Source organism: Calypte anna, chromosome 8 (assembly GCF_003957555.1).
Source record: "Calypte anna isolate BGI_N300 chromosome 8, bCalAnn1_v1.p, whole genome shotgun sequence".
NCBI classification, from domain to species: domain Eukaryota; kingdom Metazoa; phylum Chordata; class Aves; order Apodiformes; family Trochilidae; genus Calypte; species Calypte anna.
In genome coordinates this window covers 9,877,401-10,165,758 of record NC_044254.1, presented here as the reverse complement: position 1 = coordinate 10,165,758, position 288,358 = coordinate 9,877,401, and the positions used below count along the sequence as shown (strand labels likewise).

General features: G+C 38.7%; 1 protein-coding gene across 1 annotated transcript; it reads left to right on the top strand.

The window, feature by feature from the left end:
• Positions 1-140,559: 140,559 nt before the first annotated feature.
• NTNG1 (netrin G1) lies at positions 140,560-288,135 on the top strand. The gene is made up of 9 exons (XM_030455432.1): positions 140,560-140,805; positions 202,145-202,785; positions 232,926-233,102; positions 242,913-242,938; positions 252,603-252,668; positions 254,550-254,609; positions 260,017-260,184; positions 265,344-265,481; positions 287,909-288,135. The coding sequence occupies exons 1-9, from the start codon at positions 140,560-140,562 to the stop codon at positions 288,133-288,135; spliced, it is 1,749 nt and encodes a 582-aa protein (XP_030311292.1).
• Positions 288,136-288,358: the final 223 nt, after the last annotated feature.

Below are 288,358 nucleotides of genomic sequence, written 5' to 3'. Positions count from 1 at the left end.
GGGCAGCAAACATTATTTGCCACAGTGTTCAGCTGAACCCATAACTGGTGATCAGCTGGACAGACATTCTTCCCTTTATCTGTTCCTCAACTTCTTTTGCAAAAAGTAATAATAACAATATCCCTTTAAAATAGGTTAGCATTATCCTTGAACAGTGTTTAAATGATAAGTGCTTTATGAAAGCAATGAAAGATGACTATTCTAAATGGACGGCTAATGCAACAGACTAATGTTGGCAAAAGGCCACAGATAATCAATTGTATCACTGTAAGACAGGCAAGAATGAAATGAATTCTTACCGGTAGTATACAGACTGAGAATAGACAGCAGCTGTAAGAGTTAATATATTTAAAATATTTATGAAGTTTGTATCCAGAATTTGACTGCATATTTTAAAATTAACAATAATCTTCTATGGAAGTGTTCTCATTTTATTCATTAGCACAAAGTTACTGATCAGCAAAAAATTAGCAATTTTTTTTTCCCCAACCAAAATGAATATAAGCTGAAATTTCTACTTTTTAGGAATTCCTTGTTGTTTATTACACCTGTTATTCTTACACTTAGGAGCTCTTTCAGTGCCACAGTACTGTACCCAATAGGTCTGTAGTTTGTATTACAACGTGTCTCTGAACCTGATACTTATTTTTTTTCTGAGGACTTTTGTTAACTCACTGAAAGCTGACAGTGACATTCTATGCATGAAATATGATACTGGTTCAATGGATCTGATATATTTTGGTTTTGGAAAAAAAATACTGGAAAGGAAAGTGACTATTTGAGTTTACATTTTTGTTAACAAAAAAATTGACTGGTTGCCTTGATTAGTTAAAGTACTTTTTGTCCTTACATTTATTTATATCCTAGTCTGAAAGCTATGCATGCACAGCTGGGAACAGAAAAGTTTGATGTGTTTCTATTATGAAGATTATCTATAGGTACCACTGTTTTAGATGAAAAATTGTGCCTGTTTTAAAATACAGCCCATCCTTAAACAAACTAGTTCATTCAATTAATAAATGTTAAATAAAGACAGATCTTCTGAAAACGTAAAATGTGGTCTTTGGAGATAATTTGTTTAGCACCAAGAACATACCTTTTGCTGTCCCAGCTACAATATGACTCATGTAAGAGATGACATGCTCGTATAGGGTACCTGAACACACACAAAGAAAATTTGGTCACTTGATCCAGCATGCAGAAGAACCTAAATGATAGAGAAATACTTGGAAAAAAAGAACTTACACATGTAATGCACTTCTTATTAATTTCGTACCCTGTTTGTACCAATAAATATTTTGTCAGAGGGGCTGAAGACCTGGCAAATAAAGCTAGGAGAATATTCCAGGCACAGCAGACAAAATTCAATGAAGTCATAGGAGTAGAAAGAAACAAAACAAATTTTGGGTTTTGTTGATACTTGAGTATGGAGATTGGGATTCAAAAGGAAAATATTTCTTCTTAATCAGTATGCTAAAGTAATATGACAAGCTTCCATACTGGATTGGAAGGTACACAATTCTTTCTGTGTGGGGACGGTCTTCAATAAATTGCTATGTCATACTATAGGATTTTATTTAAATTGGTTATTAACAGTGGTTTCAGTTTCTCATTCTTATATGGCCTTCACTTAATACTGTCTGTCCATAAGTTCCCCAGAGGTTTTTTAATTAGCCACAACAAAACAACTGCAAGTGGAACTACAGAAAAATGGGGTGGGAAAGCCACATAAAGATAGGAAAAAGGTGGTGAAAAATCACAGCAACCTAAGGTATTATGTCCTTCAGTGTACCAGAGCTGACTACAGAGCATAGTCACAATTCCAGCTTTTGGTCAAATTGAGATTTCCTGAGGACTTTCTACAAGAGAAAAGAAGACAGCTAAAGTCACCCCAGGAGTGTACCTGCATGTGGCTCTATAAGTATAGTTCAACCACTTAGAAAAAAGTCTCCCTAATCTGCTATTCTTATAATATTCATCCCCACCTACCTTCAAAGAATGAACCAGGTTTATTTATTCATTCAAACTAACATCATTTAGGGTTATAATGTAATCTCTCTAGAGGAAACAAGCTCAGGGCTAACAGTGCCTTGTATTTCTTATAAAACAAATGACCGCATATTTGATTTATCATTAAAATGAGAGGATTTATTTTCTCAAAAAAAAGCCAACTATTTTTTAGTCTTCTTTCTTTAGTTCATAAAATGGTACATGGGAAAGCCAATTAAAGGAGACCAAAAGAGAAAAGAATTAAGAGAAAGATAATTTTTTTTTCAATTACTTTTGTAGATATTCTGATTTTTGTTAACAGATTCTGATGACCAGCAATATAATCAGATTACCAAAAAAATGGCAGATACATAGAACAGCAATTTCATGTAGTGACACATTTACAGAACTTGCATTTCAGGCAGTTTTTTGCAAGTGCCTACACTACATCGCCTTTGTGTTCTTTCTTCCCTCAGCTGCATTCAGGAACTGTAAAAAGTTACCATACAGTATCATGAAAAAATTCCTGTCTAATTCAGAGATACAGCATGTAATGCATGTACAAAAGTGTCATTCTTATGTGACAATACATATCATTCATGCTGCTAACAGAAAAGAAAGGATTCTCAGAAGAGCTAACAACAGAAGAATATGTCCACTTCTCTTCCAACCATGGTAATGGCATTAACATGCTTTCTTCTAAAGCTCTTGGCTTCAAGAGATGTCCCTCTCCAGCCATAGGTACCCAGGTGAAGAGGTTGCAGTCCTATATGGCTTTTAACATAAAGCTTAAGGAACATAGCAAAATAAGTAATTGTCTAAGCCCCTTTTAGCCACTCCTTACTATAATATCAGTTAGAATATTTCCAGGCAGCAGGAATAGCTCTGCTGCCAGGCACTATCATAACATATAAGTTCAGAATTGCAGGATTGTTATTAACTATAGATGTAATGCATAGAGCTGTCCAGATGACACGGTGGTTGGAGAAAACATATCATAGAGATTCAGTTAGGAGGCAGCTTATATGCACGAATGAAGAAAAGATGGTGAGGAATGTTGGAAAACAGTGATAGAAAACTAATGCAACCAAGATGGTTGGTAAACAAGCTTCAACTTTATTGCACAGTAACTTTTACTTATATCGTGTTTCTGTGACCACACCCCCGACACCACACAACAACATAACATTTTATTGGACACCCAGTGTGTTTACCTGTAGCACAACAAATCCCTGGTGCAGGTAGCACAGAATTATGGGCCGATCTAATTGGCCCCTCAAACAGGAGGTTGGCCACGGCAAAGGGGTCACACCCCCTACGTTTTGGGAGCATTCGGGAACATTCTACAACATTCTACAACAGAGGAACACAAAAAGGAGAAGTTTCTATGGCCAGAAACAAACAATGGAATGGATAGAAAGCACATAGGAGGTTTCTTTATACCAGTTTAGCACTCTTTAAGCCTATCACACATCCTAAGCATGTTGGTAATTTCATTAATATGTTTGTAGCAAGTCATAGTACCTATCTCCACACCTATACCACTTCCAGGGAATCACAGCTTTTCATTACCATGTTCTCAAGCAAACATAAATACCAGTAAGAGCATAATTATGGCACCACAGGCTTGCATGGGACCACACCCCTTGAATAGACATGACAATCCAATCAAGGCTTTCCCTCTTAGCTTCATTTTTCCTTTACCTCAGATCTGCTTCCTTCACAAAATTATGTCTTGAGCTGGCTGGGCTAGCATAGGGCACTGTTAGTGTCTCATGCTCATCCACTAACTCCTCCCAATGCTAACCCAAAATTTCCTTTCTTTATGAGTAGATTCTATCACATTAGAAAATTTGAACAGCATAACTCAATACACTAATTTCAAATACTTTCTTTTCTTAAGATGATCTTATACTATAGATGTCTTTTCTCCTCCTAGGTGTAAAGTTTCTTCTGACAGTCTGTATCTTCAGAACTGCCCCTTTACTGTTCAGCTGCCTGTTGTTTCATTTATTCTTCTCTGAGAAAAGTATCTTACATTCATATTTGCAGTAGAAAAGAAATTCTGAGATACAAATTGCTGCCGAAAAGACAACTACCTTCAAGGGGGCAAAGGCTAGAGAGTTAAATCTCTCATAGGAGTTTCTAAGACAATAAACACTAAAAAATAAAAGTAGCAAGTTTGTAGTGACTTGAAGAAACTCTTACAATATGGTGGGTTTAGAAGCAGCTTTTATATCTGCCTGAATTTGTAAGTACTTTGCAGAACCGTAAGCATAGGTTCAGGATATACCTTTAAGGAATTTCTCTGCAGTAGACATCTTGCAGACCTGCCAGTTTGAGACCTGCAGAAAGGACTATTTCTGTTATTCTATTTTTATCCCAAGGTTGTATGAGTCTTTAGCCACCACTTGTTCATTAGTATTTTTTTTATGTCTTACTCTCTTGACAATCAAACAAAAGTATAGCGTTACGATCCGAGTTATTTATATTTTGATTGCGAGGAAAATTCAGCCACTGACTCAGAGACGACGCTTGAATTGACAAATAACCAGACTGCTGGATTTAAAATTAGTTACAAAGTTTATTTCTAAACAGGGAAAGCCGGTTATACTAGCAATAAGACCTTTTGTGTAAAGTAACCACCTTAATCGGTGGTCGTTAAGAGTAACAAAGGGAGAAACAAAAGAGAGAAAATATCACCGTCCGGGCAAGGCCAGGCCTCGGGCTGGAGAGTTGATCCTGGTTCGTCGGGCTGGGAGCTGCTTGTGGTTTTCGCCGTTGAGTCGCTGCTCTGTCTTTCCGTAGCTGGGAATCGGGGTGACGAGCTGAGGAGACGTCGAGCCGAAGAAGCGCGCGCTTTTCCCGTCTTTTCCTAGGGTTATTTATCCCCCAAAAGAAAGGGGGGGGGTCACTTCATACAAGATGGCCCTGATACATACAAATCTCCAGGCTTCCTGGGATGAGTCATTTCTTATCTTTGTGTCCTGGAATCCTTCTAGGTTTGGGCGACCAGGTGTCTGTCATTCCTTGAGATAAACATATGGTATTTACCAGCCGGGTGAAGGAAAAAAAACTGGTCCGAGAGACATATTTTATGTTTTCAGTTCCACATATATACCACATATAGTAACTGAGCAAATAAATTTGAAAGCACCACTGTCTTTGGGTCTAGTGACTCAGGAGTCTAACGGGTGAGCTTTGGAATCACAGACTTCCATACTGGCTGAGGTGGGAAAGCATCTCTGGGGATCTTCTAAATACAACCCGGTAGGCAGAGCAGGGCCAGCAAGAGCAGATTGCTAAGGGCTATATCTCTAAGGACAGACTTCACAACATTTCTGGGCACCCTATTACTGTGTTTCACCATTGTTACAGTCTGGAGTAACATTAAATTTACTTTGTTTGATCTGTGAGAACAAAGTCCATCAAGGGTCACGTGCAAGCATAGATTTTTATTTGACAATTGATACTAGCAAAATTGATAGAACCTCATGAAATAGCAGATATGGTGCTGGGCAAAAGAGGAGGAAAGGAGGGAGAGAGGAAAAGAAGATATAAGAGAGAGATAGAGAGAGAGAGAGAGGTGGGAGAGACCGAGAAGATAGAATGAGAGCAAGAGAGTCAGAGTCACCACCAGGGGTCCAGCTGTCCTGCAAGTTTCTTCAAGATGTTGCTGATCCTGGACAGTCCAATGCGAGACAGCGGTGGGTCAAGAGATGACAACACAGCCATAGCATAGTCACCTTTTATATCCCCAAAGTTTCTTTGTTCCAAAGGGCAGCTGTCAGTCAGCTGCTGCAGAAGCCAGGTTCGTTAGCACCAGAACAACCAAGGTGTCTTCCCACCCTACCCAGAGCCATTGCAAACAGGCTCACCTGGAGGGTGTTTCCATCCTATGTCTCACAGAAGGGTTCTTATCTTTTTCTCTGGGTGTCACCCAGCCACTCTAGCCCAGTACATTAGCATAAATACAAACACCCTATCCAGGGCTTATTCACTTTAAAATTGTCCTTTTGAGGCAATGAAAAATTCCAGAGTGGAATTTCACAGTCATCCTTACTGTAAAATGCTTTTTTTTTACATTTAAATTGAAATTCCTGTATTTTGGCTTTACCACATTGCCTCGTGTTGTGTCAGTGAACTCCATAAAAAAGAGCCTGGATCCCTCATCTTTATTCCACCCCTTTGGTATTTATGCACACTGGTAAGATCCCCCTGAGCCTTCTCTTCTGCAAGGTAAACACAACCCCACTGGCCTCAGTCTCTCTTTGCACGACAGACCCTCATGTTTCTTGATCTGGATGGCCCCTCACTGAGCTCACTCCAGTAGGTCCATGAATCTCTTGTCTGAGGGAGCCCAGAATTGGAAACAGATGTGTTTCACCAGTACTAAGTTTAGGGGGAAAATCATGCCCCTGGACCTGCTGGCAGTGTTCCTGTCCACCAGAACCCCAATGTCCTCCAATGTAGAGTTGCTTTCCAGCTGTTTGGCCCTCAGCATGTCCTGCCCCATAGCATTATTCCTTCCCAGAAGCAGCCCTATGTTTTCCCCTTTGTTAAACCTTCATGAGGCTTCTGTCAGCCTGTTTCTCTCAAGGTCCCTCTAAGTGACGGTACAACCACCTGGTGTATCCAACATTCTTCCCAGCCTTGTGTCATCTTGCACAGCTGTACAGGGATCACTGTCACCCATCATCCATTCAGAAATATGCTAAGCAGTAGTGGACTCAATACTCATGAAGGCTGGTCTCACCAGTGAAGACCTTTCCCACATCCTTCACCAGATCCCCTGCCACTTTCAGCAGCAAATCCACATTTTCCTCAAGCATTTAGCTTTTGTGGTTTAAAATGTTCCCTCCTCTGAGCTCTATACCAGTACCATAAAATGAGATGCATGTTCACAGCTTGGAGTTCTACCTTCATCGACAGTTTAAGCAATGCCACTGGACTGCAAGGTACATGACGCATCCTGTCTGCAGCCCCTGCTCTTCATGTAATTACTTTCAGCTGAGAAGCAAGGTGTAAACAGTTCTACCACTGCATCTCAAGATGCCAGAGCTAATCTGACAGAGCCTTGACTTACATTTATAAAATGCCCAATGGTTGAGTACCTCCAAGACAGTGTTATCTTCTCTCTAAAGGACAAAGAGTGTAGTATTGGACTAAACAGCTGCAAAACAAATGCCTACTGGACTAGAATTAACTGGTAAGAGAAAGCAACCAACAAGAGGGAGTTTCTTCTCTTTTTTCTTTTAATAAAATTTTCTCCCTACTTTTTCATGATTCACTGTACATAGAGCAAAGTTAAATTGTTTATACAGTGTCTGAGAAAGTTTCAGACTACAGTACTACAGGACATACTCCATGCATGACACTGAGGTGAGTGACAGCATGTCACTCACCATGCCACTCGGGATATGGTGTGTTATAAAATGGCTGCAACATATCACAAAGACATGTGATGTGACAGTCACTTCAATGACAGGCATGCAAGGTACTCCGAAAATGTGTATTCTTTGATTGCTTTCAGTTTCCTCCTCACTTTGAACACATGCTTGTGCCAAATGTTAAATGTTTTGAAAACACTTCTTGGGATATATAATTACAGAATTACCATTTGGGATCATTTACCTGGCTTTTTAGCACAATTACAAAAATTGTCCAGAGTGCACAATCTCCATCTACAGCGATGCTGTCAGTAGAGGCAGAGACCATTACATTGAGAACTGACACACTCTTGCATAGCTCATCTTGCTGAAATAAATGCAGGAGAAAACAGGAATTTCTGGTCCCCCTTACCTCCCTGACAGGATCTAATATGCAGAGGAGATTTCAGAAAAGAAAATAAAAATATATACCCAAAGTCGGTAGCCACTGAGAATGCATGTTAGCACAGGGCTCTTTGTCTTTTCACAGGTGTGAAACAGGGAAAGCTGTTACAAAATGGGAAGACCACATTCCTGCAGCTAAGAGGTTACTAAGATGCCCTTTGCTAGGGGAAAAATTTGATTGAAAAAGGTGTAGGGTTTGTTTGGAATATTTAAATACCTGCTCAAGTCTGGGAGTTTAAACATAATATCAGTAGAGAGAAAAAGCATTGATCTGAAATCTCTTCCTAGGTTTAGAGCAAGATGCCTGTCATAGACAAACAATAGCTCAGAATTATTTCTCCAACACTAATGTAAAGACACAGAGTCAATGAGGGGAGTACCTCCCACAGCTTACTGACAGCAGATTTTTCAAATCAATTTTCAAAGAAAGATTATTATATAGTTTTTGTATTTAAAAAAAAAAAAGGGGGTAGAAATGTTTTTAGAACACATGATAACAGAATTTAAGTAAAGAGCAAATACACCCATTTGCGCCTCCCATAAATAGACACTTGATCAGATGCTGATAAATAGTGAAAAGGAAAAAGAATCATCAGTGAGTTCAGACACTGAAAACTAAATAAACAGTGCAAAAAATGACAAATACACAAGATTTTTTTTTATCTATAAATCCCATAAGATGCTATTAGAAACAAAAGTGAAATAATGAAGCTTGAACTAAATTCAGCTTGGCTTCCTGTGGACTAGTATCTCATGTCTTAAACTCTGATTTGAGCTTTCCTCTGGCATGGGAACTTAGACACTGTCTCACAAAAAAATCAGTTCTCTCTGCCATCTTTTTCTCCATCAAAATGCTTATGGGGGTTTATTTTTACAATACTACAGAGAACTCAATATGTCTGCCCTCTGTCAAGTTTGGTTGACACTGGCCAGCAGGTTCAAAAGTTATTAGGCAGGACATCAGCAGTCACAGACAGAGCAAACAAATGCAAAAATATTTCTATTTTAAAAAATGGCTAAAAATATTTTTACAACAATTTTTTTACAGTTTCATGTACAGGGAAATGTGTGACAGGAAGATCCTTATAATAAGGAAACCCGAAGGAATAAGTCAGGTTGTTGATTAAGACTAAAGAATTTTAGAGGAATGAGTATCAGTACAAGATTTCCTAGCAGCTGAAATTGTTGTGGCAAACACAGACCCTTGTAAATCTTTTAAAAATAATTTTTTTTCTGAAATGCTGCTTATGCTAATGAAAATCAACTTCTCACTAAAATAAATGGTTAGTGAAGGTAGCAGGCTGAGGTCACAAGATCAAATAAGGACTCCAGCATTGACCCTAACAGTATCTAAACTGATATCCATTTTTAAGACACCGGTAATCTGTCCAGTTCACTACCTTATTTTTTTTCCACCTATTTAGGTCAGATAGAATAACGTGGAATTTTGGATTAAATGTGAAAGTGCAGATAAGCTGCCCTACTTTTATTTATCTCTCTACATTTTTGCATCTAACAACCTGGAAGTACCCAGAGCTTACATTTTGCTAAATAAAGCCCTTGAAGTAAGAGTTTTGTAATTGTCTTTTTTTTTTTTTTTTTTTTTTTAATGCATAAGTTACTGTCTTATTAGAAAAATAGACTCCTGTGATATTTAAAGAGACAAAGATTACTTTTGTAACACAGGCAATTACTTTCTACGCATTCTTTTATGGGGAAAAAAAAAAAAGAAAAAATTAACCTGAACATTGAGGACACATTTAACATAAGCCTACACCAGGCTCATCATTATGTGTATGGCATTTTTGACCTTGAAAAACTTTCATGTTAACCAAAAAAGGTGAGATAGACCTATGACGCAGAGCTCAAAAAAATGCATTGCCATCCAGACTGTGTTGTAATAAAAAAAACTTTTGTGATGTAATAGTTATCAATGTATCTGTCTTAAAATTACTTTTTTTTTGTTTAGATCTCAGTAATTAATTCATTCAGTAGCCCTAATCAGGACACATGAAGAGAAGATTTATATGAATTCCATGAATCCTCCCTTACAAGATCAGCTAAAATAAAAATATCACAGTACCTGACCTGTTATGACAGAGAAAGTCAAAGACAGAAGGGCACCTTCCAGCACCCATTTTTGAAGAGTCAGTAAAAAAAATACTGCAAAAAGAAGCTCAATGGAATGATCATAAGCAGACAGGTTGAGGCTCCCACCAGGAGCAAGCAGGAAACTGAGTTTTTCAGCACAGGGTATTCATGATGCTGCAGTGCCATGGCTGCCTGGTGCAGGAGTTGGCAAGTTCTCAACTCAACATCTGTATGTAAGAGGAAAGCAACCTTTTGACAGTTTCCACTCTTCTAGCAACATTAAGAGCTGACTTCTTGCACAGATTTCTGGGTACAGGTCAAGGTCTCACTTTTCATTAAGCCACCTAAGTAGAAAATTTTTAGCAGCAAAATGAATATTTTATAAGTATATTTAATATAGCAGAGACAAAAACCTGGTGGTACTGAAAAGAGATTTCAGAGCTGTGACAGTGATTACCATTAAAAATCAGTCAGAAAAATGCTTAACACAACATCTGCAAAATTCTGTGCAGTTAACTCTGGAGTAGGCTCTGCTTGCATTGAATCACCAAAGCATGCAGTGCCTCCAATACTTGCACCTCTGAAAACCTACACTTAGGTTTTAGAGAAAAAAAACATTAGCAAGATAAATAGAAAACAGAAAACAGAATAAACAGATTGCATGGAATGACAATTTTAATCAGAAGAATATGCAAACTCAGCAAATTCAAGCATAACTTGTCAGTAGCTAACATTTCTCTGTGATCTTCATGCTCCATTTTTCTTACACAACAACAATCACAGGGCATCTCATTTTCTTATTTAAAGGTAATTATTCATGTACCTCCATTTATTATGTGTTGTTCGCACTTATTTCACCACGGTTAAATTGAAAGCATACACTTTCAAAAGACCAGCAAGATTTGCACTTTGTCTTCTAGAACTCTCCATTTAGCTGTGTTCACAACAATTTGGCATGGTTGAGATCTGAAGCTGCAATTAATTCTGCAGTTCCACTAGTGAACAGCAGAAACATTGAGAATTTTCTCTGACCTCACTATGACAAGACAACCAAAAGATGTTCTCCCTGGCAGAGAGGAAGGGAAAAGTGATCACCCTGAAGGTTGGTGTTTGGTTGGTTTAGTTTTTTGTTTGGGTTTTGTATGTTTACTTGTTTGTGTTTTCTGCTTTTTTATCATCAGTTTTTAAGCTGTGAAATATACAACAAAAAAGTAAGAGCACTAAATGACAGAAAAAATCAAAATGGCAGATTGTGTAGCACTCTCCCAGGGTACTTTTACCATGCTGCCTGAGCTGGCTCTTTTCAGCAGCTCGCAGTTACCCTCAGTTCATGCTTCTCAGGTCTTCTACCAAGAGAGTTTTTCTTTCAGTATTTATGTAGTGCAGCAGGCAGCTTTACCTCAGAGGCATAAAAGTAAATCCAGATGTGTTTGATACATACAGCCACAGCAGCTCTGTTGCCTATGGAAACAAAGGCTCTTTAAGGGAGTTCACACAACAAGCCTTCCAATGCTAGAAAGAGCCATCAATTTCAGCCACTGTATTATTTGCAGGTATTTTGCTGATATATATATATATACACACAAATACACACACATAAATATAACAAAATATTGCCTCTGTAATATTACATTATTATCAAATGAGAGTTGCTGAGTCTCATATTAATTATATCTTGCTTCATTTAAACATAATCTTCCTTCAGACAAACTGATAGTTGAAATCTAATAAATGCTCAAGCTATAGCCATCAGTTTTGTTCCTCCACCTTTCTCCATATAGATAATGAAGTATTTTGTGGACAGCAGCTTGACAAATCTGTTTCATGCTTACACACAAATTCAGCTTTTGAAAATGACCCTCAGCATGGAGTCTGAAAATGCTGAAAAGATTGAATAACAGGTTAGGGGCACCCTTGTTAAAGGTGTTCTTTGAAAATCGCTTATTTGTGAATATTTTGTAACTTCTTAAGGCCATTCAGATGTAGACCTCTGTACTGTTTTGCCATCAAGTATGACACATTTCAATAGATCACAGTGCACTGTGAATGTTACAGTGCTTTTCCCAATGAAAATCTGAGGTGATATAGCAGGAACATGGTCAGATCTAGTACTTGTATATCAAGTCTCTCTCCACATACAGCACAGTAATGGGGTAAATCCTAACTGTAGAGATTGGCAGCTCCAGTGCTGTAAAGAATCTATTTCAGTGTGCCCTCTCTCTTTACTGACATCACTGAAGAATATCTTCCCAAAGTAATAATCTTATGTGACTTTGTTTAAAGATGTCTTGCATGGATCTTCAGGTTTGAAGAGAGCAACTACGAGCTAGAGGCACCTTATTAAATCTGCTTTTAATGGCAAGTCACCAATGTCTGTAACTGGCTTATAATTTTTGTATTTTGACATATGATTACATTCCTAGGTATCAAAACAAAGGAACAATTCTCAATACCTTCAGATAAAATTAACATGCTCTTTTTACCTTTCTGTGTAAGCATTAGTTTATACAGAGTGATGTTTCATACTAAATTAAAAGAACACTATTACGATTAATTTTAAGTGGAATATTGTTCTCTGTGAAGACTCCAGGGCCAAAGAAGCCTTGAAAATGTCACCTGTGTCAATATTCATGTACCCGTAAACATATAACTTTAGAAGCTGTTTTGACAGTGAAGACAAAGAATAGTTTTTTCATTTTGCAGTAGATGACTAAGATTATTTGAATGATTTATTGATAAACCAATTTACAGAATAAGTACAAAGAGTACAGGCTGGTTTTTTGTTACCAAAAAATTGATTATAAGAAATGCCTAGCATATGAATTCATAAATATAAAAGTACTATGAGTAGGTTTACTTTGCAAAGTCCCACATAATAAGGTAAAGAAAGCCATGATCTGAAATGGCTATGTTTTTTCTACTTTTTATTGGGTTTTTTGTTTGTGTAGGAATTTTTATTTTATTGGGGGTTTCTTTTATTTTGTAATCGGAAGGACACTGGAATTCAAAGAAGAACAATTTAAATTTTTTTTGTCTTATTTGTCAAACCTTCTATTGACCTTGAATTATGCCATAAATTGGCACAATACAGTTGTGAATAAATCCAAGACAATAATCTATAATGTCATAACAACCTGGTTGTGGGCAATTCAGATGCCAATTCTGTCACCCTTCCTCCATAAATGGTACTCACATGAGTAATCCCATTGAAAACAAAAGGATGACTTGTGCACTAAGTGCTACTTAATGGAAGGGTATCAGGCTGGAAGCAGAAAAAGCAAGATGATAAACCCATTGATTCCTGGGGAAGGGCAAGGGGAACTTCTGGTGAGCATCTGACCTCATTTCCCAGAGGCATCAACAATTTCTGACCATAAAAGGCTAAATACTCCAGAAATTACATAAATAGTCAAAACCTTCACAGGATCTGAAGCAGCTGCTTAAATTGTCCTAACATCAGCTTTAAGAAATACCCATCAAAACTTATACTCCAGCTCTTCTACATTTTGATGCTGTTTTCTTTTCTTAGCTTAGTATAATTTGGCATACCCTTCCTGCATCTAGTAAGGCCTGGGTTCAGCATCAGAATCCTGCTGATCTCCAGACTTGGATATTCTTGACAAAAATGCTCTTTAGTCCATCCTTCATGCACAATAAACCAAAACATAATCTTGTCACCAAGTGTTCATGCTGATTGGTAGGTTTTGAGCTTTCTAGGACCAGTCTTGGGATTTTTCTCATGACAAAGACAATAGATCAAAAAACAGAGTGCTGCTTTCTAAATGGGCAAACTATGTCCTATAGATTATTTCAACAACCATAACTATTCTTAATATTGTTATTCAAATTATATTCAGGATACCTGACACTGCAATAATTGTGTAGTAAATGCATCATCCTACAGATCTAAGAAATCTTAGTGATAAATAAAGGAGAAATGTCAGATGAGCACTTTCAAACAGACTGAAGCACTAAATCTAGATTAGAAACTTAAGAGAGTTTGAATAAGAGAAGTTTAAAGAAAGGTCCACCATTAGCATCAGTTAAACATTATTCTATGTCATTCTTTTTTTAAATTTCAGGCTTTAACAAGAGGCAGTTCAATAAGAGCAAAGATTCAGGTGCAAAAGCAGTCACATTTGACTAGTTTAGTAATACATGAATAGAACATAAAGTATTATACAGGGATTAAAAGATTAAAAGATAAAAAAATAAAAGTGTTCTATTTAATTAGAGAAGCCATATGCTTTATGAAATAAATCCTGGTAGTAGGACAGCTTGTAATTACAACCTTATTTTTAAACAGATCATGTTAATTCTGTTATATTCTGTATTTCTGATTTATTTACTAAAATATTAAGATCACAGAGTTGTTGTGAAAAAGCGCACTTCACAGTTGAGAGAATATCACTGAAAAAAATTTACTGCCTCTCCTCCGACAAACAGGAGATAATAAATAAAGCTTTACATGTTAAATATTATTTTCTTCTCTACAGCGAAAACTAAAAAAAATAAAACTAAGAAAAGAAAGGAAAAAAAACATGCCAAAGTGAGTGTGTCTTGCTTAGAACACCACCTGTCAGCAGTGTTCAAATGAGAAGCCTCCAGTACTGCCCACATGTTCTAAAATGAGAAGGGTCATATGGGACATCTAATTCAAGCACCTGTCTCATCTTAGTTTTACGAATACTCTAAATTATTTTTTTCAAGTGGAAATGGACCTTACCTTTTTGTAACTGTCTGAATGATATAAAACTTTGACTTATGCTTTTCAGAAAAATTTTTCATTCAGTAAAACTTATCCATACTTCTCCATTTCAAATGGAAGTATCTTTAATGTAAAATGCATCCAGAGACTCTAGATCACTGCCACCATCACTACTTCTATTAGGAAAACTCACAACAAGGTGGTTTTCATATAAGGATCTACCAGTCAGTTTCACAGAAATGCAGGTGTATTTTTATAAATGTATAGTAGGTACAAATCTCAAGCATAAATCACGGATTTTCCAGGTGTCCAACTTATGATCAAGATCAGTCTGCCTATATAAAAATGTCAGCCCATATACATTAGAAACTCAGTTCTTTTGAGAATAAAAATTATTCCTAGAAAAACTTAATATAACATAATTAAATTCAAGATAACAATTTGTATTTTCAGTTCTCTGAGGCCCAGGTCCCTTTTCTTATTAACTTCCAGGTTAGAATTCTAAATTTCCATGGCTCATTGGTGATGGAACTTACCTGTATTCACTGCCACCATCCTAAAGGCATGCATACTGTGCAGCTCACTTCTCTTCAAGCATTAACATCAAGAAGCTGAAATGAATCTATGCCAGTTTTGCTGTTCCGACTGCTGAGCAAAAAGGACATTAAATCATTACAGTCAAAACATTTCTAAGCAAAGGTCATTCTAACATAAAATTACATCAATCACCTGGAAGAAAAAACGTTCATTTCAATTGATGTCATTTGTTTATGGGCTAATATCAGCTTTAGTTTTAAAAAGTTAGGCCTAGGGTTCTGGAGAAAAATCATTAAAAATTAACTATGTCTTTCAACAGAGATTTAAGTCTTATGTGAGAAGATAAAACAGCATGAGTTGCTCCACATAATAATCTAAATGGTTGTTTGAAAACCTTTTCTGAAGACATTACTGTGAAAGTAGTTTTAATGCAATAAAAATCAGGTAGAAAAGATGACTATGGATAAAGCATTTCTGAGTATCTACCCTGGTCTGGTTACATGCACCATTGAAACCAAGCCTTTAGCTCACACAAATAGCATTAAACAAGTGAAATTGTTAATGAACTGTTATTATAACAATTTGTAATTCATAAACACATCCAGACCATTAGACACACCACATGAGGTATCTGACTTTGTATAAAACTTCAGGAGACCATTTTCGCAAGGTCAGATTATAGGAACATCTTTTAGAATTGCAGATAAAGCTCACATACATCTAAAACTTTTCCTGGAAAGACTTACTGAATTTGCAGGTACAATGGAGGTCCCAACTTTCAGCCATTATTAGTTACATGACTGCTAAAGACAAGAATTAAACTTCCAGTGACTTCAGTGGTATAGGGTCATTCCTGTATATATTAATTCAGATTGTAAAGCTACTTTTATCTCTAACAATATATAAACATGTGCTTAGAAGTATGCATTTAAACAGAACTTAAGGACTTAACCATGCATTAAATGATTTACTGAAGGATGGACAGAAGGACTGATGGATAATTTGAAGAGAGTAATGGGTGTGGTGGTAATGTGGAATTGGATTCTAGATAACACAGATATTTCCTATTTAAATGTTATTTAATCTTTACATATATGTAACACACAAAAGGGACAAACACTATAATTGTACATAAGTTTACAACACAGGGTAAATGTCCAATCTTGGAAATTTTGTCCTATGTATCAAAATATATTCTGCAACATGAAAAGTTATCTAGTGTCTGCAGGGTATCTGCTAGTGTGATTAGTCTACTGCACAATTTTAATTCTAATTAATGCCTTTTCAAGGCTAACAACTATCCTTGTAAATACATGTGTATACTGCAATTTAAAAAACAATTCCTCAAGTGTTTTAATTTTGCTTTATCTGTAACACATCTGAGTATGGATCTGTAAATGTATTCAGCGGGCTTAATTTCAAATCAGTTCAAATGCTGCTTTGAAAAGGTTGGTACAAAACTGAATGTCACTTGATTGGTATTCTGCTTAGGGGAGACTACAAATGAAGGATCAGTGAGGGAGTAGAAACTCCAGTGAGAAATAGGATGAAAATGGAGCTGAGAATGTGAAGAACAAGCAATTGAGAGTTAAAGAGAAAAGGATGAGGGGGAGGAAATAAAAATTCTCATATCTTGACATTTAAGGGACAAGAAACATACACAGGCCACTGAGCTGTGCTGTCACCACTTTCCAAGGGTTGATATACTCAGTGACAGCCTGGCATGGCTCTTGCTTCAGGAGAAGGTTCACTCAAGAAAAGTTTACAACTTTGAAACAGTAGTTCACAAGCTGTAACTAATATGTAAGGCAATTTTGCAGGCTCTGCAGCCCACCCTGCCCCCCTGGCCTCTTCGCTTTTCTGACCCACCCTTCCTTTATCTTCTGATGAAGAGTAGGCACTTTGGTATGCATGAACAAACTGAAGCTTTCAGTATTTTTTAAAGGCAAATAGATCTTTCTAACATGCAGCCCTCCCCAGAAGGGGGACCTGAGATGTTAAGCTTGCTGCTTTATGAGCCAAGGATCATGAGCTCATGGTGAAGTTTCTGTAATGCTGTGGTTATTCTCTTCAAAAAGAAGGTGGCTCCATGGCTCTATAGAGCCATCCTGAAGAGCTGAAGCCACGCTGCTACTCCCTGGAAGTCATAGCCACATAACTGCAATGGTGTAATCTTAAGTGTCCTCTTTTCAGTTTTCTGTGGTTTCCAAGCCATGGTTTCTAAAGGCGACAGTGGTAATTATTCCTAAATACTTTATGTGCCATAAAGAAATAAAGGAGAATATGTCCAACACATAAGGTTTTTTAAACGTCTCTGCCAATACTTTTATCACAGAATGAATTGTCTGGAATACTGTGAACTCTTTACTTATTAAAATGGAACTGGAGTGTTGAATAAATGAAATATATTTGATTGTGCTCTGTCAATGACACATACGCTATTATATTATCAAGACTAAAAAAAAAAAAAAAAAAAAAATCAGCTTTTCATTTCCCTTAATGAGACTGTACCAAAAGTAAATTACATGAATTTTCATCACAGTATTCTTAATAACAATAGGACATTTTGGTTCTTTTTGTTGAAGAGACAGATAATATAGTATTTATAAAGTCTGCACTGAGCGTTTAAGAACTAATACAGAATATCCAAAATTCTACACCATGCTTAGACAAAAGGGAGCATGAGAGTATAAAATATGAAAGATTTTGTCAAGAAAAAGAAGAGTGTTTAATACTGGAAGAAGGGGACAGTGAAGATGGGGAAAAACAACCATCATTTCTAGAAATTAAGAGATGTATTTTTTTTTTTAAAGATGTCTTATAGACTCTAGTTGTGTTTTCAGGAGATGAAAGAAAAAAACGGAACTCTCTGAAGTGACAGCAAATATAGGTGCTGAAAAATCACCACAGCATTCAGAAAGAAATGGGACCTTATTTTATAACTATGAAACTATGGCCTGCCTCTTTTATTATTTAAGGGGTCTTGCTTTCCTGCTCTATCAAGAAGACTTCAAGGTCAAAATGTCTGCGTGCTTAATGCCACTTTAAATGCCAATGAAAGGAGATTACAAGAAAAATGAGAACCCTGGGGCTTGCCAGGCCTTTCTGGGATAAATGCACTTGGTAAAGGCAAGGTTATATAAATGAAGAGAATCCATCAACTGATATTGTTGTGGGGGATTTATTTACATTTAAAGGGAAAAAAAAAAAGGGAAATTGATAGTATAAAATAGCAAAATCTGTAGAGGTAGTCTGTATAAAAAGATAATTTAACAGTAAAGAAAATTAGCATGTGTAATAACATAACAAATTCATTTCAAGTGAGGTGGGAAGCAATTGTTAGGGAAACAAAGGAAGGCATAGTTTGATAGAAAACTTCAAATATGGCTAACACCTTTTGAAATCTGCATAGTCTGTTCCCTGGACTTTTAAGGACCTTCTGATGGTAAACCAAGATTGAAAAGAACCTGTTTGCAATCCAAACCTATAGAAGAAACTTGTCCATATCTGAAAAACATAAACTTTATGTCTATTAATATCACAAAAATGGACTAAAGTGTAAAACCCAGGATAGAAAAAAAAAATTTTTCCTCAGTGTTGTCACATTGCTGGAGATGTGGCTTCATGTCTTATATTGGTTAATGTCCTATCTTGTTATAATCAGAAGCTCAACATGCTGCACAGTCAATTTATTCTGTTAGGCATAAGTGCTGCATTAAAGCCATCAACTGCAGTTTGGTAAAGAGAGTACAGATGTTGAGTCATTTAATTTCCTTTTCCCAATACCCTGATGGAAGTAAACGAGAGTTTCCTGGGAAGTTCAAGGTCTAGGAGGCATTCTTTCTATCCATTTAGTATCTTTGACATTCAGATTTGGAGCAATATCTCTCTTTGGTACCCAGACCTAACTGATGCTGAAAATAAGTATATTAAAAAGAGAATTACTCCTTTGGAATTTATAGCATATTTCATTGTTAATTGAAAAGATTCTGTCTTTTCTTAGAGACTATGTACTGCTGTAACAGAGGTTATACATTTAGGTTATACATTTAAAGAAAGGGTTAATGCAAATGTCAAGAAATAATTTAAACATTTCCAGGAAAAAAACTGTCAGGAAAGGGGGAAGAGAAAGGAAAAGCCCTTTACAAGGGGACTTAAGTGAGGAAAGAGACTGAGATCTGTGAGAAAAAGAGAAGGAGAGGAAAGCGCTGGGCAGAAGGTTAAGGGACTAGAGTCTGACTGCTGTTCAAGTGACAAATGAGAGTTTGTTGGGGGACAAATGGCTTCAGAGTTACAAAACCTTCTCCATCAGGAGACACTAGTGGAAACAAGGCCTCTTCAAGAACATGCATGAAGAAATGAAGCAACAGCAGTTTCTCTTACACTCCTGTGACACTCACTTTCCACTACAGAACTATAGCAGATCTCTTGTCCAAAAAACCTCCCTTGAAATCTTTTGACCTTTGTGTATCTCTAATGCAGTAAAAAGCACAGGCAGAGTAATTCCTGCCAGAATATTATCCTCTGGTGTTTGCTGCCTTAACCATGGGACATCAGAAAAGCAGAATCAGCAGCTGTAGGTGTTAAAATGTGTATTTTTGGAACAGAATTATACATAGTGGAAGGTTGCACATAAACTCTACAAGTCTCCAGAAACAACCTTATTTGTTGAAGCTTAACATGTGCTTTCTCATACAAGGGCTAGAGAATCAAGCTGATATTTTGATTTCAAAGTCCTCCAGAAATGTGGGCCTGCCAAGGCACAAAAGTTGCCAGAGAAGCAAGCGCAAGTGACAGGTTGAGATTGATCGCACTAAATTAATAAAAAGACTATTTTTATTTTACTTAGTAGCTCTAGGAATGCCTGATGTGATTCACTATATACAGGGAGACATTGAACGTGACTGTTGTACAAGTTTCTAGGATAAAGGAAGTTACTCACAGTTGAAAGTTGCAGTCTTACTATGAGCTCTGGATATAGTAAGCAAAAGCAAAATACAAAATACGAAGCAAATCTGATGGTTCTCCATCCTGTCTATGGCTTTATTCTGGCTATATCTTGATTTATATAAGAACTCTTGATTACTGGCATTATTAATGTCACAAGTGGCAGACCTATCAACCGGAATGAGATTCTTGGCAAATTTGCTCCCCTCTACTTGCACTTCCATGTTCATCAGGTATGACATTGTTTCTGCCATTGTCCAGCTCTAGATATGAAACATGAGAAAAACACATTGTCATTAATTACAAAGGAAAAAAACCCCAAAAAACCAAAAAAACTATTTAAAATAAAAGGAGGTTGGGTAGAAGCAACAATAGTAATGTACTCATCTTTTAACTCCAATTACAGCTGAAAGCAGCAGATTGCAGCACTTCTGTATTATCAGAAAATTATTTGTATCCTAACATTATTCCCTCTACAAAATTAAGTCTCTCGTGTATGGCTTTAGATAGTAACCAAGGAAGATGCAGGGAGGAGCTGCAGGGGAAGCTTGACACATGCAGTAATATTTACAGGGACAAGACCCTGCTCTTTTAACATATTCTGCCAAGGTTGATGTGCTCTTGTACAAGATCCAAGAAAAGGTCTACTAACCAGTGGATTTTTTTCTCAAACCCTAGCTGCACAAAAAATAACATTTAAGGCTGTAGATGCACAAAGTAGTTATGGCAATACATCATTTAGAACAAGAAATAGAAGTGTTTGGATACCTTCAAGTAATCCTCATGTACTATATTTTTTAGAAAGGTAAAAGATGTGAATTTACACTGAATATTATCGACAAAGTATCTGTAAAAATCTGTCACATTTTTAGTGACAAAGCCACTTTCTGGAATGTCAATTTCTCTGCCACCTTGAGCTTCTCTAAACCCTTTTTGCTGGGGGTATTTTATCATGGCAGATATGGCACTTGCCATTCTTTGTAGTAGCCTCCTTAGGAAAACCTTAAAGACAAATTAAATTAGTCAACTGATTTTACCAGCACTGTAATTAGTTATTGATTTATTAGCACTCAAGCATATTTACAAGCAGGATATTTAGAAAATGTCCTTCCATGCAAGCAATTGAAGGAGGAAGACTGTGAGCTACAATTAATCCAGATTTCACAACAAGAAAACCTATGCTCTAAATCTTTTGGTTTACAGAGGAATGAGATTTACGTTCTAGATCTTTATTTTGGTGACTTTTGTTTAATTATTGTTTTAAGAAACAGATCTTGTGTAGTTTCCATCAAGAAAAAAAAAATTATGAAAACCTGATTTAGTTTGGAAGAGGTAATGTAAAATTAGTATCCTGTGTTGACCAAAGCTAAAATGTAGCTATCATAACTGTGAGCATCAGACTTGAAAAGAATGAATGGGTGAGAGAGCTCAGGAGGGGGTTTCTTTCATTTTCTCTGCTTTTGAGAAAAGGGCTATGTGAGAAGAATATAAATCTACTGATTCATACCTATCTATTAGTCATACCTCTGTTGTGCTGGTTGCTTATTCTGTAGACATACTCTGTTGTATAAATAAGGTGCTCTGCCTCAGGGTTTAATATAGCATGTTTTTATACCTTTGTTTTCTAGTTTTCTTTATAACCTCTGATTGTTCTGCACTTTTCTACACATATTCTGTAATCCTCCAGGAGAATTTTGTAACTCAAAAAGTTTGTGCCATTCACTAGAACTTTCAATTTAAGAATTCTTGGGTTTTTGATGGACATCCATTTCCTAAAAAAAATATCTAATACTATTTTTAGAGCAAAATGTAATTTTCACTGGGTGTAACAAAAGAAATAAAGTACTCCCATCTTCTTGAAAAATATGAGTACATAGACTTACTACCAAAACTCCTTTATGAAAGGGTCATTTGAAATTTCTCAATGTACACATTCTGAATTGGAATTCAACTTGCAACCTGCACCTTGACTAACACATTGCAGTGTATATTTAAACAACAAATTATAATTATTTTTTTTTCTCTCTGAGTAACCAAATTAAAGAAAGGCATTGGCTCGGCTATAGTTTTTTATGTAAAAAATCCATTTTTAATCACAGTAAAAAGTGTGGAATGCTATAAATTTGAGTAAGCTTCAAAGAAAATATTGTAGAGGGGCATATGGGACCAAATTTAAAACTCTCTTGCTAAGGATTCCTGATCTGTCTGCACATGTTCTTTCATAGAATCGTTTTCGGTGGAGAAGACCTTTAAGATCAACAAATCTAACCATTAACCTAACATTGCCAAGTCCACCTCTAAACCATGTCCCATTTAATTTAAAGCTTTGGAAAAGACTAGTATGCAGTGTTGGGCAATTATTTTGCATGTATTAGTTCAAATATTCCATCTTCTATTTGCTTGTTTTTTTTTATTTACTAGCAGGTTTTTTTTTGATAAAAAAGTTGCATGCATTTATTTGACCTAAAGCACAGAAGTTACCATAAGACTAGTATTTTTACCCTAATACCTGTTTGCATTGTATGAATGCAAAAGAAATCTGACACACAGCCAGTCTAGCAGTCAAAAACTCATTAGTGATATATGATTTGACAAGGAAGAGGTTAAACAGTGTTAAGTGATTGCTTCTGCATTAACCTTTACATTTCAAGTCAAGGGTACAATAACCTTAGTTGATATGCTTTTGAACTTATTAGTTGTGATTGGTGCAGAAGTGTAATGCTGGTGTACTGTACCTCATTCTGACATGGAGGTTTCCTAACTCCAGTGTGCTCTATTCTTTTAACCTTGACATGAGAATAGGTAAACAGAAGAGTTAACTCAATTGCCTCCTTCAAGAAATTACAGCATTCTTTTTTTTCTAGTAAATATGTAGGGGACAAGCATTGCTTTTTTCTTAATTTTTAATGAAACATCAAAATAACCCATGTATAAATACTGTGAAATCAATGGTTCTCTCCAAAGGAAAACAGACTAAATTCACAAGTAGTTATTCCAGGGAAATATGTCCAAGCATCATTTGTAGATTTTTCCAAGTACAACTCAACAGGCATTGAACAATGCCAGCGAACAATCATCCACACTGTTCAATTTAGGTCAGTGAACATTCATCCACATGAGAGCTTCCTGCTGGCCAAACAGACCAGCTTCATGCACTGGATTTATGTGGCACAAAATTTACCACCATACTGATAAGATTATCATCATGTTCTTGGTTCTATCTAGTTTCACTGAAAAAATTACTAAAGTAATTATCTAAAAGCAAGTTCCCTGCTTCATATGTCTAGGAAACACATGTAAATACTCCTCTCTCCCATGAATACTGCACAGTTGCAGTCTTCTGGATCTGGGAGCAACGATAGCCATCTCAACATCAGTGGCATTCTGGAACACAGGTCCTTGCAGGGACTAACTGATTTCAGATGGAGATCTGAAAACATTGAAGCTTCCACCATTGTCCCTTAGACAGAGAGGTGTCACAAATTTGGCCAGACCATTACTGCACTAGCAGCATTCATGTCAATGGGAGCTTTTGCACTTGCTTCAATAGACACTGGATCAATTATAAAGATGCAAAGTATAGGCCACAGTCTTAGCCTTAAAGAAAGCATTCTCTCTTCACCTGGTCACTTTATCCTCTGACCCTTTTCCAGACACCAAGCTGCTGTTTCCAGATTCTCTTTCTGAAAAAACCTACACCTCTGATGTGTTTGACTAATTTATATGAAGTGTTTAATTATTGCTACAGAAGCTGCCTATGGATTCATCCATGATGTCTCAGTCTGGTTACATCCTTTGTAAGTAAACCCAGTCATCTTTTACCATAGTTCCCATTCTTGAGGAAAAAGGTAAAATGTCATTTTTAGTTTAGATTTCTGTGCTTTATTAATATATTTTTTTCCCAAATAAATTCCTCTCCCCCATGGCAAGAGCTCTTGATTTTTGGGTTTAGCCTGTGGAACATTCTTTGATATATTAATTGTCTCAGCTAGAGGCATTCAATTCCCTGCCTGTTTTGCATCCTGAGTTTAGAGAGAAAAGGTTTGCCTATGCTTTTAATTTTCTTAACAGTAATTCAAGTCTGTGTCAAACATGAATCATTGACAGATTAAAGTAAATCTGCCACAGTGAGATTACCACAAGCACAAATAATACTCAGCATGTGCCATTTTCCTGTGCTGTGGGCTCAGATGAAAGCATAGGAATCATAGAGATTGCTTTGGTTTGATACAAGATACAGGGCCTCTTTCATGTATCTAATACAAACTAATGGGGGACAATCTGAAGTCATATTTAACACGTTCCATAATTATCTTAAATTGTGCTTTAAAATCCTGTGTTTTTGCCAAGGTTAGAGAGGCTTAGTTTGAGAAGGTTGTGGGATACAAGGGAGGAAGGCTTAAAGACTGTTTCTGCAATGCTATTGAAATCAAACTGAACACCAATCCAATCTGAACTGGTATAGCCACTAGAAAATATTTTAGCCTAATGAAAGTGACTGGCAATATTTTATACATTTATCTGATAGAATATAAGAATAAGAAAATAAAAGGAAAATGAGACCAGTATTAAGCGATATTTAACCAGACATTAATTAGTAAGGAAATTCTAAGTTTGTGTGACAGCAGAAAAGTTAAGAAATGCTGAACCAAGAAAAGAGAACAATGATAGAATACCTTACCATAATTTTATTTAATGAGTAGAGGTTTCCTTTTAAGACTTTTCAGGGAATATTGTCTCTTCTTTGTTCAAGTTTTGGGGTGGTTTGTTTTTTGGGGGGATCTTTTGGGTTTTTTTTTTTCTAATAGTTCTTGATGAGATTACTGAAATCAGCAGAAATACTCTCAATAATTACAGTAAGTTTGGCATTAATTTTATCAGCTTGGATTTCAAAGTAATCAAACTAATCAAGAAAGTTCTGAAACTGGTAGTCTAGAGAACTGGAATAGACATGACTCTTTCTACATTCCATTAAAGATCTATAAGTGTTTGCCACTGGAAACCCCCTTTCATCCAAAGAAATTATTAATATATTTAGAGAAAGAAACTTTATCGACAAGCAGTATTTTTTATTATCAGTTGATCTTATTTCATACTGCCAGCAGCATATTGTGTCATTTTGACACTAACTGTGAACTACTACTCCAGGGGTAAAACAGCTATTAAAACTGGAGTCAGAAAGAGAAAGCCTTTGGTGTCACCCATTGGCTTCTGCAATTCACTCTGTGGTACCTTCTGTCCACAGAGAAAACATTATTGGATGCATTTGACCTTCCTCTATTCCTTATGCACAGAAGTTGAAATTAGAGACGTTATAATTTAATCTGTCTCTAATCCATACAGAATGAAGAGAATCAATCCATTATAATTACAAGCTATGCAAGTTAGGTTCCACTGCTGAATTTGCAGGGTATAATACGATAAAAAGCAATTCCTGTCATCATCAAACCATTCACTGGTAAGAAATGTGCCGTTAGACAGAGGATTACCTGTGACTCTGAACTTTGTCATTTACAGAATTAAAGGGGTTTTTTGCAGTTAAATATGCAAGCAATAGGCCTACACCTTGGCAAGTAAGCATAGAAAAGGTCTTATTTTTGTCTGATCAAAGTCAGTGGCAGACCTCTCACTGACTTCCTACGATCAACCTCCATTTCCTTACTTGTTAGTCAATCTGAGGAGTAGACTGATCCAGGCAGTAAAGATGTTATCACCATACAGTTCCCTGAATAATACAGCATATTCACTTTAAAGTCTTACATGCAAATTCTTAAACAAATATGAAAAGTCTGTTCTCATCCTACCATTGCATCAGTTTTCTCACTTATACTTTCACTAGGTTCTTGTAATGTAAGTTTTTTCAAGACTTATTTCCCTAGACAGTAATCTTAACCAATTAAACCTGAAGTTTTTAGGACTTCGGATTTCAAATTTGTAATAATGAGTTTTGATAAAAAAAAGAATACGATAAATCACACTTATAAAAGTGGGAGACAAATACATCAGGTGACCATATGCTAAATAAAAATATTTTGGTTTCTAACTGCCAAAACCTGGTAATATTCACTACCACACTTTATTTAATCCCCCATTCCATATGAATATAAAATACAGCACTCAAAATACTGTACAGCCTGAACAATGGAGATAAAATGGAAGACGAAAGAATTACCATATTCAGTACTTTGTCTAGCACAATATTTGATTAAATAAAATTTTGTTTATTCATTTTAATTTTTTTTCATCTTCTAATGTACTCTGAATTACTCCCTTGTTCCAACACTGAAATACCTAGGAACTTTCAGAGAGTAAAAACAACATAATACATAAATCATCAAAGAGTGATATTATTGAACTTTTGTCTTAATGACATTTCTCTTCCCCAAGTTTGGAGAACAGTTGGACCTTCATGAGCCAATTGGCCCAAAAGAGAAAACATTTCAAAAAAGCAGGAGGGAAAGAGTAGACATTTTTTGGTACCATAATTTGATTCAATCTATAATTTGTTGACCCAGACATGTCTCTATATAAATGTAAAGGTCTGTCACCTAGCTGAACAAGAGCTGTAGTGCCAAAAGTGAATGCTGTCATAGTCAAACTCAAAAAAGACAGGAAAGTGAACATTAATCTGGTCTTATTTTACACTGTTGTGGAAAAAAAAATAATAATTTCCACAAAGGAAAATTATTCTATCTAAAATCAAATCAGTGTTTCTTGAAAATATAGAAACACAGAAGGTCAAATAATGGTAACAAAGTGTGTATATATATATATATTACACAATTTTCTGCTTGCTGATTCTGAGATCAAATATTAAATAATTAAATATTAAATACCTCTAAATAAATATGAAATACTGCAAGTAACAATACATATAGAAACATTATCATACTGCCAAATAATATTTATCATCATTTTAACTAGTCGGGTAGCTCATTTAAAATCTAGATGTAGTTGAAAAACAATTTTCACATTAAGTGAACATAAGAACCCTGACTCCATGTTAATTCACAAAAATGAAGCCTTATTCTTGCATGATTGCTCCATCTCCCAGAATAAATTCTGGTTTACCTATGCTATGCAGCCTCTGGGTTTGTGTAGCATAAGAAGGGGACTGGTGAACAAGCAGTAACCAGATCACACTCCTTCCTTAGCTGGCAGAAGAGCAACAAGGACAACTTCTTCTGTAGTGAAAAGTTTTGAAGAAATGTAGAGAATAACAAATTCATAGGAATTAATAATTTAAAATCTTGGATGTTGCAAATTCTCTTCTTCAGCTGCTGAATGTTACAGCTTTCTGTATACTCAGAATTATTTTTAAATTCAGATTACATGTTTCCACTAGGGTCTAGATTCTGAAATGCTTATTCAGAAACTGATTTAGGTAAAAGTTCTAACCAAAGCTGTTGGGATTTTTATTTCAGAGTCTGCAAAAAAAATCTGGATTTCATCCTCTAGTGTAACAGACTTTAGTAAACTGGGGGGATCTAGCAAGTAACCAGGGTCCGAAATTCATATTATTCTTATGAATTTCATCTTAGTATTCCAATAGTTCTGTAGTTTACATCTAATCATCAATTAACTATAGGACTAAAACTTTTAGATTCATATAAACATGCAAGTTATTTCACTAATGATGTTATTTAATGTACAAAGTCTCTTTTGTTTCCTTGGAAATAAGCTTAAAAAAAATGCAGCTGAGGCAGAACCCAAACCCAAAAGTTGTTGATCTCTGCTATGTGTTCATCACTATAACACAGATAGATGCATGTTTGACATTCGGTTGTGTTACCTATAGACTATCTGACTTATACCAGTCTATATGGATGGTGATCTTTCAGGTATTAAGTAGAAAAAGTCTACAACTCTTATGACTCTTTGATCCCATTTACACTTTTGTGATAATGCAAGAGGAAATCAAAACTCCTTAACAATTTCTCTTGCCTTTTAGTTTGAGCAGCAGGTCACAGCTCAGCCACAATGGTTTCTTTCCTTCCTTGCTAGATCTCCTACACCTGGGGATCAAGATCTCTTGCATTCTATAGACACCTTCCTTAAAATCTGCCAACTCTGTTCTGCTTCCTTGTCCCTGAGGACCATTTCCTAGGCTGTCCTATTGACTCTTTGAAGAGCTGGATGTTTGCTTTTCTGAATTAGCAAGGTCCTGACTATGCTCCTTGACCCTACAGTACTAACTGTGAATTCCAAGTGCGTGGTCACTGTAGCCCAGGCTGCCTCCAGTCTTGAGATCCCTAAAAATGTGATTATACAAGTAACAGCTTAGTAAAAACTTCTCATCAGTGTTGAGATAATCTCAGCATAGATAGTGGGAGAACAATTACATCCAGATTTACAATTGCATCAGGCGTGACCTCACAGCTGTAGTCTATAAGGACCTGGTGCAGATCAGCAGAATACAGTTGTCCAACAGTTCCTTCTCTGCCCCTCCCCAGTTCACCATGCTCAAGGCTACCACAGGATTTGATATTACTTATGTAACATGACAGAAGAAAATAAATTGTTATCAGCATTTATAAATGAAGAGATACTAGCAGATTTTATTATTGTGCTAAATTTTCTGAAGTATTAGATGTTAAAGCTTTGCTGCCATAAAATGAAACAGAGACAGCAATCAAGCATTGACTGCTTGACTGTAACTCACATTTGTTGCCTGGATGTTCTTGTTTATTCTTCAACAATACTCTGATTCACCTTATCTTGAAATTTTTGTAAATAGTTGAAGGAAACTTAGCATGCAAAAGTACAGCACAAAGATTCTAAATACAACAGTACTTCCCTAAAATCATGGAGTTTTGAAACACTTAAATTCTAACTCCTTTTGAAGCAATTACAGTCTTTTGATTTAATTTAACAGGAAGTCCATTAAGCCTTTTTCTTGTCTATTAAGCAGCAAGAGACTAATCATATGCTGTCTACATTTGAACCAAAGTTTCCCAAAATATGGGGACTGCTTCAAGAACAGAACCTAAACCATTTATTCAGAGGTGTCTTTCAGGTTACTTAGCACTAGCCTCCCCTACACATCCTTCAATTATTCACATCAGACTTGAGCATACTTGCTCATTTTAATTGTATGAAAGCTTAAGGACCTGATAGATTGTGAGAGGGCTCCAGCTCAGTCCAAGGTTTCAAATAGACTTTGTCTTTAGAGTAGATGACAAAAATGCTAAATTCAGAATAGCAATATGTTTAAAATAGCATATATTTTTAGATATAGAAAAGCCAAAGTATGTAGTAGATCAAACTAGACAGGTGGATGATTTTTTTTGTGCTGTACATTTTGAAACATTAATAGTATCATTTAAATGCTAAGGAAATGAAATTTTTATTTTAGAGGCCACTAAAGATTTTAGAGGCCACTAAAGATTAATTTAATGATTTGGGTAGAGTTTAGACTGCTTCCCAGGGGGAGTGAAGGTTAAAAGGTACATCTTGCTAAATATTTAAAATCTTCAACCTCTTTGGTATAGAGCCAACTGATTTGCTGTCCACCCTTCTGCTACTTATATAGCAAAGCTAACTTGCTTAAAATTTACACTTCTGAAGTATAAATCCTGAGATGATGTACATGACTGAATTTTTAGGTAGTGATTTATAGCAACACTTTAAGCCTTCACTTGATGCATTTTCAGCATCCTTATGAAATTCCCTGATACTTTCTGTTCCCATTGAGAAGAGAGAAGTCTTCACTCTCCAGCAGTGCTTTTTCCCTTTCAGTTCAAGATACAGCCCCACTCATAACCAAACACGTTTAGCTGTTGAATAGCTCATTGCAGCAGCTCACAGAAAAAAAAAAAACCAGGTAACTTCTTATTGGTAAATATTTGTTCTGTATACATTGTTTAGTTGATATCTAGTATTTCTCTCACACACTGTCAAGATGCTAAACCAGTCCATGTGCATGAAGTTTTTGGCAGCAAAGCACACGTTGTAGAGCATCAGGTTTCTTTTCCTACCAGATGAATTCTCATTTCACTAAAAATGGTTCATTAAAAGGAATCTATCAACAACACTACTAAACCAAGTCAACTTTATAAATATCTCCAAAGGACATCTTTAAATTAATTTATAAGGAATGTACAAGTTACATGTACAAGCAGGAAATTTTCTTCAATAGATGCAATGATCTCATAAAACAAGTAGCAAGAATATTTGGTCATTCAGGAAAAACACTGAAGGAACAACAGCATAAAGAGAAAAGCTGCCACATCTGACTTCCACCACAGAAAGATATTACCATGTAGTGCCTAATAGTTGTTGCTTAGTTGCATATATCTGGTGTTTGCCCATTAAATATTAGCTTTCTTCAAGTGATATCTTTCTTGACCCTTAATGTTTCAGACACAGCCAATTTTTCAGACTTTGAGGTTTTTGTGACTTCTTACTCAGAGTCTTCTTTTGATATGAAGCTAAAAAGTCTATGGTTTAGCCTAATATGCTTTAATCTTAGAGCAGAATTTCAGTAAAATCTTCTTCTGGCAACCTGTAGCTCTCTTAAGTTCTTAGGAGATAACACCTACTGAAATCAGTGGGTGAACACTGCAGAGCACCATGCTGAGTAGAGTGCCATGCTGTGGCACAATGAGTCCATGTAAGTTCCCAAATCCTGATACACCTGGGAATCTGCATAAGCTGAACAGGAGCAATTAATTATTTTTAATAATCTTTTAAATGTGTCTGAAATTATGATTGAAATTTAATATTTTCATTCTTAGTAAGGGTCCGATTTTACTTCCAGAAATATATTCTGGGAGTGAATTTATGAAAAATGGTTTTGATGACAGTTTATCATATCAAGGAAATTCAGGACATAATCACAGTAATCCATTTGTAGCAATTGATTTTAACTAGCTTAAGGTTCTTTAGTAAAGAGATACTATTGTTTTACTCCATGCTTTCAACCTTCTAATACAATGGACTTTAATTCTCTTTTAATTAATTAATACACGTTGAAATGTGTATTTCTAGAATTATTTTTTTAAATGCCAAGATTATTTTTATTTAAAAGGAAAAAACACACACAACCATTGTGATCAACAGAATTTGAGTCAGCAACAATGTACTGTATGTTATACCTTGATAAAGTCCATGAGCCAGGAACTGCAGCAAACAGAATCACAAGTTGAGATCCGAGACAGGGCTGAAGTAAGAGGTTTAAGAATCTTTTGCTTTCCAAAAGAATTAAGCCTGCTTCTAATTCCCTGACTGAAGTTTTTGTGATTTGTAGATGGATGGCAGGCCTGGCTTGATTTTAAATACATCAGGGAGGAAATTAGGTTAGAAAAATCAATGGCTATAGATACTAAAAAAAATATAAAACTTTCGTGGAATGGAAGCATGAGGCAAGCTTCCAAAACTGTCCTATTAAGAACTTTTGGACCTAGAGTTGCCTTTATTTAAAGATCCAGAAAAATATGCCTTTCCTGTCTTTGGCAGAGTCAACAGCAACATCCACTGGTCATATAAATCAATCCCAACTGTGCAATTCCTTTAAAATACAAATTCACTTTACAGAATAAATAAATTTAAACAAGTTAGATCTGATTGTCTCTCTGCTTATAGCAATGGAAACCAGGACTAGTTTTGTTAAAGGCAGATAGGCTTTAGCAGGTCAAAGCCTGACATAAACTTATCAGCAACGTGGGAAAAAACCAAAAAAAAGCAGAAACCCACAAGACCCAACAAATATATGCAGAAAAGCAAAGAATAATAGCATTGCATGGAGAATGCCAGTAATACCTTTCTAAACCTAGAAATGTTTTTGTAATAATTGCTTTAATCTGAATTTGGTTATCAGCGTTCTGATTTTCAAAGTGCTGTCTGCAGTCAGCAACTGGTAGAACTGCAATGCATCCTGAAAAAAGACAGAGTAAGTCAGTTTGGACTCTATGAGCTAAAACTGTGACAGTATGAAGAAGGATAAGTCCCAGCTATATTCAAAATTGTCCTTGCCATATTTAGAAAATGAAGTAAAGCCATTTGTGGTCAAGGAAGGTGATGCTCCCCCTCCACACCTCTCTTGTGAGATGCCACCTGGAGTACTGTGTCCAGTTCTGGAGCCCCTAACACAGAAGAACATGGAGCTCTTGGACCAAGTCCAGAGCAAAGCCATGAAGATGACCAGAGGGCTAACGCACCTCTCCTAAAAAGACAGTCTGGGAAAGCTGAGGTTGTTCAGCCTGAACAAGGCTCCAGGGAGACCTTAGTGTAACCTTCCAGGACCTGAAGAAGCTACAGTAAAGCTGAGGAGGGACTTTGTACAAGACTCTTTGTACAAGAGTGTGTAGTGACAGGACAAGGGTTAATGGGTTTAAGATGGAAGAGGGTAGATTTAAGTTAGACATTAGGAAGAAATTCTTTAGTGTGAGGGTGATGAGACAGTGGAACATGTTGCCCAGGGAGGCTGTGGGTGTGTAAATCCCTGGAAGCATTCAAGACCAGGTTTGATGGGGCCTTGAGTAATCTGGTCTAGTGGAAGATGCCCCTACCCATGCAGGGTAGATGCATCTTTAAGGTCCTTTCCAACCCAAACTGTTCACTGATTCTATGACTCTAATTGCTAGTAACAAATACATGAGATTATGTACAGATAAGCCTTCAGTAACAAACTCAGGACTAGCTGGGGAAAACCCTCTCCTTACTCTCTTCCCAAGTGTTTTCTGAATAATCCAAAGCTTCATAGTCTTTCAAACTCTGTCTCTCTGGACATTTACACCCTCCTCCTGATTTCATAGTTCACCCTGCTCCAGATCTATTGAGTAGAGAGAACCCTAAATTTAATCAACTTCTGATCACTTCCAGTATTTAAAGAATATAAAAGGAATCAAGAAACCAACTCACAGTTTTACATTGCTCAGATTATCTAAATGCAGAAGCACATTGCAGAAATTGTATGCTCCATGACAAAGACTGAGAATTATTGAGAGCTCAACCACATGTGACAACTCATAGCAATAATATTTGCCAGTGAGAATGAAAAGCGTAATCTGTCATATTTGAAATATTGTGTCTGTATTCAGCATTTGCATTTCATTTCTGTTGCAAAACAAGGTTTTGCAAATTTCTTTTTAAATTACTGTATACCATATTTGTTACAACAGACTCAAAACTCTGTATCATTCAGGATGAATGCATTTCTGCTTCCATGAGAACATAGAAGTATCCATGTTGTGAATTAATAAAAACACTAAATGATGTTTAGCAAGTTCAAAATAAATGTTGATTTGAAAAGCATGGGGGAATAAAATGTCAAAGATCTGTTGCTTTTATGAAATAATCTTTAAGTAGACATGTTGATTTACTGTTCTGCAAGACAGATTTCATCATTGCCTCCACAGCAGGTAACAGATGCACGTTTAACATCATTTGTTTGTATAAAATATTCTGTCAATCTTTCAAATTCATTTGACAGACTCATTGTCCAATGATTTACTGTTCAACTGGAACTGATTAGCAAATATGTCAGATTCATATAATTATTCAATCAGCTCAAATGATCAGTCATTTCCATAGCCTTCTATCATAACACTTAAAAAATCCTCCAAAACTGTTGCTAAGCTACAACTGGCCCAGAGATGGGAGAATAGAAGTGAGTTTTAGAAACTCCAAATCTTAAAGATCCTAAGTATATATATATATATATACACACATATATATATATCCCAGACACTTAACCTGCACAATGGTCAATATCTCAAATTGCATGCCAACGTTCCATGCATTCTACTCCTGAGACTACGTATAAATGAAATATAGAAACACTGTAAAGTTAGTTTGAAGTTTCTGCTTGTAAGATTAATTGTGTAAACAAAAGTAGTCATTATAGGGAAGCTGATTCTTAGGTCAAATATGAATGAAAAAAAATTATTTATGAGGCTCCATTTCCATCACTAACAGCTACAGCATCAACTGAGGAAAATCCCACTACCAAGTAACTTAGCACCCAACAGACTTCAGCACAGAGAAGAAATGAAATAGGATAGCTTGAGCCTTGTAAAACCTCTTCTTTTTGCTTTTTTGCACTTTCTTTTATAGAATCATTAAAGCATAAAGAAACATATACAAAAAGATGCCTGGAAGGCATCTCAAGTAACCATCTACTGTACTGCTTGGCTCCACCCTCTCTCCCAACAGGTTTCCGGCTTGAAAGTCTCCATCACCGAAATTCCACAATCTACAAAGGCAATCATATCCTACATCAACACTTATAGGATTGATCCCCATATCTAACATCAGTCTTTCTTGCTTGAATCTAAGGGGATTACTTCCTGTCCTACTCACTTCAGATATGGGGAATGGAGCACTCCCTTCTGCTTTGCAGCAGCATTTTTTATCTTTGAAAATACATCTCTCCTCAGACTTCTCTTTCCCAGTGCATTAATGTTTTCTTTATAAAGCTTGTATTCCTATATACATAGAAGTTCTCTTTTCTATTCTGTAGCATCTCCCTTTTTGTCTGTATCAATCTTAATTGGCAGTGGGCAAATTACTGCACTGCAGCAGAGACTTGCTTGCTAACTCGGATTACCTCATACATCTTGCATGGTGCATTTCTGCTTATACCAATTTCACAGCCTTATCAGGATCCTGTGTCACTAGGCTGCTTATGACAATTCTTTCCAGCTACAGCAAAAGTAGCAAGTGCCTCTCGAGACGAACTAGAGCTATGTTCAGCTCATGATCCACTGAAAGCCTGCAATAGCTTTCTGCAAAAATTCTTCATAGCCAACTGTTCCTGCTCCTGCTTTCACTCCCACAGAGCATAACGAGACTTCACCCATCTTCTTCACTGCATTTCTCCATCTTTTATTGACAATATTTAGATTCTATTTCCATCCTCCAAAAAATCTAGATTTTCTCCCACATGTGCTCCAGATTAAAAAAAAATGGCACATCATTCTGTCTTCTAGCTCATTCATTAAAAAATACATGCACACAGCAAATAATCACACACAAGACACATAACTGAACAGCCCTGCTCAACATTGCCTTACATTTTAACTCTGGACCACCAAGTGACTCTCTAAATTGGGATTTCTGACCAGTTTTGTACCTATCTGTTGTCGCTTCATCTACATTGTGCTTCCTTAGGTTATCCTGAAATTATTTCCCTTAAAAGATCTGCAACATCACTGTAACTGCTTTTTCAACTGGATCAGCCTTTCATTTAGAAGGTGTCTGTGGTTGAAAACTATCTTTGCGAAATATCTTGGTTCCTTTTGTGCACATTTTGTGAGTTTCTTGTTTGCTTGGGAGGACCAGGTTGTTTCTGTTCTGAAAAGTAAGAAACTTTTCAGACATCACAGACCTCATTGCTTGGCTTTTCTCTTTCCAAGTACCTACAACTTTAACATTAATCAGTCAGAAGTGATCTAGCAGGTACAACAAAAGTACCTCAATCATAAAAGAAGATTCACTATCTGATTTAAAGAATCTAATTAGTTTTACAGTACTACACACCTGTCCCAAGTCAGTCAGTTAAGCCTCCTTCTCAGCAGCCTCATGTGCCTGGGGTTCCTCTGTCCACTGCTCACCAAAATCTTCACCCTGATCTTTCCAGTTAGGGATTTCATAGTGAATCACCACTAGAGCAATGTTCATATTGCTCTTCTCTTTATCTGCCTCCCAAAGCTCACTTCCATAATTTTTTTGGTCCTCTTTGATCTCTGCTTTAAAACAGACATATGCAGATTTGGTACACAGAGCAACACCTCTTTCCTTGCATTCCTTTTCTTGTTTTTCTTCAAGGTTTGTCTTTGATAAACAAGCTCCTCATGTGATAGTGTACCTGTCACATAAATTACTCCATAGAACCAAACAGGTTCTCATTCGTATACGTCTAACAAAGACAAGGGTGATCTGAAGGCTAACTCACTAACATTCTCTTGCGTCTTCTTTGAGCTTGGCATAAAAATAATAGAACCTGTAATTTTTAGCCCTGGTCCAGGGGGAATCCCACTTGCTTGAAGACTCATAGAATCTTCCCCCTATGGAATATAGTTTAAAGCCCTGCACTGAGGTGAGAAAGCTATGAACATTGGCATAATATACAAGATGAACCAAGGAAGGGTGCTCCATCAAAAGAACAAACAAAGTTAAGGACATAAGATGAGTCACTACTTTACCTGGTTATTTGCCATGTGCTACCTCTTCCTGCTTTATCACATCTGACATATAAATGAAAGAAAAAATACAGTAACTCACAGAGATGAGAGCAAATTACAAGGAATTTGTGGTCACAATTCCAAAGTCTCGCATTTGTTACAAGATTCCATTAAAAGTTATACCATTGTGATGCTATTTGCATTGTACCAGCACTTTTGCCTAGCTAGGAGTCTCCACAGATAGAGCCAAGATTAAAGTCAGACTTCTAATGGAAATTCATGAACAGAAAACCCCATTTTAAGAGACTGCAAGAAGAAACTCCTCTTCAGAATGTTGAAGTTCAAGACAGGAGTACCACCCAGACACATATTTCCATGTCTCAAAAACATCAAAACAAGTTTATGTGTTAGAATTCAAAATCTTGCAACAAAACTTTAAAATTCTTGTCTTTCATTGACTTGAACCACAGAATATTTTGAAGAGCCACAGCTTACGTAAATTTAGCTTTGCCACACAAAATCCTCTACTATATTTTCAAGACCATTAAAGCCATAGGACAGAATCCACGATATATGCAAAAATACAGCAAAACAAATAACACTTAAAATGAAGGTACAGCTGCAAAAAAGAACAATAATTCATAGTAAAAGAACCCTGAAAGTCTGCACAGAGGCAGGGGAAATGGAAAAGCAAAAGGAACTTTCTCTGTACATCTATTTCCATTTCAGAGACCCTATAAAATAGGATCAGGATTACCTTATATAGTGCTTTTCCCTCACATATGAAACTAGCCTGGGGCTGTTAGAAACATTACTTATGTATGAGGTTGAAGAGTGAAGGCACTAGCCCTACCATGAAGCCCCCTGGACAGGCCCTCCCTGGCCCTGGCTACTGGAGCTGGCTGGGAGGAATGGCTCCCGGGGCCCCTGGAAAGCCCAACCACAGTTCAGAGCCCTTATCATCACAGATATATGTGATGCACTGCTAAAAATCAACTTTAGGAGTCTTAAATTCTGTTTCTTATGGAATGATAATTTCTTTACAACAAGGAGAGAGCAAGATCACCATCATCCTTTCATGGGATTTTAATTTTTTTGAGGTTATCATGTTAACAAAAAGCAGATGGAGTATTTCACAAACAAAGCAACCTTTATTACAGTAACAGCTCCACAGTTACAGAATGGAGTCCACATTCATTTACTGGTTCTTTTTGTACTTCAGTTAAAAGATACAGCCACTAAATCTGATGAGGAAAATAAGGGTAAACCAGCACTGCTTAATTAAGCCAACCTAATTTTCACCAGCTAAGGATACAGCCGCAACAATTCTAGTCCTTGAAATTATCGGACAAGTAACTCTTCCATACCCACATACCATCATCTTTGTCTGTATTCCATAACCCCAGGTTATTTTATTAAATCAATTTTTAAAATTTTGTTCTATTACCATCACTAACAATGAAAAGCAAGACCACTGTTTCACTGTCTGCTTAAAAGCCTATTTAGACAGTAGTCCTCCTTAGCAGAAAAATAGTTAATTTTGTAAAATTATTAATTTCTTCTAATTTTGTTTTACCAAAGACACTTTGTTCATCATATGTACAGAGATAATTTTTCATCACCATCACAGGTGATACTGTGCTACTTTAACCCCACCCCTCATTGCATAGAGTTGTTTCCCAGAGTGCCATTATCCCAGTGTGCCATTATAAAACTGAGTAATATTATATTACTGAAATAAGTTTCTGTAAAACAGAAAACATTTTGTATTTCAGTAATCTAAAAAACATGGCAGTTTATGAATACTACAAGCCTGCTGTGGCTTGGTCAATCACTTCAACATTACAATTACTTCCTATCTAAATAGAAATCTGCAGGAGCATAGGATCTCTACAAAGTCTTCATTTGAAGTATTTTATGCAGCAGTTCACAGTGTTTCTCATTTGATCTTTTCCAAGTCAGGTGTTTGTAGTTTGTCAGTAGTTTTACCTTTAACTCAGTCATCATTTACCTTACCTGAGTAGGTGATAGGGGGCTCAGTGGCTTTATCTGACTCTATTCCAGGGTCAGATGAAGATCCTGAAGCTGAGGCAGGATGACCTTTACAAGAAACCTTGGTACTTCACAGCAAATAGTGGTTTTCTCCAGTTTAGGGGTAAAAAGCAGCAACTGGAAGAATAGAAGACGACTGGGAAGTTGTCATTCTTTGGAAGTTTCACAGATAACCTACTTCCTTGATTTCCCATGACAACAACACCGCAGGGTGACTTGTCTTCCTGTCACCACCCTGTTCCACTATTTCACCTCTTCTGTCTTAACAACACAGCATGTCCCCAATGCTTCCAACAGTAGCTCTGGTGTCTCCAGCACAGAGTCAGTCATCTTTTGGTACACGATGCACTCTGGCACAAGCCCCAAGATTCACAAGAAAAGAACATTGCAAAGGAAGAAGGTGAGGGCTCGCTCCTCAAAGACAGAACAGAAGAGCCCACATGCAGACAGCCACACTGCAGCTGAGAAAAGAAACACCTGAAAGCTCTGCAAATCACTAAATGAAAGAACATGAGAAAATGAAGCAGTGTTTAAACAAAAGGTTACATTCAGGAAGAATCTGGAGCTGGGTTCCTTGTGACCATAAATGTATCTGAGATTAAACTAGCAGATGGAGCAAACTAAACCTTTCATCTCTGAATTTCTCACTTTCTTTTCCCCTTACTTCAGTTCCTTCTTTCTGCTTTACTTGCCTTTAACTTCTGTGGATTTCCATCTAATATTTCCCAGTTTCTCAGTCTTACAACATTCAGCATTTCATAACTGAGCAAAGTTTAAGTGCTAGAACCTGGAGGTTTTGGTAGAATGGTCAACTTTTTGTTTACAGGAAAAATGAAAATTCATCATAACTAATGAGAAAGAGAAGCCAAAACCCATAAAAGGCTCAAAAACTCCAGTGGAAAGATCAGGAAGTTTCTTAAACATCCTGTAAGTTCTGGGCTCAATTTTGAGGTCTTATGTATTTGTTAAGTTTATCAGAGGCTACGTTTTCCCTGCATAGTCATCTACCTCATTTCTAGCTCACCCAGCTGTGTTTCATAAAGCAGATAAAAACCAGAAGCACAAATTTCACTTTCTTTCCTGTCCTACCCTCTTCTCTATTATGCAGGTTTGGTTGCTTCAAAGATAAACTCACTTGATAGGTCTGATACTCCCCCCTAGTACTATGAAAACAGTATCTTGTAATATGTCACAAAGAAAGGGGAAAAGAAAAAAACCTAACAGACACAAAAAAAGACCTTACAATCATAATAATTGTTATTATGTTTCTGTGACAAGAGAATATGCTTGCAGGGATGTTCATTTTACTGGACAACTGGGACTAAACTGCTGCTGCCCAGGTGTCCCTCAACTGCTGGACTTCCTTGGTCAGCTTTCATTTCATCACCTTTACAGAACATAGGTCTGAGCGTTGGAGTAACTTCAGCTATGACAACTACAGAACTTTTTGCATTCATTCTAGATACAAGGATAAAACAATGATACTACTTGTTAAAGCCACTGGAAACCTTTTGTATGAGAAATGTTAATTCTTTTCAAAATTGTACTTTATATGCAGATGAATTTTCACAGCAGAGTTCACTAATGAGGATTTCTTTTTTTTAAGCAGTTACTGTGAATGCTGAAGTTTCTGAAATTACAGTTCACAACAATTTTGCATTTTTGTTCCTAACACTTTATCTTGGCTGTATGCTGTTTTGGCAGTCATAAAGCAGGGGTTTGGGTTTCATAAACTCCTTGTTGTCACTGACTATTAACATCATGATAGTTGTATTCCAAACAAGTCGCAGAATCACACAGAACAGTCACAACTGGAAAAGACCTCTAAGATCACCATGTCCAACTATCAACATTCTCCCTCTTCCAAACAAAAAACAATAAAAATTGAAATAAATATGTATCTATATAACCATGCCCACTAGACCATGTCCTGAAATGCCTCATCTATGTAGTTTTATGATACCTCTAGGGATGGTGATTCCACATTTCACAAAGATGGGCTTCACATTGGCAAGCCTCCAGCCATCCGGGACCTACCCTGTTAACTAAGATTGTTGATGAATGATAGAGAGAGGCTCCGTCAACGCCTCTGCCAGCTCCCTCAGTACTCTTGGGTGGATCCCATCTGACCCCACAGACTTGTGAGTGTCCAGGTGCCATATCAGATCATTAACTCCTTCCTCCTGGATTATGGGGAGGTTGTGCTGCTCTCCATCCTCATCTTCCAGCTCAGGGGGCTGAATATTCTGGGTGTAGTTGGTTTGACTAATAATGATGGAGGCAAAGCTGGCACTAAGTATCTCAACCTTTCCCTCATCGTTAGTTGCAATGTTCCCCTCGCCATCCAATAAAAGATGGAGAGTCTCCCTGGCTCTCTTTGTATTGTTAATGTATTTGTAGAAACTTCTTTAGTTACACCATATGACAGTAGACAGATTAAGCTCCCCCTGGGCTTTTGCCTTCCTGATTTTTAATCCGCAAGACCCAACAACATCCCTGTACTCTTCCTGACATGCTTGCCCCTTCTTCCAAAGGAAGTAAGGTTTTCTCTTTTTTTTACCAGCAAAAGCTCCCTGTTCAGCCAGGCTGGTTGTTTTCCCTGCCATTTCATTTTACAGCACATGGGGACAGCCTGTTCCTTTGCTTTTAAGATTTCTTTCTTGAATGATGTGCAGCCTTCCTGGACCCCTTTGTCAACCAATGTCTGGAACAGGCCAAAGTCTGCACTCCAGGAGTCCTTCACTAAGGACTGAGAACTTAAATATTTCATGATCACTAAGCCCAAGACAGCCTCTGTCTATTCATAGGTGCCCTGAGTGCATGATTCTCCAAATTCTTTCCTTTCATACATTTGGGAAGAGGGGTGTCAGTCCACCTTCAGGTAGAATAACTACTGCTTCCAGGAGAGACATGCACAGTATTGCAAAAATGTCGTCACCTCTCTAATGATTCAGAAGGTCAACCCTGTAATGTCATCCTGCACTCTGGTACATCACAGCACTAATGGGTTCCAAATAATAATTGGTGAGTCTTCAGGCTAAAAACTACTTATTGCTTTTCTTTCAGCTCATTCCCTTCTTATGCCTGGATCCACTTTTGTACAGAAGAGGATCATTTATGTCTGCAGCTTATTCGCCTTTGTTTTATTACCTACTTCAATTGCATCTGGGTCATTCTTGGTGACATACAAACAAGAGATAATAATGACTTATATTCATTTTCTTTGATTCATCCCCCTCATCCCAGATGCAATGTTGTGTCCCTGAACAAATGAAATCATGCAGTTTTGGTCAGGTAAATTCTATCAGAGAAAGCAAATCAGTTTGACATATAATTATGGGAGGAATACTTTTAAATCATAGCCTTTAGAAGTCTAATCTGTAGTGTTAAATATTAGACAAAAAGCAATATTGATTGTGTGTGTTGATGCAAAAAAACTAATTGGTTTGAGAATCTGAAGGTCATTTTACCTTGTTACATATTATACTGCTATATTCATGTTGATTTGAATATTTATAATGTCCTTTCCCAGTGTCTGTCCATAGCTATCCTTCTTGCGGTCAGTGGGATGATATATGTTGAAGTACAGCTCAGATTGTCTACACTATGGATGGAATTTACATCCTTTTTTTCTTTTATAATCTGATAAGGTCTTGGCATGATACATGGCTTTTCAGTAACAATAAAACAGAGAATAAGAAAAAGCAAGCAAGAAAATAGACCAAAACATTTTCACACGGCAAAAAATCAGCACTAATTCTGATTCAGCAATAAAGCTGCATTAAGAAAATCTGAACAGAAGTAGAGTCATATGAAACAAAATCCAGCTCTTTTAAAAATGTGCATATTTTACTAACCAGCCTTTCTACATTCTGCAACCAATAGATACAATTTCAGGAGAAATCCTCTCCAAATTTTACCTAGTCTTAGACAAAAATTAGTTGCTATTTTATAGTGCATTCTGAGGTTTGGGTCTTTAATCAACTGCTGCATGAAGATGTCAGATCTATGTAGTTTTACCTTTAACATTTAATTTTGGTGTGATCACTTTGATATTTATCACATAAATAATACAAGAGCAGAAAGGAATTTTAAGAAGTCATCCATTTATGACCTGAAACTTGATATAGGCCCAAGTTTGCATGCTGTCCATGCAAGATATTTGCCAAACTCATAGTTAAAATTCTGCAGTTAGGGCATTTCACAGCTTTCACTTGTAGACTTTTTATAGTTCTTAAATATCCATGTAATTAATGCATTTTTACTTAATATAAATCAGATTTTCTTAAAATTAAGCTGAGTACTTACTGTCTCATAGCCTTTTATTTCTTAAAAACTATTGAAACTTCTCCCTCCAGCTTCTCATTTCTGGGCTAAACAAAACCAACATCTTGATTCTTACTCGTCAAGCATTTTGTACATCTCCATATATTGTATATTGTCAAATCAGTCCAGTTTCCTTTCAAGACAGACTGTAAAGAGGAAAGAAGGAGCAGGTATCATCTACCTTTTTTTCAGTAAAGCTTTTGACACATTTTTGCATGGCATTCTCACAAGGAAGCCTTAGAAATATGATGCAAAATAACTAGATAACTGATGCAGACTCAAGAGGGACTGCAGGTAACATTGGCAGGCAGGATTAGAGTTTGAAATCATCTTAAAAAGAGGACAAAATTCCAAAGCGGTAAGTATGAGTTGGCCACATATGGAAGCACAAGAAAGATGAGCTACAAGGATCCTATTAGAAAAGGAGCTATCAAAACACCTGCCCAAAAAACCATACTGCATGGAAGGGTCTGAGAGCTGCTGCAAGTTGCTAAACCAAAAGGGTGTCAGTAACAGCACAAATGCTACTTCAGGGTGGATCAGGATAAACAAAGCCTCCAAAATACACAGCCTGGGATTCCTCCCACCTAACCTGACATAATTAATAGTTGGCTGTCTACACTATTCACACAGGTTCTCATCATTTTGCAGACTCTAAAGAGATCACATTAAAAAATGATGATCCATTTCTTTTTACCTTCAGCTGGCAGTTCCAGTGTGGTGGTCGACCCTCTCTTCAAAGTCAAGGAAGAGAAAGAATCTTGCAGTTGCTTAGAAATGTAACACTCATACGAGTGACTGAAACACACCCCATATTTATTCATTCATCCTCATTTTTATCATCATCATCAAGTCCAGATAATAAAAATATTTATCACAGAGCTAATAAAGTAAAACTACTTTGTGTTGTTTGTCTAAGTCAGTCATAAAATCTGGCCAATGGGATTAGGCCCCAGATATTGAATTATTAAGTAAAAAAAGGATGTCCTGTTCAGTATTGGAACTAAGTGAGAAAGGTACAAAGGCAAGTTTGCAGCTCAGGTCAGTTAGGGGAAAAAGATTAAAATTCAAAGTTTTCTTGGAAAGATGATGCAGCTGCTTTGACCTATTGTGTAAAGTGAATGGATTTAAGTGAAAAAACACTGAAAAATTTAGAAGTCAGACTCTTAGCTCTTTCTCCCTCAGTTGCCATATTTCAGTCATCTTTTAAATCTCACCTTTTCAAGTGGGTCAGATAGAGCATATCTGTTGCCCTCAAGCTCCAGTGGGACAATCCAATCTGACTCTAAATCAGCACATCTGAGTCACTGCCTATGCAATTCTTTTAAATCTATATTACAAGGCCATCTTCATTGCAGGTGGTACAGAAAGCTAGAAAATGGAGCTCTGAGCCCTGCTGGCTGTGCTTCTATTCTCACTTGCACCAGAGAAACTTCTTCAGGTGCAAAAAGGGACATCCCTTCTACAGCGTGCTAAGGAGGGAACGCATGTGGATCTGATGACATTTTCTGCGCCCACCAAAATCTGCTGATGAGCTGTATGTACTCTGTGTCTGCTGCAAGAGAATACTTCTGACTTTGCTTCCCTGTCTCTTCTAGGTAACCAATTTATCATCTTTTAAGGCAGGGAGAAAGAACAGGTTTAAAGGTGAGGCTCAAATACATGTGGTCCTTAGAAAAAGGTATATAAAAGACACTTGAAGAGTGGGGTTCAGCAGGACAGTCTTTCAATACTTACCCACTGAGCTGGAGTGACCAGGGTCTTGCTATGTGCCAACAAACACGTAAGCAGCCTTGTCCCAGGAAACATGAGCTGTTGGAGTATGACACCTGAACAGTGTGAGTTAGCCATTGTCTAATCATCTTAACACACCTCTGCAGCTTACTTGGTTATTTGAATAGATTTACAAGGATCAGTTGGCTCCTTGCTGAATATCCCCAAGACAGAAAAAAAAATTCAAATACGCCTTTTTTTTTTAATAATTTTAATCACATCCTGATTTTCACTTACATGCAGATGAAATGGGCTTATATTGTACAGCATGACTCTAACATCCTCTTTCACACTAAGTAATGTCTTATTCCTTAAGTAAACACTGTTAAACTCATATTATCAGTACTATTTAACATTGCTAAGCCAATCAAACTTAGCTCTTAGTAGAGATAATTTCAAAAAATACCAGAGCAAAAATCAGTCCCAGCATGGACAGTAGCTAACTACCCTATTCACAGCTACTGCTCCTAGGAAGGCACATAAATGCTCAGGTCTTATAATTTGGCTGTATAATTACCTAAGGGTGACTTGATCTAAAATGAATGCTACTCAGCAGCTCCAAAGTGATTTTCAGCTGCTGAAAGAGCTGACTGTCAATGACACTTGTCTTACTCCACCTCATTTAAATGAAGACCTTGGACAGTAAAAAAAACATCACCATACTGCATTATTTCCTCTGGAAAGCTCTGGAGTTTTAATGCTCGCTGATCCTATACATTTAATAGAATAGAATTTGGTGATAGAAAAGATGAAAGATTTTGTAAAGTGTGTTGGCATTTCGCAGTGCGTAGGGAGAATGTTTCAATAAAACTGGATTTGAGCACTGGAAATCAATAAAGAATGTGAATGGAATGAAAATTCTGCATTGCAGAGAAGTACCTCTAGTTTCTAGCAAAACTGAAAGGGGATCATTATTCTGAGCATGATACTGTTATACTGCAACTTCATCCACCATGGCCTCCTCAAGGTGGCCTTTGACTTGCTTTGAGTTTGTGCAGGTAAAGGATTTCCCTGCAAGGACCAAATGAATGTCATAAAAGACCTCACAAATGCAGGGTAGAAGCATTCTGTGGGCAAGAACAGAATACGAAATAAAGTAGAAGAACTTTCAGAGAAAAGTTCCAGTACTTAACACAAAAACAGAGAATGTATTTCTCAAGGAAAAAAAAGAAAAGTTTTTATGCTGTGACAATCCTATCTGTCTCAATAGAGCAGCTGGATGTAGTCGCAATACCAGGGCAAAAATATCACCTCAAGCTTTCTGTGGACTGGGAGAATAAAGAATTGTCATATCTGGGATACAGCTGTATGTGCTTGGTTACAATGGAGAAAGTGTCACAATTTCATAGATCCTAACACACATTCTGATGTGCAATCTGCATGCAGCACCAAGAGCAAGAACTTCTCTCTTTGCTGAGGAAGGCAGAGTACCACGAGTGCAACAGCAGTTAGTGCTGGAATCAAACTAGAAGAGCAAAAAAAACCAAATAAAAAGACAAAAATATTTACATCAAGTAAAAATAAACCTCCTACTAGTTCATGAGGGCCCAGACTGTCAAAATGGATAGATCTCCATGCCACAAGAGAATGTATAGACAGCAAAAGCAAGCTTGCAAATAATGAACCACCACCAATATGAACCAGTGTCCTGTTAAAACTGGCAGGAAGGATCAGCTTTATCCTTTTAGTATTTCACATGGAACAAATGTAACAAAAGAATGGGGAAAATTTCATCTTATTTATTCTGTAAAATTTTGCTGCACTCCCATGTTCTGCTCACCCCTCTTTAAAAGGTGTATTTTCATTATATATATATATATATATATATATGCATATATAGGCTGAGGGAGCTGGGTCTCTTCAGCTTGGAGGAGACTGAGGGGTGACCTCATGTTATAGATAGGTAAAGGGCAAAGTACCAGGAAGATGGAGCCAGGCTTTTCTCATTGATGACCAGTTATAGGACAAGGGACAACAGGTGCAAGCTGAAGCGTAAGAGGTTCCCTGTAAACATTAGAAAAAGCTTTTTCACTGTGAAAGTGACAGAACACTGGAACAGGCTGCCCAGTGAGGTTGTGGAATCTCTTCTCTGGAGATACTCAAAACCTGCCTGTGTTCCTGTGTGACCTATGCTATGTGATCCTGCTCTGGCAGAGGTTTGGACTCGATCTCTTGAGGTCCTTTCCAACCCATAACTTTCTGTGATTCTCTGAAATAATAATTGAAATAGAAACATTAGTAACATCTCCTCTGATAACCCATGCAAAAAGGACCAGCTTTCCTTGGTACTTAAATATTTCTGATGGGATATGTGTGAGGTTTGTAAAAGTATCTGTTATATCCTTTACAAGCTGGGCTATGCTTGAGATATCATATCTGGTTCCAGTGATGTAAATAAATGTCTAATAACACAACAAAGTTTCAGCTACTCAGAATAAATAAATCAAATTCTCCAGAAGACATCAAATGAGAGTTTGTAGGTGTGGATAAACTAAAATGGGAGCCCAAAGACTGGAGAGATTTTACTTTATTTAAAGCATGCAAAAATTTGAATATGAACCATATTACATTCTTTTACTTAAGAGAAAGGGTTCTCAGTGGTATTCAGTTGTCATTTCATCCACTGGAATGATCAAAGAACAATCAGTGCTATCACACAGCCAAATATAAAATAATACGGTGAACACATCCAACAAAAGAGCAAAAATCTATCTACTGTAACGTATCAATTTTTTCCACAAGGTTTTTAAAGAGCCTTTTCATTTTTAAATGGCTTCTACCACCAAACTACGACTTCTGGCTATTATGTGTATGTCATCTAAGTTTCAAGGTACAAATACAAAGTAGTATTAAAAACATAAATAAACTTCAAGCTCATTTTCAGCAAAGCATGCTGAAATATGTTTCTACGAGCAAGTTTAATCACAGCTACTAAATTCTACAAGTTAAGCATGTGTCAGCATGTTTTGATAAAGCAGAACTTGTGTGCATGCTACAATTCACATGATGAAAGCTTTGATTCAACCCATATAATGCCAACTTAATTTGGATCTAATTGAACTGGATCAACACCAAATCAAGACAACTTGTATTTATGCAGGACTTAGGAATTATTTTCTTTTCCAGACTTAGATTACATGGATAACCACAACGAAAACTCTTTAATCTATAGAGCAAGATGACCTAATAACAAAATGGGGAGAGACTAACAAATGGGGAAGCTCAGGCTACAGTTTTTAAACAAGCAATTTGCACTTAACTTTTATTTCTCCAAATACTCTCCATACTGTCAGCACTACAGGCCTTTATTCACATCCAGATCCTTCCATATCTGTTAACACCTGCAGAAAGGGCACTGGCCTTTCCTCCACCATGGTATAGATGGTCTCCTATCCTCTGGCTTTGCCAAGAACTGTCTCACCTTCTCTGCAGACTGATAATGCTATTCCCAAAGTCCACTGAACCCTTAAGAGTTTTTTAACTCATGGGTCAATTTGGTGCCTTACTGTACACAGGAAATACACTAAATTCCTGGTTTTTTCATGTGTAATTTAAAGGGCCAGTCATGCTTAGTTGGCTATGGAACACATGTACGTGGATTCAGTCCTGACATGAGACATTGTGATGATAATGATTAGTAAAAACTCTGTGAGAACATAACCCTGCCTTCTCTTTTCCCCTCAAAATTAAGCAAAAATTATAGTATTTGCCCTATATCCACTATAAACCATGGATACTTCATCTCTTCTTAAAAAGATTGGGTAGATTCAATTCTGCTAGCATTTCATCAGATACCATTCTTTCCATATCCTTGTTCTCCAAAGACTTGTCAAATAATTCTTAGAGAATATTTTCTGAGGCCAAATTTTACTCAGGGATTATAGTTTTCCATCAACATATTATATAGTTTGTTTTCAGAACTGTCCTATTCAAGGGCAGACCCAGAGCATATGCTATATCATACCTCCCAAGAGCGCTGCTTCTACTGCTGCTTCCTGTTGGTGGCTTTCACAGAGATTAATTTAGCAAATACATAGTAAAATTCTAGATTTAAATAAGATTTTACTGAATGTGGGCCAAATTACTAGATTTAGCACTGCTTTATCCCTATTCAGTAACTGACACATACTTGACAATCAGTCTGGTATTTATTCCTGTCTAGAATTTATGAAGGTCAAACTTTTAAATTTTTTAGATAAGAAGGATCTGAGGTCATAACTTCTGTCCCAAACACCTGGAAACAGGACCTTTCCTATTAAAAGAGTTACTAATATCAGTCTCGTGGTTTAACCAAAAGGAAAAAAAAGCCTTGAATACTCATCTTTTTTCCTTACATCCTAGCAAACCAATACATAAATTTTACAGTGCAAATGGATGCATCTTGAAATTCAGATATGAACACAAGAAAATGATTTTTTGCTTTGTCAGTTTTCCCCAAGGCAAAAGTCTAAGATCAACCCCACCCTAGATTTCACCCTATTCACATGTTCTTTAATATGTCATCCAATAGCTCTAACCCACCAAATTAAAATCTGAAACACTATCATATCATAATTTCAGAAAACTCATTTTTATACATACTGTATGCTTTCCTCTTAGTTATCATCTTGTACAGTCATCAGCCCTTTCTTAATAGAATCATAGAAATTTAGGGGTTGGAAGGGACCTCGAGAGATCTAGTCCAACCACCCCTGCCAAAGCAGGGTCACCTATAGCAGGATGCACAGGAACATGTCCAGGGGAGTTTTGAGTGTCTCCAGGGAAGGAGGCTCCACAGCCCCCCTGGGCAGCCTGTTCCAGTGCTCTGTCACCCTCACAGTGAAAAAAATTCTTCCTTATATTTATATGACACTGCCTATGCTCCAGTATATAACCATTTCCCCTTGTCCTATTGTTAGTCACCCCTGAGAAAAGCTTGACTCCATCCTCCTGACACTCGCCCCTTACATATTTTTAAACACTGATGAGGTCACCCCTCATTCTCCTCTTCTCCAACCTGAAAAGACACAGCTCCTTAATCATCTTGGTCGCTCTGTGCTGCACTCTTTCAAGCAGTTCCCTGTTCTGGAACTGAGAGGCCCAGAACTGGACACAATATTCCAGATGTGGCCTCACCAGGGCAGAGTAGAGGGGGAGAAGAACCTCTCTCAACCTACTAGCCACCTGCCTTCTAATGCACCCCAGGGTGTCATTGGCCTTCTTGGCCACAAGGGCACATTGCTGGCTCATGGTCATCCTTTCATCTACCAGCACCCCCAGGTCCCTTTCACCTGTGCTGCTCTCCAGCATTTCAGTGCCCAACCTATACTGGTACCTGGGGCTGTTCCTTCCCAGATATAAGACTTTACACTTGCTGTTGTTGTAATACATTAAATTTCTCCCTAACCAACTCTCCAGCCTGACTAAGTACCTCTGAATGGCAGCACAGCCTTCTGGGGTGTCAGCCACTCCAACCCAGTTTTGTGTCATCAGCAAATCAGCAAGACTCTTTAATAAATATATATTGACTAGTACTGGTCCCAGAACTGACCCTTGAGAGACTCCACTAGAAGCAGACTTCCATCCCATTGACTACACCTATGGCTTCTATCCTTCAGCCAGCTCCTGATCCACCTCACTACTTGATCATCCAGGCCACACTTATTCACTTTAGCTCTAAAGATGCTATGGGAGGCTGTGTTAAATGCCTTACTGAAACCAAGGTAAACTATGTCTACTGCTCTGCCATCATCCCTCTACCTATACATCCTCATAAAAGGCTATCATACTGGTCAGACATGAATTCCCCTTAGTAAAGCCATGTTTCTTCTCCTGATAAGCCTCTTTTCCTTGATGTGCCTGGAGACAGCATCAAGAATGAGTTGTTCCATCACCTTTCCAGGGATAGAGGTGAGGCTGACCAGTCTGTAGTTACCCGGGTCCTCTTTCTTGCCTTTGTTGAAGACTGGAGTGACATTTATTTTCTCCAGTCCACAGGCACTTCGCCTGTTCCCAACAACTTACCAAAGATGATTGAGAGTGGATATGTAAATGTAATAATAATTACATTACCCACAACTTAAAGTACATTCAGTTTCTAGTTTCTGTCTGTGTCATCAGTTTGTATGTTGTCACATATATGAACATTCTCACACCCACATATCCTTACTGAACAATATTTTGTTCATGCAGACACACAGCAAGATCACAAATGTCCACCCTGGGCATGCCTGTTAGTCCAACAGAAGACTGTGATGGTGTATCCTGATTAATGTATGCTCAGCTACCTGTTTTCATTCCTTCCTCAAAATTTACACCATTCCATCGTACAGATAGAACCCTGTAGCCCTTGTACCTTAGTCCTACCTATCAGAGTACAACAATTTACCTTCTGAAACAGTCAGTTTCCCACTTGCATCTATGAGGTATCACTAGACAAATAAGTAAAACTTTCAGAATACCACTGCATTTTCTCTCTTCATGAAGACTTTTTTATATCAAGCATCCCACGAGGGGTCCAGGTGATCAGGGCCATGTCCCTGGATACCTTGGCATGGGAAGGCACTGACAGGGGTCCCCACTGCACAAAGAGAGCCAAGGACCTTCACGCTCCTCCCTGCCTGGAAGCTTCCATTTCTCTCCAACACTTTTCCCAATAACACATATTTGTGTAAAAGTCATTGCAATCAGACACATCATATAGTTAAGCTATGAACTGTAGAAACCCCTTCTGGCATTTTCAGTAATACTTTGTGTCTCTAAAATGACTGTTACCAAAGTGTTTCCCTGCCTGTGCTGCTCCTATAAACTTCTTATTTTGCAGGCTTATTAATATGATATTACCAGTTTCTTACTGTAACCTGTTTAGCAACATCATTATCTCTTTAGAACTGTCTACAGCTAGTTTCAGAGCAAAGGTTTCTGTCAGAACTATGACAGAAGTTTTTCCTTGTTTATTAAAAAATTAATTTTTTCAGATTTTCCACACAAATTAGATGGCTTTATATCCTATTCATTCTGCCTTCTCACTAAGAAAGCCTTGGGAAAGTAAATATTATTCACACATGGAAACTGTGGTATTTGAGTTACAGAATTCCTTTCATTTTGGAGAGGAGGTTTGGGGTTTGTTTTTTTTTTGGTTGCTTTGGAGGAGTTTATGCTTGGTTTTTACTTTTTAGACTAGTACTCTTTGACACTGCTTCTAATACTTAAATGTTTCATTTTATGATAATAACAAGAAACCATGAGCAGTCATAGATTAGTAAATTCACCTTGACCTTGGCCTTTTGAAGTGCCAGACACAAACGTTAGCTTGTGTAACACTGCAGTCAGCCCAAGGACTGCTTTCTATCCCTAAATCAAAATTTGTTTTAAGCATGCCTTAGTCCCACTGTAAGAACCCGTGTATAAAACCCTAAGCAATTGTAATTATTGGGAGTTTATTCCAGTTTTTCTGTGAAGCAGTCTTTCCTTTGAGATAACAGAATGCTCAAAAAGAATTTCTTTGCAGCTCAGTAGGTGCAGCAGAAATCTCCGTTCTGCTTTAGCTTTGCATTTTGAACCACACAGTGTGAAGCAGGCTTAATTACCAGCTTACACACCCTCTTCTTGGATTTCTCTTACAGAGGGAGAAAGGTTGGAGGACAGATGTCCTTGCAATCTCATAAAAGCAACCTCTTGGTTCACATTCTGGAAAATAAAGCTTAGTTATTCCTAACTTTTTAGTTGGCTTCTTTCTGCTCTCCAAGATATGGACTTTATTTGGCATAATGTGAAAAAACTACCTTCAAACATGCTGTGTTTAGGGGGTTTTTTGCTTTTTTTCCTTCATTAATTAAAAAAAATTTTTTTTTTCAGTGATTTTTTAATTTTGGGAAATAAAAAAACCCAAACAGATTACACCTTCCCTGTTTTATTAACTGGACAACTTAGAATAATTAAATTTCCACCAGGATCTCATCTTCTCTCAATATATCTTCCTTCTCTCAAAGGAGAGCTTTTAAAATCTTAAAATATATTCACCAGACCATTATAACACTCCCTCAGACCCTTAATCCATTAAAGCTCCCATTGCTTCAGCACACTTATAGCTTGATTCCCACTCATTTATGCACCCACTGTACCATTTCTTACTAATTCTTTATTCCCAACCACATTTGGGTTGTCTGTCATGGTTAGGTGCTGTTAATGAAACCTGAGCTGGAGCAAGGCACTATTTCCTACTCTTAGGTCCCCTTAGGGGTAATTCAGATCACAGTGAATTAATGAGTAGTGATTTGTATTATCACAACATTTATACATCAGAAGGGAAAACCAGAATACAACAAAACCATGCTAACTATTTCATGTCAGATTCAAACATGGAAACATTTTGCTCAGATTTTTTACTTTTCATTTTTTGATTCTTTTGTTGTGATCACTAGACCTGTCTGGCATTCCAGTAATGCTGGTAATTTGTCTTACTATGTACATTATTACTACCCTTATATCTATTATTAGTGTTTGGGGGGGGGGGGGATTGGGGGGGTGCGTATACACTCTAAGCTGTTCATCATTTGAGATTTTTTTTAAAAACACCCCACACCTTTCCTCCATCCCCCCTCATTTTTCTCACATCTCTTACTCCGCTCATCTTTGCATTTTAAATCTGCATAGTCACGTACTGGCTATTGACATACCCATCAATCTCAGAATTCCCAGGGCCCCTGAGAGTGTTAGATATTTATTCCACATAAGTTTGTTTTTAGTTTTTACTGAGAATTACTATCAACAGTGCCAGGAGATTTCAGACAACTCTATGAAAGCAGCATAAATACAGTATCCCAAAGACAGGGACAGATATATAAATATTCTGAGACTGACTTGTACACATTTTGCAGCCTGAAGAATTTATAATTTTCAATTTTCTCCTGCCAGCATGAAATTTCAATGGTGGGATTATAATAGATCATTTGAAAAATGTAATGGACCAATTACTTTGTGAAGGCTCCAAAACAGGCAATGCAAAAGAAATGGCAGGAGTAGTGTCAGAGTTATATGGGTGAAGAATAAGGGAAATGTAGTAGGACGATATCTTTGAGGGCAATTGGTGTACCCTGTGTGCTGTTGTAGTCTCCACAATAAAAGGATATAAAAATAGCAGAATGTGTCCAAAGGAGGGAAACAATGATGAAAAAAGGACTAGAGCACACAGTTTATGAAGAAGTGGAAAGCGGACATGGTCACAAAGCATTTAGACAATGCTCTTAGATACAGTTTCATATCTTGCTTTGTGTCGAGCCTGGAGTTGAACTCTCTGACCCTCATGGGTACTTTACAACTCAGGATATTCTAATTCTGTGAAGAGACCACTGTTACTTCCCACTTCATATGCAAAGAAAGTACTATAAGCTCTCAAAGAAAACAAACAGCAAGCCAAAATATGTTAAAAATAAAAAGTAAAAGTAATCCCCAAAACACATTCAAGTGTAAATTAATAGCTGGAAGATTTCCATAAGTGATTAAATAGCAAATCTCTAAATAACCTAGTTAGGTACTGTTTATGGAGTGGCAGAAGTGCCTCAGAATGCTTGAGGGATGTAATCCTAAGTGGCCATCAACATATGGTGCTGGTTTTATTTAGGTTTTTTGCCCTTTTTTTTTTGTTTGTTTGGTTTCTTGCTTGGTTTTGGTTTGATTTTTTTTAAAATGCTTTCTTGATGGTTTTGTTTTGTGCCTCAGATCCAGCTCATTATCTTAAAATTCAGTTTACAGATAGCAGACCAATAACTAGGCTCAACTAGGAAGTGTTCTGGAGTTTTTCTAAACACCAAGACTAGAGGAAAAAAATGAAACTACATAAATGCGGCATATGACACAGATACAAGAGGCATCAAATTAAGAATATGATAAAAATAGCTGAATACCAGGCAGCATGTCCTGAGATCAATGGAAACAGGTCATTCGGACCCCTGAATAAAACTAGACAGATTAGAGAAACCTAGGGATGGCAGAGAAGGGAAGAGAAACTGATTGACTTCTTACATTCTCTTTTTCCATCTTCAGTATTTTAAGTTCAGTATTTTCCACAGGAAGAAATTCTGAAAATGTTTCCTGTTTCCATTCAGATATAGTTATTCGACTGTACTTTATTTCTATTTAAATGAACTGCTTGGAGTCAAGCTGATATAAGGCCAGCCAGAAAAATTATGAGATTCCTAGAGTTGTGAATTTGTTTCATTTCTCCCTTCATGCCAAATTTTTAGATTCATAACTTCAGCTCATATATTTTAAAAATTCAAAATTAATATTTTTGGAGGCAAATGAAAGCATTCCCATTACTTTTAACAAACTTCCTAAGCTACTCAAGACTCATTTCATGATGGTCTCTTAAGGTTAGGGCTACAGAGAGAAGATTAATAATGCACTGTTGTATGTGAGAAATGGATTACTTAGGAATGAACTGAAACAATTTAAATTCATTGAAGGAAGATTTGTGGAAGGAATGCACAAATGTATACATATTTGGTGGAGAACTACTTCATAGGGGTAACTTGCTTGTAAGTGTATACAGATAAAGAATCTTGAAAAAGTTCTCAAAAAATTTTTGCCATAGTGTAGGAAAATTAAGAACATTCTGCAATGGCATAGACATAACTCAAAACCTTTATGAATGCAATTGCTCATCATCTTTCCAAGTCTTGGCTTTCAGTAAAAGGTAAGTAATCAGTAGTAGTAACTACTGGCAACTTTCTGGAAGCCCAAAATTAAAAATTCTCTGAGAGTTAGGTGACGGTGCCAGAAATTCTAACAGTCTGGCAAGAAAAGCTCATTAGTAGAGTAGTGTTGCAGTAGCTCATAGTGCTATAGTTTGATTTGACCAACAACATAGTGTATTGAAGTGAAGAATTCAAAATTTATCTGGGTGGGAGTAAGCAGCAACTTTTTTTTATTCCATTAGATTTCAAATGGGTAGATGTAAAAATATGTGTCTCCTGGTAAGTATCCTGAGTGGCAGTATCATACAGAAAAATCTATATTTTAATGCCACAACTTGAAAATACCTATATTTTACAGATATTTTAAAATATAAAGATTCCTTATTTTTCAGTCTTTTAAAACGTCAGAGGTGTACTTTCATACTTTTAGAATTTTTAATTTGTCAAAACAATTCTGATTATTAAAAGCACAGTCTACAACTAATGTTCACCAAGCTCTTATATTCATCGCTTTAGAGAGATTTTTAAATACAGATTATGTGGTCTCTGACTTGTGATAGTTCCTGCATAATGCCTTGGTACTGCAGGGAATTTCATTAGCATGTGCCCTGATCTTGTCCTCCAAACCCTCATTGCTTTAGACAAGCATGGATTTAATTGAGAGAAAACCAAGCTGTGACTGTGGCTCAGGTGGGAAGGCTGTTTCCCTCAGCAAATTAAATCCAATGTAATGATTGAGTTTTCTTTTTCTTACTGTCTGCTTATGAGAGATTTAATACTGCATATTAATTATTACGTTGAGCTGTTTTTCCATCATTTTTGGGAGATTAATGCACAGATAAAATTGACTGTGAGGATGATTAACACTTTGAGGGTGGATCACAAGGTTATCATAAGTCATCCGTTTTTATATTACTTTACTTCAAACCATGAAACTCAACAAATGGTGGCCCCAGCTGACATACCATGTTGTATTTGGCTGAGCCCTGTAGCACTGGGATCATAAGACTCTGCAGAAAAGCCTCTCTCTTGTCCTCCATATTTGTGGGGAGCTCTCAAAATACTATAAACTCCTACATTCACATCCAACAACTACTCCTGATATTTCAGCAGTACCAAACCAACCACTCAGAGGTAACAGCTTTAGTCATAACTCAATTTATGGTACTTCCAACCAATAAAATATACAGGTATGAACCAGCTATCCAGCTTTGAAAAACTGAGAAAAGATTCAACCCATTGGAGATACTGCCCTAGCAGAATGAAAATTAAAAGTCTGTCAAACAAGAGTACACTCTCTGTATGGAAAGTATTTCTGTTGCATGAATCTTAACTGCCAGGTCTAATCTAAGGTATTCATTAGGGTCACTAAATGTGAATGAAATCTTAACATCTCTAATAAGCCATATGATGAGTATATTCCATGCATGCACGCGTGCACACCAAATTCATTAATCTAAGAGGTGGAGCACTGTTTCTCACTTCCAATCACCTGGAGTGAAGCAATATAATTTTTCTGCTAGGAATGCAAGTAGAAGATATAGCTGCATGTAAAATCCTGTTGATAACTATTGCTATCAAGCTTATGAGCACATAGATTTCTTTTCACAATACTTTTTCATCGGAGATCAATAAGCAGCCAGAAGCAAATCAGAAAAAAAGAAATTAATTTATATAATTGATTTGCTATATGACATTCATTATATGATTCTAATGTTTCCTTTACAGCATGCAAAGTCTCAGTCCTAAGGAATTTAGTAAATGACAGGGACTTAAAAAAGATCAGCTGTAGTAAATCTACTGAATCTTTTATCTCTAAGAATTGAGCCAAAAAATATTACAAATCTTACATTATAAGAACTTCTGTCCATCATTAAGCATGTTAGAGTCAAGCAGATAGAGCTAGCTAGTGAAAAAATTATAAATTAAATGGATTTATAATCCCATAAATTATATCCCAGTATAGAGATTTGTACTAAAACAGTAAGAAAAAGGAAGTTTATTAGCTAGCCTCTCCCCATGGAGTTCATAGAGTTTAGACAAAGTGGCACTTTTGGCACCTACTGGGTAAGAAACCTACAGCCTAAGGGACTGTAAGGCTAAGGCACCTGTTCTCTCCTGTGTGACCACTTAGCATCAAGCATTATCAGCCAGAAGGTTTATAAATACTACAATATATTTAATGTCTTTGTGGAAGAAGAGTAGACTTCCAAAAACAGGTGAGACTAAAAAGCACTGAGATCTCGAGAGGATAGGACTGGCAATTTGGAAAATCCCCAGGCTGACTTGCTCCAAGCCAGGCCCTTGTAAAACCTTTTGTGTAAAACTTGCAGTTGCTCAGAGAATAACCTGTACAGGGTAAAAGATGTGCTGTTACAGATGGAAGCTCGGACATACCCAGCCACTTTTAGTGCAAGTCTTCAAATTTTGTTCTGTAGGGTCAGTTAAGCTAACTTAAATTTAAAAGGTTACATATTTCTGCTCCAGAAACCCGTATTAAAATAAAAATAAATAAATAAATAGATAAAATAAAGCAAAAAAAAAAAAAAAAAAAAAAGCAGCTGATAATGAAGAGAATGGGTCTTGAATATAATAGAAATGCAATTGCATTCCTTTCCCACTTATCCATTTCACTGTTTTCATGTGTATTCTGACCCTGCTATTTTGTAACTAAGTCCTTCATAAAAAGGATGCGTTGATCACATGGCTTAGGAAAAAAAAAGCCTGAGTGCCTTATTTTCCTCGATTCCAAAAGAAAATGGTGTTTGTGCACATTAAACGACACTTTACTAAAAAGATTAGCAAGAACCACCACTCTGACTGACCTCAGTGAACAGAATCCTTAATCATTAGAACTCTTCTTAAAAAAAAAATCCCCACACACTAAAAAGAAATGAAGAAAAAGACCCCCCAAAAAAGTAACTCAGCCCTCCCCCCAAAAAGCAACACAAACAAGAAAGAAACAAACATTAAACACATGAAAAAAAACAAAAAACAACACATCCCAACTAAGAGTCCATTTGACATGGGGCAGCAGCTACCATACAATGTGGTATTTCTTCATAAAAATTGACTTTGATTACACTGCTAATACAAGTGGCATACTCCATTGCTTTCAAAAGGAAAGAGACTAGTTTGCTTCAGCTAAAAATCTTCTTCAAACTTCTTGCTTTAGGCAAACTTACTATGAATTCCTTATAAGATGATAGTGTTCTTGCATATTACAGTACAAGAGATCTTCACGTTAATCCCTTAAACCATGTAAAACAGTTTGTAGTCCTAGTAGCAAGAAAAATCACTGTAGTTTTCTGAAGTGACCTTAATCATGCATCTCTGTCATGCAGAATTCCCTGGTTTCTTAGACACTCAACTTTGGTAGCACATTTGATAGCATTTTAAACTTTGTGAGAATATTGCAGTTTACATGTATACACACATACAGATACAGAAAATCATACACGTATATATATATATGATATGTACACAATATTCTTTTAATGCTCTTCATACTTAAATTAATCCTGTGTTCTCAGTAAGTTCTTAGCACTTTAAGAAGGTATTCTGACTGGAAATAATAGGAATTGCAAAGCAAGAGATCAGATACTTCAGGAAATCTCTAAGAGGAAAATCCCCAAGTGACTGAACAGAAGGACAACAGAGGAAACTGAAGACAAGGAAAGCAAGAAAGCCTGTTGAATCAATAAGAGACTGCTTTGCTCCCAAATACTCTGAACAGACTGCTCTTGGGTCATGAGCCTGGGAAGATTTTTGAACACCCTTCTCTTCAGAAGATTTAGCCTTTTGGCTTTCCCTGTTCACTGCAGAAGTCATCTAGCTGCCACAACTGTAAGACAGTATCTCAATCAATATCTGCTTTAAATATTTCTGGCAGGCACTCTGCTCTGGTCAACAATAATCTAGCATTTTTAGAATTTTTTTCGTGCTGTTTTCAGACAGAATTTTCTTGCTATTGAATGTTTAATAGGGAACAAACATTTACAGAAGCTGAGTATTCTGGTATGAGACTTATTTTAAACACTTTTTCTTTCACTATTGTCAGTAAGAATTAATAAATTTTCAAATTATTTAAGCATAATGTATTAAAATTTTTTACAATCATTAAGGATACTAAGTCTTGTACAATTAATAAGAACAGCATCTTTCTGAGAAATGAAAGTATTGTTTATTGTTGACAGCCCAGGACAGATCCTAGTCCTTGTTCAGGCTGGCAAATGTAAAATTTAGGCTGGTCTTAAATAACTAAGGATTCAATCTGTTGTTTCCCCAGAATAGAAGAATACCTTTTTACTTAATAAAAGGCAAATGGAGCTGTCTAACAACTCCACATGCCATTAAGAAACACAGCTTTGCTCTTCATCTGGAAGAGGTGGGAGAGAACTAAAGCTCATGTTGGAAATCAACCTGGATTAATCACTGGATAGTGAGATCAATGGCTTTTCACTTATCCCAGGAACATACCCAGTGTCAACATTTTATTGTTCTTTGCATTATCTTAAAATATTTTTCCTATTAAATACATTTCTTACTTTTACTTTTATCTTCAGGTAGCTGGAGAGCTTTAGGTCACTATTTAGCACAGCATTGAAATGGGTATCCAAGTTCTGAGATACTCATTGAGAATGCTTAAATATGCTTAAAACTAAGCATATGCTTTCCTATAAGAGCATGTTTTCCTGCGTTTATTGTTCAGAGCTCTTTAGAGAACAAATTGTTGTTTTGCAATAGTTTCAAGTAATTGTATAGCCGTTACCAATGCAGACTAGTTTAATTGGCAAGTTCTATGGGACTAGCTAATGTGGGATGCATAAATGTTTATATCTATATATATATTGTCGATCTGTTCTCCCTTTTTTGTCAGTATTATTTCTGTGTACCATTTTTATTGCAGGGAATTGCTGAGCCATAGGAAAATAATGGAAACAAATAATGACTACAGGAGAACCATGGGTAAGTGGCTAAAATGGGACTACTGTAAGCATTTGCAGCTCTAATATAGCTAAGAGCTCTTCAAAAACATTTGTCAGTATTTGAAGCTTAGTGTGCTGCCATCCTGCTCTGTCCAAGGAAGAAAGCAAGCTGCTCTGGGGAGTCTGGGACCAGCTATTTATTTCCAGCAACAGTCAACCAGTAACAGTCAACGAAAAGCACACTTCCTGCAGAATTATAGCATCAGTTTAAAACTTTAGTCACAAAAGCAGGTGAGTACCTGCCATGTTTACATCTTTAAGAAGGAACTAAAGCAGGACAGTTTCAGACAATGGCACTAAACAGGGTGTTACACAGTGTATACATTTTGCTGGCTTACTGCCCTGCCTTACCACTGAGAACTGAGTATGAGCTACTTCACCCTATCTAGGGAGCTGTAGGAATAACTCAGACTCCTAGTAAGGTGGGATTTCTCCTCCTTTATTATAAGCATGACTTCATCATCCTGTTTAACCATTGTTCCCAACCCACTGCCCATTGCACAAATTTCTAAGTTTGTACAACCTCAAAATGCTGGTTAAAATAAGTTGTTCCACTAAAGGTTTAGATATCATGCCAGGGACTTCAATATCATCTCCTTTGAGCTAGTTGGTGAAAGGACTGAAAACTTCTATGTACTGACAGAAAAATTTAGGTTACTAAGAATTCAGTGCTATTTAAGGATACAGGGTTAGATTCACTGCCCAGTCATCAATCCCTCTTCTTTGGTCCTGAATAACAATTATCCTGCAGCTTCTTCATTGCATAGGAGGGGCTGATATCTCGGTATCTCCACTAGGAAAGGACAGTGATGGTACAGAAGCATATGGCTCCTGTTTGACCAAGAGAGTCATGATTCAGCACCTGTCCCTGGGCAGAAGCAACTCATTTGGCAGAGTGCTGCAGCAGCGCCTTGAACCCTCCCATCAGAGAGCAGCTCCTCTGCAATGCAGCTGCTCTTCAAGGGTGCAAACTGCTGCCAAATTGACTAGGGCCAGATTCATAGCTGAGATGCAGTTTGCATTTGCTTGATTTATTTTGTTCTCAATTACACTCCTGACGCTTTTTTTTTTTTTTTTGCAGACAGCCTATGATTTTAATAGACGATGCCTTGTTAAATGCTGTTTAACACTATGAACACAACCATAGGATCTATTCTGTCCATTATAAAATGGTGCTGTAAAGCTTTTAAATCTATATCTTAACTATTTAAAAATAAATAAATACTACTGCTTTCTTTACTTAATAGTTTACAGGCCAAATAGTCAGTCCAGGTTCCTGAAAAACACTAGGGAAACAGTAAATTTTTGAACACTTTCTACAAATGAGTTGCTATATCCATACAGCCATGTGTCTCCAACATTAAATAGCCTAAGTTCAAGAGCCTTCATGATGCTAGAGCACTTGAGGAACCAGTTTCACAGAAATCATTTCACAAACCTCTCATTAGCATGCTGCACAGAAACACATGTGTATGTGTGACAAGGATTCATAGCTCTAAAGAAATGCATGGGAAATGGTAAATCACCTGTGAAGACACACTCTATCCATCCTTATGGGTGGTTCTTGTCCAGTTCACTAGAGGACGTCTCCTGTGCAAAAGCTCTTCATGTAGCTGCTAAATTTGAGTATATGAGAAATACTGAATGCTCCTCATTCCTCAAGCCTGTTCCCTAGAAAGGGAATAACTGCAGATAATTATTTTTTCCCTTCTCCTTTTTTGCCAACTGTGAAAACAAAACAGGATACGCTTGCCTTAAGCATTTGTCAGTGTTATCTGAAATTGTTAAGTTGAAACTTAATAAGTTGCAAGCTTTTTATGTAGTAACAGCTACAGTATTATTTTTAGCCAACTAAAAGAATGTTAAAATAATTGTCTAAAAGTAATAGCAAATGTTTTTCCAAGCTAATTGCAACCACTTAGAAAATAAAAAATTGGGAATGCTAGGAATGAAAGAGTAAAAAAAGTTTCCTTGGTGGTACCCTTTGAAAAGCTATCCAGAAATATGGCACAAAGACAGGCAAGGCATTATAACAACATTCTGACAGCAGATAGAAAAATCATATATAAAGGCAGTGGCAGAGAAAACTTTCATTGTGCATTTGACATCAAACACCATAACAAGCAAGGCAGACCATGGGGATTAGATCCTATATTTCTAAGGCTGACTGTGAATGAAATAAAGGGTTTAATGGGTTTGTTTCCTGCCTGTCAAAAATACTTTTGTTTCTGTTTTGACTGGTATTTTGGTTTACTTTACATCACATCTTCTTTTCTCTTTTTTTAAATAATACCACATGGACTTAATGTTTTTTCTTAGCTGGGTCAGTTAAAGCCTGAATTTGCACTGCACTCCAGGATTTTCACTGCATTCTACAGCTGCTCCAGAGTTATGTGACCATTAAAACATTCAATATGTGACCATTAAAACATTCAATATGTTACAAATGTCTTATCTTTGTGAAACACTAAATCCAAACTATCATTTTTTCCTTCTTCTTCTTCTTCACATTTTACTGCCTGACTTTAGTTTCTACCTATCCTTTTTCTTTGAACACCACAAGAACAGGATTTTTGCAAGTACCATCTGGCAATAATAGCCTATAAAAAACCCTTTCAAATAATGATCCCCCTAGAAAAATTAGGACAAGAACTAGAAATGCAGGAGATGCAGGCAAGAGCATAAAATTCCACGGGGTTTCCAGGAAGAGGTCATTTTTCAATTGTTTACAGCAAAACTGAGTCATCCAAACATCAGAAGTTACTTTTTTAAAAATTTACAACAAATCTGAGGGTCTCATATTCCTATGTGTAAAATAGTCAATGACATGGAGCAGTGTTTATAAAGGTCCAGAGATTCTGAGAGAAAAAGCTTTGTGTCCAGGTGCCAAGCAGACCCAGATATGCTGCTAAGTGACCCAGTCACTCACAATCACTGCGCATTCTCATTTAAAGAGAGGGATCAGAATGTAGTTTTCCACTGTTAAGTCTTTACTCTTCATTAAGGAACTGTGGAAATGGCAAGAAATGTTATTTCTATTCTATACAACAAACTATTCACAAAACAGGAAAGACTATGCATAACGTTCAGAGAACTTCTATATGTCTCATGGACAGTCTATGTTGATAGATATGAACTGTGTCTATTATACTGAGATACAGACTATAAACAGAAGGAGTCTGAAAAAGAAGAGCCTTTGGATGTTAACATTTCACTATGAGACAAGTTTGGATATTTCCTTAGGTTAATGAATACACACAGATAAAAAATACAATCATCTTAATGTAATTCTGCATAGCGAGGATAATATTCTCCATTAGGATAAAGCAAGTGAAGTCAAAGCTATGCCAGGAGAGAATCTGACTCTTTCAGCCAGAGGATCACCAAGTGTTTTACTATCTGTGTTCATGGCACAAACCCACTGCCAGCATAAGTGAGCTTTCATTCTGGAAAACATTGAAGAAATAATTGATAGCAAGGCTCTTCCTCCTTTATTGTACCAATGACTTTGGTGCATGACATCCCCTAAGCTATTAACTGGCCTTCCTTCTCCCTAATGAAGGCTTGTGCTCTTAGGAATTCCTCATGACATCACAGAATTTGTGTGCTGTTACACAGGAAGACACAAACAAAGTTAAATATAATAAATCAGGTAAAGGCAGACAAGTTTGCCACAGAGAATCTATGGGCCCTGTGGTGACCTATTCTTAGCTGAGAAAAAGATATATGCTTCAAACAAAAGGGAGAATGATACAAAACAGAGATTTGTAACAATGTATGAACAGATTAATAAAACGTATCTTACTCCCCAAATACAATTCTAAATCAATTCAACAAGGAATGCAGTTCTGCATAGAAAGAGCCCACTTCTTCCAGACTGAACAGATGCAGGACCAGGCTTTCATAAGAGCCCAGAAGGTTATTTTCAAGGGCTCAGCACGCTCAGCTGTGGACAGATTTTCAATATGACAAGGTACTTTTTAGACACTTCCATGACTACTAGTTCCACAGAGTCAGTTCCCAGGCTGGGCCGATTCCAATGGGATGAGGTTCAACAAGGCCAAGTGCCGGGTCCTGCACTTTGGCCACAACAACCCCATGCAGCGCTACAGGCTGGGGACAGAGTGGCTGGAGAGCAGCCAGGCAGAAAGGGACCTGGGAGTCTGCATTGACAAGAAACTGAACATGAGCCAGCAGTGTGCCCAGGTGGCCAAGAAGGCCAATGGCATCCTGGCCTGTATCAGAAACAGCGTCACCAGCAGGTCCAGGGAGGTGATTCTTCCCCTGTACTCAGCACTGGTTAGGCCACACCTCGAGTACTGTGTCCAGTTCTGGGCCCCTCAGTTTAAGAAGGATGTAGAGGTCCTGGAACAGGTCCAAAGGAGGGCAACCAGGCTGGTGAAGGGACTCGAGCACAGGCCCTATGAGGAGAGGCTGAGAGAGCTGGGGCTGTTCAGCCTGAAGAAGAGGAGGCTCAGGGGAGACCTCATTGCTGTCTACAACTACCTGAAAGGAGGCTGTAGCAAGGTGGGAACTGGACTCTTTTCACAGACGACCTTCAACAAGACAAGAGGACACAGTCTTAAGTTGTGCCAGGGGAGGTTTAGGTTAGATATTAGAAAGAATTTCTTCACGGAGAGGGTGATTAGGCTATGGAATGGACTGCCCGGTGAGGTGGTAGATTCTCCGTCCCTGGAGACATTCAAAAAAAGACTGGATGTGGCACTCAGTGCCATGGTCTAGCAACTGCTCCGGTGGGTCAAGGGTTGGACTAGATGATCTCTGAGGTCCCTTCCAACCCGGCTAATTCTATGATTCTATGAGATAAAAACTGCTATGAAAGAGTGGCAAGAATAAAGGAGTAAAAATATGAGATACAATTATGAAGACACCAAGGTCAGTGAAGAAGGGGAAGGAGGTGCTCCAGGCCCTGAAGCAGATTCCCCTGGAGCTTGTGAAGCTCATGGTGAGGCAGATGTAGTCCATGGTGGAGCATTCACCTGCAGCATGTGGAGGACCCCACTCCTTAAAGGAAACTGCAACCCACAGAAAACCCACACTAGAGCAGGCACTTGGCAGGAGCTGTGATCCTGGGTCCTGGAGCAGGTCCAAAGGAGGGCAACTAAGCTGGTGAAGGGACTTAAGCACATATCCTATCAAGAGAGGCTGAGGGAGCTGGGGCTGTTCAGCCTGGAGAAGAGGCGGCTCAGAGGAGACGTCATCACTCTCTACAACTCCCTGAAAGGAGGGTGTAGCCAGGGGGGGGTTGGTCTCTTTTCCCAGGCAACTCTCAGCAAGACAAGAGGGTACAGTCTCAAGTTGTGCCAGGGGAGGTTTAGGTTGGATATTAGAAAGAATTTCTTTACTGAGAGGGTGATCCGGCATTGGAATGAACTGCCCAGGGAAGTAGTGGATTCTCCATCCCTGGAGATATTTAAAAAGAGACTGGATGTGGCACTCAGTGCCATGGTCTGGAAACAGCAGCGGTAGCGGATCAAGCGTTGGACTTGATGATCTGAGGTTCCTTCCAACCCAGTCGATTCTATGATTCTATGATTGCCCTAGCACTACCACAGAGATCTGCATTCTGCACACAGTACTGTTGGTGTGAATATGGCCACTTTGTTTTGGTGCCTGAACTACAGATGAAAGAAGTCTGGTCCATATTGAGGATAATGACTTTTCTTTTAAAAACCAGGTCCACAGAGCATTCTTTGGATTACTGACAAGAATCTCCTTTCTTATCTCAGTCCAGAAAAAATAAGTGACCTGCTGTGCAGTTACATGGAAGCTGAAAGCTTCTTGCTCTATCCGAAGTGTGCATTGGCCAGGCATCCTCATCATAAAGGAATACAAGTTGTAGCCTTGCTTTTCAGTTTATTTGCTAATCTCTGAGGTCTTCCATCCATCTAGAAGAGATTATGTTGCACTTCAGTAACACCTGGCAGCCTTCACAAACAAGTTCTGTGATACTACTTTAGTTCAAAGCAGTACAACCAAAGACCCCAAGTGATATTGGGTCCTAGCATGCTATTTCTAGCACAAAGGATGTGGAGACAGTCTCACATGCACCAAGATTTATTAGCAGAGTCAGGAGTTAGTAGCATACATTGACTGTAATGGTTACAGTTATTTTGGTGAAAAGAAAAAAAAAGAAGTATAACAAAAGGACAAAGAGAAAAAGAAACTTAATCTCTTTCCAGCATCCCGCTTGCGGGGGAGAATGTCCTACCTTGGGCACCCTTACTAGTGCAGCAGGTTGCCTAACTCCAATACATCTCCCACAGTCTCTATCTTGTTTCCATCAGAACCTGAAGAAACTCAAAACAGGTGGTTCCTGTTTATGATGCTGCTTGCACTGACTGGAGCACGTGTTAATGAGAGCCAGGTGCAGCACACCAACTAGTTTATAATATTTACATGTGTGACATTGGGTCCCCTGCTGTCAACAAAGAGCTACAGCCAACTCTCAAGAAAAAGGGGGTAGGCAGTAAGAGAAAAATCTCTTGGTGGTAGTGACCACTTCCCACAAGGTCCTTAAAGAGTCAGATGGAAGCAGGAAGGTATATTCCACCACTGTTCAAAGCAAGGGAAAGGAAGTCAAACTATGACTATCTCAAATGAGCATCCATGCCAAGATAGAGCACCAAACCCCCACCAAAGCACTCACTCTGCCTGTGCTCTAAAATCTGCATGTGGAGGGAGGAGCAAGTGCAGACACAGATACAGTGTGGGAGAAAGAATGAACCCTAACACCTAGTTTTGTGCTTTGCACATGTTCTCTGAAAATTTCAAGGCCTAAAAAAGAGACTGAAAGGTACTGACATATCTGTGTTTCAAGGTAACATAATTCATATGCTTTTCTCCTTCAGCATCAGGATGAACCTGCACATTCAGAAGTTTCCAGTTCATGAGAGACGCAATGTTTGTAACTACACAAAGTTATGCTTTCTCCTTGGAGATGCAAAAAAATACCAGAAGACAGTACTCCCAGATTCCTGGTTAGCCAATAAAACAATGAGCACCTTATCAAAAGGCTAAATATAACTATCTGTCCAAAGCTGATATTTTTTCAGGTCACTTTTAAATGGATACTGTGAAATAGTATTTACCAAAGTGCTTATATATAAATATAGGAAGTGGACTGTGAAGGCAGCAGGTAACAGGTACTAAAGTCCACTAGGAAAAAGGTACTATAAGCACTAGTACAGTGCGGATGGTCTGCTCTCTGCACTCGTTAGTACCACCCAAATTAACTCAAACATCCTTTGCTGGACCTTCACAAAATCCCCAACAAAAATAATTCATGGAAGCCTCATAGGACAAATCTCACAGCAGGAACCAACCCAGACAATAATTGCACTACTACCAAAACTGGAAGTTACCAGCACACAGTAAGAAAGGGAAGGGACCACTTTCAAGATATTGAAGAACTTTTTCTACATAGTGATGCCCTGCTCAATGTGAATTGCTCTCTACACTTCAAATGGCAAAGGAATCATATATTGTGTTATTCTGTAGGGTGCACACACACCTAAAATGTCATTCAGAGCAAAGATTAGATGAAGTGGACCTTAAATTCATTTATTTTTTTTTTACCACTATCTATGGGAAAGGCAATAATTAATTGCTACCACTCTATTATGAGAGCAAATAGCATATACCATGGTTTTGTGCAAAAAGAACCTTCACCATTGTTTAATAACTGCAGATAAATCTAGGGATCTGTGGCAAGATATAAAACCCTGTCTGACTCTCAGAGAATGCTTGGCTCAGTTATTTGCTGTAAATCCACAGAAACCTCAGACAAGCCTAACAGGTAAATCATACCCTGAGCACACACATGGTATACACATTTAGAGAGGACAGGGAAAGTCAGGTAGTACTTGCAGAGCATTTGTGACAGTTGGCTATTTCCAGTTTTTATGGAAATGTTTTAATTGTGGGAAAGACAGCTTGTCAGACCACAAAAGAAGGCATCTGTACTCCCTGGCCTACACAGACAGCCCCCATCCCAAGGGGATCACAGGGGTTTCGCTGTGTTTGTACTTTACCTGGTTACAACAGAGTACAAGTCAGTAACTAGTGCTCCTCAGCAATGTTGCAGTAGCTACAAGAAAAAAAAAAGAAAAGAAAAAAAAACCACAACAAAAAAGTATGTTTCTATGCCATGTTACAGGATATGTCATGATGTACCTTCCTCACTCCTCCACTCATCTCTCCTGAGAGAATGGTAAAGCTCAGAGATTAAACAGCATTCACTCCCACTCTGCTGTAAAGGATGCTTTAAGCTTTCGACAGGCTGCTCCTGTTTCTCCTTCCCTGCTGCTCTCTGTGTGGGTGTAAAAAGCCTCTTACAGACCCGCACTCTCTCAGATTGTGCATCTGCTCCCCCATGGGTGCTGCCACCCCAGGTGCCACTCTCCTTCAAAGGCTTTTGCATCTTCCTGCTAAATGAGGTGGGCAAAGCTAACTTCTTTGTCCTCCAAAAATCCAACCACAGGTTGAGACCTTGAGCCTGTTGACTAGATTAAATCCTACAGGCATGGAGAACACCAGCTTCAACCCAGAGACAAGCGTGTGCAAGGCAAGGGCAATTAATCCTTGTATCTCAGTAAGAAAGTTTTAGCTCAGGAACAGCTCATTTCCTGTGGATGTATCCTGTGAATCCCCAAAACTCTTACCTGGATTTCTTGGCCAATGTCCCCTTTCTCCTCTCCCTGCCATATGGACACCCCTGTCATATCTTTCTCAAAAATGCTGAGCATCATCACAACATATCTTAGACTTTTGTTAGACAAAAACCTGTAGCGGGAGGAGCCATTCTTGCTCCTGAAGCTCGACGAGCTGCTGGTCTCTTCCAGGACTCCAGCCACCACACAGCGCTTCCAGGGTAGAAGTGTAGCGGGAAGAGCCTTTCTTGCTCCAGAGGCTCGACGAGCTGCTGGCCTCTCCATGCCTCACACCAGAGTGAGCTGAGCTTTTCTCTGTGCGTGTGTGTTCCACCTTTATTGGCCCCCTGGCCTTGCTCATGCCCAATAGGGGCCTGTCCTAATCAGGCACAGGTGGACTCACACCCACTCACTGGCAATTCGAGGCACCTGATTTATCTTATTTCTCTACAAAAACCACATTTCAAACTCTGGCATAGATTCCTGCATAATTTTTGACAAAATATCCCTAATTTCTTTGTCCTCAGATTTCTTCAGTAAGCTAACATAGCACACCACTGTGCAGCTCAAGACAGGTCAGACTCTGGAGTCAGCAGTGGGGGCTCAGTCAGGAGTGTGCCAAAACCAGGAGTAACACTAAGCTATATTGCCCATTTCAAGTTTCTCAATATTGTTTCACAGAGCCTATCATGAATTATTTGTAGCATGGCAGGTATAATAACAGGCCTGTTACACTACTAGTAAAAGAAAACCCAGGCTTCCACTACTTGAAAATCAGCCAAAATCAGAATAAAAGTTGTTTTTTTTTTTAACCTTCATGTAATATTTTCAAGTTACTTTAACACATTGACTGGCATGACAATTTTCTAAACTTATCATAACTGTTACTATAAAAATGCTAGAATATATTACTCCTCTTATTCATATTTTTTTCCCCAAGTAAAACAAGAAGCTACAAGCAATAGTGTCATAGAAAAAGGACAAACCATGGAAATTCACAAAAAAAGTTAGTATCTTAAATTAATAAATTCAATTAGCACATCTGTAAGATTGTTAAAGATTTTTTTCATCTATTTAGACCTGGGAGAGCCCCCTTTGTGGAAAGAAAAAAAAATTATCTTAGTTGCTCCATACAAAGCCGTAGCAACAACTGACTTCTGTGGTGCTTCTCTATATTTATCCTAAATTTATCTCTACATTTATGCAACTGAGTCTAAACCCTAGCCCTTGAACTGTTCACTCTGGTATCAAGAATTAAATCCAGCCCTTATTACTCCTGGAATAGTCACAAGTTAGTAAAATGGGTACGAAATCACATACAGTGCTTTTCCCAAAATGCAGTTTATGAAGCTACGTTGTGTTTTGTTCCTAATAGATAGCTTCAACCCTGATCCAGCATTTGAGGAAGAGCTCTTGCAGAATGTAGGAAAAGAAGATGTGTAGGTTAGATATGTTACTGAAACAAACTGAAGAAAATATCCAGATGGACATTTGCAAGATGAGATTGCAAAAATTACACAGTGAGCAGCAGTTTTGTGACAGACACCTAAAATGGAAAGATATCACTGCAGAAAAGAAGGAATTTATGTTGACAGTGCTCTTAAGAAAACATTTTGGAGAATACTCTTTTGTTCTAGTACCAAAATGTCTTCTAGGAGCATTATACCTTTGAGCCTCCTCATCCCCTTTATTTTTTATTAGCTTTCCTCTTAGCTGTGCTCCATTCCATTTCCTCTGTAATAGCTTGTCTTTATGCTGTTGTTACACTAGAAATGTTAGCAAGCAATCAGTGCTCTTGGAACAGGCACTTGGATTACAGGGCACAGGGAAGCAGATTTATGGGCCAGGCTTCCACTGCCTTTGGGCTGTAAGCTGGACTGAGTAGGGGGATTCTGGTCAAAACTGATCAACAGACACACTTAGATGTACCTGGATATCTACCTACACATAGGAGCAGAGACAGGTCAGAAAAATAACACAGCAAATACTTGAACATGTATAGTTTTAACAGTAAACATAACTCCTCGAGCAGAACTCAAATCACCACAGCCCAAAGGTTTTATTTTACTAGTTCCACTTCTGAAACACCATTTGTTTTTACAAAGTGATTCCTGGATTCTAGCACTGCATCTTAGACCAGAACCTAACCTCTAGCTTGCTCAAATAGGAACAAATAAACCAATCCTTTTCTGAGCTATCTCCCTTGTAATAGTCTGCAAGTGTATAACCCATGAAAGGGTTCAAGATCCTTGAAATTCTGGGTTAATTTCCTCAAATTTCCTGTAATGCTATAGTTTTATCTCCCTAGCTACAATTGTCTGCTCTCTCCCAAAGGGGTTTTTAGCCAGCAGCAAGAAATCTGCCATAAATAAAAAGAGTGTGCCAATAGGGTAGTAGTAGAGATGAATTAACAATCACCAGCCATTCTTGTTCTCCACATTGCACTTGAGTACAAGCCTGCTAGAAGTCACAAATTTTGTGCTTTCCGTTTTCATGTATCACTCAGTTCTGCTGTCACTTCTGGTGAGGAGTGTCCCAGAGGTAATTAAGAACCACAGCCTTCTTTTTGCTACTGATAAAGTGCATTACAAAGTTCACCATTCTGAAAGGCAACGAGGTTCACAGGCATTTCTTTCTCCAGGAATGGGGACAAGAAAGAAAACACTCAAAAACCTAAACACGCACATGAGTATACAGAGTGCCCATGCAGAAGCCTCCCAAATCCCTATGTTTAGATCACGACCACTTGCCTCTCCAGAATTCTTGCTTCTGACAAATTTCTATGCTTTCTAGTTCCTATTAACCCTACAAGACACTGAGATATGCAAAAATTGCCAGTTTCTCTAGGTCTCAGTGGTCTCAGTATTTTTTAATATTAACTATAGGATCAATTTAATTGCTTTTACCTGAACTAGTCTGCCCATATCTACTGGCTTGGTTATATTAAAAAAAACTCCTTCTAATTTTAGAAAACAGATTGCAATTCACTCTTCTCTTAATCTGTAAATGTTTTAAGGTGTCCACACTATAGAATGCTCCACCCATCTCTGTAAGGAAAAGTATAGTTTGTGTTTCAAACAGCCTAACAATTATACAGTCATTTTATAAAACATTTGGCAGTAGTAGCTTGCCCAGAATTATCTTGCAATTATGTGTCTTAAGTTGTAATGACAGAAGACCAATTAAATTGCCACAAAACTAACAATGTCAGTATCAAAGAGCTGTTATCCTGAGCCTGTTTACTCTTATCTACTGATCTTTTAGAATTCTTATCAAGAACATGATAAGATATTAAAACATATGATAACGTCTCCTACTTGAATGACTCTGCAGACATTCTTCTGATGCTAAAATTCTGCTCATCCCCAAAAAAACTGAAAGAGCTGGGAAGATGAAGGAGGGTCCTGTGCAAGATTAATTTCAGCAAGATGTGTGCTTAAGGTCCTCTACAGAGAGCAAATCAAGAGAGAATGCTGAGTTTAAGGCATTTCTCCCCAGTGATTCCATTCAGTGCATCCCCATCTTCCAATCAGATAGTGACTGTGGAAACTGATGAAGGAAAAAGTTATGGTCCAATATTCTGTTGGCAAAGTAGAGTCACTGTCATTTATTTTATCATCATAATAGTCCTTGGCAAGCTATCCTTCCCAGCAAAACAACAAACATTTTAAATGCCTTTTTAGCTAAGCAGTTTGGAGAGCAGTGCAAAAATAAACCATAAGTAAGCAGTTTCAACCAAAGAGTTAAAGCAATTGTGATTATTATTTCATTCCCCATCATTTATAGCTCCTGCTGTGGCAGTACAAAGTAGCCAGTGGGGATTCATTGCCTAGGCACAGGTGACTCAAAAAATCATCACTTATTCGTCATCTAAGATGATCAACAAATTTTCACTGAAGCATTTGCTTAGTGAAATGGATTTGATAAGTCTTAGGGATGAGACAGTGAATGACAATGATGAATAATTATTGACTAATGAAAAGACCTCAAGATTGCTAGTAAACAAAAGCTTCAGACCACTAGTACTGGTGTGTACTGGACTTGAATCAACAGCAAGCTTTCAGCCCACAAGGTTTTAACTTTCATTACATACTCAAAATTTCAATCTTATTCTAGAATACTATGCATGTATGATAATTTTTTTGTGTGTTGAAACCATATGTATTTAAAAATATTCTCAAATAATTTATACTGAGAAGATACAACTTGCTGCTGACTGTGGAGAAAAAAAAAGAAAGAAAAAAAATTATTTCATGGAGAGGGATCAAGGTTAGGGGAGACATTGAGGTGATCCGTTACAAGAACTCAGATTCTGAATTGGTCACAGGTTCAGTCTTTCTGTTCCTCTGAATCTGTCTCTAGCATTTGATAAGCCTTCATGACCCTGGAAAAGAATATCTTCTCCAGATCAAGAGGTTACTACCATTCATCTGTAGCCTTCCAACTGCTTTAATGGGACTAGGACTCCACTATAAATGCATGTAACCTCCATAAGCAGTCACAGAAGCCAAATCTAGAAAGTCAGTTCACCTAGTATGTACTAAAGAAACGTACACACCTAGACCAAATCACTCCACAGCACATGTTCTTCAAATTTTACACTCTAATGCAGCAGATGAGCTATACTGATTACAGAAGCAAAGACTTTGGCCTTCAGAGTACGACTGAAAGCGCTCACTAGATGTACAACATTTTTAGGAAATAATGCATTTTTTAGGATAAATTGTGCAAGCTTAAAGTACTGGGTCTGACTCACTGAACACCCAGTCTAATCCTAGCCCCATGCTATCCAATTGTCTTACTGGCTGACTCATTTCCACTTTAAAAATAAATCCACTTTAATTTCTGGTATAGAGGTAGGTGACAGCCCACCTGCTGCAACCACTAACAGGAAAGCAGAGGCACAGCTAAGCCTGTCTGCTCTTCTTTTACCAGTAGAAGTCAGAGGAAAAACGTGGACATTATAATTTAGCCCGCCCATTCATTCACCTGCAGCCACATGACTCCATTTCACTCTTAGTAGTCTTGCCTGAAGGATGCTTCAGGTTCTTACTTCAGAAAGATTAGAAACCTACTTCTAAATTAGTCTAAACAGTCACCATGTATCCATTTTTCTTGTCTTGGCATTAAAAATGCATGGGGTTTCAACTTGTCACATATTTGTGATTCTCCATTATGCATTGCTCCATAAACTTTTAAAGAATACCCTTCCAAATATTTTACTGCTAACTAAAATGACAAAATAAAGTGTGTTCCCTATCCACTCATGAATGTACAATACCATTTTAATCTACCATTGGTGACCTAATGTTGATTGTATACTATTATTTTTCCTCCTCCCATCACATATCACATTTTTTTCCTTTCAAAACTTGTTAGGGAATTGCAAGCAAGTTCAAGATTAAACAGAGAAGGTTGTACTAGCTAAGTGGCTACATACCATACTTCTTAAAATTATTGTATTCCTTTAGCTGGCATTAAGTGCCTGTTTTGTGCTGCAGTTAAATAACCAGCCTGAATGCCAATCTGGTTATCAGAATTAAAACCCATTTAAATTTTATTCCTGCAAATCTCTTATTTCTGGTCCTACATCTAAAAGAGAAAGACCCACAGCAATGATAGGGCTGCTTGAGAATGTGGCCCACGAGCCTGACCTTGCACAGTGCTGAGTCATTAATTCTGAATGAATTTAATGAGAGTTTAAGTTCAACAGGCTTCAAGTTAGAGCCCCCAAGCTCAGAACTTTGGTAAGGTATTTTCAGGGAACATCCACCATGCAGGGTAGCCATAGAGAACAGGGAGATTGAAGAGTTTACAGAACAGGCAAAAGGACAGGAGAAAAATAAATTTGAACATAAATCTTTAAACATTTAAAAACCTAGACTAGCAGCCAATGCATATGTTGAATAAATGAGGCATTTTTTTTACTCAAATAATCACAGCAGCATGAATTTGGGTGCCTGTTTGAAGAGATTAGAGCAGTGATAATAATAGAGTCAGTAAAGAACTAGTGTATTTATATTAGTATTCTGCATCTTTTATTACTTAACCCTTTGGAATAGTAATTAGTCCTCTGTTTAATTGACCAAATAAAGTTGATAGGAAATTTTAAACATCTTTTCCAAATGACAAACTGAGGTACTTTATTGATCATAAACATTTTAATGCAAACTGAGGACTGCTGAGGTAGCAGAACTGTCTACAATAGGTTACAGTGTACAGAGATAAACTTCCCATCTCCTATCAAGCCTTCAGCATGCTGTTCACTATGCAGTCTTTATCTTCACATGCTGACACATGTAATTTAACATTCTCACTTTGCCACAGTAGGAGCAATTGCTTGACAATTTGATTACGGTTTTCTGTCAGCTCATACACAGAATATTGTTTGAGCTTTCAAGTATTGCAAAATATTTTGATTTTACAATGATAATAATCTTCTGGGGAAAACATAATTTAAAATATTGATTTCTGATTGCAAATCTGCTGTAGATTTGCATGCAGAAACTGCTCTGAACATCTAGAAGCTGATATGCTGCACATGAGATCAGAGGCAGAAATGACAATAATGTGCTAATAACAAAAGGTCGAGGGTTGGAGAAAGAAAGAAGTTACTATTTGACAGATGCTCTGTACCTTGTGAACAATGACTGGATTATCCCAGTCTGGGCTGTGGAAAACAGGGCTCTTCCCTACAAAATTCCAACAGTCTGAGCATAGAGGCCAAATCCTCAAAAGACTTGAAGACATCTTTATCTCTAAAAATAGCTTTGACAAATTCTTGCTGAGATTCATGGGCAAAGGAAATGATGGAAGATATGGCTGTTTGCTGCCTTTTTGGCTGCATCACTGACACAACTGAGCACTCCACAGAATTCTTTGTCAGTCTACCACAATTAGCTTGGTTTTCAAGACAATTTGTTACATAGCTTTTTTTATGTGGGTTGCAGTCACAGAGCTACTGCCTAAGTCAGAGGCTGCGGCCAAGACTGAACTGGTGTCAGCTTTGCATTCCCTCTGCCTGTGCTAGCTTAATATTATATTGCTTTCCTCAGTTTGTTCCATTTTACACTAAATGTCAAAACCCCCAGTGGGTCAAGGTGATATCTACCATCTTGTAGCAAAGCCTCAGTCAAACTCTTTGGCTCTGGCCATGACGTGGGCTTAATGTTCACACAGATCTCTTTGGTATGAGTGAGAGATCCCAGGCAGGCTGCCTGTACTAACAAAATAGCCAGAAGAGAAGCTGCAACACATTTGGTGAACTATGCCCATACAGTTATGTTTGTTCCCTTCAAGAAAAATTTCCACAAAAGACAATGTTTCCTGGAATGACAAGTAATATAGAGGGCTACATCCTAGGGAACAAAGTGTACGAGCAGTTGAGACTGGTTTCTTTCACCATTTAGCCTGGACTCCTATCTCCAAGTTAAGCAAATGGAAGACAGACATTGAGATAGTTTAATTTATGTGGCTGTTGAACATTTGTGAAAACATTATCCTAAAAGCCAAATTGCCTTGCCACAACAGAATCAAAATAGAATTTTCACTTATTTAAAATATGAAGGACTATTTTTGTTTAAGTTGCTATTTTCATTAATACATCAAATGCATTTTCTTTTCATTTTTCTTTTTGTCATTGTCTCTGACAGTTATATGAAAGAAAACAAGGGAATAACTACAAAGGGAGTGATGCAAGACCCCTGTGCAGCCTTGGATGTCTAGAATCAAAATGAAAAGCAACAACATTGAAGTGGAAGAGATATCACTGAAAATAATCCTTTTACTGAAACTGTGACTAACAATAATTTATAGGCAACCAGAAACTTATGCGCACCCTTTGAACACAGTCAGTTCACCTGGAATTTAGCCATTCAGCATTATAATATTCACACATGCAAGCTGCCATAAATCAAAAAGCTTTTTTCTAATTATTTAAACTTTTAAACAACAGTTTTATGAATTTACAGTAAATGCTGAAAGGTAGAGACAAACTAGATGTGTCATGAGAGGCAAATATGTCAAATTAGACAGCCAGTACCATGAAAACCTTTGAAAGTCTGAATAGCTGTGACATGCTGTAAGATGGAGAACCTAAGCAGAGACTGGGAGCCATATGGAACTCAGTAGACCTAGAGCTTAGCTTCCTTAGATGTAAGGGGACCACAGGAAAACTCCAGATAGAAAACATCCAAAGAAAGTCATCTTCACCTGTAATACTATATACCACACTTGTTGAAGAAGAGGAAGAGCTTAGGAAATATCCTCCTTTATATCACACTAGATAGTTTCTGTCTTCCTACAAAGATAGAAAAGGACAAAAAGTCTCTCTCAACCTTGCTAGACAAGACCATCCAACCTGCAGCACTATAGTTTAAAGATGAATGATTTAATTGTAGCTCATTGGTGCTGCTTTAGTTGTTTGTGCTTTAGCCAGTCTTGACAAGAGTATTAAAATACCATTACAAATTCAAGATAGATTTTTGGGTAAGAAAAAAGAAATAAGAAAGCTTGCACGTAAACAAGTATAGACTACCTGAAGCAGAGAACTTTGACAAATGGAGCTTCAGATTTGATTAATTGCAATTAATGTTGGTTTGGTTTGTTTTTTAATTTGTAAGTAATGCTGACTTACACATAAAAATGGAATGAAAAATTGGAAGCAATCAGCAAAATGTAGCTAAGCTTTTTGAATTCATAGGAAATTTCAATGTTTAAAGTGATCCAAAATTTAAACTGAAGTGCTTTCCTAGATGATGTCTAAATGGCTGAAGACCCTTCTTTTCTGTTTGTTATAGCTTAATGTTTTGGTGACTGACACAGCATTTCTCAAACTACTGTTTTTCAGAAGACACAATGTCTGAAGCTCCATTGCCCAGCATTGTAGATATGAGGCTCAGATAAAACACTTAAGTATTTTTCTTCCACAAATCTGTTTTCAATTCTACACAGATACCCTTTCCAGACACTGCACAGAAGCCATGAATTGAGTGGCATCAAAACCACATTATTTGGTCCCTTGAGGTCAGACTTAATAAATTCTGAGAATTTGTAGAAATTACAAAAAAGAACCACCTCTCATCTCCCTGGTTTACTGCCTGAAGCACATAATTTATTTTATAAATGAAAAAAATATGTTTTTTATAATTACAGAAGGTGTAGACTATAAGCATCTTTATTTATACTAATAATTAAAAATAAATGTCAGGCCTACCATATACCTAGTAATTTAAGTCACTTTAATGATACATGAAATATAAAAGAAACTTCACTAAAGGTCTCCAAAAAATATGGGCAACACCACTAAGTAAAGAAGGATCATCATACTGGGGCAAACTTGGAAGTATATGGTATTCATACAAAATGCAATTTATTTTGACAGTAATTTTCTGTATGTCCCCTGCTGTTATTGAAGATTTATGCATTTGAAAAACAGCCTTTTTCTTTGACAAGCTGGCTGTTCATTCTCTTTGGTCTGCAGTGAAGTCATGCAGTCCTGTTTTAATGGCGTCATCATTTATTACATAAGAAAAATCATTATGATGTCATAAGTTTGTTATTACAGCCCTGCCACAGGGTCAAGTAACAGAAGATATGACTTGAGGAACAGAATAGCAGCATGCTTTGAAAAAAATAAAAATAAAATTATTGCTTTCAGAATTTTGAGACAAGTTTATTCCATTAAAATCCTGAGCAAAAAAATATGTGCATATACATGAGCAGTTCCCCTCAGTTTTAAGCCCTTACATGGATGCTATAGAGACTTATTTCAAAAAGGTATTTTCAGTCTGTTTGCATCCATGTTCTTGAATATACCTTTTCTCTTTCTATCAGGACCAGTGCACTTTTTCCTGCCTCTTTATTCCAAGCGGTTGACTGTGATTACAAATGTTCTCATAAGCTTTTAATTCCAAGAAAGTGTGAGAAAATATTTGACCCTCAGCACTCACTACACAACAGAGGTTTTTTACTTCCAAAAAGTCCTGTCCCATTGTGATGGGCATTATCTAACTCATGTCAAGAGCACATGTAAGTACTGTTCTGCATAAAATCCTCAGTGTGAACAGGCAGAGGTGAGGATGCAACCTCCTCCTGACTGCTGTGCAAGGACAAACCCTGGGTGCAATGGAGAGATTCTGAGAAGTTGATTCTCCTCAGAAGGGTCAGGGCTTGCTCCAACCCAAGGTACTTTCAGGTTGGATGTGAATGAGAGCAATTGACATCATGCTGTCAGCCCCAGCTACTGCAAAGACAACCAGTGACCCTGACCCCAAAGCAGGAGGCAATGCACTTCTTCCCAGCCCACACCAGGGAAGGATGTGCTAATAAGGTTCCTTGTGTTCCTGATGAACCTACAGACAGGCAGGTGAACTGCAGAAGGAGAGGAACATCTACTTTCATTGAGTCCTATGGGCAGATGAGTTCTGGCAAGATCACTCTGTAAGGTTCTTGGTCTCAAGAGACCCACATAACTCCCCAAAAGAACTTCCAAATCAAATTTTCTTGGAGGATATTGGAAATCAAAAAGAATTTTACCTAGATTGATAATAATAAAATTCCTCAATAGCTAACAGTTTGAAAAGGTCAATAATGAGATGGGGGCTGACACAGAAAATATGAAGCAAATCAGACTGAAGAGACATTTCAACAGATTCTCTGCTCCAGAAGAGATGCTTACAGTTAGGTATCTGAGTATATTTAAGACAGAAAAACTGTTTAAGGTAATTGACCAATTACAACTATTAGCACAGTGCTATAAAAATCATTAGTTGTTCTTTAAGGTCAGTATATTCTGCTTTGCTTACCTCTTGTAATACTTAAAATAATGCCAGATTGCTGCTATATGCAGACTATCTTCTGCCTTCTGCATTTTATCCAGTTATAAACAGCTGAGATACAAACAGCTCAACACCATTTTTTTTTCTTTTCTGAGGGTCATAAATATACCTGACAAGATATTTAGTTCAAATATGACTGTCCGCAGCTCTTATTCTGGCCTCTAACAATTAAACCCCATGGATTGTTTTACAAATAGATGTATGTGGCCACAAGACTGGAATTAGCTTGGAGATTAATTCATACAGTTGTCCTTTCTTACTATGCTTCTACAACAGAAATCAATTAAGGCACTGGACCACATTAGTTGTCTTTATTGCCAGTGTTGTGGCATTCAAAAAACTTTAAATTGTCTGAAAGTTGCAGTTCAGTCCCTTCTCAGTCAATTCTCTGCACAGAGAAGCCAGTCCTCAGCCACTAGACAGGGTTATACTGAATGCTTCCCCTGTGCATTGTGGAGAAAAGAACTATCGAGCTCTAATTGAATTTTTGTTTGCCATCACTGAAATTCTTGAATTGATTTCAAATATGCAGTCTTAAGAGGGAAAAAGATTTGACCCCATTAACTGCATTATCTTTGGATTCTATATACCCCCAACAGAGCATATTAGATTTCACCTTAACCTCCTGGACAAACTAAGAAACCATGCAAAGATACACAGTTAAAATTAATTACTACAGTCACAATTTAAATGTGACAGATGCACAATCATATCAAAAATCTTATTGTACCCCAAAAGTAAATATGGTGAAGGCAGATACTTATCCATTTCCAGAGACTGTTTCTGAATGATCATGGCTAATTACAAATAGGCTAGATCCCGTATTTTGACCTTCAGGGACCTGCTGAAATCACACCAAACAGAGAATTCCAAGGACAAGAGACTAATCTAACCAGGTACCATTGTGAAACCTTCATAGCAAAACCAAGCACTGTTTGGCATTGTAGGAAGACATTGCTGAGAGCACTGTAGGCAGACAGACCTCAATGTTCACTCAAGTTCTAATCTCAGAGCTTTGCATATACTCTATGGAAGTCAGTATAGTCTAAAAGAAAAAATTTATTATATTTTCATCTCCAATTTACACAGTGTTGTGACCCACTAATTAGCTGTAAAAACAGTGTGAATCAGTATGCTCCTGCCTTTATACTGCCCTCAGAGGAAGCATCAAAAGCATCCTTCTTGCCTTTGGTCAGCATAGACCAATGTCTGATGTATCTCCACCTACTTGCTCCCTCCCAGTAACACCAGCCTCCTCTCCCAGCTCACAGCTCCATGGGCCTCTGCTACCAGCAGTCTCTGGTCTTTACTAACACCAGGGTTCTGCCTTGGTTTCCATGCACCCCATTACCAGACTGTAAACACTACTACTTTAGTCTTCTGGAATAAGTTTGTCTACGTTATTTTTTTCCCCTCACTGTTCTAATTTACAAACTATGGAGATAGAGAAGAGCCCTTTTGGGCAAGTACTCTTTTAGCAACTGCATTGGCTCATGGTGTGGATACATAAAAACTAGGAGAAGCAGAAACACATCTATCTTTAATGTTGTTGTTATTCTGTACATTCCTTTTATAAATTACTTCCTTCTATTGGCAGTCATATATGTTTTTTAAAAAGTTGATTTTTTTGCTTTACCAGTGTACTTTCAAACTTACATTCTTACAAGGTAAAATTAGTATAAGTGGCAGCACGTTTCCACAAGGTACTGCAATGAAGCTGTCATATCAGGAAAGATGGTTTTTCTTGCTAAAAAAAAATAAAATATGGAGAATACAAGCCACAGAAGGCTTCGCTAAGAAACCATCTGCTTTAAGTATCAGACCATTTCCTGCTCACTCTTATGCTATTGCAGGGGTAAGGACTACAAAGAATTTCTCCCCCTGCCAAGCAGTCTCCTTGGCAGAGGAGCCTGAGCTCCAGACAGCTTAGATATGGCTCTCTTATGATATCCATGTTTTTACAAAACTATCTTAAAGACTGAAAAGTGTCAGAGAAGTGAGGAGAAATCTCCTTCGTACTGAGAGCAGGACTGAGTAGCTACAGAAGGGCAATGGCCAAGCTTCATCACCTGACAATAGAGCCACCTCTGCATTCAAGAATCCAGACTGTCTCACAACTTCTCCAGCTTCAGGGAGCTGTCTATATGTAAGTAGTTATTAAGTCACTATTTGCACAGAGTCAAAATGAAAAGACAAGGCACACAAGCAAGCAATAGCAGCAGTTCCTGTTTAGTAGCCACAACCCTAAGAAAGGCTATTCATCTATACTTTCCACTCTTTCCCTGCTGCCATGTCTCTCCCTACCATCTCCAAGCTCTGCTGCAATACCTGTTCCCCAATATATCAATCAACTGCCTTGCACTGTTCTCCCCTAGCCTCTTCTCAATGACTACAAACTGGCTTTTTTTTCCAAAGCCAAGTCAATGACATTCTATGCAGTTGCTGTCTGTCTGTCCAGTAACCCGTGTTAAATTAGGTGAACACTTTCCAGTTTTGCAGAAAAAATCCACTGTCCCAGTTGGCACCTATGCTTGACCCACCAGACTGAGCATTTCACCTAGGGTCAAGTAAGCACCAGATCTCAAGGGCTGCTCTGTGAGGTTTCTTGTGTGCTTGTTTTCTGAATGCAGCATCTACCATACAAACCTTAGGTTGCGTGGAGATAAACAGATGCCTAATAATCTATTGACAATCTATTGACAATATCTTGTGTGCAGAAACTCTGGGGTAAAGCCAGTAACACCAACAGCTTTGCACACTTACTGGAACAGCTAACACTGCCCACTGGAGCTGTTTATAATTTATCTTTGGTAAGGCACTGAGGCCAGAGCTGTATTTAAAATAATGATGTGCTGTGAGGGTACTGGTATTTCCCAGATGGTGAAGGGTTCCTTATGCAAAAAGAGCTAAGCCTCTCACAGCCTATCATGCTGTCACTTCCACTAGTGGTGATATCAGCTCTCCTACTGCCAGAGTCCCCATTCCCACACAGGGTGTGCAAAAAGGGCTTTCACACTCTTTTCCTTAAAGGCAAAAGTTGAGGGGTAACTCAAACTATCAGGATTTATTCTGAAACACTTTTACCCATAATAAAGAGAATCCAGTTCTCCCATGGTTAAACAAAAGGAAATGCACATAATGCAAAAAAATTAAAGCTGTTGAGCCATTAGGTGACTCATAATCATGTGCATAAATGTTCAGATTTTAATAGTGAAGTTAATTAGTTAACAATTAATATTTGATATTGCCAGTAAAGATTAAGTTTGGTTATCAGAAGGGTGACCTCTTGAAACTCCAGATTATTGCAGATAAGACACCTTTTTCACTACATAGTTAAGTGTTCACAAACAGCATCTTAATTCTGATTAATATAGCAGGGAGGAGGGGTATTTCTTACAGTGATTACCCTACAGGTTTGAGAAGCTTGGAGTGGGGAAGGAGGAACTTAAACTAGCTGCTGACAAGTCGGTTTATACAATAATTACTACCATAAATTCTTTTTACCTGAATATTCTGCTCTGTATTCCAGTTGTGAAAGGGTGAAATCTTTTATTTTTTGGACTGAACATTTGAACTATTTAACATATAATTAACATACCAAGCAGTGTGATTCCTGGTCTAGTTTCCATTAGGACTTCTGGAGAATTAGGGAAAAATACTTAATACCTGTTCCCCAGGGGACAATTTTTTGCTGCTGAGCATGCAACCCAGAGTAGCAGATCATGTGCTGGATGGTCTCTAGGGTATAATAAAAGGTATCCTCCGGTACAGACTGCTGCTAATCCTAAAAGGAGCCACAATGTTATTATCTTGCCTACTGTTTCTATTTCCAGCAGAAAGCAGTAGACCCATTTTAGGTAATGTTTCATTCAACCCAGCTGATGCTGGGTGTATGGCCATATCCTTCCTTTGTTATCTTTTTAGTGACAGGATCTGCTCTGGAGCCCATCAGGCACATAAGGGAGGGTCACCTGCTGACAGCCACAATAGCACACATGTCAACCCTTCACAGCCTCTGTGGCAGCTGTGGACTTCACCTCTTGTATGCAGCTCAGGCTATCAGAACACAGTGAAGGAGCACCTTTTGGGAAGAGAGCAAAGGCAGGAGGCCAGGAGAATCCAGTAGAGTAGCAGATGCCTCCACTTGTCAGTGCATTAATACCTGGAACCACCCCAGCCCAACATGGCAGTGAAAGAGCAGATCCCAGCCCATGAAACAGTCGTTCTGCTGCAGCCCTATGAGGACAGGCAAAGCATGAGCAGGCTCTGCTTCCCTTGCTCTCCTCGTGCCTCACCATTCCTTCCAGAGCAAGCCCATCCAGACCTCCCTACTGCCTGCTTCTCCATAGCACTAGCACCGAGTTTTTTTCAGTTGATGTTTATGGTTATATGCAAAGTACTTACAAATACATAAGCTCCGAAAAGCAATTAATTTGCATTGGCCATTCAAACCTGACAGGTATGCTTGAATAAGCTGGCTGCTCAAGCCTGTCTCCCACCTTTTTTTGCTGCAGCATTAGATCATCCTGAAGTGAGGGAAAAACAGCATTCATTTCATAAAAACCGTGAAGAAAAGTGACGTTTTCTTTTACATACCAGAACAACATTTTTAAGTGAAAGAGGAAAAAATTGCATTACATACGCTCAACTATATTTGCTAAATTATTAATCTAACAAAAGCCAAGCAAAGAACATAAACTGTGGAAACACCACATTTTTTATTAATTAGCTGAATAGAAAGAAGCCTCCTGGTAGCTTGCTCTAAGACTCAGCTCTATATAAGAAAGATTCATTGCTTTATAATTAGCATAACTTGTAATTCATCATGTATGTGAACTAGCAGGTATATTAATATCATTATTTTCACTTATATTCATTGTAAAAGCCCACCTATTATACAGAGGAATCACAAAATAGTCCCCATGGCTTGAGTAGCTCCCAATGTTCAGAAAATTCAGAAAACTCCTCACGAGACAGCTGTGAAAGGCTGTATTCTGACCACCCTTCCTTACTACCTGATTCAGAAATACAGCCCCAAAATGAGACTTACTCACTCTGTGGATATCTGAACAAGGCCATGTTGTTTCCAGATGAGAGACACCGCATGGCATCAGGCCTTGCCTCCAGCCTGGGTCAGGCAGCTGGGCTGGGCCAAAGACTTGGGTACTTCTCTCCTCAGCCATAATAACCCCAGAGAATTTACCTGGGGAGGCAGGCAAGGTCTTTCCCAGCTGGTGAGGCAATATTCATTACAAGATATAACTCGGCCAAGAGTTGACTTCTTACGACAAAATTTCTGGAGAACAGAAGCATTAAAACAAATGGAAAGCCATCCACTCTATAGGCTTTCCAGTACTCCCTCTGACTCCTACCACAAAGCCACAGATAGGAGTTAGGTTGGCAAGTCTGTCCTATTCCTGGTTTAAGAAGAGGTTTACTACAGTTTCACAGATAGCTTCCTACCCAATATTTCTGCTAAAAGCAACTAAAAGGCAATAAAATTTCTCCTATCCCCTCCCAATATAAAGTTCATGTCCCAGAGTCTAGCAGTCTTTGAACACAGCTCTTCTTTTTCAGTTTGTTTTTGTAGTTTGAAAGAAAGTATGGTAGAGGCTTACTTAGTTTCTGTAATGCATAGATATTTACCTAACATCATCCAAGTGCCTCTTGAAGAGGGACCCCAAGCTGGCCCTGAGTTCATCTAGCAGTTGGAATAGCACAGAATAGAACAGAATAGTTCACAGAATTACTTATAGAAACCTTATTAAATACATAATGTGCCCTGCAGTGCTCCTAGGAACAGTTTTCTGGCAACACTACAGTTACTAGATGTCAGTCAGCAAAAAACCATGTATAGCATTACACACCTTGGTAACTGGAGATTAAAGAATTAGGTATCTATTTGTACATGAAAGCACCTAGAAAAAAGATCATCTGATTGTCCCAGAAGATTCTGATCGCTGCAGAAGCTGTTTACTACAAGATTTATTTACAATTTTTTGCTTCTTCACTTTTCTTTTTGTCATTAGCAAACCCCTTTCCAGCTCAAAAGCATGAGTAGGATTTTGATAGAGACACAGCTGCTGATGACATCTGGTATGGTTCATACCCAGCCCACTCCCAGCAGACAGGCACGGCAGGAAGTCCACAGAACTTGGGACAAGCAGGCAGCAGTATTTCCTCCACAGCTGTTTACCACTTGTGCACATAGGTGGGTACCAGCTTGCCAGTGGCCATGTTACTGCACCACTATGCCACTCAACTACTAGACAGGACCAAGAGCTGGTGTTACAACTCAGATGGAGTTATAGCCCAATAGATGATAGGCTAGATTGCCTCTGCAGCAGTCAGAGCCCTTCTTCAATATCAACATTGCTGCACTCATTACCTTCACTACCATGAAAATACTTTAGCTAATTATTTATTAAAAGTTTTGCTACCTATACATATTAAATAACATACACTACAGACGCATTGGTCAGGGATCAGCATATTTGTTTATCTAAGACAAGAAAGTAAACCAGACACTAGCTAAAGATCAAACATGGCATAGAAAACTGGCATAGAAAAATGGAGGGAAAAGGCAAGTTTGACATAAGCTTTTAGAATTAATAGTAATTTTTAAGTGCCACTTAGCAAGATAGAGCTTCCTTCCACATTTATTGCCGACTTTTTCCTTCTATAATTCTTATGGCCATAAGGATATGAGCTTAGACACTTCCAAGTTCAGGCTTAGAAACTATCTGTTCAGTCATTTCCTTATTGACCTTTATATGCATAGCTACATAAATTATAATAGTCTTTATTTTTAAAGCTTTTTCTCATTAGTGTCAGCTCAGTTCTACAAATCATTGAGATGTACATGTGACTGTGCCCTGACATAAAACTCCAAATTCAGAAGTAGATTAATGAAGCCATTACCAACCAATGCTATTTGGCATGTTAACCCATGCATTTTCAGAACTTTGTAACCACATATTTACAATGATTCCTGATTAAACCAAAATTGATTTTAATGACTCATAATAAATCACACCACAGAATTAGTCACACTGCTACCAAATGTAGTGAAATGATTTGTTTGCCACATTTGTGACTGAAGTACATTTTCCATTAAGAAAACAGTAAATGAAAATTAATTACTTCTAGATAGTCTGCTAACTCCAGATCTTTCTGCAGTTTGTTCTGCCCTATCTCACCCTCCAAGGGAGGATTTCTATAACTTTGGGTAAAAGAAGACTTAAAAGGTGGCATATGCACAGAATTGCCTGCCAGTGAAGGTGGCTGTATCTGCAGATTTGTCCCAGAGACCCTGTACAGTTTGTGGTAAACTTTAATCCTCATTAAAGCATTCAGAGGTGATCCTGCTAAAGAGTGTGGATGCTCCACAGCCAAATACTTTATTAAGAAATACAGTAATAGTAACTTATTTTCTTCATGTCCAGGCCTCGTTTCTTTAAGAGATGACTTCTAGCCTCTTCTCACCATCTCAAGACACACAGCTTTTATTTCCCCCTCATTTCCAATTAACACTTCAACAAAGCTGCAGCCACCTTCTAAAAATACCTAGACATAAAGAAATATTGCTTAACTTATGAAAATTCTGTGTAAAATCCAGAATTAATGATGGCAATATTGAAAAAACCCTTTTAAAGTGATCTGAAAGGAGTTTCATTTAGTCCTTTTATCACTTGGAATATGCAAATACCTGTATTAAACACAGTTAGAATTACTTTTGCTCTCATGGGTCCTTATTCTTAAATTTCATTGCAATGAAAAATATTCATTGCCATTGCCAGTTAAAGAATAGGAACCAGTAATTCATGGGGGGGGGGGAAAGTCAACTTTTCCTTAGTGCTTTTTATATATACACCAACACTTTCTTTCTCCTGAGAGAGTTTTGTAGCTCTGTCTCAGTACTTTGGAATATAACTACACTCAACTGTTGTGTAATTCTTCAATTCACAATCAGGAATTTTTGCTAGGAAGAGGGTTTATTTACTGATTTACATGAGATTACAAGATGAGCAATAGGGATTAATAAAAGATAAAATGTTGTGCTTGCTCAGCATTAATTTATGCTTTAAAAGCACTCTCTATGCAAAATATTTTTAATTTTACTACCCCTGTGACAGCTTAGTTAGTATAGCACTTTCTTTGGGAAAGAGGACAGCTGGGAAACAGCCACAGTAATTATTTGAGTAATGAGGGAAAGAGACATCCACAGTGAAGGGAACATTTGGCTTACAGAGAATATTAATTACAACTGTTAAAAAAAAAAAACAAAAACCAAAAAAGAACCAAAAATAAACCAAAAAACCCAACAACAAAAAAACCCCAACACTGTCTTCCTGTATCACAGGTTACACTCTGCATCCAACTATAACAGCTCCCTTACACTTATGAGTCTATGGGTGAATATTTGGGGAAGAAAAGCCATCAAGAACTCAAATTCACTTCCTAAAATGAAACCATAGTAAATTCCGTCGTTGGTTTACTTTTTATCTTGGTAGAAGGTCAGTATAGCACTGCTCTACCCTGGCAAGTTGGCATTAGATTATGCTGCTAGTCAAAAACCCAAATAGAAAGCCATGCAATGTCCCTGCCTTGAAACTTCATGGGCCAGCTACACCGTATGTAACTGCATTGAAGAACTAAACCCCAGCATTAGGTCTCTAGATTGATCTCCAGTACATTGAAATCCTGGAAAACAGAATTCTTAAACTATGCTATCTCAGCTGTTGGTTTCATGCCTTTCCAGAGGAATCACACCACAAAGGATTTTAATTAGACACTTCTGCTTTACTCCATAGCCTATCTTCAAGCTGAATGGCAGGAAACAATCAATGCCCTGATGATTAAACTGTCAATCAAAACATATACCTATATTTGCTTATCATGAGCTTCCTAAGCCAGAAGAGCACTGTGAAAGAATACTCCTGTTATTAACCCTGTCTGCACTGCAGCATCAAAAATGGGATGACCAATCCATTTTCCACTCTTAGCACCACAGTTCAAGTTGATTCTCATGGTAGTAATCTTTTCTCTTAGTCCCTTACTCTGCCACTTCAGACAATCTGACAAAAACACTTTCCAGATTACTCTTTTTCTTCTGAGCCTTTTCTAGCATGATCAGTGCTGATCATACTGCTCCATTTTGCAATATATGTTCAATTAAGCTGCACACATTAATAGTGATTACTAGAGATCAAAATGTAGGGAAATCAGAAGGGAAATTTATCCATTCTCAAAGTCAGGTGACCCCTTCACTATTTGCCACAGAATGCAAAGGAACAGATCAAATACAATGGCCAATTGTTAATTTAGTTATTTATTTTAAGTAATCAGACTTCCACAGTCAGAAAAGCACAAGTTTATGCATGATTTTCTTGCACAGAACTTGCATATAACCCACAAAATCTTATGTTTGTAATCAAACAGCAGCAAATAGCTGTAGCATTACCAGTCATTACAGCTCAAAGAAAGGACCTGAGCAGTGTGCAGCCCTTGTTCCCAGGATGTATTCCTTGGTGCTGGAAAGCCGTCCGACTGAAGCACACTGATTTACAGTTGCAGGACTCGGATTAGGACAGGAAGACACATGTAAGCAAGACAGAGAACTACTTTCAGAACTTGAACATCTGGCACGTATTTTCATATAAGAAGTCACTAAGTTCAAGACATTTTTCTTATAAGACCTTCAACTGAAAGACCTCTGCCATTTATAATACAATTTCCAACTTGAAAATTTTTTTCTCCCCCTCCTCACAGGCTTCAATAAGGGTGAGACAAGGAAGAAAAACCATACTGATGAGAAGAACATTATGTTAATAGATTGACAGTTTTGTGGATGACAATACAACTGAACTTATTATAATGTATTAACCTGTAGCAGAAAGGCCAAAGTTGGCAATGCATTTAAGGAAGTCTTTAAATCAAAGCAGACAAACAGCCACACTACTGGCTACCACTATCAGAGGGTTAAAATGCTTAAAATTAAGCACATGTATACCATATTATTGGGTTGTGACCTTAACACCACAGAAAATGTAACTCATATCTTGAAAATATTCTGAAAAAAAGTACCTGCATTCCTTTGGAGTAAATGTTATGGGTTTAAATTTAGGAATTTCACTTGTACTGAGTGACATTTGAGTAGCATGGTCAGACAGTGTGGTTCACAAGAATACATCCCAGCCTGAACAGCTGCCATTGTACCCCAGCAGATTATGTAGAACAAGGATTCTGACCCAGATCTGATATGACTGCTGTTTAAAGCTCAACCTGCAGCTGGGCAGATTTCCTGCTTTTATATCTTTCTATTTCACTTTCTAATGCATTTATCTTGTTTGTTTGTTTTTAAGAGGGAGTTCTGTTCTAGGCATGCTGCGAGGGGCCCTTCCAGATAAAGTGGATGTATTCACCAGTACCTGGTGTATATTAAACCCTGCAAACACCTTTATAATGAAAAGTGTCCCTGCAGACAGAAGCTGTCCCCTGGGAGAAGAAAGCAGGAGAGAGGATGGGTTAATTTGGCCCATTTTTCCTAAGGGTCAGCTTCTTTTACTGCTAGAGATCTAGCACACTGTGCCACACTGAGCCAGACAGGAAACCAACAGGTACACAAATAAGGGAACCTGTTCACAATCCTACTACTGAACTGTCAAAGAATTGCCTCAAAAGACTTATTACACAGGGACCCAAACAACAGGTGGTTTTCTGAGACTTCTGGATTACCCACTTAATCTTCTTAAAGAATGAAATAGGAAAGCCCTAGAGGGCTCTTACAAGGAAAGATCACAAAGTTCATCAGCTGAGATGTGATTATAAGAAAGCTAATCAGTTTATCCACAAAGTAGATGATACCATTTCCTCCTTGGAAAGCTTCTCAGCTTCCTTGGAGATTCTCTTTTCTCTCCTTTCCCTGTCCTTGCCCCACTACTGCTTTACTCCCTTTTGTCCATATACAGAGACTAACATTATTGTAAATATTTCTTCCTAGTTAAGGAAAAAGAAGTACATATTAAAGACATTTCCTACACACTAGTAATATTCCAAGGTAAAAGCCATGAAAATCCAGGGAGGGATCAATCCAAAATTATAATTTCCATTTCTATTTCTGTTTGCCTCCTTGTTCACTGTGCTGCTGTACTTAGTTTTCTGTGCAAACCAACTCAAGGATTTGCACAGCCGGCAGGCTTATGGACCACAGAGAGGCCATACATCTACCTGGCTGGTCCAGGCAGAAATCATCTAGCCCACAGAAAACACATATATTATCTGTATTGTAGCAAGGTAAAGCACTGTCACCATGTCCTCTCTTAGTCTAGGATTCTCTAGAAGATGTGGATCTCCTGCTAGGGGTTAACTCTTCATACGAGAGATGCTCATTAAAGTAAGACCTTTCAGACTGTGAAGCACCATGGTCCTCCACAGAAAGTCAACTCTTTCGTCTTCTGAGCAATGTTTAGCTACAAACAGAAATAGCACCTATTGGACAAGTGAGAGAGGAAACCTTCTTGACAGTATAATCATTGTTACTGATTTTCTGCGTTCCAGCCTCAGCCCTAAACTACACTTCCACTGAACTTTTTTTTAAGATTCCAAAACACAAATGTTATAGGCTAAAAAGCCTTTACCACCTGGGATTATTTCCATGTCAGAGTATTTACATACATTAAGCTCCTACTTTGAGGGAAGTCCTAATAGTTCATTTTTGCCATATTCACAGAATCACAGAATGTTTAGGTTGGAAAAGACCTCCAAGATCATCCAGTCCAACCTTTGACCAACACCATAAGCTAACTACTAAACCATGTCCTTAAGGACCAGGTCCAAATGCCTTTTAAATGCCTCTGGGAATGGTGACTCCACCACTGTCCCAGGCAGGCCATTCCAATGCCTGACAACCCTCTCAGTGAAAAAATGTTTCCTAACATCCAGCCTAAACCTCCCCTGGTGCAGCTTCCATCCATTTCCTCTGGTCCTATCACAGTCACTAAGGAGAAGAGGCTGTTTCCTTCCTTGCTCAAACCTTCCTTGAGGTAGCTGAAGAGAGCTCTAAGGTCTCCTCTCAGCCTCCTCTTCCCTAGACTAAACAACCCCAGCTCTCTCCAGCCACTTGTGCTCCAAGCCCTTCATGAGTTTTGTTGCCCTTTTCTCCAGCACTTCCATGTCCCTCCTATAGTGAGGTGCCCAGAACTGAACAGAGTACTCAAGACGTGTCCTCACCAGAGCGGAGTACAGAGGGATGATCACCTCCCTATTCCTGCTGGCCACAGTGTTCCTAATACAAGCCAGAATGCCACTGGCCTTTTTGGCCACCTGTGCACACTGCTGACTCATATTAAGTTCACTATCAACCTATATCCCCAGGTCCCTTTCCAACTTACAGCTTTCTAACCACACTTCCCCAAGTCTGTAGCTTACCATGAGGTTGTTATGACCCAGGTGCAAGATCTGGCATTTGGCCTTGTTAAACCTCATATAATTAGCCTTGGCCCATTGGTCTAACCTGTCCAGGTCCTGCTGTAAGGCTTCCCTACCCTCCAGCAGATTGACACAGCCACCTAATTTGGTGTCATTTGCAAATTTACTGAGGGTACACTCAGTTCCCTCATCCAGATCATTAATGAAGATATTAAAGAGAAGAGGCCCCAGCACTGAACCCTGTTCTTTTCACACTTGCACTCACTCAATCACAGTCATGAAGATCTGCAAAAATCATGGGACACATTGCCTAGTCTTCATGAGTCCAACAAGAATCCTAAATTTATACAGGCTGCATGATAAAATTTTAGTTTCCATTATTTTGTTTTTAGCCATCGCTGAGCTTGGTTAAGTATAAAGTTGTAGGCTGTTTTTTTGCTACTTTACAGAAGTTCTCATGTTAACTTTAAAATAGTAAATAACATTTAACTATTGCAATATATTTAAATTGTTATGGACCTACTCAGCTGCTTTCCTGGTATTTATGTACTTCTTTCATAGCATCTGTCCCAGTTCCCTCCCCAAAGGTGGCCAGCACAGGTCACCTCCATGTATAGCAGAGGCAGAGAAGGGCAGAAGTATCTGATTTCTGGTTCTTCCAGTTCTAGGAAGATTTACAAACAGTCTTGCATACATTTTCTTGGATCTTAGTTCAGGAAGGAAGCTTCAGGGAAGCATGTAAACACATCCATTGTGTTTAAGTGCTCTCCTAGGAATATTTCCTTGAGTTAGGACTTGAACTGAGGTCCGTAGCAAGTGGTTTTCAATCATGTATTTCTTATACATACATTTCTTTCTGACTGAGATGACAAAGCTTGACATTAGCTGCCACGAACAGCTAATTACTTGCATCTCAAGGGAATGGCATTAACCTGAGAAAACTTACAGTACCAACTAATCCTCCAAAGGTCACTGAGAAATTTAGAGGAATTCTGAGTATGAGATTGTTGTTTACGTAGCTATGTAGAGCATTTTACCTGCTGAATGTTATTTCTGAGATTAAATTAAAACTATAAAAAAACTTTGCCATGCATTCCTACAGTCTCTTCAGACAGGGCTTTGTGATCAACTTTGATAATATTTTACTTGCCTAGAAAAATTGCAAGTAAGCTTGCCTATCCACACAGCCAGAGTTATGCTAAAACACAACATTTTTCATTGAGCTGTTAAATTAAAAGCCAAAAAAGAAACTGAATTGGTAGTCTTTCTTGAAAAACAAAATCAGTACTTGTCTAAAAATGTTCAATGTTACAGGAACTAGATGAAGGGAACTAAAATCTGAATTCAAAACTACTTCTCTTTATAATATACCATACTCTAGATTGCTTGTCAAGCTGGCGAATGCTGCAGATATGAATGCAGCCAGTGCATATGCTGGCTTTCTAAATAAAACCTGTCAGCTTCATATTCAAGGGTTTGTTTTCCATGTCTGTCTTCTCAAGCTAACCTCTCTCAGCACTCAATTAAAAAGCAAAGTTCCCATGAGCATAGTGGTTGCTCAAGAGCAGAGACAACACTACAGGTGTTGGATTACTTCCTCACAGGTGGATTTAGTGAGAGGAGATGTGGGGATGTGCCTCCCTCTGCTGCTCCCAGCACTCTCACGGGAGTTATTTCAGTCCCTATTACTAACCTCAAACTGTTTCTAGGATGGTCTCTACTACAAATTATTGATCTTGGCTGAAACTGTGGTCCCTTTGAAACCAATGACAAAAATCTTGATGATTTTTCTGGTATTTTGCCACTCACCTAGGAAGGTGGTTTTGAGTCCTATTTTGGACCAAATAATTGAAAAGTCTCTTCCATCCTTTTGTAGAGACTTGTAAAGAAGTTCTTGATTAGGTACAATGGTCAGCTACTACTAAAGTAGCAGGATCATTATTTCAAAGACCATTTGGGTTTCTTCTGTTCCCAGACTGCTGCCTGTAGTAACTGGTGCAGCCTCAGTATATCTCTGAGCTCCACTGCCTAACTGTATTGCTTCCTGTTTGATTTAGTTTCAGAAATCACTCAGGACAAGGTTTGCCTTTCTGCCTCGTGTGTACCTAACACACCGGGTCCACTCTGTGCCTGAAGCTCTAGGTACAGCAATAATGCAGCTTGGAAGTAATAACTCTGAAAGTAAACAGGTCCAAGGGCCATTTCCAGCTCACATGAATGAGATCCATGAGCTTGTTGCCAATAAAGGACCCTGTAAGCCACCCTCTGCCTTTTGATGCGTCTGGGTTCAGTCGGACAGAGTGACAAGCTGACAGGCAACTGCAGGCTACACCAGAGGGCTTTGTATCTGAGACAGAAATCCTAATCAAGGGGTATCCAGGCAGATAGCCTAGCACAAGGTAATCTGCATTACAAAGCCAGTAAGTGGCTTGCAGTAGTTAGAGGGTTTCCACCATACTAATCTTCAGACTTTGATGTAATGAATTGCAATACTAAAAGTTAATAAGCTTATGTGCATGGAACACAATTTCTAGGCCTTTCTAAGACAAGAGGGCTCAATCTTCAACCTGGTAACTGGCAAATATAAATAGGTGTGCTTTAAATACAGTACTATAACACCAAGTCTGCTGATCGTTCCCTTCACAAATACACTGTAGAAATAGGACCTAAATTTATAACTTGAGATGCCAAACAGCTAAATTACAGTATTATCTTCTTAAATGAAATACATTGTTAAAGGAATAAACCGGGATAGAATCAATTTTTATTGCTCTATCATGTCTCTAAACCAATTGCGGCTGTAATAAAATTAGGGATCCCATTTCATTTAAAGTAAGTAATTTTATTTACCTTTTCCAGTCACACCCCACACAAGTGCATGCATGCACAGAGCAATCAGCTGCTGCACTTGTTAGATCACTGATTAAACACTTTGTGACTTAACTCTGTACTAATTAAAGAAAACTGTAGCTGCTTCTGCCAATGCCTCAGCCAACGTGACATTAACTTCAACAAAAATTCCCATGCTTCATTCATTTCTCATCTGCAAAGTTGGTGGAAGGAGAACCTTTTTGCTTCATTTAGCCAGCACTTCTGCTGAAGAATTCATCCTCAGCTGCTGTGATTTCTTTGGTCAATGACTTTTGATAGCTGTACTAAAACAATAAAAATTCCCTAAAGCTGCAGTCTTGTCAGCTTTGCAACCCACAAGTTTGGTAGAAGTGCATCAGTGAAAGCTGGCTAACAGTTCTGTACTACAGCTGTAGCTGGTTTCTGGTACAGACTGGTGATACTGGAAGGCACACAAACCCTGATTATCTAACTGGTAAAAATGGTTGTCAAAATAATTGCTAATTTTTAGAAGCTGTTTAAAGTCCCAGCTCCCCAAGTGTCTGCTAATTTGTGAAAATCATAGCTATGTTTTTAAGGGGTTTGAGGCTTACACTTTTTTGTTTTATTTTGATTTTGAGCCTCAAAGACTGGGGACTAATTAAAAGGTTTTTTAAGACTCTACATTTGAAAAGCACCATTCCTTACAGTCTGACTCATCAATTTCAAATCTTGTTACCAAAGTGGAATTATAGCCTGGGGAAAACACATAGCCCAGGAAAACCCTTCTCATTCCAAAGTTAACTACCCTAAACACATGCATTTGTCCTCTGCCCTCCAACTGAAATACAACATACTGATGAATAAAGGATAGGTTGGTTGGCTGCACAGTTATGTGTCTGTGTTCGTAGTATATGGAGCTGATAAATTAATCTAGACTGACACTTAGAATATATATGTTTCACCATCACATGTTTTGGAATATAATCAAACAGATGGTGCATAACATCATAATATATTCTCAGGTTCCCAGAAGGAGTTAACAGGGTTTTTTAGTATGAAAGCTCACGATATATCATAACTGAGGTTATGCCACCCTTATCCCTATAAAGAATGATTTTCCAGGGTTTATGATGTAATCATAAAAATTCACTCAAGCTAGAAAAATAGCCTGAAACCAAGAGCTGTTTTTGTTGAGAAATGTCAACCAAGCCAGTCCATCATTATAAAGTTCTCATTTTTTTTTAATTTTGCCCATGCATTGATATAAATTATGGGAAGGGGAAAGGAAGGGGGAGATAGTAAAAATTAGTAAATTCTTCAAAGAAAGTAAATACTTTGTACTTTTATATCAAATTTAAAGAGGTTTTGTACATGCCAAACAGTTTTTTATTATACGTGTGCATGTTACAAGCCAGCAAAAGCTAAGAAGTTCAAAAGAAAAAACATTACTCTCTTTAACATCTGAATTGGAAAGAGTTGAGAGTTCAGAAATTAGGCTTTTAAAATAGCTATATAGATTTTACACCCCAAAGTTTATTTTCTCCATGTTATCTGCCAGTTTCAAATGCTTTAGTGTGCCCTTGGGATATTTAAAAGCAGAATTAAACAAACAAACAAACAAACAAAACAACAACAACAAAAAACAAAGAAAGGTAATTAAAACTGGTCTCATCCAGTGCTGCCAGCCTGTAGAAGCATCATCTTGATCCCACTACAAGATGGCTTGATTCTACTTCTGTTTGACCTCTCTCTCAGGTGAAAACAGAGGCAGAATAAAGTCTAGAGAGATCAAATATGGGTCTTCCCTTGGGCTTTTAAATCTATGGTCACACTAGTAAAATTTTGTTTGGAATTTCAGTTTGAACAGGTTCAATCACGTATCTGCATATAGACATCATACTTTTTGTCACTGTTGTTTTCAACATATCAAACCTGCCCTGCTGAGCATCCCTTCTTGTTGTTTAACTCTGTATGTCATTGCACTGTGTTATCCCCATGCCTTACACCATTATCCCTAGATTTTTGAGCCCCTATACAAAGTAAGATGCATAGGGCCATGTCTACCTCAAAACCTGCTCTCCTTAATTCTGCAAGCTAAAATGTGTTCTATTTCTTTTTTGAAGTGCTGCAGGATAGCCAGCAGGTGAGATGAGAGGGAAAACAAAACTACACAGCATTTCAGAGCTGCCTCCCCTATCATTGCACCCTCTGCTGTCTCTCTCATTTTCACTTCCCTTATGCCTCCTATGGTTGATTGTGGGGGGGGTTTCTGTCTGAGTCTGTAAAATGGGGCTTCTCTATAAAATTACTCAGACATCCGCATGAATAAATCCCCATGCACACTGTATAAAATGGCTGAGGTAGAAAGCCATACGATGGTGCGGGCAATGTCCCAGCCCCTGGCAAACAGAGCACAAACAAACATCCTGAAGCTGCTGGTGGGCAGTGCTGCCATGTGGCAGCACCATGCAGGGAGCTGGGCAGCCAATGGAAATTATTAAGGGGTGGGTGAATTGTCACAAATTCTCTTGATTGAAGAGACAGCACTGCCATGTAGGCTATGGCTGACTCACTTTGCTTTGGCTGCCTGAAACATGGGCTTGTCCCAAACAGACTCTCTGCTCGGCTCTATCAGAAATATAAGTGACATAAAAGCCATAGATGTATACAGGCCAGAAAGGAGTGGCCCACAAACAGAAAAGAGGAAAGAAAAAAAACCATCACAGTCTCATGGCCTTGGCCTTTTGCTGCTCTAGGACCCCAGGAGGCCACAAAGCTAAATTAGTGCAGCAGAAGCAAGCACAGTGACCAGTTGTGACCCAGCTCATGTATTACATACCCCATGGCAGCCCTAGGGCTCAGCTCTTGTCCCCTGGATGCCACTGTCTGCTCCGACTTTCACAGGTCTGATCAGGGAGATCCTCAGCTATTCCTTTATGGCAAATTCTGGTAGGGCCACGTGGAAATAGAGGTCAAAAATGGGCTTCAGAGGACATATTTAATACAAATAAAAGCTATATGCACATAACACCAGGAAAAAATCTTGACATCTGTTGAAAAACATTATTATTATTACTTCAAATGATCAATCTCAGACCAGTCCCATGTTAACATTTGACAAGTGTACTACAATGAGGCTGGATTTGAGGGGCTAAGGGTATGTTGTTGGCTTTTTTTTATAAAATACTTTGTAATAAGCACAGCCTATTAAGACTTTTAAATTAGTTTATTGAGGCTTTTGCTTGTTGTCTGCATGAGCTACACTGAGTGTCTCATGTTCCCCTAAATGGTACTTCTACAGAATATAAAACAATGACATTAGAGGTTAAAAAGTTGCCAAAATACATTAACAAAGCCTTTTGAAACTGCAGGTTTAATTTGCTCTCTTTGTCATCACTTAAGAGATGAAAAGATTTTGTCCACAGAATCCTCGATTATTCAGATGGTTGATTGCTACATGATAATGATTTCTTTTTTTTTCCTCATTCAGCATATGTTCCATGCCTTGTAAACTGCATACCTGTAAGAAGCATCCTACCTTGTTTAGATTAGAGAGATTTGTACATACTGTGCTCTTTTTCTGAACAGATTTTCCTGGAACGTTTTCAGGCTGACATTAAAAAGGCAATATGTAATAGAGACATGCTATACTACTTAAAATCATCTCTGAGCTTAATTGTGTGCAAGTCCGGTTTATCTTTTATTACATCTCATTTAGGCCCACATCTATCTATGATATTAGCTAGTGATGGCCAGTGATTTTTTTATAACACATTTCAAACAATGTTTTCCCTTGATCTCTCCCATGCCAGAGAAAGTAGAAGCCATTGTTATGTCATTTGGAGGGAAATCTTAGTTCAGTGGTTACCAATTATAATATCTTAAGGATACTGAAGTTCCTGGTGGCTCCTTGTATGCAAAGTTATAGGACAGAATAAGACAAAAAAAAATGCTCAGTAAAATGCTCCAGTAAAATCAAGATAAACAATTTGCATATTCCAGCATAATTTGTTCTTATCTGTAATATTCCAGAAAAAAAATAATTAAAAATCAGAGTAAGATTGGCTTTGATGACAAACTGTTTGAGGCAAAGACTGTCTTCTCTCACAATTCCCAAGGCACAGTGAAACCCAGACGTGACTCCAGTTTTTAGGGAAATTGTCCCCATTACGTGACATCCTGTAGTCATCTGCTGATAACTTACATATGGTCTGAGTCTTGCCTGAATCCTTTAGAAACACTAGGCTACCATGCACCTAATTTATTATTTCTAAGATCCTTCCTTTGGCAATTGCAATTTATCACAGCATAAAATAGTAGAAATATCATTTATTTTAAAAGGCTATACTTAACACACACAGAAACTGCATTCAAATGCAGTTTAAGGTTTTGACAAGCCATGAAATGTGTAAAAGTACAAATGATGCAAAACTGACTTCCTAGTCAGACAAATTAAAGGTTTCAAAGTGCATGAAACCTTTGTCTCCTTCCCATGAAGCACAGCAGTGTAGAGCTGGTGGCAGGCTGAACAGCTGGTAGTTTGCTATGCAATTGGTACAGAAAAAAATGTTTCTTTTCACTCTCTCTTTCTATGGGAAATTATCTTCAATTTTATTATAATGCAGTGCAAGTACCAAGTTTATTCTTAGCAGCATGTCTCTTCAGTCATGTTGTGGAGGTAATTGTAACAAAGGCAATATGAAAAGTATTACTAGTAAGAATGTCTTCTCAGCAGATCATTGAATCCAAAAGGGTTCCTAGTCACCCTTGCAAACCCTTGGCAGAATCCTGTCCTCAGGACCTAAAGGACCCAGACTCAATGCCTGGCTGTGGCTGCACATGCAGAACCTGGGCAGAAGGATTCTGGCAGCTCAGCACAGATGAAGAGATCCCCATGATTACAGTGCATCTGAGATGTGAAATCTGTTTTTACCTTTGCCACTGCAAAATGCTTTACCTCTTGTTGTGCCCGCCTCCCAATGTCTTTTGGAAAAATGTTTCAATTCCTTCACATTTATGATGGAATCTGTGTTTTCTTGTGTTACAATGGCCAAGATGGCTTCAGCCTCTGCATCTTCTTCGATGTGTGTGGCTGTTAAATCTGTGAAAATGACACTGGAAATGGGTGCAAGGCAGACAGATGATTGCGAGGAGAAGGCAAGCTTTCTGAGGACAGTTTGTACTCAAAGGTCATGTATTCTTTTCCTGATTTAAGATTGGAATATATTTGGATCACTTATTTCAATAGTAGAGGGAAATTTGTACAAACTGGTGTGGCAGTTACCTTAGTGGACAATAGTTACATAGACCTCAGCAATATTCCTTTAAGCTTTATCACTTCTGGTTTATGTAACTATTGTCCACTAAGGTAACTGCTTAAGTCTGTGTTTAGCTGTGATAACCCTATGCCTTATTAAAATGCAGTGTTATGACAACCTTTGCCTTATTATCTCTGTATAGGACTAATATTATGACCCTATGCCTTATTAAAATGCAGTATTATTTTCACTTACTTCCACAAAGTATCACACCATGCTAAAATTCCTGCTGCATTCACAAATGAAGCAGTGTAATTTCCTGCTTAGAACCCCAGAAAGGGAAAAATATGTATTAGAAAATCATGATGTAATTATAATGTTCCCTCTCTTCCAAACAATGGTGCCTTCAGCAGGCTACAACACTGGTTTAGCAGCAAGATCTTATCAAAGGTATTTTGATGAGTGGAAGAGTCTGATCATTATCTTCCAAAAGCAGAACCACAGGGTTCAATGCTTTCTAACCTGTGGAGCAGGGTGCACCCTTCAGTCTAGAAAGGATACTGGATAGTAAGGCCAAGAACTGAGATAGAGAAGTGCCTGTGGATACAGGAGGACATAAGGGGCCATTGGATCAAACATAGACAAAATGTTTCACACTGGGCAAGAGGATTCCTCAGGTTCAGGAGCAGATCAGAGAGAAAACAGACTTTTGAGCTGACAAAAAAAAAATCTAGAGAGAAAAAGGGCAAAAAATAATAATCCAGAGTTAATGAATATACTTGAAGGACAATGCAAACATGTCTGCATGTCTGTCTAGGTAGACACTCAACCTCCAGTGCAGCCAACATGATCTTTTAAAAAGCAAGCTTTTGCACTGAACGTAAACATGCATCTTCATCCCTTTTGGCTTTTATAATTTATTCCATTTTCTGGCTAGAAATTAATGGCATAGCCACAATAAATTGTCAAGAGAAGTAACATCTGTTTTGGAAGGCAAACTGACAAGGATTGTCTTAAAGTGGGATTTGCATAACTGTTCTTTTCCTCAAAATTAAGACTATTTCAAATTTTTTAATAACTACAGTTTTTATTCCTGGGTTTGGACTTCATCTATAAGCAGATATATCTGAACACACATCCTGATTATAATTAGGCCTTAGTTGCAGTCTCCAAAATTTCCCCCCAAACTGCAGAAGACTTAGAATCAGGGATTTATTTGCCTCAAATTTGTATTTGGTCATTGGCCTTAATAAATTCTCTGAAGTTGTTTCAGATTTGTCCTTATATTCTTACAAAGAAAATCCTTTTAAAAGTTGGGTCCCAGCTAGCAGCTTGCTATCTTGTTCTAAATTTACTTGTTACATTGACCTAGTATTCATAGTTCTATTTCTATTCCTAATTTTCGACAGAAATATATCAGCTGTGAATGTGATAAATACACAGGCATATGATGCATTTCTATTTATTGTACCATGCAAAAGTACTTTATGCAGTAATAAAACCAACTATATATATATATAGTAGGAAGCATTAAAATGTAAGACCAATCACTATATTTTGAAGAAACACTTCCTCTTTCAGGCTCTGCAGGGCTATACCTATTATAACCACTGTATCAGGAAAGTGATTCCAGCTATGTATATATCAGCACCTTTACTGAAACAGTGTAGTGTAAACATAGGCAGTAGCATAAATTCTTTTTATGCATTCTATTACGACATATGGAAATGTTACATTTGTGTTTAATCCAGACTGCTTTAACAGAGTTGAGAAGATACAAGATGGAACATGTGCTCATGCCTGCACAAGTTTATAATTCCTGTTCAGGATTCTGGTGAAAGCAGCAACCCTGGCATGATGCATAAGGCTTTGGTTTCCATTACCAAAACCCGAAGATGAAATTACTGTCACAGCATACATGCATACTGGGGGAAAATAATTTATGGGCACATACAATAAAAGCTTCTCTTGTCCTTCCCTCATTAGGCCTCCTCCTCTACCCATTTTATAAACTCCAAACAATAAACTGTCACAATTTTTTTTTAACTAAATCCCCACTGTTTTGCATTTAGTTCCTTGCACACTTACCCACAGGAGCTTCCATCTTCTTGTTCCTTCATATTCCTTGAGTGGGATTTTTGCCCAAGGGAGCCCTAGCACTTGTAAAATATGATTCTGATTTTTTGTCATAACTAAGCAAGTTAGTGCTGCTTCTAGTAAACCAAAGCCTAAAAATGTCAGTCAGTGCAATCTACAGCTTTGCAAGAGGTTCCCCCCCCCCCATAATTTGTTGGTACATTAATAAGAATTATACAAAATATGTCACCCAACACATTTTGGCAGATGAAACCCAAGACTTCCCAGATCATGCTGATTCTCCTCCCCAGGAAGCTCCAGTCTGGGTAGGGCACACTGGCCTGGGGGCTTGCATCCAAGGGCTGAGCTATTTAAACTTGTACTTCCAGTGCCATTGGCATGATCTAAAACTGCTGCGCCATACAGCTACATGGCAAAATGGTGCAGTGACACACTGGTTGGAACACTCCACCGGAAGGGGCAAGAGAGGTTAGAGCTGGGGAAGCTGGAGCTGCCATCTCAGTTTCAGAGGGATTACAAGACAGTTGCCACCAGCACCTGTGTCACAGTCCCAGGGTAACATTAAAATTTATTTTGTTTTGGATCCGTGAGACAAAGTCCAACCATCAAACGTCGGTTTAAGCTTTTATTTGACAATTGACACAAGCAAAATGATAGAGCCAGGCAAAAGAAGGAGAGAGGAAAGAGAAGATAAAAGAGAGAGGGTAAGAAAGTGGGAAGAAAGAATGAGAGTCACCACCAGGGGCCCAGCTGTCCAGCGAGTTTCTTCAACATGGGGCTGGTCCTCGACTGGATCGGTTGCGAGATGGCCGTGGGTCAAGAGACGACCGAGCAGCCACAGCATGAACAGACCCATATATACCCCTGAGTTCCTTTCGGTCTTAAGGGGCAGCTGCCAGTCATCTGCTGCAAAAAGCCAGGTTCATTAGCATAGGAGCCAGTGAAGGCAGGCTGCCTGGAGGGGAGGCTTCCGCAGGAGGTTGTAATCTCCCCGCTCCGTTCCAGCCCCCTTAGCCAGGTACATTAACATAAGTACAATCAAGATGGCTTCCTCCACCCTGGCCAGGGTAATCGTGCCTGGGGGAGAAGGTGGGGGTTTTCCGTCCCAGCATTGAAGCTGGGACGCAGCTCAGCTCTGGCCAGGCACATTAGCATCTTCCTCCACCCTAGCCAGGCTATTCACTTTAAAATTGCCCTCCTTAAAATTCCAATCAGTGAGATCAGCGGACGCTCACAGCCTGGCCCAAAGCAGCCAGGGGAGCTCCTCCCTGGATATGGCCAAGGTCACACGTGCTGTGCCTTGCCCCTGCAACAAACCAAATCTCTGCCCGCAGCAGAGTTCACGCTGCTAGTGGTAGTTTGCCATTGCTGCATTATATTTTCAGAAAAAGTGAGCAGGCTGCAGCTTCAGGTTTAGTGTTGGTTGTTTTGCAATTGCAGATGTATTTTAACATGGTCTAACAATGTAACTTCTTGTTCCGATGTCACATCTTTTGTGTGGAACGATTCTTTCTTTGAAACATGAAGAATTGCCAATATATTATTCCTCTGCAGAAATAACCCAATTTTCTTTAAAGGTCTTCATCCTCCAGGCAGGACAACTTAAGAATAATTGCTTTAACGTAACATTTAAAAATAGTTCTTCTCTTAATTAAAGATTTGAAACAATTATTTTTATTTCTGCTTGATGAATCTAAATGGAAAATTTGATTTTAACATGGGAAATTTCTTCTGATTGATAGAGTAGTCAGCACCTCCTGCTTTGGCACTTCTGATCTAGAACTTTTTGAAAGTTTTTCCTCTAAAAGAGTTGTTGAAAATACCAACTTTCATTCTAATTGAACTTAAGGTAGTACCAAATTATAACTGTTCTCCCAAGAAAGCATGATTCCGCTTCAGACAAGGGATTCTTTACACAAGGAACTGCTCATGCTTTTCTGGGTTTTTTTTTTTTTTTTTTTTTTTTTTTTTTTGTTGTTTGTTTGTTTGTTTTTGGTTTTTTTTTTTTTTTTTTTTTTTTTTTTTTTTTTTTTTTGCCTTTCACTTCCATATCTACTCATTTGTATGCCTTACCTGAGCAGACTGTCTATTTTAATTAGAATTATGTACACAGAGTATTCCAGTTCCAGACTAATATGGGATTTATACTCAGTGTTTCATTTTTGCATCTTATTAGTTTAGGAAAATAAAGCAGCAGAGACAGCATTGCCCTACAATGCTGCAAGAGGACACTTGCCTAGCCTTGCTTTGTAGCCCATCTCATCCAAAGCACATGCAGAGAGATATGGCAGGTGCTGCCAGCAACACCACCCTCCAGGAGTACAGCAGTTCACTGATTCACATGGCAGAGGGGAGACTGCAAACAGCTTCTGAAACCTGTGCCACCAAGAAAGGCAGCTTCTTCCAGGATAGGACCTAAAACCTTAAGGTAACCCTGGAGCCCAGCCACAGCATTACTGTGTAATCAGGATCACAGCTACAGCCTGGGGAGTTGGGAAGGGACAGGCAGCTGGCACCCTGCTTCACTCTAACCTCCTTCTCATCAAATTCAGAAAGACACAATACGAGGGAGGGTGGTACCAGTCAAAGACCAGACAGCAAGGTAGCGTTTGTAAAAGCAAAGCTGCCAAGGGGGCAAGTGATGCCCAGGAGCCTCTGTGGGCATCAATGCCCGAGGGCATCTGCCCCTTCGCCCCAGCTTGTGCCTCAGCAAGACCCTGGCTACCCTTCTGAGAATGGCAACACCACAAACTCAAGCCATAGCAAGATGTTTCGGCTTCAGAAAGGATGCTCCTGCCACTCCCCCCAGAGAAAAAAGTCTGAAAGAGGAAGAGTCAGAGGTCCACTGCAACCTCTCAGGAGCAACCCCAGTGCCTGGGCAGGGAGGGGATATACCACAGCCCACAGCAGGGGGGGAACATCAAGCCAGGGTACCACAGACAGTGACTGCTAGAGAGCCTATGCTTTTGTGCAATTGAAGGAGTGTTAAACATAACAGTACCTGGGAGAAATTTGATTTGGATGAACTAAGTTACTGCTTGATTTACAGTTAGATGCATGGTTTGTTTTTTCTTTCTTTGCTCTGCCAAATTTTTCTATTATTCTGTGGTATTTCTGGGCTGCTGTGGCCCAGACCAGAAGTGGGTGAAACAAAACCCATCTCAGCAAAATGAAAAGTGTTTTTTGTTATCTGTTTTTGTTTTGTTTTGTTTTTCTTAACTCACAGAGCAGCTAACGTTTAAATCTAGAAGCAGTGATACAACACCTATTAACTCTATTTTCTATACAATTAAAGCAATAATGTGCAAGACTGAAGTGCTGTTACACTATACCTGATTATTTCTAACTTTCCTGGGGGTAACGTCAGCTCAGCTATGGAATGAGTAAATCCATTGTATTCTAAAAGAACCTGCAGAGAGGTTAATCTCCACCTGAAAATTTATTATCTCTCGTGTTGAAGAACTTCTGTCTTTGTTAATGTTTCTTTTCTTGTAGATCTATCACTCTAACCCTTGTAATTTAATGGATCACATCACACAGGTAACCTAAAGGGTATGCTATTTATTTTAAATGATGGTAAGCTACTTCCTTACTGTCTGCATGAAATATTATAGATATTATGTTATTAAACATACAATGTGTCTGTGCAAAACAAAATGTGCAAAAATACACACATTTTTGTGTGAATTGGAGAAAGCTACTGTTTGTGGCCTATAAAATATAGTAGTTTGTTTTACTTGTGATTTTCTTTTAGGATATATGGGCAGCTATTAAATTGAATGAGGCATTTCAGATACACTTCATGTAATGGACCTAAGTATTACCACCCTTTTTTAAAAAAAAAAATAAAAAATCTTTCGCCTAATATACTAATGCAAATGAAATAAAAGTAAAGGAAACCTGAAGCTAAATTTAAATATTTGTGAAGGTTTGTGAATTTCCCCTGTAGCACCGTTATAAAAGAAAAAATATTTGCTACAGCAAAACTAAATTACAAACCACCTTATTCTCAGATGGAAAGTGAGAATGTGTGACTGCCCAAGTTGTGCTTCTTATTGGCCCCTGTATCACTGATTCCTTTTAGCACTTCCTATCTAGAACACAATTAAGTTGTTCAGTCTTCCTCATCATGCTACCTGCCAAGCTTTGCACTGCCTGAATTGTGCTGCTTTGTTTGAAAGAATTAAAAATTATGTACTAGAAAGGGTGAAAGTGTTTGATGCTCTGATTTCAGAATGAGCGTCTGTTCTCAATACAGCTATCAGACTATCAAGAATGCATTCTTGTAGAGTGTGCTGCAGATAAAAGTTCATGAAAAGTACCTGAGAACCATAACAAGTTCTGCCATAACAAGACCATGATGTTTTGGTTTTAAAGTCTTTGCTGATGTTTAGATAAACTTTTCATTACCATGCCATCTGATTCTTCTCATAATCCTCAGATTGTTATCAAGTCAGAAATTACCATACAGGAGGTAGAGCAGTCCTGGGTCCTTCATAAAATCCTGCAGATATCAAAGCCAGCAGGAGATTGTACCCATGACTCTTCCAAAAATCGCTTGAAATCAGATTACTTAAAATCCCAGCAGATGAAGTCACTGCTCACCAATGGAGATACATGCACAGGAATAAACAGATTCCTCTAACAAAGAGCACATCAGCTCATGGTATAAAACACTGGCCAGGAGTTAAAGCATTTGCTGCTCTTCTGATTCTATTCCATGAGTTCTGAGATGAGGAGTGCTCTGCAATCCAAATTTAAGAAAACAGCTGTCTGCCTGCAAAATAACCAAGAACTGTGAACAACCCTAAATAGGAAATCTCTAAGCAACATATACTAAGACCATGCCTCTGGCTAGAGGGGCCACCATCAGGACTTTACTCCCACAGACAATTACACAGAGGTGCAATTTAAAAAGAAAAGAAAAAAAGAAAGAAAAAAATAATGCACTTTTAATTGTAAATGGTTAGAGGGGGAACCCCAGCAGCAATGTAAATAGGAAAAGGCAAAAGAAGTGTGAGCATGACATTGAAGAGGCAGTATTGTTGAAAGGTTGATAAACATCCTGCTCTGTAAAATGAGACCAAAATTTGCCAGTTTCACAGCTAAAGCTGCTTATCTAATAAAAACCATTATCCATTTAAAAACCCTGTCCGTTCAAATCATTAGAACATCACCACTACAATAAAGGTAACACTAGGCTCTTACACATGAATCTCCATTGTAAAGGCTTGTTTTGCTAAGCAGATTGTTTAGAATATTTCTTTAGTCTTTAGCATAGTAATGATCATCACACTATCAAGGAGGGATATGACAGAAAGGAGAACTTCTCTAGCTCATTTACCATTTACCAATGACCTGTGATTTACAACCAAGTGGGGAAAATGTTTAAGATAGAACTACAGCAAATACCTCTTATGCAGGACAGAAACAATTATCAGACTCTTTCATTTATTCACAGTTAAAACTATAGGAACAGCACCTAAAACGCAGGTGCTTGGGTGTTCAAAACCAGCCCAGGGAGTAAAGGCAGCTTAAGAATTCCTCTATAGATTGAGTTTAGATCCCACTTCTCAATTTCTGAATACCTCCCATAAACTTAAAAAAAGACAGTCAAAAGCCAAATGCCCTATTTCGAAGATTACTTCCTATGTTCCCCAAAAAACAGACAATAAGATTTAATGTGAGGAATGAGGTGTGTTTGTATTACACAGAGGGAAAAAAAAGAATACCTCTCTTCATGGGGAACTAACTTTTGCAAGAAAAAGTAATCTTTTTCTCTCCTTTTTCCTCTACCCTCTACCCTTTTTTCGACATTGAGACGATAACTGAAATTGCTTGAGCTCACTTTGCACCAGTTTAGCTTGCATTAGAGTAACAACAGTAAAAACACTAAATGCCAGCACTAGCATTTTGCAAGAGCTACACTGAGATTGGGACCTAAACAGCAGCAAACGACTTTCCAAACATCTCCCAGCTTCCCACATCAGCAGGGCTCAGGGCTTTTTTAAGGACAAAGAACATACTCAGCCCTGCAGCAACCTGTGCTTCTGCCTGCAGGGATTTAGGAATGAGGCTGTGTGAGGGAGCCAGTGATGCTGCGACTCTTGTTTGCCAGTGCAGTACACCCTAGCACAGAAGCCAGCAGTGTTCATGGGCCGCAGTATCAGGTCCTGCCAGAGGAAGAATGAGGGTCACTAAAACACTTGCTGCTAAAAAAATAAAAGAAAAAATTGGCCTTGCAAGCTCAGAAACTGCTGTAGTCAGCAGAAATTCATGAAATAAATCTTACCGTAAAGTTGCATCTTTCTGGGGTTTTCTTTTTATAGTAAGCTTTTTTTTTTTTTTTTTTAACTGATACTTGGTCTTACAAGATATTTACAGCTCTTAGAAGCATGGCAATTCCTGCTTTCCTCACTGTTTTGATGTTAGAATTTGATCAACACCTTTAGATACGTTGATCTTTACTATCAATTAGAGCTACATTAAAAACTCAAAAGATGTTGGCTCACTAGTTTGTAAGAACAATTCATTACAACATGCAGAGAATTGGGCAGCACACAAACTCTCATCACAGTAAGTAGGAAGCTGGAAATACTTGCCATTGCCAAAACAACAACAACAAAATCCTCAGATCAGGGACTCTCATTTTTATTTATTTACAGTAAATCAGCTGAGGTGATTCTACTCTGCAAGCACAGAACTCTGTACCCATGAAGCCAATTAACATAGTCACTGTTTGTTCACTACTCAGACCTATGTCCTCCAATTTAAACTACCGATATGCTGGACTAATTTTGTACAGCATAAGATGCCAGAGAAAGGTGCCAGATCACTAATATATAAAAGATTACAAATACTGCAGTGGCTCAGCTGAGAAGCAGGACTGCTTCCAGGACAGAGCTCTGGACCAGTCTGTCACAAAATGTGCCCTGCCCTTATGAATCCTCCAAATAATTTTTTCCCCAAGCTAAAATTGGATTTTAACAGTGTAAGGGGCAGAAGGGGAAGGATTTTCCACAATAAGTTATTTTGGTCACGACCATGCAGAATTTTATGGCAGGCATTGCAGAGATTAAAAGAAATCATGTTCTACCAGTCTGAAGGGGTATGTCTGTGTAAAGACACACTTATCATAGAAATAACTTTTATAAGACAGAAAATTGTTTTTCACACCAAGACACCACTCCATGCCACAAACACACAGTAAATAATCATAAGAGAGCCATATGATGAAGACTACACAGCAAGGCATTGCAGAGGCGAGCTGAGGTCTGACAAGGAAAGTCCAGGTTTCCCCCAAGGCTGAGCAGGGAAAGCAGCTCCCTGGTTTTAGACCCTTGGGCACTCTCTGTGATGCCTGGGAGAACCTAACCAGAGTGGAGGTTTTCAGCAGTGAGACTTCCTATTGTCTGGAGTGACAATAAGTGACTGCTCGGTGGTTTGCAGAAACTCTCACCAAGGAAAGGGGATGAGGGCCATCACCTCCTGGCCCCGTCCAGATGAATGACCAGCCTCAATCCTGCCAGCACACAGCCCACAGCAAGTCAAAACAGGGCCTTAGCTGCCTCCTCTCTCCCCTATCCCAGGTGGATTTGCAGTTGCAGGTGACTGCTTGCTGCCTCCCTGCCTTTTCAGCTGAGCTCTCCTCCTCTATCTTCCCACCCCACTGAACACTTTCTGCACACAATTGTAGACAGACATGCCAGTATGGTGTAAGGAAAGACTCACTTCTGACTGCAGTGGCAGAGAAATTTAGCAAAAAGATTGTCTTTCAAGCTAAGTAGAATATAGAGAGAAAATTCTGAAAATAAAAGCTGTTTGGAGTTTTTCTCCCCTTATTCCTACTAAGGCAAAGTAGTGGTGCAGGAGCTATGTGAACTTCATACCATACATTACTGTTCATTACAGAGCCTCCCCCAGCAGGGAGCTCCAATCAAATAGGACATGTGAAAGGTACAAGCACCATTTGCAACTAAGCAACAAACAAAGGTGAGGCACAGTCCTCTGCAGGGCAGGAATTCAGGTGCACAGCCTCCTTCATCTTCATTATCCCACAACACGACCACATGGACTTGTGAAAGGAAGGTTCTCCTTCGAGACCAACCACAGATGCAAACATAACTGTCTACAGAAATTAGCAAGGCAAATAGATCAACAGAGGCTCATCCAGGCTTGTGACTGCTATTATATTTGCCTGCCACAGCTTTTCTGGTGAACATAAAACACCAAGGAAAGGGAAGGAAAAAACCCCCAAACACAACTAATACACTGTCCCCGTCACCAAGGCATTTGCAATCCACCCTGTAAATAGCTGCGCTAATTCACAGCTGTCACATTTATAAATGCCACCAAAGTGCTTCAGAGAATGCAGAAATCTGGAGCTGTGTGTTGTCCCTGATCAGCAAGAACAATGCCACCAACCCCTGCTCCTCTTCTGCCAAAGGCCACTGGGCTAATATGGCTGGTAAGTGTAATTCAGAAGGCCAGCTGTCAAAGCAGATGAAATGTATGTTTTCTTCCCAGTCTTCTAATGCAAATCAGTACATCCTGTTGAAAAATGACAATTTCAGGTTTCCCACTTCCACCCGAATGAAAAGGGTGCCTGTTTTCAAGACTTGCAGAATCATTCTCCCTTCACACACAGGCCGCTGAGGGCAGCCAGCTACACCATGAGCCTTGCCAACATCTACTGCCAACATGTGTCATGCCAGACCTTGTGCACGTGGGCAGAGCTTTGATATACACTCATGTCCACAAGGAACAGAACTACAAGTACTGGTTCCCTACACATGTATAGCTGAATTCCAGAGAGAAATGTAAAATACCCATTTGTGTTGCTAACTGAGAAATTAATAAGACACTACTCAGAGGAAAAAGTAAATAAATGTATTTCTGCATCTTGTAACCTTGTAAAAAAGCCAGTCATCTGCTTAAGTGCATACATGACAATGTTGCTCATGTCTTGCCCCACGTATGAGAATCTCATCGCTTCAGAAAACATATTTAGCAGTATAAGAGTTTAAGCCTCTGCTAAAAGCTTTTAAAAATGTCACATATAGCTCTTCAAAGCTCAAATATCCCACAGTCTTCCTGATGATAATGAAGAAGCTAAACCAACTTTACTCTGGGATTACCTTGTCCCTCCGAGTCACAGAATCACAGAATCGGATGGGTTGGAAAGGACCTTTGAGATCATCAGTCTTCCCTTAGTCAGAAGTAATTTAGTAGAAGATTACCTCCATTAAAAACAATTCTCTATTGTTGGAGAACTATTTCCTTCTGTTGTAGGCTTTGAAAAGCTGGTTAATCAGAAGGACATTCAAGTTAATTTCTCTAATGTTCTTTGCATAGTGCTGGCATTGAACATGGCCCGCTCAGGTGTGTTGCCAACCATCCTATCCATTTTTCCTCCATTTTTTTTACAGACACCTCTCTGGCATGGTAGGTACAAGTGGTGGGTGAACTATCTTATTAACAGAACTGCTTTCAATCTGTGTATCAGTGATTTACAGTACAATGGCTGAAGCTCTCTGCATGGCTGCATAGGACAGTAAATAATACTTCATAGGAAAGAGTTAATGAATTTGCAAAGTATGCTAGTAGACAGGGTCAATGATGTATTTATCTTAAAAAAAAAAAAAATCAAATAAATCTGGTCTTAAATCAGGATAAAAAGTGGCTTTGCCAGCAGAAACATATGAAATTCCTGTTAGCCTGTAATATAGAGTAAGCAAAAAGAGATTAAATACCAAGTTTTCTGTGCCAAGAAATCTGTTTCAGAGAACATATAATTCAGCCATTTAGAAGGGTGGAGTCTTCTTTATCTGTTTAAACTCTACCTGGTTCTTGCTCAGAAGCAATAAAATGTGAAAACAGCAGAGACCTTAGCTTGAGCAGAAGCCAGTCAGGAAAAACATTTAAAGTCTGCCCTTGCACATTTCTAAGCATGTAGGTAGCAGTTCTCTATTTCTAGGCACCCATTCTTTCCCCCACTGTTCTACACAGCCCATTCCCTGTGCTGTGGTGCCTCTGGGAGCCAGAGAGCAGCCCCTTCATGTGGGCAGGGAGGGGGTACCCCGTACCCCAAAGGGGCAGCAACAGGCTCCCTGTCCAAACCTTGCAGCTCTCCAACAAACCCCAACTCCAAAAAGAACCCTGAGCCAATGATAAAATTGCATCAGCTGAGAACATAAAAAGTTAATTCAAATACTTTGATTGTAAGCAGACTGGGTTTTATCTGCTTTGCTTTAAAGAAATTTAACAAATATAAAAGGATCATAAAAGTGTAATTTCTGATTTCACAAGCAGAAGAAGAGCTGGGTTTCATCAGTGATGCACTGACATAAGGAACACTAGAATAGAGGCTTTCCTCTTTTCTGACATCCTTTTTACTATTTTGTGGTATGAGCTATGCCAGTGCAGCACCTCCCTGGCATTTCAGATGACTGTTCCACCTGCCCTCCTCTCTCTCCACCCACCCAGTACCCTGCCATTTACGAAAGGAAGGATTTTGATTAATGAGTTCTTCCTGCCAAAAAGATAGCATCACAAGCAGCAGAATGAAAATAAGTTGGGTTGTATAAAGCCCATAAATACAATCCCTCTGTACAAAAATCTCCAATTAGTAGGCAGGCATACTTGCTTATGAGTCATAAATGAACATTTCTATATGCTGAACATCCATATCTTTCCATTTGTGACACCGCCTCCAAGCTTGACTCCCTGTCATCACAACAAAAGGATCGAGATTTTAAAGGAGGTATTATCAATCTCTTAAATATTTTTTTTAAACATCATGGAAAAACTATTGAACCATGACTGTTTGGGCATAGACAACTACTGAAATCCCAACACACCATCTCTAAGGCCCTTCAGCAGCTGAAGGCAGGAATGCCATGTATTTCACCATGTATTTCACTCCTGCTAAGTAAGAATGCAGGAGGTTTTGATTATTTAGACTCTGGACACGCAGTAAAGCCACTGTGGGCAGTTTCCTGCACTCACATGGAGGCCTGCAGATACAGAAATCAGAAAAGGCTCTAAACTACAACATGAGATGGAAACTTGCCTGTAATTTGCTTTGACATATAAAGACTGTCTGATTCCAGCAGGTACATAGTTTAGAGAGAAACTTAATGAATATGTAGAAGACATTGTTTTAGGCTATGGAAACTTTAGCCTAGGTGAGCTAGCACTTTGCCCTTGAAGCAAAAGAAGTTAACAACTTTAAGAACAATGTAGGTAACAGACATAACAGATCTTGGCAAGAGTAGAACAGCACATATTCTACTGATAAGGAAGATTACATTAACCAATTAGCGAAGGCTCTGCTTCGCCTGGACAGCTTGTCCTAACCTATTGCTTAGGATTTTGGACATGTGAACAGTTTATAACAACAAATCATGAAAATGTTTCTGTGCACGTGGACAGATAATGAGACATCTCATAAATAAATTGTTGATGCATAAAGACCCCATGGTGTCAGTCTTTAAGGAACTCTACATATTTCGTTCATTCTTCTGCTCTTTATAGTACTCCTGAAACAACCTTTTTAATTACGTACAACTTAGTTTGTATTTTAAAGTGAAATCATTACAACATTTGGGCAAACTATAACTGGTTTTTTTCACTTATGATGTCTGATACCATTTAGTTCTTGGACCAGGTCATATCAACAACGCCAGTGAGTATCACAAGAGTAGTAAGCAAAGAGTCTGCACAACATTTGCGAGCAGGGAAGCAAGGTTTTTTCTGCTCTCAGCCCTCCTCTGCATAGCCACAATAAACCTTACCTTCCATTTCCCCAACTCCCAAGGGCTGAAGCACCAACAGGACTCATCTCCACACTCGCAACACATTTGCCACTGCTTGATACTGGATATATTTAAAATTCCCAAATTGCTGTAGTATTAGCATGCTTCTAGCTTTGGCATAGCAGGGCTGGCCACAGCATGATTCACAGCATTGTCCCAGTACTGAGTATAATTCCTATGCCCTCCACAAAGATTTAATTCCAACACAGCAGCAGCTGTGACATGGCTAGGTGGCCCCTCCTGAGGACATGCACTACTGTTCACCTTCCCCTTCAATGAATCTAAGGATTTTACTGCAATAGGGTTCACAAGAAAGAAAAGCAGTAAGATTCAGATACCTTCAGCTGCCTCACTGCCTAATAAATGAATGCTGTCAAAAGAAATCCAGTTCTTGTTACTTTGAGGCTTGCATAGGGTCATAGTATGATGATTGTTCCTTAGGGGAGAAAAAAAAAGAAAGCAATTTTTGTGGTATATTGCTCCTTTTAGATACGAGAAGCTGTGTACGGCAGTGGATGTTAAAAAAAAAAAAAAAAAAAAGAAATTGAAGAATGTGCAGAAGATGCTCACAGCCATTACTTTATGGTGGAGAAATACCTTACAGTGAGAGATCTGAACAGCTCTATCTGTTTATCTTATCAAGAAGAAGACTGAGTGGAGAGTTGATTACAACAGATAAGCACCTCATGGGGAGAAAATACCAAGCACTAAAGGGATCTTTAATCTAGCAGGAAAAAGCACCACAAGAAGTAAGAGATGAAAGCTGAAGGCAGATTAATTCAAACTAAAAATTAATAACATATTTTTAATTAAGAATTCAGTAACTTACTGAGCTTGATAGCAAGCAAGGAAAAACTAAATGGTCTGACAGAAGCAGAAGATTTGACAGGCTGATTTTAAGCTCCTTTTGGCCCTGCATTCTGAATTTCATTTGGATAGGGAACTGGGAAGCAAGATGTTTAAGTGCCACAGAGATTTCTGAGCAAAGTGAAACAACTTCAACTTCCTATGCTTGATTCCTCCACCAGTTGTTGAAAGGGATATTGTTAATTCTTTTAATTAAGAATACTTCAGCAGCTATATTATTCATCATTTTTCATGTACATTTATACTATAACTTGTAATGAAATCACATAGATAACAGGTTAATACACACTGGGAAGTACAAGTCTCTTCATATACTTTGTTGGGGAATATTCTATGTCTATATGCTTGTTTCACAGTAACAGAAGAATAGAGCTGGAGAGCTAGAACTGGAACCATATAAAGGAAGGTTTTAAAGATGAAACAACTCAAAGCAGCAAGAAGAGAGATATTGTTCACACCTGGAAGAGTCAAGATGTGCTCCCTTGACCCCTCCCCATCCAGCCAACTTCCCCTGGTCCCATGCCATGATGGCTGGGATGGGCAGGGAGTCTCACACCACAGTGTCACAGTGATGTGCCACTGAGTCCTCATCTCTGCCATCTAATGGAGCTGTAGCCTGGGGGGGCTCTTATGTGTCTCACCAGCCATTTCTTGATCAGGTATTTGAACATGAGTGCTGGAGGAAGCATTGTCATTATATGTAGGCAACTAGTTTTTCATTCCAGATTACTACATCCACTGGAAAAGCAGCACTGAAAAATAAAGCCTGTATAGAAAAGCCTGCTCTCCTGTTGCACTCCCTGTTGTGCTACAGGGAGCTGTAAGATACTGGTATTTACCTTGGGTTTTATTCTTCTATTTACTGTAGATTCCAGTAAAAGCACATGCTCTGGAAACCCTCACACCAGTTAGTATGATCTCAATATATACTGTACATTTCTTCAAAATGCACACGTGCCACAAAGAATGAAAAGAGAATCAGCGGAACTACAACTTTTTAATTAGAAATTTAATTTAAATATAAACAAAATGCAATAAATTAATTCTGATCTGTTTTAACAATATATTTATGTAAATGAATATAGGATTTCACCCATTAAAGCATGAAAAAGGCTTAATTTTACTGAAGAAACATGGAAAGGATTCACTTCCCCATCAAACAAAACAGATACTTCAGAAACTATCTGCCACAGTGCTCAGCTCTGAGTGAAGAAGTGCTATGCTTGGGAATAAACCAGCAATCTTTCAACTCTGTATTAGGATTCCTGATAATTTTCAAGAAAGAAACTGCACACACCAAAACCACAATTTGGGTCAATACCTCGTGTGACGGCCTGAAAGCTTCGTGTATCACCAGAATATATTTTACCAACACTGGAAATTGCTCACAGTGAGAACTGAAATTATAAGACTTATATGACTATCTCAGAAAAGACAACAAACAGCATAGATGCTGCATTAATACCTTATGCAGTATGAAGACGTCTTAGGTGTTAAGGATTTTAATATCTATAGTAAATGCTCTTTATTAATCAGCTTAAACAGTAATTTGAAGTCCCTGTGGACAAGCAGTCCTTTGAGGTAACACAGGACCTGGGACCCTGCATGACTGGGCTACCTCAACTGAAAGACAGCCACAGGAATAGAAGAGAAGCTTCTACACCCAAAGGACACATTAAAAAAATCCCTCTGCAAAACAAGACTAAAGTCAAAAGGAAATGAGAGATTTAGACAAACGGTTGTGGGATGAACATGTGCTTGGCTAAAGAGATTAGCAGAAGTAGGCTAGAGCAAAGCCCTCCATTGCCATGGCCATTGTGTTAAGGAAGCAAAAAGCATATACTGAAGACAGCTCAATTTGCCAGCAATATAATCTATTTAATACAAAGCCCATGAGTTAGTTAAGGAAAGTCCAGTGATGCAGAGCAGTGCTGCAGGTGTGGGATCACAGGCAAAGAAACCAGCAGGTCTCAGAACAGTGTCAGGCAGAGAAGTGGAAGATGTTTCTATTCAACAGGCTTGGTTTGAGTTGATAAGACAGGGGGAAAGGTGAGACAAGAAAGTGCTGCACCAGTGATAAATTATCCAGAGAAAAAACATTACCAGCTTTCAGAAATGCAAAATATAGGTATAAGCCTGGAATAATGAATCTGAGGATTACTCAGCTTAATTCCATCTGTAGTTCTGCCTGTCATCTGATTTCCATAGGACAGAAAATATCAGAGAAAACAGAGCTACAAGCAACAGAGGAAAAAAACTGCCTTTGGCTTACAAAGAGCAACTGCAGGAAGTAAATGGCTGTAGCCTGGAAAGAGTCAAGCTCCCAGGGACCCGAGCACCATTCAGAAATGCTTTTCAGGGTAACAGCTGACATAAAAGATGGGGATTGATCACGCTTTCAGAATGATTTCAGGTTTAGCAGAACAAAAGATCACGATGCTGTAAAAGAAGAGTTTTAGGCCAGCTTGTATTTGGCAGTGACAGCAGCTGTGCAGCATGGGTGCTGTCCCAGCATGGGTGGTTGAGGAGGTCTGATGGATGGGGGCACCCAGGGAACCTGCAGGAAGTGGGCACAGGCAGGGGACCCAGGCAGCCTTTTGCAGACCTGCCTACTGTGATTTATTATTTCTGCTGGAGAACAGGGGTTCCCAGGGAGTGGAAGGAAAGCAATGGATAAGTAGGCTGGGCTCAAGTTCATGGAATTACTCTCTTAGCCATCACTTAGGTGACTTCCTAATCACTGCATAAGCAGCTGTGCCTTATCAGACTGCTTTCTGAATGGAGTTTTCTCTATCTCCTGTCAAATTTAATTTTTTTTATCTTGCAAGAAAACCCATAATGCTGAAGGCTTGGTAGTCATTGCAAGAACAGTTGCTCTATGCCCATTTATACTTTCAATATGTTACTGACTAGTAAGGCTGAGTCAGATTTACAATTAAGATATTTGGTAATGCAATTATTGATGAAATTATCTGACGCATGTGTCAGTAGCACAGTGTGGTTCCTACAGAGGCTGTAAGGAGTTCTACTTTTGACTTCAGTGGCAGCAGAGCCAACGTAATGGTGAGAAATCCAGAGTTTTCTAGCCTAGGGGTTTTTTAATGGAATGATGTATTCTTGGTAGCATATCTTTGAGGCTATCTGTTGGCATGGCTTAATTATCCAGTATCAGTTTTCAATTATAAGCATATGAATTCTGACACAACTGCTAGAACTCTAACAGCTCTTTAACGAAAATGTATGTGCATTCTCTGGAGTCCTTATATGCAATTTTTCTTCTCCATTACAACAAAACGAGACCTCTTTACTTGTATTAGGCAGATACATTGTAGTTCAAAACCCATCATTAGCTTGGGTTGAAAAGCACTGTAATGATGTGAAATATTTCCCCAGAAAAAAATAGATTCTGTTTTCTGAGGCATTGCCTGACAGCTTCAGCACATAAAGTATCTTGAATATTCAGATTCTTAAGTCAAAGAAAGCTAATGGTAATAAAGTACAGCCTGGTATATACAGAGAGAAGTCATTATCTTAAGTGTGAAAATAAAGAGAGGACTGACCTAAACTACATTTTCTCTTGTTCTTGTCATGCATCTTATTCCTTCTCTCCTGCAACTACAGTGACAGCAAGACTGGTTTAGAGCAAACCTTCTCGCTGACTGCAGTGCTGGAGTTCACAGCAATTCTGGCATTCCCAAAGCTGGCACCCTCCTCTGCTTAATTTATGATGAGAAAAATTATACTGGCAGGAGCAAACTATGGAGAAAATCGTTATTCCAGAGAAAAGCTTCCTAATTCTATTGTGATTTTCATTATGTTTCCATTTGAAAATGTCCAAATTATAAATTCATAAAAACACATAATGAAAACAATAAGACCATTAACTAAAATCAAATGCAATACTGCTATAGTAAACTTTGCAGGTGCTCCTATAATCAGCAAAACAATACAATTGAAATTAAACAAAGAAAAGAGGATTCTTTCACTCCTGCTTCCAAATATTTAGAAAATGCAATTTTAATGCTGCAAATTGTCTCTTTATGTTTTTATGTTCCTGAACTGGATGCTGTGAAAGCAGCCAGTACTTCATAAGGCATGGTTTCCAACCAGCAAAATCTATTCTCAATAGAAAAAGTGCTCCACTGACTCCAAATGTTCTGAGGACATCAAAAGTATTTGTAAAAACATGCTGTATCATAACTGAGAGATTTGCCTAGTACTCATGATTTGGGCAGCACTTCACAGCTCCAAGGTACTATACAAACATTTAACTTATTTATTAATCAGGTTTTCTACCAAGGGATATAACCTAGATTTAGCTAGAAGAAATCTGTGCATAAGAGGAGGTTGGTTAAACAGGTTTATCATGTTTATGTAAAAGACCACACTGATTCCCACCTTAGAAGACATTCCTGACCAAAACAAAAAGGTAAAATTTCTCAAAAGCTTCTAGTTCCTGGTGGGCAACTAATGGGCAGCTGTGCAACAGGCCAGCTTGGATCACCAGGCTGAGGGTTTCAGAAGTACTTGTCACTGATCTCCCCAGGTTCTCCCAGAGAAGCAAAGATGCTTTCCATTAGATTCAATGGAACCTGGATCAATGCTTTAAAAAACTTCTTATCACTCAGTCATGTCCTAGCCTACTGTATAAACTAGAGCACTGCAAAACACCAGCCTCAGTCCTCCTGCTCGGGCTTCTCTTTTTTATTACCACACTAGAGAATATTTTCAAAGTCTAAGTTAGGATTTATGACCTGTGTTTGTAAACAAATATTTAGATCTGTAATTCCTGTAAGCTGCTGAACATCCAGTGACATCAACAGCCTAACTGCCCATCTTCAGCAGCTGTTTTTGACAATAACCTTTTCAACAACGAAATTTTGCCCAAACTCCAAAATTGCTCCAGTCAAACACAATATATATAAAATATATAAATATATATTTATATAAAATATAAATATATATTTATATAAAATATATATAAAATAGAGCAAAAAACATCTGTCCTTAATGGGCTTATATTCTGACAACACAGGAGAGTGCAATTCTCTCATCTGATATAGGAGAGTCTCTACAACTTATTATTCTTTCATTGGTACGTAGTAAATTGAGCTCTGGCAATAGCAATACTACAGGGAAATAAAGATAATTAAGAAACATAAAGCATTTCACTCTTCTTGAACCCAGTTGGAATCTTAGTTTTGTCTCTCTCTTGTCATAGGATTATGAGCCTAGTTTGAAGTCTGTGTTCTCATAATTTTATATAATTGACCATTTGCAATCTATAATACAAAATGTCTAATAACTATGCACAGAAAGTGAGCCCTTTCCATAATATTTATAAATATTTCATATGAACTGGAGTTAATACAATTTATTTATAATGCATGGGAGTCTGCAGTCAGTTTATAAAAATAATGGGTGTTAACATGCAGTCATGATTTAATAATGAGAGACTAATTTCTAAAATACATATGGAGAGTGTTTGGTTCCAGTAATTGTTAATAGGTGCATGGATGGTGGAAGTATGGTTAATACACCATATAGAGTGGACCAAAGATGGCTTTAACAAGAACTCCATCCTACTGGTACCCTTATTATTTTCAGTATCTGCCAGGGCAAAACTAGAATAGTTTCTCCAGAAATCCTGAGGCTGCTGGATTAATTGCATTCTTCTAACAACCACTGTGTTAGAGAATCATGTCACATACATGATGTCTGTGGTGCAATAACACCATCCAAAGATTCCTGCCTGGTCAGGAGGCTGCCAAGCAGCCATCAAGCTACATGAACAACTATCTATTAACTAATTGTTAAAAGGGAAGAAAAAGTTCTTTATCTGTTCCACAGTAAATGCTTCTCTGTTACATGATACATCAATGTTGCCTAAAGCACTTCCCACAACACTTTCAAGATCTACATGGCATATGGGAGTGAGGAAGCCTATCTGCAGGAGAAAACAGATTAAGTTATTAGATCAACTAGAGAACATGGACACAGCTGGAAGGGACCTTCTGGTTTTCATCTGCTGTGAATAAGTAGATGCAGAAACAGGCAAGTGGATGCAATTGATAATGATAATAAGACAACAGCAGCAGCAACATGACAACACAAGTTATTCTAGAGAGCACTACAGCAAGGAAATAGACTTTGCATGTTAATCTAAGGTTTGGCACACATCTCTGTTCACTTCACATACTCTTTCATCACCCTATGCGTGAAAGACAACAGAACAGCAATTGTTCCCACTGCTAGATGTTCATTTCTGCATTTGGAGGAAGGGAGAGAACCTCAGCACCCACAATTAGCCCATTAGACTACAACTGCAGCCACACACACATCTCCTTCCTGCAGTTCCAGCTGCACATTGTTTATTATTCAGTACAAGACTAATCACACTTTCTGTGAGTGGAAAAAACTATCTAGATGTATTTCTTCATAGTGGTTTGCACTACTCAGCATCAATAAACTGTGAAATGTATTAGAAAACAATGTTTCTAGTGGCTTTCTTTTAAAATACATTCCAGGCTGTTGACACTGAGAAATACTGTCAGATTATTTGACTGAGTAAAATAGGGCTATTAAAAAAAAATAAATCAGTTCATAGAATCATAGAATCCTAGGGGTTGGAAGGGACCTCGAAAGATCATCTAGTCCAACCCCCCCTGCCAGAGCAGGGCCACCTAGAGTACCTCGCATAGGAACGTGTCCAGGCGGGTTTTGAATGTCTCCAGTGAAGGAGACTCCACGACCCCCCTGGGCAGCCTGTTCCAGGGCTCTGTCACCCTTACAGTAAAAAAATTTTTCCGGATATTCAACTTGAACCTCCTATGCTCCAATTTACACCCATTACCCCTTGTCCTATCACTGGTCACCACTGAGAAGAGCCTAACTCCATCTTCTTGACACTCACCCCTTACATATTTGAAAACATTGATGAGGTCACCCCTCAGTCTCCTTTTCTCCAAACTAAAGAGACCCAGCTCCCTCAGCCTTTCCTCATAAGGGAGATGTTCCACCCCCTTAATCATCTTAGTAGCTCTGCGCTGGACTCTTTCAAGCACTCCCCTGTCCTTCTTGAACTGAGTTCCCAGTTTTAGCAGAATTTCAGGGCATCTGGACCAAGTTTCTCAGAAGTAAAGATATTCAGGCAACAACTGTGACATGACACAACTCTAAATATTGCAATTTCCTATTGGAGAAGACTGTGTTTTCTGTTTGGTAAGATATCCTGTGTATTTATTTACAAGAAATGCAATTACAAAGATAGAAGAATCCTTAAGAACTAATATGAAATTACTCCCCCAAGTTACCTACATGCTTCAGCACCTGCAGTTACAAGCTGTGCTGCCTCAACTGTCACAGAAGTATTTAGCATCTTCCTGGGGGCTCCCCTGCCCCATTTTGCCTCCTGGTGGTGCCCACTAGGGGTTGCTCCAGGCAGGTCACTTCAGATTCCAATCAGAGCGGCATGTTTGCATTTCCTGTAAAAATATTGTTTAGATCCACGCTGCTACATATCCACAAATATAAAGTAATGTATTTATGACTCTCTATAAATAATACATTTTTAAATCTTGCAGTATACATTAGTCAAGGATACAATGTGCCTCTTTCTGGATACAACTTGTGATTTCAGCCATCAGGCAAAGAATATGAAAAATGAGAACAAATCTTTTCGTTTACGTTCGTCCATACACTGGCTATGCTCTTTGTGCTCTGCTGCTTCAATTTCCAAGTGTATATTTCTCATATTTTTAATTACCTTTTCTCTGTTTAGGAAAAAATATAGAGGGGCACTAAAAACTGGACAGTCAGAAGGATATATGTGTCCAGCCCTTAAACTCAAGCTTTAGCTGATGTTGATTCTGATCCATGTGAAATACTGGGCAGGTCTGGAAGCCAGTGGCCAGATTCCCTGGTGTGGCATACGCTAACATCAAAATCTGCTCTCCCAGTTCTCAGTGCTTGTGAGCCCAGCACCACACTGCTGAAATGAAAGAGCCAAAGAGGGTAGAAGGCCTAGCAGACACATTTCAGGCATCTTTGAAAGAGCTAGATCTGGGCCCTGCACCTGTTGAAAGCAGTTATTGATTTAGCATCAACTACAGATGGATGCTAAGTGCATTCCCTTGGCATTTAACTTCCAAGTTCAGAAATTTTCTTTCTAATCCTTTTTTGTGCTTGTATGCCTGAAAAAAAATATAATTCTATTAAACTACTTGTCTTTGCAGATCCTTTGTTCTTTTTCTTTTACCAGCAGGCACTATTCTTGCCCAGTTTTACACTCTTAACAATCTGTGGGTTTAACTTGATCCAGTTTTGCTTTTCTAGAATTGCAAGCAGTCCCTTTCAAGATCTGTTTTATAAGAGAAACCGTCAGGTTTGCATCTTTTGTTCTCTGTACATGCCTTTATGGAGGACAGTACAGCGAGTACCCATCCTTTCCAATATTGAAATCAGTCCTTGGACCTCTCAAAAGATAGGAACTCAGAGGAGGAGCAGGCACACGTGCACCCTTCCCCAGAGACATCAAGGTCATAACTGTGTGTGATGTCTGATACAATGCCTTTTTTAGAGAATGTGTCAAGAATATAGGAAAAAGGAATTAGGAAAAAAAAGCTTACCCGTAGAAATCTTATTCTTAACAGTCCTGGAGAAACACAGATCTCTAAAAACAAACAGCAGAAATCTCCAGAGAGGCACTGCCCTGCAGTCCAAGCTCACAAGGTCTGACTTTCTGCCTTCCTTCTCCTCCAGCATTCATGCCAGCAGCCAAACCCATGCAGTCTTCACTTTTTGGCCTGCTCCACTCCACCTTTCTTGCTCAGAAAAACAATCCTGTCCTAAGGGAGGAGGCACTGCCAGGAGCCCCAAACTTCTCTCACTCCCTTCTCCAGCCACAGCCAGGGGGGCAGCGGCAGCACCATCTGTCCCCAAGGATGGTCCCACTGGCTCAGCTCAGCCTGCACATTCACACCACACACACACCACTACGAGTGAACTGATGTACTTATGAGGTATCATTCCACCTGGGGGAAATGTTTTCCCTCCTGCTCTGTCATGGTTTTTACGAAGGAAACCCTACCAGTGCATGGAAAGCAGAGCTCCTCAAAGTTTCTGAGAAACTGTAATACATGAGAATAGAATAACAATGATACATAAGAGAATAAATTTGTAAATATTACTGATCAAGCTTCAGATCAATAGATGTTCTATATACCAGAGTAAACGTATAAATAACAGTGTCAGCTTAAGCTTTTAATCATTGAATTCATTTGTTAATTCATTCATCTTTACTATAATCTGATCTACTGGTCTGGTTCTGCAATATGACCATTGTTGCAGCAAATGTCACCATTTTAATTTGCAACCACTGTCCCAGATGCAACCCATAAAATATTATTTCAGTCCCGTAAAAGGAGAAGGGGAATTTTTCATTAATTAATTGGAGAGTTCTGCACATTACACATAATAATAAATGTGTGAATGCAGGTGAAATTTAATATAAATAAGTGTTGTTGACTATAAGAATGTGAAAATCCTGATATTCATGTTTATTTGGTACACAAGTCTGCTGGATAAAGAAAACAACTAGAATCATCTTCACCCTGACAACATCACTCCACTGCCACAAGGCTAAAGGAATTGCATGTCCTTTAGCAAGGTGAGGAAATAAAGACAGCACCTCTCACAAAAATGGTTCAGCAGACCCGTCCTGGGAGTGCAGGGACAGTGCCCAGGGAATCACACCCCGGAGCTTGCAGTTGGGTCCTCTCTGTAATTGTCCTAATTACATCCCCTGACATGAGATGAATCCTTGCCTCTCTCATCCCCTAAATACTTGTGAACCCAGGTAAACCACTTCAGCCCAATGCCTACTTTTCTGTACCACAAGTACCACGGATGCCATTTCCACTCTGTTCTCCACCACCTGGACCTTTTTTTGGCAGAAAGGTCAGCTGTATGCTGGAAAGACTTCTGTAAAGACATCTTCAAATAGAAATGAAATACATCACACAAAACACTGCAAGCACACAGTAAGTGGCACAATGTGAATTCAGGTTAGAACTTCAGAGTGGAAAGAAACAACAAATATAATTCCAAATAAATCAAGGAGTTCTGTTACTCTGAGAAACTGTTTAAAACTTTTCTCAAAAACTTGTTTTTTTGCTCACAGAGGAGGCATACACAATGATTACCAGTACATTTATCACACAGCTGAGGTTTAAGCAGATGCTTTTGGATTAACAGGCAAGGGCTTACCCAACGGCTGGGCTTTGTGCTCATCTTCACAATGTGTCTGAAAAGCTAATGAGCAGCACGCTGCCCAAAGCATCAGCAGGAGTCCTTCCACTCAGTACTGCTCCTGGAAACCCCAGGCACATTTCTCCATCTCTCTTCAGCCCCGGGGACCACCCTCAGTCTGCACAACCCCACTGTAGACTGGCCCGGGGGCAGAGATGGGCAGCAGACAGTAAGGCTGAATGTGCATATGCTTGCATTTATGAGCTGAGCCAAGACATGTTCCCTTTAGCACTAAAGTACTTCTACTATTAGAATAATTATTTTCTCTGTAAAAATGAGCAATGCTGCAAACTAATATTGTTGGTAGCTATTTGAATATTTGCAGCTTCACTGCAGGAGCACAGTGAAGATTGTCACTTACAGGGTATTCAGTTAATCATCTAACAGAAACAATTAATCTGCTTTTCAAGCCATAGCAAGTATTTCAAATTCAGAATGAGGTATAGCTTTGTCTTTACAAGTAAAGAGATGAACTATTATTTGCATGTTCTTATTGTAGAACACCCTATGAAAAGGCAAGATAATGTTTTTGGGGACCAAGAAGGTTGTTAAACTAATTTTTAAATGTTCACGTGGGTATAGGACATTTAAAGTGAAACTAAATAGCAGAGCACTTCATTTATTCCCTCCCAAGCCACCATAGTAAATATGTTTTTATTTTGAAAGAGTTTGTACAAGTTTATCGCTAAATTTTCAGGCATGAGGAAAAAATTGCCAATAAAATTTCTGCCCAATTACGTGTTATATTGAATATAAATTAGCTTATCTGCCATACAAATTATTATTTCCTATTAAAAGGATGTAGGAAACTTCAGTAATTAATAAACCAATCTCATCTACCAATTTGTGTAGAAGAGTACCTCCAGTGTTTTGAACTACAAAAGTATCTATTATTATTTATGATTTTCTGATACGAACAATAATTCAGTCTTCTAATATCTGTTTTGATGTGTAGGTCTTATGCTATAACCTTATAAAGCAATTGAGCAAGCCATACTCCTAGGCAGAGATTCAGCTTTTCAATAAATGAAAAGCCCTTCCCTAAAATCCATTACAAGCAACCTGTTAATTTTCAGAACAAAATTCTGCTCTGACCATTACAGAATGCTCTTGAAGTTACTGTTTTGCAGTAATACAACAATGCAACAAGTTTCATCAGAAATCCAGTCAAGCAATAAATGTTTACATAATTTCAAACTTGAAAACACAATTAATGATCTTTTTAGTTACCTAAAATGGTTGGTTAGTGCTGCCCTTCACTGGTTCATAATGGTATACCGCAAATCAAACCAATGGTTACCTGACACAAATGTGATTCAGCCATATGAACACTAACTGCATTTGCCCTGCTTCTTGCTGCAAGAGTTCCACACTCCTATCAAGTGAACACCCTAATCCAGGTTTTCAAGTAGTAAATGTTTTTAAATACTTATTTGTCCTTTTCACTGGAAGGGTTAATTTCAAAAACTCTCTCTACTCATTGTTCTTGGGTTTTTATCCCATGTCAGAGTGCTACTGTAATTCACTCTTGAATGTTAAATTATGCTTTTCCTCCATGATGAAAGAAATTCATCAATAGTAGAACAATGAAAAGACCCCTGGAGTGTTTCTATTCAACATTAAAATATTGGGCTGATTAAAATTGGTACTAAGTAATGGCTGTATTTTTGTAGGAACACACATGGGATTCAGTAAAATAACCTCTAGTTCTCAATACATGCCTTTTGCCCTGCTGAGAGAACAGAATATAGCTGGTTCTTTAACACAGCAAACGTAATCGTCATTATATCCAAACATTAATCTCCACTGGGGAACTGAATTCAGAGTGGCTTGGCTGGTTCAGCTAGCCAGCTAGCTATTACATACATACTATGAGAACTACATGTCAAAAAAAAAAAAAAAAAAAAAAAAGTTATTTTAGAAAATTGAATATGTTAATATGTTTAGAATAGTACTAACAGATAGAAGATATCTGTATCTGACAATGATGTTGGCCTATCTGCTAAAAAAAAAAACAAAACCAAAACAAGCACATGAAATATTTTCAAAAGACAAAAAAAGATGGAACCTGTTTCAAAAACAGGTTCAATATTTCTTGGCAAATCATTCCATCTTGTAATATATTATGCTTACTATTAATGACTTACAAAAATGACTGAAGCTTACATTATTACTGGCCACTTCCATTTTTAAAAGCCTTTTTGCAAATGCAAAAAAACCCTCCTTTGCTGTGCACATTTTTGATCAAATGTATTGACAGCTGTACTCTATAGTCACCCATGTGGGGGAGCAGGACTCCCCCAGGACTCAGCTCAGTTGCAGCAATGTGAGCTGTAACTCACATGAAGCTTTACAAGCCCATGGGTTTCCAGTAGGAAGAGCACTCAAGCAGAAGGTGAACTGAGCAAAGAAATTTGGAAAACAGAGAATTTTGAAAATTTTAATCCAAAGCACCTTGGACAATACCACTCAGAGAGCCTGTCACAGTAAAAATGGCCAAGTTAGTCCAGTCAGTTACTCTGAGACCATCCTTATTAGAGTACCTTGTTTTCTTTTGATTAATACATGTTGGCCCATGAATAACAATGGGACTTTTATGATCTTTGTCCTCTACAGAATGTGCAATGAAAGTGTGAAAATGCTTCAGATAAACCACTGTAGTCTCCTCCATTATTTCATGCCTGAATATTAAAGCTTATCTTTTCCAGAAGTTTTGCTCAATTTCTGAGGACCCTCATGTCATCCATACTACTAACCACAACCAATACATTAATAGTTAAATCTTCAACAAAGATGACATTATCTAATTTTTCATCAATTTGGTTAGAATAGTATAAATAAAAGCAGAACAAACATGGAAAGTATGAGGTCTTTATAAAATGGACTAATTAAAAAATCCTCATGATTCATTACTCCTCTGGTGTCAGCGTACCACTACCATTCCCAAAATGTCAGCTCCGCCTCCTCTGGAGAGATGGCTATTTCCAGTGCACATGGCTTCACTGATGACAAGACAAACTGCATTCCAACTTATACCAGAAATTAGCATTAAATATGATCTAATTTGTGTAGTGGAGTTCACAAGCACAGCCCCAACTTTCAGCCCAGTGTCTGCTGCTGGCTGTGCCAGCACAGCAAGGAAGAGCAGTCACACCATAATCCAGAGCAGCCACACTCTCAGGTCCCAGGTGGGACGGTTCTGTCAGGAGGTTTCTCAGCTACTGCTGGTTTCTAGGAAATGATGAAACATAACAATAGCGGTCTCTGAAGGGAGGAATCAATAGGTGAGGAAAAGGTGTACCTAGATGTGCTACTTTGTTCCGCTCTGGTATCTTGTTCCACCCCACCAAGTCATTCTCTGTCCAACTCCAAGAGTCTCTTTCACCTCAAGAGCGTCTTCTCCTTCTTTCTACTGCAGAGATGAGGCCCAATGCTCTCATATCACATGTTCCCTTCCCTCTGTTGCTGGGGTTTTCTGCCTTCCTGTCTATATTTTGCTTTGGATACAGCTGCAAAGATTGTTATATTAGCTACTTACCCTTTTTTAATAATTATAAACTATTTTTCTTTTTAAAAAAAATAATGTGTGTAGGAAAACATTTAATTTAATGACATATCTGTTCACAAAGCAAAACAACAGTGATTGAAGATAGAACGCTGGATACCACTTTGAAAGTCATTTACAGCACAGAAAGACCACTTTGGCAGACACATTTATGTCTATACAAGATTAGATTTTGCATTTATTATGGACATGTGGCATATTATTAATTATTAACACCAAAAATAAATGTTTATGTTTGCAGAAAAACAAGCTGCTAAATTCTGAAAAAATATTGTCAAGGATTTACACATTGTATCATGTGTGTTATGTAAATGGAAACAGCAGAGATCCAGCATTTATTATTAGAACAAAACATTTTTCATCCTGTGAGTGGAAATCCAGGCTGTAATTTACGTGCATCTCTGAATCAACAAGTCCGATACTTAAGAATAACCCTTTTTACATGAAATAACTGGACTTTGACTTCTCACTGAGGGCACACCTCATAGAAGTCCTTTGTCCACAGTCCCAGGGAACTGCATGAGAATTACAAAAACACTTTTCCCAGGAGACCTGAAATGGTTTGTTTTCTACCCATGGGCCATGAAAACCAGTTTGTTTTCTACACCATGCCAGCAGGAAACAATCCCAGTCAAATAAAAAACTCTGTTGATGAGGTAATCTCTCCCAGATTTCATACATACACAATTCAAGATTTCAAACCAAGACGTCCTGTTCAGAGCAGCTCTCAGCTCTGAAGCATGATTGGGAAATATCTCCTTACTCTCTAAGGAGAAAAAGTCATTATCAAGCCATATGGAAACAGAGAACGGAGTAGGATGTCAGACTCGTGTATCTCTTTATGCAGTGCACATCAGTGCAACATCGTACTACCAGCTGGCCACACAGGATACCTTACTCGGGTGCTGGAGGGCTTTTGAGAGTTCTGCATGCCTCCACTAGCCTTTTCCATTAAAACTTCCCAGTTCTGCTAGCTGGGTCTGCTCTGGGCAGAGTGCTATGTTGGAAGCCCTGGTCTAGGCAAGACACCTACAGCTGCCAGCATTTTTCTGTTCTGTCAGCTGTCCTGCTCAAAGAAAACCTCCTGCAAATGGTACTATGATGGAAGTCTCAGAGCAAGGGGTGAAATTTTTTTCAGCAGCCTCCCTGTTCTTGAGCTGTCTTGAAGCAGCACTCACCCCAAACACTGCTTGGGGATGTCTGTGTTTTTGCTGTCTTGCGGAACAGAATAAGGATTTGTCCCCCTGCCTGCATAAATGCAGAAATCTTTTAACTTTGTTACTTATCTCTAAAGAGTTTTCCAGTCATTCTACTGGAAATGACAGTGCTGGAGGCACTAAAGGTGCAAGCCTATACCAACATTCTAATCTTTGCCAATCAATTGACTTTACAGGAGGTTAAACTACTGTGGGCAAAGCAGCAATAAAGTGGACAGATGAGCTATGCCTCAGGAAGAGTTCGCCGTTTCTTGGCTATTTCTAGCCCTGTCTCAGCTCAGCAGGGGGAGGGCAGGGGTAAATCAGGTTGCCTCCTGCTCTTGCCTCCTGCACTTTTTGCCTGCTGCTTCGCAAAACCTCCTTTAGCTGGCAGCAAAAGAGGTCAGAAACATGCGTGCAGCATACCGGAGGAGAAAGCAGCACGCGGAGCAGGCAGCGGCCACGGAGCTCCGAAACGCACAGCAGCACCGAGCTGCGCGCTGCACAGCAGGACCACCCCCCCCTGTCACCTCTCACTTCTGAGTAGCTGCACCCGCTGCCCTGCCTGGGCTCCGGCACCACCAGAATCAGTTTCTTTGTTCTGAGGTCGGGCCACAGCACCTGCATCACATCACATCTGCATTTCTCTTCAGGTTTCTGATGCTGCCACACTGAAATGCTGGGTTTCAGGCAGGGAAGCTCCCCATGTCTCTGGTCACATTTTTCAGGGATACCTGCTACTCCAGGCCAAGCCAGGGACTCTGCTGTTGCCCAGTGCAGCAGTCCTCTGCTGCAGGAAAGTGCATTAATAAAATAATTCTGCTGTATCATTAGAGGTCAACTTGGACTAGAGCAGGTAATAAAAGATTCATAATGGCACATGAGGGGATGCTCTAAATATCTAAACTGCAGCTTGAAATCATGCAAAGCTTGGTTAGGTTTAGGACTTGGTTAAAAACTCGCAGTTCAGATGCTGTGCACAAAAGTTTGTGATCAGTGATAACCACTTTGGTACCGGCAATTTATGCTGCTTCTACTAGAAATTATGCCTTGTAGCAAGGAGTCTCCTCACAGGTGCTCTCATGCTCAGGCCACTAATGAAAAATTAATCCCTTTCCCCGATTCCACTGGGGGCCAACACCAGCTATTTCTGAGAAGACATAAGAAATACTGCTTGAAGGAGTTTCAAGATGACACATACCCAGTGGTGTGACTTTCCATCCTTTCGTATTTAACAACTGGCTAAATCTTCATTTTAGCTGATTTCCAATGCAGTAAGGCAGGTAGTGGGACCTGCAGTCATCTGTATATTTTTAAATATTTTATTCAAACTTTGGTTAATCTTACTCTGTCTGAATATTAAAAGTGCTTTAGGAATCCTGTTAAAAGTCCAGTCTCAAGATGCTGTGGCCATTTACGTGTGAACAAATCTTATTCACTAATAACGGGGCTGCCAGAATTCAATAGAGGCAGCCACACATATTTTCAGTTTTATTATAAGGGCATCATCCTTTCCATGTTTTACTCCATCTTATGACTAACAAGCACAAAAACAACACAAGCAAGTCTCCTCTAGCTGCCAAAATCCATCTGCTTTTCCATACTTGCAACAGCCTTTGAGAAAGAATTTAAATAAGATGCCTTTATTCCAATGAGCTTAAAATTTGGCTGTGAAGTTTGGCCACATTGTCAGACTGGATTTTATTTTTGACCATTATATTTACCAGTATGGTACATTTAATCTCAGACTTGGTGACACTGCATTCAAACCAGCTGCTTCAGCTTTGATAAAGAAGAGGCTAATATCATTAGCAGAACAACTTGATCATGTTTGATGTATCAAATGGCTTGGTCCTGCCTCTAGTCCCTGGCCAGCCAGTCCCACCAGCCAAGTTATGGCCTCAGCAGACAGGACTAAGACTCCATGCAGCAGACATAAAATTTCCAGCACAGCCTCATGGGTGAAATTTAGGACACATTACCTGAGCAGCACAGGGTGCATTGCAGGCAGGTGCAGCATGCTCAGCCCTGCTCTCTGCCAAGGACACCTCTAGCAGAGGTGTAATTGTAATTGTAATGTGTAATTGTAATTGTGTAATTGTAATGCAGAGAGCACAGCGCTCTGCTCGGAAAGGAGACTTTTTATCCCAGTTCAAGTCTAGGGGAGGGGGCCCTCGTCAAGAAAACTATTTACCTTGCAGCATTTGTGAACAGCAAACCCAGATCTGCCCACAACCATACAAAGCCACCACGCCTGAAACACATCCCAGAGGCCCCCAGTAGTGGTCGTGGGCAGCAGGGCTCTTCCTCCTGCATGTGCTGCAGGAGGGACTTGGCTTAGTGCATAGCGTCTTGCACTTTGCTGTGCAACTATCCATCTGCCTTGTAATTAAGGAAACTACCCATTTCTTCCACCTGCAGGGAAACTCCGTCCCTCTCCTTTCCCCAAGGCCCGACAGAGCCCTGATGCATGACACACTTCGAAGTTCAAGTGGAAGATTGCTCATTTTTGTCTTCTATTCTTTTAGCTTAGGGACAAATATCCTCCACTGGGAGGCTGCAAACAAAGCAAGAACTGCTTTGGGGGCCAAAAAAACCCCAAAGTTCACTTTGGCACCCCTTTGATAATTCCCAGCTTTCCCTTGCAAATAGCTTTTCCGCATATATGAAAACTGAATAACACAGCCACAGAGATGCGAGAGAAGGAATGGAAAGAGCAAAGCAACACTACCACCCACACAGGGAGAACAAAAGCTGTGAGGTACTAAAAAAGGCACCTTTTTTACCTTGCTGGTTTAGCTGGCTTCACCCTCAGGTAAGAAGTAATATGTCCTTCTTAACGGGTCCTGTCAGTTATTTTACACACCCTACCAAGTTCCATAGCCTAATTGAGAACAAGTCTCTTACTCCTGAAATCCACTGCCTCATTTCCTGCTGGTTATGTCCTGGCATTGCAAAATGCCAAACAAAACCCAATAGCACTGTTGCCTGCATAAACACATTTAACACCTCCTAACACATAAAGAAATTATAAACACAGGCTAAGAGATTTCACAATACAGCCAATGTCCAGCTACCCAGAGCTGGCACCTGGAGTCGGTGAAATTCAGTAACCAGGTTGTTGCTAGCAATAAACATAATTCTGACCCAGGACTCACTAAACATTGTTAGTTTTGAACAGCTTTATAGCTTGGAGAAGCCTGACGGGAAGAACTGTGCTCGTCTCTCATTTAAACTACAGAAGTGGAGCTGATGCAGGCAGACCACAATGCAGGGACAGACCTTTCGCACCCCTCGAGCCCATGAGAATTGAAGGAGAAGGGTGGTCACAGCAGCACTACAACAGTACGAGTTAACTGTCCCTCGGTTTCGGTGGCACTCTGGGGCTCTGAGCAGAGGAAGGACCAGCGCTTCCCAGGCACGTCCAGCCCGACTGAGGGACCCTCCCGCTTGACGGGAGGGATGCTGTCTGTCCCCGCCGCAGCGCCGGAGCGCTCGGGCCAGCCCGCCCAGGCTTGGTGTACAGCGGTCTCCTCATGTGCGTTACCAACTGAAGCCGAAAAAAAGAAGGGAAAATAAGGCCGCTCCAGCCGGTAGGGAGCAGCCGCGCCGGACCGGGCGCCGCTGGGCTGGGCATCTCCTGTCCCCGCCAGAGCTGCGGACGGGAGTGCGGCAGGCATTCCCGCGGGGCCGGCGGCGCCGGTGGTGCCCCCCCAGCCGCGGCGGTCCGTTCGGCGGGGGCGGCGGGGCGGGGAGCGCGGCGGCGGGGGGCGGGCGCGGCGGCGGCGCTAGGGCCGCGCGTGGCGGGCCCGGAGGTGGGGTAGCGCCGCCGCCCCGCTCGCTAGCAGTCTTGGGGAGGTCGCTCCGAAGCGAAGAGGCGCTGTCGCGTCCGAAGTTTGGCCGCGTCACCGGAGACTTCCACGCCACAGCCCAGCCCCGCACGCCGCTCGTTCCGCGCCTCTTACCGCGGTCGCCGGCGCCCTGCGCGGGGACGCCCCCGTCCTGAGCGGCGGTGGCGGACGTGGAGCCTCGGTGGGCAGCACCTGTGCGGCGCCCGCGGCGATGAACTGCGCGCTCGTGCACCACCCACCGCCCCGCCGAGCGCCAGAGAGCGGCAGCCCGCCCGCCCAGCCGCCCGCCCGCCCCGCCGCCGCCTCACCCCGCCAAACTTCGACGCCGACAAGTGCCTAGGGACGGCGGCGGCCCCCACACGCGCCCCGCAGGCAACTTTTCCTCGCCCGCCCCGCGGCCCCTCATGCCGCCACTGAGGGAACTCCAGCGCGTCCCAGCGCCGCGGCGGCTTCGCGCCGCCCCGCCGTGAGGCTAGGGCGAGCCCGCGCGGTGAGTACCGCCCGCCCGCCATCCCGCACCCCCCGGGACGATGGGAGGAGGGGGCTGGGGGGCGCGAAGGGTCTGTGCTGTGCCGGGATGTGGGTGTGGGTGTGCGGCGCGTTTCCCCCCACCCCCGCGCTCCCCGGGCTGAGGCTCGGGTCGCGGACCGAGGGGGAAACGAGGGGGAAACGAGGGCGGATCGACGCGGGCCGCGCGCCCCCTGCCGCCGGAGCGGAGCTAGGCTGGGCCGGGGAGGTACCTTGGTGGTGCTGCGTCCTCCGCGGCGCTCGGGCAGGTCGGGCCGCGAGGGGCTTTGAAGGGGCGCGGCCGCGGAGCGCAGGCGGTGGGGGCGCCCTGAGGGAGGGGCCCATCCCTCGTCCGGACTGTCGCTTCTCGACGCGGAAGATGCGGAGTCCCGTTTGACAGTGCGGGAGTGGAGGGGTCGACACCGCTGGCCGAGAGGACCGGCCGACAGGCCACCGGAACTCAAGCTGGAAACGGTTCCCTCCCTTGCATCGGCGATTGTAGGCGGCTTTCCGAACCTCTCACACGTACACACACACAACCCCTAAAGAACCCCCCCCATGGCGGTGAGCAGCGCAGATCAGCCAGACCTGATAAAACAGATGCTTTTGTACTCTCAAAGTTGGTGCATATGCGTTTTTGGCCTCTGCTGAATATACTTTTATTGTTCTGCAAGCAACTTTTCGATTTTCCGGATCTGATGTGCTAAGAGTCAGCCTTACTTCTGCGGAGATGTTAGCAGAGTCAGTGAGTGGAACAAACGGTGGAGATGCTTTTAAAGAGGGAATAAATCACTGTCTTGCCTAAGGACAATGCAGTTGAGGATGAGAAGCTGTGGCCTGAGCAGCCCATTGAAGGGAAGGATACCACAGTAGAACTTTCCCCGACTTTTTTTTTTTTTTTTTCCCACTATTATTTGGAAAAAAATAAAGGTTGATTTCTGTCATATTTTTTGAGCTTTAAAGGATGCTTACCAGAGAGTTTCCAGGAATTAGTGGCGATATTCTCATGGAGTCGTGGACTTTGCCATCAACCCTCAACCCTGTGACACTGCTATGAAGTGGCACCAACTTTCTAGCCACGTATGTAAAATCTGATAGTAGCACAGAACAAATTCAAGGTCCATTAGGCTTTCATTTGTTTGCAGTTTTGAGGCTAAGAACTCCATCAGGCTTTAGAAAGTCATCAGCTCACACCATGCCTTGAAAGTTTAGTAGCCCTGTCCTCCAGATTGCCCGAGAAGCATATATTACCTTAATGAGGTTAAAAAAATAATGACTGAAAAAATCCGCAGCTGCCCCAAATACTAACTTAAATTCAGAGAGGAAAAACTAGCAGAACAGATTGATGCTAGGTACAAAGATATTTAAGGCAGTAAGACACAATTATAATGAACCTAGAGGAAAAACTTAAAGCTGCGGTGTACAAAGGCTGTAAAATTTAAATAGCTGAAGTGCTTTTTACTCCATAGGCTGGCAGCTGATTATACTTGGCAGGTAAAGGCAGCAGTGTGAGGTGTCACTCAGCAAATAATGATATAGGAAAACCATAAGTAATTTAAGTATATTGCCCAATCCCAGTTTTTTTGGTAGCAGAACATTATTTTATTTTCTTCAGCCAATATGTATTGACATTTTCAATTCTTCCTGAGGCAAGGAAAACTTTTCCTGCTAAGCAGTTAAATAGCTGGATAAAAATAGAACCTAAACTTTGTTTGGAGCAGCATTTGAGTTCTAAGGCACCATCAAAGGCATTGCTTGAAATATACAAGTATTGACAGAAATTATGTATTGAATCATTAAATACAGCTTCCCATCTTGTTTGCATAGATGAATGGTTTTTCGTTTATAAAAAGAGTTGGGCTCCGGTGTTGGTTTTTTAAAAATACCATTGCTTTATACGTACCATATGTCCAAGTTGTCTATGTGTAGCAAGGTATAAAACACTTGGTTTTCATTAGATGTTGTAAATTGCAGGTATGATAACTAATGCTACTTTCTAATACAGATTAGTTCATACATTCTAAAATACCTATAAATAGTTAACTGTAGTGGACACAAAGTATCTTTTTACCTGGGCTTGATTCTGCTGAAGCTATTTGTTGCACAAACTTAAAATTTGTTTTCTTTGGAAAAAAAACCCCTATTTTGCAGATGCCGAGGCTGGGAGGAGGCAGCCAGAGCTACTTGCCTTGCTTAATGATATAGAATCCATTTCTCCTCGGGCTGCCAGGCATTACAACAACGGGTTTGTCTCTCGTTCTTACTCGTGCGCAGTGGCAGTGTGCACTTTATCACATGCACGTTTTGTGTGAGCGGCGATCGCTTGTTATTTTATTGCCTCCTTCGCGTACCTGGTGTTTGCCAGACAGGGAGGCCAGGACGGAGCCCACCCGTGCGGTTTGCCCGGGCAGGGAGGGAGCTTATGCAGAGCGGCCGGCCGGCACGGTTTGTGCGGAGGGAGTTACTTGGGTAAGGGGGTGGATTTTCGTGGTGATGGAAAGAGGCAGAGGAGGAGTGTTTACTTACAACAACTGACAAGATAGGAAGTTCTTCACCTGGCACAGGTTCCGCTGAGATGTGCTTTAGCCGGTTTGAGAAGGGGGGTATCTGGTCAGGCTGCAGAATTAAAATGCTATGTGAGTTGTGAGTAACCCACCTGGGAGGGGATGCTTGTGCTCAGAGCTGCTTTTACTCCGAGCTGATTTTGGGGATCAGATGCGTGCTTGTCTTTTCAAATGGCTACAACATGGCCATGAACGCCCAACACTTTCCAGCGAAGCAATGCTCTGGTGAAGGCAGAGACAGCAGAAGTGGCCTTCAGCACTGTCACCTCCTGGGTGGCTCCCAGTGTTTTCCATATTGAAGAGGCTGTTGTACATGGGAGCCCGTTCAAAGCCTGAAACGCCTCACAGTTGCCCCACAAGATCTCCAGGAGTGGCTGCTCCAGAGGCTTTGCATACATTAGCTAATGTGCTTCCAGCAGTTCTCCTTCCCTCACCCTCAGGTATTAAGGATGTTGCTCCTTCTTTGTCACCCATGTGGGCCCCCATATACCCAGGATGTGCAACCAGTGGGGTGCAAGGGATTGAGGCACTAGTCTTTAATTATTCTTGATTTAATTGTTAGGGGTTTTTTTTGTACACAGGAACTACTGGGGACAAAAAAAACCTACTACTTTGTGTTCCTCACAGCTAGAGGCTTAGCACTACACAACTGGTATTCAGCTGTAAACTTCAGAAATGTTATTCTAAACATTTTTTAATGGGATAATTCAAACAGCAATGTCCTTAGCAACAGAGCACTGAAATGCAGAATGCATGTCATGAGTGACTCTGCAGGAATAAATATAAGCAAGACAAATCATATAGCTCCATCAGAAGAACCCCAGCAGCTCTCAGCATATCATCCTTAATGTGCTTTGGTCAATATCTTTCTCTATATCAATGGAGGCTCATTAAAAGAAGATATTGCAGACTAACTGAGCCATGTTATATTTGTGCTTGCCAAAGCTTGACATTTTTAATACATTAATAATATGTCTGTAATGTAATGGAAAACTATTAATCAGAACTGGTTTTATGCCAGAAATTTAAGCTATAATTGGCTGCTTCTTGTCAGGAATGTCTGTTGTACACTGCTACAGCTGCTTAATGTTCAGATGTCTTGCACTCCTCTGCATTTTTTCCTTGTCAGTGCACTAAATTCGATCAATGTTAAAGTCTATAATTCTGTGTAAAGACCATCATTATGACTCTGGCTTACATTAATGAGAATTCATTATATAGGAAGTATTTTTTCACAGTGTTAAGGTAGTGGCTTGCTACACATTACTTTAGCCCTATCCAGCCCTGTTTATATAGTGGGTTTGAGTCTCAGCAGTTAAAAAAAAGATCATGGGTGATGTGAAAATATTAAGGAAAACAAATCTATTTCCACCTGAATATACAGACTCGTATAAGAATAATTAAATTTAGTGAACTAAAAATTAAATTTAAATTTTCTACACAGAAGTATGATATTCACATCCTTTATCCAGCTTTGACTAAGCCTTCCCCAATACAGATTATGTTTTGATCTGTCATGAATTTTAAATTATTTACCTCCTTTTTTAGCAGTTGTTTCCCTTTCGTATAATGACTGTTCTAAACTATAGGGTTTAGGGTGTTTTTTCCCCTGCAAAAATAATAAAATGCATTGGAAAGAGGGAAAATATATGAGTGTATTCTTTTGAATGACATGGAAAGTGTTCTCCAAATTATTGAATACAAGATAATAAGTAAACATTCTCACTGAAAACAAAAAAGAATGTCATGTGCTTCTTTAAAAGAATGTGCTTCTTTAAAAGATTTAATTTGGTCTTAGATATTTCTACTTTTATGTCGAATTCAGATTTAAAGCTTAAATATATTTGAACTAATTGAGAATTATTATTGCATGAAAATTCAGCTATTCTCTGCATGTTCTGATAAAATATATGAGAAATGTACGGTAACTTGATAAAAATGAATATAATGGAAAATTGCATTTACGTCCATATGGCAAATATTGTAAATTACTTTGCTATGGAAACACGAGTCAACCATCTGTTAGCATTTCATAGTGTCTGTAGTTTAGCTCAGTTTATGATGGAGCACTATTTAAATATAGGAAGGCCACTGGCAAATTTTTTGTTGATAAGTTTTGAAAATGTGTTTTACCAAAGTGACATGGTAAGGAGCTCACCAGGTCACATACCACTTCCGATGGTTTGGGGATATAGGAGGGTTCAGGACACTTGGCATAATTTAAAACTGGGAACAATCAAAGCAGGCTGCAGAAACTGGTGACTTACATTTTTTTCTTAACATGTGTCTGGTGCTGCTGAAGGCCACCAGGTGCAGGCTGACAGAAATGAGTTGGACTTCCTAGTTCTGGATTTCCTTGTCTCTCTTAAGAAACTTACTCTGTCCATGCAGTTTTCCTTGTACATAATTTTTATTCTTACCTGTGTTTTTTAGCAAATGTATATTTAAGTCATTGTAATAATATCCTGGGATTTTACACCTGTAATATGATTGAGATGATACAAACCAAAGGAATTTCTTGTTGCTTTCTAAAAAGAGGAAAAGGGGTGCATCTGCTATGAAATCAATGCGTAGTACACAGGTACCCCTGCCTACAAACCTAGGAAAATAAGGCTGCCATAACAGAGGGGGAAAGCATCTTTATAGGAAACTACAAATTAACCACTGTCTTTATCAGTAGTTTATCATTAGTGTGATCAGTAAATAACAGTTCATACAAAAAAAAAGGAGCAAAGTTTTTCCAATGCTAATATTAAATTTCAAACTAAAAATAGTGGGCTTTGTTTCTCTTAAAAAAATATCTAAGAAATGCATAAGGCTGTTGGTGCTCGCTGAGGTCCTCTGCCAAGGGACTGTCAGCACCTGGTAGCCCTGATAGCTGTGTCAATTTAATAAAAATGCTGCTGCCTGCTTCCCTGCCTGTCTGCATGATCTGGGCAATGGCTAAGTTCAGTAGTTTGCTTTCTGGTTTTGCTAGGGTGAAAATGCAGTTTTGGAAGCAGAAACATGCAACTCACCTGGAATGTTATAAATCTGTCTTGTTAGAGAAGAGCTAAATCCTTCATGTCAAAACACTTTTCACTGTGAATGATTTTTGTAGTTTGTTCATTCTAGCACAGCACCCACAGTAAAGGTTATCCATATAATACCAGTTTGCTTTATATTGCATCAAACCTCCAAAATGTCAACATATCTTATATTTCATAATGCATTGATTCTTGGACTATAACTCTTAACTCTTATTGTTTCTTAAAGGGTGATGGTGGCAGAAGAAAAGAATGATTGATGGGAAACAGACACCAGCTCATCCTTTGCCTTCGGATACTGATTTATCAGTGCGTCTGAGCATCCCCTGTGAGTCCTGAACATGGAGGATCACTCAGGGTTATCGACAGTGTAGCTTAACACCTGCAGCTTCACAAATTATTATCTGCTATTGGACATCTTTTCCAAGAAGCCCTGACAGATAAGCTGTAAGACAAAGGACAACTGCTGCATTGTTGTGAAAGGCTTTCATCAGGGTCTGGGTGGCTTCTACCAAAGTCTTCAACATAGTAAAACAAACACTCTGTCCCAATGCTTCACATTTAAGTCTGAATCTATTTTATAAAATATATACATGAATATGAATATGTGTATATATATATATTATCTATAGACTGCACATACATCACTCCCAAGCATCCTTTTGAAGTTACATAAAAGGATTTAGAGATGTATTTGTCAAGATTCCTGTCACTTCATGCCCTCTGGGTTACTGTATCCTCCATGGTGCAGCACTACCCTTCCGTGTGGGGACACTATGATGTGTGCAAGACACAGATTTACACAGAAGAAGGCAAAGTATGGGATTACATGGCCTGCCAACCAGAAGCCAGAGACATGATCAAATATGTAAAAGTGACTCTGGAACCCCCCGACGTAACATGTGGAGATCCTCCTGAGACTTTCTGTGCTATGGTAAGGCAAGCTTTTAATTTTGCATAATTAATAGCTATATATTTGTAATATGTGGCTTCAGAGTGGAAGCCCTGTAGAGCATATGTCCACATCTGGTCTGGATGGACAGTGCAGGTAGGGGCCAGCTCTACCAACTACTGACAGCTTTCTTCCATGACTGAAACTGTAGGCATTCAAGCCAACTAAAAGAGACCAAAGTCAAGCTCCTTAATTCAGATGCTGCTAAAATTGGAGATTAGTTTTGGAAATGTTGGTAAATAATTGTACAGGTATAAAACATCAGATGTACACTATATGTATATATATATAAAATTTTTACAATTGTGCTGCTCTGAAGTGTTTGATAGATCAAGCTGTTAGAGGTCATTCAAGTTAAAGAAAATCTTCAACTTGTAGGTAACATGTCTCATAACAAACACAGAGAATTCATTTTCTTTGCTGCTGAATATTTCTGTTAAATATTGAGTTTAAAATACAGAAATCCTTGACTAGAAAACGTCAGTTTGAGATGCAAAACATATGTACTTATATCTATTTAAGAAAGCACTGGAAATGTACATCACATTACCTACATAATTTAGATTAAAAAAAACAGAGTTCTGGTAAGTGAGGTTATCATAACTGAGAACATCCTGCAATATATTTATTTGCCTGTATAGAAGTCATCATTGCTGTGTGACAGCATCCCCACAGGAAGGAAATTTGCTTTTAAATGCCTTATGATGTAATTTTCAGTCGCTACTGTTCTCTAAGGAGTTCAGGTCCAACCACACACACATTTAGGGTATTATGTGCACACATGCAGCTGCTTTCTACATACATCATGATAATAGCCATATGATAAGTTGTGGTACTATGTGAATAGATTACATTCACTGTGAACCTTTGACTGCACCACTTGCTTTCTGCCCACTAATGTATCTCTGCTGACATGTCTTTGACACTCTAAAGCTCCAAGCAGCTTCAAGCAGTCACTGTTTACAGAATCACAGAGTTTTTAGGTTGGAAGAGACCTCCAAGATCATCCAGTCCCACCTTTGACCAACACCATAAGCTAACTACTAAACCATGTCCTTAAGGACCAGGTCCAAATGCCTTTTAAATGCCTCTGGGGATGGTGACTCCACCACTGTCCTGGGCAGGCCATTCCAATGCCTGACAACTCTCTCAGTGAAAAAATGTTCCCTAACATCTAGCCTAAACCTTCCATGGTGCAGTTTCCATCCATTTCCTCTGGTCTTATCACAGTCACTAAGGAGAAGAGGCTGTTTCCTTCCTTGCTCAAACCTTCCTTGAGGTAGCCAAAGAGAGCTCTAAGGTCTCCTCTCAGCCTCCTCTTCTCCAGACTAAACAACCCCAGCTCTCTCAGCCACTCCTCACAGCCACTTGTGCTCCGAGCCCTTAATGAACTTTGTTGTCCTTCTCTGGACATTCTCCAGCATTTCTGTGTCCCTCCTATAGTGAGGTGCCCAGAACTGAAGAGAGTACTCAAGACTTGTCCTCACCAGAGCTGAGTACAGAGGGGTGATCACCTCCCTATTCCTGCTGACCACAGTGTTCCTAATACAAGCCAGAATGCCATTGGCCTTTTTGGCCACCTGCACACACTGCTGACTCCTATTAAGTCCACTATCAACCCATACCTCCAGGTCTCTTTCCAACTTACAGCTTTCTAACCACACTTCCCCAAGTCTGTAGCTACACAACTACACAAGTCTGTGTAGGTTAAAAACAAATAAAAGCAATGTGTCCCATTTAATAGTCTTTTTCTTTTTCTCTAAATGTAGCTTCTCCCTCAGAAGAGGGATATCTGATATCTCCAATTTAGCCCTCAGTCAGTGACATATAGTAATCCATCATGTAGTGAATAAAAGAAGTTGCTCTTTTAATGTGAAAGAGGCAGCCCAGCACAGCTTGCTCCTTTCTTTTAGTGCAGATAAATATTGCAGCAGTTCCTGTCTTAAGTAATTTTTTAAATTTCTTAAGGCCTTGGTTGGTGATCAACCTACTCTCTAATTAGAATAATGATTTTTAACAACAACAACAAAAAAAAAACAAAAAACAAAACAAAACAGAAGACCTTTTGATTAAATCTAAATATTAAAAATAGTGCCAGAACTTTCACTGAAAATGTTTCACCTAGCAAGGTCCTTGATACTGTTATGAGGAGGACAGCTTGCTTGGGAATGACCAGATTTCACAGCTGTAGCTCACTTGCTGCTCAAGCCCTTGAGATGTAGGAGGTCACCAGAATCCTGACATGAAAAGCAAAGAAAGAACTGGGGAGAGGTGAAGAGAGTGTGCCCAGGGAAGGTGTCTATTCAGTGGTGCAAGTGTAGAGTGGCTGACTCCTACCTGATAAACTGATGTATTTGCTTTCACTATAAATGCATATTGTACATATACACTGTATTCAGATATACACTGATAGTGGCTTGACTTGAAACGTTAGGAAAACGTTCCCGAGGTACTGCACAGCAGCAGAGCACTCTTATCCCTAAAAATGCTTCATGTCTAGCTGCACTATAGCTAGAGGTTACACATTTCCTTCAAATTATATTTTACACGTTTGTAGGCCTAAGCCTTTGAAATCAATGAGGAGACCATTTAGTTTTGTGCTTGTTTTAGTTTTAGAAAATGAGTTACAAAGATAGCACTGACATACTTGGAGAAGGTGGGCACTGGAAGAGAGTGCATTCCTGCTGGGCATGTTTTTGCACTAAAAAATGTGCAAATGAACATTTGAAATGAGAGTACGAAAGGTTTTTCTTCATCCAGGTGAGGTGCCCAGTGGACTTCTACAAATGCTTAGTTTTATTATTGTGTGTACTGGATACTTGTATGCTGAACCTGTGTGACAGTCTCCTGTTACTGAAATGAGGTTCCCTCTGCCTTGGATGGGTACTTTCAGATATTTTAACAATAGGTGAAGGTGCAAAACAGTCGGTATGCATCTGCTGGAAGAGAAGGTTGAAGTAGCCTCACGCTTTATCTCCGTATCAGTTCTCTGATCAAGCTTGGTAATTCTTTGTTCACCTCAGGACCTACAGACTAAAGTACTGGCTGTTGATTCTGTGTCAGCTATCACTATGCTACAGATGATATCCCTGAAACACAACCTGGCCAAGAGGTTCACTCAAGACCTTATGGGAGACTGGGTAAAATCTAAGGCAATCTGTGAGGGAGATGGTAATAATCTGCAGTAAGACACAATGCAGTCATGCATTGCAATGCAGGCGAGCATAAAATACAGAGGAGTTGGGCGGGTAGCGGTAAAATTTTCCTCCTACTTATTTCTGAAAATTCCCCATGGAATTAAATGTTCTTACAAGTCCATTATGAATTTTTAGTTGGTGAGCTTGTTTAGTTGACAGACCCGAATAAGGAGGTTTTGCACATGCAGATTTGTTGCAAAAAGTTAACACTCCTGTATTTGGTAGCTGAATTCACCACATGGCAGTTCCTGCAGGATAGCGTCTATAGGTATTACTGGGAATGTACAGCAGGAAAACTGAGACATAATTGCTTTTATGCAATCTATCCTCAGAATAGCATTATAGTTTCTGGTGACATTCAGTGTTGGCACTCATGAGATTATTGTGAAACCTCAAACCCCCGGAGTCTTATGATTACATGAAATTCTCAACTTTCATTTAAAGCATCATATGTATTTTCTTAGGCTTTCTGGTTGCAGAGCAAAGTTTGAAAATTAATGACGCTGAATAGCTCAAAAAGCAAAAGGCCAAGTAAGTAGTCCTCCAAATTATGATTTGCCTAAAATCTCACCATTTTTAAAGTTGCTCAGGATTTTTAAGACTTGGGAAAGGGTTTCTCTTGAGCAGGGAGATTCACAAAAGAAACATATGAACAAATGACTTAAAGCAGTGAACCCTCACAGTTCCTGGCTGTGGAGTTGCTTGTGTCTCAAAGGAGGACATGACAGCATCCGTCCTCAATAGGTAACATGCCTCCTGCCTGGAGGATAACCAGCCCCCTGAGGAGAGGGTTGATCTGCCATCCCTGTACATTTTAGAACAATCTCTGACTGCTTCAGTTGGTGGATGTGTGCTGGCAGATGATGTATATCTGCTTTTTGTGGTCTTCTTTCAAGGAAATTCAGGCATCCTTTTCCAGTGACAGAGTTGGACTGGATGGTCATGGTGCTTGAGCCGGCATGACTGTTCCTGTGGATCTGTAATTCATGAACTTGGAGCATTTGGCAGTGGCAAGTGTGTGTGGCACCACAGTTCGCCTAGGAGAAGAGAGATGGGGCAGAGAGAAAACAAAAAAAGCTACTTTGTGATTTCAGAACTGCAGGAATCCCTGGAGAGATACTCTGAGCAAACATTTAAGTGTCTGGGTGGGCTCGTTCTTGTGGCCTGCAGCATTTCAGTTTACAAAACAAATCTGCTTTAAATCCCCTGGTGTAACTTACAGTTGATGAAATTTACTTCCCTCTTTGTAAGCGCCTGTTAAAATTTCTGAAGACTGACCACTTATAAAAAGACACAAATATGACTTACAACCATCACCATCTTTTGCCCTACAGGAACAGTCCATAGGTGGCTTCTATCTCGTTTATTCCTAAAATGTTTACTGGTTGTGGTACGAGCATTGGGAGCCCCCGTGGTGCTGCTCACAGCTCAAGGGCCCCCTTCACCCTAGAGTCACACCTGCCCTTCACACCAGTTGGCCACCGTGCTGAAATCCAAACTTGAGCATGGGGTTTGCAGTCAAATTCATCATGAGCTTAACGAGGAGGCTTCTAGTGGCTAGTGTTTTATTTTGCAAACTGGAGATGAATTTACATTACCAACCTGTGTTAGTGGCTGAAATGGCAAGATAGAAAAAATAATTTTCTGGTGATGTTTATACATACCTATCATAACACTATCCTACATCCCAATGGCTAAAAAAATGATGAAATTTATGGCATTTATTTACTAATTTTCTTTGTAGGTTAAACAGAAGCTTGAAAAGAAGCCTTTAGATTCTTGTGCATTTGTACAATTTATAGAGTAGCAATGCAGATGACAGTAGAAATCTGAGCCCATGAGCACTACTGTGTATTTCTTAGCCAATGAAAACTAAATTAAGAAACAAAGATTATTAAAACGTCCTCTGTGCATGTAATTCTGGCATAATATTATGAGGTGGACATTAATTTTTTTTCCCTTGGAGACTTCCAGCATCATTAATATGTCATTCCTTTAATTACATGTAGGCTTATATTCCTTAAAAAAAGGGAAACTACTCTGTAGTGTAGTTAGTGATACTATTATTATGCTTATTGAAATAATTAAATTAACATATATTCTTGTGAATAATGTCTAAATCAAAATGTGAAAGAAAAAACGATACTTTATGAAAGCATTTTGGCATGCATACATGCCTGGGTAAGACATTTTAAAACAGCATTGAATAATATTTCTAAGCGATTCTAAGTGATTAAAAAAAAAACTTTTTTTCTTTTATGGGCTAAATATGGACATACAATCCTTCATTTCATTTCCACCTGTGCAATCTTATTAGGTGGCATGGAGAAGAAATGGGAACGGGGAGTTAAGAGAATTGACTATTGTTACTGTCTTTTTTAATGTGGTTTTTCATAGTTCTGCACTTTAAAGGAGTGTGCAGCTCAAAGTTATTGCAGACTTTATCTACAATACCTATATACATCTATTTTGAACTCCTGAGCATTAATCAAAGTGTTGCATTGTTGGAAACCTTCTTATCCTTCAGGGAGGATTTTTATTTTGGTGTTTTCTCTTAAGTTACTACACATTACCCTTTGTTTCTAGAACTGCAAGACCTACACAGTGAGCTAGCTTCAGCCTCCCTGCCCCTTCTCCTCTCCCTCTCCTAGGTCAGGACCCCTCAGCCCACTGCCATGGTCATTGCCATAAAAACACCACCTTGATGTTTACACTCCAGCCTCTGGCCAGAGCAGCTAGCAGGAGGAGAGGAATACCAGGAGCACAGGTTTGGACCCTTGGCTCCTGCTGCCCCCCTCCAGCTCCCTTCCCCTGGCTGGCATGAAGGTGACAGCCTACCTGTGCCTTTGGTAGCAGCCTGCCCCAAAATGCTTCAGAGTTGCCTTGTTACTTGGAGCACTTTGTTTCATGTTAGAGAAATAAATGGATATAGTAAATGACAGCAGGAATAAAAAAAAAAATTGGTTTGGTAAAATCTGTTTTCTTCCAACTGGAAGCAATTTAAAAGGTAATAATTTCTCATAAATCAACAGTGAAGATTGCCAGTAAAAGACATTTGCATTTTATTCATTATCACACATCAAGATTCCCCAGCAAATCATTAATGAAGCTCAATCCAGTTGCCTTTTGTTTTTTTTTTTTTACTCCTCGGTTACACTTTTAATACTGGAATGTTTTCAATCTTTAAACAAAGCAAAGGCACAGAACAAAGAACCTGAGTTGTTGAAAATATTTGGGTGTAAACCAGGGTTCCTAAATAAAAACTTTTACTTTTTCTCAGTTGCAGTTTTAAGGCATTGTCATTACTCTGTGTAAAAGTGCAACATTTTAACAGGATGTATGTTTTATAAATACACTTCATAGAAACTGCTTAACTACTACTTGTAACACTGCCTTTGTTTCATTTGATACTTGCTTTCTAATTTTTTTACTCCTCCAAAGTATTAGACATTAGTAGCTAAAACAATGAGCAATAAATGATTGTTGTAACAATACTTCATTTTGGGAAGCAAGACATAACATGACATAAAATTTCAGCAATAGAAATTATTTTAGGGCTTCTGTCACCTGGTGAGAGCTGTGCAGTGCACATTTTAGAACAAAACCCAGTTGTGAAGACATCCCTTTTACTGGCAGGTTATTGCTGGCCATGGCAAGAGCAGAATAATTTAGTTGTGGTTTAATTTCAGACTGATTTTTTTAACTGTTGGGGTGAAGTTTCTTTCTTAAAGCACTATTCTCCTGTACAAAGAAAATTGCAAGCAGATAATTCCTGACAGGCCAGCGAGATGGCTGCTGTTGGCTGGGAGGTTTGGGTGGGTGGAGGTGCCATGGTTCACAGCATCCCTGTGCTGTTCTGTCCCCCTGCTGCATCCACACCCTCTAGCTGGAGGCAATTTTGGCTTTGCTGATAAGGTTCTCACAGATACCTGAGCTGAAGTACACCTATGTGCCCTCAGCACCCCTAGTTCTCCAAAGCACCTTCCCCTAGGGACAAAGCAGGTACCTGGGGGCAGCTGCCTAAGTACTCTGCTGGAATTCTGGTGTTTGGATGTGGAAAGACCAAGAGCAATTTCATAAATAGCTTCCCCTGTAAAATGGTACTCCAACATCCATAGGGGAATCTGAATGGCTTGCTGTCTGTGTGACTGGACCAGAAATGTCCCCTCAGCAGCACCTTTAGTGCCATCTTCTGTAATAAAACAATACTACTTTATAAACAAAATCTTTACTAGCGATGTATTGTAACTTGTCTGGTGAGGCAGAGGTGATCTTGACCTTGTGGCTCACTGCAGGGAGACTGTCCTGATAGGATTTACTGGGATACAGAAGGACAATGCAGGAAAGCATTATCCTTGCTGGTGTTCCTTGTCAGGGGTAGGCAGCAGATCACCTCCCCACCCTGCTGGGCTTGCAGACCTGTGGCAGCAGGCAACCTCAAACTGAGATATATTTTTTTGGGACAAGGGTGCAAATCTGCCTTACATCAGGACAATCTTTGCTTTCTAACCTGGTGTCACACAGGCCAGCCTGGAGGAGCAGTGGTGCAGTATCATCCCCTCACCGCTGGCAGGCAGTTTGCTTTGGCACATTGCAGTCACAGGCACGATGCGTCATGGTCCCAAGCGAGTTGTGCAGCATTAGGCTTCCCAGGCTGCTGTCTCATTTGGAAGACAGCATACACAGAGTGTGATACTATATTTTCTCCTACTGTGATGGGCAAGTCTCAGAGCGCAGATTTTTACTTGTCAGAACAGAGCAGAGCTACTTTTGTGCTGCTCAGGTTTGTCCAAATTATCTGGACAAACATATTTTTCTTTTTTCATTTAGTGTATATATGTTTCCAAACAGAATGTCATATTTCTTTCTTGAAATGCTTGTACTTTGTAACAGCTAAGAATCACTGGAAACCAACTGCCGAGTCCTGTGGCATGTCCACATATTAAAATTTCCATTTCTAAGCATTTAAGTTGAAACAAAGCCAAGTGAACTCACCTGAGAGTTTTGCAAACCCTGTGTACATCAGGAGAACTGTTTTGTTTAGCAGGCTCCTCTGGAGTGCTTCAAGAAGAGAGAAGTCAATAGGTTGACTCCCATATAATGATTTTAATATTTAGACACTTATGTTACTTATAAAGCAGACAGTCCCATATACAGCCCAAGTCAACCCATGCAGACATTGAAGCTCACAGTATTCTGCCTGAGCATTCCAGAAAAATTAAATGTACAGCCTGAGATAGTAATCAGGTTCTCTCATTCATTCTGCTCCAAGATGTGGAGCAGAGGGGGGAAAATCCAGACAAGCATTAGCAGTCCCTGTTGACAAAGTATGGGAATTACCTATCTCCTTATACAAGTATGAAAACCTGTCATTTGTTTTTATCCACAAAGTCTAGAAAGAGCTAAATTTGTGGGAGCCACTGAATACCTCTGCTTTTTGTTGGTTTATTTAAAACAATACTGATACTGTTCTGCCAGAGCTTCAGGTTTTGATACATAAAACCACACATATGTGTTTAAGAGTAGCCCAAATCATGTAAGAGATCTATTAAACCAAATATTTCTTAGACTTTGTAAAAAGCTTTTAAGTACTACCTGGATCTGAAAAGTCAAAAATAATCCCAGCTACTAATTAAGGTCATTTGCTGACTAGATGTGCATCCTTGTGTACACTGGGATGTTCATCTCACTACCTTACCAATAGGTAGTAGTTCTGTACCTAATTTACTTGTAGAAATAATGGCTGTTGATACACATTTTAGATATGGAAGTTTGTGTTTTTACAGGTCACTTGCAGTGACAGAGTCTTGATCTACAAGTACAAGTGTAGCTTGGGACATGAAAATTCTTGGCACTGAGCTGGCCTGGAAATGCACATAAGCGATTTCAGGTAGCTTTGATGTTTGCTGTATAATACTTTTGGTAGAATGATTTTATTTCTTATCTTTGAGTTCTTTAGGCAGATTGTTTATATGGAATTTAGGAATAAAAAAGTAGAGGAAAGAAAACAGTGCAAACGAACATTAATTATATTTATTACATGGAAGAAATAGTAATATATCAGAGGTATTATATAATAGACTTCAGCCCAGAGAGAATTTGTATAGGTAAGTGGTTGTAAAACATTTAAAAGAGGACACATTATGAGTAGAGAAGCATTTTGTTCTGTGTACATACTGTGTCTTTCCAGCGTCCTGGTTCATTTTAGATTTTTATCTGTAAAACTGTCAGAAGCCATCATTTTAACTCAATTTTTACCATCTATACCTGTTCACAAGGCGCTTTTCTTTGGTGAAAACTAGAAGAGCTGCTTGTGGGTGACATTTACAATATACTGAGGGGGGGGAAGAAGGAATAGCAAACAACTACACAAAAGCCCTCATCTTTTAAAACAACAAAGCACATTGCTATAGAAAAAAGTACAGAATGTAATTTTCTGACTGCTAAAACAACTCTTTCTACATGTGCTATTTTCCCTGTCTATTTTTATCACAGCCTCCCAGACTCTGACATGCCTTTTGGCTTCCTTGACCATATGGATCTGCCAAGCAGTATGAATACTGTAGGGATAGCCTGCAGAAATTTTTGAGCAAGGTGTCTCAATTTGCAAGAGATTGCTCAGACTTCCAGAAACATTAAGTAATAAGTTTAAGGGGTTCAAGCATTATAGCCTTCCCGAGAAAAATTCTGGAGTAAATTTTTGCCAGCAGTCCACTTTTTCCCAAAATAGAAGTGAGAGAAGGTTGTGGAAATAAAAGATTAAGAACATAAGGTTTTTTTTTTTATCTTAAGCTATGGCTTGTTTTTTTTTTTTAAATGTATCTTTGAACAACTTAAAGACCACATCAAGGTGAATCACAATGTATGTTTCTTACTGAAGAGTCAGTGTTTGACTTTCCATAAAGAAGGACTTAAAATACAATCTTCCATTGAAATTACTGTGCCCTAAGTGAATAGATCTGCTGATGACCATGGATCATGCCCAAATACTGCTTCTTTAGCAGTATTATCTTCTGTACCAGTTTGAAACTCTCAACAGGAAACTTTAAAGCTGTCTGAAGTAAAAGCAAAATTAACAGTATGGCTTTCTTTGCCTTTTTTTTTTTTCTTTTTTTTTTTTTCTTTTGTGTCAGAAGCAATTTCACTAAAGTTATTTATTTCTAGCCTTTTTTCATTTATAAAATCTTCTTTACTCATTATACTGGTGCTTTGCCTTGGATCTCTTCACCCCTATGAGCTTCGGTGCAAGACTGATTACCTCTAGTGGAAGGACAGAATTTGGCTAATGGGACTTTTTTTTATTTTGCTTAGCTACAGTTTTGGCTATTTGGGGGTGTGAAATAATGCACTGAAAGCATATTTTAGACCTAGCTGGAAAGTGCCAACTAGAATATGTATCGGGATTTGCATATTAAAATGTACTGTTTCAGCTTTACACATCTTGTGGTTAATTTGTAAATAATTAAAAAGAATGGGAGATTATTATTGGGTAATCTTCCTATTATTCTCCATAATCACACCATCACTGGTTGCAGCACTCAACATTATCTAAGCATCATCATTTATGAACTTCAGGTTTTTCAGGTTTAAAAGCAAGTCTCCAGACAAGAGTTCAACAGTTCCCTTTCTTTTGTTGAAGGGGACAGGGTTTGCAAATAACGTTTTGTGAAAGTTTAAACTGTCATAGAGAGTATGCCATTTTTAAATGTTAAACAATTGATAGATGCCTGAGGTCTGAAACTCACAGGAGTTTTGTTTGCTTTTTTAAGCCATATACACGTTTGTTTCCCCTCCAAACATGTTGTTCCTACAAGTTCTCAGCTGGTGTAAGATGGTATATGTGCATCAAGCAGGTGATGCAACCACTGCAGAGAAGGTAACTCCTGTACACTGCCACTTGTCCATCCCTGCACCCCTCCCTAGGTCAGCCCCACCCTCCAACCTCATTGGAATGGAGGCTCTTGAAAATGGTAGGGAAAAGGAAGACTAAAGAGAAAACTGGAGAGCTGCAACAAAGAACTCAAGAGCCAGCCTTCCTCCTGCCTGCATCCCTGTCTCATCATACCTTTAGGGCTCTGCTGCTTGAGAAGCCACCAGAGTTAATAGGTTTGTTCTAAATTACACTTCTGCTATCCTTTTTAGGGCAACAGCCTCTTTTAAAATGTTACAGACTGATATGGACCTCAGTTGTGGACCTTAGATAGGTACAGGCGACATGTTTTCAAAATTCTTTTGAAGTCTTAGCGAGTCCAACAGTAGGATGGGATAAGCATTTGCTAATACATGGATTGGTTTATGAGTACCTCCTCATTGTGCTGCTTTTCCTAGGTACAGACTCCAAGAGAACAAATACATTGCAGAAGTGCACACAAAGCAAGCACTTTTTACAGACAGTATTCTACTTTCTCGATCAATAATCATCTGCCTATGAATTTAGAATAAATGTCATTCTGGTGATTGTGTCTTGTCAAGGGCCTCATACCAGTAAGTGATGAGTTTGAAATGGTAAAATTTTGCATAAGATGAGAAGCAAAAAAAAAAAATCAGACAGTAGCAGGGCCCCACTGAATTTAACATTATCCTCAGAGGTTTTCTTTCAGTTTCCTTCCTCAAGGTCATTGCATTTATGCTAAGGCAACTGGCAGTATCCTCCTGCCAGGCCAGTTTCTTCTGATACCCCCCCAAAAAATTTACAGGAGTTGAAGAGAAAAAAATGCTTTAAAAAATAATTAAGGATGAATGGCAGCTGTGATGACCTATTTGAACACTTCTTTTCTCAATGACAACCCCTTACAAGAGGTTGTCTGAATTCCTGTCACATAAGCCAGTCACAGTTGGGTTTTTTTGGCTGTCATCCTAGCCCATGACCAAGGCTTTAGAAAGCAGATATAGGGCCAGTGCTGAGCAAGCCTTTGCTATCACCTCCTTCACTCTGGATTAATAATTGGTTTGTTTATAATTATAACCTATATAAAACCTTGCAGAAAGAGCAGAACATGTTTACTTTAAGTCAGTCATAAGTGGGAAATACCTTTGGAATTCAAAAGTATCCCTCTTAACTAGGGATCACATCCACAGCATTTTGATGGGAAATGCATGTGAACATCAGCAGCGCAGCTGTAGCAACAGGGTGATAAACCTTGAGCTTGAGCTAGTAATGGCAATCTGCAGGAATGCTGGTCTTGGTGGCATCCCCTGCCCTGCAATCCTCTGCATGCCCAGAGCCTCCATGCCAGGAGATGTCTCAGCCACTAAGCAACCCACGTGCAGATAGAGAAGCCTGTAGCAATATTGCACCTCAGAAAAGGAGGCCAAGATCCTTTGTATTTTGTACAGATCTTGGAGGATTCTTGAATCATTTGTTTGCAGGAGAAATCAGCTTCTCTCCGTGTGAGAAATGCTTGTGAGATTCCAACAGTATCATCACACAGACTGGATTAGAAAATATTATCTGGCCCATAAACACACATAAAACAGAGACACAATTGGACCTACAATTCCATATCTGACAATGTCAGATTAACCCCTGTACTTTGTGGATCTCTCTGCGCCAGTTGGTTGGGTTCAGTTACTGTTTCACTAATTTCTAGTTTTCTGATCTAGTTTTAATGCTTTAGGCAGAAAAGCAATACAAACACATCATGCAAAGTATGGCAGGCACACTTTACAAGTAATCTATTAGCCTTAAGCTAGTGAGAAATGAGAATCCATTTCTTCAGTATCTGCAGCTCAATGAGTTATTCTGCAATCTGAATCTCAAAGGTGTTGAGCATGTCTGCAGCCATAGAAAACAGCTATTTTCTGATTTGGTTTGGGGTTTTTTTAGTGGGAAGGTTTTAGGTTTTCTCAGTTTGAGTCAGGTTCCAGCTATTTAATAATTTTCTTTTTGCTAATTGTATATGTAAATGTCACAGAACTATTGCTTGAATATAATGTTAACCTGCAGCTGATTCATGAAGTGTTGCTCAATTCCTTTAGTTTGTGAAAATAACATACACCACTAATAATCCTGGAAATGATTTAACACCATATTCTATTGCAGTGAAAGAAGACAAGGACATGTAACAATCCATTTTTTTGCAGTGACATTTTTACCACTTTTTCAAATATGTTGTGCTTTAATTGTCCCCTTGCTTCAAATCAACTGCTTAGTTTGCTTTAACAGTAGTTTTTTCTCCCTAGTAATCATTGCCCTTGCTATCAGAAACCTAAACTCTGTGTATATTCCTGGCATGGTAACAGAAACAGGAGCAGATAACCTATCCGTGTCACTCTAATTTAAGAAAGTTAAAATGCTATATTGATTGCAAGTTACATTTTTATGGAGTTCACACTACATTCCTTATATACCTGCATCCCAGGCAATTCCTTCTTAATTCACTAGGATTGAGCTGAGAGAAAATCCATCCCCAAAAATACTACTTGTTTGCCTTGTTATGAAGTGTTCAAGAAGCTGTGCAATAGAGAAATGGCTTTGCTTTCAACTATTAGAAACTGTAAGCTCTTAATTTAGTAGCAATGGTGCTAGTGTTTTAGCATCTTCTGCAGTGTGCCTCCAACTGATGAACTGAAGCACAACTATAAATAGCAGTGATGTCTCTGTCAGCTTGTGAAAAAAAAGAGGTTGGGGTTTTTTTCCGCATTTCCTGAGAAGACCTATAGTAAGACAGCTCTAATCTCTTCCTTTGCTTAGTGCATACATTTATCTGTTTGATGCATCACTGAATCAAAACACTGATTTGTTGCCTGCTGGTTCACAATGTAACTCATTGAACAGCAGGAACATGGCCCTAAGATTGTTATATATGATTGGTACCCCAAAGTTCAGTGATTGCATTCTCAGCTTTACAGTTTGGAACTTTAAAGTGCTATTTCCTTTTCAAAAGAGAGGCAGTTCCCCTCTACCCAAAAAATGTTCTTGTTTGAACCACCACTTGTTTGAACCTGCTCAAACTATAATCTGTATATTGAGTCCTCCGCATCTCGGTGATAAGGAATCCCATCGCAGCACCCCGAATCCTTGGGAGATCCCTTTCACAGTTGGACTGCTCCTTCACTGCTCTTTATCTGAAAACTACAAATCTGTGTAAGGAGCAAATTGCTTTGCTGGATTTGGTCTACCTCCTCTGTATTTTAAGAGGATACCTGTCAGAAAAGCAATGAGTTTCACAGAGCCTCAGGTTGGGGACCCAGTGCAACAACAAAGAAGAGGGGCTTGACAGCTGTGGCTGGTTTGGGTGCTAAAAGGTTTTAATGGAGCAAGTGAAATCTGTTCTGCATCACAAATACATTTAGGCAAAACAATGGCTGGGAAAGAAAGAGTTATTTTTCAGGGCCTTGGATTTTGGCTGAGAATATTTTTGGAGAGTAATGCTAGATGTTAAGGGAGAATTACAGCAAAGCTTGTGACAAGCAGATAAGATGCAAGATGCTCTGTGATGCTACAAGAAAAATGATGCAGGTAACTGATTATCAGAGAGATAAGATAGTACTAGCATTAAAAAAAGCAAACTGAAAGATTTCGTAAAGTTTCTGAAATCACACATTGATATCATTTTAGAGAATGTTTCTAACTAGTAGCCACACAAACAATTGCAAATTATGACCCCATCAACTAGGGGAAGGAAAAATAGCAACATTTTCATTTTAATGACATCTACTCTCTCCTCTCTACTGTGCACCTTAATGTACCTTGCTGTCTGCACTGTCTTGGGGCTCCAAGGCTTTGTCATTTCTTGGCAATTCCATTCTCTAATTTCTTCTGACACATGGTGCTTAAGTCCATAAGAAATGTGAGGTGAGGCAGAGAGGATTCCTGCAGACTGCCGTGCCATAAGAGGAGCACTCATTTGCATTATTCATTAGATAAAGGCACTGATTTGCATCTCATTTCAGTCGTCTCAGTTTCCAGGCAGAGGTTGCAGAGAATTTGCAGAATTGCTGAATTTTAATGGTATTAATAGTGTTCATTTGGGATTAAGTCTACATTGTCTGCTGCCCTGTATTTTGTCCCACACTTATCTTAAATACCTACAGAAATTACATTTTTCTCTTCTTTTTATAATGAACTGTAGCTGTTTACTGCATAGTAAAATGGTGCTAATATGTTCATTATTGCAATTTTAAATGGGTTGGGTTTTTTGGAAATCAGAGACACAATTCTATACTTGGTCATGATTTGTAATTAAATTATTATCTGTTTTCCTATTGTTCTGAAGTTATGGATCAAAAGCAAAAAGCTCATTAACCAGCTGCAATGATCATGTGCAATCTGATAGTATCTACACATTTTTCTTTGCAGTCCTATATTCTTAAGCTTTTAGAAATGGTATGCCTTTTGTTAAGTAACAGGTTAACACAACAGAGTTGAGTAATTGGCTAGCCCTAGATAACTCAACGTGGTTTTGTTCTTTTCTAAGCTTTACAAACCAATTTACATTATGCTTGGCATTAACAATTGATTTGGAAATCTGCACTCAAAAAAGGAGAGGATATCACTGTTCTGTCCAGAGAGAACTGGGGGAAATATTTAATTCAGAGGACGGACATTTGGCACTATTGAGCTCTTTCATTAAGAATTCTAGAAGACAAACAGCTGTCCTAGTTTCACATATGCTTTTTGAGAAAAATATACATGATAAACACCTTAGAAAATGCTACTGAAACCCAGAGCTGCTCCCTGATCCATCATTTACCTCCTAGGACAGCAAATGGCTAAAACAAATGGTGGCTCTCAAGACCCTTGGTTAAGCTTGGTTCTTCACTGGGCTGTACATTACAAAAAATAAAGGAAGGCATTGTCCCTGTTTTAAATAGCATACAGTATAATTGAAACAACTGTAAAAAGTAATAAAACATGGGGATCTGAAGGCTGGCTGACTTTAGCATGATGAGGTGCTAAGACTGATCGTGTATTATTTCTATTTTTTTACTGTAATTATGGCATGGCTGATGCTGTAGCTGTCCATCCGATTTCTTGTGGGTGCCACACTAGACAAATCCACATAAGGTTGTGTTTAGAAAGTGGAAAAGGCAACAGCTCTGAGCAGCAGTTGGTCAGGACACTTCATCCGTAAGCACTGTTATGGCAGAAAGTACAATGCAAATGGTGTATGAAAATTAAAACAGCTTTTGCTGCCTGGTACACAACTTCATTATAACTGAGCTTGTCACAGGTTAGTGACAAAGCTGAATCCAAACATGTCACCCAGGTAATGCACTGATTGGACTGACAGCAGTTGTTGTTAGGGGTGGAAGATACCTTATGGCTCTTCTTCTCTACCTAGGTCAAAATATCATTAGGAAGAAGCTTAAGTAGACATAAATGAGGAATTAGCCAATCTGACTTACCTCCAGCCTGTGGTGTCTGTACATGTCCTGGGGTCTGGCCATTCTCAGGCACTGCAGGGGGGCTACCCAGATTTTTCCAGAACATATTGAATGGAGGATTATGGAGTATCACCATACTTGAGGACAAACAAAGGCAGCTGGTGCTGGGTTGCATTGCTCAGACACAGTTTAGCTCTCTGAGATGTTTGGGCATTTGTGAAAGGAAAAGAAAGTATAAATGCCATGGAATTCAAACCAAAGGGTGGAATAGTAAGGGAAGAATGAAATGGGAGGCAGTTCTGCACAAGGCATGGTCTGGTTCAGCCCCAAGAAGGGTTGTTCATATGAATGGGGACATGAGTCAAAGTCCTGATAATTGCAGTGAATTGGGTACAAGTCTTCTAGAGGTTGTACAGCCCTTTATTTTCTTATTTTGGGAAGACACAAAACTATAGTATAAATTTTTCAGCGTTGTGACCAAGATGTTACCCCTCAATATTCCTTTGTGATTTCCAATTCTCATTGCTTTACAATAAATCTCAAACCAGTCACTAATAACATATCAAAAGCCTCTGCTCCTGTAAGAGCAGCAGAGGCTGATAATACCACTGCTTTTAAAAGACCTTTTAGGATTTCTATTCTAGAATGTGTGATGCATTTCTAGGTTGCATCTGGGTGAAGCACAGAAGTGGAGTTTGCTATGTTAAATTGTTGTTAATGACTAAATGTCATCCAAAGTATAGTGTTCTGCCACTTCAAGTTATATACTTTTGTTATGTTTTTTGCTTTGAAAAATACACATTTGAAAATTCTAAGTGAGCCAAGTAGGCCATATGCTGCCCTTCAGAAATAAAAATTGCCTAACTGATTCTGTGATGATTCAGGTTGTAGAAGAGCCGTAAAATTTCTGCCAGACTTAAAATATCTTTCCTTGAACACTGGTCCCACTGTGCTGATCTTGCTGTCAGCAGGGTTTTGCAGATCCTCAGTTATGAAACACCTTGTCACCACTCACCCAGCAGCTTGCACCTGCTCTGCTGTGAAGTTTGTTAAAGTACTTTTTTCAGATTTTGAAATATAAACTGGTTTTCTTAATGTTTATTCTAGGAAAAGGGTCTTGGACTGTCATTTGATACAACTCAGGGCAGCTTACTCTGAAGCATGTTGTGGAAGCAGTGGATAATCCAAAGGCTTCTGCACAATGGATTATGCTAAACAAAATTTACCCTTAAAACTGTTCTTGTGTAGTGCAAAGTGAGGCCAGAAGCTGTTCAGTGTTTATTTTTATCTTCATTCTTCACTGGATATTAGACTTCCGCCTCTTCTGGATCTTGCCACGGTATGCTGATAAATTTACTGCACAGCTCTGCCTCATTCATTACACACCATCTATTAGATCTGCCATGAGCCTCTCTTGGACCCTGAGCTGCACCTGAGAGAGTCTGGGGCAAGTCCCCTGAAGTCACTGTGAAAGTGCCTAGATCCTGGTTTGGGTGTTCCATGGTGCCTTGGCTATGCAAAGTAGCGAAAAAGCAGGCTTAAGGATGGAGCAGGGGAATTTTGCTGGTACAAGAAAATTCTTTCAGTGGTAGAGGACTGGCAAAGCCAGCTCAATGTCATTTGCTCTTTGATCCTTCCTCTGTTTCAGAAGCACATTCTGGAACCAGACCATGCTCGCAGCTGCAGGATGTGGAGCATACCTGAGAAAAACCCTCCCATGCAGTCAGTGCAGCTGATACTCTGGGACCTGTGTAGTCAGCAAGAGCTGGAGCAGCCTTTAGGATGTCCTGAATTACACCTTCAGTTGTTCCAAGTTTTAATCAGGATTAAATGTCTTTTAGGACAACTTTTCTCCCTTTTCACTTATGATGAGCATAAACTGGAAACCACAATACATTCATTCTATCCACACTATGCCTGACAATTTCTACAAAATATTCATAAAATAAAAATGTGAAGCTATTTCATGTAAGCTTCAAGAAAGACAGTTGAAATAAAACTATCAATCTACCAGGTCATGCAAAAAGCAGATCTTAGATCCTTCCTGGCACTGGAAAAAACACAGTCATTTGCTGCACAGATGACCTTACAGGATCCAGCCCTTCTAACTGCCTCTCTAATTACAGAAAACTGATCCTCATGTGTTCATCCCTCGTGTGAAAATCTGAAAACTGAATCAAATTAAATTCCAAATATACTTTCAGTTTATGTTGAGATGCCACTATTTCAGCAAGTCTGAGGGAAAAAAATTATTGCTTTACTTCATACAGCATGAACAACACTGCAAGATTACATCTGTTGCAAGAGGAAAATGCTATCTTTATGCCTTTTTGTAAAGCAGCCAACAGCTAATGGACAGGAAGTCTTTCAGAAAGTTTTGCAAATCCACATAATGTTCCTGAGTACTGGAACATGCTTTCTAATCTCAAATTTAACAGAGAAGGGGAAAGCGTGGGGATTCACGCAGCCAAATACCTTGCTGTTGGCTATGTATCCAAGAAGGATCAAAACCACAAGTCTTCCCACCTAAGAATGGCATTATCTTAAGTTTAAAATACTCCCTTTTGATGTTCCTTCTCAGTTTCACTGCTTCTTGCCCTTCAGAGCAGATCAAAGCATTTGTAGGTGTTTTGCTGTGATAAACAAGAACATCTGTGAGTGCGTGGAGTCAGTCCCTTCTCCAGAGCAGTAACTCACGTGTTAGTGGGGAGGCTGACAGAAATCCTATAAATGCATGAAGTAACCTAAATTACAAAGGCCAGAAATGAAGATGTACAGTGGTAGTTGATCACGCTACAGTTTCTTACCATGAACTGAAGCCCAGAGCAAAGCTGGAAGACTGCTTCTGAGAAATGCAGATGTGCAGTCTCCTATGACTTTCATTGCACTTCACATTTGTGTAGTGGATTAATGCATGATAGGGGCACACTCTAAACCTCAAAGACCTCACTCTCAAATAATGTGTCTTATACCATGATTCTTCAGTTCATCTGAATTGCCTGTGACAATCCCTGTGGTTTCAGGGAAGTGCAATGCATGGAAGCAGAGGACTGTACCTAATCTTCACACCAGTTTCACAGATGAGTGGGCAATTTGCCATGGCACTGCATTGCTTCTAAGGACTCTAGTGTACAAGCATCTAATGAACACTGTAATTAAAGATTCTCCCAGAGGAAAATTAATGTAGGAAAATGATGGGAAATTGTAGTTAGTATTTCCTTTACTGTCTCACCTGTTTACTTTAGATACCTTCAAAAGAATTAAGTGTATTTTTAGAGCTGTAGAGGTTACACTCAATATCTCAGATCATTGAAGCTCCTACTTTTGTACATAACTTTTGAAAGACAGTCGCTGTGGTAGCTTTCAAGGAATAGGTCTTATGCTTGCTATGCTAGCTAAATTTAAAAGATTACTGTTACAACTCAAGCATTCCAGTAAGTTTAAAAAAAAAATGGTGCTGTTATAACATCTTAATACACCTCCTTAATGTCTTTTTTGCTTGTAATTTCTCAACATCTCCTTGTTCAGCAAAGCAGTTAACCCCTTCCAGATTCTCTTTGTGTAAAAGTCTTTCCATGCCTCTCATCATTTTTTTTTTTTGTCACAAGGGAATCAGAGTTCTCTGAACATCAAAATAGCACAAGAATAACTTGCAGTAATGTCATCTAAAAACATGTAGGAGTCTGCAGGGGAAGTCAGGTGGAGAGTAGTATTATACTCCGCATTGTTACTTATCCATACATAATTTCTATACTTAGTGAAGATGGGGTTTTAACTGGTTGATTTCCCAAGTGAACAGTCGATAAAGCCATTATAAAAACATACATGCAACCTTATTATTTCAGAGCACTTTTATTTGTGAGCCCTTTCTGTTCTTGCTAGGTACTCTCCAAACAAATGGATGATCCCTTACCCCAAACACAAGCTCACTTCTTAAGGAAACAATAGGTATGGACAAATTGTGGAGCACCAAGTAGTAAGAGGTCAACACTAGTCAGCATGACAGACAGTAGTCGTAATACAGCACACAATTAATATTTACTATCATATTTCTACTTGTCATTGCTGCAAAAGAGTCTTTTAAGGAGATAAAGAGATTCAAGATCTCATTTCACTGAGAACTCCAAGTGTGAAAAGCAGCACAGGAGAAAGTACAAGAGTGCCTGTGTGATAAATAAGTAAATAAAAATCAAACAGGTAAGGAGTGGAGGCTCTTATCACCAGGCAGTGATAAGAGGGAAGAGCTGGCTTCCTGATATCAAACTGTAGATGGCGAGTGGGATGGGAACAGGATATGAAGTGTTTTGAAAGTGAAGGTAAATAGCCATTTGGCTATGAGACAGAGCTGGGGCTGGAGCTCAGTGGGAGCATTCAGGGCTGAAGAACTGAGCTAGAAAAAAACCTTTGCAACAGCATTCTGGATGGTTATCAACAGGGCAAGATTGCCTTTGTCAAGGCCAGAGAAATGGTTTTTGCTGTAGTAACAAAAACATGGCATGGTAAGAGACTGTATGAGAGTTTAACTGGGAAGATGGACAGGAAAGACTGTATCACAGACATATGAGAGTGATATAGCATGGAAGTCATAAATCATCTGATAAACTCTCAGCAAGGTTAATTAGCTAATGATGAGCACTGCATTGCCAAAGTTAGGATGCTGCTGCTGCTGCCTGAGCTATCAAGTTTGTAACTATTGCAGGAAGAGCTAAACAACAAATTTACAGCTAGCTCTGTGCAACTAAATACACTATAAACAATATTTAGCCTAAGTGTGACTTACCAAATTAACCTGCCTGACAGGCAGAAGGGTGCAGCAGATCCTGCTTTAAGTCACTCTGCAGAATTCTTCCCACAGTTCTGGTTTTTCTTCTTTGCTTGCAGTCCTGCTATTGACATACAGTTTTCAAATTCTGTCACTTACATCCTCTCTCCTCTTGCAGCTCAGATGCCCTGCAGCAACCCTCTTTCTTGCCCCAGTACCTTGTGTTTAAAACCAAGATTCTACTTTGCTCTTCTTGAGGGGGAACAGTGTTGTGTCATGATAAAAAAATGGTTGGTAAGCCGTGACATGAGCTGGTAGGAAAAACACATTCAAAGGAAGAGACATATATGTTGGATCTGTTACCACCAAGTTATGGGGGGAGTGTTCATCTGCCTGAGAGTAGGAAGGCTTTGCACCAGGGGGCCAAGGCCAGCAAAATGAGGTTTAACAAGGCCAAGTGTCGGGTCCTGAACTTTGGTCACAACAACCCCATGCAATGCTACTGGCTTGGGGAGGAGTGGCTGGGAAGCTGCAAGGTGGAAAAGGACCTGCGTGTGTTGGTCAACAGCTGGCTGAATGAGCCAGCTGTGTGCCCAGGTGGCCAAAAGCATCCTGGTTTGTTTCATTGAATTGGAAACATTTAGTTTGGAGAAGAGGAGTCTAAGAGGAGACCTTACTGCTCTCTACAACTACCTAATGGGTGCTTGCCTCTCGTCTTAAGAAAATAATGATAGGACTAGAGGAAATGGCCTCAAGTTGCTTTAGGCTAGGTATTAGGAAGAATTACTGAGAGAGTAGCCAAGTCACGGAACAGGCTGTCCAAAGAGGTGGTAGAGTCACCATCCCTGGAAGTATTTAAAAAAATACATAGATGAGGCACTTCAGGATGGTATAGATAAATATATTAATTTTGGGGGACAGGGATGTCGACATTTGGATGCAGTGATCTTAGAGGTTTTTTACAACCATGGCAGTTCTGTTATTCTGTGATCATTTGTTTAGCTGCATTTCCAATAAGAAGCATATTGCAATTTCTCTTGCATCAGCATGGCAGATTTTCCATAGTTTTATTCAGGGCAATTAAACATATGAGGGTTTCAGATACTAGTGTGTGCTTTGGCAAGTAGATCATTCCAGGATATAACTTTCTTGGAGTCACTTGGCAGACCAAGACTCCACTGGTACAGTTCCTTGCACTCCATCATAGGCCCAAACCATTCCATCTATTTACATTAAAAACTTTTATATGCATGAAAATGTTTAGGAGCTTTCCATTGGTGTTGACTGATAAACATAGGGAATCTGAATGAGGAAAGACATGGAATCCAAACCACTCCTAAAAATTCTTGCTGTGGTACTTTGCATGCAATTATGATAATTTCCTTGATTTTATTTCCTGAACGGCCAGGTTACAGTATAATCTTTTAAAATATTTTGTATACTTTGGGTGACATTTTCAGTGAGTTGTTAATTCTGTAACTTCTAGATGTTAAGCCTTTGAAGCAAAAAATTAAAACAAGTGTAACGTACTTGATTGCATAAAATAAGACCAATTTAAATGCCTGTATAAGCTTGCTAAACATTAGCAGTCAACTAGTTTATGAGAAACTAGAGCTATATTTACTACGCAATATCTGTCCACAGAATGAGATTTTTAATGACTTAAAGTAAAATTTAGTAGCTAGCTTCGAACCATTCCTCACCAGCTCAGAAGGTAAGTGGGGCTGGGCCCCATTTAAAATGTTCTGGGAAGCATTAGACAAGCCAGAGGTCTGCACTGTGTTCATCAGCAGGGCTGTGGGGCACTCAGACCACTCACTGCAACCTGGGTGCTGCTGCTGATCCAGCACAAACCCAAAGCTATGGAGCTTGAGGCTTGTTAGAAATGTTGATGATACATTGCTGGGACTGCACTATAAATAGATATTTTGGATTCTGGCTCCCCCAGTACTTCCTGCTTCCTTCCTAATTTCATCCACATGGATTTCAACCCATAAACCACTCACTTCCTTTACACAGTGCACACCAACTGCATAGACCAATATAAGAAAGGAATTAAAGATTTCAACTGCAGAAGTAGTGACTAACTATTGCCAGCGTTAGAGGACATTAGATTGCTATCTGAAATTTTCATTTAGAGTTTATCTCCATTTTATCTGCTTTGAACCTGCATGAGTGTGACTCTTCTCTAGAGCAATGTGGAAGAGAACATGCAGCTTTTATTAAGCTTCAGCACAAACTCCTACCTAGCATCCACAAAGAATACTAGCAGAAGTGTTTCCCTCCCCGCCCGAAAAATAAAAAAAAAAAAAGAGTGAAGTCCTGTGTTCCCTTTGTTTTTCTGCAGAGCTGGCACTTTATAAACATACCACTAATTGTCCAACAACCTAAATGTCATTAGAAAAAGTGTTGTTTTCAGCAGAAAAAAGTCAAGGGTCTCACTCATCAATTTTAAATAAGAGTTACAGGACTGCAAGGTCAGAGGTATGAGCTTATGCTGCTGCTGCTTTGAAAATGCCAAGAGAAGGATTTTCACCATAGCTCACTTTGCCCCTGGGAAAAAAGTCTGCCCCATTATCTTTTTTTAATTAAAATGGCTATCAAAAAGCAATGTTATATGAATTAAGAGAAGAGAGTTTACACTGCAGCTGGACTTGGATTAATTATAATTGCAGGGAAACATTTTCATAAGTACACTCTCTCTCTCTCCCTATTAAGCCCCCCAAAATGCTTCCTTTTCTGGTTATTGCCAAAGTTTGTTTCAAACTCTGGTAGAAATGCTTGATTGTAATTTCATTAGAATTCCATTTCTCCAGGCTATACAGGTGCAATGAAAAAAGAGGTAAAATTAATTAAAATTGTGGACATGCTTATACCCACCAGGTGTCATAAAAGGTAGTGGCTGAGACCTTTTTTCAAGTAATTAAGCAGACAGTTCTGCTTTTTCTGATGAGTTATTGCCCTTCCCTCTTTAATCTGTGCAAGAGATTTCATAACAGAGCTGTTGTCAGGTGATGGGATTGCTCTTTACAATCAGCATCTCCCTTGCTCTGCTACAAACTAATCAAAATCACATCATCTCTTCAAAGAGGCAGTGACATGTGGTGGGCACACTTCCAAAGTGAGGCTTCATATGCCAGGTTATGCCTGTAATTTAGGCTAAAAAGAGGATAACGCAATTATCAGTTTAACCAAATGTGGATTAAATAACTTCAGTGTTTATTTGAGGCATGGCACAGCTTCTGCACGTAAGGCACAGTTCTCAGTGAGGGCAGAATTTAATCAGACTCATGTGTTGGTGGTGTTTAGTTATGGTATTTTTTTTCCATTCTATTTGTATTTTGTCAGGAGTTTGGCTTCTGGCTATGTTCAAGTAATCACCAGTTTTCCCAAGGATGTGCAAATTGCCATAGTCACATCCTCAGGCAACACTGTACATAAGACTATAATGATGTAATTTTCTTACTTTTCTGTGCAAGTTAGAAGCCAGAATTTGGCACATTTAATTCCTGCGCATAGGCAGAGGATAAAAATAATGTCTCTTTGCTCTTCTCTTTGGGTTTCCAGTACCATAAGCACAACCTCAATTAAACTGCTATACATATATGAGATGCCTCCTGTGGCTAGGGGTGGAAGAGGCAGTCATAGCATCCATAGTGCTTTTGGGGCTCAGATACGGCAGCACACATCTTTGTTACCAAGAGCAGGGCCAACCCAGTTGTATCAGCTTGTGCAGAGGAGACAGAGAGCCTGTTGTGCTCCTGTGTCAAAGTAATGCTATCACTGCCCCATGTCCAGGACTCGTAGAAGAGCCACACTAACCCTGTGCTACCCACATCTCTGCTCAGCATTATTAGTAACCACCTCCATCACTGTCACATGAAAGTTGTTTTCTGTCCCACATCCAAGAGAACAGGCTAGAGCCTGTACTGTAAAGCAAATTGTTCATTTTCTGCATTTTACTGTCTCTTTTTTTCATTATACATCTTGCAGTTCTGTAGCATTGGTGTAAATGAATAATCAAGTCTGCCATGCTTTCTTAGTTAGGAAAAATAGGACTTTCTTATTTTGTTTCCTATTTCAGTTATTTAATCAGATGCAAAATACAAAACATTTCCTAATGGGCAATTTTATTTTAATATTGCAATAAAAGGAGTCAGTGGAAAATAGATTTCTCTGCATTTGACAAAGTAAAAACTGTCAACAGTATTCATTTGCAAATGCTCATAGAATTTGGCATACTTAAAGCAAAAAATAAAATGGACTATTTGTGTCACAATTACACTAGTCACTGCATAACTCCATATAGCATTAGTAGCTTCCTTAAGCATATGTTTCCTCAATTATTACTTAATGCTGCCTTCATTACCTTGTATCATTTTCACTAGATTTCCTTTTATAATATTGAAATATTCTTCTACGTTCAAAATTATCCCTTAGGTCATCTTTGATACACAACCCAGACATTTGACTAAAATACCCAAATAAAATATGATAGTCACATTAAAGCATATGGGACTGTGCTGAGAATAACAACTTAGTACAAGGTTTTTAAAAAAATCAAAAACCCAAACCAAAACCTAAAACCTTGGAGATGAAAGATAAAGTCATATTTCTAGAACCAGATTCGCTTGTGTGTTCTGTACCTGCTGTTCTGGGGCCGAATTTGACCTTTTGAGAATTGAAAATGTTTTTTAAAACAGTTATTTCATTCTTTTGGAGTTTTTTCTTTTCAAGTTTAAATATCCATTTTATACTCTTTTAGTATTAAATTCTGCCTTCTGCAACAACCAGCGTAAATACAGTACCTGTCTTGACCTAAACAGTGCTCCCTTCCATTTGTACTTCTCATGTTTGTCATCGTTTTTATCAGTTAATCGTCATGGAAGTTCCATAAAAATAAATTTAAAGTATATCACCTGTTTCCATGATTTGACTCATTTCATTACATATAAGAATAGAGCACCTTATTTACTACTTCCATGCAAATCACAGTATGCTGTTGTATTTCTCCCTAAAGAGTACCAAGCTTTTACTTTTCCTCCCATAGAAATCAGCCCAAACATAACAATCATTTCCATCACCTGATTTTGAGTCTTTTCTATTTCTGCTATGTCCTATGGCAAGTGAAGTAAGCAAAGATTTATTTTAAGAGACAGCACAGCAATGATTTATGGAGTGGCATCTCAATACCTCCATAGTTTCTCTCCTATTCTTTTTGCTTCACAATACTGTCTTGTTTTTCCCTTATAAAAGTTTCTGCTCCATACAAACTGTGCTGTATCTGTGCTTCTTTTATTAACTTGTAAAGGCTTTGATTTACCACAAAAAATATTTCAATAATGGTTTAGTAGGCACTGATCTCCTCAAAGCCTAGCGGTATGTCCTGGTTTGGGCCAGGATAAAGGTGGTTTTCTGTTTCTGTACTTTTGCTTTTAGCTAAGTCCCTTGTAAGTAGTTGCATTTGCTGAAATTAACAGCAAGTTTCTCAGACAGTGTATGTGCTTCTAGGACTGATAACACTTGATGTTTGTAGTTACTGCTAGAGACTGGTATGCAGGGCCAAGGACACTGCTTTCCTCAGCTCTGAGGAAAATATTTTACCGTCCAGGAGGACACAGAGGCCCCACCTGAGCCCTCCTTTGGGGAGGAACAGACAAGATAGATGCCAGAATTGACCAAACAGAGTATTCCATCCCATATACGTCACACTCAGTATAAATCTGAGGCATCACGGGGACCGAGCCAGATCTTTTCCTGATTTCCTGCTTCCCCTCCTTCACCCGGCATCCTAGAAGGATCCTGTCCGTTCGTCTGCCTGTGGTCCTGATCCGTGCCAGCCCCTATCTGTGTGTTCCTGCCTCCGGTTCCCGACTGCTGCCGACTCCAGGAGTCCAGCCTGGACTTTCCCAGGGCTGCCCTACAGCCTCGGTGGTGACGTGAGAGTTATTGGGGGAAAGGGGGGAGGAATGTGGTTTCCATTTTCCTGTATATTTGTATATATTTAGTAATTTTTCCCTATTTACCATTACTGTTTCATTAAAGTTGTGTAGTTTAGTTTCCAACTCATAAGTCTCTCTCCCTTATTCTCTCTCCTTTCTTCATCGAGGGGAGAGAGAGATTAAAGAGAGCGTCTGTTATTCGGTTTAATTGCCGGGTCAGTGTTAAACCGTGACACGGTATTAAGAAATTAGTTTTAAGATAAACATAAGAAAGACAGTATCAAAGTCATATAGAAAGAGGCTTTTCTGAGAAAGTTTCAGCAAATGATATTTTACATTGCCAACTGGAAGAGACATGGGCTTGTAGCATCTTGGAAAAACAGGTATGGCAGACAGGTGCTTTTGGAGCATCTGATGTCAAGTCTCTTACTCTGCCTTTATAGAATAATTGTAAATTAACATAGAAGTCCTTTATTACAAAAATTTATTTTAAATGTCTCATTAGCAAATTATTAAACGTTTATCATTACTTTTTTGGTTTTTTCTTCCACAAAACACATAGATTAGAAAAATAATTGTGAATACTCTAGCTCTTTGAGCACACTGCTGCTGCAGCTGCCCCACATGCCAGGCTTGCTGTTTGACTTGATGTCTCACAATGCTTAGCAGCCTTTGCTGGTGAGCTAAGGGGACACAGCACACAACCTCATCATCCTTCAGCTTTGACAGCTTAAGAACCAACATTACACATGACAGAGTAAAAGCATTTCCACTAAGGATGTCCAGAACAGACCATGGCATTATTAACAGCTCCAGCAACAACACCAAACAAGCAGATTCTTTCCTCTGAATTCACTCTTCTAGCCTCCTCCATCACTACTTGCTGAGAGCACATCCAGCAAGAACATGCACCAACACACACAACAGCACACACAACAGAGATTAGCATACAACAACTGCTACAGGTAGCCTCAAGAATAGAAATAAACCTACTCGGTAGCCATAAAATGCTATCCACAAACAAGTATCTGCAAAAGTCTAGGAAACTAATAAACCACACAAATTCTCTGAAACTCACCTTGCTTGGTAGTGACCAGAAGCCATCACAACCTTCCAAACTCCTAACACCCCCCAGCCCACCTATAATGTGCTTACTTATAAACTTAGTTAACAGGCACCTTAAATGGGTACTTTTGTGGTGAATCTCAAACAGAAGAATCATCCACACCTAATTATCACCTCATTCCTGAAAGCTGTGTGGGGAGAAGCTTGTACCATGGCTCCTGAAAGAAGTGAACCAAAAAGTTGAAGTAAAAAAACTAAATGCATGTTACAATACTCACAATTCCACCAGTATTGGGTTTTTGTATGATGAAAAATATATTTTTGCACTTCACTTTTAGATTTCTGGTTTTAGAAGTAAGAGTTTAGTGTTGGCATTACATAGGGTTTGAAGAATGTCTCTTTCTGGAAGAATAATATTCACTTTAAAATGTGAAACTAGGAGCAGAATGGTAGCACCTGAGAAAGATAGAGGTGGGTAAAGCTTCAAGAAATAAAGCAAACAGAGCAAATCAGCTGTCATCTTTTGATATCTGGAGTAGGATTTTTTATGTTTTCTCAGTAGAGGATACTTTAATTTTATAAAGTTTAATTTTATTTAAAAGTACATAATTTATATGATAAGAAGACAAATCCATAACTAAATAGCTATCTTAGAATAACACACTGAAGCTTAACATTCATTCAAGCTAACTAAATCATGCTATTTGTACCTGTCGTCACCCACTCTCTTCCTAGCCCACATACATGTGTTTTTCTAGGTATGGGATCACTGAATTTTTATATAGTATGTAGGCAGTTATGTATGTAATTATCAGTGTGACAGAAATAAGTTAGTTTGGATGAATTGAACTTTGCCACTGTAATTCACTGAAAATAAAACAGAAAATAATTGTAACCTGTCTATGGCTATATGACAAAGATGAGCTATGTTATCAGGGACTGTTAAACAGCAGTAGTTTGTATTTCTGTAGATGTCCTGTCTTCCCTTTTCTTGACACCACAGTTCTCCTTTGGTGATGATAAAAGCAAGATAGCTTTCATGCTCACAGGAGTGGAGGCTGAAACTAGACAAACTTTTAAATGAAGAAGTTCATCTGATAAAGCATCTCTAAGAGGTGATTGTCCTCTCTATTGGTCACAAATAGAGAGGAGGCCACTCCTCTAGAGTATTGTTGTCCTCTCTACTGGCCACCACCTCTGGAGGTTTTCTGGTTCCCCAGAACCTGAAGTTTCAAGTGTCTTTAAAACCTCAACATTTTCACCACATGGTTCAAAATAGCATGTCCTTTGCTGCTGTCTTCCCCTCTCCATCCTTGCTGTGTCTGTTGTCTGTTTTCCCTCAGTACAGGCCACAGAGGGGATTCCCCCACTGCTTCAGCCTGAGGTCTTCTGCTTAAACTGCAGCCACCAGGGTGCTCTGCTAAGCTGATGACTTTTGCACTGAAGCAAACAGCCAGTCTAGTTTGCCAACTCTGCTGTGGGACTCTGCCCCCCAGGGAATGGTCGTGACTTGCATCCCTCTAGCAAGAGTCACTGAGGAGTAGATGTCAAAACCCTCCATGAGCTGAAGTGTCATCATGTTTGGCTCCAGCAGTCCTTTATGTCTGTTGGTTTTGGATGGATGCATTTATCTAAACAAAACTCCTTGTCTGTTTTGGTTTGGTTTTTGTTTTTTTGTTTTCTTGTTTGTTGTTCTGGCATTTACGGAGAGGGGATCAAATCCCTTCAGTATCAGTTCTCCTCTGTATTCAGTACTAGTTATAAACAGACTAAACACAGAATAGTAAACTCATTCTTCCTCATACTAAGTTCAGACTAAGTTCTCTCCCTAACTTGTTTTATCTCATCCTTGTCAGAATATCCCAGCTGTCTCTCTCATATATGCCCCTGTGTAACCATGAGATCTTTCTGTTTCCCTTCCCCAGTTCCTTCTGCAGCTGTGTTGATTCAAACCATACACAGTTTTAAATTGCCACAAGCCCTAGCCCTGCCTGTACCTCCTGTGGCAGAATGTAGTATCTCAGTAGCTGCAGAAACAACTCCCCATCTTTCTTCTGGACATCTTGCTAACCACTGTCAGAATTGTTTTGTGGCTTAGTCTCCTGCCAAGTCTCTTTCACATTCAGGCCGTGACTTATAGTGTTTATTCTTCGAGAGGACTAAAGGCTATCCAAAAGTCCTTGTAAAAGCTTCCTGAGGCAGCCTGGTATGCCCATTTTGTACACTTACAACAACTTACTCTTTCTGGACCATTCATATTGGCAGTAGCTCTTGTACATCCAGGCTGCCAAGCCCACAGCAGCTCTTCCCCAAAGATGCTATGGCCTGTAGCACAGACACCATCCACCACAGGTCATATCGGGTAGGGTCTGAGACACTTGGTGTCTGTCAGAGACATTCAGAGGAACATCCTCCTCTTGGCCGAGAAGCCCCAGCACCTTCCCTTCCAGTTATGCACCCAGCACTACAACCAGAGAGTTTTGTGCTTTAAATAAAGCACGGCCTTGCACTTCTATGGAATACAGTAAAAGCCTTTTCACTTTAAGAGAAAATTATAATGTTTCTTCTCTACCTGACTGGTCCTCTTCTGTTTTGTTTTTTCTCATAAAATGGAAGTTTTAAATGGAGGCAGCAGTGGTTTGTGGTCCCAGGGAGTCTTGGTCTCACTCCCTCAGCGAGGCTGAGCTGTGATTATGCCTGACCTCTGTGCTGACCTCACTGTGCTGTTACTTACTTGAGGCAGGGAACCCAAGGAAATGTTTCCATCTTCATTTGCACTACATTTACCTAAAGTGGATTTTGCAGTGAAGGATTCCTGACATTTTTTGTATACAGTATACTAATACAGCTACTTTAGGATTACATTCTTAGACATTTCAGAAATCTTGCATTATTCAGGGAGCTTCTGATGAAGTTCATTAGTTAACAGGCTAGAAATCAGACCTAAGGGGTTTATATACTCAGTTCTATTAAAGCCATCAGTATTTGGACAACTCAAGATTACTGGGATTAGCAGTTCCAAAATACAGTGATCTTTTGTGTCTAGCGCACATTATGCTGGAGAATACTTAAATCAATAACAGTGCTATCAGAGCTGGAAATCAAATGCAAAATAATCCCTGGGCTTCCCATGTCTAATGACATTTGCTCTTTTGATGAATTGCTTATGTATTCTTGCACAGAAGAGCTGGCACCCCAGCCAGCTCTACTATATAAATGACGAAATAGGAAGAGTGGGATTGTATTTACTGCTAACAAGCCATGCACCTTTCAACATGTTCCCTCTCTGCTTTGAATTATTCCAGCTCTGAAAAAGTAGTATCTAAATAAACTTTAAAACCAGCCTTTTAAGAAATTGCTGTTTTCTTCACAGAAATAGTATCTTGCTATGTTTGTTTTGAAGTGACAGGATCAAATTGAAACATAATTATCTTTATAAAAGGCAAAAATGGTTTCATCTATAGTTTCTGCCTTATTGTCCCACCAATTTCCATGACTCTAACTGTAAAGTATTTTTTCTCTGTGTACATTTCTCTCGTGTTCGTTTCTGACACGAGAAACTGGCACCAGTGAAATGAACTATATACAAAGTTCTGACAGCATTTTAAAAGAATACTAGTTTTGAGATTTTTTCACTAAGCTTACTGCTGTGCTATGATTTCTTTTCTTAGTGGATTCATAAAGATGTTAAAAGCATGAAGTATTTCTGATACCCAAAGGTCTCTGGCTTTGACAGCTGTAAGACTGTACAGAAAAATTTGTATTAGTGTGGACTCCAGTAATTTTCAGCAGATGCATCTTTTTATCTTGAGATTGGAAAAGAGTATAAATTCCTTATTTAATTTACTATTTTCACGATGTTAATGAAAATAATCAAATGCTCTGCATTGTATTTGATGAACATGGACATACATCTATGTTCAACAGGCACAATATGGAAAGATTTGAAACCCTAATAGTCCTTTTTATCAAAATCAAATACTTTTCCCAATATATATTTACTGGTTCTTTTTCTTGAGCTCTCATTTAGACTTAGTTATTTGCCAGATACTATAGTAATATCAAGCTTCAATTGCTTAGAGAAAATAAGAGAAAAAATAAATATATGCATTTTTAAAATAGAAACATACTTTCTGGCTTTGTGTATTTTTAAATAAATATTCACTTTACAATTAATATGTTTTTTTCCTGATGAGCAACTCAATGTCTGTGACAAAAAAACCCACCACAACACACAAAAAAGCCCAAACCAAACCAACCAGCCAACCAAAAAAAGCTAACAAAAAAACCCAAAAAACACCTCACCAGGTAGAATAGTATGCTTACAGGGAGAAGTTAGCAACTCAGAAGACAATAGGTTCAGGTAACACCTTACTTATCATTTGATGTCTGTAAATTATTTTTTTTTCTAGTTTCTGCTAGACTGTGATCTGCTCTCAGCAAACCTCACAGTATTTCCCTATCTCCCCATTATGAGTGCCTCTGGTGGTTTTCTCACACTTACTTTATGGTTCTGCAGTACAAAATGGATCCATACAATGTCTCACATAATAATACTTTACTCTCAACTGAGACTTCCCATATGAAAACCAGAAATTGTGAATAAGAATAACCATGAGCAGCTATATGTAAATCATATCCATTTGAGATAAAAGCAGTGATCTGGGATACACTGATATGGTTCAACGAGGCCAAGTGCCAAGTCCAGCACTCTGGCCACAACAACCCCATGGGGAGCTCCAGGCTGGGCACACAGTGGCTGAGAGCGGCCAGGCAGAAAGGGACCTGGGAGTCTGGATTGACAAAAAGCCAACAGTGTGCCCAGGTGACCAAGAAGGCCAATGGCATCCTGGCCTGTATCAGGAACAGTGTGGCCAACAGGTCCAGGGAAGGGATTCTGCCCCTGTACTCAGCGCTGGTGAGGCCACAGCTTGAGTCCTGTGTCCAGTTCTGGGCCCCTCAGTTCAAGAAGGATATTGAGGTCCTTGAACAGGTCCAAAGGAGGGCAACCAAGCTGGTGAAGGGACTTGAACACAGATCCTATGAGGAGAGGCTGAGGGAGCTGGGGCTGTTCAGCCTGAAGAAGAGGAGGCTCAGGGGAGACCTCATTGCTCTCTACAACTACCTGAAAGGAGGATGGAGCCAGGCGGGGGTTGGTCTCTTTTCCCAGGCAACTCTCAGTAAGACAAGAGGGCATGGTCTTAAATTGTGCCGGGGGAAGTTCAGATTGGATATTAGAAAGAATTTTTTCACGGAAAGGGTGATCAGACATTGGAACGGTCTGCCTGGGGAGGTGGTGGACTCTTCGTCCCTGGAGACATTTAAAAAGCGACTCGATATGGCACTCAGTGCCATAGTCTAGTGACTGTGGCAGTAGTTGATCAAGGGTTGGACTCGATGATCTCTGAGGTCCCTTCCAACCCAGCCTATTCTATGATTCTATGATAGGAAGGAGATTGAGGTGCTGGAGCAGGTCCAGAGAAGAGCAAGGAGGCTGTGAAGGGATCCAGCACAAGTCCTGTGAGGAAGGGCTGAGGGAGCTGGGGATGTTCAGTCTGGGGAAGAGGAGGCTCAGAGGAGATCTCATCACTCTCTACAGCTCCCTGAAAGGAGTGTGTAGTCTGGTGGGAGTCATTGTCTTCTCCCAAATAGCTACCAGTAAGAGGGCATGGACTTAAGCTCTGTCAGGGAAGGTTTAGGTTGTATATTAGGAAGAAATTCTTTACAGAGAGGGTGATCAGACATTGGAATGGTGGTGGATTCTCCATCTCTGGAGGTTTTTAAGAAGAGACTGATGTGGCACTCTGTGCCATGGTCTGGTAACCACAGTAGTAGTAGGTCAAGGATTGGATGTGATGATCTCAGAGGTCCTTTCCAACCCAGATGATTCTGTGATTCTGTGAAAGACAAGGTTCCTGGGAACCTAGGGATCTCTTCTTGTATATGGTGGAACATCAATTGAGTAGGATACTCTGAACAGCTTTCATCTCAGATTAAGAGGATAAGCCACACCAGGTGTAGGACAAAGGGCTTTAACTGAGTCCTTTGATATGTGATGCACCTGCATCTCACTAGCACTTCTTAAATAAATTCAGCACCAAAAGGGTGAGAGCAATAGCCCCTTAATGCCCCTGGGATAACAGGGACATCAAGCCAGGTGGCGTGGTTGCAGCTTCATTCCTGTATGAAGACAGGCTCTGATAGTGCCTTATCTGAAGCTTGGGTTACTCAGGAGGCAAAGGCAGAGCAATGGTTTTCAAGCTGCTGCTCCACCGAAATGTGTTTGCTGCATCCTTGTTGTTGAGGCTCAGACATAGCATTCAAATAATGCTTTTTCTTTTGCTGCAGATGTTTTGTAGCTCTAATATTTTGGTATTTAACTTAACTTCTAAGGTTTTGGTGCAATTGCATGACTAATATTTTCAGTCCAAGACACTCTACATTAATCCAGCTCTGGTTATCTTTGGTCTTTCTGTTAACTGCAACCTAATTCCACAGATCATGCTTAACAGTCCTTAAAGGTGTGAAATACAGTTTCTGAAACATCTCTCAAAAGGTGTGTTATGCTGTCAGAGAGGAAAAAACAAGGTTTTTTTCACAACAAGCACAGGTTTTCTTCTTCACCAACATCAGAGTCTCTAACCTGACCAGCAAGCAGAAAAGTTAGGTGGCAGTAGCCTGGTAAGCCCACCACACCAGCCACTCCACCAGAGGCACACACAGCCGGTTTACCTTACATTCATTTCTTTTCTGTGCCAGAGCTGTGGGGATGCATGGAAGTCAGACCACTCCCTCATCTCCCTGTTTTCCCTGCTGCTCTGGAGCCCTGTGCACACAGGATTAGGCTCTTGGGTTATGTAAATTGGGTTATGCATCCCCATTAAAGACTGCAGCACACACTACTGCCGCTCTCCCACCATAGAACAATGGCCAGTTTATTCCCTAGCACAGCAAGCACAAATCTGATCAGGATGATGGATTACGTCAGAGAACTTTTCTCTGACAAATTCTGTTTCTGTTCCCTCCATTGATTCATTGTTTTAAAGTAGAGGACACATTATCTCTCTCATTTTCTATACCATTCCCTAAAATGTCATATTACTGTTTCTGGAACTTTCTGAGAAAAAAAACAAACCAACTGTGGTTCTTTTTTTTCAGATCTGAAAAAAAAGAGCATTTTCACAGCTGTTGGTGAGATGGTTAAGAATGTACCAGAAGCTCCATTGATTAGCATAGGCTGCTTCTGTGTGCTTATTTGTGGAGAGCTTGTACACCATCCTGTACATTTCCCCATTTCTAATTGCAGACCCTGGCAGGATCCACAAAAACTTTATCTGTGAGAAAAGCAGTTTGGTGTCAGAAAAGTGTTTGCTGATAAGATTTAGTCTGGTTCACAGCTGGTGCTGATAGAGCTTCAGGTGGATGCTAAATAATAGATAGATCTGCTCTGCATGTGTTAACTGCTATTATGCATATAAGGAACACAATCTTGCTGGCTTTTGGGTTTCTGTAATGAAGTGTTTATAAAAAACAATTTCTCTAATAGAAAAGCTTTGTTTGTCTCCTTTTCAGGTTTCTGAACATTATGTAAACATTTAAAGAATGTCTGTATACCTGAGGGTTTAGATTATCAACAAGTGTATGGTACACACTTGTATTCACATGGTCAGAGCATTAAGCCTGCTTAGATATAAATTTATCTGTGAAAAGAGATGCTTGGTAAGAAAGGTCAGGGGGAACACTGGAGGGAGGAGGCAGAGAGTGGCCCTGCTCACTTTTGCTGCCTGGTGCTCCTGTTCTGGGGCAGTGGAGTCCAGCTGCTCCTACACTACCAGCAGAGCAGGAGCTCACACCTGCACACCTGACCATATCACCAGAGTTCAACCTATTTCTGAGCAGTCACTTAAACCACACAGGCTTCATTTCCTTCTCACTGCATCTGACATGAGTGCCTTTGCCAAGTGGCTCTTCCCTGACTGTCAGTGTCATTCTCCATGACAGGTTCTCTGCAAGATTTACACAGGAAACCAAACCCTGGTGTAAAGTGGGCACTCCCTTGAGAGGGAGATGAAGAAGCTGCCAACTGTTCACTGCCAACTGCTGTGGGCATTAAGCAGCTTGATGTGTCTTCCCCAAAAACACAGGCATGCACTTAAAATACCCAGCCATTCTCACTGGAGACCATATTAGTCATAGATTAGATATTTATCTTTTGTTGCAGCTTAATTTCTAATTGATACCTGAGGTCTTTAGCAGGCATCATATCTCATTGCACATCATAGTTGTAGCCAAGTTGAAAATACAAAGATTCCTTAGAGCTAAAGATTTGAACAAAGAGACTCTATGGATCTTAGTTTTACATGATGCTGCCTTCTGTGCAGCAATTACTATTTTCCAGCTGCTCAGGTCCACACTCTGCTTCGATTTGCTCAAATTAAATGCAGGTGTAACATCAGTGGCTTTAGCAGAATTAGTACAGGTTTCCCCTCATTTTATCTATCAATGTTAGTGCTTTTCAGAAACTGCTAGTGGTCCCAGTGATCCAGGCCCCACCACAGTATGGGTTATTAAAGCATTTAAAAAAAACCTGAGCCTCAGAAAGGACAGAGACAAGGGAACAGGGGATGAGACAGGGTGAGCTTTGTGCTTCCTCTCGTTCCTTCTGCACCTTGCACCTAGCCTTCAGTTGGTACTGGAACTTTACCCAAGCCTGGGGAAAGCAAGCCATTCTTCAGAGGGGAAGACTATTACTCAGTGGGGTTTCTCACTACTTTCCCTTAATTAATAAACTATTTATAACAGAGAAAGCTGCAGAAAGAAAAAATATAGGCTATTTGAATATATCTTCCAACTAAACTGAGCTGCAGAGCTTGAAAGCATTCTCCCAGTTTTTTTGTCTTCTTACCTTTCTCTAAAAACCCTACAGAAAATTGGCTTGAAATGATGATCCATCTGAACTTTAAGTTGACATCTGCATGAACTTGTTACATGAAATTTTCAGTCAGTTTCCTGGCTGCTGAATAAACTTTAATGTTTTTAATCTTTCATTTTTCCAGCTTTTTTGCTCTTGCCAGATTTCACTAGCTGTACAATACCATATAGAAGGGGAAAAATAGAAAACATTTTTTTTTTTTTATCAATCAAGGGAAAGCAGAGACGGAAAAGAAATGAAAAGGGGGTTGGGAGGGGAGAAAGAAAAAGAAACTTGAGCAAAAGTGCAAGCACTATTATTTTTAGAACAGGCAGCTGCTTCTGGCAGTTCATCTCAGGTAGTTTTCTGTTTCTCCATAGGGCTTGAATTAATTCCTCTCAAGATTTTTGTATTGATCCTCTTTTTCAGAGTTCCTGAACTTCATCCTTTCCTGTCCCAGCCCAGCTGGTATTCTTTCATACAGCTTGGCTAGCTTCTCAGTGCTTCCATTTCACATTTAACATACTTAATCTACTCTTTTATTCCATAGCAACTGAACTGGCTAGAGAGTCTGTAAGTCTGTTTCTTTGTAGTGGTTTTTTATTGTTTGCTTGAGAGGTTTGTGCCTTTTTTTTTTTTTTTTTTTTTTCTTAATAGAAGATGTTATCTGTTGAAATAAAAAGTCAGGAAAAGTCAGGAAAATCCCACAGATGAAACTTGTGGTCTGCCTAGTACTGCCATTCCATGATTCTTTGTATCTCACTTTTATCACTTTTCTTTTTATCTTCCTCCTGACAAAAATTTAGAGGTTTGTCTCAATATTTTTAACAACCTATAGCCAGATACATAAATTGTTATTAGTGTAAATTTTCTATCAAGTACAATTTTTAAAATTTTCAGTTCGATGTCCAGCTTTGAAATCTCAAACACCCTCATGACCCATGATTTCTGTCCTCTTCAAAACAAGACGGGAAGCTGCCTGACCTCCCTTTCACAGTCTGTTCCTGTTCACTCTCTACAATGAGTGCTTCGGCACATCCTGTGCCTTGCTGTCCCTGTCACCATCTGAGAGCCCATCTGCCTGCCTTATGCCTCTGAGTGTGAAGGAGAAGATCCCAGAGGCTGCCTGAGGACAGTGCAGTGCTGGGCTCCCTGGGGCAGCAGGGCCTGCATCCGAACAGTGCCTGCTAGAGTCAGAAGGAGCTCTTGCTGGTACTATCAGGTAAGAGCAGCCACAAAGAAACTCAAAAGAGGTGGCTGGGCACTGATAGATGGGGAAGACAGAGGGAAAGAGCAGTCTCACTTTCTAGACATTGCATTTTCTGTGGAATGAAGAACTAAAAAAATCTATTTGGGACCAGCTGATTCCTTCTTTGGCAAAGTGAAAGAAAGCATAGGCCAGTGTGGAAATAGCAACAAGTGCTCTTTCAACAGCTGAGAAAATTAGGAAATTTTGTTTTTTCATGCTATATGAAAAGCATAGCTGTGTTTTGAAGCATGGTAGCAGACAAGGAGACAAGAGCTGTCTGTTGAGATAGTGCAGAGAGAATTGGAAAAGTCTTCAATAAAACAGACTGAGTTGTACTGAGATGTTTCTTGAACCACCATTAGCATGCTCATGTGCTTGTATTCCACTCCTCCCTCTAGCCCATTTCAATTTCTTAATGTTTTCCTTTCTTTTTCCATTGCTTCTCATCCTCCTTCTTTGTGAGTAAGCAAGGTTATTATTAACAGTTTTCTTCTTGAGGCATAACTGTCCAACAGTTACTTGTTAGAATTTCCATCCTCTGGCCAGCCCTGCCTTTTCATGTACCCAATATAAAGTGCATAGTACGTAGTTAAATTTAAGTGATGGATCACTTAAATCACTCACAAGACAGTTTTAGTGTCATTTGAGAAAAATCTCACAGGGAGCATCCACCCAATCTCAACTAGCTTGTGCCACCACAAAGAAGAAGACAAGGAACTCCTTTTTTTGCCATAATTTTTAAATGACAGCCAAACTAAATAAATAAACAGTATGACGTAAATCCTATCCTTCTGTACATCTGGTATTAAAAGTCAGTAAGAGCTTATTTTTGGCAGCATTTCTTTAAGCTTTTCTGATATTAATTTTACTAGTTCAGATTTCTAAAAAGAAAAGCTGTGTAAAAGAAAAGATTGTTAGAAGTGTGTGGAAGATACATACCTCATTTTAATCCTTAGGCAAATGCTTTTGCTCCTATTTAAAACCACTTCTTCAGTGCCTTCCTATAAACATTATTGGGCACATCTGTCTCCAGCCTGCCCACGGGGCAGTGAAACCTTCCTGTCTATTTTCGTTTCAACATACAAGCAAAGTGAATGAAACTATCAAAATTCGCTAATCCTGTAAAATTTTGTAAGTGTTACTTACTAAATCAGGGAAGGAAATGTATTATTTAAATAAAAATTGCATTTTCTGCCTTCAAATGGACCGAGTAAAATGGCACTAGGCTGACTTACAGTGGCTGAGGATCAGCTTGTGGTTTTCAAAATTACTTGCCTGACTAATTAATAAAGGAGAGCTAAGTTTATACTGCCTAAATTGAACCTGTGCCCAAACATATCTCATGTCTCGTATCTCTTAAGTTCTTGTGAACTTAATATTCACAAACCAAGAGCTTGCTTGAGGCTTTGTGGTTTTGCTGAGGCTTTGTATTTGGTATGGTGGTTTTTGTTTGGTTTTTTTCAGTTCCTGAGTGTCTATATCCTTTTTGTCCTACTTTGACTCTGACATTGTGTTTGGTTTAGTCTGAATGCATAGGAACAACCAACCTGATCTTCATAAAACATTTGTATTACCTCTCCTTTCTAAAATCAGTATTCCACAAAACAAACCAATATGTTCATATTGCATGTAACAACCAAACTGTGGCATCCAAAAATGGAGTATAATAGGTGCACCATTTGAAGCTGATTATATTAATTGCTATTCAGGTCATAGATTAGATTAATTATTGTGTTTGAGTAGGATGTTCATTAAGAGGTTTCCTGATTGCTGTTCAGAAGATTGATTACTTGTTATATTTACCTTGTGGTTTCTGCAGGGAAAACATCTTTAAGCTTCAACATTTGCAAACACGCTGAGGCCAGGCAGAGCCACTGTGAAGTGAGCATACCTACACCTGCCACATCAAGAAGCCATGACATACATCTGCATTAATACCAAGCTAGAAAATAGAGGACGCATAAAATGGACATTTATTTTAAAGTGTCTGAGTCTAGAGATACTAATGTAGCATTAGGCACAGAGGTACCTCTAGGAATTAGAGTAAGAGAAAAGAAATTAAAAAGAATAAAGAAAAATGCCAATTGGCAGATTTGTGTGGTAAGGAAAATGGTTTACAAAAGAGCCCGCTGGAATCCTTGCTGTATCTCTCACACAATTTGCAAAAATACAAGTTTTCAATCCTCAGATACTGTCATTTGACAATAGTGTGGCCTAGGCTTTGTAGGCAAACACAAAGAATTGCTCGATGTTTCTCCTAGAAATTGGCTGGTTTGGTGCAGAACCTGGGATGCTAGGCTTCCTGTGGAACAATGTTCCAGTGAGTATCTGGAAGAGTTTACAGGTATCTTTAGGCACATTAGCTTTAAAGGAATTTGAGAATACATTCAAGTATTGGCCTGATTAGGGAACATCTTGCTCTTTGGTGAAGGATAAAGGCAAATGATAAACATAATATTTTCATCTCCTGTAGCATTAGTGAAATATATTAATTAACCAGATTAATTTTCTAAGTCCATATTCCTGACCTGATCCTCATCTTTTGTCTGAACAACTCAAAAACAAAAGCAAAAAAAAACAGGGAAAAAGAAAAAAAAAAAAAAAAACAAATAAATCATAGCAATCATAGCTGTTCCAAAGATTTCCATATCATATAGTAGGAGTAAGGTATGTAACTGTATGTAACTTTGCAACAGACATGAGCTTTGTCTTTATCTGTATAACCCACTTTGCTTTCTTTGCTTTTATTAGAGGTTAAAAAAAAAAGTTTGCTTTAAAATTCAAAATAGTTACAAGACCCTGATAAAAGATTGAAGCAGGCATCCAAGATGGTGATATCACTAACAGGAGCTGTGTTTCCTCTGAGTTTTCCTAGTGGAACAAGTGGCAGTTCAAGTCAGAGTTTTTTAGAGGTCCTGAGTTTATGAAGACCTTTTCTTTTTTAGCAGTTTGGCTGAGATAAACTTTCAAGTTTTATTCCTTAGCACATAAAGACTGCAGTCTGCTAAATGTTATGATGAATATGACACAACAGCTCCCAGCAGATTTTGACCTACCACTAAATCTTTGCATCCAGTGAACAAAATTCTGCATAATCATACCTGTCTTAATGCAATGATAAGTGCATGGCCATACCTGGGTTCATCCAGTAAGCAATTGATATGAAATTATAGTATCTTTCTCTCATTTGCAAAAAGTATTTCACAAGTACTGTGTAGACTTATTTGTCAAACTCTGCAGGGAGCCTGACCTCCTAGAGCTGCATAATGCTGGAGAAATACAGTACCCGTGAATCAGGCCACCATTGTATATTTCAGTGGAAATATTTTTCCTTCTCTATAACCCCATGTCTTTAGTTTCAAAAATGGTATGTTAGGAAAAAACCCTTAATACTGCTAGGTATAAAAATTAAATTAGGGTTGAGTTCCATTGAAAGGCTGCTCTGGGTTGCTAAACGTATGTTATGTATAAGAGCATCTTTAGACTTTTGAGGGAAGCAGGGGCGGAAAAGAGGAGTTCATAAAGTTCCTGATGTAAACTGGCTGTTATACCTGGTCTTTACTGCTTGTTTTGTCTTTTGGCATGATGTTCATTAAGATGTAGAATGAGAGGAAATTAAGCAGTCAGTAAAAAAAGGGTAATTAGTTTTTTGTAATCAAGCACATTCCCATTCCCTTTTCTTAATCCCTGTTAAGACAGTGACCTTTTATTTTCTTTTGCTTTTCTTCTCATGCAAAATTCTTCATTGTAAATGGGCTGCTGCCTTTAGACCAAGCACTCAATTCTTTGCCTCATACACAGCAAAATGAAGGTGTGATTTTACATGCATGAATATGGTTATGCTATTTGGATAAAGTTAGCACCTATTTTAAAAAAAGGTAGCAACAGGGAGCCAAGACCTCTGGGTACTCCAAGTACCTTTTAACTCTGTTACTCCACACTTTCAGTGCTAATGTTACCAACACAGATTTTTGGGCATTTTTGTGTTGTAGTTATTCTCTGATTTTCCCATGTAAGCATATCCGCTGTAGTAGGTCTAAGGATGGGTGAAATACTGTGCATTTTGCCAATGAATATGTTCGCTCTTCTGAGCCTGTTAGCTCCTGGAATAAAGATATTGGGACTGTGACTAAAATACTGACTACAGGTATGATTGGTCAGAAACACATGAGGAGAGATTGGTACAAGTACTATTTGCTGTAATATCATGTTTTGGAAAAGGAACTGAACTGTAGCCAAATACCTGAGAAAACCAGAAAGAAGGCTGAAAGGGAGAAGGGGCAAAAAGGTACTTTTTAGCCTGAACCTTGCCCCATGATTAAGTAAACTGCCTCTCATAGGTATGCTCATTCTGCCTGCTAAATAGGATCTTCTTCATACTCATAGCAGAAAAGTAGGTCTTTAACAGTATACCTTTCTTTAAGCTAATACTTTAATAGCATACCTTCTCCACTGTCAATTTTCAAGAGGAACCAGCAGGACTCACAGTATGACCTTACCGCTGAGGACAGAAATACCCAGCTGTGGCTTCCTGGCTTTTGTATTCAGAGGAATGACATGAAACACTTCAGGATTAAGAAGGAGGAAAACAGCATCTATAAGAAGTCACCTTTTTAAACTTTAATTGGGTTTTGCCTTTTTTCTTCTAATGACCTCAGTTCGTTCTCACTCTTCCTTTCCTGTTTCATACCATTACCACCTCCATTTCAGTTTTATCTGGTGTTGCCAACAGTTATCAGTAACTTGGTTCAAAATTTAGCTGTACTTCTTTTTTGTTCCCTGGTGACTTTCTTTTCAGATTACTTTCTTGATCAAGAACACACCCCAAAGCCTACCTGTAGAAATGCAGGAGTAAGGACTGCATTGCCTTAAAGCTGGATTCCTGTGAGCACTGATCCCATTTATTCAGCAGCTGATGTGGTTCACACAATCAGCCCTCAGATACAGTTGCAGTGACTTCAGGGAGACTACAATGGGGAGTAAATGCTCTCAGCTGTGAATAAAGTATTCACATTTTATTCTCTGGCCAGAAGGTTTGCAACAGCATCTGGCAGTAAATGCTTCCCAGGAAAAAATGTTGCCTTTGCACTGCTCCTCTGTCCCTGACACTTTCCGCTTCTGAAGTAGTTAACCATTCTGTTGCACTTTAACAAGTAAAAATCTCAATAATCATAACAGCATCAGTTATGATTGGTCAGGGAATCAAAACATAATTTCGTTTACACATACTTGAGTATCAAAATCTTCAGCTTCTGAGGTCTTAATGCATGTTTCAGATAAAATTTATTTTAATTAAAGACACTGCAGGAAAATTCAATACATGTCTGAGGATTTAATTTCCTAATTTTTTGGTATACTGCAGCTTCGACGAAGTCAAGAAAGTTATTTTCACTTTATCCCGACTTACACAGATTTGCCATAACATTTAATTAAAGATGAGAATCTAAGCAGTATAGTCCAGATTTTAACTAGATTTTCACAGCTCTACAAAGTAAATGTATATTTTTGCAGCAATTTTATTCAGCCACTGTTGATTCCATCCAGAAGGCTAAAGATGATCTCCCCTCCAGCTCTAGAGAAGTTTAGGGATGTAGCACGGAATCTACTTTGTATGTACCAACTTCTGCATTATGTCATGTAAGAGTGGAAAAAACCGTAAGTTTCCTCTACAACTGAAAAATCAGCTGTACTGAAAGAATTGTCCTTACAAGAACTTGGTTTGTTTGGGATCATTGCACAAATTAACTAAGCCTTCCCCAGCCCTTCTTACTCATCTGCTCTACTACAGACTCAAACCCCCAAATAAATCCCTCATGCAACCTTCTCACTATTGACTTGATTTAATCTTGACTTATATTAATGTTGCCCTGTTTTTATTTAACACAGCTGTGTCTCTTGGACCTCAAGGTAAGCTGAAAATTGGTTGACAGTCTCCTCAGCTGCACACAGGAATCACCAGCAGGATGAAAAACACTGAGTTTACAATCTCTAACATATAATAAGCTTTTTTAATGGTAAACATTGGCTATTCAGTACACAGTCAGAATTTGACCACCATTACATTACTACATAACTTATCCTCAACTTTATTGGAGGATGATATTTTGTAATTGCAGAGCATCCACAGAAAAGTCTTGTCAGTTTATCTCTTGCAGTTACATTGGCCTGTGCCTGGCTGTGCCTTGCTAGCATGGACTCAGCTAATAAAGCCATGCATTTGTAGTTGGTATTGAAAAAACTAAAATCCCGTTCATGGTGGTGACTGACAAACATAAAGCATCTTAATAAAGGTTCCCTGGAGGATTTACAGCCTACATTGTAATTTAATTATGATATCAAAGTGATAGCAATTAAATCATCTGACATCTATTCTATTATAAAACATTTCTTTAATTAACAAAAGGTGATACCTGACTAGGAAAGCCCTTATGAAACACACTTGCCCCACACTCAAATAAACACAATTACTCTACAGATGTACTTGAGTCATGCACTTGTTTTATTGTCTTTCATCTGCCTAAAGGAAGGGCTGTGACTGCTGCTTCCCTGCCCCACCAGCCCCCACAGCCCCGGGGTGCCACAGGGACCTCAGCCCTGCCCCACCTCCAAGCTCTAGGAGGAGAGATGTGAGTTTTAGTTTTTCTCATTCAAAAACTAGTACAAGTTACTTTACTCCACTGACATCAGAGGAGAGCAAAGCAAAGTAACTTCAGAGAAGCACAATGTACATGGACCTGAAAGCTGCTAGGATGTGGCAGGATGATCTGGGACCACAGATATAAATATATATAAAAATATATATATAGCATATATAGCATATATATATGGTATACCATATATATATACCATATATATATATGTAGAAGTTGTCCACATATATAAAGGCAATTTCTTCAGTTTTGGAGGGCACGGGACTCTACAAGAAAATGCTGTCAGAATTAACGCTGTTTGCAGACTTCTACAGATACAGTATAATATTGTAATTTTAAGTTTCCAACTTTTATAGCTGCAAAATTAGGTTTACAAAATTAAGTGTAGAAAAGCAGTTTAAGAAATATGGAGCTTTAGAAAGGAGCTTTAGTGAGCATTATGTCAGATGGAGGAACTGATTCTATATTCTAAAGCTGTTTAGTACTGTGTTTCAAAATATATACAAATAAGTATGGAAATCTAGATAGTGTCACAAATGTTTGCAAGGAAATAAGAGATTAATAGCAGATTATTTTTTTTTAATGTCTTCTATGACAGAGACAAGTACCTCTCAGCTTGCTTGTCAAATAAATCACACTAATAAGTCCTTTAAAATAAACTTACTCTGCAACTATGAGTTATTAAAATGGAAGATTAGTTACACGTTTGCTTTCTTATGTGCATTTTAATTGTTGGCCAACTTTTTGAATATTCAAGTGCCCCCAGGAAGTATTATTTAACTAATGTGTTCAAATGCTATATATCAAAATTTACAAAAAGAATATCAAATCTGTTTAAAATTATCTAGAGCCCTGTGTTGACTTACATTATCGGCTAAAATTCAGAGCTGTTTTCCATTGATTTCAGTACAGCACTTTCACTAAATGCCCAACAAAAATCAGAAGATATTAAAACTAAGAGAATAAATCCTTTGAAGTTGCTAAGTTGCTTTCTCTTTTTCTTTTTTTATTTTTGCATGAATATATCACAGATGGTGTTGCTGAACAGAGTAATTTTGTATGCTGCCTGAAGAATTGTTATAAGCAGAGCTATGCCGCTTCTCATCCTTAAAACACTATTAGGGCCTGAAAATACTGAGATGTTATATGCAATTTTGTTTGGTATAAAAAATGTAAATATTCCATACCTTTGTAGAAAGAGGCATCTGACTTCAATTTGTAGCATCATGAAGCCCTGTGTCAGAGGAAAGCATACCTTGCCTCCTGAGGTCTTTCATTCTTTCATCGTTACAAATAGCAACCCATTTTATAGACAGCTATTACTCATTCTAGAAGTACACTTCATATAAACTCCTTTAGTACAAACTGGGACCTGCAGTTCGTTTAAAGATAAATGCTGAACAGCATTAGATAGTTTAAATTACAGAGTAACTGTAGGAATATATGGAGGCATATCTATCATTGTGGCAAGGCAACTTCATCCTTTCTGGCTTACATGCTGCTTAATCCAGCCACAGAAGTGTCTTACATCAGAGGCACATCCAAGTGTTAAGGAGCTGATGTTGCCACTGTGCCCCTCATGAAGGCATCTGAAGATGGAGCTGCGCTGCCCTGGGAGACTCCTGCCCCTCAGTATCCCTGACCTCAGAGCTGCACAGCAAGGATAATGGCAGCTGGTGCAAGGTTTTGACCTTTCCTATACCACTGGAAGAAGCAGAGTCTGCTGGGAAGCAGTCCTGCAGTCGATTGGCAAGTCATTAAACAGCACTTTTGCTCAAAAATGCTTGAACAGCTGGACAGGCTGGGATAAGGAAATGTAATTTTTCAGATTTCAGATGGCAGCAGCTAATTGCATTACTTTTTCCAAGGTGTTTCTCTTTATCACATCTTCTGTAAGACAAGCCTGTGATGGGTAGAACTGATTTGGAATATAATCTGCTGTAATTTATTACGTCTCAGGGTGGTGCAGTGGGAAGGAGCATACTAAAAGCTTCTCTTATCAACTTATTCTGTAATAGATTGAAATGTATTAGGATAAAAGGAATCCCTGTCCTTAAACTTTACCTTCAGGCATCCCAGCAGGCAATTGTAGAAAGTCTATTTTTTTCCACTATAGAAAAATTACCTTCAATCTCTCCTTGTGAGAAACTTCCCCACCTAACGCTTACTTAAATTAAAGATATTTTAGGGCGTATTCATTCTAACATGTCCATGAGTTACAAATGTCTCACCCTGGCATACACACCCAGGCTTAATCTCATTAGAGAGTTAACAGCAGAGATAAAAGAACTGGCAGCACAACATTCACATAGGCAAACAGCATTGAAATGCCAAGCCCCACTGCACAGCCTAGGATGCCCTGTTTTTACTGATGAGGTTGCCTGAGTTAGCCCAAGCAACCTCTTGATGACGACTCCTTGTTGTAGTGGAAGCATGCAGAGATTCAAAGTGGAATATCTTTCCACAACTCTGTGGTGAGAAGCTGCTTCATGTCCAGATTCTAATAACTTTACAGTCAACTCAATAAACAAGTTTGGCTCATTTCAAGGGAGCTGCTTGCATGCTGATGCATTAATGCTGATTCATTATCTGAAAGTGTTAAACATGCCATCATAAGCCTTTCTTGCACTTAGAGATGCTCTTTCTTTATTTCGGGTAGAATATTCTTATTTGGATGTGAGGTACTCCGTGTCATTCGGGACAGTAACGGAGGTCATGAAATATTTTTGATGACTGGTTTTGTCCCCAATTTTCATTGCTCTGAGTTTCCCATCCAAGGCAGCAGAGCCCAAGAGGTGGCAGCAGGGCTGATGCAGGCATGGGACACAGCAGCAGCTGCTTTCCTTTCCCCTACCCTGCCATCCAGTAAGTTGGGATTCTTCATATCTCAACATGTGGAGAAAATCTCAACATATCTTCATATCTTCATATCTTAACATATGAGGAGAGGCTGAGAGAGCTGGGGTTGTTCAGCCTAAAGAAGAGGCAGCTCAGGGGAGACCTCATCACTCTCTACAACTACCTGGAAGGAGGGTGTAGCCAGGTGGGGGTTGGTCTCTTTTGCCAAATGACTTTCAACAAGACAAGAGGGCATGGTCTTAAGTTGTGCCAGGGGAAGTTTAGGTTAGATATTAGAAAGAATTTCTTTACGGAAAGAGTGATCCGGCATTGGAATGGGCTGCCCACTGAAGTGGTGGATTCTCCGTCCCTGGAGATATTTAAAAAGAGACTGGATGTGGCACTCAGTGCCATAGTCTAGCAACCGCAACGGTGGTTCAAGGGTTGGACTCGATGATCTCTGAGGTCCCTTCCAACCCAGCCAATTCTATGATTCTATGATTCTATGTGATGACATAAGTTTTGAAAATGATGGGTTGTTAGGAGTCAGTGCAACCATACACCATACCTGAACTGTAAATTTGCAGGTAACAGTCTTCATTTTAGGAAATAATTTTAGGAAATGTTTGTGTATTTTTTCAGAGCTATGCAGACTTTTTTATTATGAATGTATGTAATAAAGGAAATTACATACAATCTCCAGCACACAACTGAACAAATTACCAGTTTATCACCAAGTTTACGATTCTGCTTCAAAAGATACTCTGGTTTTTTTGATTGAATGACTTAAATTGGTGGAATATCCTATTGTGGATTTGATGAGTGTGGTTTTTTCTCTTTCAAGCTACTGTGTGCTATAATCTGAGTGTGCAGAGACATCACACAAATTATTGTGAATACTAATAAGACATCCTTTCACTTTATATTCAACATTCAAATCTGTTTCTATAACAATTCCATTTTGTGTAGGTATACACTGTAATTCATTAGAAATATCTACTTTATCCTCCTGATGGATACAAATGAAGGAAAAACAGTGTAGCTTGCATTTAAGAGAAATGAGATGAAACTGGTTTTCACTTACAATTGTAATTTTTGTTTATGTTTCTTTTCATTTTTCCTTTAAGTGGTTCACAGACATGCAAAGGTCCATTCACAGACATGCACAGACGACCTTCAACAAGACAAGAGGACACAGTCTTAAGTTGTGCCAGGGGAGGTCTAGATTAGATATTAGAAAGAATTTCTTCACGGAGAGGGTGATTAGGCTATGGAATGGACTGCACGGTGAGGTGGTAGATTCTCCGTCCCTGGAGACATTTAAAAAAAGACTGGATGTGGCACTCAGTGCCATGGTCTAGCAACTGCTCCAGTGGGTCAAGGGTTGGACTAGATGATCTCTGAGGTCCCTTCCAACCCGGCTAATTCTGTGATTCTGTGATTCTGTGATGCAAGCATGGGAATTCTGTAACAAAAAATAATCAAATAAAACAGAAATTAGTGCAGATTCTGTAGCAACAGGAAGCCAGATTTATTTTTATATATATATATATATATATAACAGCATTTCTGCATAACATCAGCAATTCTAATTGTGGCGTTTGACATTCAGTGTTAATCCCTTGGTTCTAAATCTTATTAAAAATTGCGGTAGACACATTGGCAATACAGGAGTAGGCTAGAAATTGTCAAAACCAATACTGATATTAAGAATCTGAAATAAAATTAGAGCTGTTGCAGAAATACAGTTTTACTTGAGATGCACTGGCACAGAATCAATAACACTCCAGAGTTGTATGAACAATGCAGACTGTCCCAGAAGCACAGCTGAGACATCCCAAACAAGAAAAGAACTTCTTCCATCTCTTTAGTCCCTTTTATTTGTTGTCTGGCTCTGCAGTTTCTTTTCTCTGTGGTATTAGCCATAGAATTAATACAGACAAAAAAAATTATCTTGGAAAAAAAAGCCTGTGGAGCAAATGAAAAGGGTCTATTCCTGCCTTAGCCACCACTTGGCTAAGAACTAATTACTTCACCTCTCTGTCTGATCTCTCCCAGATGTAACTTTGTGGACAGCTAAACATACCTGCCTGCAAGTCATTTGGAGATTAGCAGCTAAAAAGCTATATGAAAAACATTGCATAAAATAGCATCAGCAAGGTTTTCTTACAGCTATAAATGAAACAGTTTTGCTATCCTTATTCACAGCAAGTACAACACCTTACTACATCCTGCTACATGGGCAGCCTATTGAAGCTGGTGTGATGACATGCAAAATAAGGGACTGTCCTAGTTGAAGAAGACCACTTGCCCTGACTTAATAAAAGCTCTCTGCTTTTGATGATGAAAGATTGTTCATATGTGGGAAATGAAATGTTTCTTGAATTGCACTCAGTGTTTGTTTAATTGTGATGATTAGTAAAATATCAGCTTATTATTTTGGTAATGCTTTCATGAATTTACACATTACTTGGTGTAGCCTGTGCAAGTATTTGATTAGACTATGTCTTCTAAGAAGATAACTTTATTTTGGATGACGCAAAGCAAAATTGTAGATGCTTTTTGTCTAACCATTGCATTTCTTGCATCACATTTGATTGAAGTTATTTAACTATTGTTACTACTTCAGAATCCTCTCAAGCAGTCTTAAAGGCCTCCCACAGAGGAAGCGGCAACCACCGCAGGAAAACTATTAAAATTGACAGTGGCTTGTCACAGGCAACCATTAATGAACACCATGGAGGATTTGGTATCCTTCTGCTCATTGTCTTGTCATAATTCATACTCAGTATCCCGCAGGTTACGTAGAATGACTGTCTGGTGTAGCTGCATATGTAGGCAAGCAGATAGCAGCTTTTAAGCTGGTGGAAATTACAAGTGGGAAATAAATGGTAAGACCCATTTCCTGGAGATAGAATACTTAAACAGGGACTCTTTGTCTTTACAAAGCCAGTTAGGTTTGGGGTTTGGTCTTGTTATTTCCCTTTTTTACTTTCTAGTACAGGAGTTGTATGTTTCAGTGCATGAAAACTGTTTTGCATAAGCTTTGTTTCAATCAGACTAGCTTTAGATAACAAAATGCACTGCATCAGCCTTCACAGTGGCAGTTTCACAGTATTCAGAATAAATGCAATCTCAGTGAGGTAGCATGTCTTCCATTAAACTCAGCTGTACTTTCCAAGTGTAGCATATTCTACAGTTTCACTTTTAGGAAAGAATAAAATTTGAAGATGAAGCAACAAAAAAGCCTAAAGTGTGCTCACATATATGTGTACTGTCTGTACAAATACTGACTGTATAATAATCAGAATTCTTCATAGCTGAATTTAGATTGTAGAGATTGCAGCCGAAATACACTCGGTGTGGGCTCCAGTAGCATTTGCATGTGTTATGTTTACATCCGTAGGGAAGGAAATAATGTGAATTTGTTGTTGTTGTCCTAAGATCTGCTGCCCTTTGTAAGAATAAAATCATAATGGTGCTTTGGGGTGACATACATAGCGGAAGAAATTTTCTTCAGATAGAAAAGGTCCAAGACACATTTACATCCCCAGAACAGTATTTTACAGCATAAAAAATACTTGCATATACAAGTAGTTATTTGAATATGTAAATGACCTTTTAACAGGTAAGTATGGTTACGACAGCACAGACATAATTTAGCTCTTTGTTAGCAATTTAAGGTGCATTGTCATGTTGCCCTTAAGCGAATCAAATCAGTCTATCTGCACAGCTTCATTTCTGTCCCAAGCTGCTGAATTCCTTCTGGCAGTATCAATGCTCATCTGGCCAAGCAGTGTATTAGGTCAGAGAGTTGATTAAGTGGAAAACTAAGACTCAGGAAAAAACTGCTTGCTTTCCAGACACATCAGTCCTCTTATCCACCTTACCACTCAGCAGAAGAATTGCTAGGCACAAAGATGCGGTCTTCTAAATTGGAATAAAACTTTTCCCTAGAGAGAAGTTGCCAGTTCAGGGGCTGTCAGCTCCCCAGCAGGAGCACAGGGAGGGTCAGCAGGGAGAAGGTCTAAGCAAGATTGTGGGCTAGGTGCTTGCTTAAGGCAAAGTTGAGCCCACAGTGAAGGTGCAGCTCTGAAGGAAAGAGATTTTTCCAGTGGATCCACCAGAAGTTGTTTTAAAAAACACTTTCAAATTTTCTCAATGCTTCCTTCAAACCAAGAAGAGCTAAGTTTGTGCTATTTTAAAGAGTAACCTTATTCTAATTTAGTGTAAAACTAGCATAAATGACTGGAATCCCTTGGTCTGTTTTGCTGATGAGGAACAGGTAGGGCCTCGGGCAAGCAAGCATCTGCAAGACCCTGGCAGGAGGGTACCCCTCTGCACATATGTGCAGCCTTACACCTTACAAATGTGACATTTTCAAACTGCCCATTTGAAAATACATAATACTGCTCTGTAATTTAAAGTTCACTGAATCTGGGATTTTTTTAATTACTAAGCCCTAATTATAAGGCATATTACCTTTTGTGTTGTTTAGTCAGCCAAACTTAACATGTAACTTGAGCTGTGGTATGAACCACATGAATAGGTGTTGAAGTTGTTTTACATACTCCTAAAAGGACACAGGCTTTTACAACGTAATGTGATTCTACACAGAAGACACTACTATGGATGCTAAGCAGTGTCATGTTTTAAAGTTTTTTCATATTATTTAGTTTATAGTAACTGCCTGTACCATGTAGACTTTTCTTGTTACTCTATACTTAGATACAAGAGGTAGAGTCCAAAAGCTTTTATGCTTTAAGAATTGTCATTTTACACTATACATTTTTGTATTGTTCTTATATAAAATACTTTTGAGGTTTAAGTCAAGTATAGCAGTTTTCAGTTCCACTGTAAATAGCTGGACAGTGTGAATGCAGAACAGCTGTATGCTATTCAAAACCTACATCAGTCTGCTGTGGTACACAGTCCAATAATTTGTGAAGCTATGTTAATGAGCTACACAGTATTTTAGAAACCTTACAGGTTGAAAAACACCTTGGCAAAGAAAAAAAATAGGGGGGTTGTGCATCATTTTTCAGTAAGCAAGTAATACATGCAACAATATCATTAAACTATTTGAGTGGCAATTTGGTGATGGAAAGTTGACCTACAGATGTGCTAAGGACTTAAAATTTCTAAGATGCAATTTAAACCCATCCTGTTTTATCCAAAATCTTACTATAAAAAGTTATAACTAACCAGTAAGAGCTCAGTGAAAAAGTTTTCACTGTAACACTCTTTCAAATATAAACACAAAAGTCTTCATAATTCTCTTTCTAGTTTTCATTTAAGTCCTTATAAAACTGTACATTCATCTTTAATAGCTTCAACATTTTTAATTGTTTCTACACTGCTTATTTCTAACCTCATGTGGGAGTTACTATGTGCACAACTTGCTGCATTCTAGGGCTGTGATAAATGAGCTACATAAAGAGCTGTCTGGGTAACTGAAATTATCAGAGGATAAGGTTGCACTGAACACCACTGTAGCTCATCAGCTAAACACGACATCAGCACTCTCTGCTGCACACTTCATTTGATTTACACAGAAATCAAATTGAAATTCTTGCTCTCTATCTGAACTCACAGCATCAATACAGTGTATGAACCTTCACAGATGGGGAGCTGTCTTCCAGGAGGACAAGGAAACCCCTATCACAGGAGTGGGGGCCACAGGACCAGAAGATGGCACCCCCTTGGGCACCAGTGAGAAAGTTCAGAGCAACCTTCTGCACATTTCTTCAGTTTGGCTGTGGGCAATAAAAACAGAGGACTAGTTACACTTACTTAGTTGTGTTATCTACTACAAGAGAACCTTCTGCTACTCACACACATCTCACCTATTAAGATGCAGCACCAACAAAGAGCAGTTCACAGGGATCACCCAGCCCTGCATGGGGGATTTTGAGGGCCCGTGCTCAGCAGCCTGGTGCAGAAGCCCATCTAGGTTGCCATGTTCTAGTTTCCTCACACCATGAGTATTCCTGAAATCCTTCCCGTACAAAATTTTCATGCTTCCATGATTTGGTATTCCACGATATCTTTCCATGCTCAGCTAATATAAATCTGCTCCACTTCAGCTTAGGGCAAGCTGTGGAACTTTATCTTTCTGTTGCATCCATCTCCTCATGCATTGCAAATCCCTGAGCAAGGGCCTGGGAGCAGCAGGACCAGAGTTGCCCAATGCAGAGGCACATGCAGGAGCAGAGGCCCACCCGGCGGCAAGGCACCAGCTCTGCCCTCACCCATGGGTTCCAACCCACCCAGGCTGAGCACAACCAGAAGCCACAGACAGCCCATCAGCAGCAAGAGACAGAGCAGGGTCACCAGGGGAGCCTCCTCAGGAGCAGCAGAGACAAGGCTGCAACACAGACCTGCAGCCTATCCACAAGAAAAAGCCACGGTGAGGCCCCAGCCTGACCTGAAATAGAACCCAAAGCTGAGGACCTAGCTGGAGCTGGTCAGAGTGGGGCTGATGAGGGTCATGAGCCCTTCCCACTCTCCCAGCATGTTTCTCAGACATCTTGCTATCATCAGGTTTCCTTTGTGGACCAAAAATCCAATTGCATTATTTTATAACGTACTCACCCCACCCCCCCAAAAAACCAAAAGGAAAAAAAATATTTAGTGTTTTTAGCACCCTGGTTCCCCATGTCACCAAGGTGATGTGATTGCTCCATTTTTGATGCTTATGTTCTCCCTGTGGTGGCCATGGTAACTGAGACCAGCTGTTAGCAATAGCTCCCTTTGTGCTGCCCTTCCCCGGCCCAGGTGACACCTTTCAACTGTAGTGTTTGAGACATCTCATTTTTTCATACCTCCCACAATGGCTGCCATTCTGAAATTATGGATAGTCCAAAATAATCAGAAAAATGAGCAAGAGGAGACCAGTATCAGACTAAAAGATGTAAGGCAGAGACACCTGAGAAGCTATACCCTGTCAGGGAGACCCCCTGTGTCTCCTGCACAGCTTCCTTGCTGGATCTCCTTCAGAGCAGCTGGAAAAGTGGCTCTGACAAAATGCACTGACATGAGCTGATCACAATGCTGAGATCAATACCTTGTCACACAGCCTTGTCCAAGGAGTGTTCTCACAGATGGGCTGGCATCACAAGGACAGTTGCCAATGTGCTGAAAGGAAGAGATGCTATGTCCCCTGGGATTTCCGTTTCAGTTTCCCAAACCCAAATATGTGTCCAGTGTTTAAAGAAACCCAGGTTTTCTTGGAACATTAGCTGTTATTGTTCAGCCAGAGCTCATCAGTCCCAGTGTTATGCACCTCATGACACTGCAAAAATTATAAATAGGAAAGTGATTTTGCTGCCAAATACCTGCTGATACAAGAGGAGAACACCAATATTGGGCTTCTGAAATAACAAAACCACACTTGGGTTGGTGCCAGTAGATCTTCCTCAAGGTACCATTAATGCCAGTATGATCTAATGGTCACTAGTGGTCAAAATAACTGCCAAGTCAAAGATAGCCTCTGAAGCATAGAATTACCAACTAGGAATAAGTAGGCTTTTCCTCTCCAAAAGAGGCATTTCAGAGAAACAAAACTCCATTTCCCTCATAAATTGAAAAGCATTTTTAAAAAATAATTAAAGTAACTAAAAAGAGAGAATGTTCTAAGAATTAAGTGGCTTTGCTAAATGCACCAAAGCATTTTGTGCTGCAAATATTAAAGTTTTCCTATAATGCATTTTCAGTTCGTAGTATTAAAGAGAGGTATGATGGAATAATCTGAGAGCCACCCTTGAGTGCTCAGAATGCCTTCACATGATCTACTTTGGAAGAAATAGTACAATATAATCAGGGATTACAGAGTTCATCATGCAAAAGCATTTCTCTCTAGTTCTGCATCTATATGTAAATTTAGGATAGGAGCCTATACCTCATGGAGGTGGTGTCATGAAAATTAATTAGCTAGGTCTATGTACAAGGCAAAGTACAAGATCTTAGGCACTTAAATGTCTTTTTAAATCTGAATTTTAATGGCCTACTTGCACCAAATTCATCAGTACATTGAAATGTACTTTCAGAGCTTAAATGTGTACAAAGTTTTTTAAGAATTATTATTATTATTTTTTGTACAGACAGATCCTCTCTAGTTTAATCTTCTTACGTGTCCCCAGAAGTTATTGATTTAAACATGCTTTTCTTTTTTTTTTTCTGGCTTTGGAGAATGTACATGGTTTGGCCCACAGCTCAAAGTACCTGTGTGGACATCCAGATGCCTCTCACTTGGGAGCTCTGTGAAAGAGCATCAAATCTGCTGCTGAGATTTTAGTACTCTTTCTTAACTTAAATCATTTTAACTTAAAATGATACCACTGCAGAACATGAACATGGTTAAATGTTCATCTACATGTTTTCATCACAACAATAATTCTGCAGACATTGACTGGGATGCTCTGAGACCAAATGATGAATGTAGTGAGTTTGATAGATCAATTATGAAGCAACAGACTCTGTGCCTTGCTAACCCTCTACCACACCGACTGTTTACCCTTAGTAGGACAATGCCTGATGAGTAAGTATCTCCCAATTAAGGTTTTCATCATCTGGCTTTGTCAAGTAAACAAGTAATTCCTGGTTAGAAACCACATGCAGAATGTAAGCATAAGGCAATTGCTGCTATTAGCTGTTACTCTCTAATTAGTCATCTACAATGTAGAGCACACTACCAAGCAAACTACTTGTAATGATCTCTTGGAAAGGAAAATAGAAATACTCTATTATTTCCAAAAGTGTGACTTGAATGCAGTGATTTACTGCACAGCCTCACTTAAATGTGAGTCAGGCTGTATTTATTTTTTGTCTTGTGCATCTGAGCTAACTACCTTGAGGCAGTGGTATAAAAATCGGTTGCCATGACTTCTTGAAAATTTATTTTGCTTCTTCTTAAAATCTTGGCCTGATTGACCTCAGCAGCCTTCACGAGTTTGAAAATGCAAGTTATAATCCTCTGTAGGGATTTAGCCAGGTGTCTATTACAGCACGTAATCTTGTGATACAGCTTCCAATATTCACGCTGCAGAGAGGTTAAGCCCCCCCGTCTTTGTTCCTCAGTAAAAAGGTCCATGAGGTGTTAGTGTGGACAGGAAGAAGATGGAAAGAAGCAACATCTTCAATCAAGCCCTAAGCCTGTGTGGATGCCTCTGAGGAGCTGTCTGTACACAGCGGCTTCACCTGATCAGCACCACTTGGACTTTAACCCTCTAAAAGCAGCTCCAGCACTTCTGCTGGCTCCCCTGCTGATGGTCAAAGGTCATACTACTACTAGACCTCTGTCTTTAGCCAGAATCCTCACTTAGGGTATCTGTCATGTCCATTACCAAAGATGCATTTGGTAAGGCATGCTGCTGCCCAGTGGAAGCAAGGGCAGCCCCTGTGCCCATTCCTGGGCAGGGACACTTTCAGAGCTCCTCAGGCAATACTATAAAGTTCAGTCTGGCAGGAACAAACAGACATCACTGTGTGCTAAATCAAACAAAATCCAGCCAATTGAGGGGAAACCCTACCAGGGCCAGTGAGCCCTAGTCAGCAGCTCCTCGGGTAACCTTGCTTTTCCCAGCTGGGGCTGACCGTCATCAAACCTTGTGGAACAGCCATGTGCCCTCGTCATGCCTGTAAAACAGGTACCTCTTCCTAAACCCAAAACTTTTAGACTGTGTCAGTAGTTTTGGTCATATTTTGAATTCCATGAGCAGCCTAAACCAAAAAAAAAATAGCAACATTATTTGCCTGCTTGCAAGTAGCTGTTTAATATCAGTCTCCAATACTGCACAGGAAAATAGTGGTTTTCTTTTAGATGGTTGTGGTGTTGGGAAAGCCTTCAGCTATCTTTTACTATAGATCATAGTATAAAGTGTTTAGAAGTATTAGGCTTTAATCTTTAATTACTTTTTAAAATATCTCAGAATGGCTTAAATAACATTTTGAAAAGTTATAAATATTTTCCACATCATCCAGCTGAAAAGCTGCTGCTTGGAAGGCTTAAATGAAGATCTATTTATGGCAGCCTGCTGGTCACAAAATTACTTACAGCTGCTAATGTTCCAGTCTTTTAGATGTCCCCAGCACAGAATGGGCCTAATTTTCACAAAGTGGGGAAAGAGTCTCTTTGTTGCATTCATTTAACTAAGACAGTGGTCTTAAAGAGGATTATTGCAGAGATCAAGACATAACAATAAGTAACTAATCCCAGTTAAATTAATTGTTTTCATACTAATGTGTATTAAGGGATGCTCATGTAGGGTAAGACCTCTTAACACTATTTTGGTGATGTAAGACTTAATATGCAAATTACATGTCAGATTAGTTAGTAGCAGCTTAAAGCCAAGTTGCTGGTAGAGAAAATGGGAATCTGACTCCAAGCCACTGAAGAAATAATCGTGATAACTTTTTCGAAATTATATCAGTGACTGCCATGTAGGCAAAGGGGAACTTACCTAAACTGATTGTTTCTTTCTCTCACTCTCCATGTTAGAATGCAGGACATTTCTTTTATCAGCTTATATTGGGTTAATTTTTTTTCTCCTAATTTCCTTTCTAGAATACTGAATTCCACACAGGTTATTTTGGTGTCATCAAAATATTCACCTCTTAAAAGAGAACTGCAAGCTATAAAATGAAAATAATAATTCAATTTATTGGAGACGATATGCCTGAAGATTCTTATTAGGACTCTTTATTTGCAGAGATCTCCTTATCCCAAGGTTTCTGTGGTGGGCTTCTTGCTATAATCTATTAATTGGAACAGCCTCACCTTTCCCAAAAAACTTTGTAACCTCTGATATGTAGACTACTATTCAAGTGGTGAATATATAGCAAGCTAGGGATGATTTTTAGCATTCACAGCATCATTCTTTTAGATACTTTATTGCTTGTAACCGTACTGCATTCTCACTAGCTTGTGTTTTGTTAGAGCCCCATCTCCCAGCATTCTCTGATTATATTGGCACCTCAGCTTTTGTTAAAAGAAAAAAGGTGAAAGGAAGAGGGAGCAACAGAAATCAACCCTTGTATACAGAAAGAAACAATGCATCCCATGCAACCTGGGTTACCCACTGGAAGTCTTGAAACACTCCTCCTCTGGTATCTAGGGTAGTGAATCAGAGCGGCTTTAGTTTTTAACATGAAGAATGGCAACAGCCTCGGTGGTTGCTTGTTGAGGAAGAAAACAAAACCATCCCTCAGCACTGCTTAATGCACCTGTCTGGCTACCCAGGAGCATTTATTTGCTGTGTTTCAATACTCATGACCTCCCAGTGAAGTTGCTTTTGCCAAAGGAATGACAGAAGTATATACATTATAGGTAGTTTTGTGGTCACAGGCACAGAAGTGATCAGATTTTTCTAGCAGACCAGAAAGGTGGGATTTACCTAACTGAGCATTTTCACTCAGTTATTTATATATATTCAAAGGGTCTGTAACCTTACAGGTTTCACAATATGTATATATTTTTTCCCTAAGGAAAAGAAAAAGCTTAAGTTAGGCAAATCCTGGTGTTTGTGTCTAATACATTAAATGGAGCTTAAATAATAACAAAACCGTTCTTTTCTGTATTCTGCTTGAAATGTATTTTGATTTTCACTGTTTTATTCAAAAGGAAGGCATAGAAATAGCAACCATGAGCTTGAAATCAGAGCTGTAACAGGAACTTATTATAGACACATTTTACAGGGTATTTTCAGTTACAGTTGCATGCTTTGAAGCTGTCGGTGTAACAAGCAGTGTGCTGCTTATCAGAAAAAAACCAAACCTTTTTGTAGTCTTGTAGGTTTTTTCCTAACTTCAGGTCCCGGTGAATTGTTGTCAGTTTTAGCATTCGGCTGTAGTAATGGGAAAGAGAGAGAGAAAAAGAGAGAAAGAACATAGCGTTTCCCTGTCCTGGAAGTTGCTGGTGAGGTGGTCAGAGTGAGTGCAGAAGTCCTTCTGCTTGTGTTTTGTGGGAGGACATCAAGGAGCAGGGCAGTGACGAATGTGAAAACTTATCTTTGAAACCCTTTGCCACAGTGGATGGCACCAAGTCACTGCATTGCTCTAAGGCTTTCATATGGAGAGAAGCCTAACTAATTATAAGAAAAGGTTGATAATTATACCAGGGCTTTTTCCATTTCCAGGGTAGGTGAGGGGATCTGGTGAATGACAACAGCACCTACACTGATGCCCATACCAAGCTCTGATAGGTATAAGCATGTGCATCTTTTTCCCCGGCAGTGTTGACCACCAGTGAAAAGAGTCATTTCTTCTTCCACAGCCTATGTGTAAGGCAGAGGCAAGGGTACAGAGCAGTGGTTGCAGAATGAACAAGTAGCATAATATTACTGTACTGTTGAAAGCTGAAACTAGATAGATGTGATTCAGTGCAACCTATGGGGTCTGATACCTTGGCAACTGCTGCAAGATATCCCCGATCTGTGAAAAAGCAGAAGATTGTCGTGTGCAAGTTAATGCATCAAAAGGCCAAGAAGAGAATAATTCACTTTCACCTTGCTACAGAGGACAAGCAGCAGCAAAAGCTGTGCACTATTGGCAAGCTTTTTTGTTGCTATTTTTAACTCAAGTCCTCCTTCATACCTTCAGCCACCACGGCAGCATTCCAGCTGGAGCAGCTGACATCTCCCACCTAATCAACTGTTGGATTATCTTGTCCTGGTAACCTGGAGCGAGTGCTTCATGAAAAGTCTCTCCTGGAATACTTCACTACCCTGTAATAAGATGGCAGATGTCTGATCAAGCCCCAGAGTTGGCAGAGCACTGATGGCTTTTGATGGCAAGGGTGAATGTTTTAAGGCAAGCCACTGCTAAGCTAGGAGCACAGATAAGCAGGATAAATTTAATTCCTAAGTTAAAAGAAACTAAAGGTGTACAGGGTACTGGTTCATACTGAGTACATTTGGGCTACACTGCTGACCTCAAAACACTTGCCCTAAAAATTACTTCTTTTGTTACAGAGTTCTTACGGAACATACTTGTTTTAAAAATAAATTCTCTTTGGATGCTGCTTCTTTCCAGGAGTTCCTGAGCTTTGAGAGACTTGCTTACTGTTCCCAGTCTTTTGTTACTCGATCACTGGTCTGAGTCATTCAGGGTAAATTATTTTCTTTCTCTGAAACAGACTAAGAAAAACGGTTTTGTTACAGAAGCAAGGGTGCTGTATTTGTGTGTGTCTGTACATTAACATGTGAAACATTCAGGATAAATCTTGTAAAGATAAAGTTATTCTTTGCAACCATTTTTTTTTCTGCCCTGGTTTCACTTTTGGAAAAGAAAGCAACAGTTTTCATGTGCTGAACAAAAATATCTTTATATGTCACAGTCATGTATGCCATGTCTCTTGTAATACAGATTTGCTCTTTTCCAGGGGAATCCCTACATGTGCAATAATGAATGTGATGCGAGTACCCAAGAACTGGCTCATCCTCCAGAACTGATGTTTGACCTTGAAGGAAGACATCCCTCCACATTTTGGCAGTCCACAACTTGGAAGGATTATCCAAAGCCTCTTCATGTTAATATTACACTCTCTTGGAACAAAACCATTGAACTGACAGATAACATAATTATCACTTTTGAATCTGGTCGTCCAGACCAAATGATCCTGGAGAAATCACTTGACTACGGACGAACATGGCAGCCCTACCAGTACTATGCCACAGACTGCTTAGATGCTTTCCATATGGATCCAAAATCAGTGAGGGATTTATCACAGCACACAGTCCTAGAAATTATTTGCACAGAAGAATACTCTACCGGGTACATGACAAATAGTAAAATAATCCACTTCGAAATCAAAGATAGATTTGCTTTTTTTGCTGGACCTCGGCTTCATAATATGGCTTCTCTTTATGGACAGCTTGACACAACCAAGAAGTTAAGAGATTTCTTTACCATCACAGATCTGAGGATAAGACTGCTTAGGCCAGCAACTGGAGAAATATATGTAGATGAGCAGCACCTGGCACGCTACTTTTATGCCATTTCAGACATAAGGGTGTATGGAAGGTAAGAGAATGTAAGCCTCTAGAAACAGGCGTGTGTGTTTGGTTTCAAAGGTTATTCTAAACTGTTATTTCCTGAAATATGACAACATTTTTTGCTGGGACATGTTCATTTGAAGTAAGTCTCAGCTGAAGTCTGTTTATGTTCACACTAGAAGTTTCTGACTCAGCAGTACAAAGTCCTGTGTGGTACTGTCACTACCCTAAGAACTTCAGCCCTAGGTCTCACAATCAGGATAGTATTAACTGTTTCTTATGTTGGCTCAGGAATTCACCCTGACTTTAGAACACTTTCTGCTTTTATACCGTTGGAGCCTGATCTGATAGCAATTAACTAGAAAGAGAGATTTTGTTTTATCATTTGACTTTTTCATGCCTTTAATGTAAGCTGTGATTGAAACAGCAGCACTTGTGCAGACGCTTCCCACTAGGTCCAGCTATGACCCACCTGTGAACAAGACAAGCAGAAGAGATTAAAGTCCATTCCCAGTATTACAATTATCTCTGAAATGCAGGGAAGCTGAACTAAAATGGAAGAAAACCAAAAATGTTTTAGAGAGACTTATTTGAATGTAACAAACTTAGCTAGGTTCAAGACAAATAGTCTCCCTGGGGAAAGCAGCGCCTCGCATCAGGTGCTGTAGTTCCCAAAATAATAACTGCAATGATATTACTATCAAGAAATTTTCTTCCCAGCTCAAACTAGCAATTTGACTGATGACCTCAAGCAGGAGGGCAATACCCTTTACATGTGTCTTGGATGCCAGTTTATTCAGAAGAAATAACTGGGACCTTCTGTATTAGCAATTCACTCATCACTCTAATACACATTTTTCTTCTCTGATTTTTCAGTAGAGTTCAAATCTTTCTTTTTTTTTTTTTTTTTTTTTTTTTGTAAGAGAAGCTAAGTATCAAAATTAACAGGAATGCTAATGTGTCTTAGAAGGCCAAGGCATTTTTTGCAGGTGTAGAACTGAGTGGAAAAAATAGAGATAGTAATTATATAAAACACTATTGACTGTATCTTTATTGCTCCCATAATGAGTTTGCTATTTTCTAGCTCTTTTATACAAGCCTTTCCTGTTCATAAGCATTTGGACATAGCAAAAACTGATACCTAAAATATAATCAATGTGATGTATCTATTGAAAAATATCCCTATAACTTTATATGTATTTTTACATTACATCAAAATGCACTTCTTAGGACAGTAGATTTCACGTGTAGTTACAATCTTCAATGTCCGCACCAAATGCATATACATACTGAGTCACTAATTGAATGTTTGCAAGTATAAGATAAAGTTTATAGTTTAAGAATTCTTATTGCAATTTTCATTAGTTAAATTGAAAATTATTTTTCAGAAATCTCTTGGGAGGACTAAGTGAGTTATGGAGAGTTTAAGATACTGTTTGAAATAGTTACATTAGGTAAAATTAGCCTCGGTATATAAAAACCCAACACATTCTATTTAATGTTCATCCCTTCTCCATGGGTTCCACATAGGTGAGAGGCATCATATCAAAGCTTAGGATTTGAGGGTAGACACTTTAAGAAAAAAGCTGCTCCCCATCTGAAAACTGATCTGGAGCTTTCTTCAACTAGACTATCAGTACTTTATCAAAGGAAGCATCTGAAGGATTAAAAGAGATTTGCTTTGCATGCAGATTAGAAGTAGAAACCTTGTGAGTACATCTGGGGCATGGCAGTCTTGTGAAAAATTATCTGTAGAAATGAAATGTGACTATACAGAGAGCTTATCTGGTGCTGATGCTTGTTGTCTAAATGATGCAGTAATTGGACACATGCTTTAAAGAAATGTTTGATGTGTAACAGTATGTCACTAGATTAGACTCATGAATTCTTACGGCTCTTCTGCTAATGAGAAGAACAGATCTTTAGGGATGTGATGGCCTTTCCTTCAATATGTAGTGAGCCCTCCTTGTTAAAGTTACAGGCTTGCCTAATACTAAGTAGCTGTGGGGCTGTAGTACATAGGCCCTGATTTTTCAGTCTCACTAATGTGACTTGCAATAGTCCTATTTTCACATGCTTTTAGGTATTTTTGGTCCCCTACCAGAAACCTTGTAGGTCCTTCCCAAAAAGTCTCAATCTACATTATGATCATGATACCCTGAGGATCAGAACACCGTGGAGGGGAGAAAGGGTTGCCAAGGATTTTGTGCTTCTGTTCCTGATTGAGCTGAGCTTTCCAGCCCTTGGATGTTAATTTAGGAAACTGGAAATTAAGATCTAATTAAATTTTTTTGCTACAATGTTTCATATTCTGGGCTTTGCGACATACATACTTATAGACATTTACTAAAGCTACACTAGGCTATTCCCTGTGGATATGCTACCTTGATTTGATGTTGGATCAGTGACGCTAGCAGACACGTTTTAAAGAGAGCCCTTTCACTGAAAAAAATAATAGGTTAAATTAGGTTCAAATCACCAAAGCTCATAATAGAGTATTTCTAAAAGCAGCATAAAATACAATTTGTTTCACACTATACTTTAAAGATCTCCAACAGTGAAATGCAACTATCTGAAATCTGCCATATTTTATGTACAATATTCAGGGGTGGTTAGTTTACTTCACAAAAAATTATAAATAGGAGATTTGCACACTTACTGTAAGGTTTGTTTTGTCATTGATTTCCCTTTCGGCATGAAATAATCCCGTATGCATGTTGCATTAGAGATGAAAACCTGTGTATTCTCAATGAACACCTCACCTCCTCTATTACCACCTGTTTATTTATCTTCAATTTACCATTTCCATTGTGTATTTATTAAGATGATGGAAAAAAGGAAACCTGGCTGTTAGCAATTTCAGCAACCCCATTGTGCTCACATTATTCGAGAAACCTAATAATGCACATGAACTAATTCTGACTTGCTGATGGTCTGCTTCACTAAATCAGGGTGATTTTTTTCTAGTGAATAATGGATGATGTAGTGTGCCAGCACCTTAATTAAAGAGAATCTCTCTTAGTTTTGATCTCATTTTAATTTACAGGGTAATTCTACAATAATATCACTAATGGAAGGTACATTAAAGGGCATCAAGTAGCATTAACTGTATTAAATTATGGCACTTGTGTTAATTAACTGAAGAAAGATGGTCGTAACGGCTAGAAAGGTTGAGTAATGCATAAATAAATGCTTCTGGGATGGGAAACTAAGAAAGAGAAGACATTTTTTCCCCTCGTCTGGCCTTGCTGCAGAGAATCAGAGGGTGTCATGTATAGTAACCTCAGGAAGGTTTCTCTCACTTCGCTGCTTGCAGAGTTGGGCTGGATTGTCTGCAAGCTCTGCCTATCCTCCATTTCTCAGGAAGGAGAGTCCTGGCAGTAAGCTGCAAGGCACAGCTCCCTTTTGTAACATCTTTTTCTAGGAGAAGTTCACAAAAATGCTGATTATAATTCCTTTGATGTCAAGCTAAAGGTTCCTAGCAGATTTTGGATCAAGCTGCTAAAGGTTTTACTGTGTTCATTCAAAAATATTACTGCTTTAACTGTTACATTGTCCGTGACATGTACATTGCTATACTGTCAATTAGCTGTAATCTGGGATGCTACTGAAAAAAAACATTGCCCTAATGGGTGACAGAGTGGCTAGCTAGCTAAAACAAAGGAACTAACTGCTTGTGGGTGAATAGGTTTTGATCTAAGAGCCACTGGTTTCATCCTGGCACCAGAATATCCAGCCTCTGTACAATGTTATTAAGCCCTTTGGAATTTATTTTTATATCCTTCTCGCCTTGAAGCTGCTGTGTTTAAGCCCCAGGGTTTTCTGACCCTGTCTCAGCTTCAGTTGCAGTTTCAACAGCAGAATAGAAGCCTCTAACAGTACACAAGTGAAAAGTATTCTCGGTTTTAACAGTTTCTTGCTCTCACTTTCTCTCTTCTAAATTTAAATCTGTCTCAGAATCTGAATAAATTATTCTGGAGGAAAGCATATTTGCTACCTAGGGAGCACTTTTGCCTTATTAGTCTGCCCCTCCTGCCAGCTGTGACCCTGAGCCCCTCAGTATTTCTGCTGTGGATTTGGGGTAGGTGAGTGCCCTTCCTCGTACAAAAGAGCTGATCTGCCCCCCTGAGTCTGGAGTTCGCACTGCAGCCTTCACCAGTCGGTCCCAGCAAGAAAGCTGGGTTGGTTGTACCGGGTTCCATCCACTGACTGATTCTACAGAACCGTTCTATGGATGGATTAAATCTGCATGTTACTCGGGCATACACTTGACAACGCTGTAATAATATCTCTCTGTAATGTATCCAAAGGCGGAGCTTGGCCCTTGGGAAGGGGTAATATATAGAATAGTTTAGTTTTATCTATAATAGAAAATGTTTTCACTAATGTTCAGCTCAGAACCAGACCATCAGTATGGAGATGTGTAGGCCTTAAGCTTTTAAGGGGACAATTGAATGACATTCTTTTTTTCTAGGATTTATTTACTATACTTGACTACTCCTTTTTTCCAAGAATACTTGCATAACCAGCTAGTTCTCCTTTGAGGTTTTTGCTAGTATTTGGAGGGAATCTAGCAGTTTCTCCAATTAAATTATGAACTCATTAGAGAATGGGAAAGAAAAACAAACATATGTATTTAAGAGTATGTCAATTTATCTCCCGAGTGCAATTAGCTTTTTTTTTATAATTCTGCATTACAGCAGAATTCCTTAATGTGTCATTAAGGAAAATAGTACTTCATTTTCTGCAAACAAATCTAGGATCATCATGAACTGAAATAACTAAATGGTCACTGTGTTTATTCACACATGAGCAGTCTCCAGTGGTTTACTCATTATGGGTGTCCTGCATGGGTTTTACTTCTGCTCACATTCGAATAATTCCACCTTCCACCCTGGTGACACAAGTCCTGTCCATCAGATCAGAGTGGTCTCAGTTTTGTAGTGACTGGAAAGAGAGCAGAGTATTAGAGCTGGATGGCTGACAAGGTTTCATTATGCTATACATTTTTAAAACTAGTGAATTTAAATCACCAGGTTTCACTTACCCTTTTGCTCATTAGCATTTGATCATCTTTTCTCAGCTTGTTTCCACATTAATCTCCCCCAGCTGTCTTTCAAGGAAGCTCAGTATCATGCAGGATCAGGGTGTTTGAGGAGAGGCACCAAGCCTTTCTCTAGTATAATTCATTTTGCCATTGAACATTAAAGGAGTAGAGATGAAACTCCTGATGAAAGAAATGAGAATTTTTCTTTCTATAGTACTTTGTATGCCGAAAAGCTATCCAAAAACCCTTTCTGACTAAATTCAATGATTCCAATGTCTTGAAGATACTCTTTCCTTTAAGCTTTTCATTTAAAAAGAGTTAATGCCAACACCGAAATAAGCTTAAGGAACTCCTGGATCAAATACACAAATGATTCCTGGCACAGGTATGTCCTTCTGGTTGAGGTGGAGTGGTACAACGTATTATCCTCTTCAAAGTTTAAAACTTTGCAACTATTTCACAAGTAACAGAAACTACGAACTTGTAGGGGGTTTTTTCCTTTTGTTTTTTAATTTAATTTTCTGATCCCTTCCATGGGTACTAGCATGGTGAGACTGCCTACTGTTAGTTTTGTCCATCTTGATATCTACTTGCACATGCTTAGGAGCTGATTTTTCCTGCATACTCCTCCACAGGTAGTAGTTGAACCCAGAATATTCTTGTTCTTTCTCTTGATGCAGGTGATGTTTTTCTCTCTTTGTTAATCTTTTCTGTTAGTTGTAATAAATGAGCTCAGCTGTGATTTAGGGAAACATTTGAAACTGAGAGGGAACTGCTGCCTTTCCTCTTATTTCCCTCTACTGTAGACCTGTATTTAATGCTATGTATGCTATTAGAAGTACTGAAACAAGAGTCCAGATCTGATACCAGTTTTAGATGCTATCCTGTAAATCAGGACTAATTTTTCTGAAGTTAATCATACTTAACCAATGAGTTTCAAATCTGTTCATGTAGGAGGAGTGAGGGAAAACAAATGATGGAGAGGAAGGGAGGACAAAAGGAAGGAAATAAAGAAGGGAGGACAGAAATAAGGAGGCTGTCCCCTCTTCTCTTTAAAAGATGTTAACACCTTGCAGTGTTTTCATCCTCTCATCTTTGTGTAATAGGGCTGGTGTGCAGCAGGACAGTTCTGAATTCCAGTGATGCAGTCACACAGAGACACCCATTCCGAAAACTGGAAAGTGAATTACTAAAGGTCAAGGGTCTAATAATCTCATTATGTGGGGTCTGTGAGAACCCTTCCTCTCCTTCACTCTTGAGTCTCTCTATGTGATTAACAGGCCTCAGAAGTATAAGTGCACAAAGAATTGTCCTGGTTCTTACTTGGCTTACTTATGCTTCAGGTACCATTCCCAAGAGAAAGTCTGGCTGCTGACGCATTCAGGAAAGCATATTATTAGCTGCAGCCCTTTGCAGGATGCTGGGTTGTGTCCCCTACCAGATTAGTGGGACTTGCTAGAAATGGAAGAATAACAAATAGCAAGAAGCATCCTAATGACATTAGGCAGGAAGAGGAACTGTAGAACTTGATATGCTACTACTCCTTTATGAGACTACCTTTTATATTTGCAGCATACTGAGTCCTAGAGCCTTAGAGTTTGTCTGTGAACAGTGTCTTGTTGTTTACACAAGAATTCATCCAGACTTCTAAGCAAGTAAAAATTAATAAAACTGAATGATTGGTGTGACTTTTATGCTCTAAATGCTGCCATACTCTGGAGTAGCATAGCTATACTTTACTGATGATTATTTTGACATTTCTGCAGCAATGACCACTGTTTTAAAATAAGCCTAAAACCAAAAACATTTAATGAAGAGGCTGATAATCCATAGCTTCATACTGTGGGTTAAGGCTGATCGGCCCTTGGGACATACACATACACATGCCCATATCCCAGTGCTGGAGGGCAGTTTTCTAAAGTTACTCTCCTTCTTGAACCCTTGACTCTACTGACTTTGATGTTTGTGCAAATGTCAGTAGTTGTTGGCTTCTTAGGAAAGCTCCCTGGAAGACCTTGTGAATTTTTATTTCCACTCTTAAATCCTTTTTCTCTCGGCCACACAGTACCAGAGCACTTTCACCATCTCTAAATGTGTGTTGGTCTGTGATATGAGGCAGTGTGTGATATGTTAAGATTTATGGAGTACTTTGAAATACACTTAAGGAAGACTGGTAAAGAAGTGCAGTGGATTGCTATAACCTGTCTACCCTGCACCATCACTTATAAAGCAGGCATGTAACAGGAGCACTGGTACAAATGTTAATGATGACAATATTGTCCCAGTGACAGAGGGAACATGGTGGTTCATGTTTAACAGCCATCAGTATTTCTGTTACACTGTACATTAAACCTATTCACAACCAAAAAGATAAAGTTAGATCACAATAAGGATATATACATTGAAATATGCGTCTTCACGCCCAACTAATTAGATGCCATCGACTGTTTTCACTTTGCTCAGTGACATGTGGTACATAAATCATTACAATATGTTAAATGCAAATGGTTGGTAATAGGGTAACCATCTGCTCACTGTTGGAAAGTTAGCAGAGGAATATAGTAAGCTGTATTTCCAATAATGACACTAAACTCACATCCCTGAAATACCAAGTATCTAAAAACAGCTGCCTCCACTAATGCCAACGTTACTAATACATCTCTTACCCTTTTCATTTTCAGGGGTAAACGACATACTGTGAGAGGTAATTTTGTTCTTCAGCATGAACTTGACTTCAAGGCTAGAGTCTGTAACAGCAATGTGAACCACCATATCTCAGAGCCTGATCTTTTTCTTAGGTTGTGTTGAGTGTTTTTGAATGGCCAATAAATAACCAGGCTGCCCACTCTTCTCAGGACATATTTTCATTCACAAATATAATTAAACTCTCCTCCTCCCCTAGCCCCTACCACCAGGCCCTTTTTCAGGGACGCTGCTGTCTGGTAGCGTATTACACTAGAGACCATCAAAGAGTAACTTCCATCTAATAACCTAACCCTATGAACATTAAAAATCACCACTGCAAAGAAGGATAAGTTATTTTGACACAGGCATGTATTATCAGGAGCTGTTGCACAGCTTCATAATGAGCATTTCTGGATACCCAAAGAGACAAAGTAATGCACTGGAAAATCAGTAGTGGGACATGAGTGAAGGACTGCCTGCCAAAGTTGAGGATCTGCCTTCAAGCTAAAGCAGTTCCTTCTCTCCTTACCCATTCAGTCATTTGTTGGTCAGGGTCACTATCACAGTGCTGATGTACTGGCTCCCCCATCAGTAATGTATTGCATTATTGCCCATCAGAGAGATTAATGTGTTCCCATACTGAATTCCCAAGATGTGACTCTCAGCATTAAAGAAGCTGAGTAATTAATTTGGCTCCCACTGTCTGAATGAAGAAGTTGTCTGTGATTTCATTAAAGCCAGATTCTAATACTCTTGTGCTTTTCTTCAGCCACATTGGGAGGGAGGGGTTAGTGTTTGTTGGGGGGGTTACATCTGGCATGGTGGTGTCTGATTTAAGAATGTGCTTCCAGGCAAGCATCTGCAGGGGAAGTGGCTGCAGGAGAGCTCATTAGCCTGGCAGTTTCTCATTCCAGAATGAATTACATAATAAGATTCTTGCTCTACAGGGTCTCAGGAACCTGCAGCTTTGTGTAGGTGTGATGTCCTGCAAAGCTTTCCAAGTTTAAAAAAAAATATTACAGGGAGACGTTTTTGCGCTAACACGTTTTCCTTTGTTTCCTTGCAAGAAAAGAAGCATTGGCTGAGGGCTGCACACATTTGGTGACTCCATTTTGAATCAAAGTGAACACTTGCCCATTACAAAATGGGGGGTGTGAACTTTAAAGTTATCTCAAGCATTTACAGACAGAGCCGATGTGATGAGCAGTACTTTATAATGTCTCAAAAGCATGCTGCCAGAGCTGGGAATTTGATAAGCCAGGGTCCTGAATTGGATTCCAACAATGGTCACAAGTTTTAGGAAGCTCTCATTTGAAATTGCAAGCAGGAGAAAAACAGGATTCTTCCTCTTTAATTGCATTAGTTTTATTGAACTGAAGCACCGCTTCAGTTCCCAGAACACTTTATATATATTTTAATGCAAGTTACCAGAGACAGAACAGTTGCAGGACAGTTTATTGATTCTGACTTTTATATTTGGTAAAACTGATTTTACTCTTTTTTTTTTTTTTTTTAACTCTCTAGTGCATTAAGAATGTTTAGACTTTGGGATGGTGTTTCTGAAGTCAGCATAAACATAGCAATTTTTAACTTCTTTGATTTGGTAATGTTTCACGAGTGCATTTCTTTTGGCCAGTTCAGAAAAAACAGGCCAAGCTACATGAATATGAACCGGATTCCAGGAAGCTCTGGAAGCCTTTTTTACAGGAGAGGGAACAAGAAACTCATTCTCTATGGAAGGTGATCCTTTAGGCTTTAGTTAATGTATTGTGCTAGTGTTCACTGTGACACAAATGGCCTGGTCACTGGCTGTTTCCCATCTGTTTTGGGGGCAGAGGGTCATTAGAGAGGTTTTGGGGTTTGCAACCTTACTTAGCTTGGCTTTACTTTTATATTGACTCTAAGTCTTCTCGTTGTATTTATTGAACTGTGTACTACTTCTTCCCTTACTTAGAGCTAGGGCTGTTGATTTTACCATGTAAGCACAACCAGGAATTGTCTTTAAAAAAAAATTCTAAAAATTGCCATTCCTTCCCTGCAGTCAGAGCACTGTGGGTCCTGTGACCTTCTGCACCTCTGAGGGAGAAGAGCTGTCAGGAAGTAGGTGCAGCAATGGAAATAGTGACAGGGACAGAGCTGCAGTAGAAGTCAGCATCTGTTTTGTCAGTGACCCACTTTGGGAAATCCTCCTTTCCTCCTCTCACACCCTGAATACCTCCAGCTGCTCATTTCTCACTGTCTTTTCTTCTCTGGAGATCATCCCTCCTTCAGTTGTATCCCATGGGGAGTCACTGCATGTGTAGCTGAAAGAAGAAATAGAGAAACCTTGAGCAGGAGCAACTCAATTTACAATGAAAAAGTAAACCTACTATACTTTGTCAATGCAGAAAATTGCTTATGACTTAACAAGCTTCATTAAATATACTGTGCTTATGGAACCTTCCTTTGAATGGCCCTGAAATAATTTTTTCCAGCAGGATAGCAAAACAGCAAGAAGCCAGTTACATTTTTAATCACTCGTGTCCCATAGGAATTGCAGTCTGCCAGCAAGGGCAGATCCTTCCTGTCTGCAACACAGGAGAAGAATTAAAAGATGGGAAGCTGTGGTTCCAGAATGCTGTGTTACAGTTATTAATGAGCTAAAGATCAAACAGTCTGAGTGTCATTAACTGCTAATATTCTACCACTGAAAATATTTAACCCCATGTGCAAGCTAGATTTGGAAAAAGAGACAAAAAAAAAAAAAAAAAAAAGGTTTCATTCCCCTTTTTCATTTGTTTTATTGTCAATGGGAGTGGAGAAACAGTTGGATGAAAGGAATAGGGAATAGTAAATAACACTTAATTTCTCCTCAACTGCATATATCACAAAAGTAATCCTTAAACACCCAATCCTTAAAAGGATTTTGTGGTCTGTATATTTGTTTGCTTGTCTATTAATGTTTCATAAAATGCACAAGGTTTAAATAGAAGAGATGCAAGAGAGCAGTACCAACAGAATGAAAAAGGGTTATTGCATCTGGATTCCAAAAGCAGGTGAAGTATATGCTTCTAACATAGTTCATTGGTTTCCCAACTGCACAGTTAGATTCAGGTCTTGACTAATAAGTGCACTATTAGTGTGTGGCTGACACTGAACTTGCCTGTGAACTATGAAGAGGAGATACATATGCTCTAAAGGCTTTATACAAAGAGCATCACATTAGATATTTAAAAGCATTTGGTATTTAAAATGAAATTGTCTAAGGGTGATTTAATGCTGGCTCTTAGAAAAGATTGGGGATTTTGTAAATTTTGACTTTGTTCTATTATACTAGGACTTTTGAAAAATCTCTTGCGCATACTAGGATTACAAAAAAAAAGGTTCTGCAATTTAAGATGGGCTGAGTTGTATGCCATAACAGGAGAGAGACCTTTCGGAGTGTCATGCAAATATTGTTGCAATGCAAACGCAATTAATAAAACACAAAGTCCAATCTCGATGCCCTTTATACAGGAGCTTCTCCCTCATTCCTAACACATAAAACATACACTTTTACATCCTCATAAGCTCAGCGCATTTTAAAAGAAACCAGGTTTGAAATTTATATGCCATAACTGCATTAGACAAATAGGAAAGGGAAAGAATTGCCATGAGGTATAGGAAAGACTTCACCCTAACAGACCTGAAGGCAGCAGCCCAAAGTACTTGTCCTGCCTCGGGGCTGCAGCTGTAGGTGCCAGTAACACCAAGAGGGGGCAGCTGTGCTGTCATGGGTTTTACCAGAGTTTGGAGTTTGCAGTGTATGCATCTCAAGAGAAGCCTGTTATGAACCAAGAATTTTCTCCTTATTTTATCAAGTTCTTTATCTTCAGAGATAGGTCTGACTATCCAGAGATTATCATGAAGGGGTAAAACTGAGACCAAACAGGAGTCATTTGCATAGGAAAAAGGGGAATAAAAATAATGTATTCTAAAAGCTACATTCAACTTCTGATACAAGAGCCTTGGATACATGCCAGAGACTTGTTGCCTTCATGATACAACTACATGGCCACTAAGTCATTTCAGTCAATTTGCTGTATATCATGATAAATCTGTAGATAGCAGAAAATCTACAAAGTTCTGCCCTTTTCCTCTCCTGAGGTTTTCTGCTCAACATGAAAGCACAGAATAGCTTTTAAAAGAATCTGGGGGCACTTCTGAGTTCTGCATAGTGCTTCCCTACTGGCTTGTGTAGGTCAACAGGAGAAGATGCTGGGCAGGCATGAGAATAAACAAGGAAAGATGAGCAATAATGGTGGGTTCACAAGGTCATGGCTGCTGTGGGCACCATGCTAAATCCCAGGGGTGCCGACTCCTTTCTTCTTCTCTGCAACTCTCTTTCTATTTGAAGGAGAAAATATAGCACTGAAACATAACCAATGTAAAAATAGACTCTTTCATCCCAAGAAATATATACACAGACCAATTCATTTTGAACACCAGCCTCCTTAATTCCATGCTCAGAAGAATGCTTTAGTGCAAGGATGCTGTTGTTCACCGTCCAACTGTCCCAAACAGGATCCTGTCCAATATTGCTAGATCTATTCCCTATAATAAGCTGCTGCTAGAGAAATAGATGCTGCTAGACATTCTTGTTTTCTTTCTTTACCCACATCTAATAGTTCTATAGTATTTTTCATAGAGCTATATATTTCACTTTATATATATATATATGTATATGCATGTATTTTACTTCCAGATTAGCTCAAACATTCTTTTAGAACAGAAACTGTACATTTTCCATTGCATAGTTTGAAGCTGAGGAATTCTGCTTGACTTTCAAGGAAAACTAAAAAGTTTGTATAGGATTTTAAAAGCTATGTTGTGCAAGACAGAATGGCAAAGGTTTGTTCTTCAGTATAAAATACACTGATTGCTTTTGTCAGCAGTATTTCACAATTTGCTTTCCCCTATGACAGTTTTACATTATTCATAACTTGCAATCTACTCCTTAAATTTTTCAGTTATAAGAGTTGCTTGCTGGGGGTTGCAGAATATGAAGGGAATTATTGATTTGAATAATTTGAAATATAAATGAAGTTGTTTTGTTCTTCTGGTATGTGGAATATTAGAATAATTGGATCAAGTTTGACCTACCAGCATGTCTTTTCCTAGACAACAAAAACATGTTCCCAACCCTTCAGTGGACACTGCAGTTCAGCCTATCATCAGCCTCATTTCACAAAGATATCCATGAAGTCTCTTGTTCTGTGTAATGTGAGTTTGGGGATAGGGGAAGAACTGAATTCAGTAGCAGAGCTGTTTAGGCACTGGGGGAAATCAGCCAGTGTTGGCACCACAACTGGCAGGAGTACACGTGTCCACACATCTCCTGATTGCTGCTCCATGATCAGTGCCAGAAGCCAAGTCTCCTCTACTTTTCCCCATCTGAGGTCTAAGTTCCTTTCAAGCTGCATCTGCTAAGTGATAAGGACCGCCTGACCTCTGAGAAGGTCATCCATTAGTAGACATAGCCACAGACCACCCATTAATTTGCTGCACACCAATTTTTCTTTGGTAAAAAGCCAGTAAATTTGACCCATTATACCATCTATCTCAAGCTTTCTAATACTTAAAGGCTTTTTTAATTTTCTCATCTTTATATCATTCCACTGACTTAATCAAACATAATGAAACGTTGGCAGAATCTAGTCAGTTTAATGGCTTCAAAGTAACAATAAACAGTAAAGCAGAGTCTATAATTAAGCAGTACTCATGTGATATTTTTGAAAAAGAAAACAAATTTTCTTTACTTGAAATTAGCAACTGAAATACAGTAGGTAAAGGAAGAAGTGCTTTCCCAAATTAAAAAGATACAGTTAGAACTTTATTTCCAGCACATAATTTCTTTGTGCTGTTATATCAGTAGGGCTGGAGACAAGATAATCCAGTACCTCTTTTTCAGTATCTATTCTAGCTATAGGATGCTACCTTGCTTTTGACATACTTCAAGCACCATGCACAGACAAAAAGCATTCACTTTTCACCTAGCTTTCTTCAGTAGGAGAAAGGACTAGTATTTCTGAAGTAGGAAGTATTCACAGAAGAAACTTGTCAGGGATGGCTGGGAGCATTTTCAGAATCCAATCCATAGTAATAAATACTTTTGGGTAATTTTTTTGAAAACTCAGAAAAGGCATGATTTTTCCTTTGGAAATATTTTTGTTCAAAAAATTATCAAAAATAATTTCTAAAATGAGATTTAAAATCTGAAAATAAGCCTACACATTTCATTTGACACAAATTATTCCTCCCACCCAGTTTTTTTCCAGTTCAGTTGATGAAGGGAAAAATAAATAATTTGCACAGCTTTACTAGTAAATAATTCTTATCATAATAATTCCAGAGGGAATTACTCTGTGTCAAGGAGCTTATATTGTATGGAATTTAAAAGTTAAAATATTGAGGCTAGCATGATAACAATGAGAAATGTTCTGTTTGGTTTTCTCTTTCAAATTATGACCTCCAAATGAGATTAAAAACTAAAAGAGAAAAAGGAAAAAGACATCTATTTTAAAGGGGATTTGGAGTGTCTGTTTTGCTAATAAGAAGCTGCCGACTCCCATTTATTGTAGATGGATCCTTGAGGCCTAAGCATTTTGAAAATCAATGCTTGATTTTGAAAATCACGAAATGCAAGAAAACAAAAGAACAAAACTATTTTTGAAATAGAAATATTTCAGCTTTATACTTGAAATCTAAATAGTCAACTTCTTATGCTCAGAAGAGTTCATTATGCACCCTGAACTTTGATAGCTTAATCATGAGTACCTCAGAATACACTGTAGAAAAGATTATAGCTTCCTCATGCCTTATAATTATCCTTCAAGTTCAGCAGCATGATCAATTAACTTACCCTCATAGTAAATGTGTTCTTCTTAGCCTTTATGAGAAGCATCAAATGGAGGCATCAGCAGGACCTGGCAGAGAACAAGAGCTGGGATGCCAGCACTTGCATCCTGCCCAGTGCTCCTCTCTGGTAGCAGTGGCAGCACTGCAGAGAGAGGGGTGATGAAACTCAGTTAACACCTGGAGGTAATACCAGCAGTAATTAGCAGAACAGCAGAAGACAAAGAGAAGAGCAGGACACAGTTTACCTGTGTAATAAGGTGCCCTTCAGAGTGGCTGCAGCTATGATTCTTGGGTGATGGCTTCTGTGCAGATGAGGAGCAAGGGGTAAGCCTGAGAAGGTAGTTTTAAGGCAGTTAAGGTATTAAGGCAGTTAAGGTATTAAGGTAGTTCTCAGAATAAAGTGTTAGCTTTGGGATAGGCTGTGTATTCACAATTCAAAAATATCCTACATGTTAATAACCTAAAAATATCAAAAGGAGAGGCCACTAAATCATATCCCCAAAGGTTTTGTGTCTGGATTCTCAGGATTCTCAAAAGAGAACAACCTGAATTACATTTCTGCTGTGCTCTCACTTATCCCGGTGGTTTTCTTAAATGTCCAGTCACTGCCTAGACATCTCATGGAGATACTGAAATCCCTGAATGTGTTTAAAAATTGTCTGGATGTGGTGCCTGGGGACATCAGGAATAGGGTAATAGGATTAGGGCAAGGCTGAACTCAATGATATTGAGGGTCTTTTCCAGCGTGAGAAATTCTATGATTCTATTTCTTTTCTCTTTGGAGACTTCGGACTTCTTTCTGACATTTTTCAAAGAAAGGTAAGTTTGGTCTCTGATAAACTGCACAAAGCATTCCTGATGTCTCCTACCCCTTGCTCCGACTCCACTTCCCTGGCATATCCTGCATGTCACTGCAGGACACTGCCCAGCTGTCTGTTTTGTAGAAGCCACCATGAGCTGGATGGAACCAGCCTCTACAAGAGGGTTAGACAATGTCTGTAAATTATTCTGCTTTGCATTTTCTTTTCTCTGAATTATGAATCATTTTCTTCTTGGAAACAAATCTTTCCCTAGAAGGGAGGTGGAAGTCTCCTGAGGGCTTTGTTTGATGTGTAAAATCCTCTCACCTGCAAACATAAACTTAACAAGGGATTAAAGGCAGAGATGGTTACAGGAGATACCTATCAGAGGATGAGCAGGGTAGAAGGTTCCTCACTAAACCCTGATCCCAGGCCGCATAGAAAGGCCTTCCCTGTTACTGACTGCAGTAGGAACAGGACCCAGCTTTTCATTACATTAAAGATATCAGAGTCGTCTCACATTTTCAAGTGAAACCTGTTTCCCAGAGTAGACATATGTGGGGTGGGCTATTCTGTACATCTTCTGAGTCTGTGTGAAGGGATCCTGCCACCCCCACAGATGCTGTGGCTGCTTGGGGTCCTGTCCTTGCTGAGTACAAAGGACACCCAGTGAGGACAGTGGTGGTATGCTCCTGCATTTTCATCACCTGCTTCTCCCAGGAGTATTACTCAGAGTAGCACAAAAGGCATATTTTCTCTCCCTTGGAGGCAACGTGTTAGAACCCATACCCTGCCTTTCTGTATATATTGTCCTTGCAGCAGTAACTACTAGTGGCATGTTCAAGCCTTTTTAAACAGAAATGCTTTAAAATCTTTTGAAAAGAGCAAGATGTACTGCGTCACAGAACTGGCTTCCCTGGTGTTGAATTGTGCGCACACGGCGGATACTTTTATGCTGCTTTTCTCTATTATAGCCCTCAAACAGTTATTAAAATCAGTATGAAATTAACCTTGCTTGTTTCTCATGTATCAGAAATTCAGCTCTTCTGACAATAGCTCATGAAAATACTTTATTCCCTAGTGTGAGAAAATAGGTGCTACATCCTGAGTCTTTCTCTATGCTTAAAGATATTTCTGCTTTGGCCAGGTCTGTCCAACATTAATCATGGACACAAATTTATAACAGTTCACTCAGGCTGTTGCCACTATAGAATATTTTTTTTCCCCATTTCAGAGAGTGAAGTAAATTTTTGAATGGTATTGTAAGTGTCTCTACTTGGATGGTAATTTAATGACCACATAAGAAATTATTCCTTTTCAGTGTTGTGCTGGGAAAAAGGATTCAGGTACCAGCTGGCAGCCGATACTGTGCAATGCTACTCACAAATAAAGACAGGAAGTGTGGTGTAATCGCTAGCATCTTAGAGCAGCTTTCTTGGGATTTCTGCTGAGCAGACATAAGACTTGTATTAATTAAATTAAACCCAGAAAAATTGGTCTCTCAATACACTTGAAAGTGGTGATGCGTATTAACACAACACCAGGAGTTTAAAATATAATATTCAGATTTGTATTTGGAGAAAAGAGAAGAAACAGTGACTTCTGAAGACTTGTGATCTTTCATTTTTAAATTTGTAAGCTCTGAAACTTTGCAGTGATATATCACTGAACCTTTCATCTGAGGTTTCTGTGTCATGTTCTTAACAATCTAGCAGGCTGTGGAACAGACTTTTACAACTGCTGTGATATAGTGGTTAATTTCTGCCTGGTGGTATTATAGTGATTAAAATAGAAGATGTGTCTAGGGCATCTGACTTGCTGATAATGACTTACTGCCCAATTGCTTACTGATGGCAAACTAAGGCTCGCTAAACATGGACAGCAGCAAAAAAATTTAAAATAATGAAAACTTTGCTTATTTAATATCCTGGTGGCAATGAGCAGTGAGCACGCTCCTTAACTTTTTTACACCATCAGACAGACAATGACAAGGTACTGCCAAACAGATTGCATGATTTCAGCTAGTGGAGGAGGAGCTGCTTTCTTATCCCAGTAGCCTTCTCTCTGATGTATAAGCAGCTGAAGAGATGTTTTGTTTTTTTACCTACTCCCGTTTTTTCTTGATGTTTGCAACCAATTAAAATAAATGATATATCATGACAGTTTAGAACACTTAAAATGTGTAGTATGCACAACCTTCCCACTCCCCAACTCCATCAATGTACTCAACAAATCGATTGTTATGTGAAGTGCAGCAACTTAGTAGGTTAGACCAAGTGATTCCAGTAAAAAAAGAAAGAAAAGTTCTACTGGGAGAGAAAAAGTGGACTAATTGTAATACTGATATACTTAGGATTTATGTCTGCTTCTTTTTCTCCATTCTTCAGTGGTAGTCTGGGAACCCACCAAAACAAACACTAGTGTTAAATGACCAATTCATAGTGCTGGAAGAAGCTGTCATTGTTCACCTTAGCAAGAGATTTTCTTCTCTGGGAGGGACATGACTGTCGTGGTCCCCAGTTATGACATCCTTCAGGTAGATAATAAAAGCTTCTTATTTCTGAGGTTCAACATGGAAGCAAAACAGATGCATGTGAACAATGTGAAATATCAGCATCCAACCTTCTCAGCAGTCACATCCTCAAAAGAACATCACTCGTGGGCTCTTTATCTGCTACTGGTGCACAATTTCTATCCTGTGCTTATTCAAGATCACAGACCTGCCATTTAAAATGATAAAAAGATTATCTGCCATTATAAAAAATACAGCCACCAAACTTAGAATAATATGAATGAAAGCTGGAAACAAATTAGGCCACATTTCAAGCAGTGTGAACTAACATAATTTCATTGATTCTAGTGGAGCCAGATGGATTTACATCAGCTAAGAATCTGGCAAACTGTGTTCACAGCTGAAATTATTTGCAGAACATGCTGCTGGCAAACTCTAACAGATTTTATAGCCACTCTCTTTATTGACACATTTCCATGAAAACTCTGAAGAAAAAGCAAAAATGAGTATTTGGGAAGGGGCTGGAAGATCTCCATAGCAGCTAACAGCAGCCATATTTTCAGACAGATTCATTCCAGCTTTAACACAGAGAATGTGAAATTAAAATTAGAAAAAGCATTTGGCCAATCCACTTGGCTAGGTATATCTCAGTATGTAATATTAAGGATAGGTATTTTTTATGTGGCAAACTGAAATAACTCAGATTCAGAATTAGCTGTAGATTTTGGACCTAGAAGACTGAACTAAGTCTTAAAATTATCAGATCTGTTGGTGTCTAGCATTTTTTATCTAGCCAAGGAATCAGAACAGATGCAAATGCTTAAATACTGAGGTGTTTGTGAGAGGTTTAATAGGTTACTGCATCCTCCTTCATATGTTTGACTTCCCAGAGTTGCTGCTCTAGCCTGTAAACATTTGCATTGGGCTCTGAAAGGATGTCATCTAGTAAACTACTGCATTTCAGAAACACTGACAGTTTATTTGGCAAGGTAGGGTTGCTTGTGGCCCTCTGTCTCAAAGGGGCAGGTGGAAGGGAGTGGCAAAGCCAAAAGAAACTGCCCTGCTAACATTTGTCTTCCAAGGGAAAACTCTGTGCCTCTGTCAGTGATCAGACACAGATTGAGAGATAAATCAGGCCAGTAGTGGTCCTGCAGTTCTTGTTCATATTGACCACCATTTAACTTGACAGTAGTTCTCATTTAAATAATCAGAGTATATAGAAATCATAGAATCATAGAATTGGCTGGGTTGGAAGGGACCTCAGAGATCATCGAGTCCAACCCTTGAACCACCGTTGCGGTTGCTAGACTATGGCACTGAGTGCCGCATCCAGTCTCTTTTTAAATATCTCCAGGGACGGAGAATCCACTACTTCCCTGGGCAGCCCATTCCAATGCTTGATCACTCGCTCCATAAAGAAATTCTTTCTAATATCTAACCTAAACTTCCCCTGGCACAACTTAAGACCATGCCCTCTTGTCTTGTTGAAAGTCATTTGGCAAAAGAGACCAACCCCCACCTGGCTACACCCTCCTTTCAGGTAGTTGTAGAGAGTGATGAGGTCTCCCCTGAGCCGCCTCTTCTTTAGGCTGAACAGCCCCAGCTCTCTCAGCCTCTCCTCATAGGGTCTGTGCTCGAGTCCCTTCACCAGCCTGGTTGCCCTCCTTTGGACCTGCTCCAGGACCTCGATATCCTTCCTGAACTGAGGGGCCCAGAACTGGACACAGTACTCAAGGTGTGGCTTCACCAGGGCTGAGTACAGGGGCAGAATCACTTCCTTGGACCTGCTGGCGACACTATTCCGGATAAAGGCCAGGACGCCATTGGCCTTCTTGGCCACCTGGGCACACTGCTGGCTCATGTTCAGCTTCCTGTTGATCCAGACTCCCAGGTCCCTTTCTGCCTGGCTGCTCCCTAGCCACTCTGTCCCCAGCTTGTAGCACTGCATGGGATTGTTGTGGCCAAAGTGCAGGACCCGGCACTTGGCCGTGTTGAACCTCATCCCATTGGAATCAGCCCAACTCTCCAGTCTGTCCAGGTCCCTCTGTAGAGCCCTCCTGCCTTCCAGCTGATCGACACTCCCCCCCAGCTTAGTGTCGTCTGCAAACTTGCTGATGATGGATTCAATCCCCTCATCTAAATCATCAATGAAGATATTGAACAGAACCAGGCCCAACACTGATCCCTGGGGGACACCACTAGTGACCGGTTGCCAACTGGATGCAGCCCCATTCAGCACCACTCTCTGGGCCCTGCCCTCCAGCCAGTTCTTAACCCAGCACAGGGTGCTCCTGTCCAAGCTGTGGGCTGACAGCTTTTTCAGGAGGATGCTGTGGGAGACGGTGTCAAACGCTTTGCTGAATTCCAGCTAGACCACATCCACAGCCTTCCCCTCATCCACCAGTCGGGTCACCTGACCATAAAAGGAGATCAGGTTGGTCAGGCATGACCTGCTCTTCCTAAACCCGTGCTGGCTGGGTCTGATCCCTTGCCCATCCTGCAGGTGCTGTGTGATTGCACTGAGGATGATCTGTTCCATGACCCTGCCAGACACTGAGGTCAGGCTGACGGGCCTGTAGTTTCCTGGGTCCTCTTTCCAGCCCTTTTTGTGGATAGGCGTGACATTCGCCAACTTCCAATCATCTGGGATGTCCCCGGTGAGCCAGGACTGTTGGTAGATGATAGAGAGAGGCTTGGCGAGCTCTTCTGCCAGGTCTCTCATCACCCTTGGGTGAATCCCATCCGGTCCCATAGACTTGTGGGGATCCAAACATCTCAGTAGGTCACTGACTGTGTCCTTCAGGATTACAGGGGGGCTGTTTAGATTCATGTCACCTTCTACAAGCTCCAGAAGCCATCTGTCTTCAGGGTAACCTGTCTTTCTGTTGAAAACTGAGGTAAAGAAGGTGTTAAATACCTCAGCCTTTTCTTCATCTTTGACAACTATATTCCCACCCGTGTCCAGTAAAGAATGGATGTTTTCCTTGCCCCTTCTTTTGCTGCTGATGTAACTGTAGAAGGACTTTTTGTTATCCTTCACAGAGGTGGCGAGATTCTGTTCACATTGTGCCTTTGTCTCTCTGATTTTCTTTCGACATGACTTAACTATATTCCTAAATTCCTCCTCAGTAGTTAGCCCTTTTTTCCATAATTGGTAGGCCCTCCTCTTAACCCTAATTTCTTTCAGAGTCTCCCAATTCAGCCAGACCGGTCGTCTTCCCAGCCGGCTCGCCTGTCAGCACACTGGGACAGCCTGCTCCTGTGCTTTCAAAACTTGTTCCTTGAAGTACAACCATCCCTCCTGTACCCCTCTGTTTTCAAGGGCTGTTTCCCAGGGTATACTCTGAACAAGTCTTCTGAAAAGGCCAAAGTCTGCCCTCCAGAAGTCCAACGTAGAGGTCTTATTGACGACCCTCCTTGTATCCCTGAATATTGAAAACTTTATTATTTCATGGTTGCTAAGTCCCGGGCGTCCACCGACCACCACATCTCCCACCAGCTCTTCTCTGTTTGTGAAAAGAAGGTCAAGCGGGGCTCCATCCCTGGTGGGTTCATTTACTAGCTGGAGCAGGAAATTATCCTCTATACACTCTAGGAATCTCCTAGACTGCTTCCTCTCTGTGGTGTGGAGTTCCCAGCAGATGTCTGGCAGGTTAAAGTCGCCCACGAGAACAAGGGATGACAATTTTGAGACATCCGCCAGCTGCCTGTAGAATAATTCATCACCCTCATCCTCCTGGTTGGGTGGTCTGTAACAGACTCCCATCACGATATCAGCCTTGTTGGCCTTCCCCCTGATTCTGACCCACAGGCACTCCACCTTATTATTACAGACTTCAATTTCTACAGTGTCAAGAGACTCTCTAACATATAGGGCTACCCCTCCACCTCTCCTACCCTGCCTGTCTCTTCTGAAGAACCTGTAGCCACCCATGGCAGCACTCCAGTCATGGGAGTCATCCCACCACGTTTCCGTGATAGCGACAACATCATAGCTTTCCTGTTGCACGATGGCTTCCAGCTCCTCTTGTTTGTTGCCCATGCTGCGTGCGTTGGTGTACATGCACTTTAGCTGGGCTGCTGGTCTGTCTCTTACCTTGGGAAGACCACCCTTAGGCTCCTTTCTGGAGAGCCCAGTTTCAACCCCATCCCCCTTCAAACCTAGTTTAAAGCCCTCCTTATCAGCCTCTCCAGCTTATAAGCTAGAGTCCTTTTCCCCTTGTTAGTTAGATGAAGCCCATCTGATTTGAGGACACTAGGTAGTCTGGAAGTTGTCCCGTGGTTGAAAAACCCAAAGTTCCACCGGTGGCACCAATCCCTTAGCCACCTATTGATCAGAGAAGTTTTCCTAGTTCTCTCCTCATTCAGATCTTCTACTGCTGGAACTGAGGTGAACACCAAAAACTCCTGACCCATCAACTAAACGACTGTTTAGTGGATGAACACAGCAAATCTTATAAACATGTTCATGTTTCAATTTAGTGCTTGGGTACTCTTACTGTTGGGTTTGCTTACTGCAAACAGAGGGGAATGCCATACCCTGCATTTTTTCTGTTAGCTTTGGAAAGTCCTTGCTCCTGTGGGAAAGGGAATTATGCTGCCCCTTTGGATTTTGTTTTCTTTTTTAATTTCAAGCTCTCCAAACAGCTTGGAAGTAGGCCACTGAGAAAGCAAAGCAAACGTTCTCTGTGCCATCAGATTTGCTGTTCCTCACTAGATATATTCTATTCAGTTGTGGGAGAATAAGCAGCTATTTTCCCCAATTTTCCATACTGCCTGTGGGAATCTTAATTCAATTTCCTCCCAAATTTAGCAGGAAAAACTAAACAGTGAAGAATCAAGTTGAAGAGGCTTCTGTAAATCTCTGGATTCCAAGGTACTAAGGTGCAGCAGGATTACTGAGATCAGGTTAAACTCCTTTTCTAGCCACAAAGCTACTTACAGATTTAAGAAGCTTAAAAACCTGATCCAACATTAGTCGCTGCTTTTCAAATGAAAGAATAATATATCTACCTATACAAAATTATATTTGTTATTATTGAATTTTTTTATCCCCTATTATTGATGTAGCCCCATTCCACTCAAGATTTTTTTTTTTTCTGGGAGGGGAGGTGTGGTGCCAGGAGACAAGAGGTGATGGGGAAGAGGAGATTATGATATATTGGATAAATTCAGGGAAAGGCATAGGGAAAAAGACTGGTGACCAAATGTGTTTCCACAAAAAAAAGCAGTGCAAGAAAGGACTCACATTTCATTACTCTCCCTACAGTAACTACATTTTACCAGCAGATCCCAGGACTCTTTTTCATAGTTTTCAGTATAAGACATAATATCTAGTATGGACTTGGATTCCATACAGCAAACATGGACTTGAGATATTTATATGTCTAAAAAAATACCAAATAAAAAGCAAAATTACATTTCTGCTTTACATGAGCTGGAACGTTTGTTCAGCAAACCTACTTGCAGTCAGCTACCCATGTCATTTTCTGATTTTTCAACTGTCCTTAGTTTTTTTGACCCTTTTAGCTCAGAACTTCCTTGGACAGGTAGTCCCTGCAGTGAGCACTGGTAGCCTAGATTGCAGTAATTACCTTGTTACCTTTTTCATGTGTGTGGTCTCACTGTCTGTTCCATCCTCTCAGAAATAAATTGGCCAGCGATCATTTTATTTCTTCACAATAGTGCTTTATACTTTTTATCATCAAAATCTGCTTTGATAGTAAAGATGTGTAGACATCTATTAAGCTTTGGAAATTAGGATAAGGACCAGCATACTTTGTTTTTTTGTTAACATGACAGGGAAAAAGCCTACGATACAATGAATAGCAGTACTCGGCGGATCTATGACTTTTCTGACACTTAATGGTTTAAGAGTTTTGTCACTTACTACAGACAGTTTCTCAAGTTATAATGAATTCATCTCAAGGTGTTTAAAGACTTTAAAAAGAAGAAATATGTAAAACCTCAAAAAAGTAATGATTCAGATGCAAAGCTGGTTTTATCCCAAATATTTAATTGTATATTTTGAAGGTATTTCTATTTTAGCTTTTACTTTCTCAAATGACATCTCTTCCTCCTTCATGGCTGAGGTATCACTTAAAATATATTTGCAATGTGGAATCCTAATCTTTTTCTACACTTTAACAGAAAATTAAATCTCACTAGTGAAGCAGCCTCAAGGTCACTAGTAAGTTTAAGAGGCATAATGTAGATGACAGCCTTTACACATGATGTTGTGCTAAACATCACCAAGTCCTTTAGAACAACTGAAACAAGTTGTTGGGAGTAGTTGCTAGCACTGAGGAGCTGGCTAAGACTCTAACATCGCTAACAGGGTTTTAAAATGCTTACTTAAAACTGCGCATGATGGTATTTCACATTGTGTGGGTACCACTTTGTGTGGGCAGTAATGTAAAGATCAAACATGCCAACTCCTGTGCTTTGATAACCTGGAAGCAGAAAGCTGACCTGTGACAGAAAAAAAGTGAACAGTCCATGCAGAGGGCTTAGAAGCTGTTTTAAGTTGATTCCCTAAATTTCAGCAATGACCTAGAATGATCTTAGGTGAGGAACATACACCTAGTATTAAAAATGTAACAAAGAACTCTTCTTGCCCTTCTTTCTCATGACTGATCTCTTCAAAATAAATGATCCCGTCATATGACCCCCAGTCTGGTGGCTGGCACTCACAGACAAGAACATCAGCATGCTATTAGCAATTACCTTAGTGATATTTACACCATTTTAAAGTTAGTTGTCTGTATGTAAATAGATGCTGTGGGGAATGCAGAGTACCCAGGGCTCCCGCTCCCACTAAAACAGCATTGCCCCTTCAACACAGCAGAGTGTGTCCTGTGGCCTCTGTAACTACCAAAAATATAATTTCAGTTGCTTTACGACAAAATAATGAGTCTGTCATAGATGAGTGGTCAGAAAAACAAATTTGTTCTCCCACACAATTAGAGTTTATAGTGTATATCAATCTCCAGCAATTCAAAATTGAATTTGCACATTGGAGGGATATGTGTTCCTGTGTGTGCTGTAACCAGGCTGCATAGCAGGAAACATCCTTGCAGGCTGAACTGGAAAAATGGGTATCAGCTGAGCTTTGAAAACATCAAGATGGAAGTTTCCAGATGCAGAGCAGTGTTGTGGGGACATGGGATTCACTTGCACAAGCTCAGCACTGACAAGAGCCTGCTCCCACAAGTATCAACCAAAAAAAAGTATTGAAAAACTGTAACCAGATATAACAGGGAGACAGCTGTTCCCTTCAGGTAGAAAGTGATTTCAAGGCCTGCGTTTCCCTGTACATAACCTTATTGCTTATGGAGTTGCTGATATTTATAATAAAGGAATTTAGACATTCTTTGTAAAGATGTCTGAACAAAGCATTACAAAGCATTAGACCTCAGCAATGCTATTTATGGTGGGCATATACTGTATCTCAGCACTACACTTTACCCTTAACATTTGTTTTATCCTTACATGAGATTTTCCCCTCAAGCTGTTTGCCAGTGCAGTGGGAAGAATGCAGCATACAGCCTGTAACATTTGCCATACCTTAACCCATATTCTGAAACCTGCGTTACTGTGTTATTTATTACAACTCCCTCCGTCATCCCTTCTCAGTACTCATGCAAACCCACTTGACATGCCAAGCAGCTCTTACCTACCCACTGCTAAATACAATTACTTTGCATTTCTGGGCACATGTACTTAATACCTTGTAAAGCACATAGACATTTTTCTTTGAATTTAAGAAACTATATATGCATGAAATATTGTCATCCAAAACTCAGTCCACAGGTTGTGGAAGACATTTTTCAGGTGTCCAGAATGTCTTTGTTCTTTTGGATGCAGCCAAAGTGACCACATCCTTCTAATGGAAGAATCTATAAGGGCTATATGAAATTGTGTGTAATGTGCTTTGCATATAAATCTAATTAAGCCTTTTGTTACTGTCTCAGATTTAAAGCAATAACAGCTAAGTCCATCCCCTCAAAGCAAATGTTTAAATAAATTACAAATGGTGACTATGATTTTCAGTAATTATTTATCATCATGGATATTCACATAAGGTAACAAAGTATTTCCTTACTTCTGGAGTAGAAAAGGAAGGCAATCATCCTTAAAAAAGATACAATACACATGAAAGACTCTAAACTTGGGCAGTCTTCCATAGGAAATTGATGTCCATAGCCTGAGCTGATAGGAGCCTGAATCAGCTACCAGATCAGTGGAGCTCCACTGATTCAGTCATATGAAATACCTAAGGTCCAGGCTCTGCTTCTTTGCTCATCACGAAAGTGATTTTCTCATGGTATGTCTGACTGGTACTATTACCTAAATAGTCTTCTTTGTGTAACCTTAAATGTTTCCATTTTCCTTATTGTTTATACAGCAAATAAAAGTAGTTTTTATTGTACTTAAGTAATCGCTCATATTTACCTCTTTCCTTCATCCAGAGGACTCTATTTTTTCTGTTTCAGTAAAAAAGTCTCTCCAAATACAGCACAGAATTTTGTATTGTCTTGTTCCCCAGACACAATATCCTCCAACTTATATTCAATTTGTTTTCTCCAGATGCTTTTTTGTTCTTTCAGTCTATCACTGTCTGCATTTTGTGCTCATTCAGTATTCAGCTCCATCCTTGATTTACTGAGGAAATCATGATTAATCTTTCTGAGATCTGTGAAGTGACCTCTGCAAAAAATTGGTGCAAGTGAAAGGGGAATCAGAGCCCCTGTGGTTCAGTCCTCTGAATGTCTTTTTTCTGCTTATGCTTCTGCTCTTTTAAGGACATGTAATTACTGATACCAACAAGAACTCCATTGTAATCTCTTCCATTTTCATTAATGTACAGGTTTGTTCATACTTGTATAGCACTAATGATCATAAATCAAACCCAGCTTTTACCTTGCCTATACACTAGGAAGGCAAAAGTAATGTTTTTTACCACACATTTTCTCACCTTTTGTGGTTTGGTTGTTTGCAGTTTGTTTAAACATTTTTATGCCCACTTCAGCTAGGTCTCATTAATTCTACATTTGACATTTTTAATATAAATATAGTTTTTTTACATGGATCCTTGATCGTCGGCTAGTCTTGTAGAAAACCACAATGGTCTCATTTGTTCCTCACTTTCTTCTTGGAAATTGTACACAGCTAAGTTTTAATTACTCAGAGGGGTTTTGGGATTATTCAGAATTGTCAGCTCTTTTTTTGCTCAGTTGTTAACATTAAGTTTTGACTGTCTGTTCTTTGCCCACAGAGGTTTTAGATCAGTCCTTTATTTTTTCAGGATCAAATTTGTTTTTTTCTCTCATTCACTTTAAATCATATTCCTAGAAGGCTACATCTCTCTCCTCGTTGCTGTTTATTTTTGTGTTGTTTAGGGTTTTTGTGGTTTTTGGGTTTTTTGGTAGGGGAATATAGTTTTGGGGGGGTTCTGAATTGGTAGGAATAGAAAGTTTGTTCTCCTTTCTCTTAAATATGGTAATTTTTTGAATTTTCTTTTAAGACTGGATGCAGCATTCTGGGAGATTGTCCTGCAAAGACTTTCAAATATATATAGAAAACATCTAAATGAGTTAATTTGCAAAGAGGCATTGATTTAATTAATCTGCAATTATTCTGCGGGTTTAGGGCAGGAAGAGCCACATTGCAGTTCCTCCATTTAGGAAGCTAAGTGGCTAAGATGTCTCTGAATTGTCTGGTTTGTATATGTTTGTTCTGAATGCCTGTGTGCAGGCTGATTGTTTTAAGTCTCAGTTAACCGAGTAATAAAATTTGACAGAAGGTACCCAACCACTTCCACAAGAAAATTGGTTTTGTTTCTTTTGCAAAAACCTTTCTGTATTCGGAACAAACACAGACCTCCAAAATTTGTAGTTTTCCTTTGTCTGTTGGAGCTTGGTGGCTAAAATCACAGAAGAATTTCTCAGCAGAAGCCCTTCCCATTGCTGTACTGTGTGGGCCCTGCTATGGGGAGCACAGAACAGCTGCCATGGCATGATGCCACAGCTCTGGGCAGAGATGTACATCCTCTGCAGTTTGCCCCAAGAAATGAAAAAACTGGGAACCAGAATGGGCAGCAGAGCTATTCTGTGCTATCTGTGCTCTCTTGCTCGGGAAATAAGGAAATAAGGAAAAGGAAAAGGTAATCTATGGACAGGTGGATCACAGTCAAGATAGAGAATGTGGGAAATAAAAGGAAATCAATGGCAAATGAGATTTTATGGGAATTGTAAGTGTGTGAATGTAAATAACTATACATAAAAATATTTGCATATTTTTCATATAGATATAAGGAGGCATGGAGCAGGACTGAATAGAAGCAGAGGGAGATGGAGAAGGCTAGAGTCCACCCAAGACTTCTAGCCATGCAATCAAAATTGAGGAAGGGTTAGTCTATCTCTACAGGAACATTTGACAAGTAGGGCATCTAAGAAGCCCAGACTTCACACAAGGTTTTCTGGCATGTGTTCTTTACTTTCAGGTGCTTATTTAAAAAGCTGTGCACATTTACACCAATTAGCAGTTTTATTTCCCCCCACCTCAGTTCCCCTACCAGTCTGCAGCACTCTTTCAGAGCCCAAGGAATTTTTCCTCAGAATCAGCTGTCTTTTTCTTCCTGCCTGGATTAGTTTGCTGCTCTTGACACTGATGAGTCCCTCCAATAACACAGAAATTTCGCTTTGAAAAAAAGCAAATAATTTCCTCTCTCTGATTTATCCTAGTGACTCCACAGTCTCCCCTGCATCTATCTCCTGTGACTCTCTTTTTTTGGTATTGTCATTATTGTGTGTCTCTCCTATTTGAGAGCCTTCTGTTTTCCTCTTTCTGTGGACAGTAAAACCACCCATTACTTTTCTTAATGGCACTGCCATTTACCAAAATCTTCAGTCTCTCCATGAACAGACTTATCTCATCCACTGACACCTAGACGGGCATCTTCCATTCTGCAATGATGAGTCATTGAAAATTTACTGTGCAATTGATGTAGTCTTTAAGTATCAATATTTTGGAAAATTTATAAAAATGAAGTAGGGTGTCTTTTGTCTGGCATATTCAGTACATTTTGAGAATTTCAGTTTTAAAGGTGCTGAACCCATTTTTCTTTTGAATGAGAATTGCTCAAGTAACAGCAGTTTCATCTGCCTTAATGCATTGAGGAGAATGCTTCACTATCTGCTGTGTAATTGATTCTTGTGGATTTTCTCCAGCAGTAACTTATGACAAGCGCAAGCTTGGTTTTACCCCGGGGGTATAAATGGATGTGGCCAGCTGCTTCAGGTCATATTCCTTACAAATGGAAGTCATCCTGACAGCTGTTAATTTGCACTTGGCCATGCCATGTGTTGTTTTGCTCTAATTATTGGTCACTGTATGGAATAGGTGACAAAAATACACATGAGAACCCTTTATATCACTCGATGTACAATCATTACTAAAACAGATAGGATTTTCAAGGGTGGTTTTCTCTCCACAGAAAATTATTTTCCCTCCCACAGAAATGGATTGTTGCTGGTTTTGACACTTATTGGAAAGGGATGGAAAGAGGTGGACTATACCTTACTGTTTATGTAACTAGGTTCCCATTCTGTAAGTGGCTTCATTATAGGAAAAGAGAGGAATTTGAAGAAAATAAAGTTCTTCTAAGATCAGATGCAGAATATGGTTTATCTACTGATTTTGTCATGAGGTTTGATTAGGTGTTCTTTCCTCGGACCTTCAGCTACTATAACCACATCAAATTAAAGCAGGCAAAAATATTTTACTTTCTGAGCAAGAGAGTACCTGCTGAGCAAGAATGGAGAAGCACCATTGTGTTCAGTGTGTGAGCTTCCCTTCTGCTTCAGTGTGGCGTTGCAGAGGATATTTAATTGAAATCTGTTTTCTCAAACTCCCAAGGCCTAATTTGGATGTTAATTTGGGCAAGGTTCTCAAAGGACATAAGCAGAGGACTTGTTTCGTTCCTGGGAGTAGTAACTCCTGAATTTTTGCAAGATTATAGACCCATCTGTAGTAAAAATTATGAATAGTTCCATCCTATTTTAATGATGGCCTGTAAAGCATATTAAAGCATGTTGATACAAACACAGCAGACAGAAAGAGAGTGGTTGCTATAGGACTTGCCTTACTAAGATTTAATCTGAACTGAAACTCACCTCTAAATAATAATCCCTTTCGTTTTTGTTTTTTGTTTGTTTGTTTTTTTTATGTTTGCCTTTTAATAACAGGTGTAAGTGCAACCTTCATGCTACTGGATGTAAAGAAGAAAACAAAAGACTACTTTGTGAATGTGAGCATAACACAACTGGCCCAGACTGTGGAAAATGCAAGAAGAATTACCAGGGCCGACCATGGAGCCCTGGTTCTTATCTGCCTATACCTAAGGGCACTGCTAATATCTGTAAGTAGCTCTGTGTAATAACAATATTTCTTTATTAGAATTCTCTCCTGTATCGTGACTCTGAAGAAAGATGAATGCTGGCAAAGTTTGGCATTTCTTTATGACCAAGTGCATATAATTTGACAAGGTATCAAACTGTGTTAATTGTAATCATGCATAATCTGCACTCTTACATGGTTGTAAGTAAATTGCATGAGAACTGCATGTTTTTATCCATTGAGAAATCCCTGGACACTGCACAGAAAGGCATAAAGAATGAAAAAATTAGGACCCTTGACACAAAAAGCAGACACACAGAAGAGAAACCATGTGGGAATACCTGCAGTAGTGCTACAGCTGTGGCACCCTAGCTCTCCATCCACACATACTTATTGCCTTGAGATTAAAAACAACCTCAGCTCAGCATGGGAGATGAGGCCTCTGTTCATTTCTTCCATTTAAGAAAGCTTTAAAATGTCAGATTAATTTTTTTCAATTAATATCTAAAGATCTAGAGGCTGGTAAAGGAAGTTTTAACCAGATGTTGACCAGCTGAGTCCAGATTCACATGAACTCTTTCCAATCACTGAAAGTGCTGAAGGGGGAAATCAAAGCCAAAACTGGAGATCTTTTCCTCTGCTTGTTTCCAGTGCATAGTCATTCAACAAAACTCATACATACTTTCATATTATTCAAAGGAAGTTATTGACATTTCCTGGTCCTTGACAGGCATGGGTCAAAAAGAACATGGTGCTGAAAGAGAGGGCACAAGTACAAGTACAATCATCAGTTCTTCGTTTCATGGATCTATGAAATAAATAATGATTCAGAATCCTCCTGACCAGACTTAGCAGACTTAGCAGACTTAAATTCCTTTGAAGAAAGGATTGAAGATGAGGATAAGTCACCAAATCTTTTGACAGAAGTTACTAGCTTCTTTTAAGAAAAGAGTCCACAGCTTTTCCCCAATTAAAAGCAAAGCATTCATTTTAGAATATTAGAATATAACAATTTACTGAAAAGTTATTTGGGAAAAACAGAGCTATGTACTGCAGCTGAATGAAAAGTTTAAAACCAGAAGCAATGTGCAAAGCTCATAATGTTATCTAAGACTTCAAAGCAGCAGCTGTGAAGAATCAAAACTAAAAATTAGTATCATAGGAAGCAGGACCATATCAAGTTAAATGTGAGAGTAATAGATTGAGTAACAAACTATGAAGTGTGGGGACATAAAATGATGATAAAATTCTTACTGAGCTGAAAAAAAAATAACTTCCAAAAAGCAGAGGAAAACATTTTGTAAGAGTATTCACTTTTTTGTATGTTATAAAAACTGTGTGTGGCACACAGAATTAATACTTTCAAGCTATGTTCATAAAATTGGTGGGATTTACTAGGTTGGTTTTATTTATGTATTTTATGTGTTTATTTTATTTATATTATTTATTTTATGTATATACACACATAAGTATGTATGCACATATATACATTCCTATATATATATATATATATTTATAAACGAGCTACCCCAGCAAACATTTAAACTAATTACAAGATAGATGGATCCCCTACCTAGGGGATCTTCCTAAATGCAGGTTGTTATGTCAGATACATCATTTCCATCAGTAGAGCACATACCAGAAGAACAGTGGAATTAGCTCCCACCAAAAGGATACCTAAAGCTTGTTAAAACAACTTTCAAGATTATAGAATTCCACTTGATATAAAGTTCCATCAAAAGTCAAAACATCTTGCAAATTATAGGCAATCTTTTCTGCTTTTTATTATTAGTATCAGTATTATTATGATAGGATAATGGAAACCTTGTTTGAGCTGACAAGTGCTCCACTTACCTTCAAATCCTGACTTCAGCAGTGATCAGCAGCAGGAATATATGACAAACAGGAAGAAGTATGGGATATTTCATCTTTGTCTTCCCTGCTGCCAGCAATAAACTGGCTTTCTGAGCTGAACCCCTATAATACCCACAGTGGTTGCTAGATGCTCAGTGGAGAGAGAGACACAGCTTGATCTCAGTGACATCTTATGGCAATACATTGGACACTTTAATGACACAATGAGTGAATGGTATTTCCTTTTGTTTGCTTTAAAAGATTTTATATGGCTAAGACAATATCTCCCTAGGAAGAAACAGAGAACAATGCATCCCTGTTTGCATCTGTTACTTCCTTTATGACTAGATAGACATGAAATGTCCGCTCCTCCAAACTATTTTCTAAATTATGAATCCTAATTTACTTAATCTTTTCATATTTATAATAAAACCATTCCATATCTCTGTTCATCTGTGCTTGTTTGCTCTCTCCTGGTTCTATGATGATATTTTTTTATTTGGTGAGGCTAAAACTGTGTGTGATACTACAGACAGTAGAACAATGTGGATATTATACAGTGGTGCAAAAGTGTTTCTGCTTTATATTTTGTTATTACAGGGATCACCCCTCAAGTCCTTTTAAAAGACTGTGCCACAGTTACAAAATTTCTATTGGCATCAAGGCTGACATAAGTGACAGATTATATGTTACAGCAGTTAGTTCAGAAATGTCATATTTGAGTTCCTTTAAAGCACTTTTTGGTTGAAAATAACCTTATAGCAATTCTTATTGTTTAGTATGATTTATATCTTCTAAAACACCTTCAGATGATGATAGACATTGAGAAGCTTCCTCTAATTGTGAGAATCCCTGTAACCTTCTTTGTTGAAAACGTCAGTGAAAACAATTAAATTAGTATTCATTACTTTCATACCTTAATTGCCTGTCTACCCAGTTATCTCTCTGGGAGGCCTCCTGCTTCTAGTGTATTTTTTTAACAAAAAAGAATTATTAACTTTTATGTCTGTAGCAAGTTGATTCTCAAAATACTGTGGTTTATATTTAACTTGACAGTTTTTATACTTTTTTCCCTCTTTCTCCATTGAGATGACTTATATGTTTGATCAATGTCTTTCTAAAATCACTCTGTCGCTCTTGGGTTGAGCGTTGAAGGCTTTTTTTGTTTGTTTGCTTGTTTGAAAAACAGTTGAAGTTTAAATACATTAAAAAAAAAAACAAAAAAAACAAAAAAACAAACCCATTAAAGGTGGTTAATCTGAGTCTCTTATACACCTTCTCTCTAGCCTGCCTCCAAGCTGGTTGCATTAAATTATTTTACATTATTGTGTAAACTCTCAGCATAGCCAATGTAATTTCATGTGCCCTGTTGCATTTATGTCAGCATCCCCATTGTATGGTCAGTAATGCAGCCCTAATATTATACTCTCCATAGTGAGGTGTGAATTCTGTATATAGTTGCTGGAACATGTTGATAGAATCAACTTATTGGTTTGACCCTAAACTTTCCTTAATACATTACTCTGATTCCCTGAGGACACTCTGTAAAATCCAGTAATACAATGTCCCTCTGCTACTCTTCCTTCTTCCAGTTTTCAGAGTCTTTTACATTTAAGACCAAAATATTCCAAATCTTAAATGGATTTGATGTGTTTTTTTATCTGAGTGTGCTGAAATAAGGTACAGCTAAAAATAGTTGTATGAATGAAATATTCTGAAATCCTTTTTAGAAAATAAAAGATACTTTTTCTTGAGATTCTCTGCTTTGAGGAAATTTGCTCAGATTCAAGAATCCTAATGTCCATTTTCAGATCCTTCCCAGCTGGGGCTTCTGCTTTTTTCACTGTTCTGCATCTGCCTTTCTTTTTCTTTTTGCGGTAAATAAGATCTTTTCTTACCTTTTCAAGATCTTGAAACACAAAATCATTCTATATTATACTCCAGTTGTAGCCTAAGCATTGATATAAAGCTGTTTTCTGTATCCTTTTCATTTTAAGTCAACGTAAGTTTCTCAGGAGAAAATGTTCTCCTCATGCTCTGCTTGTGAAAGACATCAAATCCTCTGTTGTTTACTGGCACTAACAGTCTTTCCACCCGTGTCTCCTGCATAGCATTTATTTTATATTTTCACTCTATTCCTTGTGCTGCCACATTCTATGGATGGTTTGTTCTGCAATATGTTTTGACACTCAAAGTGAACTTACTGAGTTTTTCTGTACTTGGTATTACAAAATAGCTTTTCTCCTCAGCAGTTGTGTGTCTGACAGCACTAGCCCTTTCCTTCCTCCTGTTGGTTAGATCATCTTTGGCACTTATGTTATTTGCTCCATTAGACAGAGTGTGCTGGGCTCCCATCCATCAAAGCCTGCTCGGTTTTTGTCAGTCCCTCCACAACCAATAGCCTGTACCAGGAGTGTTTGACACTGGGCAAAAAACACAGCCCAGCTGTTGCATGACTTTTCTAATTCACAGTTCAACGTGAAACAAAGGATTGATCAGAACAGGGGGAACATTGATGGTGCTTTTTGCTCAACAGTTAGGCAGATGGTCTCTATCAGTTTACTCAATTTCTCTTTCCCCCTCTGATAGTGAAGCCTCTGTCTCAGCAGCACAGTTTTAATCCTCCCTGAATGGGAAAAGACTTATGAGGCATCATGGCAGCATGGCTGCCACAGAAATAGTTTCTGGCAAAAAAATACAGCACTAATTGCACTGATTACACTCATCTGTTTTTGTAGTTTTAACCATGAATTTTTGCTGGCACAAAGCCATCTTGAAGGACAGGGGTAAATGAAGTTGACCAAGAGGTTGTGTGATGGCTTTTCAGGAATCTAAATAGCATGTATCCCTGTAACTGAAAAGATCACACCTCCTGTCAATCAGACCCGTAAAGTAGGAAGGGCCCCATTTTCTCAGGGCTGCAGTCTCCGAAATAACTGGAAGGAACTTTCCAGTGCCTACTTTCATGACTGAGGTAGAGGAGATGAACCCATCTGATGTTCAGTTTGGAGAAATGTGACACTCCTACTTAAGAGGTAAAATGCTGCTCCTTGGTGATTTTAATAATATGTTTCATAGAGAGAAAAAAATAATTCAATAGTAAGTTACAAAACAGTAAATCCTCTTATTCTTCCTATTTTATAGTACATATTGTTTTTGATTCATGAAGCTTACGGAAAATGTAGAGCCACAGGAATATGTCACACAAAAGCTGTGTCAGGCTGGGAAACTCGGTGGTGGAGGCAAAACTGTAGTGTAACAAGAGCATTCAGGAAGACTGTGCTGTGTTTTTTTAAAACTGGGTCTTGAAAAATTATTCCTCAGCATTATGTCCTCGTGCATGACCCCGCTGAGTTGGTTGTTTGTGCTGTTTATGTAGGCATCTGTTGCTGGGAAATGAATTGCTTCCATCCATCACTGGTTTCAAACAAGTCTATTTTGCTGTATACAGTGAAGAAGAGTGATGAAAGCAGGTTCTAGTCCTTAGGCAGCAGTATGAGAAGGCAAAGTGTCTAAAATACTCAAAATTCTTGAAATGGTCTGAGTTTTGGGCTTTTGGAAGCTTCTGATGTCTATTCTATCAATTATGATTACTTGAAAAGAATCATTTGATCTCTCTCACTGGGAGTTTCCTAAACAGAGAGTTTTGCCAACTGGTTTGGAGTCACTAAAACATCATAAGAAAAGTTCCATATTTTAAAAGGTATTACCCAATAAACCAAATACCTAAGTATTTCATCTGTCCCATTTATTTGTGGTGATATTGCTTGGGAAAGCAGAGTTGGAGGATAACAAACTTTATGTAAGCAGTTCTTTTCCTGAGAATTGAAAAAAATTGTCAATTTTTACAAAGCAAGCAATTGCATAATTAACAGTAGCAAGAACTCTAGGACTTTTGCAATGAAAAACATGAAATTTCCTAAGAATTCTGCCTTTCTCTGTGTCTAGTCCTCCTTTGGCTGAATACAGGCTTGGCAATACACAAAAAGTTTATTTCTGTGATTATAACAATCCCTCCCTTGGAGGGACTGCAAGATGCTAGGTTCCTCCATCTTCTCAGGACTTAAATTACTAGAGAATTCAGACCTTCTGAAATTGATGCTGACGATCTGATACTGCAATCATGCCTCAGTGGAGGAGTTGCAAAGGAAAAAAGACTGCAGGGAGTGCTGTCATGCTGCAGCACAGATGTTCTAGCAAAAAGATCAGATGCGGCATTAACAGCCTTACCCTGACTCCTTGCTATGGAATACAGGTCTGTATTTTGTTCCTATTCATAAGTTAAAAAGTGTGGTGTAGAGTGCAGTTACAAGGATGTCTCTTTTGTCAGAAGAGCTCGCACTGCATTATTTACTATTGTATCCTGCCATGTCTTCATAGGAGGCAATCTTAATTCTCTGTCTCTGGGCTGTATTCACCTCACCTGCATAATTCACTGAGATCTTGGTGACACTCTTCCCCTGAATGTGAGCGAGCTGGGTGTATTGTTTTGATGGCAGCAGGAGTCCCTCCCGGGCTCCCTGTCATACAGCATGCACACATTCAACTTGCAGTGAATAAGAGGCAGAGAAGCCCATGGGAAAGATGGTAGCCAAGACCAAGTTGACGGAATAATTCGTTCATTCTGCACATGCTCCCTGACCAGAAAGAGATGCAGCCTGGCCACATTAATTGTGCTGCTGGCAGGAAGCACTCGTGGGCATTGATGATGGAGGTGATAAGAGACACCGCAGGGTGTGACCTGTCCTGAGACTGGAAGCAGCAGTGTGGCCTCTCTCACCAAGAGCTTGACACTGCTCCTTTGTTACGGATTTCACTCTAACGCAAACTACTGAAGAAATAAAAAACTTCCTTTCTGTCCTAGCATCTGCTTTTATCTTCATCGAAATAGTCAGATCCATGGTAGCTAATAGCTAAAACAACCCTTTTCTAGAAAAAGAAGAAATGAGAAAATTACAGGGCAGATGCAGAAGATCATATGGTAGGAAAACACCAGATTTTTTCTCTCTCAAGTAATACATACATATTTAGATGCACTTACAGCAACCATGTAATATACCAAACCACTACCCTCAGGTCAAATTAAAAATAAACAGTACTAGAGACTTTCTTCTGCAATGTTTGCCATTTCAGGAGCAGTAGCTACCCCTGAACTTCCTTTGCACACTTCACTTGCTGTTTCCTCAGTATAAAACAATTACTATCACAGTTATTTCAACTGGAAGATAATTTAGACTGAATATTGTTTTGGTTTAACAACTGAATGTACATAAATGCAGTCACTCGGTTTTATTTATACTTTACGTCTAGCTGGGCGGAGGTGTCCATCAAGGGAAGTAATGGGCCTGATTCCTCATCTGTTTCATGGCTGCAGAGTACTCACATGGCTGCTGATACCCACAGGAGGCTGACTGGCAGCAATCCCCATCATATTCTGTAGTGGTTTCCATGCAAAGGGCAGGCAGCGGGGGGTGGCTGACCAGAGGCCACTGGTGTTCCTGCATTCCTGCAGTGGTGCCAAGGGAGAAGCTCTGTGGTCAGGTCCCTGCAGAGAAAAGAGGGAGAGGCAGAATCATCCTCCTGGACCTCCTTACCTAAGGACTAGCACCAGATATAGCTCAGCTGAATTCAAGAGCTTGCCTCTTGAACTTGTAACTGTAGAGCTCATGAAAACACTAAGAATAATTTTTCCATCATGTGCAGTTCTCACAAAGCATTAACAGACCCTGCATCATGGCCCTACATAACCACCTCTGTTCCAGGCAAACTTAGATGTGCTGTTCTCAGTCTCTTTAGCACAAAGCGCAAAAAGTAGAGCACTAGCAAGGGCAGTCACCACACACAGGGATACCTGGTGGTATGCTTTACAGAAAAAAACCACAGAATCACACCAACCCAGAAACTCAGTATGGAAAGAGAAAAGCAGCTTTTCAAACAGAACCCAAAGACAACTTCACAAGGTTAATACAGAGCTTTCAGGCTAGCAGGCATCTTGTTTTCATTATTCTCTGCCCAGGAAGCTTTTATCACTATGAACTTCATTGAAAATTTTGAAATACAGTAAACGAGGAGAGCAGACTGGCAGGAAAACCTTCTCCTTTTGCTACAATCTGTTCAGGAGAAAGGAAAGGATATTTTGTATATGTGTGTAGGAGAGAAAGAAGTTTGAGGTGGGGGAGTATAGTCAGAGAAATTACAAATACCATTTCACAGTGAAAGGGTGAGTGTGAGAACGCAGTGTCTGTATTTTAGCTAATATTTGTGCAGTTTCCAACAGTGTATAAAAAGAAAACAAATCCTGCTAATTTAAAACAGCTACAATGACTTGCAAAAAATGAAAGCAAGCTGCTACTTAAACTTTGGGTGATAATTATTTGAAATTTAATTCCCTTTCTGATGTTTAAGACACAGGGATAGAAGTTCTTTACATTATCCTAACTGGAAAAAAGCACTTTTTGCTACTTCTAGAACTGCAACAAGATTGTTCTCTTAATAGTTTTTATTATTATCATTTAGTTTTAATACATCATGATTCTTAAACTTTGGAAAATACATGGTAATTCAGCAGAAGTAGAAATAAGTAAGTTTGCAAACAACATCTGAGTGTGGGACTCAGTTAGCAGCAGGTTCTGTTCCAGTGTGATGCCCAGCACTGTACCACACCACAGGTTCCATGGGGTAATGAAATCAGCAAGCTGCAATTCTTACGTGTGGCCCAGAAGTGATGTAGTGAAACACAACAGAACTGTTTATGGGTTGCCATTCTGCAAATGCAATTACTTCAGCATTGTCATAGGTGTGCCTTGAGTTAGAAATGTTCCCAAGCTGGCTCTGCAACCTTGCTTACAGTGAATATCATTTACCCTCAAGACATTCCTTCATTCCAGTTTGCTTAATTGCAGAATGAGGTCCATACCATCTCAGAGCAAGATGGAACTTTAACATAGATGTTAAAAGAAGTATAGCAGATGTTTAATGGAGAAACAGACAGATTTCTGCAGTAAAATGGATTGCCATCTAAAGTCAATAAAACTTACAAAAGGCAAAACTGTCTTTAACTAAGAGTATGCAAATAGCCAGGATTTAAATACCAATCTGCAACTTGTGACTTCAACCCAAGAAACTAGCAATAGTGACATTAGCAATGTCATCTAAACTAAAGAAAATGGCATTTCAGGAAAGATTTCATGTACTGATTCTTGTGCTTACACACCTCTAAGGGGCAGATCTGACCAACAAGCTACGTTTGGAGACTGCATAACTGCAACATGAGATCCCTGAAACTGCTAAGCCATGAGGAGAGATTACTCCTCAGTAGCCCCACCTCTTCTGGTAAATCTCACTTGCCTGTGGAATTATTTCCTTGCATTAATTCAGCTTAGGATTGAAATGAAAACAGGAAAAGGCAGAGAAGGGGGAAAAAAATCAACAGGAGGCTAATCTAATGCATTAGATTGTTTCACTTAATTACCTTTCTTTTCCATAGCTTAATTCAGATAACCATCAGGTAGAAGAGGGAAAATAAGCTATATACTGTTAATCGTGACAGAAACTATCAACCAATTTAAGCAGCTGGCCAAAGCCATTGCAGTGTATCTATCCCTTGGTTAAATATTCTCCTAGATCTGCATAATACATGCATGACTGATATTTTTTATCCAGAGCATTAAACTTAATGGCTGGTTAGTTGAAATACAAAACTGTTCTGAAACAAATTCTCAAAGTTCAGAGAGCTGATGTAGGTCCCAGAAATACCCATCTGTCGATACATTTTAGTGGTCCCTGCAGCCTCATACTGAAAAATCTAAAGACACTGCATTTAAAAAGAGCTGGGTACATATGACAGATTGCTTGGGTTTAGTATATGTCTTGATACAATATTTGAACATTAGGAGAAAATTGTTCTAGGATCTAAGATATGATAGCTCAGTCAACTATGGTAAGCAGCTAACAATACTTTTTTCTGTTTTCTTTCTCTACAGTATACCGAGTATTTCCAGTATTGGTAGTAAGTAATAAACAGTATTGTTTTGCATGTCATTCAGCTTCTTGGATCTGATTTCCCAACATCCCTTCGTTGTAGATAATATTTCCCTCAAAACGTGCTCGTTAGTGCAGGGGTTATGTATTGGCCTCCCCTCTGTTGCATTAACATGAAACTGTATTACATCTTTTTCCCAAAAAAGTGTTTGCTAATAACAGAGAATAAACCATTAATTTAATGCAAGTATGTGTGTGCATAAATTTGAAGAACAAATGGAGTGTATATAAATGGAAGACTTTTTGGTTTGAATTAGCTTGGGCAAATGCAGATGCATCTGCTGGAATCTTTAACTCCAGCAGCCTTTGAACTGGGCTTTATTCCACAAAATTAAACTGAAATGTGTTTCTCAGAAAAACCAGCTGTCCTATATGTAATTAAAGCACCAAAAGATTACACTTAACTGTAACAAACCATGTCGCTGTTGTGTAAAGACCTGTTGTGTATTTCAATGAAATAGATGATTAATTAAATAAAACACTTGAAGGGACTCGGCGCGCAGTAGCTTAGCTGAGAGTTGAGCTGAGCTCCCCAGTGGAGCAGCACACACCATCACGATGTGTTAACTGGATAACAAAATAAAGCAGGCAGGTAGAAAATGGGATCCTGCTGCGGTTGACTGGAATAATATTTCCCACAGCCTCAGCTTTGCAGAGATTTTAGACACAGCTCGTGTGATCAAAATGGTAAAATATCACAGCAGTAAAATGCAATTTGCCATACCCAATACCCAGCTGAAAAGCTTCTAATAATTTTGGTAGAACTGCCTCGCTTCTTATGATGCAGGGTCAGGTCTGTGAATTCATAAATCAGCTCAGTTTACTTAGGCTCATGAATGGTGCTGATTTGTTAAGTTCTAGACAGCAAGTCAAACGCCATCAAAGCTAGGCCCCTTGCAAACGAGAGCAGCATTAGCAGCTGAATGCTATAGCATCTGTTTTGCAGTTTTAAGTAAACAACATCAATGCTAATAACATTCAAATGGAGGCCTCAGTCTTAATAATGATATTTTCCTAATGTAGTATCTCCTTTAGCACTTGCATAGATATAATTCAGAGTAATTTGCCAGTTTCAAAATCTTGTATTTATACATGCATTTTATAACTAAAAAAAATAACTAAGTCAAAGAGAAGTTTAACATCCCTGTTCTCAGGGAATATTCCTGCCATTAATAACAGAAATGGGATGAGTGGGAAAATAGATTTTTGGAGTTTGGTTATGCCATAGTTTCTTAGTATTGTGGTTGCATGGACTATGTGGTTATGTTTTCACTCACACTCCATACAGCCTTTGTCACCACATCTACCATTTCTGAGCATCAGCAGATGTTGGCCTTTGAAGAACTTAATAGGGAAACTCAAATACATTTTAAAACAATGGTGATCCTGAAAGAATGCATTGTGGACTCTTCATATTTTATCACTGGGTTGATTAGTACAGTTTATCTGTTACAAATGGAGAAATTCTGTTTAACATTCCATAGGAAATGCAAGTGTTTCTGCAAGTCTATGCATTAGCTTAATCTGCTGTAAATGTCTTGGATATTATGTGTAGAAATTCACCCAATTTCTTTGCCTCCCTGGAACGGATGAGCATCAGCCTCTCTTCATGAGCACAAGTAAATTGATACATTGCTTGTTTTTTTTCATGTGTTTTTTTCTTAAATAGCTCAACGAGAAAATAGTTCTACTTGCACAGGTGCTCTGAACATTTTCCTATAAACAAATTAGCAGAATTGTTGTTAAACAAGGATAGAACACATCGAATTTATCCTGACTCCTTAGAGAATTTAACAGAATACAATTACACAAAACCAAACAAGATTAATTAGTTGTGGCTTGCTTTAATGGATTCTGCACAATTTCTTCTTTTGTCTATGCTAATTCCATGTTATGTTCAGTCAGCAGAGTTTTTCGCTGTCTGGGGACATGAAGTTGCTCTCGGGGAAAGTACAGGCTTGGGATTTATTTTGCAAGCACTTAACAAGGGGTATTGGCTTTTGTGTAATTTCAGGCCTTTTCCTGAATATTATAAGAACGATGGATCCTAATATACTAAAGAACGATGGATTTGAGGTGGGGAGGGTTATGAAGACTAAACTGCCAGCACACAGTGGCAGGTACTACTGCAAGCCGATGTTCTTTTAACACTTTTAAGACTGCCATGAAATCAATCAAAGGAAAGAATGAAATATCTTTACCTGAAGTGCAACCCATATATGTAATAGTTCTCTATTCTTTTGTACCTCAAAGGATCTTTTAATTAAAGGCAGCTCATTCAAGAAACACAAAGAAAGACTGGTCATTTAAGTAAAGCACTCCTCTTTAGTCATCTAGAAGAAGAAAAAAAAAAAAATCAGCAAATTCCTATGTCAAGCGTGTTGTTGTAGCCTGCTGGTGTCTATCAGTTGATAATAGGTTCTCTTGGCATATGGCAGCATTCTCGATTCAGTGCTGGTCCTTCTAGCATTTTTCAGTCATGTCTGGAAAAAATACTGGTGAAAGTGTTAGCAATTAATGAGTCCCAAACCATTTCCAAATTTTAAGCATGCTTACATACAGTATGTAAATATTCTGAATAACTGCTTTATTTACTTGCTAAATAATGATTGTATGGTTTTACATAGACCAATGCATAAACATGTTCATTATTGTGACCAACTTACTAATCTGTCCATATATGCCTTCAAAAAGTGGAATTTTCTAAACTATAAGTTCCTATTCTTTATTCCTGTAAAACATAAACTCCACTAATTATGCTCAACAGGTTCTTATGAAGGGTATAATTAGCTTACAGGATAGGATAGACATGATAGTGCAAATAGCTCTGTGTGGGGTGATTATCACCTTAAAGCCTGCTGGTGGCAGATGAGTCAGAGTTTAGAGACAGAGAGTGCACCCCAGTGCAAGATAACAATCATGATAATCAGATGGTATTTTCTGCTTTGTTTTCCATGGCTTTGTCTTCTTTACAGCAAATTTCAGATTAACGATAACTTTTTTTTTTTTTTTTTTTTTTAATTATGATGAATGCAAGACAGAAAAGTAAAAATAAAAGGCTTTATGGCACTCTTTTATTGTTTTTCTTAACCTTGAAAGATGTAGAAGGTGTTTTCTGGAACTAAAAATAGTGTCAGGATCAGTAGTTTATTTGTTTTACTTATATGTTATGAAATTTTAATGTGGTAAATATATATCTTAAGAGGTTGTGAAAGCAAGTACTTGTGGGTGGTTTTTTTGCTTTTCTTTTTTATAATAACGCAACGTATTTTGGATCTGGTTTTTGCCCCTTGCGGGTACTGAGAATTCTCTTGTTAAATTACAGTGATGGGATCAAATCCCTTACAGTGCAAAGCTCTGGACTAGAGTATTGCACAGCACCACACGTCAGTAGGATATCAACATCCATAACTTGGTTTTACATTACTTTTGTGTTATTTGAGTTTTACAGAGCAAGCTGTACTGTTGAGAGACCATTAGATGTGGATCTCTTTAGAACATTTAAATATTTTCTTCAGATTATATATATTATTTTTGACATACTAGCAAAATATTCTGATTTTAATTCGATTTTATGCAGATCCTACTTTTTAGTAAATAATGCAGTTAATCAGGCTCTTAGTTTAAGCTATCACCTTACCTAAAGTAATTGATTATAATACCAAGCAGTAACTGTATTTGTTTTCCCTCCTTTAATACTGTGAAGCACTCAGAATATTTTCTCTTTGACAATCAGATTTTCCATATATTAAACCATTACTGGCTGAAAGAAAATACTGAAAGCCTATGTGCGCTTACTTGAACATTAGATCATAAAGAAGTAAAAGACAGTGTGGACAGTTTATTTAACTGGTAGGATCCATGACAAAGCCAGTGTTCTTCAGTATAACGAGGATGTCACCCTTGAAAATGAGTAAGAGCACCCTGTGCTGACCCCGCTCTAAGCACAAACCATCTCTCTGTGGAGTTAAATTCTCAACATGGTCAGCAAACTACTAAGGCTGATCCAGGGAGCACTGGGCATGTTGTTTGGGGTGGGGGTCTGGGGAAGTTTTGTTTTTTGCCAGATCCACCGATTTTAAGAAGATATAAGAAGGCCATTCTCACCAGTCTAAGTAGGCACAGCCACTTGCAGTTTAAGTATTGTTTCTCATTCTCATATCCCAGTTAACCTTCATCAACTTGGGTAAGTTACAAAAAAGTTTGTCACTCAAATTATCTTTTCAGTGCTTTTTAAATTTGCTGTAATATACAGGAATCACTTAGTTCAGTTCATCTTTGTTTCAAGCATTAGTAAACAATCAAGTGATGGGACACTAAAGAAAATAGGATCTCATAACTTCATTATGCACCTGTGTTAAAACACATTGCACTTGCATATACAAATTTAGCTACAGTTACTCAGGAGAAATTTATAGCAGCAGATTTTGATGCCACAAGATATTTAAAAATCAAGTTAAGCTATAAACTCAGGGAGAAATTGCTGGAAATTAATTCACTTCTATATTTTATCTTCTCTTCCTTTTTTTTTGTGGCCTTTGGATATCTAGTCAGTTTATCTCATAGAGTCTAAGGGAAGAAGGAATTTTCCAAGTCAGTGTTCTGATTTTTTAAAAAATATCTTCATTTACTATTCATGAGTTGTGAATTTTACTGTCCAATAATCCTGGTCGACCAACCAATTTCAGCATCTTTGTAAAAATAAAGCTGAATCAATCAAAATAAAAAGGAACAACCCCCTCAAACTATCAACAGAATATTTTACTTTTTTTGTCATGAGAAAGTACCTAAATATTACCTAAATATTCAAAACTACATTAATACATCAGGCATATTCACAAGTATTTTAGTGAAAATGCTTACAAGTGAAGGATACTCCTCATTAGCTGGAGAATTAGCCTACACATTTCTTAAAATCAGTGGATTTTTGTCTGATATATAAAAGTTTCCAGAGCTGGATCATTGAATTTTATTTTGTTTTTCAAGCTTCTAAAAAGGTCACTTTCTTTTACTCTAAGACAACAAGTGGGCACATAAAGGACTAATTGCATTTAAATTCTTCCATCAGTGATAAAAGCTGTTATGGCTGAGGAGCTGCCATAAAACAACTACATCATTTATGCAGAATTCTCCTTTCTTCAAAGGAACAGGTATGAAACTTCCTACATTGCTCCAAAAAAAAAAATACTGCCTGACATTGGCCAAGTAATTTTTTTTAAAACTTAATAAAAAAAAGGGTGATTTTTAAAAATAAACTTTCCCAGCATTTCTTCCCTTTTGATGAGTTAGATTTTGCCACGTTACGAAAGTGCTGATTGGCAAATTTTATGTGAGGATGTTATCAAGACCTCAACCAGACTTAATGAGATAAAAATGCTGTACTAATGATAGTATGATCCTTGTCATAAGTGATGGAATATGATCTGACACACCCAATTACTGCACCAGTTACTAAATCTGTCATTTAATTCAGTGAGCAAAATTTTTTAGTATTCCTAATTTTTTTATTAATCCTAACAACTAAACCCACTGTTCTATCTGTAACTCCACTGTGCTCAGTAAACATCTGTATTTTAGAATGGATATTGACTCTATTACTGATAGGCTGGTTTTCTAGGTAAGAAACATGGACTTCTACTAGAATCATTAAGATTACATTGATAATTTTTGGGAGGGAGGATTGTGTTTTAAATGGAAGTTAAAAAAACATCTTAATCAGAGTCTCACAGTAGAGTTCATTATTGTTAAATTAAAGAAGTAATGATAGTTCTCAACACAAGTGCTCCCTGTCTGCCAGTAGAGTGAGCATTATTTAAGACTTACTGATTTATTAGTAGTAATTTTCAGCAAACGCATTGTTTGTTGACAGGGTCAGCAGAAACTGTTCAGGAGATGAGAATGTTAGTCTGTTGGAGAGCACAGATGTCCAGGCAGCAATGTAGTTCTATACCATCTATCACCTGTGTTCCCTGAGGGAGGATAGCCCCTCTCACTGGAAATGCATATTACTTTTACTGCTAGCTCAGTATTTGGTTGGAATGAGCAGCCAGCCAAGTGCTTAATATTTTCTGCCAACATCAAGGCAGGTTTTTTCCATGGGCAGCTGTCTGGTTGAAATCACCTCGAAACTCTGACCATTTCCATTATTTTCCCAATACAAACCATGCTTGATGTAGCCCATGGTGTAAACTGCAGTTATAGTGAATATTTGCAACAATTTTCATTTAATATCATAGGTAATTCTGATATTATTCATTTTAAAAAAAAAAGGATCTAGAGGAGAAAATAAAAAAAAAGATGTTCTGAAGCACTTAGTAAATATCAATCAATTAATCAGTTTCTCCTTATTTTATGAGTGTAAGATGTTTTTCCAGTAGTTATTTTCTGCATATAATTGGTTTTGGAACAATAGTAACTAAAAATGTAGAAATTTCCAATGCATATTTAAAATATCCTATCTGGTTTTCTTCTCACTCATCTAGTCCACATATTTCTATTTAGAAAGGTGCCTACAGTAGCTTCACTTTTAAATAATAACACTAAAATGAATGTCTAGAAACTTACATTTCTGTAGCCTAGTTTGCCCAAAATAACTGTCATAGAATCTCTTACAGTAAGTTTATGTAATTTCTAGAATTCCTACACCAAAATTCATTATTTACTCTGGAAAATAATTACTTTAATTACAGAATACAGTGTCCATACATGGAACTGTTTTGGGAAAGCTTGGTTTATCTAGCCAACTTCTCTATGAATAAAAATCTTAGAGGTAACCACTGAGGACTAGAAATATTTTACAAGTTGCTATAAAAGAATAACTGTCTTCTAAATTAATCTTCTCAGTGTCTGCTCAAAGGATGACTCATGTGCTCCTATATGTCCCTGTGAAAGTCAGTCAACTTTCTTTGACGTGGATACCTCACATACCTTTTTCTGAGAAAGCAATTAAAGCTGTCTCTATTACAACAAACCAAGAAAATTTCAAAGATAAAAGAAAGACCTTTATCAGGAGACTTATAATCTTGATGATTGTACATTCCATACTAAGAATATAAGAAAAAAAAAGCAGTCTCTTAAAAAAAAAAAATACCAAATAACAGAAGCATGAAGTCCCCAGTAGCATTAACCACATTACCAAGCAGCCCAGAGACACTGAAGACAGTGGCTGATTTCAGCTGGATATGACTCTGAACAACCTCACCTAACAACAAAATTCAAACCCTGTTACAAGGAAGGGGTGGAACAAATGCCCATATTCTAAGATGGTTATAATTATCACTAATAATTAGTATTAATCACTATTAATATTACTGAATTTATAATCTTCAAACACTGTAAATATGCTCTTTATTGTTTTGGTTGTCCATTAAGAAGCTCAGCTCAATCTAGTCTAATTTAAAGGGTAAGCAAATTTGTAATTTTTTTTTCAGAAAGTCACAACCTTTGTTTTAAGTAAATGTTCTAAAATGAGCACAGATCTACAGCCTTTATAGGATTACCAAAATATGTAAAACTGGTTTTTCTGTCATAGAATTAATGATTTTATTTGGACAAGATGAGATTACTTGGGCAAATAATCATCAGAAGGAGATCTTATATGAAAATTATATATGAACGAGAACATATATGAAATATATATATGATTATATGAGGACCTATAGTTTATTAGATAACAGATATTCCAGAGGGTTAGTCCTAAGGCATTACGAAGCTTTGATGCGATTACTTCTGGTAATACCTAGGCCATTTCAATTGAAGGCAATTATGCATGTGATTTTTTTGGAGTAGGTGTGCTACACAGCATTAAGCAGCAGAGGCTGGATAGTAAAAGCTCAGATCTGAAATGTTACAGGCTTTCTGCAACCCTGGTATTGCAAAATGGCTGAAACTGCAAATTTACAGTGAAAGTAATTTGTGTGTGCTTGAAACTACTTTAACATAACCAGTCAGTGTTTCAGGAGGAGGAAGGTGGTATCTCAGGTGCATGAAATTACAGTCCGTCAGTGGGCTAGGGTTATCACACCAGCTCAGTTAGGTACAGCTTTTAGATACCTTTTGTCATAAAGTCTGACTATTGTGTTTGCGCTTCCTATGTGTGTGAATTGGTGGATCTGACCAGTAAGGGCAGGTTTGATCAATACATAGACTGAGAATATACCAAGCTGATTCAGTTTTCTTTTCTTCTGTGTTCTTGACCGATAATGAAAAAGCACAAAAATTCAAGAATATGATGTTATGAAGTTATTATACCACAACTTGGCCGACTTAGTTGCAAAAGACTACCTAACATTAAATGGTACAGTGCAGGTTATCATCCTTTCTTTGGGCTGTTCTGTACAGGGAAGGACTTTTGGGACAGCCATCCCTACCTAGCCAATTTCTCTTCACCCTTGACAACAGCATCAGAAGATACTATGGAAAAAAAATGACATCCTCCTTCAGATGCTTAAAGCCCTGGGCTTTTTGTTGCAGCATCACTGCAAGTCTTCTATTAAGGTCAACATGACAGCACAATATACTTTCTTCCAATAGAGCTTTAAGTATAGACTCCTAGTGCTAACCAGGTTGTTACAACTTCAGTCTACTCACTACTTAACTGAATTTCCTGTAGGCAGAAATGAAGAAATGCCTATCTCCCCCCTAATAACACCACTATGTAGGCTGATGTAACCATGAAGGAAAATTCTGTTCAGCTCAGAAGGGACACAACCACTGCAGTACTCACAGACGATGATAAAAACGCAGTCCAAATCTCATGTTCAGATCTAGGCAGATGAAAACAGAGAAAATATTATAACAAAAAAAAGAAAGAGACTATAAATACCATTTCCCCCATCAGGGCCCAAAGAAAAACTTACTTTCTTCCTCTCGCAACCCCATCCCCTTTACTTACTCTCAGCTCCAATACCAACCACCTTTCTCCTAAGAATAATCATTCCCCACTACCCCAGCCTCAAAGCATGTTGGCCAAGGAAGCTAAAGCTCTGAAGAGGCAGAACTAATTCCTTCTCTGAGAAACAAAATGCTTCTACATGTAGGTAACACATCAGGTAGGCATTAAGAAATTTAGACATTTAATGTTCTTACAAAAAAAAAAAATAAAGCTGTAAAATATATCAATAGCAGTGACAGACAATAGATACAATGCACAAATGTGTGAAAGCAAAAGAAAAGGCCCACTTTATTGGAAAATATATTTCTTCTGATAAAAGAAATACAATTCACTCAAAAGGCCCTAAACCAGGATGTTACGGTAAGATATGCATCTTTGGTAAGAAATCCTTATTTGTCTGAAACTGTCTTTTTATCTCTACAAAGCAGATTTAACCGAATATGTTCATGTTTTGTCCCTGGTGTTAGAATTGCATGTATTGGTCTAGGATACCTAGAAAAATTATATTTTAAACCACAAAGATAAATGGCTACGCAAAGTATTTTTCTGTCCATTTGGTGTTTTGGGAATCATCAATTGCTTTTTTCTTGTTCACTGTGAAGTCATGTACTGTTCAAGTGCAACCTAGACTAGTCCTGTAGTGGATGTTTGTAATCTATGTCTTTGTCCGTATGCTTGCCTGTTCAGAACAATATCATAGATGTAAATAACAAAACCTGATTTTTCCTGATGCATGCAGATCCTCCAAAGTTTGATAGGATATGGCCGAATATTTCTTCTCTTGAGGTTTCTAAACCAAACCAAGGTAGGATGCTATAAAATTCCTAGTGGTCAAAAATTACTGAAAGTGCTTTGAAGGAATCCCACATAGTAGAAAAAGCAGTAGAAGTTATAATCCAACTTATTTTTCTTTTGGTACTAAGTAATACTATTCTGTGAGAAAATAATCATAAAATAAACCTTACCTGGAAAGTCTTTAAACACTCAGATTATGCATATCATTGCTGAAAAAAATCTGTAAAATAGACACACAGGTTACAAGCACCAATATAGAAAGCACTAGATAATACTGGACTTGTTTAAACAGCAATCTATATTTTCAGTATGTTTCAAGATTCTTGAGTGAGAAGGATTGTCACTGTCTACATCAAAGCCATTTTTAATGTCGTTTTCATTTTGTTTTCCTGAGAGAGATAAGAAATCTTCTCAGCTTCCATGCCATCCACAATAAAAGCAAGTTCTCTGCAAGCTACACAGTTTTCTGCAATTTGAGTGCCACATAAATTACTCACAGGCTGTGGCATGATGATTAGCATTGAAAAAGAAGAACTTTTTAAGACAATTAACAAAAGTAAGATTCTCTGTTAGTTTAAGATGCCTCCAGATCATACAATTATTGATCAGTGTAAAAAATAACTTCTTTTGATCTCCGTATTTGCTGCCCTTTGCTCTCCAAAAGAAATCCCTGCAGAAGTCTAGCCTGTGGCTTGCTTTGACTATTCAAAGCGTGTCCTTTCTGTGCTATAACACATATGGATGGAGAATAAAATTAATGAAAAGGTGATCTAGAAAAATAGCTACTAAGCTGAAGATGTATTTGGAATCTGTTGAAAGGGTTGTAGTTAATACATTGATCACAACAATCAAGTCAATACATATGCACATATGTATAAAGTCTACCGTATTACATGTGGAAGTTTCTATGTGCCAAACAAAATGAAAAATACAAATTGATCTGTCCTTTCTATAAGGATTTTTTATGTACTTTAGCATGCATTATTCACATATTTCACATCAAAAATCCCTGATGAAGAGATACTTAGCATTTCGGTAACTTCATTTAGCCCGTGTTATATTTTTCAAGCTCTTGCATGTGTTCCTTAAACAAACAAAAGAAAGCTGAGATCAGTCTCTGCTCCTTTGCTCTCTGTAAGGATTAGCCTACAATATTCACAGGAATTTTAAATCAAAACATTCCATGAATGATACTTAGCATTTCTAATGGATTTCATAGCTTAATTATACTGCTTAAGATCTAAGCCTTAACTTCATTGCAAATTATGTCTTGAACAGAACAAATTACTCGGTTTTACTTCCCCAAAAATAAGAGCTTTACTAAAGATGTTTTGTCAGGGAGCACAAACCATGAAAACTTTAAAGCATTTTTAATCAGATTATGTGTTTGCTTCTATTGCTACAGTGTTTAATATTTACTGTAGATTAAATACTTCAGTCAAGGATAGTGTATTGAAGAGAGTAATTATTGAAATCTGCCTTTACCTAATATTATTGTCTTTTCTTTGTTTATGCTATTAGGGCAGAATAAATATGCATGTAAATTTAATAAACCCCTTTGCAGACCACCCTGTTTTACCATCTGTTGCAATCCAAGCAGTGTTTACATCACCATTGGTGATGGACTGGGAGAAAACATCAAATAACTTCTAACACGAAACTGTCAAAATATGTATATGTGAATTACATTACCTTTCTTTAACTTGGATAATGCAGCTCAAATGATACAATAATTGCTAGTATAGAACCCCATTCTCCTCAACTTTCACTCTTTTCGTACAAAACAATAACCAGTTATATTTAATTCAGAAAACAGATGTTTATTTAATCTCCTGATTTGTTTCTATATGATACCTTTTATAATTTACTGTTCATTTTATTACCCATCCAGTTGCTCCCAAATTAGCTATGTCAACTGTTACTTCTGTTCAAGTTGCAAACCACGAGAGAGGTAGGAATTCTTGGATTCATACAGTGATTCCATAGTGCTCTGTGTTGTGAAAACATTGTACTGTATGAATCTGGAATATCTGTGAAGTGTACCCATCAGCTTACTGGTGAGGCATCTTCATTGACAACAAGAGAGGGATTAAGTCACATAAATGTAAGCCATACAAAGAAAATAATAGATGTGCATCTTAGACAGTCAGTGCTGGCATATAAAGTGACATGGCATTAGTTTTTTAAGCAGCTAAAAGTATGAATATGACCACTGAGATTGTTACCTAGAAAGCAAATGTCTCCTAGAGTCTTGTTTTCCTCCTTGATATCCATAAACTGTAAAAAAAAGAATGCATAAACAGATTAGATGAGAGGAAACAATACATTTAACATCACTGTCTATTTCCTCAAGGAATATCTGTAAATGCTATGGAATGCAGTACATAGTCATATCTTTCAATGCACTGTAAATATGCCTTACATCTTAATTGTATTGTAACAATGTGCAACTTCAAGGTGTAAGCATTACCTTTCGAACTGATGTTTCAGTGTTTTATCAAAATAATGTTATTATATGGGCATAATAAAGGACACCAATATTGACTCTTGACTTACAGGCCGCCTGTTTCATTTGCATATCTGTCATTCACAGTCTGAACCCTGAAATCTTCTCATTGTTCTTTCTCATCATTTTTTCTGTAAAAGAGTATGTATAAATATGTTTTGTCCTTCTGTAGCTATTGTGAATATCTCATTATTCTGAATACATATTAACAAGAATAGGGATATTAAGAAATGCTTGAACTTAGTTTGACCCACTTGATTAGATTACAATAAAGAGCCTGAGAGCCTGTTACAATCCAGAGTAACATAATTTATTTTTTTTTCCAACCAACAAGGGTCGGGTGCAAGCATACTATGCTTTTATTTGACAATTTACACAAGCAAAATGATAGAACGCCATGAAAGTATGGGGGAATATGTTGCCAGACAAAGAGGGAGAGAGGAAAAGGAGAAGATATAAGAGAGAGAGAGAGAAGAAATGGGAGAGAAAAGAAAGTGAAAAAGTGAGAGAGTTAGTCACCACCAGGGGTCCAGCTATCCCAAGGGTTTCTTTAAGATGGTGCTGATCCTGGACAGGATCCAGAGCAATATGGTGGTGGATCAATAGGGCGCCATAGGGCCACAGAACGGACAGCCCCATATATACCCCTAAATTCCTTTGTTCTAAAGGGGCAGCTATCAGTCAGCTGCCGCAGAATCCAGGTTCATTAGCATCAGGGCCATTGCAGGCAGGCTGCCTGGAGGGGGGGGGGTTTCTGTCCGAAGTACCGCAGAAGGGCGAAGTCTCCCCCCAGCCATTAGTTCTTACCCTTTTCTAGGCGTCACCCCGCCCCTCCGCTTTGCTCCGGCCAGGCCAGGTTGCCTGGAGGGTCCTGCTCGTTCCAGCATTGCAGACCCTTTCTCAGATAATCCTTTTCTAAGTGCCACTCCCTGCTCCGATGCAGCCACCTCAGCCAAGTACATTAGCATAAGTACAATCAAGGTGGCTTCCTCCACCTCAGCCAGGACTTCACTTTAAAATTGTCTCTTGAGGCAATGAAAATTCCAGCCAGAGCAAATCTCACAGAGCCATTCTGTTTATTATGAATCAGGTGGTTGCTAAGGTTACAATAAAATCTCTTTTGTTTGCCTTCTGTCAGTGTATAGGGGAGGCACACAGTTACTGACAAATGAGTAAGAAAAAACATTTTCATGATTTCTGAATGCACTTTCATTGAAATACTCTTCATGCTTTTAATTAGAAAATGACACTGATAGTTGTCTCATGCATTACCTGTGTTATTTTTTACAAATTATGCTTCCCTTCCATGTGTGTTTACCATTGTTTTATGTGCTGATGTCTCACTGGTCGCAGCTGGTGCTTCAGCACATGCCCCAGCACAATAGTTTGTCATCTCAAGGATGTAAATGCATAGCATTAAAATGAGGGGGAAAAGTATTCACTTGGAAAAAAAAAATGATCAACCTCTTTGTGAGCTTTCTTCAGTGGGTAATTTTATCATACTTTCTACAACAGGATCAAGATTATTGCAATAGAGTCATTGCATTGGAAATAGTCTTTAAAGGCTCATACAATCAATCCTTCTGTGTGCTGGCAAGGATCAGACAATTCCTGAATCATTTTAAGACAATTATCAAATCTAACATGGCTCTCTCTTTTCCATTTTTCCTTCACATTAAACCTATCTAGCTATCTTTAACTCTCCTCTGAGATTTTATTTTCCAAACCATTTGCTCCCTATTTTTATTCAGCTTTAAACTGTCTCCAGTATATCACTTTTCTGGCATGGGGTACTTAGAACTGAAAGCATCATTTTCTAATACTGTAAAGACTCATAATTTCATTGTTGATAAACCTTTTGCAGCCTGGTTTTTGATACTTTCCCCTAGTTCTTTCATTAACTGCATGGCTTTGCCAGTGCATGAGAGTGGTTGGGCTGCTAGCCAGAGAGATTTGCCTAAAAATGTTAAGCTGCACTTCTGACAAGCCACAACATCAGGCTACTTTCTGGTCTTGGTGTGCTGGTTAAGGTGAACGATATAAGCTAGAAAGGCTAGAAATGCTTTTTTTCACACAGCACAGTTACAAAAGAGCTATACCCATAGGAATGCAATCAAGGATGGCCTCACTGTTTACCTCCAATGTTGGTGAGCCATATATGAACCTGGGTAGTCCTGCATATGTTTTGAAGCATGTGTGTACATCAAATTAACACCTTAGTAATTACCAGATGTTTCTTTAGGCCAAGTCACAACTTGGAGCTACTAGTAAGCAGTTAATTACTTTCTGTGCAGCTTTGTTTCCTTTGCTTTTGTAATGGCTAATTATCTGTAGTAATAATATTATTGAAGGTCCAAGTATTGCAGTCACACATTCAAAGAGTCTTCTCAACTTCTTTTTGCTACTTAAAGTACACAGAAGATGGTGTAATGTCCAATTTACTGGTACTTCTTTATAGTCTAAGCATTTTTGAAACAAACAAAAAAAAATGCAGTACTCTGCTGCCTATTACTGATTCAAAAAACAAGGTAAATTATTTTTTCTAATTCACCTACAGTATGATTATGCATAGCCATAAGTCTGACAAACACACCAGTATGGTATCATATGAGTAGCAGAAGGTAGTAGAAGACAGGTCCCCTGTCAAACAGAAAGACTAAGATGGCATTGCTTCTGAATCTGAGATATGGAAGGATCCTTTCCTTGTCACAAAGCAGTCTTTCCTATTTTAAAAATCAAACACCAAAACTTATAACAATTTTTGCTGCAACACCTCTTTGCTAGTTTCCACTTTTAGATCTCTTGCGTCTGCCCCATACGGAGTTTTAACTCAAGCAAGATGGATATTCTAGGGGATAAATGCTGTTGGGCGGTTGGCTGAAATGCTAAATCATACCAACCAGCTGCAAAAGACAAAAAACATGAGCACTTTTTCCCTACCCTCTCAATTATGTCAAGTACCAAGACTGATATACCTAATGTTTCACTCTACTCCAGCAGTTACAGACATCAAAATTTTCAGATTGGCATGAACCATACAACAAACATGTTTTATAGTTTAGTATTATAACGTGAAAGAGAACAAAAATAAGTATGTTCATTAAATGTGTGTATATAAATTGATTTCATGTTTCCTGGCAGCAGGATGGCAGTTCTCAACATTGAAACATACATTGTTCTAAGCATTGTACAGCATAAGAAAAGATGCTATCTATTTACAGTCCACTACACCAGACAACAGATGTGCATAGCATAAACATGTACCAGTATTGCTTTATAAAATATAAATAAAATACCAGTATTTCTTTATAGAAATACATGGTAACAATCAGTGGGCTCATAAGTTGACTTACCCTAATAAACAGCACACTGTAGGAGAGAAGACAGGGGACTTGGCCCCCATCAATGTATGGAAACATTTTATACCCTCTGCAACAGCTTTATCTAACTTAATTTCAGGACCAGCTTAAATTAACTTCAGAACACTGAAGCTTTTTCAAGTCATTATGTCCATTACTGCAGGAAACATATAATAATCTTTTTTACCAGTTAAAAAACTGTATCTCTAAAGCATTAATGTTTTTGCTACAAATTGGAAATGTTCAAAAACTTCAGGGTCCTAATAGCTAGATACCATCTCCTAATTTCCTACTGAAGTTTCTAAGTGGCCAGTTAACACCCATTTGTTCTTGTGTCAGTGTTGTCCATTAGTGCAGCTACTCACTTAGGATAGCAGAAGGCTGTCTCCTTGATGTATTTATAGCACAGTGATATCCCCTGTCTTCTGTTTCCTGGACTAAACAAGCCAAATTATCCTAGTCCTCACTTTTTAAATAGGCCCTCTTCTTCTCTGGTCATCCTGATAACCTTTCCTGCATTCATTCTGGGCTGATAATCTCAAGAGTTACTTGAGATTGATCAGATTTACCCAAGCTTTCTACTCAAAGCATAGCTGTACCTTGGATAATTATATGTTTCTAACTTCTACCTCTTCCTACATAAAAGCAAGCATTGCTTGTCATTAAAGACTAAAAGCACTAGCATTCTACATTTAATGAAGGCATTTTTTAAAAGCGGCTGTCACGCCAGCTGCATTTCAGATAGCTGTAGTAAGCATGCTTTCTACTAAGTACACATTTCAGAATGGTCATCATCTTTTCTGCCCCAATTGCTTTTTATCTCAGAATGTAAGAATGGGTTAATGCCTACTTTAGAAGTACAGGAGTAGTTCATAAATAACAGCACTGTCCTTTCCTTTTTTTCCGTGCTAATTATTTTAGGAGGTGAAGGTCAAAATTGTCAAACTAGTGATTTGCTTAGCCTTGAAAGAAAAGTCTGGTTCCCAACATGCCTACCAGTTAAAGTACCCCAGGTTCAATAGTATTTTTAAATACCTGCCATTTACATCAGAACAAAGCTTTTTGCTTTTATTGAACTTGCAGTTGTGGATTTAAGCATTATGTAGTTTGACAATTTTGTCCACTGTATTTAATATGAAGTTTTTCCTATGTCTTGATTTATACTCATCTCAAATGTACAAAAAGATGGTCATTGCTATCACTAGAAACTGAGTCTCCAGTAGCCCTGAAAGGTTTACAACTGCAAATGCTTCAGTCCCATCAGGTCTGCCAACAGCCTCCAACCTTTGACATCATACCATGGTCATTGGGTCACACTAACCTGCCTGAAACAAACTTCACTTTCATTGCAGATAAACATCTGCTGTTGTCCATTAACATGTATACGCCATTCATCCATACTTCTGCTCATGGATCATTTTTACTAAGCATGTGATGTGGGATTACTCTGCTGCTGTATACATTTTGTATACATTTCTGTTCTTCCTTGAAAGACTGCGAATGCTTCGGGCACTCCAACCGGTGCAGTTACATCGAGCTGCTCAATACGGTCATTTGCGTGAGCTGTAAGCACAACACTAGAGGTCAGCACTGTGAGTTATGCAGGCTGGGCTACTTCAGAAATGCTTCTGCAGAGCTGGACGATGAAAATGTGTGCATAGGTCAGTCCCGGGATAACTGTGGCTTTTCTTCTGTGCCTTTTCAGCTACTAGGAGCTGCTAGGGACCACTGATGCTTACTTGCCAGTTGAGCCAGAATGAGCTTTTCAATGGATAAGAACATCTGTGTGGACTTTTCACCTCATTTTTATTGCCTCTGTAGCCCCAAGGAGGTATTTTGTTTCTATATATGACACGGAACCTCCCTGGCTAAGAGTCCTTTGAAGATTTTTTCAGGAAGCCCCTGAGAAACTGATTGTGCTATTCTGCTGCAGGAGAGAGCCACGCTGGAGTTGTGCATGAATAAACTGAAGGCTGAGTCATAAAGTTAGTCCTGGAATTACTAGTAGAGACATTTTTAGTTTGATACACGGTGTTTATTAACCCCTTTTATTCACTTTTAATTTATTAAAAGTATGCCACACTAATCCTCTGCTCCCAGACACAGGGCTGCAAATGCAGTGTTACCTCTCGTCCTTAGAGGAGAAACTGAAACTACCCCTATTGTCCGCAGGAGCAGAATTTGCCAATCCTAGTGAAAACAGTGCTTTAGATCTAGTATCTCCTGTAAATGTTCAAATATGCATAATTAAGAAATAGAACATAATTTTAAAAGCTATTAGGAAAAAAAATAAGATCTTTTTCACACTAGAAGAATGCCTTGTTCTCACAGAGAGAATATAGCAAAAGTTATGAACCAGGTGAAGGCTGAATATAGTCAATAAAGGAAGCTGCATACAATGGCCAAAAGTTAATAGGTAGCCACCAAAGGCACTGCTCTAAAAAACAGAGGTTGCTAATTTATTGTATAATGTTTCTTGTAGACATAAACCAGTAGTAGAATCTTGTTCTGGATTTTCTTTGTATTTCTTCTTTCCATTTTCCAGGAATGAAAAGAAAGAAAGAGTAGTTACAAGATTTTTTTCATGCCAAGATAGGCTATGGTATATAAATTATATTTGAATATTCTTTATTTAATACATTTGTAATACATTGCTGAGATTCAAGCCAGAAATTATTTAGGTTGCTATTATGTTTCAGTCTTCAGTTTGACAGATTTACATTTTATTTTGTGATAAACACTCAGATCCATCCACACACTGCATTTCATGTGTACTTTTAACTTTGCCTGGCAACACATTCAGAAAATGCATGATCTCCTTTGACTTTAATTAGTCTAAGCTAATAACTTTAGTAGGCAAGTTATGATTACTGTGCTGAGATTAAACCAATCAAATGTTCTTGGAAAAAAAGCCCAACACTGTTAATTGTTTGATGTACATGATGGACTTTATTGGTATTACATCAGAGCTGTATAATTTTAGTTGCCTAAATATTTCAGTTGCCTAATGAATATGACACTAAACTACTCTGTTTGGGATTTTTGATCAGCCCATTCAGTAAATTGTTTTCCCATGTATGCTGAAATGCTAAGCAGCAGCTTAGCTATGTAAGACAAGGAAGTTAATGAACCAGGAGTCAAAAATAAATAAATAGGTAAATTTTAATTACTTTGCAAGTGATGCATTTAGAATGTCTTATTAAAAAACAATTGTGCACTTCAGAATTGCCCAGACTCTGGATGTAAAACTTTAAAATCTCTCATTTGACAAGAGTCTTTAACAAGAAAAAAGTATGTGGAAAAAAAAAAGTGACGTGACTATAGAAACAAACCCTGGTTTTGCTTCTATATATTAGCTTCTACATATTAGGCAATTTGTTTTTAGAAAGTAATATTTTTTGCACTAAGTTTTCAGGATCATAGTGATCATACTGTATACAGAATGTGTGTATCTGAGCTGATTTTCTAAGATTTTCATACTGCTGCTTCTTTAAAGTTAGTGAAGTGAAGCAGATACCTAAGTGCTTTTCAGAAAAGGGCGATGTTTGTGCTTAAAGAGCATAGGAACTGGGGCTCCTAAGATTTAATCCTGTAATGTGTATTTTCATCTCTGAGAGAGCTGACAGATTCACCTCCTTCTAGGTCAAGCACAAGAGTCTTGCTCTATTGGAAATGCTCATTGCTCTTTTCTCTGAGTTTAAAAGTAGTGTTTTGGGTTTTAAGTATGAGTGGAATGCTGGCATGAGCATTTTAACATGCAGATTTCCAGTGACATGTGCAAGTCTTACTCCTGTATAAAAGTCTCATTTTTCCACAGTAAATCTTTCCTAATATATGTAGAAAAGTTAAAAATGTTTGGATATGCTAGTTTAACAGCAGCTAACAAGGCCTTTGGCTCTGATTTATCAAAAGTGCTTACATAGTTTTCATAAATATACATGGTAAGTACATGGATAACAAATCTGTGAATCTTAGTCGATGCTAACTAAATGGAGAGAAATGTCTCCATGTTTCATTTTTAAAAATGACAAGTTACAAAGAATTTAAATACTGAGAAGGTTTTTTACCAGTGAACCAAATGCAACACATTATACAGTGGGCTTAAATCTGATTTCATTATGCTGGTTAATTTTTCTAGAAGCAAAATAAATTTTATTTCCTAAAATGAAATATCAGAAATTTGTGGATTTGTCAGTTAACTGCAAAAATAACCTCATACAGGCAACTGCAGTTTCTAAATAAGTTTAAATTGTTTCACTTGACATGCTTACTGTGAAAATAATTTAAACAACTTGAAGAGCTTTTTATTTTACAAGGTCTTGATAAAGTCCTATAACTATTTCAGTGAACACACACACTGGGCAAGCGTGGAAACCACCAAGTAGACCAGAGTAATAAAACATTTCCTTTGCCTTACAACGTGATTAATTTATTTTCACAACTGTAAGAAGCCAGCCTTGCAGTCACTTAGGCTTAAGCTTCAGCCAACACCTGTGAGACCTTTAGACCTTTACTGGTGATAGATGATTAAGTGAATTCTCAGGGTTGTCCTGTAGCTATTCTCAACCCAGACTGACAAATAGCAAGCCCTGCAAGCTTCAACCCATTTTCCTAACCTTCCTTATTTATATTGTGTTGGCAAACACCAAGTGAAGGCTAGGGGGGAACCTGGCTATAATAGGATAATCATGTTATATATAACAGGACATTATGTAATGTCCTGTTATAAAGCCTTTGGAGATAATGATTGTCCCCTTCTGTGGCACATTGGAACTATGTCTTTTGAGCTTTTAATGTCTTAAGTATTTAGCAGGTCATAGGAAGTGTTTCACAGCCTGTGATACTGTGTTGGACAATGAGATTGGATGTTTGGTGGCCTCTGTACATTATATGTCTGTAGCATCAATAGTGTATTGGGAAAGATGGAGGTTAACTAAAGGTTACTGAGTCTGTATTGTTCAGATCTGTTCAGATTTGATCTACTACTTTTGTAAAAGAGCCTGGCCTAAAGTTTTGATTCCACTATTTAATTTCCCTCAAACAGTACAATACTGTTACTGGTACTTCTGACTTATTTATACAACAGAATTCTGTAGGAAAGCTGTCAATGATTAAGGGTCAAGTTCTTGCTTTCTGAAAATTATAACATTATGTATCTATAAATATTCAGTATTGTAGGCCATATATTTTTCATAAGAACTTGTTTAAATCACTCGAACTCCATTACGTCCAACGATGCTATTTTTAATGTACAAGAATAGGACCCTCATTTCAAATACCATTCCAAGCTCTTGTCTTTCAAAATTTTTTATAAACACTCTTCAAGCAATTTACTTCCTGCATTCATATATGTATCTAAGTTCTATGCCTGTTTACATAAACATTTTATATATCTGATTAACATCAGAATTGCCAGCTTTTCAAATGGCACTCACTGTGCTATAATTCTGCTCAGCTTTGCACAGTATCTTTGGCATGTCAGTTTTCAACTCCATTAATGAATGTTGCTGGCTAATTGACTCTATTATTATCGTAGAACTCTGTTTGCCAAAGGTAACTATTCTTCTTTAGCATGCCAAATGTTCAAAGTGCCATCTGTAGTTTATAGTTAATAAACACTGACACAACAGACGACAAATGTCTTCCTGGCAATTTTTTTCCTGTAACAGTTTTTCCATTGGATGTTTTTTTATATTTTACTTACCAGTTCAACTCTATTTAATCATTTACAATATCACTGAGGTTTTACCAAATGCTAGAGAGCAATTGCCAAAGATAGTCATAAAAGTACCACTGATTCACAGACATATAAACCCAGAGTCCCAGCAGGTTGCCCAGATTCAGGAATCAATTTGTGTATCTTTTGCCTTCAACAGCAGAAATAAGATGTGGCCGAAAGGTGTCTTGTGGTCTCAGATGACAGTGGAGTTACTCTGGGTCTACATGGGTCTACATACAAATAAGATGCATTCCTTCATGTAAAATAAATAAACTGAAGAACAGGAATGCCAAAAATGAGATCTGCTACCTACTTTCGTTTTTTCCTTTGTTCAGCTGTAAGTGCTGTGGGAGAAAATGGGATACTTTAGACATTCTTTAATTAGGTGAATGCACGTGGAAAATATACGATGGGGAATGAGTCTCACTGCATTTTCCATCTGCCCACTGGGAGGCGAGAGAAATGAAAATGGCAGTGTAAAGCCAATTCTGATAAATTCTGCATTGCATGACTGCTCACCTCAAGCTTTTCATTGTGGAATACATAAAAGGTTTATTAGTGTCACTGATAAATACAATCTCATCAATTTAAGGGCAAATATCCACATAAATTATTATACTGCTCAAACCTATAAAGGAAGACTATCTTGGAAATAAGTGCATTTCTGTAGCCCTGTAAAGACATTCAGCCCTGAAAATATCAAGTAATATATATAAGCCTATTTTAATGATGTGAAACATCTCAGCCTGATGGTACCTTGGTATATCCTTACTATATGAAGCTTTTCGAACGTTCTTTAAATTGTAAAAATTATTCTTGCCAAAATAGAATCTATTACAATCACTTGCCCTCAAAGTATCCTCTGCCTTTGTATCTTTTCTACTTACTTTTTCTGTTCACACCATAAAATGTCACTTCTTGAAATGACACATGCAAACAAATAAATGGACCTATAGTAGTTCTATTCACTACTCTAGATATCCTTAATAGACAGTCTTCCTTTACCTTTAGCACTGAAAATGCATCCTTTATTGGTATTGAATCAATTACCACCAAATGTAGACCTGAATCCAGTGTGTATGTGTTGTCTTGTTTCTGCAGACTGTTATTGTAACCCTTTTGGTTCAGTCCATGATCGCTGTAATGACAGAGGATTTTGTGAGTGTAAGGAGGGAACATCAGGGCCTAAATGTGATAAATGTCTGCCGGGATATATCTGGCACAGCTTGGGCTGCCAACGTAAGTAATTCTGAGAGTCGCTCCTCTTCTGCAACTTTGCTGCCTCGGCGCCTCTATGTTATCGCATGCAGCTGCTTAAGAGGAGAAAATGAGCAAAATGCTCCATGAGCTGTAAGAATGCCATACACTGCCTGGACCTGTTCGGGGTCTCCCAGATAAGGACACTGAATTGACTGTGCCATCAATTGGTTTCAATGTGCTTTCAGTGCCCTTTTTCTCTCAAGAATGCATGGAGGAGCTCCCACTGAAATACGTAAATATGCATGTCTGGCCAAATGTGAAATAAGTTTTGTATACTAAAACATCAGCATATTAACTCCAACTTTAAAATTCTTACTAAAGGACAAAAGGTGGTTTATCTGCATGTTGGCATTTTTTGTACTAAACTTCAGCTTCTTGAGTAGTTTAACTGTGCTTTCATACCGTAAAATTATGTCCCTAGACAATAAAACAGCTAAACACTGTCTCATCACCTGTTATAGTTAGTGAAAACTATACAAAAGATAAAGGTTAAAAAACCTTGAAGTATATTAAACATCTCTGAAAATGTGAACTGAAATTTTGCATAAATATTTCTAGAGCAGATGTTGTTTCAATGCTTAGTTGTATATTTAGCTTCTCCTCTGGTTAACATGTTTTGTAAACAAGTGAGTTGAAAAACCAGATGGGTGTATACAGGACTAGACTTTTATTGCAAATTTCCTTTGGAGTAAATTCTTAAGATTTGTTCTTTATAACTGTTTCAATCATCTACTTCCAGAAGCTCTGGAGAATCCTTCCATGTTTTTCTTTCACCTTTTCTCCCTATGTCTGCATTTTTCCACATACCCATTAAGTGGATTTCCACAAGAGTTTGCTCTTGATTTTTAAGTCACAGACACAAGTGAATGTAATTACTAAAATTCTGTGATTCTGTGATACAGAAAGTACAGACATTAGGCAAATATTGTACAAGTTGCCATGTAGACACACAAATGCTCTAAGTACTATAAAACAAATGCAAGTCTTCTGGCATAAATTAAAAAAAAAAAAAGCCACCACAAAAAAAAAAAAAAAAAAAAAAAACCAAACAAACAAAAAAAAAAAAAACAAACCACCAAAAAAACCCCAGTAAGGCTCAAGACTGTCACTGGCTCTCCAAGTAATTAGTACCTCTGAGGTAAAAATATTTGGGCTTGTGACAATTCACCAAATGAATTTGTAAATGTAAGAAATGTAAATGTCATTTGTAAATGAAAGAAATAAATAAAGAACTCCTGGAATGATTGTGATAACTAACCAATTAGCATTAATATGTGAAGAGAAAGGAAGTTTGCATGGGCTATGCAGTTAAATGTTACCTGAGAAAACTGGACTTTCTCAGCTTCTGCCGGAAAGCTTCTGTCTATATTTGCCTTTTTTTTAAAGCCTACTTTTCACATGTGGTTGTTAACTGTATTCCCCTTTTCTGGATGCTTGCAATTGATTTTTGATTCACAGAATTATTGAGCACTTACAGTTGCAGCAGAAAGCATGCTAAGTAGTGTCTCAAATCTCAGAGTTCTTTATTATTAATATTCTGAAAAATCAGATCCTAAGTATCTCAAAAAAAAAGCACTCAGAAATCACAGGATCTACCTCTGCCTTGCACCCCTTATGCAGGAGGCTGTCACCAACCTTGTATGTTAGCCCAGGTACTGGCAAAATAAGCACTAGAATTTGTGAAGCATTGAGATATTGCAGTGACAGATACCACAAGGGAAAAAAAAGTAAAACAAATTAATATGATTCTCTGCAGTAGAATTTGAATAAAGTGCAGTAAACACCATGTCCATACAGTGGGTCTAAAAAAGATCTTAAATAGCTCAGATATTGAACAGGTCTGGAGGTCTGTGGATCAAATTTGATAGGCATATAATTAATATAATACATATATTAGATTGTCAAACTAATTGCTTATTAAATGCAGTATTTTGTATCTCTCCAGTTTTGGACATTATAACCCAAATAATGTTCTTTTAATGAGGATTTTTTGAGCCCAGTATATAATTACCCTGTTTGTAGCTGAATCAGAGTATTTGTAAAAGCTTTAGACAGTTTGTGGAAATGCAAGCTAGTGCCTTTAAATTTGCTGACAAAACTAATTAAGTTTCCCTCACTGTGTTGTAATTTTCTGAACAAATCTCAGTCTGATTGTGCAACTTCTAGATATTCTCTAAGTTTGACCAAATTATCTAATCAAATTCAGGATAAAAACAACTAGATGCAGTTGTCAGTTTTATGGAACAGACATCAAATAGCCATGTTTTACCAAACACACACTGATTTAAATCTCATTTCAAGTCTTTTCATGGAGGAACATAATTCCAATTCATTTTATTTTGTAGTATAGCAATTTTAGCCTTGTTTGTTATTTTCCCATTAAAATCTAAACAAATGAGGGCCAGCAAGCAGATTCCAATATAGAAGAAAAATAAGAACTCATTCTGCTGCCTTAGCAAAAGCTAAAAAATATTATTTGTCTGGACATGCAGCATGTGAGTTTTATGTTTCCTTAGACTTGTGCCATACAGAAACATATATGTATAAAGCTGGATACAAGCACACAGAACAGATCAATACACATACATTTACTTTGTGTTATACATAGCCAATTTGTATTCTTTGGAAAATCTGTTTTTTAGGGAACTTCTTTGTTACAAATCACTAAACCTAAGGCAACCAGAAGCTTGACCTATAAATTAACAAGTTAAATCTACAGTACAGCTAGGCTAGTGTAATTACTTGTATAATTGTGTTAGCAAATGCAGTGGCTTAGTTTTATATATTAGCAATCCTACTTGGGGAAAAAAAACAGTGCTATAGTCCTGTTGTGCTTTCCAAGACTCCCAGCATATCACTTGATAAATTACTGTTCACAGTCTTACCTTGTTCCATGGTACCTCTTACATGGGCAAAAGAGACAGAAGCTATGATCCTTGGAAGTTTTCAATTAGGTACCTCACTTTTACTGATTTCAACTAAAGCCTCCAAGGATCTAGGCAGAGTGCCCATCACTTGGCATTTCTCTGCATACAGAGGTCAGATGTAATCTTAGGCTTTGCACCCCTGATAAAAACCGCTGTGAGATAACAGCTGTTATCCTACTGAATTCAGGGTTTCTGCTGCATAGACATACTGGTCAACAGGGTCTAGCTGGTACAGGGAGGTTTGCTGCCCTCAGAAAAAGCAGCACAATAGATGTAACTGTGCCTCATGCTACTTCCAAGCCCTTCCCCAGAAGCATTCATCCTGAGGGCATTGTGCATGCAAGGGAAGCTCTGGGGTTGGGCTCTGCCTCCCTCCCAGATAACAGCGATTCTCTCATGGGCATGCACATCATCAAAGCACAAGGAATGAATTCAGCACAGAACAGGCTTGTCCTGAAACCCTTTTAGAAATACAGAAATATGAGAAAATACAAACTTTTATTTCATTTTTTCTATGTCATAGAAATTAAATCACTTCCTTTAAAAATTAACATTAAAACAGAAGGCAAAACTCCAAGCAGCAACTACAGCTGTTTGGGGCCAGTCTTAAACTGAACATAGTGTTTTATGACAAGAGCAACCTGTAAAAAATGGTAAAAAACACAGAAAAGAACTGCCCGAGTTCTTAAAAAATGGATGAAGGCAAAATCTTAAGCATGAGATTTGGGGTTTTTTAAGTGTATTGTTAGTATCTTTTGCATTTCTTGGCCATGAAATTTCAAGTCACTAAATTCTGTAGGATACACACAGGAGCATTTTAAAATATCACCTTTTAATGTCATTCACAAAAGAACTGATTCCAAAACCAGATGCATATTTATCCAATCAGGCAAAGAAAAAGTGACTCCTTTGCCAATCTCAGTTTACCAGCACAGCTCAAATATTCATTAGGCATGATCACCCTCCAGGGAAAAAGGTGAGGCAAGGTCCAGTTATTAGTATGATTCACTGTCTTTGCATAGTCAGTAAGCAAATAAAGACCCTGAACATACAGCCCCACAAAGACCTAGACCAAGTGCAAGAGTTACCAATGGTGGCTTGTACCCAAGTTAAATTCAGTGCATTATTTATTGTGAATTGCTGTTTTAAATCATATTGCTTCAATGGTGTAAATCTTAAACAATCAGTGAATGAGTTTTCAGCCAGAGTCTTTTATGTCAAGCTTAGAGTAGCTTCTTTTGTTTTCCCTTTTTTGTTCATTTTAAGTACTTTTTATTAAAGTAGGAAGAGGATTACACTCTTATCTTCAGTGCTCAAACTGCTCTCAGTGCTTGTATCTGTTTTCCAGACTGAACTTGTATCATTCTGCAGCTTCTTAGATAATTCATATTCTGTCATATAGTCCATTCCAATTTTTATATGATTATTTAAATAGAAGCTTTTTTCTCTGCATTTTATTATGTGTTACAAATATTAGAAGCCAAGATAGTTGGTCAAAATCATCATGCAGATTGACTTGCCAAAGAAAATCAAACCTGAAATAGTAACGTGGAACTTATATTAATATTTGCTTTTAGAGATTTTGTGTTTACAATTCAGCAAGAGAAGATGAGTTACCATCCATTTAGTAATTGGCCAATGGCTTACAGATGTAAGACAAGCAAGGCAACAAAATTACAGCACTATTGGGCCAGATTCTCTGGTGATGCAAAACACTGATTTCACTTACCTCAGGGGAATCATGCTGATGACATACCTGTAATACCATACTGATATCCTGAGTCTTTAAAGCTGAGAAAAGACAACATGAAGGTGCATATTAATTCCAAAATACATGACCCACAGGATAACCATACAGATAACAGGGACACGTAGTCACCAAAGTATGAATATCATGAAAGGGTTTTACTTTGTAAAAAGATACTGAATTTTAAGGAGAAAAGGAAGGCTGCTGTCTCTCTGGGTAGAAGGTATTTTAGTCAGAAAAAAATGTCAGAGTGGGAGCAATGCCCTTAAAAATTATTAAGTGAAGTATGTTTTCTCTATGAAAAGCACAGAGAAGAAGATGAAAACACAGGATTTCTCTGTATGGTTATTGTGCAGATTTTCATAGTTACTGTAGCATGCCGAGGCTGGGGATCAGGTCTCCATACTGTTTTAGTCCTACTGCCTACAAACTGTGTGGAATACTGTGCACAGAGAAAAGCCTGAAGAGGGCATAGACTAGAGGGGCATTGGTGAGAGCTCAAGGACATTTCTTAGCATCTCTGTGCTGGAAGGAAGGCTTCTATAAATGGGATGGGAATTGTGAGTTTAGGTAACACCAGTGTGGGAGAACACAACAAAATAACAGCTCATAGATTAACCAGAGAATGAGGCACAGAGCAGGAAACTAGTTAGCATAGTTAGCATCTTATTAAGAGGCACCAGACTCTTAACAGACTGCAACTCTTTCCCTTTCACTTCTAACCTGGTGATCAGACCTGCTTTCTCCAAAGAAAAAAATAAGTAATTCAGTATCAACATTTATACACCTAACCTTAAATAGAACATTTTTTTCTGCAGCAAGGTGATGGATTGGATTGGAGCAAATAGGTTGTTCTCAATATTGCCCAGGTGTCAGCTTCAAAGCTGCTTTTCCACAGCTGTCTAAACTGCTCTAATTGCAAGTGCTGCAATTCCTCTTCTCCCAGTTCCCAGCTATTTAGTCCCACACCCCTGGCAGTCTCTTGGGCACTTCTTTGACCTTTCCTTGAACCATGTCACATCTAACTCAGCAGGACACTAAGCAAAGAATAGTTTTCTGCTGTGCTAGTTCTGTGGTATGAATCAGCAATGGGATGAGCAAGCAGGAGCACCCTGGGAGAGCATAACCCACTCAGCTGGGAGTGATTGTGACCCTGGCAGCCAGCAGTTCTGCTGTGGGATCAGTATTCTCCCCTTTCCATTGTTATCCTCCATGTTACAGTCTAAAAAGTTGCTGGTATTTTTACTAGATAAAGCCACATAATTTCAGATGAATGTTCAAGTGGATAATTAGGGAACCTTCCCTATAATTCTTTCTTTAAAAAGTTCTATGCTCTCCCCAAAATGTTTCAAAACTGCACTAACCTAGAGAAAAAAACAAACAAATCTAATATTCTCTTGTACTGAAGCAGAATCATAGCTTTTTATAGACAGTAAAACTCAGATTCTGCATGCAAAGCCAAAATGAACAGCAGTGACAGACATGAGCAGAATGCATTTCAAAACTGCCCAGTTTTTAAAAAGTGCCTATAGTTCCCAAGGGCTTCAGTATTTTTGGTTCTATATTGTTGAAGAGTTTGGAACAACTAAATATTTGGATTTTAATGAAAATTTAATATTTGATAGCACAATTATAACTATTTTAATATAGTATATTGCAGTCAGTTAGGAATAGATCAAAAAAATACCAAGTAAGCTCCACTAGATAAACTTTTATTAGGTACATGAAATAGAACATAAACTTGATAGCAATTACCATTTAACCTATTCACATTTGGAAATGTATTGAAGGGGAAACTTATAACTCAGTTTTTATAAATATTAAGTGTTCATTTGAACAGTGATAAGCAGGACTGCTTTTCCTCTAAAAAATTTGTCACACTTCATTTTAACCCTGCTCAGTGTTCATAACTTCTATGTAATTTGCCTGTTAGCTGCCTTTTTTATGAGGACAGAAATAAAGAGATCAGTAGCAATACAGATACACCTAGATGGGATGTTTTTTATGAAGGGGCCTTCAAAGGGGCATTTAGGAATAAGTAAAATAATCTCCATCCTCTGTAACTGCAGATAAAAACTATTGACCTAAGGGAATCAGAGGTAGTCAGCACTTCCTATCTTGATACTGCACGTGTCACTAACACTAGCACGTGCTGATTATTAAGACTTCAGTAGTTACTGTTTTAACATCATTTACACATGTGCAAATAGAACTCTCTGAAGAGATCTTCTTAATGATGATGGCAATCTGAAAACTGAAAGTTTAGTTTTTAAGGAGCTGATAGGTTCCAAAAGCTAAGCTCCCTCAGCTTTACTGAAAGTAAGAAAATGGATGGCATGGAAGTAGTTATACCAAACTCCAGTCTACCGGAAAGTTTTAGAGGCCTAGCTTCTACCCTTAATGCTTTTCAGAGTTATTTTAGGTAAAGGGGCACACCTGATATTAACCTCTGTTTCTGGTCTGAATTTGAACAGGCTGAAAGGATTTAGTTTAAAGTAATCAGCATTTCTCAAGGCAGGTTTGTATTTCTATAGAGCCAAATATTGTAGCTAACAGCTAATAAAGTCAGGGGTTTTAGTTACATACTACTATTATTTGAGGTACGTTCTGAAAGATTTTAGATGTCTTTACTCATGGACAGTATTTATTTTGAGTAATCTGTAGAGGTGGAAAAAAAATCTCACCAGACTAAATTTTGGAAGAAAGTTTAACCAAAGGATTTATTACTTAGTATCAATAGGTTGAGTATTTCAGCAATAAATTTCTGAAAATAATCAAAACCTTTCAAGATCTGAGCTCTTAACTAAAATACTTTTCAGATGATCGTCCACTTGATCATTTGCACCCATATGCTTACTTTTTAAAAAATCATCTATTAGGTTTGTACACCATTATTTAACTCTTCTGTGCTCATCATGTAGATTTATCTAATTTGATTATAAAATTTCCATCAGTTTGCTTGCTGTAGGAGTTTTGCTTGGTAGTCTGCAGGTCCTCTAAATATCATTTGAGTACTTTCTAAAAATCACATCTGCTACAACCCCTTCTTATAGGTATAGTTCTTATTGCCATCTTGGCAATTGAGTTAGTAAAAATCATAGGTAAGAGTCAGAATTTTAAAAATCATCTTGAATTTAAGCACAGAAGTAAATATTTTTACAAGGAACCTGGGAACAATAAAATCAGGAACCAAGGCTTTGTCTTATAAATATCAGTTCAGCTTTTTGTAAGACCTTTGACTACTACCTTTGCAGCAGAAATTTTATGGTCAAGCTACTCATATGAATAACAGCTATGAAAGTGAATACAGCTTTACAGGATTCAGCCAATGTATATTTAGAGGGGACTGATAGCCCATAAAAAGGAAACATTATGTTCTGTTAAGTGTTAATGGTAGTGTTCTTTCAACTTCTTGCATCCCTGCACAATGTTGAGATACAATTTTGTTGATTGCAGTAAGTCCTTTTCTTACATCAGACTACAGTCAATGGCAAAATCATTAAAAGAGACATTTAATGGAAACCAAGTCAAGCCCACTGTAATTTAACTGTTAATAAGACTTTTACCTATAATCTTCAGGTAAGAACAGAAAGATGTGACAGTGCTAGAAGTTTAAAGATTTCTACAGAGTAGGAGAAAGGGAGGTTGATTGTAATTGTTGACATTGTCTGTAGATTACTTATAACTGAAATCAACTTGAAATAATAAAAGAGACAGTGTTCATTAATGCTGCTGATTTCAATATACAGCTATGGTCCACAATGATTAAAGCATTATGTCCAAAACCATTTTGTATTTTTTATAACTTCAGCTTGGACAGACACCTCATTATTTGCTATGGTTTTCTTTCCAATGACTATCTGTCTTTTTGTTCAGATGGAAGTGGAAAACCATGTAATACTAATGGCACTGATACCACTGGCTGAATCTAGGGATAATATTTTAATTCACATTCAGTTTGCAAATCAATTTACCTACTTCATTCCCTTTGTAGCGACTGAGTGGAGCAACTTTCAAAATCTTTCACACTTCTCAGACGTTTATGAAACCCTCTGTGTTTTCCAGATATACAAATAAAGCGTAACATTATCTCTCTGGATAAACCAAAACACTGCTCCAGTTTATGAAGCCAGTTGCCAAGCTGTATATTGAGCATCTCTGAACAGGCAAAGACACCCTTATCTCTCTATGACACCTATGTGCTAGCCTCTGCCCTCTTTCTATTTCCTGCTTAAATTGGAAGGCTTTTACAATGGACCCAAGAATCTATTCTTGCACTTCAAAACTGCTAGGTTATAAGGAGCTCAGCCATAATCTCTTTGGAGACGGAATTCTTCCTTGAATAGGTATTTAGGTCAGCCTTAGAAAGGGCACCAAGCAGCCATAGGTCAGGGATACACAAGGGCTACAATCAAAAGAGCTTCTAGCTTTGTTACTCACATTCTAACTAACCAGTCCCCATATATGCTGACAATATGCAGGTGTATCTTCCAGTATCCATAGTGTAGAAATAGCTGTCCTTAGGAGACAGTTCAGCAGGGTGTTCTGTTAATGTGATGCTGCATCACTGAGCTCCGAGTGTTATACATGCTTTAAATGGGAAATGAACATTCATTTTAAGCCAGAAGATCCTTGAAATAGGACTGTTAATTTGAAGAGTTTAGGATTTCATTTCCAAAGGGAGTAAAAAAGAGTTTTACCACATGTATCTCACTCTTTACAGAGCTGAAGTTGCATTTTGATAGTGAGGCAATACGCACTGACTAGTGTCCAAGAAGAACAAGTTGCTCTCATAAAGTTCAAAAAATTGGCTTGCTTCCTACTGATTTAAAGAACAGAAGAATCCCACACTGAGATTTAAACTGGGCTTGTTAGTGCAAGGAAATTAATAATGAGAGCAAACATAGCATGTTGATCTTATGCAGCCCTTTGCAAGGAGGCTTCTGCAAGGTTCTCAGAGAAAGCATCCTATTGCAAGTGACTTCACAGACAGATTGCTATAGTGTATTGCAGCACTGAATGTATCAAAAATTGATCCAGGTGGTTGGAAATACCTCACATTACAAATGCATACATGCCACATCTGGGGAGAAATGTGAAAGGCTGCGTGTATACAGCATATCTTGTGCAAAGGTTCAAAGATTTGGGTCAAGATATATATCACCTGTCAAAGTACAGCTATATACTGCTGTAATTTTTCTGCAGCAACCAGAGAGAGCTTTGCTAGTTCATGCAAAACCATTACTGATTTAAAACACAACTGAAGAGTTGCTTAGAGAGGCGTACTCTAGTTATATCTTCTCTTTTATTCAATGGCAAGATGACAACTTAGTGATGATGCTGCAGCCCACACTGTTCTGCAGCATTAGAAGACCTTGACTGTTTTGCAAATACAAAACATTGAGCCAGCCAAGATATGCAGAGCATCTCCCTCACCTCCTCCCACCCCATCCTGGCTTTGGCTCAAACTCTGTTCCAGTTCCAACTACTTCCCTTTAACACTCATCCTTCTCTTTCAGGCTAACAGCTACTTACTCTGTAGCTTTCTTGCAGTCCTCTGAAAACCAAAATCCCACTCAGATCTGCCATGATACCCCTTAAGAAATGCTGTCTCACACGGGCAGCATAAAAATCTTTGTGTTTTGCATTACTTCCATGATCTTACTTCACTGGGCTGGTGGAAACCTGCGTGGAACCAGGCTGGAGTGTCTCCTGGCCAAGACAGCATAGATAGAGGTTATCTGTGTAAAGGTTGGTCTTCTTGCTGGCTTCATGGAGCAGAAGGAAGTTTGTTGTTTAGCCTGTTTGACACAAGGCTCCAGGCACAGAGAAGTTCTACAAGAAGTCATCCTACCTGGAATTCTGGCCTTTTCTACTCCTCCAATATCATGTGCACCCATCTACACAGGCACACAGTAAACACTGTCTCCCACTGTAGGAGGCAATGGGAAAAGGAATCTTTGTGGAAAGGAATCAGCACAGTTCTGGAGTTGTGATCCTTGAAGTCAGATTTCCATTGTCATCACTGCCACAGCTGCTGAAAGAGGAGAAACAGGAGAGAGGAGTTGTAGGAGTGTCAGGGTATGCAAGGGGGGTGGCTGAGGGCAGAGGACAGGACCCAGAGATAAACTTGTCAGGAAATAGGGATTCATCATCCCAATTCCATTTAGCAGAAATCTGTTTCCATTTTCTCTGAGAGTTCTACAAAGAAACATATCAGACATAATGTTTTAAAATAAACTTGGACATTGTGTTTCAAAAAGAACATACAACATTCCAGAAGTCCATTTCATAAAACTTGTGTACTTCTTGTGTTCTGCTTCCTTCTCTAAAACAAAGCTGATGAAATGAGTTAGTTACATTTCTATATGCACAGCTTTTCAGGAGCATGAGAAAATGACCAAGGTCTTCAGCTTTTCAGTCTTACGTGCGTCTGAGTAACACAGGTGCTTCTTTTCATCATGAATTTAAGGGTACTTATACAATCTATCTTTAGGAAAATATAACACACTGATTATAGAGAAGTTTATTTTACCTGTGTGTAGATTAATAGAGATATCTGGCATGACTTGACAATCTAAAAATTAGATTAAATAATTCTAAATAAAATAAAGCAAGTACTTTCAAGTGAAATCATATTTTGCAGTTAGCTGTTCCTTGAGGATCTCAGATTATTTCAGTCTTCACTAATAATTACATCTTAACACCTTTGTGCATCAGGATTGATAAACAGAAATGTAAGTATGTTAATCAGCATGTCAAAAGTAATGCAAGAGCCCTATAAAGCACAGAGGGAAAGTTCTTACTCACGAGAGACTTTTAATTCTAGACTTTTTAATATCTTTAATTATGTTAACATTTTTTTCACGGTAAGTAGTATCAACATCCATATTTGGAGGCATTATCTGCCAGTAGAAAGAACTTGTCTGACATGAGCCCCAACACACACATGTTGAGTGCTGTCTTTCTAAGTTTAAACCAGTCTATTGGTTTTTAGATGGTTTCTACATTGTAGCAAAAATGTAGAGTTGCTAAAATGAGATTACTGCAATCCTGTTACTATTGCTGTAACTTGCATATTCATAATATGAAAAATATATGGCTTGCCTGTGCACAGTCTTTATTGGTACTGGTCAAGTTTAACACTGAATTATGAATTCTAACTGTGTACTTATCAAAACATCACCTTTGAAAAGACAAAAAAAATAATCAGAGCCTTTGAGTTATGTTATGAAGCATAGTACTGAGATAAAGACAGTCATTTCATGTCTTGGTGTGAGCATCTTTGACATTTTTGCTAAATTATGTGATATGTCAGTTTAAAAAGTGTTTTCAGCTAAAATACTGTCTAAGTCTACCACATGGGCTAGACCTGTTTAGCACACTGCAGAAAAACTAGTGTGCCTGAAGGAGATTGTGTTGGAAAGCATCTATTATCTGTGTTGTCACATCTAATGGCAGCTCTGTCATGAAGACAAATGTACAATGTGATACCTAGAGCAAGTCAGTGTGTAGCAATAAATATTGTTGATGGAAACTATTGTGCAGCAACTAATAGCTTTAATTATTTGATACATTAATTTATTAGTTCTAATTTTTGCTGAGTGCTACATACCAGCTGTTTGAGTCATCTTATTGATACGCTGATGAAAAGAGTAGGAAAATAAAGCATTACACCAATTAAAACCCACTTACAGGAGGAGCACATTATCATTCAATGTATCTCAAAAATTAATTGTGAGATAAGATATTGCCTGTTGACTGTAATTTTTAATTTTACTGCAATAATTTTAAATAGAAAACAATAGATAATATATGTAAAGGACAAGATAAAGCAGAAGGGATAAAAATATTTGCAAATCTATACCTCATATTTAACTATGAAGCTGCTATAGTTCTGACTTGTGAGATTAGAAAGAGGGAGATACATAACATTGGTATTTCTAATTGTCTAAATATTTCAACACCTTACGCAACTGCATCTGACTCTTAAGTGGAGAAGACTGCATATTCCTCTTGTTAAGATTTATAGTTTATAAGCCTTTTTGTAGCTGGGAGTCTCCAAAATCCCTTGGAAACAGTAATCAGCTCTGCTGCTGCATTTATCTAAGTGCAACCAGTAAATAGAACTGGAATTCACAGGAGCTGCTTTCATTCCCTTCTTTTGTTAGCATAGGCAAATCATTTGACTTTCCTCTGCATAAGCTTTTCTCCATTGTTCACTGGCAATAGCAACTCTTACTCTGAAGAGCTTTGAGAGACCTACAGGGCAGGGGTTTTGTCCTCATTCTAGAGCTAGCTCAACAAAAGTACTCTGAGGCATTTAATCCACATTCAAAACAGTAAGTCAGTGTAGACTCAGAAAGATCTGATTCCCAGGGCTGCTGCTTTAACATAAAAAATATCCCTCACATGTCTAATGTTTTGTAGGAGCTCTATAAAAGTTTTACCTTTACCTTTTCATTGTCATTAATATTCACATAAATTCTGAATGTTGATCTTCCAAGAGGATCTACCCTATTTACTTTGTACATTGGTGTTTTAGTTTCCTGCAAGTAGGGCATTATCCTGATACCTTAAATCTCTGTTTTGGAAAATGCACACAAGAGGGACACCTAATGCAATATAAATATAAACTTAGCTTTAGATTTACTTTTGGTCAATGTAATGTGACTGATAATAAGTCACACATAAGTGTGACTCCCTTTTTTTAGTTACACCCATTTGATTTTAATATCTGATATTTATGATAGTGCTGTTAAAGATTGCTGATGCTTACATTACAAATACTATTTTATGTCATTTAGAAGTTGATCATATTTCCAGTAGATTTTGATACTAACTTTTAAAAATGCCCATGCAACTGACTTTAAACCAAAGTAATGATGATTTTCCAAGATTAAAATTATTTTAGATCACAAATAACTTTAGAATAGCGATATTAACATTCTAACTTGACATGAATGAAATGTCTTCTAGGTAAAAAATAAATACAACTAAGTGCTTTAAAATACTAGCCATTACAATGCAAAATTATTACCTTGATTTCAAACAATTTTTCTACATTTGCTATACACAGCAAATATTGTGAAATAAAATTTGCAGAACAAACCTTACTCCATCTTACTCCATGCGTGATCCTAAATCGGTTCTTAAAAACGGAGCCCTTTCTTAGTACCAAAACCAGGACATATCTTATTAAGATAAATAACTATGGAGCTTTGGGCAATAAAAAGTTTAAATTACTCATTAGTCTCCTGTTCTTGATCATACATATCATACACATCACAAACATTTTTGCTCAAGTTGCCAGAAAGGACACGCATGCACAAATGTAGCATATATTTGGGGTCCAAAACATTAGAAGAGGATTTATTTTTTTTTAATACTGTCATTAAGTAACATAAAGTTACGATGGTCCAGGCAAGAGCCTGAGTTCAAATGCACCCGCAGGCTGGTGGGCAGAGGGTGCTTGAGTGGAGACCTCAGGTGGGGCTTTTGACAGCTCTTGCTCACAACTTAGGTCTTTCCACAAGAGCCATGTCAAGCAAGTGCTGCACAGCTGCACAGGACCAGAGCAGACATGGAATGCAGGCAGAGAAGCCCTAAGGAGGGACTACCCACAGCAGTCACAGCCTGTCAGCACACCCAGGTCCCCAGCAGGCACCAGGCACCCTGCCAGGCGGGGGCTGCCACTTCCACAGGTCTAAGTCTCTCACAGGTCTTAAAACACATCTGCCATCTCCATGTTAATATCTGAAATGCCCCCTGGCACCAGTAGCTGCTTGTATTTATGGCACTGCTTAGGCAGTTTTTACTGATAATGGTTACATCCAAAGCCTGACCTTACTCTTATCACTAGATAAAAAACAAACAAACAAACAAACAAACAAAAACAACACAAAAAAACCCACAAAAAAACAAAACCAAAAAAATCCCAAAAGCAAACAAAAACCCCTCTAGCCTTCTAGTTTCAATTGCTTCTCTTCCTAGTTAAGGAGAGAGAAGACAGATCATAGAAGAATGTTCATTTATCTCCAGGAAGATAGAAATAGTGGCTCTGCAGCTTAGAGCTTCCTAAGTGGAATATGAATGATAGGGGTATGCAGTCCCTTTTGAGAAACTACAGATATGATGCTCTCCTGAGATTATCCTAAAATATGATGAGGGTCATAGCAATGCAGTTGTGCTCCTCCATAAGCAAAGCAATAAAAGGTATGGTTGGGGATTTCCCCCACAATGGGAATCATCCTCTTTTGGAGAAGTATGAAATAGGAACCTTGATAATCAGAAAACTGAAAGGTTTATCAATCATTTCCTGAAACCAGGGAAGATTAGAAGGTATTATTGTCAACCATAATTCTTAGGTAAGTAAATCTGGATTTATTTTCAGCCATTTTAAGAGGCAATTTTGTGTTGTTTCTGCCAAAGCAACTGTGGCTTTTCTACCGCAAAATTCAGTTTTCCCCCTTGTCCTGACAGATTTTATGTGTTTCATCTCATTATATTTTATTAATTAAATCCAAGGATTTTAGATTAAGAATATAAGTGGAAAATGAGAAAGCAGGCACAGCCTGTGAAATAGAGTAACCTGCCTCTGCTTTCCTTATACCATAACATAAGGATATTTGTTCTGTAGAGGATTTGGCACTTCAAGTAGTAAAACATAATCAACAAAGCATAGTCATGTGGATGCTAAAATAAATTAGTACTTGTTTACAGCAAACAGGAATCATCATCCATTACATGCCTCTGTGCTGGAGAGAACTCTGAATAGTAGCTTTATCTTCTTGTAGAAACAGAAGAGGTTTTTTGAAATTTGATTAGAACTGGATTAGCTTTGAAGTGAGAACTGTGCAGAAAGAACAGAAACTATGTGTAGGAAAGCAATCTAAAAATTCTACCAGAAATTTTCAGCAAACACAGTATCTCCATAACACACCTATTCATTTACTCCCTGGTAACTTAGCAAAACTGGTTTGATAAAAAATTAAGTGACATTTCAGTCATGCCTCTAACTGACACTTCTTGGAAAAGTCAGGATGGAGATGTCTGACTGGGAACTGCTCCCACTTGGTCAATGTTAATTTCCTTGTATTGTTGGCAACATATTTAATCACAACATTGTTTCAACTTTGCACTAGACATCCTTGTATCAGAATTTGTCATTTTGTGACCGTAATTTTGACACAGTAAGCTATGCTTTAGACTTGTACTTGTCTACAGTGATTTATTTTGTCTTGACTTCAGACTCTGTCTTGTTAGATAAGCACAAATCTGTTTCCTTTTCATGCTACCAAAGCATCTACCTTGTCTTGATTTGACAGTATCCAAAGGTAGTTTTACTGATCCCACTAAAGCAAATGTTAAATTAGTGTCACTTCAGAAAAACTTATCATTATGAATACTTTCAGTTAAAAGAGCAGCTCTCTCATATCAGTTATGTCTCTGGTCTAAAACCACTGAAGAAGTCTGATCAACACTGACATGTATACTCATGGTAACAGGAAACTTAAACTGCTTGGCAGTAACTGTAACTGGCAACAAATTAAATTCCAGTAGTAATCTAACAGCAGACCTAACTGAATGACAGGCAGGAGGAGAAATCTAAGTGACAAAACATCCAAGTCCATTGTTAGCCACTGTTTATACAAATTAATAAGAGACATAAAATATGAAGATTTGAGGTTTTGTCGTGTGCAATGCTAATTGTAACAGCAAGAGTTGAAAGCTTTCAGAGGAAGCCTGACAACCTGTAAGTTTCCCCCCTTATATCCTCATTCCTAATATTTAATTTATATGGGTGAAATCTCCTGAGTCAATTGAGCTCAACAAACAGGTCTTTAACAGAGAAGGAGACATGCTATATTTTCAGGATTGTTTCCAAATAATGGAAATCATTTGTTTTTGCTAACTCTGGCAACTTGAAAATATTTTGATTGTTGTCACTTTTACTCTGATACAATTGGAAAGCATTTTAAACCTTTGCATTTGAATGAAGCTAGGGTGTTTGCATTTCCCAGTTCCATCAATGTCTAAATTGACACATTGTGGGGAAAATGCTACTAACATTTTTCATGACTGCAGAGGTTGCTGTATGGTTGGTGCATGGCTGCTGTATGTATCTGAGGATGTCCATATTCTTAATAGGCATACACAGAAGCTTCCACAGTTCCTGCAAATTCTTTTATATTGCAATTATTTTTATTATTTATTGATTAAATTATCAGATTTTTAGATACTAAAGTATGTCAATTACAGATTTGTTCCTAGTATTCATATGAACTAATTCCTTATTTGACAAGAAATTTCTTGTGATTTGATTCAATTTACTGAATTTATTTATGTAGTGAGATGAAACCTCCTAATTTTTCATGGCATTTCAATGTGCTGTTCACAGCTCTCTCTATATAGAGAACCACTGCATATATTGAAGCTACATATGAACATCATTACTGGAAAAATGGCTTTCAGTGTGCTAGGTCTTTTACTCACTTATTATGCTGAGATGAACATTCTGTTAGGATAGGTGCTGAAAACTGCCTCATAAATGAATTCAAGTAACATTTTTTAGTAGGTAAGAATTACCAAGGAAACAGATGCACTGGAGAATAGTACAGCCAAGAATAATTTCTTCAGCCACTAGACCTGCATGCTTTCAGAGTTATGAACAATGGATGGAATCCAAGGTCAAAAAATTCTCATGGTTTTCAGGAGTCCCATTCATACCAACTACTGACGAATTGTATGGAGAATTCACTGCAGCAGAAGTAGAGTCAAAGCTTGGATCAGTGCTTTAGAATAGACCAAAATGTTTTGTAATACATTCAGAGCTGCCAACCTACCGACCTGTCCAGGGACTATAATGCACAAGTGATAAAAAAAGAGAAAAGTGAATAGTTCGTTTTAAAAAGAGAGAGAAGGAGAGAGAAGGCAGTAACAAATCATACCACAAAAAGAGCACACTGAAGACAAAAAGTGATGGGAGACATCATAAAGAACATTGCTTGAAAGGAAGACATCAGAATTCTAAAAAGGAGGAGAGGATCTCTAATAAAAAAGTTTTTTCTTTCGATTTATCACCAATGGTCTTTATGCTCTTCCCACAAACAATGAAATTTCATAATAAATCAAGACTTTGATGCAGAAAGTGAACATCACCTATCCCTGATCAAAAAAGATGTGCTTTTGAATATGCTCATTTCCTTTAAGACAATAGCCTGTCCCTGCTCATATTCATGGGGTTGACCTACATGAATAAGATGCTACTGTAGGCTAGCTGAACAAAGAGTAAGGCAGCACGAAGAAAGACCTCTATTGAATGGTTTTCAGGAATGAGAGGAAGCTAAGAGAAATTGTGTTCTGTCTTCGCAGTAGGCAGACCAAAAGCCTTGTGCATGTGCTCTGAAGCTGCCCAGGCACAGTAACCAGAAAGACCATCAGCCAACAGCACAATACTCTGCCTGAGATGGTCCACCAGATCGAAGAGAACAAGACTTGCATTTGTATTACTGTCTGTATTACTGCGTCAGAACTAAAATCAGCCACAATTTCTTTCAAAAAAGCTGCAAAAGTATTCAAGTTGAGTTGAATCAGAAATTTTCATGTATTATCCAGATTTGAACATTAAGAGGAAAGTAGACATTTGTCAAACAATTATGCTATTCTCTGTACATTTCATTAAATACCCAATATAAATTCTGTGAACCACTAACACATGACTCACCCCTTGAAGTGCATGATCTGCTTGAGAGATGAGGAATTTCCCCTTTGTTTTCCTTTTTTATTGCATTCCCCAATGTAGTAACACTGGAATTACAAATCAAAAATATTTTGTGGCTGTGGCAAGGCATTTTTCATTGTAATTTACAGAGGGTTTATCCTTTAAAAAGGAGGCTTCAATATTTTATTAATGATTACTTTGGAAAATGTGTTTAGGTTTTTATTCAAAAATAGTAATGTCTCATTAATGGCAGGGTGTTGTTGATTCGGAGGAGGAAAAGAGAGTTGCTTTAAGGACAAAAGAGTGTGAAATAGATACCCATTTGTACATATGTTTTTTTTCTTTCTCCTTTGTGCAGTGTTTAAAGGACCCCATAACCAGACTGTAGCTTAGACTGTAAATTGATGAATAATGAAAATAACTTGAAATATACTTCTTTATTTTACTTTCAATTTTTTGTTTCCCTCAGTAGCACAGATCTGGAGACCGTACTCAGAAGTATCCCCCAGAAAGGCCTGCAAAGATCTCTAGAGCAAATCAGATATCCCTGTTTTGTTTCTTAAGTGATCAGTTTGATGCTCTGCCTTCTAATTAATGAAGATCTGCTAGGAAATCCACAGCTGGTTCAGCCACACAAGTCTTAATAGACATGTGTGATTACTTCAGAATTAGTTCTTTTACTTGCATGCATCCCTTCTCTGTGTTTCATTCTCTGATCAGAACTTGATAGCTGGTGCCTTTCAGAATAATTCAAACCAATTTTTCTTTACTGTTTCTTTTAATGATGAAGGCAGATCTGATTCAGCACCTCTCTGCAGTATTTCACTGCTTGGAGAGTAAAAAGAGGCAAAGGGCAAGGCAGGGAAGAGAAGGTGGGAGGGGCACAAGGGGCAGGAAAGCTCCCAATTTCCAGGCTCCCTGCTCCTGATGCTTGGGGAAGCACAAGGACAAGGGCCAGGCACATGCTGGGGCTCCACCAGCACTTACCAGCACCAGCTGCACCAGCTCTCCTTGGACTTTAGCTTGGAGCACAGGGTATGCAATACCCTCGGACTTTCCTACCCTTCCCAGCAGTCAATGCCATCTCTGAGTAAAGCCCAGAGCCTCTTCTAAAATAAACATAATGCATATCCTAGAAAAATACCCTGTTAACATTAGAAACATTGTTAACCTGTATAACAACTATTAATACAATTGCCTTGCTTTGATCTTGGCAGCATGTCCGCTACTTTTGGCTAAAGAATACTTTTTGTTTTAAATTCCAGTGAAAGAGCTCCAGTGAAAATACTTTTCATTATGCTACGCTCATCAGCTATGGCTAATTCAATTCCTAAACTGAATAAAATGAAGTTAGTTGATATCAAAGTTTAAAAGTAACTCTGATCATGCTTTTGAGAAGGAAGAAATGCTGTTAAGAGTTGGTTAGAATAAAATTAAAGTAAAATTGTCCAAAAAACCCCCGTGATAAATATATGTGTGGACATGTGTATGTACAAAGAGAGCTCCAAGGACAAAACTAAGGAAAATGAAAAAGGTGGTTAAAAATTCAAGAATTCTCAGCTACAGAATAGTTTGCTGAGAACACTAAAACATACCTGGTTTTACATAGATGCATTTCTGTGGATAAGGTTGTAAAAGCATGTAAGAATAAGGAAGAAGAAGCTTTTGTTACATCCTTTTTAAAAATTTCTAATGAGGAATAAATGGTCTGATTTAAAAATCAGCATCTCTAGCATCCAGAATTTTGTAGACAACAATGATTAGAGGCATCTGATAGCAGCCTGCATCAGGGAGAACTGCCAGCGTGTAGCAAAACACAACTTCAGCCACCATCTCCAGCAATCTGTAACTCCAGATCAGAATCTGGCTGACGGCCTCTTAAAATAACAGGCCATAGTTGCCTAGTAAGTTTAAAAATAGGAAAGATGTTGTAAAATACATGTACAATGAATGCCTGGGAAAATTTGGATAATACATGCCATACCAAACACAAAGTGAAAATCTGATCTGCTGTTTTAAAAGTGGCATTTAACTAAGCATTGAATCCCACTCAATTATTCAAGATAAACAATAGTCAGTATTGATGGGATAGACATTTCATGACTTTCATTGCCTGAACTGTAGGAAGCATCCCAGCAATAAGCAGTCTAGGACAAGCAGATTCAGTAGCTGTACCATCATGTAAAGTATTTTGATTTTGCATATTGAAATGGCTAAATATATACATTATGAATAATAAAGTCAGTTATAAAGATACATAGCCTCATTTCTAAGAGATGTAACTCAAATACTGACTTTTAAAATAAAGTGGGAGGTTTTGGCCTATTATATTTCTCTGGGTAGCTAATCTCATCACATTTATTCAGAGGTGATTTATTGTTTCTTGTACATAATATAAACAGTGCTTTTAAAAATGCATATATAGAACATCAAAATTCAAACATATGTTTGCCATCAAGAACGTGTTATTGTGCTTTAATATTCAAGTCAGAGTATAATTCAGAAAGCGGACAATGTTAAATCTTTGATTGCTAAAGGAATCACTGCAAGTGCTGTCTCTCAGTTGTATCTGTGAGTTTCAAACACACTGCATTATTATTTGGACCACTTGAATGCTGAACATGAGAAAGCAGCTGTCAGAGAGTCCTTCTATAGAAAGAAAATTATTTTTCTGAAAGCAAGCCAGGACAGATAAGATTACCAGTAAAGTTGCTGTGCACAGAATTGTACAGATTTATGTAGGGTTGCATCACTTAAGAACTTGGACTGTTTCGATTTTAATTCTTATATGTGTTGCTTTAAAAATAAGTAAATTCAGAGTAATAAAACCATACCTTTTTGCAGCAAAAAAATATACATTTTTAAAGTAAAATTAACAATATTTTTGCCAACTGTGAATTCTTTAGGCTATTTCCTGGCTAAGTGGGGCATAACCAGCATACTGTGTTGAGTCTGCCTCTAAACCGACCAATCTTCTCTAATTCTCTGAGCAGAAGTTTTCGCTGTTAAGTTCTGCCTGGACAGTAGGTGCAAGATCTTCACTAAAATTGCTTCTCCTATGGAAGACAGATCTGTAGACTAGTACATATTTCACTAGTGATGTCATCAGAAATAAAACACAGATTGACCCATTTAAGTAGCCTGATCCTTATATATCTACAAACTTACCTAGTGAAGTATTTCAAATGACTTTAAGTAATAAGAAGTAAACCTGTCAATTTTTCAAATCTGATAATACTGTGGAGCTCTAAAACTTTTGCCTGTATCATTTTCTTTTAACTCTTTTTTCAAATCTGACTTCTGAAGTTACTATATCAGGGTACAATATCTATGATAGTTCTAAGATGCCAATAACCCTTGTATCAAAGTAAGAAATCTAATTAAGAAGAAATATTTGATCTCAAATGGAAATAACATTATCTGTTATTTCCATATGTATATGGCATATAATCCCCATTAAATAGCATGCTGAATTTCCTGCCTGTGCTTGCCTTTTTTGCATAATTTTTTCATATCATTAATACATGCACTTCTTGAATATAAAAACCCACCTTCTCATACAGATCTCTTTACTTCAGCAATGCCATGCTGCATTTTTACCACTGTTCCTACTTTCTAAAAGCTCTAAATACGTCACTCTTTTCAAATAACAGCATACCTGCCTACAGTTCCAGTTCTGTAGTAACTATAAAAATGCAGACACTGGCACAAGAATGTATTAATATCTGTATTATTTCATTATTAATCATTATACATATTAATGGATTAATGTTTTTATAGTCAGTGGTCTGAAGTGAATGTTATGGCTCTCCCAGACTAGAGCCTAAAAAAAAATTATTGCAGATAAAATAAATTCCAGCTTGAAACACTTTTTTTAACCCCCTGGTTACACATCTCAGGAAGAAGGAGGAGGGAGTGTTTTAATTCTGGGTTTTGTGCAGGGTTTCTCCTGTAGATGAACTTGTATTAATTCTGCTTTTCTGTCCCTCCCTCCCCTGCTGTCTTGCAGCAAACGTGTGTGACAATGAACTCCTGCACTGCCAGAATGGAGGAACATGCATCAACAATGTGAGATGCCTGTGCCCCCCAGCTTACACTGGCATTTTGTGTGAGAAGTTGAAGTGTGAAAGGGATCCAGGTGGTTGCAGCCGAAACTCTGGCCAGGGGGCAATATCACACGGGCCGCTGTTCCTGCTGACTGCTCTGCTAGGAGCAACTGGACTTGGCATATGCTAGGCTGCTTATGGCTGAGGGCATCACATTCAGACTGCTTCCAATGAATGTGCCACATGGAAACAAAACAAAATCCCAGCGTATGCTACTGAAATTTTAAAAGGAATCATGGAATTAAAAATAACCACATCCAAACTGAGAAGGCCTAACTGAACTAAGCCATATTAATCAGTTACGGACAGGGCTCTGTGTCAAGACTGTTCACCTGTAACTTGAGATGAGTTGG

Excerpts from the sequence above, each read along its gene's own strand:
- NTNG1 (XM_030455432.1), top strand. The coding sequence starts at position 140,560 with ATGTATTTGTCAAGATTCCTGTCACTTCATGCCCTCTGGGTTACTGTA. Across the intron at positions 140,806-202,144 it reads CTGAGACTTTCTGTGCTATG|GGGAATCCCTACATGTGCAA; the intron begins GTAAGGCAAGCT and ends GCTCTTTTCCAG. Across the intron at positions 202,786-232,925 it reads GACATAAGGGTGTATGGAAG|GTGTAAGTGCAACCTTCATG; the intron begins GTAAGAGAATGT and ends TTTTAATAACAG.